Raw genomic sequence first — 273958 nt, forward strand, 5'->3', positions numbered from 1 at the left:
CACAACACCGTTAATCAGCTATACTCCAATATAAAATTAAAAGTTAAAAAAACAGAGTAAAGCGCCATTTTAAGAAGACAAATTATTGTGTATACTATCATATTCATTATTTTCCTGTAAATAAAGAACTACTGAACACACAGCAATAAGCAGTATGGTATAGTATGTGGGCATGCAGTCTCCAGAATCTGACAGATCTAAGATCCTGCCACTTTCCATCAGAAAAAAAGCTGAGCCATCTGCTTAAATTCTCACTCTGTTTCCATGCCCATAAAATGGGCATGAAAATAATATCTATTTCCTGAGGCTGTTTTAAGGATAAGTGATAAATCATGGGGAGTGCAGTATATTTGCTGATGAACATATACCTCCCATTAAGTCTGAGAAAAATAAACTTGTGCCTGATTACACACAGTGATTCAGGGAAAATAGGCATTCTAAACATTAAAACAGTACAAACTATTCATGTAATAAACCCATTCATATAAGGCAGACTTGACATTTTCATAATTAAGGAAAAGTCCTTTACAAACTTACCTATTTTTAGCAAGCTGGATCACCTTCTACTTAAATGGTAAAAGACAGCTACTTGGCATATATAAGCATTTCCGTAAGTCTGAGGTTTCAAATCTTGTTTTAAATGAAGCAAATAATTTCAGTTACTCTTGAGGTTTTTAATTTACACACTTAATGAGTAATCCTCTTAAAATCTTAGTGAAGGACTCTACATTCAATACAGCTGACTACAGTAGAATGTTGCCAGTGGAAAATTTGCCTTCGCTGGCTCTGTTCTGAATTCTAATACACCCACAGAGCATTAAAGCCACTGGGAATATCCTTTTTCCACATGTCATTTAAAACATCAAATCCTGAGATTTGTGCCGCGGGCAGCCTTGCAGGCCCCCTGTTTGTAATCTAGATGTAGTCCGCCGGCAGCCACGGAGGCGAGCTGCTGGGATGTCCGTCCGGGAAGCAGTGGCTGATCCTACAAGGGCTGCAGTGATCTGAGCACCTCTAGCCCCAGTACCCTTGGGATCTGGGGCAGCAATGGAGCCCAGGCTGTGCTCTTCCCCGGGCTGCCCCCAGCCAGTGATGGAGAATGATGGGGGGTGTTAGGGCCTGGCCAGTTCTGCCCGACGTGCACCTCCTCTGTGGGAAATCGTGGCGCCGGGCTTCCCTTCTGGGCTCGTCAAGATTTTCTACAAGCTATACTGATGTCTGAGGCTTTTCGTACCCACTCCTCCTTCCTCTCCCCATTCCCCTCATAGGTATCAATCATATCAGCATTATGACCTGAAGGCTCTGCCTACTCTGGCCCCTTCTCCCCTTTATCTTTCACGGGCAGTACTCTGAATAACTACCTTGCCCTTCACCTCCATCTTGTTTTCCCAGAGGATCCAAACTGACATACAAACTTAAACTGTGTTTCTAAACAAGAGAAACACTTGGGTGTTCACAGGGCTTCATTTTAACCCCCTGGAGACTCCTAGAAATAATTAGGTATGGAACTTTGCAAACTGTGGGGATCCTAAAATAACCAGTGGGGTTGAGATGACAACCACGGGTTACAGAAAGTCAAGGCAACTGGGAAGGGGGAATTTGTAACCCTGAAAAGTGGTCATGCACAAGAATCGTTCAGTGCCTAGGTCTTTCCCTTCTAGTCCCTCCCCCTTTAGATACAGATGCTAAAGGAGCTGAACTTCAAATTGCCAGAGTTCATCAGAACATTCAAGTTAATTGATCAATCAAGTTGGAGGGGTCCTACTTCTGTTTAATAGCTGATCAGTTTAACTGTTTAATAGCCATTTAAAAGTCAGCACTAGCCCCCCATACATTTTGCTTGTCAAACTGAATGAGGAGGGAGTTGTGAATGAGGAGATAAACATAGCATGCTGTAATTAGTGCATAAGTTAAAGATTTCTTTAATTGCATTTTATTCCAAGAAGATGTCTAAGTGATATTCTGAATTAAATTCAAAAGCTGTTTCCACTACTTACTAACTTAGCCTTTCTTCCTGGCAGAAACCCCTGAGTTCATGTGTATTCATTAAAATCCAGTCCTAATTGCTCCCTAGTCAGCTATGAATCTTAAGAAGCTTAGCTGCTAAGTGCTTAAATTGTGTTTGCTGACAGAAAATGGAATTTCTCTAATGATTTGCTATGAAAGTCTCCATATTGTTATTATAGTGATTTCATTCATAGCAAGTTTCAGAGCCTGTGCTAAGAGCATTCACATTAGGACTTACTTTTTTTTTTTTTTTGCGGTACTCGGGCATCTCACTGTTGTGGCCTCTCCCATCGCGGAGCACAGGCTCCGGACGCGCAAGCTCAGCGGCCACGGCTCACGGGCCCAGCCGCTCCGCGGCACGTGGGATCTTCCCGGACCGGGGCACGAACCCGTGTCCCCTGCATCGGCAGGCGGACTCTCAACCACTGCGCCACCAGGGAAGCCCTAGGACTTACTTATTTAAAAATAAAGCAGGTTGAGTCATCTTTGGATCCTTCCTCATAGACCAGTTAACAGTATCAGCCAATGAAGGAATTCTTAAACCCATGGATGTGATAGAGTCCCATCTAATGGACACGTGTTGATCCAATATTACTTCCCGGATCCAGAGCTTCTCTTCTAAAGATGGTGGTGGGGTTGGGTGGGGAGCAGTGGGGAGGGCAAATGAGAATCTTAGTTCCTTCACTAAGCTCCTGGATCAAGTTAGGTCCACAGAGCCCTCTGCTTCCTCTGTCCTAACCCTCACCACAGCCTCCTTGGCTACTCCCCCAACTAGTTCACAAGATCCATGAGGGCAGAGATACTGTCTGTCTTGCTCCTTCTACTGTATACCCAACAGCACAGAATTTGGCATGATTCTGACTACCAGACTCCTACATCCCCACCCTTGAGCCCCTTGCAACTTTAGCCATTTCTAACTGACCTGCCCTTCTACATAATAATGTTAATTAAAACATAATAATATATAATAATAGTAACAATGCTCTAAAACATAATAATAATACAATGATAGCAGCTAACTCTTATTGAGTCACTTTGTTCTATAGACCAAGCATTTTACATGCATTATCTCCTTCAATATTCTAAAACCTATGAAATAAACAATAAATTTTTGTCCTTTTTGGATGAGAAAACAGTGACTCTGAAGGAGAAATGAGGAGATGAGATCTGTAAGTGGCACTGGGAAACAAGAAGCAAGTCACCCTCCCCAGTGCCTGGTCATCACAACACCAAGAAGCCACCACTCTCCCAGGTCCTGCCTTTCGTGACTAGAGGGGAGAGGAATCTCACTGTGTTGTTTCCCCACCACCCACTCCCTCCTCAAGCCCATGTAATCTGGTTCTTCTCAGCACTCCATGGAAACTTCTCTGAGGTCCTCAGTGGTCTGCTTCTGGCAAAATCTAAATGTCTCTTCTGCATTTTCCTGTTGAATGTGGAGCTATTTGCCACTTTCTAAGTTCCCCACCCCCTTGCCTTTCATCACCTGCCACTTCTCCTGTCATCTTCCTACCCTTTTGGATCATTTGTTTTTACCTTCACGGGTTCCAAAACTTAGTATCTGTCTCACTCTATGGCTACCCCCTTTTCATTCCCCCCAAATAAAAAGAACTGGCATTTTTATAGATAAGGAAACTAAAATTCAGAGAGGCTAAGTACCTGGCCAAATGCCAGGGAGAGGAAGAATGAGTGTTCAAATTTTGGTCTTATTCTGAATTATTGTAACTTCACAGTAAATAACAACCTTCTTCTCACCTCAGTTCTGCTCCCTCACTCCCACCATTGATTTTCAACGAAGGAGAAGTAACACGTGGTAGATGAAGATAGCACCTAGATGCTCAATAGTTTGTCTGTCTATTTAATATGACCCCAGAATTAGTAATTGTCAGAGGGGGAAAAAGGCTGTATTTCTTCATATCTTTCTGTTTCCACTCCTCCAATTCTGGGAACCTCGCGGTTTTGGGAGACTGGAGCCCCATTTTCAATCTCCCATAAACCCGAAGGCCAGATTTATATAAAACACCTCGAATCTGAGGGAATGAACCTGCACTGTAATCTCTGTTAAAATATCAAGGTGGAGGTGCCAAGAGCTGACTGCCAGAATGTGCACTGTCTCCTTGGAGACCCCCAAGTGAATGACAGCCCTAAGGAAGTAGCGTGGGCAATTGAGATGCACAACGAACGTACTGAGCATTACAGATGCTCTGACAATCTGTAACTGATGTGAAAGAGTAGGGCACTCCTGGCTCCTATCATTTTCATGCTCGCCCCCTGCCAGGGTCTTATTTCCACACCAGACTGGAAGGCCCCAAAAAGACATGAAAGGGCTCTAGAAAGGTCATATGGTGTGTGGGAAGAGCATGAAACAACAGGGCAGAAGGCCTGGCTTCTGGTCCTATTTCCACTTCTCACTACCTATGGAAGATGAGATCATGGGCAACATTTTAACCTCTTTTACCCTTAATTTCATCATCTTTCAGTGGGGAATCATACTTCCAGCCCTACACGGTCATTACTGTTATTAATACTTGCAACCTCCAACGGCACCAAGCTTAATGATGGGCATGTATATAATAAATCCATGTTGGATTTGCTACCAATTCAAATGAAAAATTCTTGTCCATCAGTAAAATTAACAATTGGGTTAAATTTTTGAAAAATATAAGTCATCAGAAATAGAGTGCTGAATTTAATCAGGTCAGTTAGGCAAGCAAGAAATTAACATTTATTGAGTACATATTTGTGCAAAACAGTATAAAGCCATGCTGAACAAAGACTGTGTCCTTGTCTTTAAAAGGATAATTGATAATCTGGAAAGATAAAACATACACATTTGAAACAATTTGAGAACAACGATCAGTAGTGACAATAGGTGGAACAAAAACCATATTCACAGAAAGACAGACAAGATGAAAAGGCAAAGGGCTATGTACCAGATGAAGGAACAAGATAAAACCCGAGAAAAACAACTAAATGAAGTGGAGATAGGCAACCTCCCAGAAAAAGAATTCAGAATAATGATAGTGAAGATGATCCAGGACCCTGGAAAAAGAATGGAGGCAAAGATCGAGAAGATGCAAGAAATGTTTAACAAAGACCTAGAAGAATTAAAGAACAAACAAACAGAGATGAACAATACAATAACTGAAATGAAAAATACACTAGAAGGAGTCAATAGCAGAATAACTGAGGCAGAAGAATGGATAAGTGACCTGGAAGACAGAATGGTGGAATTCACTGCTGCGGAACAGAATAAAGAAAAACGAATGAAAAATGAAGACAGCCTAAGAGACCTCTGGGACAACATTAAATGCAACAACATTCGCATTATAGGGGTCCCAGAAGGAGAAGAGAGAGAGAAAGGACCCGAGAAAATATCTGAAGAGATTATAGTTGAAAACTTCCCTAACATGGGAAAGGAAATAGCCACCCAAGTCCAGGAAGCTCAGAGAGTCCCATACAGGATAAACCCAAGGAGAAACACGCCGAGACACACAGTAATCAAATTGGCTACTGTATAGCACAGGGAACTCTACTCAATATTCTGTAATAACATATATTCTGAAAAAGAATGGATATATCTATATAACTGAATCACTTTGCTGTACTCCTGAAACTAACACATCATTGTACATCAAGTATACTCTAATATAAAATAAAAATTAAATTTAAAAAATAATTATTATTACCAACTGAGGCTCAGGGAACTTAAGTGATTTTTCCATGGCCACAGCTAGTAAATAGTGTAAGTGGAAATTTAACTCAGGTCTGTCTGTCTCTAAAATAGAGCACTAAAACCCCTTGACAAATGCCTAATATAATAGACCAATGGTCCTCAGTGTGGGAAAAGGAAATCAAAATCTGCAGAGGGTCATGTAGAATGTGAAAAAAGTATATTCACCTGGTTAAAGATGCTAGATTGACAGCACATATTTATCTCCTTTCCCTCCTAAGAAGTCCCAAAATGACAGCAAAGGAATGTTTTTTAAAGGCATAAACCTACAAAGACCAAAAAGATTAAGAGAGAAGCCATCAGTGGGTGAGATTTCAACAATTCTTGGAAGTAGAGCAGAAGAGGAAGCTACAACTTTAAGTGCCTACAGAGGAGGATACTGGATAAGCCAGCTGATCTGCCCTGTGAAATCCCTGAGAGACTCCAATAAGATAGGGGTGTAACTCAGAACTGAATACCGGAGATTGGTTGAATATCTGTGTGTGGACTGAATATCCTCTGATGTCCCCACCCTCACCCCAAACAGTCAGGCAAGAAACTAGAGGTTTTATCTCTGGAAACTTAAATGAATAAGGTCATGGCGGAAAAGACACCAGGTATTCTAGAGAGCAGTGGTGAGTCTTAAAATAAGATGTCTTAAAATTCTGCTCCTGAAACTGTGAGACCCTTCTCACCCCCACCCCCAGATTCATCCCTGCTAGGTTCCAAAAATGACAACAGCCAGGCTTCTATCAAATCCTGACCCCAAGATATGGAAGAATTATTTGGAGAAACTGGTCTATCTGAGCAAACAATATCTCCACATTCTTAACAGCTGAGATTTAAGGATCCCAGTAAAGTCTGACTCCTTGCCAAACCACTCTTCATTGTAGACTACCAGTCAACAATCTTCACCTACACACAGACTTCTATTAAGTGTTTCTGTGCCTCATTCTTAAATATATATAACGTACATCAATCATCTGACATATAATCACCATCCCACTAGAATATAAACTCCCTGAAAGCAGGGGGTTTGTTTTTATTTTGTGCTTTTAAAACAGTGTACTCAATACGGTTGAATGAATGAATAAATTATAGGAAGGTCTCCAACATTAAATGAACAAACAAATAAAGCATAAATAAGGGAATCCAGAACTATAACAGAGAAGATGAAAGAACCAGGAAAAAATTGTGTTTTAAAAATCACCATATTGACATCAGTAGAAATGATGGAGTAAGGACATCCAAAAATTCTCTCCTCCATAAAAGCAATGAGAACATGGGAAAAAATGTTAGAATCAACATTTTAAGAACTCTGGATATTAACCAAAAGATTGCAGCAATTGCATTTTTCAAGAAAAATGGCTGATTTTATGTGAAAGAGTGAGCTTTGAGGCATTTTAACTCAATTCCCCCATTGCTCTCCCCAGCTCAAGAGTAGCCTTGAAACCTAACATCCTGCAATTACAGTGAACACCAGCAGGCTGGCAGCCACTGGAGGAAGAATGGGGTTGGATATACTATAAAACCCAGAAAAGAGAACTGTTATTATTTGGCCTATCTGGTGATTTCCTGGAAGATCCCACTCACAAGGTTTGCCATTATTTAACCAGACTAGGAGCTTGTCAAATACCTAAAATCTTTTCCCCAGGGAAAATTATAGAAAAATAATAAGAGGTAGTTGACTAACTTCAAGACTGCCTTCAGGAGTAGTTAACAGTTCAAATAATAGGCTAACAAGCAAGTTTAAAAGGAAAATCTGGAGAATGAGATATCCAGGGGCTCTGAAAAGCTCTGACATAGTCCAGGGAATCTAGAAAGCCATGTGCATGTGTAATGAGAAATCAGCTCTTATCGAGAATCCCTTGTATGTCTCACGCTCTTTTCAAGATTCTCTTTTTGTCTTTCTCTTTCAACAGTTTGATTATGATGTGTCTAGGTGTGGCTCTCTTCGAGTTCTTCCAAGTTAGAATTTGTTGACATTCTTGAATATGTAGATTATTTAGATGACCTAGGCAAAATTTATAAATTCCTAGAAAGACATAAACTAGCAAAGATGACTCAAGAAGAAATAGGAAATCTAAATAAACCTCTAAGAAGTAAAGCGATTAAGTCAGTAATCACAAAATTTCCCACAAAGGAAAGCCCAGGTCCATATGGCTTCACCAGCAAATCTTAAAGAAGAATTAACACCAATAACTTGCAAATTCATCTAAAAATAGAAGAGGAGATACTACCCAACTCATTCTACGAGGCCAGTATTACCCTGATACAAAAACAAGACAAAGACTTGAAAAGAAAACTATATACCAATATCTCTTATGAATAGAGATGTAAAAATTCACCACAAAATACTAGCAGACTTATACAAATAACCATAAATAAATCCAGCAACATATACAAAGGATTGTACACCATGACTGAGTGAGATTTAACCCAATAATGCAAGGTTGGTTCAACATCAGAAAATCAATTGATGTAATATACCATATTAATAGAATAAAAGATAAAAACCACAAGATCACCTCAGTAGTGCATAACAGTCATTTGACACAACCAAAACCCTCTCGTGATAAAAATAAAATAAAATAAACAAACTAGGAATAGAAGTGAACTTCCTCAGTCGGGTAAAGTGCACCCTACGAAAAATCCACAGCTAACATCACACATAATGGTGAAATACTGAAAATTTTCCTCCCCTGAGATCAAGGACAAAACAAGAATGTTCACTCTTGCCACATCTATTCAATATTGTACTGGAAGTTCTAGTCAGGGCAATTAAGAAACAAAAAGAAATAAAAGGCTTCCACATTAGAAAAGAAGTAAATCTATCTTTAACTGCAAATGATATAATTTTATGTACATGAAATCCAAAGGAATACACACCAAGAAAACCTCTTAGTGCTAATAAATGTGTTCAGCAAGATTGCAGTATAAAATAACAATATACAATAACTGATTATACTTCTATACACTAGCAATAAACAATTCAAAATGAAATTAGGAAAATCATTCTAACTACAACAGCATCAAAAAGAATAAAGTACATAGGAATAAATTTAAAAGATGAAATACCCACACTGCCTTGAAGAGATTGTTGGTTAGTAGGAATATGATCATTAAAACCCATCACTATATATGAAATAGATTACTAATAAGAACCTGCTGTATAGCACAGGGAACTCTACTCAGTACTCTGTAATGGCCTACATGGGAAAAGAACCTAAAAAAAAAAAAAGAGTGGATATATGTATATGTATAAACTGATTCCCTTCGCTGTACACCTGAAACTAACACAACATTGTAAATCAACTACACTCCAATAAAACTTTTCTAAAAAAAGAAAAAAAAATTTTAAACTTGATTCTGAGGAGACCTCAGATGAAAACAAGGAATATGTTATTGGAAACTGGAGGAAAGGTGATCCACATTATAAAGTGGCAAAGAAGTTGTGTTCTAGTGTTTTATGGAAAGTAGAAGTTAAGAGTGATAAACGTGAATATTTAACCAAGGAGATTTCTAAGCAAAGTGTTGAAGGTGCAGCCTCACTTCTCCTTACTGTTTTTAGTAAAATAAGAGGGGAGAGATAAATTGAAGTAATTGTTAAGCAAAAAGGAACTAGAACTTGAAGATTTGGAAATTTCTCAGCCTATTCTTATTATGAAAAATGAGAAAGCATGTTCTGGAGAGAATACCAAGAATATGGCTGGAAAATCATTTGATAAAAAGATTATAGGTGCTATTCATAGATTTAGTCAGCCATCTCAGCAGAAGCTAGGAATAGCAATGAGATTATATTAACAGAAATATTGCCGCCTTGGTCTAAAGAGGACAGAGGTTGAAATGAAGGAAGACTCTCAGAAACACTGGGATTCTATAGGACAAAACAATAGAGCTGTCCAGCAGCAAACATGTGTTGCCCTTCAAGAAAAGGGAAGAATGACCCTGGAAGTATTTCAGAAATCAGGAGGGCTGCCATTGCCATCAGAGACGGAAGGGACAAGGCTGTCTCCTCCTCATTTTCAGCAGTGCCACAGGGACAGGGACACCATTCACAGCTACAGGCATGACACTGCTGTCCCAGTGGGCCCACAGGGCAGAGCACTGAGCCAAAGAGGATTATACTTGAGCTTTAAGTTCTAATGGAATTTGCCTGTATTTGTGACTGTATTTGGACATAGGGCCTTTAAAGAGGTAAAGTTAATTCAAGTCATAAGGGTGAGGCCCTAATCCAATATTACTGGTATCCTTATAAGAAGAGAGAGACCAGAGATTCACACTTGCAGAGGAAAGGCCATGTGAGGACACAGTGGGAAGGCAAGCCAAGGAAAGAGGCATCAGGAGAAATCAACCCTGCTGGCACCTTGACTTGAACTTCCAGCTTCCAGAACAGTGAGAAAATAAATTTCTGTTGTTTAAACCACCAGTCTATGGTATTTTGTTATGGCAGCCCCAAAAAACTAATAAGCCACTATAATCAGGTTTCTACAATTTGTCACCAAAAATATTCCTAAATGCTACAACATATAATAGGCAAGGGAATATATATTTATATCTATACGTGTGTGTGTAAAATCAAATAAAGAAGAACAACCCTATGGATAAAAAGGAAAGTAATATGAAGAAAATGGCCCTTAAACACATGAAAAAATACTCAGTCTCACTCATAATAAAAGAAACATACCTTTAAGCCACAATGAGATACAACTTTTTACCTATTAGATTAACAAAAACAAAAGAAATGCATGATGCATGGTGGAAAAGGACACTCTAATACATTACTGATGGAAGAATAAATCTCTAGGAACAATATTTAAGGGGGAAATTTAGCAAAATCTATAAAAATATAAAATTCACGTATTCTTTGACCCAGGAATTCTATTTCTAGGAATTGATCCTACAGACATAGCCATATGTGTGCAGACTGAAATAAGTTTAAGGCTATGCATTGAAGAATTGTTCGTAATAGCAAACTTTGGAAACAACCTACATATATAGAATATTATGAATATATAGAATATTATGCAGCCACTAAAATGAATGAGATAGTTCTAATTGGACTGAAATTGATATGGACTCATCTCCATGATATAAGGTTAAATGATAAAAAGCAAGGTGCAGAACTATCTGTAAATTATGTGACTATTTTAGTCCCTAGAAAAAGAAAAGCAAATACACTTACCTATAGAGTTGTATATACATAGAATATCTCTGGAAGGATACACAGAGATAATAGTGGTTACCTCAAAAAAAAAAAAAAAGAAAGAAAAAGAAAGGGACACATATAGACCAACAGAACAGAATGCAGAGTTCAGAAATATACTCACACAAATATGGAGGCTTTGGGGCAAAGAAAATTCAATGGGAGTAAGGGACAGTCTTTTCAACAAATGCTGCTAGAACAATTGGACAACCATTTGTAAAAATAGAAATTAACCTAAACCTAAACCTCACACCTTATACAAAAATTAACTCAAAATAGATCATAAGCCTAAACATGAAACATAAAGCTATAAAACTTTTTAGAAAAAAAAACATAGGAAAAATCTTTGTGACCTTGGGTTTAGCAATTAGTTTTTAGATACAACACCAACTCATGATTCATACAAGAAAAAAATTAATAAATAGGATTTTTGTCAAATTATAAACTTTTCCTCTGCAAAAGGTACTGTTAAGAGAATAAAAACACAAGCCACAGACTTTGACAAAATATTTGCAAGCCACATATGCAACAAAGTATTCGTTTCTAGACTACATAAAGAACTCTTAAAACTTAAGAATAAGAAAATTAATAAGAATTAAATCTTTTAAATGGGAAAAATATTTGAATAGACATTTCACACCAAAGATTATTTATAAATGGCTATAAGCACATGAAACCCCACTCAAAGCCATTAGTCATTAGGGAATTGAAAATTAAAACCACAATGAGATACCACCACGCACCTATTAGAATGGCTAATATCAATAAAATTGACAATACTAAGTACTGGTGAGGATGTGGAGCAACTGGAACTCTCATACATTGCTGTTGGGAATGCAAAATGGTACACACACTTTGCAAATCAGTTCTTCAATTTGTTGCAAAATTGAACACGTACCAACTGTATGGCCCAGCAATCCCACTCCTAAGTGGGGATTTATTCAGGTGAGATGAAAACTACGTTCACTCAAAAAAAAATTGTTGAATGAACGAATGAATCTACCATTATGTAAAATGACTAGATAATGTCTAAAATTGCTGACATAAGAAATAACAATATAAGCCTAGTTTAGGAATAAGGAATTAACTGCCACAAGGAATAGTTAAAAAGAGTTAAAAGGGACTGACTCTCAGGGGCAAGACTGATGGATGAGAATAGTTAGAAGTGGCTGCCGTTTTTCATTCAAAGCCTTCCAGTATTAAACACTGTTTATATTTTTTAATTTTCATAAAAATTTAGAAAGCAAAAGTATGCTCTCTTATTCCATTTCTATGTTAAGTTCTGGAACTGGCAAAACTAACCTATGGTTGCCTGTTACTTAATCACAAATGTTTCAGAAAAAATATCTATATACATATAAAGAAAGCAGATGAGGTAAAATGTTAATGATAGGTGTATTTGGGTAAACGGTATGTGAACATTCTTTGTAGTATTCTTTTTCTTGCAACTTTTCTGTAAGTTTGAAATTATTTCCAAATAAAAAGTTTTTTAAAGTAACTAATTTATGGTATAAAAATCAGGAAAATGGTTGCTCTAGAGAATGAAAGAAGGGATTGACTGGGAATGAGCATAAAGGAACTTTCTTGAATGCTGTTAATGTTTTATATCTTGATAGGAGTGTAGGTTATAGAGCGTGTGCATATATCAAACCTCATAGAAGAGTACTCTTAAGATTGCTACATTTTGCTTTCGGTTTTGACAGCAAGAATTTTGGCTACATCAAAACAAAAGGCAGGTTGAGGCAGAAGAGTGATGAAGTCATACAGATTGCTGGCAGACATGTCTCTGAAAAGACATGAATCAGTTCTCAGCCATCTAGGAACAACTGGGCAAATGGGTTCCACTTACCACCAGCCTTCTCAGCTTATAAATCCCAGGAAAACAAGTATTATGTATGATTTATTCTAGAATACTTAACCAGTGCTATTACTAGGCTTTATGCTTACAAAAGATAACTATCAGCAGGAAATACTTGAATTGCCATTCTAATATATAAGAATAAAAAACCATTTTGGTTAACAAGGATGTAGGCTGTATTAGAAAGAGCCCTCATGTAGGAGTTAATACATCATATTTAGATCTAATGTAGCACTCCACTGAATCACTGAGCAAGTCACTTAACCAATGTCCATACTTTTCTGCCTCTGCAAAATTAGGGACCTTGACTAGATTATTGCTATGGTCTCAGCAGTTCTTACATCCAATAATTCTAAAAAAATGTCTCTAATTCCTAAGTATTAAACCTACCTCTCTGTCTTTACTGGATTAAAAATGGACTGCCTTGTATTTTAATCTAATCACTCCCCAGTGTTAGTCACATGTCCCTGGCTAGAATATACACTTTTTGGTATGGGGACTATATCTCACATACCCTTTGTATTCACTATAGCACTTACAGAGTAAGAATAGTTATTTAATATTCATTAAAGTGAAATAAACTAATTCCAAGATTTTTAAGAGATTGCCACATATTTCTATATGTACATTAATTTCAATTAAAAACAAATATTGAACCTAATAATATTCACACTGAAGTGTTTAGAAGTGATGTGTGCTGAGGTCTGCAACTTACTTTCCAATAACCAAAACAAAACTCACAAAATGGATTGATGGATGGAAAGAGACATAGATAGATGGATAGACATGTAATAAAGCAAAACTAGCAAAATATTCATTATTAAATCCAATGATGGATGAATGTGTAGATATTTACTATAAATGTCTCTCAACTTTTCTGTATGTTTGAAATTTTTCATAAGAAAATGTTGGGAGAAAAGCAAAGCATGAGAAAGTACTATGAAAGGAGGCATAGGATTCTAAAGTTTATCAGAAAGGAACAAATCTTTTAAAAGACTGCAAAATACTGATATGGGTAAGAAAATCAAAGTTAAAGAGACTTACACACGATGGCCCAGCTTGAAAGTGGCAGAGAAAGGTCTGGAACCCACATATGTCCACTCCTGTAGCATGCAAAGTCTTCTCAACAGCAAGCCCCCAGAGGCACAGCACCACAGCCACGTGACTAGCTCTGTTTTCTCTCTAGCCTAGTACCATGCACAGTGGACACTTGGAAACCCTTAGATAAGGATGGGGGGATCATTTCTTCATCAATTTTTTTGGTTTGTTTTTTGTGGTACGCGGGCCTCTCACTGTTGTGGCCTCTCCCGTTGCGGAGCACAGGCTCCGGACGCGCAGGCCCAGCGGCCATGGCTCACGGGCCCAGCCGCTCCGTGGCATGTGGGATCCTACCCGACCGAGGCACGAACCCGCATCCCCTGCATCGGCAGGCGGATCCCCAACCACTGCGCCACCAGGGAAGCCCTCTTCATCAATATTGATCAAATTTTTATTCAGAGAGTTTTTCTTCATTTGTCAAATGAGAATTTTAAACTTCCCTTGGGATATTTGTGGGCATGAAACTCTCATCTCAGCCTTTCTTATACCTAAGATGCACTGCTTTCTCACCTTTGTTGAGTCAGATAGAAGTAGTTTGGTTAAGTAAACAGCCTGGAGAGAACTACCATTGCCTACATCAATCTTTTTGGACCAGACTGCACATTTTAAAACACAAATAACCCCAATGTTCATCAACAGGAGAATGAGAAAATTGTGATGCCGTTATATAGTGGAATAGTATGCAGCAATTAAAATTAAATTAATGCACTAGCACTGATGTAAAAAAATGGATAAATCTCAAAAACATCATGTAGAAAAGAAAGGGAACGTTAACAGAAGAATTCGTTTAGCATAATATCATGTTTTAAAATTTTAAAAACAGTGTAAAGCAACTATATGCCAATAAAAAATTAATTTAAAAAATAATTTTCCACAAAAAACACTTTAGGATCTAGTGGGATTTGAAATGAAAATAAAAACAAAAATAAACAAATGGGACCTAATGAAACTTAAAAGCTTTTGCACAGCAAAGGAAACCATAAACTAGACCAAAAGACAACCCTCAGAATGGGAGAAAATATTTGCAAACGAAGCAACTGGCAAAGGATTAACCTCCAAAATATACAAGCAGCTCATGCAGCTCAATATCAAAAAAACTAAAACCCCAATCCAAAAATGGGCAGAAGACCTAAATAGACACTTCTCCAAAGAAGATACATAGATTGCCAACAAACACATGAAAGAATGCTCAACATCATTAATCATTAGAGAAATGCAAATCAAAACTACAATGAGATATCACCTCACACCGGTCAGATTGGCCATCATCAAAAACTCTAGAAACAGTAAATGCTGGAGAGGGTGTGGAGAAAAGGGAACCTTCTTGCCCTGTTGGTGGGAATGTAAATTGATACAGCCACTAGGGAGAACAGTATGGAGGTTCCTTAAAAAACTAAAAATAGAACTACTATATGACCCAGCAATCCCACTCCTGGGCATATACCCTGAGAAAACCATAATTCAAAAAGACACACGCACCCCAATGTTCCTAGCAGCGCTATTTACGATAGCAGGAACATGGAAGCAACCTAAGTGTCCATCAACAGATGAATGGATAAAGAAGATGTGGTACGTATATACAATGGAATATTACTCAGCCATAAAAAAGAACAAAATAATGCCATCTGCAGCAATATGGATGGACCTAGAGATTATCATACTAAGTGAAGTAAGCCAGACAGAGAAAGTAAACCTTGAACCTCAGTATACACTCACTGTAACACATCAGCAAGCTAGATGACACACCCACAGGCACCATGACAGTTCCAAGGCTGACCATGAAAGGTCAAAAAGTGGGCAGTGGCCCAATTCCTGGAAATCCCCACCCCTTCCCCAAAATAGTTGGAATACTCCTCCCACTTATTAGCCTATGAAATTATCCAGCCCATAAAAACTGAACAGGTCCACACCCACACTAGCCACAGGGCCACTCTCACTTTCTGAGACTGACCGCACTCTGCCTATGGAATACATATCTCTCCAAATAAACCTGCTTTCACTTTACTATGGCTCACTCCTGCATTCTTTCCTGCATGAAGCCGAGGGTCCTCACTTGGCGGCCCATCCCAGAGACTGACCAGAGACCTAGGACATGACCATCCTCTGGTACTCCATTTTCCTGCAACAATCTCATCAACTCAGATCGGGAAGATAAGGAAAAAGCACTTTAGAGGAAGGGGAAGATCAGGAACTCCATTTAGGACATAAACTTGAGATGCCTGTTAAATAAATAGGTGGGCTCTAAAGCCATGAAACTAAATGAGCTCATCAAGAGAGTGAGTCTAGACCAAAAAGAGATCCAAAGACCAAGCCCTGGGGTACTCCAGAGTAAGGTCAGGAAGATGAGGCCGCAAAAGAGATTGAGAAAGAACCTCAGTTACTCAATTTCTCTGAGCCTTGGCTTCCTCATCCGTATGACAGGGATACAAATAGTACCTACGCATAGAGTCACTAAATTAAGTGATGGGTTTGTAAGTACTTAGAACAGTGCCTGGTGCATTGGATGCATTCGCCACGTGTTATCGACTATTCAACAGGGCATAGGCCACCTCTCGTTCATCCCTTTATCCTCGTCAACTCCACCTCTCTGCCTCCATCCCCACCGCCTCAGCAGCGCCAGTGCAGGGGTTTGCACACACTCGTCGCTAGATCGATATCTGCTGAAGTGAATTTAATCCCCCATCCTAGTGTTCTAAAGCTGGGATTACTTTTTCTTTTTCTTTTTCTTTTTTTTTTTGCGGTACGCGGGCCTCTCACTGTTGTGGCCCCTCCCGTTGCGGAGCACAGGCTCCGGACGCGCAGGCTCAGCGGCCATGGCTCACGGGCCCAGCCGCTCCGCGGCACGTGGGATCCTCCCGGACCGGGGCACGAACCCGCGTCCCCTGCATCGGCAGGCGGACTCTCAACCACTGCGCCACCAGGAAAGCCCGGGGGTTACTTTTTCAAGCGGAGCGAAAGGAGCAAACCCACGTGGCCGTTTGCAGCTCATGATTGGGGGAGTCAAGAAACGAATTCCTTCGTCTTGGCGAGCAGCTTCTGTTGTTAAGCCACGGCCATGTTGACGACTCTACACACGTGCTTTTTCTCCCTAGATTTCCATTCTGGAGCAGTCATAAGTGGAAACAACACAGGAACAGAGAGGAATCCAATTTTGTTGACAAGGCCACAGATATTTAGTTTTCAAATGAAGTATCCCCGTAGGGCTTACTAATTTTCTGTTTGGAATCATTTCTTCAGACCCTCAAGATATTTATAAACTCTTAACTCTGAAAAATACTGCCCATGGCAGGTCATAATTCTTTGACATGTGCCTTGTGGTTTCAGTGATCTGAACAGCGGCTACTGGGAATACTTGTGCTTTTCCCTCCTAACTTCTCCTCTGAGACTTATTTACTGAAATACTTTATTGCCTCTGCATTGAGAATAATTTAAAGCCGCAGTTAAGCCTGTAGTGGTTAAGTAAAAGCATGCATCATTTGGATTGAATTTGTTGAGAATGAATCAACTGTTCACTATCTGCCGTGAAATTTTGAAACTTCTAGGCAATTAGCTCCTTGAAAAGAAAAACTGTTCTAATTTACCCGGCTACACAGACATGCACTCAGAAGTGCCATTCAACAACGCTTTAACTTTTGCCTTCTGTGTTTTAAGGTAACCATTCAATCTCGGGAAAAATGTGTGAATTTAATTAATGGTATCAAAACAAAAGAAGCATTTCCAAAGTGCTCAAACCCATATGAGACCAATATGTTGACTTGTTGATGTGAATTTAATTAGTGTCTTCAAGCAGTAACTGCAAAAGCCCCTTTTATCTAACCATCACATTTATATAAACCATTAGCATGGTAGTACTTGGTTTGAAATGCATTGCTCCATAATCCAAACTGGTGTCCTACCCTGGGAGAGTCTCTAAGAAACTCAATATGTTTCCACAGAGAAACTTTTGTATCCACATCAAGTAAATTTAGGTTCAACGGCTGCACAGAAAGTAACTTAAAACTGGCCTTTAAGCATGTGAAACAGAAGTGATTTAGTGCTTGCTCTGCCTTTCCATCACTTTCTGACATGAACAAAAGGAAGGAAATCAGATTGTTCTGGCCTAACCAGTCTCAGGAAGTAGCCTAAGCGAATGACTAAACCGAGTCCCAGGGCCCCACGCTGCACAGAGCGACAATGACTGAAGAAGTCGGTTCTTTGGGCAATATTGACTTGACAGCTTTAGGTGAAGAAATATTGCTCTGGGTGCCCCAGGAACAATTTCTCAGTAATAAGTCCATCTGTCTCTCAGCGACCCCTTTTCCCTATCTCCCAGAAAAGAGTTCTCAAAAGCAAAACAGAATTTTACTATGGCTTTCAATGACTGTTGTATTACTTACTCTGTGTTCCTAAAATTCGAGGGGGTACATGGTAGCGGTGATTTAACTCTTTAGGATCAACACAATAAGAAGCTGGCCTTTGGGAGGTAATGGGACAGTACAGGGCAGGCTCTGAGGTCAGGTTCAAATTCCAGCTCTGCCCATACTCTGTGACCTTGCACGTGTCACTTACATTTCTGCACCTCAGCTTACTCAACTGTAGAGTGGGGATAATAATAGTGCTCCACTGTATTAGTTTGCTAGGGCTACTGTAACACTGCCACAAACTGAGTGGCTTAGACAACAGAAATGTATTGCCTCACAGTTCAGGAGGCCAGAAGTCTTAAGACCTAAGTGTTAGCAGGGTTGGTTCCTTACGAGGGCTGTGAGGGAAGGATCTGTTCCAGACCCCTCTTCCTGGCTTGTACATGGCCATCTTATTCCTGTGTCTCTTCACATCACCTCCCCTTTATGCATGTCTGTCTCTGTCTCCAAATGTCCTCTTTTCATAAGGACACCAGTCATATTGGATTACGGCCCACCCTCGTGACCTCATTTTAACTTGATTACCTCTATAAAGGCCCTATGATGTACTGCAGGTTAGGTCTGCAACATGTGAGTTTTGAGAGGAGACAATTCAAACAAGAACACCCCTCAAGTTGGTGCTGTGAGGATGTGATGAGATAATGTATGTAGCTAGCATAGTTTAGCATAGTTTCTGGCGCATATAAGCACTCAACAAAAAGTAGTTAATATCAGGCACTGTGCGTATCCATCCTTACTGATTTCATGGGCTCAAATAATTTTTGGTAAAGATGAAATCAATAAGTCTCTCGACACTATCCCTAGAGTCTACTTCCCTCAACTAGTACAGATGGTCAAGGTGAGAAACGATAAACCACTGCAAAAAGTAACAAGGGGGGCAAACTAGGGCATTGAGGTACCATGAAAGTAGAACTGCATTTAGGAGGTAGTAGGAAACGATAAAAATTCCTCATCTGACAGTGAGACTGCAAAATCAATTGTCAGCTAATCAAGCAACCTTGGGATGGGGTAAGATACTTTGAAGGCAACTTCAGTTTAGAAAAAAGAGAAGCGTTTTAATTTGACTAATCAAACCCCAGAATGACAAGGCTAGAGCCCTCAGTCCTATGGACTATCTTTGGAAAGACTGGAGTTCAAGTGCAATCTGAAACACTCCCTTACAGCCAGAGGAACGACAGGCTCTGCAGTGGCAAATTGATCGGGTTAGTCTTTCGATAATGTGTAGTCATAAACAAAGGACATATGGCCTGATCGTAAAGAAATTAGATGGAATTCCTCATACATTTCTTTATACACACATGCTTAGGCAGAGAAAATGGGTCCACGGAGACTGGAAGAAAACGGCCACGAACATAGTCAATACCGATTCTACAGTTGAGAAAGGAACTGTGTGGCAGAAGAAATACAAAGCTAGCAGTAAAGAGACGTGGCTTCTACACCTAGACCTACTACTAACTAGCTGTGTAACTCTGTGTAAATCACTTCTCTCTGGGCTTTAGTGAAATAAAGGGATTGCCCTGGATAACTGCTACATTTCCACGTTTTGGTTGATGATGAACTCTTTAATACCATAAAGTAATAAATAATACACTCTAACCTATTAGTAGTGGTTCTGGGAACTGCAGACCTCACAGTGTAATTACATTTTTCCAGAACGTCTGTACACTACCAAATAGATTTAAAGTTTCAGAAGGCATTCCCTCTTGAGAACCCTTGCCAACTGCCATTTTCTTTTACATGGCAGATGCCCCATTTTCCTCCTATGCATCTTATCTTAGTAAATGGCACCATCCTCCACTCCATTCTTCCTGCCAGAAATCCGGGAGGATATCCTTTATTCCTCCCTCTCGTTCAACTCCCACTATCGGTCAACTACCAATTCTCGTTCATCTTACTTCCTAAATATTTCTCAGATCTATTTACTTCTACCAGCTCTACTGCCACTATCCTAGTCCAAGCCACTAACCTAGTCCAAGCTACAATCATCTGGACTGTGACAGCAGTCTTCATCGATCTACCCACTTCTACCCATGCTCACCTTCCCAGTCCATCTTCCACGTAACAACCCAAAGGCTCTCTTTTTTTTGAAGTTCTCATAGCACTTATTTTACTCTTCAGAAATGGCACTTCAAATATCATCACACACTTTGTTGTATACATATCTCTCTCTTCCACTAGATTGCAAAATCTTGGAGATGAGGAGCGCGGTCTTACACGTTTTTCTACTCTTAGTACTTAGCATATTCGGTATTTAAAAATACTAAGTTAAAACAAATTGAATTGAACTAAATTTTAATAAATAATATTAACAAAATTGCATAATATTACCGTAATTTTTATAAATATTTGGCTGGCATGTCTGAATGTGTGCTCATATTACATACACATTCTAAAATGTTAAGGATAATTTATTCAGTGAGGTGAGGTTATGGATTATATCACGTTTATTCTGTAACTTTTGTAAATCTTCTTTTACAGCTTTATTGAGATATAACTGATATACCAAAAATGGCACATATTTAATGTAAACAATTTGATGAGTTGGACATATGCATACACCCCTGAGACCATCATCAAAAGGAAGGTAATAACCATATCCATCACCTCCAAAAGTTTCCTTGCGTCCCTTTGCTTTCGTGGGGAGTAGGGGTAAGAATACAACATGCAAATCAGATCATATTACATCCCTTCTTAAGCCCACCCCCAGAGGCCTCCCATGGCACTTAGAATAAAATCCAAAGTCAATAAACCAGACCTCTGTTTCCTCAACTGTCCAGGCCCCCATCATCTCTCACCTGGACCTCACCCGGACCTGCTTCTCCCACTTCCCCACCTCCTGCCTCACAATCCTTTTTTTCTCTATCCAAAGTCAATGATCTTTTTAAAATACATCATGAATTTGTCAATCTCATGATTAAAACCCTATAATGGCTCCCTATTACCGACCGGATTAAGTCCCAATTCCTTAGCTTGGCACTTAAGGGCTTTTCATGGTCTGCCCAACCTTCTCCCCCCTGATCCTACCTATTTCATCAGCCTCACATTTTTTTTTTTTTTTGCGGTACGCGGGCCTCTCACTGTTGTGGCCTCTCCCATTGCGGAGCACAGGCTCCGGACGCGCAGGCTCAGCGGCCACGGCTCACGGGCCCAGCCGCTCCGCGGCACGTGGGATCCTCCCGGACCGGGGCACGAACCCACGTCCTCTGCATCGGCAGGCGGACTCTCAACCACTGCGCCACCAGGGAAGCCCAGCCTCACCTTTAGACACTCACCTCCACCTTCACTTTGTCCCAGCTACACCAAATCTCTTATTTTTTTCTTTGCTTTAAAATTTTATTACGGAAAATTTCAGATGTACACAAAAGTAGAAAGAATAGTACAATTAATCTCCCTATACGTATCATCCTACTTCAAAATTATCCACTCTCTGCCATTCTTGTTTCATCTATTCCCTCCCCTCCCCACCCCACAGACTTTTATTTTTCTGGAGTGTTTCAGAGTAAACCCCATATAGCACATACATTCACCTCCAAATACTCAAGTGGGTCGTTCTCACAGAGAACTCACCAACCTGCTTGATGTTCTCCAAACATGTCCCACTCCTCCCTGTGCCTTTGCACAGCCTATTCCTCTGCCTAGAGTGGACCTGGTCCCCTCACTTCGCCACCTGACAAACTCCTAGGTACCCTTCAAGGCCCACCTCAAGTGTTACCCTCTCTGTGAAAACTTCCCTGCTTCTCCTCTGCTGTGCTCCCACAGTACTTTGTAATATCCCACACATTTACTGATAAAATAGAAAGAGAAAATAATACATAAGTAGAGTTCATATTAAATTATATTGATATATCATATAATGCTGTGTATTTCATATTTTAAAAATATTATAAGAATAGAATATGGTATCTAGTCTACTGAATCCTACTGTATTCAAATTATGTGTTTGTGTGCCTGTCTCTCCTACTAAAAGGGAAGCCCTTTGAGGCAGAGAATGTTTCTGGTTCTGTCTTTTCTCACAGCTTGAGCCCACCACCCAATGCAGGTTTGTACTCCTAGCACCCAGCACAGTGTTTGGTACATAGGACTGATCTGCAAATATTTGTTAAATTAATATATTAATCAGGTGTAGTATCACAAAAAGCATATAGAATTTGGAGTTGAATGACTTACAATAGCCAAGACATGGAAGCAACCTAAATGTCCATCGACAGACAAATGGATAAAGAAGATGTGGCACATAGATACAATGGAATATTACTCATCCATAAAAAAGAACAAAATAATGCCATCTACAGCAATATGGATGGACCTAGAGATTATCATACTAAGTGAAGTAAGCCAGACAGAGAAAGGCAATATCTAAAAAAAAAGATACAAATTGAACTTATTTACAAAACAGAAATAGACTCACAGTCTTAGAAAACAAATTTATGGTTACCAAAGGGGAAAGGGGGGAGAGACAAATTAGGAGTTTGGGATTAACAGATACACACTGCTATATACAACAGATAAACAACAAGGACCTACTGTATATAGCACAGGGAACTATACTCAATATTTTGTAATAACCTATAAGGAAAAAGCATCCGGAAAAGAATAGATGTATATAACTGAATCACTGTGCTATACGCCTGAAACTAACACAACATTGTAAATCAACTACACTTCAATTTTTTTTAATTCAGAAAAATTTTTTTAAAGAATTTGGAGTTGAACAGACTTGGATTTAAGTTCCAGTTCCAGCAGTTACTTACAAGCTATTTTACCTCTCTGAGCCTTGGTTTCTCATTTGACAATTGGCGTAGTAATGCCCACGTCTCTGCATTGTGAGGATCAGATATCATACTAAATACAAAAGCAATCACTAAATACAAACACCTTCCACATGTACGGCAGCAACATAACAAATGTGCAGTGTGGCCTAAGGCATGAGAAGTGCTTCGCACGACGCCTAGCACATAGCACGTGCTGAATGGCCGCAAGCTACCATTGTTACACTTGGAGATGAGGCTGCTGCCGGCCACCTACTTGTGCACACACCTGTGTGTGTGTGACAAGTGACTGATGGATGACCGAAGAGCCCTGCCCACAGAGCAAATGCTCTTCATCTGTTGGTTCCATGGCCGTGTGCTGCTTGCACTTTCTTAGGCCTGCAGTTTATCGGCCATCAGAAACACTCCACGTTGCTGGATGCCAGCGTTCAAGGGAGCTTCAAGTTTATCCAAGCTGACGGTCAAGGTTATGTTTGTGGTCCAGACACTGTTAGTGTCTTCTTCCACTTTCAAAAGGGTTGTAGTTGGGACAATGGATGATATCATGGTGAGCTTCCTCAAGGATATATTTACTACTCAAGTTACTTGTTTTCAATAGGGAGAAGAAAAACATCTTAAGCGAAAGTCTTATTAGCATCTTTTCAACGGCAATATATTTTTTTTATTTTTGGCGCAAGGTGGGTTTTTTTTTTGGGGGGGGGGTTGTTTGTTTGTTTTTGCCTCTACATGGCACATGGAAGCAGACCATTAGGGAAATTAAGAGTGGTACAAGCAGCCTTGTCTCATGGCCCCTGGGTTCCTTTACATTAGGAATTATTCTGTGTCTGCATCTGCTCCTGTAACAGAGTAAGCAGGATGTCTTCCTGGACCCAGAGGGCATTCTATCTGGAGCTCTACCACCTGCACACTTTTGGCCCACTGGCCACATGGCAGGGCAGTGCCTACAGCCACAACCTGGGTAGATGATCCCCGATCCCCAGGTCTCTCCTGGACTGCAGTTTCAAGGGGGCAATGTTATTTTACATCCTCTGCCCCCAGCTACCTGGGAACTTACAGACAAGTCTCCAACCACTCCTAGCTATGGCTGGGGTTATCAGAGGCAGGGGTGGGAACCAAGGGCCATGAACCATGCTGGCTGACTCAAATCCCTCTACTCAACCTCCTCTTAAGTTGACTGAGCCACGCTTTGGCAACAGTTTGATATGACTCGTTAAAAAGCATTCTCAGGGGCTTCCCTGGTGGCGCAGTGGTTGAGAGTCCGCCTGCCGATGCAGGGGACGCGGGTTCGTGCCCCGGTCCGGGAAGATCCCACGTGCCGCGGGGCGGCTGGGCCCGTGAGCCGTGGCCGCTGCGCCTGCGCGTCCGGAGCCTGTGCTCCGCAACGGGAGAGGCCACAACAGTGAGAGGCCCGCGTACCGCAAAAACAAACAAACAAAAAAAGCATTCTCAGTCAGACTAGGCCACAGATATTTACATCTGCTGGTTTAGTCCCTATTAAAGCTGTTTGGCCATTGTGTATTGCAGGCAAAACCTCAACATCAGCTGTTCCCAGTGAGAAGGAACATCGCTGTGCATGACGAGCCCAGCCATCATGAACTGTACTTGATGTCCATTCTGTGCCCAGTACAGTGAGGGAGACAAAGTCTAATTCCCACTGGGAAAAGCAGAGTGCAAACACATAGCGGGATAACTTACTCAGAGCAGGGAATGGCTGTGCTCCTTCACTGAATCTATGGATCCCATCTATTGGACACTAGGGGAAACAGTGGTAGCTGAGACAAGCACCACTCCTGCCCTCATGAGACTTATAAGCAAGTGAGGAAGCCAGACATTAAAACCGTAATTTTAAAATGCACTGAAGGCTAGAACAACAACAACAGAAGGATATAAAAGAAGGGCCTCACAGGGTCTGCGGTGGAAAAGGAGGCTCTCAGGGACTGATTTCTGGAGACCTGAAAGAAGTTAGCTACACAGGAATCAACAAATGGTACTTATTCAGTCACACATTCATATAGTTAGCGGGTGTTTGTTGAGTGCCAGGCTCTGTGCTGAATGCCAAGGAAACTGTGTTGAACAAGGCACACTGAGTCCATCATAAAGCTTACAGTCTAGCAGAATTTCCAGAAAGTTCATGATCAAGGCGAGTTGTCAGAGACCCTGAGCATTTTTGTTCCCTCCTATCTTTCCTGGCTAGAGAAATGCAGGCAAGTTACCCTAAAATTTAAGGTAACTGGCCTCCTAGCTTCTAAAACAATCCCATTCTGAGGCTGTGAAGCCTCATCTCCTTTTGAGCCTGGTGTTTAGGTAGAGAGGAAGCCTCAGTTTTAGATAGTTTGGACTCTGAGTCCAAACTATTAGGGAATCACTAACCCCCTTCTGTACATGCACACACATCTTAGTTTCTGTTCCTTACTTATTAACAAAATATCTCCGTGGCTCCCAGCATCCCCAGGCTGGTATAAGAACTCTTCTATGATAAGGACCTATGATATAGCACATGGAACTCTACTCAATACTCCGTAATGGCCTATATGGGAAAAGAATCTAAAAAAGAGTGGATATAGGTATATGTATAACTGATTCAATTTGCTGTACACCTGAAACTAACACAACACTGTAAATCAACTATACTCCAATAAAAATGTAAAACTAAAAAAGAGAAATCTGCTAAGACCTTGTTTCTTGGTCTATATACCCATTAGAGGTAGGCCTTACTCTTTCAAAATAACCCCCATATTCCAAAACAGACAAATTAGGTGGAAATCATTTCTAATATCCAATCATTTCCAGTGTATTCACTTTACAAAAGATATCATAGTGCAGAGAGATTTTCAGTCTAGAACATTTTCCCCAATATTTTTATTAGAAAAGTATCAAAAATACAGAAAGTTTTGAAAGAATTGTACAATGAATACACACATCACCTATATTATACAATGAACATCTTGTTATATTTACTTTACCACATACCTAGCCATTGATCAATCTATCTTATTTTTGGATGTACTTCAAAGTAAATTGCAAACATCAGTACACTTCACCCCTAAACACTACAGTATGCTTTTTAAACTAGAGTTTAACATTTGTTTATGGTTCTTTTCTTTAGGTTAAAATTTGTAAAAGGTACAACGCATGTATCTTAAGCGTACCATTCAATGAGTTTTTTTTTTTTTTTTTTTTTTTTGCGGTACATGGGCCTCTCACTGTTGTGGCCTCTCCCGTTGCGGAGCACAGGCTCTGGACGCGCAGGCTCAGCGGCCACGGCTCACGGGCTTAGTTGCTCCACGGCATGTGGGATCTTCCCGGACCAGGGCACGAACCCGTGTTTCCTGCATCGGCAGGCGGATTCTCAACCACTGCGCCACCAGGGAAGCCCAATGAGTTTTGACAAATGCATAAACCTGTGTAACCCAAACTTCTAACAAGGTGTAGAATATTTTTATCACCCTAGTAAATTTCCTTATGCCTCCTCTCCTAGCCAATCCCTATTCATCCACCAGCGGCAACAATTATTACCTTTTTTTCACCAGAGATGGGTTTTGCTTATTCTAGAACTTCTTATAAATGCAATCATAGAGTCTGTAATCTTTTGTGTCTTTCTCCTTTCACTCAACATACTTTGGAGATTCGACCATGCTATCGCATATATCAGTATTTCATTCATTTTTATTGCTGAGCAATTTACCATTGTATGAATATTCAACTGCCATTCCATAAATTGTGGAAACCTCATTGCCTTTCAAGATTTCTGTGAATTCCCAGGAAAGAAGAGCCAAGTGCCAACGGACAAAGTAGAGAACAAAATTTAGATGACAGAAGCCAAACAAAAGCACGTAACTCTGGGTTCATGTCAGGAAATGGGCTGGAGTAACCTGGAGACCAGTAAGATGCAGCAGGAAGACCAGTGAGGGTTCAGAGGAGTCAGAACATGGAGACAGAACAGGATATAGGAACAAGTCAGGACTTTGAGAGTACATTTGGGGGTTGCTCAATTCCAACTGTGTTCTCCCTTTGTTCCCAGTTTGAAAAACTCCTACCAGACCAACACAGGTAGAGCAGGTCCTAATCAATCTCAGCCTCAGGGGAAAATGAGATAAGGAGGGCCTAATTTAGATGGAGTGGTCAAGGAGGCCCTCTCTGAGGAAGCAGCATAAAAGAGTGTTCTAGAAATAGCTAGGGCAAAGGCTCTGAGACAGAAAATCAGCTGAGGAAATGATGGGAAGTCCAGAGTGGCTAACGTAGGGGGACTGTCATGAGATAAGGCTGAATGAAGAAAGTGGACACATCATGAGATCCTTGTAGCCTGGTGAAGTTTAGCCTTTATCCTAACAACAACAGGAATATTTAAGGGGGGGCTTTAAGGAGGAGAGGGGGGATGATTCCGTTTGTGTTTCTAAAAGGCCACCGTTGCCACGGGGGGGAAAATGATTTGGAGAACAGCAAGGGTGAAGGCAGAGATCCCAGTTAGGAAGCTATTGCAGTTGTCCAAGCGAGAGAAGGAGATCTTTGGATCATGGTAGTAACAGTAGAAGTAGCAATAAGATATAAAGACAAATTTAAGAAGTAAAACCGACAAAACTTGCTGATGGATGGATATTTGTGAGTTTGTGTTGTGTCTGGAAAATGTCTGACATATATACACTACCATGTGTAAAATAGATAGCTAGTGGGAACCTGCTCGGTGCTTTGTGTTTACCTAGAGGGGTGGGATGGGGGCGGGGGGAGGGGGGTCCAAGAGGGAGAGGATGTATGTTTACATATAACTGATTCACTTCATTGTACAGCAGAAACTAACACAACATTGTAAAGCAATTATACTCCAAGTAAAAAAAAAAAAAAGAAAATGTCTGGGAACATAACCACCGAGTGTTAGTAGGCACTATATTGGGACGGGAGGTATTATTAATAGATTTTATTTTCTTCTTTGTTATTGTGTTTTTTTAATTACCGCAATGAATATGGACTACTTTTATAACAGGGAAAAAAGCAATAAAATCACAACATTTTTAAATCCTAAAGAAAGGTGACGTCAGACCTTATCCATAGACATGAGTGTGCTTTGTGTTATGCTGACCCCCTTGGAGGCCCTCCCGTCTCCAGAGGAGATCTAAGGTGTGTGACTACCTCCTGGGAAACTGCCTTCGGGACCTGCACCCAACCTTCCCATGCCCTCAGTGGCCACACATCTTCATCCTTTGGGTGTGGGCTTAGAGGGCCAGGGGTGGAAAGCTAAATGATGTTATTTTAGTTAAAACAACCACCACCTGTGACTCCGATGACCTGGGTCTCCTGTTTGGTTCGTAAACTGCCTCTGAAGACAGATCCCAAAGAAAGCTTGCTTCTAGCCAGCTTTTGAGGAATGGAAGCACTCTTACATGCAGCCTACACAGCCTCCCAAGCTTAAAAACCAAAATCTATCTCATGACCGTACAGTCATTTCGTATATAGTACAAGCAAACTCTCACTGTTGAACACTAATAGGAAATTCCCCCATCCTATCCCCTTCCTCCAACCAAAGGTACAAGACAGGAGCTGGGGCTCTTTTCTCCAGTTTCCTCACTTCAAACCCTAATGCTGATACCAGCCAATCAGATGTGATTTTCAGTCACAGGTGACAGCTGTTTGGGCTCTAAGAGAATAATAAGAAGTCGTCTAACTTTTTCAGCAATTTATTTTAAATTCTCTAAAACTTACCTCTTGTCAATGATATATTAGATGACTCTTGGTATTTTATGGTGATGCATAAAAATAATGTAATTATGAATGTGCCATTTGCAGAACAAAGTCAGTATCTTGGGGAAAATTGCTATTATAATTGGCTGCAATAACTATCCTGGCTTTAAGGGCCTGAAATATGTAACCGTAATGCAGAAAAACTAACGAAAGTTAAAGTAAGGACTTCAGAGCCCCAATACATAACTTTCCCCAGGATCTTACTGTCTGGGCGCTCTCCACCAGATGCAGGCCTAAAAGGGAAGACACTTGTCTGCCCGACCCTCTCAATGGCTACTTGAAAATGATTAAGAGCCAGGAAAGCTGCTTAGCACTCACCTAAGACTATGGCTATACTGAAGCTCTGCAGGACAGTGAAAGGTAAGACCCCACCTGTTTTGCCAAGTATTTGAGCAGATTTTTCAATGCAACTCTTTATTACCTGTCCACATGGAAGAGGAATGTTACTGCCTTTACCTCTTCAGAGGAAAAGATCAGCTCTCATGGTCTGCCTTCTGATACATCTTCCAAAACTGCAAGTCTGATCACGTCACTGCCCTGCTCACATGCCTCTAGGTGCCCTCACCCTGAACCACACCGCCTACAAAATAAAAGACCTCGGCCTGACAGGCACCCCCTCCTACTCTCCGGTCCCAATTAGCATTCTCAACCTATTTACCAATACACAGCATCCCCTTCACATACTCTATGTCTCTGTAAGGACTTTTTGTTGTTGCTGTGGTGGTGGTGGTGGTGGTGGTGGTGGTGGTTTGTTTGTGTTTCTTGTGGCGTTTTGGGGAGTTGTTTGTTTGTGCTAGATGACATCATTTGCTAGGAGAAAATGCCAAAAAGAGGAAGAGTGCCCAGGACTCAGTCCTGGGTCACTCCAACATTTATAAGTTGGGAAGAGGAGGAAACTGAGTCTGATAAAGAAAAAAGGGGAGGCCAGAGAGGGAGGAGAAAATTCTGGGGAGTGAGGTGTCCCAGAAGCCAAGGGAGGAAAGAACTTCAAGAAAGAGGGAGCGGGCTTCCCTGGTGGCGCAGTGGTGGAGAGTCCGCCTGCCGATGCAGGGGACGCGGGTTCGTGCCCCGGTCCGGGAGGATCCCACGTGCCGCGGAGCGGCCGGGCCCGTGAGCCATGGCCGCTGAGCCTGCGCGTCCGGAGCCTGTGCTCCGCAGCGGGAGAGGCCACAACGGCGAGAGGCCCGCGTACAGGAAAAAAAAAAAAAAAAAAAAAAGAAAGAAAGAAAGAGGGAGCAGTCACTGGGTCAAATGCTGCTGAGACATTAAGACGTGGAGGACTGAAAACTGACCACTGGATTTAACAAAACAGAGCAGGGCTGGAGAGAAGAGCATGGATATAGAGAATAAGGCAGGAAAGCCAGGGCCTCAAGAGGAATAGGAACTACCTGTTACTTGAAAGGAGCTGTGCCGGTGGTATTTGGTGGCCCCAGGTTGTAGCAGTGGCTGAGGGAATTTGGGTGGCTTTGTGAACACCAAGGATGGGCTGGGGGAGAGGAGATTTACTGCTCATTGTTAGGAGCTTCGAGAAGACTCGGGCTCCACAAGATTCTTCCCCCTCCACAGCAGCTACCTCCCTGGCTCTCCCAGAGGTCCTGTCCCTCATCAGCTGCCCCACCTGCTACGCAACTCACTAAATGTCAAACCAGCTGTACCGATCAGCAGTGGCCCATCCACCCAGAGCCTGAAAAGAAATGAGGTGTAAATGCAGAAGTCAGGGTGAAGAAGCCCTTACAAAATGCTCCCCATCTCCCCAGACCTGCTGTTATATTTCTTCAAGGTAGGGAGGTTTTTTCATAAGATGCCGTGAGAGCAGGGACGGGGAAACACGTGTGCAACGGAAAGCAAGTATGGCCGGGAAAGACCTTGGTGAGCTGATCTTTCCCGATTCTGTTTGCAAAGCTGTATTGAACCTTGTCTGGAAACCCTATATAACATTTGACGGGGAGACTCAAAGCACCTCTGTGAAGGGTTTGCGTGGGGATTGTTAATAAGGAGTACGCTCCACTGTATGTATGGATGAATCATACTCATTAGAAGGAAAATGTTGATAACTGGGTCCAAATGCACTTAGGTTCTGTGACAAAGACAAGAGTCACTTGAGATTTGCCTGAGATGGCCACGTGCACCCCTATCTGTACCGCAAACTATAGGTACCAGCATCAAATGGCCACTTTCTAGCAGACAACATTCTACACTTTGTTTTTCAATGGAATCACATGGATAATGCCATATCAACACAGCAAAATGATTGTAATTAACACTACCGCTCCTCTAAGTTAGCTCAGAGAAACAGCCCTCACTTCTCTTAACAAAGTGCAAAAGCACCCTCTCCCAGCTCCCAGGCCTGCTGCCACCAGCGCTTGTCACTAGTCATGATGCTAAAGAAAGAAGAAATGTCCCAAGTGCAAAGTCAGGCAGCGTTCTCAAGCAGACAGAGTTCTGGTCTGGAAAACCCAGAGACAAGTCCCAAGATCCGCCACTAACTCACCTGGTAACCGCACTGGCACTCTCTCAGCCTCAGTTTTCTCATCAGGAAAGTGGGGGGCAGTAAACGAGGTCAGTCCAGAACGACCTGCTAAGGTTTCTCTAGAAGCTGTTCTCTTTCTCTAACTATCACTGCGCAGCCACTGAAGCACCTATACCTGATACACCTGCGCTCGGACTTCCGCTTTCCACTTAAAGGGCCAAGTCTCCCAAGCTCGAGGAAGGAGGCGAGCCATAAGCTGTGGAGTGGGTTCAGCCTTTTCAAACCAACCCCCCAAGGTCTCCAGAATTTCTGTTCTAAGCATGCTTGCAAGGAAGAACTTACATGTATTCCAATACGCAGCTTTTAGTACTTAACATGAAAATTAGGAATTGGGGTCAGAAAGAAATCCCAAAGTGGCAAGTCCAACAGAGCAGACAGACCTGGGCTTGAGTCCAGACTCCTCCTCTATCCTAACTGTGTGACCCTGAGCAAGTTACCTAACTTCTTGGAGTCCCAATTTTCTTAGGCGTAAAATGGAAATGCTAACAATAGTACCTACCCCACTGGGTTCTTCTGAGGATTAAAAGAGACGAGACACTTGCCCTTCCCGGGGCGTGGTGAACATTCAAAACAGGGTAGTTCTGAAAGTCAGGATTTTCAGTCCATCGTAGTCCTCTGACACAGGTGGTGGCGATGTTGCTAGATAGATACAGAGGAAACATGAGTGGGACAGGCCCACATGGAGAAAAAACAGAGAAAAAAAGAAAGCAATGGCACATTTCATAGGATTCCAGAGGATACATTGACTCCCTACAGTTTTGAATCCCTTGTTTTCAGCTTGGGGCTGAGACTATGGCCGTGGTTGTTTCCAAGAGGAAATTGCTTTCCTTCCTCCACCCTCGCCCCTCCAAACAATCTGAGAAATGCCCTACAGGTGGGGCCGAAGAAAATGGCGTCACTCCTCTTCAGCACCTGTTAGTGTTCACACTACTTAATCCAAGGAAAATGGAAGGTGGAAACTTTCTGAGGAAGGCCCCCCTGGCTCCCTCCTAGACCTGAGGGCCCTAATCTGAACTTAGAAGAACACATTACTTTGAAATATGCTATTTTGAGTTCTCATGCATCAAATTCAAAATCAAGATCATCTAAGCCTTGCTGAGATCCCTGAAATGAGAGACATCCCCTCTCTCCTTTCACTCGCCCGACAAGGCTCTTTCCAATCTCTTGTTGGGACTTCTGAAAAATGACAATACAGACTATTGCTGCTGAGAAGCATTTGGTCTACGGTTGTTTTCATTTTCCCCTTCAAAAGCAACAGCAATTGAAGAAAAATAAAGTTGGGTTATCTTAAATACAGGGAGAAATGAATGAGCAAACAAAAATATCACAGAATGCTCCTCTTTTTGCTGAGAAAAACAAATCTATTACTTCTTCTCTCTTGAGATCCCAAAGGCCTCATTCAGCATATGGTGTCAGGGCACTTAATAAATATTGTTTAAGGGGATGATGATGAAGATGATGATTTTAATGAGAATAAATACCTCTCCACCAGGCACATGTCTTAGCCTTCTCTTCAGTAACAGAACCAATGTCCCTTCTTTCCCATCTGTCGCTATAGGTCATGTTTTCTAAAGAATATTGCTACTTACCAAATATGGCTCTTCAGACAAGTTATTTAACCTCTCTGTACTTCACCATGAGGACCACGATGACAGTTTGACCACAAGTACACACCCCATCGACCCTGACTTGTTCCAGGAAATGGCCAGCCACAGACAATCTTCCACTCTTAACACTGAATAAACCTCCTTCTATTGAAATGTCCCTAAAATGCTTGTTTACCTTCATGCAGCCAACGAAGGACTGCCAACCATACCTGAAGATCAATTAGAAAGTTTTCCCTGCTTCCAGAATCCCCACATTAATTGAATGCTTGCCAATCAAAGATGGTCTTCGTACTTTCTCTAACACTTTTGTACCCCCGCTGAAATAAAAGTTACTGCAGCAAGTTTATGAGTCAGCAGGCTTTGTTAATTCTGCCTCTGACTTAGTTGTCTCTTTGACACACTCAACAAATAGCAGCTAAGTCAATTCATAGTTCTATACCCCACTCCACTTGCTGAATCGGGCCTTGCACACAGAACGCACGCAACCCATATTAATTAAATAGTTAATAGTAAGTTAACTATAAACTTATCGTTACCAAAGGGAAAGGGGGGAAAGGATAAATCAGGAGTTTGGGATTAAAATATACACACTACTGGGCTTCCCTGGTGGCACAGTGGTTGAGAATCCGCCTGCCGATGCAGGAGACACGGGTTCGTGCCCTGGTCCGGGAAGATCCCACATGCCGCGGAGCAACTAAGCCCGTGAGCCATGGCCGCTAGGCCTGCGCATCCGGAGCCTGTGCTCCGCAACGGGAGAGGCCACAACAGTGAGAGGCCCGCATACCGCAAAAAAAAAAAAAAAAAAAAAAAAAAAAAAAAATATACACACTACTATAGATAAAATAGATAAGCAACAAGGACCTACTATATAGCACAGGGAACTATACTCAGTATCTTGTAATAACCTAAAATGGAAAAGAATCTTAGAAAGTATATATATATACACACACATCTTAATAAGTTTTATATATATATGTATATATAACTGAATCACTTTGCTGTATACCTGAAACTAACACAACATTGTAAATCAACTATTTCAATAAAAATTTTAAAAATAGTAAGTTAACTATTACTTTAATCAACATTTATTGAGCCTCCTACGTCACTAGTCCCTGTACTAGGTGTTTTCACTGACGTTCTCTCTTTTTACCACATTATTCATCAACTCAACCTTACACAGGTTGAAAATCTTTTCATTATTTTATAGAAGCTGTGTTAATGATAAACAAGTGCTCTGTCGTCTATGAAAATTGAGATTTGGAAATCCTGTTCCCAAGAAACTTTTGACTTACACTTTCTTTACTTATACTTCGAAATAGTATAGCTAGTGGGATTCCCTCAGCATGCAGGAACCATGATGAATTAAAAAATTAATGTTCTTCTCTCTTCCCTCATTTCGCCAACTCTTGTAATGCACTTTCCCTAATTGCCAATATCTTCTTATCTTTCGACATTTTACACTGTGCGAGACTGTAAGGTAGGGGCAGTGGACAAAAGTCCCCTTAAAATTAGAAGATGCACTTAAAGGTTCATCCACGATGAATGAATAAACAAAATGTGGCATATGCATACAATGCAATATCATTCAGCCTTGAAAAGGACAGAAGTCCTGACACACGCTACTACGTGGATGAACCTCGAGGACATTATGCTTAGCGAAATAAACCAGTCACAAAAAGACAAATACTCTATGATTCCATTTATATGAGGTATCTAAAGTAGTCAAACTCATAAAAACAGAAAGTAGAATGGTGGTTGCCAGCGGCTGGGGGGAGGGAAAAATGGGAAGTTGTTTAACGGGAACAGAGTTTCCGTTTCACAAGATGAAAAGACTACTAGAGATCTGTTGCACAACAAGGTGAATATACTTAACACTACTGAGCCGTACACTTAAAATAGTTACGATGGTAAACTCTATTTTATATGGTTTTTAGCACAATAAAAAAAATAGAAGATGCAGATTCCACAGTGATCCAAGGGCCTTGGTGAGGCAGCATTAATCCAAAAGCCCCAGGCATCTCCCACAATGCCTTTCATTTCGAATGAGGGCCTATCACTCAACACACGTGTGTCTCTTCCACTAGCAGGAATTCTGCAGCTTCTTATTTATGATGCTACAAGTGAGCTTTACTTCAGGGCAGGAGACTAAGGAAGCAGAAGTGCATGTGACAAGCATTTTCCCACCAACTGCTCTCCAACTGATACTGAGAAATTTTCAGCTTCCTCTCAGGAACAGTGCATGCGAATTAGCAGCGGCTCATCTCAACCGTATCCCCTTATTACCAGGAGCTCTGTCAAAGTCACTCCACCTGAGCTTTTGACTAAGCTTGTGCATCAGCTGAGTCACTGTACACATGTGAAACATGTTCATAATACATATTTAAAGCCCCAGAGCCTACCTTTAAATATGCTCATTAATGTGAAACTCGTCAGCAAAACGAGGGACTCCAAGGCAAAAGTGACCAAACAGCATGCGATTGACTGATGAGCACAGAGTGGCTAGGAGAGAAAACTCAGCTCCGGCTGAAATTGGACTTCGTCGATCCCATTTGTGTGGGGGTGGGAGGGGTGATTTCTGGCCAATCTGGGATGTTTTAATTTATCATAGCGTTCATGTAAACAAGGCAGTTAATTGTCTAAATGTCTTAAATATTTCCAGCTTAATTGAGGAGAACATCAATGTGGTTTTTGGACCTCTAACATTTGCATAATAAACTCTAAACAAATCTCCCATTACCAACTTCCCTGAAAAACCAACATATTCTGCTAAAAATGGAAGGCTCAGAAACAGATGGGGATCACCTTCATTCTGTCCTCAAAATGTCCCTAGATTCACCGTCTACCCATGACCTACAGCAGTGCCATCCTATCCGTGAATACTTACAAAACAGTCTCCTCGTCATTTCTCTACAATGATGATGACAATGACAATAGCAACCATTTACTGAGCCCCTAATACATGCCAGGCACAGTACAGTTATGTACGTGGTTTCCTTTAATACTCATAAAAGGCGTTGTGAAATAGCTACTTAACAGATGTAGAAAGGGAAGTCAAAAACCTAACACACAATCAAAACCTAGCATGGCGAGTAAGTAGAACTAGGTCTGTCTGACTCCAAAGTCCATTATGTTGGCGTCCCCCATGCCACCACTAAGAACTGTATTTTCAGAACTGGGCAAAAATTATAAAGAACTCCAGGTGTTATAATCCACATTCATACAATGCACGACAACAAAGTAAAATGTGGTTTCTCGTTTTCAACCGACCACCAGAACTTTCGTATCCAAGTGAATGATGCCCTTCGGAGTGGCACCCAGGGAGGACATACACTGATTCCAAGGACATGAGCACTGATCCAATGTTCCAACACTCTGCAGTCCTCTTTATCGGAACTGCCTCCAAAGCTCACTTTGAAGCCACAAAGGAGAATCTGTCTCCTTACCAGAGAGACACAGCTCATTTCAAAATCCGAAACATTCACTGCTGAGAGTGATCGCCCACCTTATTCACCAGTGTGGGCTCTAATGACTTTTAGCTGTTTGTTCAAATGCAGCCTGTTCTCAGAGGACAAAGCTTTGTCACCACTAAGATTCAAAGGACTTTGTGACAGGCTCTGAATGCAATTTGACAATGGAGTTGCATCTTCCTCCCCAACATCTAGCATCTGGTTTGCCTTTTCAAAATGTCATGGCAAACAGGCAACAAGGAATCAAGAAGGTCTCTTCTGAATTAGAAAACAAAACTTGGGCTTCAGTTTTGGTGGCGCAGTGGTTAAGAATCCGCCTGACAGTGCAGGGGACAAAGGTTCGAGCCCTGCTCCGGGAAGATCCCACAAGCTGCGGAGCAACTAAGCCTGTGTGCCACAACTACTGAGCCTGCGCTCTAGAGCTCACGAGCCACAACTACTGAGCCCACGAGCTACAACTACAGAGCCTACGTGCCACAACTACTGAGCCCACGCACGTAGAGCCTGTGCTCTGCAACAAGAGAAGCCACCACAATGAGAAGCCCACGCACCGCAACGAAGAGTAGCCCCTGCTCACTGCAACTAGAGGAAGCCCGCACGTGGCAACGAAGACCCAACACAGCCAAAACTAAATAAATACATAAAATTAAATAAGAAATAAATAAAATTTAATAATAAATAAACAAAAGAAAACAAAACTTTTTCCTCTAAATGTAATGACCAGTCCCAGAAAGTTTGCGTTCTCCAGCAGAGATTCATAGATCCTGGAAGGGCTATTGGTGAAAACCAATTGCTAGTTGGCCTTTGCTTTGGAGTGGCCAGTAACCAACTGGCTTCCTAGGGGTTATTCACAGTGAAACAGGAAATGAGCTACTTCTCACCACAACTCTCCTTCAGTTGGAACTGTTTACTCCAGGAATAAATTCACTGTGGGTATAAAACTCTATTCCTACTTTATCCGATGCATGTCTGTGAGAGGAGAGAGCAAGGCCCTTTGCCAGGTGGCCACTTGGAGACAAATGGGCAATGGCAAACCAGCTGTCAGTTGGTCATCCTTGCCAACACCTTTAAATATATATTTCAAGCTGTATCTACTGCTCCTAAACTATTCTAGCATATTTATTGTGCAGGAGGTAATCATCTCAAGATAAGCTTGATGTACCAAACCCCACTGCTAAGTAAGATATATGCTTCATGGATCAATTACCTTCATGCAAATAGCACATCACTTTAATTTAACACTCTTATGAAGTGTCAACCTTTTTGAATTTGAGTACCAAAAATGATACAAAGAGGAATTAACAACAAGCAATGGGGGGAAAGGGAAGTTTCATGATCTTCTTTTCAAGTAAAGCAGACAGTGGACTGAGCCATTTATCTGAGGCACTTAGTGAAATCTAGCATTTTCCCTCAGATTCCATTGCAAATTTCATGTTAAACCATCCAGGGAGCAATCGTTTGGGGGCAATTTATTGGAAACTCACTGGGCTCTTGAAGCTTTCTACCACCTTCCTCTTCTCACCTTTCGTTCCCAGGCTCCCACATCCTTCTTCATCCTCTGATGGCCATCTGAGGTCACTCTCACAGACCTCCAGAAGCTGGTCTAAGACGCTGCTCCAGGTTAACACAGAGGCGTTGGGACTGCCGTAGACCTGTGTTTAACTTTGTAAGGTAACAAATTCAAGCGAAACCCAGCTGAGATACCCAACTGAGGATCTGGTGTGAAAAGCACATTCTAAACGAAATGTACCTATAATATTCTCGTTTGTAAGTAAAATTCACGTTCCCACATGAACTGGAAATGCTCCATTTCTTCCTCAGGGTTTTGCCTCTTACTAGGCTGCCTTTATCAGAGTTAAGGCTCAGTCAGATAGTCTTTATTTGTGCTTGTGAGTGTGCAAGCCTCTAAGAGCTCTTTAGGCATTCTCCTCCTCAGTCTGGTTTTTAATATTCCTCAAGGGAGAAAAATTTGTTTTACATGTAACCTGAGCACACGACAATGTCCAAATCATTTTATAAGCCAGTGAAAGTTGTAACGAGCACTGCTAGAAAGTTAGTAATGTCCGTAAACGTTACCCACGCTCGCTGCACATTTGCCACATCGACAGAATCCGTCTGCATCAAGATATGTCTCAGCAATACTAATGTACTCTTATGACACTAAACGCATTCAGGTTTGGTTTTTGGTTTTTTTTTTGCCTATAAACAGAAACAGGAAGCCCTAGGTTAGAAGGGTGAAGGGCTGGCTGCGGAAGCAGATCCTTTTTCCTCTGCCATATTATTTCTTTCCATAGAGACTCTTGATTTTTGGTGAATTTACCTGTTGGTGGGTCCCATGAGAACTCAATTGATCGTGAGGATTCCGCATTTTCCCCAGCTCTCCAGGGGCTGCCAGACAGACAGAACATTCCCAATTTGCCATCTTTTTCAGCAGGGCGTGTTGCCTGATACTAATGAATCGCAGAGCAAGAACACGATCCCTCTCAAAGGCTGCATTTGCTGCCACTGAAGTTTGTGGACACATCGAGTTTGACAAAAAGTAATTTCACATGAGCTTGTCTGGTACTACCTGAAGCCAGATCCTTTGATTTTCTCCCTGCACCTCTCTTCAAAATGCCACATATTTATTCAGAAGTCCAAGTGGTGAAACAGTCTCTAATGCCATCCCCCAATCAGTGACTCCAAAGTTAGGTCACGAGAGCTAGGGCACTTGCAGACTTGGTTAAAGAATTCCTCTCCTAGGTAGCACAGCGGACCCCAAAGCCCCCTTTAGGTCAAATGGGTCATCAGTATCCTACACCGATATTGCTGCAAATTCCCTGTGTGCCCATACTACTGGGGAGTAAAAATATTCTAAATATCAATTGGTAATCCCTTGAAGCATACATTGATGAAAGACTTCGTAACAGCTATGGGTACAGCCCTGGGAGGGCTGCCAAATACATGTTATGATTTAACGAACTTTTTATGACTGTGAGACAAACCAGAAGTCCATTCCTAAGCCTGCAACATGTTTAGAACCATTGAGCAAGTGTGTGTACATCTTCAGTAAAGTCAATATGAACCTAATACAGTCCTGCTCTTTTGTCATTGCTAAGAGGTTTCTCAGTTAGCCTGATGACATCGCCAGTACCGTCTTTCGCTGTTGATTCAGAAACGTACTCTGTAAGCATTTCTCCCTTTATTTGCACAGAAAGCGTTCAACTACTTATTGACGATGAAACTCTCTGGTGAAAGGAAGCACTCAATTGTTTTTTAGTTAATTATTTATTTATTTGGCTGCGTTGGGTCTTTGTTGCTGCACGCGGGCTTTCTCTAGTTGCAGTGAGCGGGGGCTACCACTGTTCATTGCGGTGCGCGGGCTTCTCATGGCGATGGCTTCTCTTGTTGCGAAGCACGGGCTCTAGGCGTGCGGGCTTCAGTAGTTGTGGCACGCGGGCTCAGTAGTTGTGGCGCACAGGCTTCGTTGCTCCACGGCACGTGGGATCTTCCCGGACCAGGGCTCAAACCCGTGTCCCCTGCATTGGCAGGCAGATTCTTAACCACTGCGCCACGAGGGAAGTCCCAGAAAGCACTCCATTTGACTTCTTTACTTCTCCCATTTCTGGGACAGTCCCAAATGCCTCAATGGAGCTGCATAAGCAGCCGGTCAGTTTGTCTCTAATGACACCTGCATTCTCTCTTAGGGAAGACGGAGCTGAGCAGGGAGGCAGACAGGGAGAAGGGGGGAAGGCTAGACATACAAGGCCATTCCACTTCCGCTAGGTTAATTTGAACATTAACCTAGCGGCTTTAACTAAACAAAGGTTTAGTCTTTAACTAAAGCTTTGTTAAATCCCTTGGAATAATGGTAATAGTGCTTATTTAACCCCTAATATTGGTCAAGAGTCAAAACCAAGAGGAATCATTTTCCCTATTCTTTAGGAAAATACGTGTTCTTTTAAAGCACCAACATATCTTTTCCATGGCTGGTAACATAGCTGAAATTGGCTTGCACAGCACACGAAGCCCGGATTCTTGTCACTGCCATGTCACCTGGGTTCAAGTCCAGCCTTTTCTCTTTTCTAGCCGTCTGAGCCTGAGGCAAGTCACTTCACCTCTCTGAACTGTTTCCCATCAGTAGCAGGTGGAAAATCACAGTACCTCCTGCACAACGTTGCTGTGACACTCAAAATCAAGATGGGAGGATGGGACACTATAAAGTACTCTGCAATGCACGCAGGCTCTCAAGCAGTTTATAAACACAAGGTAATGTTACCTACAGTTTAGTGATCAGCCAAGTTCATGTGGTTGCTGAGAGAAGCTGCAAGATTCCAAAGTGCTTCTTGATCAACACGACTACTTTGGATTGTATGGAGTATAATTTAGCAGTAAGTAAGTTTGGTCTGTCCTCATTCCTTTCAGCCTGCATCTTCCATGCATGTGGCACATGTCTATTAGGCAGAGCAGTCGGTTAAGCAGCCACTCCGCTCTCACTCAGACTGAGTGCACCGTCTCACCTCAGTGCCTGTCTCACTGCCCCCAGGCAACAGACCACTCCAGTGCACAACGCAGACATCTGCATACAGCTCCTGCTTCCCCGGACGCAATCACGTTTTTACCAACACGCACGAGAGAGAGAGACAGAGACAGAGACAGAGAGACAGAGAAACAGAGAGAGAGACAGATAAATATGGAAGTAGCGTGACTCCTTACTACATGCAACAAACCGGCAGCTACTTGGCTGCTGGCCATTCAAATCCTGGAGCCCATCTGGCAATAGGATTGCATTTACCCCTCCCGGGGCTCACAGATGTATACTGGATGGCAATTAGCTCGAGCCACGGCTAAACAATTTCATTCCAGCTATTTTCCACAAAAATATTCACGGCCAAATCCAGCGTGAATAACCAACTCATAACCCATTGTCATTGGTGGTTCACATACACACTGTGTATGAGACAAGCATGTCACAGGGATGACACCAGCTTGTATGAGTATTACATTCTCATGAAGTACTTTGCCACATGTTACCCTCTCCACCTTCTAAACGATGAGGCTAAGATATAGAATGTTATGCTTCAAGTAATACAGCTGTAGCACAGGGAACTATATTCAGTATCCTATGATAACCCATGGAAAAGAATAGGAAAAAGAATATATATATGTGTGTGTGTGTGTGTGTGTGTGTGTATAAGTGAGGAAAAGTGTGTTGTACAGAGAAAATTAACACAACATTGTAAATTAACTATACTTCAATAAAAATTTTTTAACAAGTAATACAGCTTGTCAGTGAGAGGCCCAAGCCTAGAACTCGGGCTTCCCGACTCCCAGGGCTCTCTCTAGATGCTGAGGTGTCAACAGAAGGGGAGCTGTGGTCAATGTAGGCGAAGAGAGACAGAGGAGTTATCAGAATGGCCACATCAGCACCCCCATCTCATTGGCAATCCACAGCAGCACTTCTAAGGCAAGATCTTTATCTTTTCAATGCAAGGTTGACTGTCCTGCTGCATGGAAAGAGAAGCACTCCACGTTAACAGGCACATTCCCTTGCAGCCACCAACAAACACTGGGGTTAACCCAGCATCTCCTTCTCCACGGAAACTCGGCTTCGGAATTTCACCAGCCTGACGTCCGGAATCACAATGTGTAATCCCTACAACATGACTGTGAACTCACCCAATTCCTCGGCCTCTTGGCTTCCCTCCAGGAAGAAGCAGGAGAAAAACTGCCGCGCTGCAAAGAGAACATCGTGGATCATTCATTAACACTCATGGCAAAAAAAAAAAAAAAAAATCTCCAAGATAAATAGGGCTGCCCTTAAAAGGGTTGCATTTTCCCCAATTTTCCCCTGGGCTGCATCTCTCAGGAGCCCACCTATTTCTCGGAAAGCTATTTTTGTTGTTTTTATATAATGAGTATGCCTACAGGACTATGAACTCGTGCACTGGAGAAGAGCTGCAAATAAAGCAGAGTCATGCTATTCAGTCACAAACACAGCCAGTCATTTCATACTCCCCGGCCCTACTAATTACTGAAAATAATTATGCAACAGTGAGAGCTTTCTCCCTCGTTGTGTTTGGACTGATCATAATAGAAAGTCCTCCAGCAAACTAGAAGTCTAACAACTGCTTTGTTCAGAGTGGGAGGGAACAGAAAGCTGGGAGCAGGAGTACATAGGAGCAGAGCCAAGGGGAACTGGAGTGATTTCGGTTCACACAGAAAATTTCTCACCTCAGAAACAGAGTCAATTTCCTAGTGTCTCTTCCCATATTTTAAGTGCAAAACAAGAATAATAGCTCGGGTGCATGCCAGTTGAACCTGAACTAGGCTCTCCCTGAACTGGAATAGGCAGCTCTTTGGTCAGGTCAGTGAAGTGATTTTCTTGGCAGAGAGAGAGCACTGGCTTCAGTGGCAATTCCCAGTAAGGGCTCCCAGAGGTCGTCAGTGGCAACCAGTGAAGCCAAGCTGCTGCTGTAACGGAAGGGGCTCATCCAGCCTCTACAGCACCCAACTCGCTGCAAACGCTCATGGTCAGTCTCATCCCTGGCACCTATATTCCATCCCTTGTTTGCTTGTTTATGATTTTTATAAGTAAAATTTACACAGACAAATGCACAAATCTTAAGTGTACCATTCGATGAGTTTTGACAAATGCACACACCAGGATAACCCACATCCCTATCAAGATATAGAATATTTCACTCACCCCAGAAAGTTCCCTCATGCCTTTTTGTAGTCAGCACGCGCGCACGCGCACACACACACACACACACACACACACACACACACCACCCTCAGAGCCCCACTGGTCTGATTGTTCTCACCACGGCCTATTCTAGTACTTCATGTAACAGAAACTTTCAAATAGCCTTGCACTCTTTTGGCCAAGACTTCTTTCACTTTCATAGAGATTCATCTATGCCTTTGTTCATTCCTTTTTATTGCTAAGTAGAACTCCAACACAGGACTATACTACAGTTTATCCCTTCACCAGCTGATGGACATTTGGGTTGTTTCCAGTTGGAGGTAATAAAGCTGGTATAAGCCTTCTTTTACAAGTGTTTTTGTGGAAACATGCTTCCATTTCATTTCTCTTGGGAAAATGCCTAGGCGTGGGATGGCTGGTTCATAGCGTATGTGCATGCTTAGTTAAATATGAAACCACCAGATTTTTTTCCAAAGTGGTTGTGCCATTTTCCGTTCTCACCAAGAGTGTATGAATATTCCAATTGCTCCACATCTTTCCCCACAGGTGGCAGTCAATCTTTTTCAATTTTAGATATCCCAGTGAATGTATAATGGTATCCCATGATTTGGGTATGTATTTCCCTAATGACCAATGATGTTTAGAACTTTTTCATGTGCTTATCAGCCATTTGTATTATCTCTCTTTGGGAAGTACCTGTTCAAATCACTTGCCCATTTTAGTTGGGTTTTCTCATTATTGAGTTATAAGAGTTCTTTATATATTGTGGCTATAAGTCCTTTGTCTTAGTGTTGTGAATATTTTCTCCCAGTCTATGACTCACCTATTCATTTTCTGAATGATGTCACTTGGTGAGAAATTGTTACAGATTTTGATGATATTTTTACCATATTTTTCTTTTATGATTTTTGTTTTTTTGTGCCCTAAAAATGTAATTGATTTTAAGTCCTGTTGATGCTCCATCTTAAACTGGTCTTGAATCTGGCTCCTTTTCCCCTTTCTTTCCCTTTGCAAACAACCAACTCCAAGCCACCATCATCCTTTGTCAAGACCGTTGCAAGAGCTCTTTGGAAGCCCAAATAGAACTCACAATTCCCAACTCTCCACCCTCACCCCTACCTGTCCCTCCCTTGGTCTCCCCCACCTCTTTAAAGATACTACCATACAATTAGTCACTCAAGGTAAAACACAGAAGTCACCCAGGATTTGTCTCTTTCCCTTACCTCCAACCCATCACTAGGCACTTTTGATTTTCCCTCTTACCTATCGCTCAAATGCATACACATTTTTCCACCTCCTCTTCCACCACCTTAGCTCAGGCCACCCTGACTATAGCAGCAGCTCTTAAGTGATCTCTCCAATTCCACCCTGCTCCCTCTATTCCATTCTCCACAGAAGTTAGAGTGACTTTTACAGCTACCTCTCGCTGCATAACAAAGCACCCCAAAACAAAACACTTCGTGATGGAAAACAATGACTATTTTGTTGTGCCCCTAGATTCCAGGGGTCAGGATTTGGGAAAAAGCAGAGCAGGGAAGGCTCTTCTATGCTCCTTAATATCTAGGGCCTCAGCTGAGAGGAGACTTGAACATATGTGGGCTGGAATCATCTGAAGGCTACTTCACTTGTATATCTGGGCCCTGGCCTGGGATGACTTAAAGGCTGGGTTTAGCTGGGACTGTCAACCAGAGTGCCTTTATGTGGCCTCTTCATGTGGCTTGGGCTTCCTCACAACTTGGTAGCCACCAGAAGTCATATTTCTTACATGTCGATTCAGTTCCCAAGAATGAATGTTCAAATTAACCTAGCGGAAGCAGAATGGCCTTGTATGTCTAGCCTTGAAGTCACATAGCATCAGTTCCCTTGTAATTTACATGTCAAAGCAGTCAGTACACCCAGATTCAGCAGGAGAGGATTACAGACCCCGCCTCTCAATATGAGCTGTGTCAAAGAATTTGCAGCTATATTTTAAAACAACCACGGTGCCCATTCTGAACCACAAAGCAGATCATAACATTGCCTAATGAAGTCTTCCAATTGCCTTAGCAGTGATTCTCCAGTGGGGACACCTCCCTCTAGAGGGTGGCTCAGGATCACCTGACGAGCAGTCCGGTCCTCCGGGAGTTTGTGTTCTCCAGAAGTCATGCGCTCATCCAGCCAGTTTACGCCTTTTCATGAGCACCCTTCTACCAGGTGCATACAGGGTCAATACTAGCTCATATGGCATCTTGGTGCAAGTTTGGACGGTACCCTTGTCCACTCTGCATGGACACAGCCCTGTTCCAGTCTGCACGGGCATGGTGAGTGAAGCACGGGCTGTATTTAGCCCTTACCTCCTTGCTCTCTAAGCCAGCTGCCTTTGTGTGTGACAAAAGTTACACAATCATACATAACAACCCTGACAACATAGCTCTTTCTGAGTATTCCACAAGACACAACCCAACACCCACGAAAGGGTTCTCCCCATCCTTGCCGCACCCTTAGCTCTTACTCTTTTCTTGCCCTTACACCCTATGTTAAGTCTATCAAGGAATCACCCCAGCTTTCTCCTCAGACATGTATCACAGTCTACTTGGTGTACAGTTATGGGTGCTTTTCTAGTCTTCTCTAGAAGAGTGCAAGCTCCTTAAGGCAGAGACAATACCTAATTCACATTCACGCAAAGAGAAGGCCATTGTTTACATGCTGCAATATGATGCACCAGAGTGCCTCTCTCCCATCACGGTGCTCAAATGCCTCAAATATCAACGTTAGAACTCCTTCGACTGGGTTCCTGAGTCTATTTCGAATGCCAGCATTCCTGGCACATCCAACTCATTCCCACTAAAGTGTTAGCGGCACATGACATCTGCTTCCTTCATGTGAATGCATTAGCTCATGGGGGAGGAGGAGAACACCACCCAAAGAGAAGGACGATGGAAAGAAAGGCCCACAGCACAATTTCAACCTGCTTTTGCCCTGCACATTACCAACACCCCATGGCAGCAGAGCAGTGCCTGACTGGCTACACTAGAAAATGTTTCATACTCAGAATGCCCTCATACTATTCCTTTTCTCCACAGATGCTACTCACACCAGAGAACATAAAATAAAGTTCTTTAAGACCTTAAAAGAAGAATTTCTTGGGCTTCCCTGGTGGCTCAGGGGTTAAGAATCCGCCTGCCAATGAAGGGGACACGGGTTCAAGCCCTGGTCTGGGAAGATCCCACATGCTGTGGAGCAACCAAGCCCGTGCGCCACAACTACTGAGCCTGCGCTCTAGAGGCCACGAGCCACAACTACTGAGCCCTCATGCCACAACTACTGAAGCCCATGTGCCTAGAGCCCGTGCTCCGAAACAAAAGAAGCCACCGCAATGAGAAGCCTGCGCACCGCAACAGAGTAGCCCCCGCTCGCCGCAACTAGAGAAAAGCCCGCGCGCAGCAACGAAGACCCAACACAGCCAAAAATAAATAAATAAATAAATAAATAAATAAAAGAAGAATTTCTTTATAAAGATTAAACAACAGGAAGAGGGAACAACCTAACCAAGGTGATGGAAACCAGTAAAACCTTTCTGAAAAGCACTTTGGCTCTCTGCATCATAAGCCTTTGACAGCAATGCCCTATCTAGAAATCGATCCTACGGGGGTAAACAAAATCCAGAAAAATAATTATGTGTAATGATACCCATTTATAATGGTGAACAAAATGGACAGCCAACATATCCAACAATAGGCAGTTGGGTAACTAATATAAGGGAATACTATGCAGTCAACGAAAGTGGTTTTTGGGGGTTTTTTTGTTTTTTTTTTTTTTTTTTGCAGTACGCGGGCCTCTCACTGTTGTGGCCTCTCCCGTTGCGGAGCACAGGCTCCGGACGCACAGGCTCAGCAGCCATGGCTCACGGGCCCAGCCTCTCCGCGGCATGTGGGATCCTCCCGGACCGGGGCATGAACCCGTGTCCCCTGCATCGGCAGGCGGACTCTCAACCACTGTGCCACCAGGGAAGCCCGAAAGTGGTATTTTCAAGGAATATTTAATGACCTGATGAAATACTCATGATATAATTAAAGTGGGTAAAGCCAAACAGAAAACTACAAATGCAGTATGCATATATTTTTCTTGGTGTTTATTATTGTATACACAGTGCCTAGAATAGTGGCTGCCATGTAATAGTACCTGGCTCAATAAATAATCACTACATGAATGAACATCATATGTATAATATATTACGTAGCATATATAATACAGTCATTGAATGACTGATATGTCTGAATGCTCACAATGTATCAAGCTCTATGTGAAAGCTTTACATGGTGTACATACCCTATTTAATTCTTACCACAATCCTTGTGAGACAGTTACTGGCACTGTGCCGATTTTTACAGATGAGGAAGTTGAAAGTCTGGAAGGGTAAGTAATTGTATTCAAGGACCCACCGTTACTAAATGGCAGAGCTAGAATTCAAACCCAGGCAATCTGATTCCGTAGCCTAAGCTCTTTAGCAATGTAGTAATACTCCATGCATACTTTAGCACACACAGGGGGAAAAAAAAGACTAGGAGAAAAAACACCAGTATGTTACCAGTACCTCATCTCTGGCTGATAGGACAAAAAGGGATTGGTACTTTCTTCTTTTGCTTTGCTTTATGTTCCAAATTCCCTACAATAGTTATGCATTGCTTTTGTACTCAGGTGTTTTTAAATCAAGATTTCCGTTTTTAACCAACCAAGGACTCTGGAGTTCTTAGCGATCAAGTTCCGCCCTTGGTCCTGACCTCACACTTGCCACCTGGGGCAGATTCACCCCCCTGCAGTCCTAACCTAGCAGTGTCCTCTGACACACCACCCCCCCGCCCCCCGGCCAAACCCATCTGATTCCCAGTGTACACGGTGCTGCCTGTCTGAGGCTGGAGTTGGCTGTATCCCTCTTCAGCTATCCTGCCTAGTCTCAGGCTTTCTGGCTCACCTTGGTCTAACCTCTTGCTCTGCCTTTGCCCCTACACCCTCTGCCTCCCAGCAAACCATCCCCCCGCCACGCCTCACCCCTATCGTTCACTCACAGAGCCTATAGGCTCAGCACGGCATCACTGCAACACCCACTGCGACAGCTGGGGGGCGGGTGGGGGGAGTCTGTGTGCAGAGTCCTTGCAGCATGCAGGATTCAGGGACAAACCACAACAGCACTCTTTCCTCTGTGACATCTTCACTTCCCTCTTCAATTACAGACCCCAAGCTGATCACACCACTTTAATAAGGCCCTGATCAATGCTAAGGAGTTATTTTATGATTCCTGCAGGTTGTATGCCTGTTATTATTACACATCACAGCATCACATTAGCTTTCAAAAAACAAACCAGCATTGATTTGCTGACTCACTCTATGGTCTCCAATGACGCCCAGATCTTTCCATTATGTTTGCATCTCCAGGCAAGGAGAGAATTGATTTCCTCTCCAGCCCTCCATAAGAGGTTCCTGTTCACTCTCTGCTCCCAATCTTCCCCCCACCCTCCTATCCTCTGTAATGAAATTGGAGAAATGTGGAAAGCAACAAAACCCCGAGGTCTATTTGTTACATCCTTGAAAAACAACAACCAAAATAACAAAAGCATTCACAAGAAGTAAACTAAAGGCTTTTGCCTGCTTTCCACCAGACCTTTCCAATTTTTGAATTAAAAACTTTACAGCCAAAATTACAGTTTATTTTATAAGCTGTAAATCAACACAGTGGGGTAGTTAAGAGCTTAAGTTATGGAGTCAGAGAGATCTGGACTTCAAAGTCAGTTCCCAAATCTCCTACCTGTGTTATCTTGAACAACTCACTTTGCCTCTTGAGACCTCAGTTTTACCACCTGCAAAATGGGAGTAATTATGGTACAGTCAGTTCTGCAGCAATGTGGTGTATCACCGTTTTACACGTTAGATGGTTAAGAAATACAAAAATACTACAATAAAGGTGGCACTTTAAAAAGTCCTGATATTTACCTGTGGAAGCAGCTGTTGGGAGAGCTGCAGCTTGTGAGTTCTTGTGCCGTGGTGGAGGGTGATCTGGAAGCGAACAGAAATTTATAAAGCAGGTGTGGGCGGGCGTGGCTCATATCACACACAGTGAACTAAGAGAGCTGGTGGACGTTTGAATTGTGTGTGTGTGTGTGTGTGTGTGTGTGTGCGCGCGCGCACACGCTTTGCATACCACCATGTGGCTCACTTCAGCTGCGGGCAGTTTCCCGTGTTCACCAAGAATTTCTTGTGGAAGAGATCATGCATAAGCAAGCACGAAGTGCATGTTATGCTCAAATTGCTCCCTAATACATCAATCGCATTAGAACAAATTCACATTTTTCAAAACTAGAGTTTACAGCAGAACTGACTGTACAAAACTCTCGGCTTGGGAAGATTACATGAAATAATGCCTTCAGCAAAAAGCCTGGCACCTGGTAAGCTCCCAGTAAATGATAGCTGCAGTTATCGAAAGCAGCACTAGTAGCTCAAACCAACGGGGCCCTACAGCGCCTGCAGGTAGAACCTGGAACCACCTGGATGTGGGTTTTCCTTCCCACATCTGATGAGAGGCGACAAAAGTCTAGCAAAGCTCATCTCTGTTCAGATTCACTTTTCCCCACACCCTACCTGCTAACCAAGTGCCTGTAACATTTGCAATTAATTCTAGAACGTCTTTTATGGCCCTAGAGTGCCAAGCAGTGGCTAAGCAGCGCAGGGTTTACAGGAGGAGCCATGGGCCCAGCCCTTTGGTCTGAAAGAGTTTCCTCTGATGATCAGCGGGAAGGGTGAGGCATGTGGGCAGCCAGGGTGGTCTGGCTGGAGGGTCTCCAATAAGCAACAGAGGGACGTTGTTGGTTCTGGAGCAGGGCGGTGACAGGATCAGAGCCTTTGTTTATACCAGATGTCAGCAAACTTTGTCTATAAGAGGCCAGATTGTAAGTTTTTAGGCTTCGCAGGCCATTATCATCTCTGTCACAACTAATCAAATCTGCTATTGTAGCATGAAAGAAGCCATAGACAATACATACATGAATAAACATGGCTGGGCTCCAGTAAAACTTTATTTACAAATCAGACAGTGAGCAAGACTTGGCGTTTAGGCCATAGTTTGCCAATCTCTGCTATAGAGAAGTCCTATCAAATAGAATTTGGGTCACAAATGCCAGCCACAGAGATAATTTAAAAATTTTCTAGCAGCCACATTTTAAAAAGCCAAAAGAAAGAGGTGTGATTAATTTTAATAGTATATTTTATTTAACCCAATATATCAAAATTGCTGTCATTTCAACATGTCATTAACAAAACAATTATTAATGAGATATTTTACATTCTTTTTATCATACCAAGTCTTTGAAATCGGTTATGGGTCAAACTGAATTTCTCAAAAAGATGTTAAAGTCCTAACCCTCAGTACCTGTGACTATGACCTCATCTGAAAGAGGGTCTTTGCAGATGATCACGTTAAGATGACGTCATTAGGGTGGGCTCTAATCCAATAGGACTGTTGTCCTCATTAAAGGGGGAAACTTGGACACAGAGACAGACACACACAAAGAGAAAAGGCCAAGTAAAGACAAAGGCAGAGGCTGGGGTGACGTAGCAGAAGCCAAGGAACGCCCAACATTGACAGCAAACCACCGGAAGCTAGGGGAGAGGCAGGGAACAGATTCTCCCTTAGAGCCCTCAGAAATAACCAACCCTGCTGACACCCTGATCTCAGACTCTTCTAGCCTCCAGACTAGGAGGAAATAGATTTCTGTTGTTTAAGCCACCCAATTTGTGGTACTTTGTTACGGCAGCCCTAGGAAATGAACACAAAATCTAAGTCTTTGTATTTTACATTTACAGCACAACTCAATTCATACTAACCACATTCCAAGTGCTTGACAGCCATCCATGGCTACTGGCTACCATACTGGAGAGTGCAGCTTGAGAGAGAGCAATTTGGCTACCCCCAAAATCGGTTGACTAGCTTAGGGAAAGAAAGGAGTCAGGGAAACAGGGAGCTTGAGGATTAAGTATAAACAAAGAACATTTTGAAAACCTTGACCTTCCTTGAAAACGTATTAAATGGGATAATGCTAGGTGTTTCCTTTCTCTTAATAGTTTGGGGGCCCTCAGGAACTGCCCACGGCACAGCCAAGGAGTGCTCCGTTTTCTTTAGCTTTGGCCAAAGTCATTTCATTCCAGAGTTCTGTTTTTGCTTCTATGGTGTGTGATCACTTTTATCTCCCAACTGATTTCCTTTGAACTCAATATGCGGTATTTTCCCTTGAAGTAATTTGGCAGTTTCATCATTTTATTGATCTTACTTTCCCATTAACTGCACTCGTGCATGCAATATATCATCTGAAGTGACTGACAGGAAGATGGTAACAAAAAGTCAAGTTCCATTTTTTTTTTTTTTTTGCGGTACGCGGGCCTCTCACTGTTGTGGCCTCTCCCGTTGCGGAGCACAGGCTCCGGACACGCAGGCCTAGCGGCCGTGGCTCATGGGCTTAGTTGCTCCGCGGCATGTGGGATCTTCCCGGACCAGGGCACGAACCCGTGTCTCCTGCATCGGCAGGCGGATTCTCAACCACTGCGCCACCAGGGAAGCCCAAGTTCCATTTTTGATATTTGACTTCTGACAGCTTTCAAGCTCCTTTCCCCTTTTTGCCTTTTGCCCACCCCCCGCCCCGCCCATCTAAGCAAGCCAATAAGAAAGGCTGGGCACTCTCTCCCCCGGTTCAAACCCCCCAAAAAAAGTTCAAACCCAAAACACCCCAACCCACGTGCAGGAATCTTCACCACGGCCCCATCTTCTACCCACACTAAAAACCAGAGCCACTCACCCCCTCTTTCGCTCAAGCCAAGTGGATGGGCTTGAATGCCTGCCCTACTCTCCCCAGAAAGCCTCGTGCTGTGAATAATAAACCTTTTCACACCCTCTTGGTGCATGTGTGACATCATCACCTCAATAGCCGAACCACTTTGGGGTGGGGGGTAGAGGGGATATGATACCGCCCTTCCATGGAGGAACTCCAAGACAGTTGGTGCTGAGAGCAGTATCGTCTAAAAGATGCCCGACACCTCCTGGGGCTCCTTCTTCTGTTGCTTTCAGTGGACTACCTGGCTCCACAGCCTGCTGGCAAACGTACTCTGAGCTGCTATCTACTGCCCGCTGCCTAGCGTGCTGTTTGAACTGGGCTGCTGCCTGCTGGTGAGCTTGCATGGGAGCTGCTGCCGCCTTTAATAAGCCCTAGCAAGCCTCGGTCACTGATTTAACCTACCCAAGCCAGAAGTTTTGCATTTAGGGCCAAGGCTATGCGATTGGGACCCTCCTTAAAGTGGCCCTGAGTTGGGTATCTCAGCGTGGACCTACATGTCTCAGATTGAGTCACGTGTCTCAATTCCTGCACAAGCTATGACTGATGCTAGACTCAGGGGAACGACTCTCACCCTGTGATTGGTGGGTGTATATTTCAACCAGGCACTGGTCCTATTCTATACAGTGTCCAGGGAAAAGACTGATAATGTGCCATATGATGGTCACGGGTGGTCACTGGTGTAAAGAAGAACAGTTGTCACGTGGAGTGCTGAGGTCACATTCCTAAAAACAGATGGCATATTAGGACCCTAGATGCCTCTGGTGCGACAAGTATCTTGATCACCAATAGGGGAAAACACCCCTGGTCCCCCTGTGGCATAGACCTTTATGAAAAGCATCCTTGATGCTTTGTTCCCAACCCTCTTAAAGAACCAGAGGACACCATCACCTCATGAGACGATTGTAAAATGTATCCGTGAAGACTCTGGGTCCTACTGAGCGCCACATCTAATCAACACACCAAGAGGTTAATTCAGACTCAACTTAAGCCCAGAGTGTCTAGACCCAGTAAAACAATAATTGCCATAAGAAAGGTCCCTAACCCTGATAATACTGGTTTGGGACTCTGGAGGGAGAAACTTATAAACATGACCAGGGAAGAGAGGAGTCCTCCAACACGAGGTATATCCAGTAACGACCCAAACAAACAAACAAACAGAAACAAAAAACAAATTGATGCGGGGCGGGGGGAGGAGAGAAACTGAAACAGAGGCCTGCAGTTTGACCCAATCGTATATCCAGATCGTACGAAAACAATTTATGCAACAGAAAGGTAAAAGTTTGCTGATTGGCTTTGCACTTCTAAAACAGGTTCTAAATTAACTTTAACATCCGCTGAAATGCACCAATTGGCAAACTTTCATGGCCTTAATTGATACTGGGGCCCAAATTACAGTTGTACCTGTAAGTCTCACTAAATTTAAACAAGGTATCCTCTACACTCTTAGGGAATTACCGAACATCAAGTACAGGGAGAAAAGGGGTGCCTCACCTTAACCGTCAGAACCGCTGCCTTGACTAAATTCCCCATGGCCACAGGGCCCATTGCCCTAACATATCCCACAGTGGGCATGGATGCTCCAATCCAATGAGTAATAAATTGAAATAAAATTAAATATTTGGTATTTACAACTGCTGGGACAAAAACAGAACCACATGGACCTCCTCCCTGATTCAAATCTGCCAAGGGAAGAGATACATGGGGCCAAGTCCAGGAAAGTTCCAAATGTGGAGCTTCCAGTTGTCCTCTCTCCACAGAGTCACGGACAGCATTCCTTTCCTGGCACCAGTATGTGACAATACACAGGGAGTACAGCCCATCAGGGAAGCTCACCTGAGCCTTGAGTCCAGAGTCTTCATTGGGGCTTGATTGCATAAACCTGGCTGGCCATCCATGTGGCTGACCTCAATCTCCAGCCCCTCCAGAAGTCAACTGATAACCCCGTGACCCAAAGCTCCCACACTAAATCAGACTGTTAGTGTAGCCCAAGGCCCTGAGACAAATGAAGATATTCCTATCAGGCATGGCATTTCAAGGGCTTAGATATTAACTCCAAGAAGCTGAGGGCAAAGGTTGGACCTGTCTTTGGGCAAGATTAAATTCTTTACTACACAGCTCTCATAACTAATATTATTGACATTACTGGATCCAATCCACCAATCAACAACTGGAAAATGTTTTGCTATTAAATATTTGGTGAATGTGTTCTATTCAGCGGCTATTTCCGTAGTCTCTCAGCTGAAGTTTGCCCTCATCTTCAAAGAGACATAATGCAGGGCTTCCCTGGTGGCGCAGTGGTTGGGAGTCCGCCTGCCGGTGCAGGGGACGCGGGTTCGTGCCCTGGTCCGGGAGGATCCCACGTGCCGCGGAGCGGCTGGGCCCGTGAGCCATGGCCGCTGGGCCTGTGCGTCCGGAGCCTGTGCTCCGCGACGGGAGGGGCCGCGACAGTGGGAGGCCCGCATACCGCAAAAAAAAAAAAAAAAAAAAAAAAAAAGAGACATAATGCACCCGACCCAGCTACACATGGAATATGTCAACTACCCTGCCGTTGCGCACAATCTTTGCAGGGGAGATCTCAACAGCGTCCAGCTTTCCTTAGGAGCACAGGTATAATATCCCACTGATGACATCTTCCTCTGAAGAGATTCATCTGACACACTCATTCAGGACACAAAAATATTCACAAAGGAGCTCACAAAAGGGGACGAGCCACTGCCCCACACCGAGTACTAAGCGGGCCCCACCATTTGGTTAAACTCCTGGGAATCATTTGGCCAGCCAAGGGCCACTCCACCCCGATACTGTCAAGAAACAACTACTGACCCTTTCAGCTCCCACTTCATTCAAACAAGCTGAACAACTTTTAGACACTTTTGGGTTCCCAAGGTGACGTATTCTTTGTTTACAAATTTTACTTAAGCCCACTTATGCTGTTACTTACATATCAGCCCACCTTGAATGAAACTCCCACCAACAAAAGGCTCTAGAATGTGTCCAAACTGCAAGACAACAGGCAATCCCTTTAGAGTCCTCCAGAGACTCCTTCACTGTAGAGGCTTCAGCAACCTCCTCTCATGCCTTCTGCAGTCTCTTGACCACCTAGGATGGCTACAAGTTATCTATGCAAAAAACCTTTTTTTTTTTTCTGGTGCAAAAACTGTTCTCCTCAGCCCCACGCTACGTGCATTTGAGCAACAACTGCTGGCTATTCGAGCATACAGGGCCCTTCTGAAGATGGAGATTCTCCCAGGAGACTCACTGCATCCGGTTGCCCGGGATGCTTTTGACCATGGCAGCGGCACCCCTCCTTATTGAAATGGCCCCATCATGTAAGGGTGGTCTGCCTCTGTCCTCAGGCCCCTGACAGATCCAACGGTGCTGAAGGAGACTACCCCTGTCCCAGACTCAACAGTCAACTTCAGATCCGAAGAGGGAGTTTCTACACTTTACAGATAGCAGCGCTGCTGTTCACCATCTAAACTGGATGTCCCTAATCAGGGACAGGACCCAAGTGTCATCAAAACTGACCCAACTGCAGGCCATCATCTTAGCACTAGAGGATACCCTGGCCAACAATCGGTCCCATCTGCATTTTTTTTTTTTTTTTACAGACTCTTGGGCCACTGCCAGTGGTCTGGCCGCCTGGTCTGACCAATGGCTACAACAATTCTTTATCCAAGGTTGCCTACTTGGGCTAAAGAACTCTGGGAATTTATTGCCTCACAGATGCCAGAAATATAAATCAAGGTCACACGTGTCTTTGCATGCATTTAACGCTACAATACAAGGTCTCAGCGCGGCACTCCTTATCCTCTTCAGAGTTCCAGCCATCACTGATAGTCGACGAGGCATTCATCTCACTTCTCAGAACACACAATGCTGGGCTCTCGAACAAGGAACAAGGAACGTTCATGACCCTCGCTGGTCTCAGGCTGCAGGCCTCATAGAGCACCACAATGGCTTACTTACACAAGTGCAGATTCAATGAAATGAAATATGGCACATTTCAGTCATCGGTGAAACAGCAGAGATCAATTGTAATAAAGATTATGACTCCACGTTTTATGTTTGATCGCTGATGGCTTTCCAGCCCCACTCCCCCTTTCTCCTTTGCCCCACGTTTGCACAAGCCCAGAAGAAAGTCCAGGTCCTCCTTTCGTGCCAGCAGGGAAGGTCAAACCATCAAAATCTCATGGAACCCTCACCCCTACCCCACGCCCTAATCACAATAAAACCAAATAAAACCACTAGCCTCTTCCTTCATTCAAGTTAAATGGACCTGCTTGGGAGCCTGCCCTGCTTGCCCCAGAAAGCCTCATGATGGAATGGTTTGTTTCATTCCATCTTGGCACATGTATGACATCATCAGCCTTGACTTCAAAACCAATCTGAGGCAAAGAGTTGATTCCATCGTCCTCAGGGCAACCACAAAACAGAGATTCTATCAATTAATAACTAATATAAAATGTACCATCCCATGGGCTTCCCTGGTGGCGCAGTGGTTGAGAATCCGCCTGCCGATGCAGGAGACACCGGTTCGTGCCCTGGTCCGGGAAGATCCCACATGCCGCGGAGCGGCTAAGCCCGTGAGCCATGGCCGCTGGGCCTGCGCGTCCGGAGCCTGTGCTCCACAACGGGAGAGGCCACAACAGTGAGAGGCCCGCATACCGCAAAAAAAAAAAAAAAAAAAAATGTACCCTCCCATTTCTGATGAAAGCCAACCACACCTCCAGAAGTAGTTGACTTCTAGTCACAAAGGGGGATTTTTGCCACTGTATCCATGAGGGAAGAAGACATTTTAGAAGCTTATATAACATGTCACATACCTCCCCCACTCCCACTTAGCTACAGATTAATTTCCCCTTAAATATATTTGCAAAAGCTTACTTTTCTAGCCAGGCAGGAGAGAATGCAACATTCAAAGTCATCATCTGTACAGAAATCCTGATAAAGAGTTTTAAAGAACTGCAAAGTCACAGCTAGCCTGGTATTGTTAATTCTTGAAAAGGAGAGTCAGCGTTGCCCAAGAAAGCTTTGTTAATACTATAACCATCACACACTTGGCCAAGAAAAACAACAAGTAGCCATAGTAGGATTGAAATCCTGAGTAGGTTTTATAGAAATGAAGGGTCTGTAAGAGGTTATACAGTGAAAATGATATTGACAAATGCCATGGCAACCAAAACTGCTTGTCGCCTTGTGAAAATGAAAATCTTCCTGATGGTCAGGCATTTGATGTGTGTCTGTAAATGAGTGTATGAATAAAAAGCTTCCCTTGAAATAAAAGGGGGAACTTTGATTCTGGAAATGGCCGTTTTTCCGTCTAATCCTCCACAGAGGATATCAATTTCAGCTTCCAATGAAAACAGAAAGGAGAGATCTGTATTCATGTGAGCATGTGGTGTAGAAAGGCGCCTCCAGAGCCAGCCACTGCACCGCCCGCCCGTCAGCCATGCCGCGCGCCCAGGCAGGGCTCTTCAGAGATATGCACTTCCACACAACGAGGTTTCGCTTTCTCCCTTTGCCAAACACCGACCACGGCCCTGACACACAGAGTGCTTTCTGGGTCTAACTTCCATTCTTCTTGCCCTGGTTTCCGTGCTTCTCATTTTTCTGAAGAGTATTTTCCTTCTACCTTATTGGTAGATTTGATGATGGTTCAGCATCCTGCCAGCTTTGAGATAAGCCCTCAGCTCTTTAATCCAGCCTTGTCCATGGCTTTATAAACTCAGAAATAGTTCCATTCCTTCACTATGTTCACCCTGATACTAGAAGTGCTCCTCTCTCTCTCTCCTAGAGTCACTGCGCTCTGCTATTCCCATGTGGAAGGAATTCTAATGGAAGGCTTCGTTCCCCCTCTGTTTCTCCCCTCCCCCCCCACACACACGTGAGACTTCTCAGGATCCACATTCTCAACACAGCAGAAAGCACTACAGTAACTTGAACGCTTCCTATGAGCTGTCCACTGGATGAACCCCATTCAGCCCTACACGTTGTCATTCCCTGTCTCCATATGAGGAAACTGAGGCTGAGAATCAGAGGGGACCCCTTGCAGTACTAGTGCTCTTCGCACCTGGGATCCCCAGCTTAACCCTTAGCTGCCCCCAGCACTCCTGCAGCCTCGGGCTGCCACAGCTCCCCATCCTCAGGCCTGGAGATCAAGGGCGGGGTCACAGGGGGCCAGGCCACTCCCTCCATCCCTCCCACCTTGAAAAGTGCTAATAACGCCATGAACATATCCAATGGCCCTTTCGGGGAGTCCAGCCTGAGGTCCACCAACCAACCCCATCTTCCAAGAAGACCAAGTACACGAAACAAACAAACCGGTGCCCCTTTGGCTCTCCGTCTCCTTCTCTCAGGGGTCCAGCTCACGTCCCGCTAAACCAGAGGTATGTAGGCCTGTGCTAAGTCCTGAGCAGTGGGAACCTTCAGTTTCGGTTGCCATGGCGTTTGTCAATATCATATTCCCTCCCAGATTTTCCCCTTGCAAGGAGGTCGCACAGCTACACAGAGAAGCAAGCGTTTGAACACCGGCAGAAGAAATCAAGTTTGAGCTTTGAACTTTGCACATGCGCAACAATAAAATTAAAGATAGAGAGGACAGGTGATGAAAAAAGAAAAAGGGAAAACGCACATTTAAGAAGACCCACACAATGGGAGTGCTCCTGTAAGCCTTGGGTTTTCTTAAAAGTGACATGTAATTGTTTCTTGCAATTTTATTTCTCTTATCATTTTCTCTCTCCAACCTCTTACAGATCTGCCTTTCACAGGAAACACATTTGGTGATGGGTACTGAATTGGAACACTCTACTTGTGATAAACCTGTCCTGCCGAGTTTATATAAAAGGAGAGGAGAGGGGAGAAAAAACTCAACTAACAGAATACCATAATTGAGACAATAATAATTCTTCTTCTTACTTTTGCCGTTAAAAACATTTTAAGGGATGAATACATAGCCTCCCAGCCTCTGCTATTCAATAATACAATTCATTACGAGGGAGCAGAGAGAAATCTCCGTGGCATTAAGAACACCCAGCAAGGGGGAAATGAAGGCCGGTGTTACAAGCCCTATGGCCAAATTCAGAAATGAATGATAATTAGATTGCAGTTCAAAATGCGCAGGTGATCCAGACACACATTTTGAATCCCATCCACATCTGCAGAAGGAAGAGGTAGACGACGCCTGGAATGCTGTCTTTCAAAAGTATCAATGATGCACTACAAATTTCGTCCCCATGTTAATAATTCAGTCCTGATTAAACGCCGGTGCTGATAGCAACCCACATTTCGACACAGCGGGCCCTCGCAAATTTATTTTCCCTTTGTTAGATCCCGTTTACTTAATAGTTTGTTGAGACATCGACTGAAGCTGCGCGGGGATTAAAATCCATTTCTACGTCTGATCAGATACAGGGTTTTCTAAACGGCAGCGTCGCGTTCCACTGACACGCGGGCATCTTCCCGGCTTCCCGGGGCTGCAGATTACGTTTAGGTCCCAGTAGACGACCAGAGGGAGGACCCCGCTTTCTCCTCCGAGTGCTTCCCCAAACGCAAATGGTGGCGAGGGCAGCAGATGGCAGCGGCCTGGGCGCTGCAGGATGGGGGCTGGCAGTGGCACCGTCTGAACAGGACGGGCACCGCGGTCCCGAGGGGGCGCGGTGGGAACCCGGGCTGTGTTCTCTTGCAGGCGCCGCCATCGGGAGGAGACGGCGCCCTCGGGGCAAAGGCCTAGCGCCCAGAGAGCGCCCCGTTTTAGGCACAGTTTTGCTAAAGAAACAAAAGACACGGAGCGCCCCCGGGTCTGCGCCCTGTGGTCCAGGGGGAACCCAGGACACGCGGGAAGGGAGGTGGAGGCGCGCGGCGGTGCCAGGGATCTTCGCTATCACCCTCTGTGGGTCGGGGCGGGCTGGGGGCGCGGGCACCCGCGCAGTGACAGCTCCGGGGCACCAGAGGGCGCCATGCGCACAGCTTGCTCGCACCGCGAGCCGGGCACCGGCGGGGAGTTGGGGGCCTCCGGGAGGGCAGGGACAGGAGCGAGTCTTCACCTGCCTGCCCGCCCGCCTGAACAACCGCCCCTCCCCCGCCCCCCAGTAGCGCGCGGCCCCGGGCCTCCCTCTGCAGCCCACAGGGAGGGGCCTCCCTTCGCGGAAACATCCGATCAGATAACATCTGATGGCAACCCAGCAAAACGCAAATGAAGGAGGGGGAAGCATCCATAACACCTACGGGAGCTCAAGCAAATGTCATTTTTAAACTGCTGAGGATGAGCAATTGCCGTCAGACCCTATCCTGCCGCACCTCACAAATCCCTTAGAGCTAGCTGGCTGTGTCCTGAGGTAGACCCCAACTCCGAGATGTAAGGTGCCACACACCAAGGGGGCGTCCTGTAGGGATGCGCAGAGCTGCATCACTATTATCCAAATAGCGCCTACTATTTGCCACTGTTGCTCTGAGTGCTTTCACATCAATCATTTTATTTAATCCTCAAAACAACCCCACGAGGCATCCTTAGCCTCACTTTACAGATGCAGAAACTGCAGCTCAGAAGGGGTACAGAATCTGTCCAAGTTCATACAAAAACCACGTTCCCTTCACCGTCCACACCGCCCCCCTGATAGGGAACACAGCTGGCCAAATGACTGCTTACACACCCCTTCAAGCCAGCAAGAAATACTGGACCTAAAAGTATGCATATGAGTTCATAAAGATAACCCTGGCTCTAATCCTTCTTCACTTTGGAAATAACCCCCAAACCTTCCTCCAGTGTCCTTTGAATGCTGTACCTCAGCCTCGCTGAAGAAAGCCTTCCCGACTTGAGTTAGGAAGTCATTGCACACACCAGGAGCCACAGTGGCCCCAGACACCCAGAGTCTTTTGGACTCTCAGGCGTGGGTTCTTGCCAGCATTTGCAAGATCTGCTTTCTGTACACAGAGGAACGGAAAAGCATCCAGTAAGTGGTCCAGAGGTATCACCAAGCACACTGGTATGAGCTGCTGAGGCCAGGGTCCTACCTCCTTCCAGAAGCCTGTGTCAGCTCCTTCAGCCCACATTAGCTTCTTCTGCCTGTGAGCTCCCCCCAGCACTTAATGTAGGAGCCATCCTGTAGCGACTTGCTTGTTTCCATCTCCTGTTCTCTGATTCTCCCGTGTGTCCATCTCCCCAGAGAGCTGGCGAGAACCATGGGAGCAGAGGCCATGTCAGCACTGAGCATGTAGCAGCTCTCAGGGACTTGTGAAATTGAATTATGGCTGCATCTCTGCTTACAACATCTATCACTTTCCACCAATTAAACAAAGTGCCCCTGTTTGCTTTTTCTTCTAGTTTTGGGGTTTGTTTATTTGAAACCGTGAAGCCTGCTGACAGGTAGAGTTTATAACAAGACAACAGTAATTGTGAAAATGTGAATTATTTCCTTTGCACAGTGCAATGTTCATTGTGTCCTCTCTTCTTGTTTGGATCCCTGTTTCACCTTTCTTTTACACCTGTATTCCGATAACAGGTACTCATCTATGCTATAGAAAGTCAAATACAAATGAATATTAATAGGAAACCCCACTGTCTGGCAAATTCCCACCTTCTCCACCATTTGCCAGAACGTGCGTAGAGTGATGTGTAGCGATCAGATGCGCTGGGCTGGCTATCTCTCCCTCCCACTCATAATGCAGTACCCAAACTGGCTGTTACTGAAAAGGAATGGAGAGATGGGCAGTGAAGGGGAGGAAGCAAGGATTGGTAAGGAAACATGAAGAAAAAGGTGGAATGGGGGGAGATGTTGGAAACTGGGAAAGCAACCAGGCAGTATGTATATTACAGAACCCAATAACTGCAGAGATGAAGTGTTATGCACTGAATATTTGTGTCCTCCCCCTAAATTCATATGTCAAAATCCTAACCCATAATGTGATGGTATTTGGAGGTGGGGCCTTTAGGAGGTGCCCAGGTCACAAAGGTGGAGCCCTCATGAATTGGGTTAGTGCCCTTATGAAAGAAACCTCAGACAGCTCTCTCATCCCTTCTACCATGTGAGGACACAGTGAGAAGACAGCAGTCTATGAACCAGGAAGCAGGCTCTCACCAGACAACTGAATCTACTGCTGCCTTGATCTTGGACTTCCCAGCCTCCAGAACCGTGAGAAATAAGTTTCTACTGTTTAATTTCTGTTTTGTTATAGCAGCCCAAAATAAGACACGGAGGAAGGCCTAAAGAGTTGGGACTTCTTGCTTGACCAGGTATGCCACCCAAGCAGTTCCTTCCAAAACGCACACATTTGCAGAAGCTTCAGTTTCCAGATCCACCCCACCATGCTGCCTCAGCTTGAACATGAGTTCCTCAGGCTAGCTAGGTGCTTTGGGTAGAAAAGGACAAAGACAGTCTCATTCGGGCTTCCTTCTAGTTAATGATCCCCAGTGGCTGCTAACATCACGAAGAGCGAGATGACTGGACATCGTGCATCTCCTAACAGAAGCACATGGCACCATCTCTGAAGAAGTCTTGCCAAAAGGCAAACGAGAGCCTGATCAAACATTGATCCAACTACCAATTTACAGGAAATACAAAGGACAGAGGAACACGTTAAAAGACATCACAGGGATGCAATCAGCGAGATCCAGACTCTGGGAAACTCCACAGAACAAATGATCTCATTTCTTCAACAAATAAATTGGAGAGAGAGAAGGAGAGAGGATATAGGGAAACCTGTAGATAAAAAAGCTTAAGTACATAGCAAGCAATTGCAATGTGTAGATCTTATTCAGATCCTGACTCTAACAAAACATATAACTAAAAAAATCCTACAGCATCTAAGAGATAATTGGAAATTTTAATCTCATGGGATAGCTTATGGTATTAAAGAATTATTATTAATTATTTTACATATGGCAATGGTGTTGTGTCTATGATTGGGTTTTTCTTAAGGCTCCCGTGCTTGATCTAGAGATACATACCCAAGTATTTACAGATGAAATGATAACATCAGAGGTCTGCTTCAAAATGTTCTAGGGCTGAATATTTACAACAGCATTATTCATAATAGACAAAAAGTGGAAACAACCCAAATGCCCATCAGGTAGTGAATGGATAAACAAAATGTGATATATCCATACAATGGAATACTACTCAGCAATAAAAAATGTACGAACTGCTGATATATGCTACAGCTTCAAAAACATTATGCCAAGTGTACGAAGTTAGAAGCAAAAGCTGCGTGTCGTATGATTCCATTTATATAAAATGTCCCGTAAAGGCAAAGCTCTGTAGAGAGAAAGCAAATTGGTCATTGCAGGGGGCTCAAGGTGAGAAAGGGAGCTCAGGAAAATAAGCACAAGGAATACCTATGGGGTGATAAAAATGTTCTCAAACTGGATGCTGTGACTGATATTTGTACAACTCTGCATATTTAGTACAAGCCATTGAGTTTTAAACTGAAAGTGGGTAAATTTTAGAGTTTGTAAATTATGCCTCAATAAAGCTGTTTTGCTTTTAGTGCTCCAGGGGATGGGAGGAAGAAGGAGGAGGTGGGAATTAAGTGCAACAAGACTGGCCATGGTAATTGCTTAAGCTGGGTGGTTGGCATATGGGGTTTATTAAGCTATCGTCTTTAATTTTGCATATGTTTAGGAACTTCCACAGTAAAAAATAATTAAAAAGTGAGAGGAGGAGTTTGGAAGTTGAAAGTCATCAGGAACTAAGGCTTCTCTGGGGACCTGCTACTCTCGCCATTTCTCTTTCTCACGTGTCACATTATCTCTCATGGGGTCTCTGCTCTCTTGCCTGTGCCCCTCAAATGACCAACTGACCAAGCCTCTCCACATTCCCTAGTCCAAATCCCAGAGGGCACTGTCTGCATGGTCAGGCTGATTGCCAAGGTCACTCTTAGGCCAAGTCCTTGGTGCCAGCCTCGGTAGGGACCACTCTTGGGTCAGGCATCCATTTTTGGTCCAAATAGCCAAGAAAGGAAAAGAAGGGAAGGAAGGAAGGGAGGAAGGAAGGAAGGAAGGAAGGACAGATGGGAGAGAGGGAGAGAGAAAGAAGAAAGAAAGAAGGCAGGAGGAAGGAAGGGGGAAAGAAAGAAAGAGAGAGAGAGAGAAAGGAAGAAAGGAGGGAGGGAGGAAAGGGAAGGGAAGGGAGGAAGCAAGGAAGAAAAGTGCACACACACACACACTTATATGTATATATCTGAGGAGAGTGCTGTGGAATAGGCTCTGCGCTAGAAGTGAAAGTTGAGTCAGACTCTAGCATGTCCAGCGTGGCCCCCACTCCTGTTGCCCACAGAACATAACAGAATGTGTTACCTTTCTGGAACTGCCCGTCCTGGATGCGGCTCTAGCAGTTGAGTCTGAGACCCAGAGCATGGCCTGTCAAACAAGAATGAACAAAAGTGATGGGATGGACCCCAGCCAAGCATTGGATGGCAAAGGTTAAAGAACAAGTCAAACTCTTCTGCAGGGCCCACGAACATAAGAGTGAACCTAAATAAAGCCAAGGAATCCCCAGCAACCTATAGTGGTCATTAATTCAGCTTGCCCAGCACCCCTCCTCAGCACCTTCTCCCTGGTAACCTACTCTCAAAGTTTTCTCCCAAAAGTCCTTGACCATAAAGATGATACGAGAGGTCTAAGAAGAAAGAAAGAAAGAGGGGGGGGGATGGAGGACGAGAGAAAGAGGAAGGAAGGAAGAAAGAAAGAAAGAAAGGAAGGAAGGAAGGAAGGAAGGAAGGAAGGGAGGAAGGAAGGAAGGGAGGAAGAGAGAAAGAAAGAAAGGGAGAAAGAGAAAGAGAGAGAAAGAAAGAAAGAAAAAAGAGAGAGAGGGAGGGAGGGAGGGAGGGAAAGAGAGAAAGAAAGAAAGAAAGAAAAAAGAGAGAGGGAGGGAGGGAAAGAGAGAAAGAAAGAAGGAGGGAGGGAGGAAAACTAAACTTCTCTGCCTTCTTGTGGTGGGGCAAGTAAGTGATGGTGAGGGGTCTGTTAGCAGCAGGTCACTCCTGCCACCTCTGAAGTGGTTGATTATAAACATTTCCTTGGCTATTACCCCATGAGCGTACCTACAACCACCCACAGAAACGGCAGGTTGCCTTAGGCAGGGAAAGTGCTACATTTGAGCAAAGAAAGCTATTCAGCCTCCAAGCCCCATTGGCTTGTCCCACTTGAATACACCGCAGGCAACGTAGGACTCTCCTCCTGCCACAGTTACACTTCAGCTGCCACTCCAGCTCTTTGGCTGGGTCAATGCCAGGGGTGAACTCATGATGCCAAACAGATGCCCAAGACTGACACGATGAATTCCAACTAACTGACCCCTCTTTCCTCTGCCTGTGAGCCCCAAAGCAGCAGAGCCAAAGCTGTTTCACCAGCTCCACCTCTTAGACAGTTACTGCTCACCATGGCGGGTGTGTAGAGCCAGCACTCAACCCAGCTCAGCCTTCAGAAAGTACATTCTGCTTCAAAACGGACCAAACCCAGGTACATTAAGGATGAATCTGCACGCACTGAAGTGCTCTTTGCCCAACTCCTAATCTCCACTCTCTGGATCCCAGCTTCCCCCCTCACATGTCCCCACAGCTCCACTGGCACAGATGAGCAAGCTCTCCCAAAGGAAATCATGTCTCCATCAAGAGATAAAATATCAGGGTGAGAGAGGTTTTCCCTAAGAACGTTCCCCCTCCTCTACCATTTACTTTTCCTTAGGCTGCTGCTTTTTTAGGTCACTGGCTCTCTAAGTCTACTCATTTCATCCATTAGTTCTTCACCCTCATTCAAACCACTGCCTTGCACTGGAACATAACTTCACTCTCAATTGAGCTTTTACCTTACTCTCCACTGGTCTGCTTTTTCATAGATTCTGGCTGGTATAATAGAAAGCAATGGGTTCTCTTCCCCATTTGCCAGCCACAGAAGCACTTCCCAGTGATTCTACATCCACCAGCAAGCCTCCTATCACAGAAAGCCCCTTGACCTGAGATGCCGTGAGGATCTGCCCACTTGGCCTTCATTCCTTCCCCTTTTTACTGCCGGCAGGGCTCGGCACAGCTTCCCAGCTGTAGAATTACTGTCCAAGGGAAAATGACCCCTTCCAGACACAGTCAAGGCTGTGGATCAATGCTGGTGGTTTGTTGATCACCCACACTGGTCCTAGTCCATGAAGTCAGAGCATAACCAAGCTGCAAGGGAGGGTGCTGAGCTCGGTGCTGGCCAGGAGCCACCTTCTAGGGAAGGAGCTATTAACCAAGGATCCCTAGACTCCAGCTGCATGGACTGCCTTCCTAGGTCATGAACCCCCTACAACTGGGTTCGAATTGGTGTGTGTGTGTCTGTGTGTGTCTGTGTGTCTGTGTACATGCATTTTTTGGTGGACAGGGTCCCTAGCTTTCACTAGTTTCTTTCATTAGTTTCAGGGGTCCCTTATTCAGAAACAAAAAAGTTCAGCATCACTGTACTCAAAGAAACACTAAGCTTGGTCAGCAGTGCTCCCCACCCCACTGTGGAAAAGATTAAAGAGCCAGAGTACAGGGCTAGGTGTGATGAAACAGAGAATGGAAGTTTCGGACCCTTTTCTCCAGAGCCACGCAGCCCAGTCCCAGCCACCAATTCTGATCTAACTCCTGATTCCAGCGTTCAGATACCAGAAGGATCCAACAATCTTGCCCAAGGCTCACTCAATCTGAATCTAACTCTTTACTCATGGACAGGGGTGCGTGTTGAAAACATAGTAATGGAAACAGAATCATTGGGAGCCCATTTATACACCCCTGTCCTTCCTATGGGCCAGTCCTCTCATTAAAAGGATGAAACTGAGCCCAGAGAAGGGAAATGGCCTTCCTACTATCATACAGGAAAACTGTGACTGACACAGGCTAGAAGCCAGGTTCTCTGACACCCCATATGTGAAAGACAGTCAGGCAAAGGGGAGAGGCTTTGCTTCCCACAGCGCAGCCACAGTGCCAGCCTCCGAGCGCCTGTAGCTCCACGTTCATTCGCGGGGGCTGGTAGGCTCAGAACCCCGTGCTAGACAGAAAACGCGAGCTCTAAGGCCGAGAAGGGTTTGTGTGGCTGCACGGGAGTGCTGGCGCGGGCGACTCTTGCTGCGGCAGCGTGGGTTTGAGGAGGCGGCTCGCTGGGGTGAGGCGTTTAGGTGCGTGGCCTCCCCACTCTCGCTGGGTGGGGTAACACAGACCTTGGAGCCAGATTTGCTGGGTTTGTACCCCAGCCCCAATATTTATGTGCTCTGTGGCTTTGGGCAATTCAGATAGCATGAATCTCCTCAGCACAGAGAGAAAGCTTCACTGAAAACTCATTGCATAGAGGTGGGGGAAGCCAGATTCCACAACGACAGAAGCAGGGTTTGTGGCAAGAATCATGGCTTGCAGGCTGCCCCAGGCAGTCTCATCTTCCTGCAGCTTGTAGACCCTCAGGCTTAGGAGCTGTTTCAAGCACACAGCCTTGAGACAGTAAGGGGTTCTTGAGACCATCTGTACTGAATCCGGGACTGAACCCAGTGAAGACCTCTATATAAACGTTTAAGATTCTTGCAGCACATGTGGAGACCTACTCTTTTAGCCACCGGCTGCTGGAGACAGTCTCGTAGACAAAATGCTCCCAAGTCAGCCTGTTCTAGCTGAACAGCTACTGTAGACCCTCATAATCTGACTTCAGAAGGCAGACTGCCACATTCACTGCCACACAGCTGACAGGGTCTTGGTGCTCCGACCGGGTGTCAGGCCTGTGCCTCTGAGGTGGGAAAGGGAGAGCCAACTTCAGGACACTGGACCACCAGACACCTCCCGGCTCCACGTAATATCAATCGGCAAGAGCTCTCCCAGAGATCTCCATCTCAATGCTAAGACCCAGCTCCACTCAACAACCAGCAAGCTCCAGTGCAGGACACCCTATGCCAAACAACTAGCAAGACAGGAACACAACCCCACCCGTTAGCACAGAGGCTGCCTAAAATCATACTAAGTTCACAGACACCCCAAAACACACCACTGGACACAGTCCTGCACACCAGAAACACAAGATCCAGCCTCACCCACCAGAACACAGGCACCAGTCCCCTCCAACAGGAAGCCTACACAAGCCACTGAACCAACCTTAGCCACTGGGGACAGACACCAAAAACAACGGGAACTACGAACCTGCAGGCTGTGAAAAGCAGACCCCAAACACAGTAAGATAAGCAAAATGAGAAGACAGAGAAACACGCAGCAGATGAAGGAGCAAGGTAAAAACCCACCAGACCAAACAAGTAGAGCAGAAACAGGCAGTCTACCTGAAAAATAATTCAGAGTAATGATAGTAAAGATAATCCAAAATCTTGGAAATAGAATAGAGAAAATAAAAGAAACGTTTAATAAGGACCTAGAGGAACTAAAGAGCAAACAAACAATGATGAACAACACAATAAATGAAATTAAAAATTCTCTAAAAGGTATCAGTAGCAGAATAACTGAGGCAGAAGAACAGATAAGCGACCTGGAAGATAAAAGAGTGGAAATAACTACTGCAGAGCAGAATAAAAAACAAAGAATAAAAAATATTGAGGACAGCCTGAGAGAACTCCGGGACAATACTAAACGCACCAACATTCAAATTATAGGGGTCCCAGAAGAAGAAGAGAAAAAGCAAGGGTCTGACAGTATATTTGAGGAGATTATAGTTGAAAACCTCGCTAATATGGGAAAGGAAATAGTTAATCAAGTGCAGGAAGTGCAGACAGTCCCATACAGGATAATTCCAAGGAGAAACATGTCAAGACACATATTAATCAAACTATCAAAAATTAAATAAAACATATTAAAAGCAGCAAGGGAAAAACAACAAATAACACACAAGGGAAACCCCATAAGGTTAACATCTGATCTTTCAGCAGAAACTCTGCAAGCCAGAAGGGAGTGGCAGGACATATTTCAAGTGATGAAACAGAAAAACCTACAACCAACATTACTCTACCCAGCAAGGATGTCACTCAGATTGGATGGAGAATCTAAAACCATTACAGACAAACAAAAGCCAAGAGAATTCAGCACCACCAATCCAGCTCTACAACAAATGCTAAAGGAACTACTCTAGTTAAGAAACACAAGAGAAGGGAAAGACCTACAATAACACACCCAAAACCATTAAGAAAATGGTAATACGAACGTACATATCGATAACTACCTTAAATGTAAATGGGTTAAATGCAAAAGACACAGACTGGCTGAATGGATACACAAACAAAACCCATATATATGCTGTCTACAAGAGACCCATTTCAGATCTAGGGACACATACAGACTGAAAGCGAGGGGATGGAAAAAGATATTCCATGCAAATGGAAATCTAAAGAAAGCTGGAGTAGCAATTCTCATATCAGACAAAATAGGCTTTAAAATAAAGACTATTACAAGAGACAAAGAAGGACACTACACAATGATCAACGGATCGATCCAAGAAGCAGATATACCAATTGTAAATATTTATGCATCCAACATAGGAACACCACAGTACATAAGGCAAATGCTAACAGTCATAAAAAGGGAAATCGACAGTAACACAATCATAGTTGGGGACTTTAACACCCCACTTTCACCAATGGACAGATCATCTAAAATGAAAATAAATAAGGAAACACAAGCTTTAAATGATACATTAAACAAAGTGGATTTAATTGATATTTATAGGACATTCGATCCAAAACAACAGACTACACTTTCTTCTCAAGTGCACATGGAACATTCTCCAGGATAGATCATACCTTGGGTCACAAATCAAGCCTCAGCAAATTTAAGAAAAATGAAATCGTACCAAGTATCTTTTCCGACCCCAACGCTATGAGACTAGATATCAATTACAGGAAAAAAAAAATTGTAAAAAATACAAACACATGGAGGCTAAACAATATGCTACTAAATAACCAAGACATCACTGAAGAAATCAAACAGGAAATCAAAAAATACCTAGAAACAAATGACAATGAAAACACGATGACCCAAATCCTATGGGATGCAGCAAAAGCAGTTCTGAGAGGGAAGTTTATACCAATACAATCCTGCCTCAAGAAACAAGAAACATCTCAAATAAACAACCTAACCTTACACCTAAAGCAATTAGAGAAAGAAGAACCAAAAAAACCCCAAAGTTAGCAGAAGGAAAAAATAATAAAGATCAGATCAAAAGAAGTCCAGGAAGCACAGAGGGAGGAACACTACAAACTCATTCAACAAGACCACCATCACCTTGATATCAATACCAAAGATGTCACAAAAAAAGAAAACTACAGACCAATATCCCTGATGAACATGGATGCAAAAATCCTCAACAAAATACTAGCAAACAGGGCTTCCCTGGTGGCACAGTGGTTGAGGGTCCGCCTACCGATGCAGGGGACACGGGTTCATGCCCCTGTGTGGGAGGATCCCACAGGCCGCGGAGCAGCTGGGCCCATGAGCCATGGCCACTGCGCCTGTGCATCCGGAGCCTGTGCTCCGCAATGGGAGAGGCCAGAGCAGTGACAGGCCTGCGCACCACAAAAAATAAAAAAAAATACTAGCGAACAGAATCCAGCAGCACATTAAAAGGATCATACACCATGATCAAGTGGGGTTTGTCCCAGGAATGCAAGGATTCTTCAATATACGCAAATCAATCAATGTGATAGACCATATTAACAAACTGAAGGAGAAAAACCATATGATCATCTCAATAGATGCAGAGAAAGCTTTTGACAAAATTCAACACCCATTTATGACAAAAACCCTCCAGAAAGTACGCATACAGGGAACTTACCTCAACATAATAAAGGCCATATAAGACAAACCCACAGCCAACATCATCCTCAATGGTGAAAAACTGAAACCATTTCCACTAAGATAAGGAACAAGACAAAGCTGCCCACTCTCATGACTATTATTCAACATAGTTTTGGAAGTTTTAGCCACAGCAATCAGAGAAGAAAAAGAAATAAAAGGAATCCAATTCAGAAAAGAAGAAGTAAAGTTGTCACTGGTTGAACATGACATCATACTATACATACAGAATCCTAAATAAGCTACCAGAAAACTACTAGAGCTAATCAATGAATTTGGTAAAGTAGCAGGATACAAAATTAATGCACAGAAATCTATTCCGTTCCTATACACTAATAATGAATAATATGAACGTGAAATTAAGGAAACGCTCCCATTTACCACTGCAACAAAAAGAATATAATACCTAGGAATAAACCTACCTAGGAAGACAAAAGACCTGTATGCAGAAGATTATAAGACACTGATGAATGAAATTAAAGATGATACAAATAGATGGAGAGATATACCATGTTCTTGGATTCAAAGAATCAACATTGCAAAAATGACTCTACTACCCAAAGCAATCTACAGATTCAATGCAATCCCTATGAAACTACCACTGGCATTTTTCACAGAAATAAAACAAAAAAATTCACAATTTGTACGGTAACACAAAAGACCCCAAAGAGCCAAAGCAATCTTGAGAAGGAAAAACGAAGCTGGAGTAATCAGGCTCCTGGACTTCAGACTATACTACAAAGCTACAGTCATCAAGACAGTACGGTACTGGCACAAAAACAGAAAAAGAGATAAATGGAACAGGATAGAAAGCCCAGAGATAAACCCAGACACATACGGTCACCTTATCTTTGATAAAGGAAGCAAGAATATACAATGGAAAAAAGACAGCCTCTTCAATAAGTGGTGCTAGGATAACTGGACAGCTACATGTAAAAGAATGAAATTGGAACACTCCCTAATACCATACACAAAAATAAAATCAAAATGGGTTAAAGACCTCAATGTAAGGCAAGACACTGTAAAACCCTTAGATGAAAACATAGGCAGAACACTCTATGACATGAATCACAGCAAGATCCTTTTTGACCCACCTGCTAGAAAAATGGAAATAAAAACAAACAAATGGGACCTAATGAAACTTAAAAGCTTTAGCACAACAAAGGAAACCATAAACAAGGCAAAAAGATAACCCTCAGAATGGGAGAAACTATTTTCAAATGAAGCCACTGACAAAGGATTAATCTCGAAAATTTACAAGCAGCTCATGCTGCTCATTATCAAAAAAACAAACAACCCAATCCAAAAGTTGGCAGAAGGCCTAAATACACATTTCTCCAAAGAAGATATACAGATTGCCAACAAACATATGAAAGAATGCTCAACATCATTAATCATTAGAGAAATGCACATCAAAACTACAATGCGATATCATCTCACACTGGTCACAATGGCCATCATTAAAAAATCTAGAAACAATAAATGCTGGAGAGGGTGTGGAGAAAAGGGAACCCTCATACACTGTTGGTGGGAATGTAAATTGTTACAGCCACTATGGAGAACAGTATGGAGGTTCCTTAAAAAACTAAAAATAGAGCTACCATACGACCCAGCAATCACACTCCTGGGCATATACCCTGAGAAGACCATAATTCAAAAAGAGTCATGTACCCCAATTTTCATTGCAGCTCTATTTACAATAGCCAGGACATGGAAGCAACCTAACTGTCCATTGACAGATGAATGGATCAAGAAGATGTAGCACATATATACAATGGAATATTACTCAGCCATAAAAAGAAACGAAACTGAATTATTTATAGTGAAGTGGATGGACCTAGAGTCTGTCATACAGAGTGAAGTAAGTCAGAAAGAGAAAAATAAATACTGTATGCTAACACATATATATGGAATCTAAAAAAAAAAAAAAAAAGGTCATGAGGAACCTAGGGGCAAGATGGGAATAAAGACACAGACCTACTAGAGAATGAACTTGAGGACACGGGGAGGAGGAAGGGTAAGCTGGGACAAAGTGAGAGAGTGGTAGTGTACATATGGGCATATAAACACTACTAAATGTAAAATAGATAGCTAGTGGGAAGCAGTTGCATAGCACAGGGATATGAGCTCGGTGCTTTGTGACCAGCTAGAAGGGTGGGATAGGCAGGCTGGGAGGGAGGGAGATGCAAGAGGGAAGACATATGGGGATATATGTACATGTAAAACTGATTCACTTTGTTATAAAGCAGAAACTAACACACCATTGTAAAGCAATTTTACTCCAATAAAAACGTTAAAAAAACAAAAAGGATCATATTCCATGATCATGTGGGGTTTATCCCAGGAATGCAAGGATTCCTCAATATACTCAAATCAATCAATGTGATAAACCTTATTAACAAATTGAAGGATAAAATCTATATGATCATCTCAATAGATGCTGAAAAAGCTTTTGACAAAATTCAACACCCATTTATGATAAAAACTCTCCAGAAAGTAGGCATAGAGGGAACTTACCTCATCATAATAAAGGTCATATATGACAAACCCACAGCCAACATCATTCTCAATGCTGAAAAATTGAAACCATATCCTCTAAGATCAGAAACAAGACAAGGTTGCCCACTCTCACAACTATTATACAACATAGTTTTGGAAGTTTTAGCCACAGCAATCAGAGAAGAAAAAGAAATAAAAGGAATCCAAATCAGAAAAGAAGTGAAACTGTCACTGTTTGCAGATGACATGATATTATACATAGAGCATCCTAAAGATGCTATGAGAAAACTACTGAAGCTCATCAATGAATCTGGTAAAGTAGCAGGATACAAAATTAATGCACAGAAATCTTCCATTCCTGTATAGTAATGATGAAAAATCTGAAAGAGAAATTATGGAAACACTCCCATTTACCATTGCAACAAAAAGAATAAAATACCTAGGAATAAACCTACCTAAGGAGGAAAAAAAAACCTGTACTCAGAAAACTATAAGACACTGATGAAAGAAATCAAAGATTACACAAACAGATGGAGAGATACACCATATTCTAGGATTGGAAGAATCAACACTGTGAAAATGACTCTACTACCCAAAGCAATCTACATGTTCAATACAATCCCTATCAAACTACCAATGGCATTTTTCAAAGAACTAGAACAAAAAATTTCACAATTTGTTTGGAAACACAAAAGACCCTGAATAGCCAACGCAATCTTGAGAAAGAAAAACAGAGCTTGAGGAATCAGGCTCCCTGACTTCAGACTATACTACAAAGCCACAGTAATCAAAACAGTATGGTACTGGCAGAAAATCAGAAATAGAGCTCAATGGAACAGGATAGAAATCCTAGAGATAAACCCACGCATGTATGGTCACCTTATCTTTGATAAAGGAGGCAAGAATATACAATGGAGAAAAGACAGCCTCTTCCATAAGTGGTGCTGGGAAAACTGGACAGCTACATGTAAAAGAATGAAATTAGAACACTCCCTAACACCATACACAAAAATAAACTCAAAATGGATTAAAGACCTAAATGTAAGGCCAGACACTAACAAACTCTTAGATTAAAACATAGGCAGAACACTCCATGACATAAATCACAGCAAGATCCTTTTTGACCTGCCTCCTAGAGAAATGGAAATAAAAACAAAAATAAACAAATGGGACCTAATGAAACAAAAGCTTTTGCACAGCAAAGGAAACCATAAACAAGACGAAAAGACAACCCTCAGAATGCGAGAAAATATTTTCAAATGAAGCGACTGGCAAAGGATTAATCTCCAAAAAACACTAGGAGCTCATGCAGATCAATATTGAAAAAATAAACAACCCAATCCAAAAATGGGCAGAAGACCTAAATAGACATTTCTCCAAAGAAGATATACAGATTGCCAATAAACACATGAAAGGATGCTCAACATCGTAAATCATTAGATAAATGCAAATCAAAGCTACAATGAGCTATCACCTCACACCAGTCAGCATGGCCATCATCAAAAAATCTACAAACAATAAATGCTGGAGAGGGTGTGGAGAAAAGGGAACTCTCTTTTCCTGTTGGTGTGAATGTACACTGAAAGAGCAACTATGGAGAACAGTATGGAGGTTCCTTAAAAAACTAAATACAGAACTACCAGCAATCCCACTACTGGGCATATACCCTAAGAAAACCATAATTCAAAAAGAGTCATGTACCCCAATTTTCGTTGCAGCTCTATTTACAATAGCCAGGACATGGAAGCAACCTAAGTGTCCATCGACAGATGAATGGATAAAGAAGATGTGGCACATATATACAATGAAATATGACTCAGGCATAAAAAGAAATGAAATGGAGATATTTGTAGTGAGGTGGATGGACCTAGAGTCTGTCATACAGAGTGAAGTAAGTCAGAAAGAGAAAAACAAATACAGTATGCTAACACATATATATGGAACCTAATTTTTTAAATGGCTATGAAGAACCTAGAGGCAGGACAGGAATGAAGATCCAGACGTGGAGAATGGACTTGAGGACGCGGGGAGGGGGAAGGGTAAGCTCGGAATAAGTGAGAGAGTAGCGTTGACATATATACACTACAAAATGTAAAATAGATAGCTAGTGGGAAGCAGCTGCATAGCACAGGGAAATCAGCTCAGTGCTTTGTGTCCCCCTTGAGGGGTGGGATAGGGATGGTGGGAGGGAGATGCAAGAGGGAGGGGATATGAGGATATATGTGTACATATAGCTGATTCACTTTGTTATACAGCAGAAACTAACACACCATTGTAAAGCAATTATACTCCAATAAAGATGTTAAAAAAACCAAAAAAGAGTCATGTACCACAATGTTCACTGCAGCACTATTTACTATTTATAATAGCCAGGACATGGAAGCAACCTAAGTGTCCATCGACAGATGAATGGGTAAAGAAGATGTGGCACATATATACGATGGAATATTACTCAGCCATAAAAAGAAACGAAATTGAGTTATGGACCTAGAGAGCGTGACCTAGAGACTGTCATACAGAGTGAAGTAAGTCAGAAAGAGAAAAAAACAATTACCGTATGCTAACACATATATACGGAATCCAAAAAAATAAAAATAAAAAAGGTTCTGAAGAACCTAGGGGCAGGACAGGAATAAAGACATAGACTAGAGAATGGACTTGAGGACATGGGGAGGGGGAAGGGTAATCTGGGACGAAGTGAGAGAGTGACATGGACATATATACACTACCAAGTGTAAAACAGATAGCTAGTGGGAAGCAGCCTCATAGCACAGGGAGATCAGCTCCGTGCTTTGTGACCACCTAGAGGGGTGGGATAGGGAAGGTGCGAGGGAGACGCAAAAAGGAGGGCGTATGGGGATACATGTACACATATAGCTGATTCACTTTGTTATACAGCAGCAAATAACACAACAATGTAAAGCAATTATACTCCAATAAAGATGTTAAAAAAAAATAGAAAGTCAGGCTAGTAAAAACTTCACGTTTCCAGGCAACACCCAACCCTTCTGGGTAGTAATATGTTAAGCTCTTTAGATGAAACTGCAGAAGATGCTGAGAGGCTGAGTGAGTGGGCTGAGAAGAAGCAGGTGAGCGTTGGTGTAGGCAAGTGCAACATAATGCTCCAAGAAAAAGAATCCCATTAACCACTCAAAATAACACACCGAGCAATCAAGCCTCCTTTGTACAAATCCTCGGGACATCTGCATCCAAAATGAAAGGGCTAACTCTTCTATTAGACAAATGGAGTGACATAGAGGTCATCCAGCTACCGATGAGGATATGGAGGCCAAGGTACAGAGCTGGGACTAGAAACCAGGCCAGAGGACTTCACCAGGTGCACAGCCACTGGACAAGAGTATTAGCACTAACGTATCAGTGGAGAGATCAAGGGTCTTGGAAACAGTGTGGTGTAATGGAGGGAGTACAGGTTTTCGAGCCAGACACATTCACACATCCCTCCATTTCTAGCTGTGTACAAATTAAGCAAGTTGCTTAATCTTTTTGAGTCTCGGTTACCTCAACTGTAAGATGGGAATCATGACACATACTTTCCAAGGTTGTTATGAGGAGTAGAGATATTTTAAAAGTGCTCTACAAAGGGATATGAATAGACATTTCTCCAAGGAAGATATACAAATGGCAATACACACATGAGAAGATGCTTGACATCACTAGTCTTTATGGAAATGCAAATCAAGACCACAATGAGATTCCACTTCACATCCACCAGGATGGCTATAATCAAAAAAAAGTGGGGGGTGGGGGGGAATAACAAGTGTTGGTGAAGATGTGCAGAAACTGGAATCCCAATACACTACAGGTGGGCATGTAAAATGGTGCAGCTGTTGTGGAAAACAATTTGGCAGATCCTCAATAAATTAAACAGAATCACCATATGACTTAGCAATTACACTCCTAGGCATATGCCCAAAAGAATTGGAAACAGATATTCACACTTGGAAACTTGGACATGAATGTTCATAGCAGCGCTATTCATAATAGCCAAAAGGTAGAAACAGCTCAAATGTCCATCAGCTGATGAACAGATAAGCAAAAGGTGGTATATCCATACAATGAAATATTATTCAGTCATAAAAAGGGATGAAGTACTGACACACATCACAACATGGATCAACCTTGAAAACACTATGCTAAGTGAAAGAAGCCAGTCACAAAAGCCAACATATTATATGATTCCATTTATATGAAATGTCCAGAACAGGTAAATCTAATAAATTAGAGACAAAAAATAGATTAGTGATTGCTTAAGGCTAAGGAGTGGGGAATGTGGGATAAGGGGCTGTTAGTTAAAAGGCTTTTTTTTTTTTTTTTGTGGTACGCGGGCCTCTCACTGTTGTGGCCTCTCCCGTTGCGGAGCACAGGCTCCGGACGCGCAGGCTCAGCAGCCATGGCTCACGGGCCCAGCCGCTCCGCGGCATGTGGGATCCTCCCGGACCGGGGCACGAACCCACGTACCCTGCATCGGCAGGTGGACTCTCCACCACTGCGCCACCAGGGAAGCCCTAAAGGGCTTCTTTTTGAGGTGATGAAAATATTCTAAAATTGAGTGTGGTGATTCCTGCATATACGTGTGAATATACTCCAGTCAGTTGAGCTGTACACTAGATGTGTGTGTGGCATGCGGATTATATCTCAATAAAGCTATATAGATTAAAATAATGTGTTCTACAGACAGTGATGTGTCAGTAAAGATTCAACATCTGGCTCTCAGAGAAAAATGTCCTAATTTGCAGTGTTTGATGATTTCCGTGGTAAAAATACTCCCCTGGCCAATTTCAGGTGACCAATGTGATGTCAGTCAACGTGGAGTTGTGCGGAGATGTGTGGCATTACAGCATAATAAAGTATTTGCGATATACACATACAATAGACTTAAATAATCTCAAGATGACAGATAATAGTCAAAGGTGATGAAACAATTAGGAAGTGATGTGTTTTGAGTATTTATTACCCTATTTTGAATGTAATTCATTTAACTGTACGTTTATGTAATTTAATTTTTAACCATCACTTGCAAAATTCCTGAAAACGGAACAAACCAGTACACCAGCTCTCACAAACCAGTACAGACTCTGTCTCTAGACTGTCTCTACTACACTGTACCACAGAACACTCTTTTTAAAGAATTTCACATGAGCAACTTCTAGAAAAACTCCACCCTTTGCATTCCTCTGGGCAACAGCTCTAAAATTTATATGGTCATTACTGTTTGGCTTGAAGAGGTTGATTTCTCCCCGTCTAATGCTGATATCTGAGCATGGCAGAAATATTTTCCTTAACGTAGAAACATAATCCTATTTTCTGTCAACTCCATTTTAAGGCATTTTGGCCCCATGTCTACAGTCAAAAAGCAACACTAACCGTGCGAGGAAGGCACCTGAGCGCACTTGAGGAACTGTCTTTCTCTGGTCAACCCACAGGCTCCGCAGCTCCCTTCTGATTCTTAACTGCCATCAAGCTCATTGTTTTGAATCAAACTTCCAAGTCTTAATTCAGTGAAAAACAACATACAAATTCGCCGTTGAAAACTCCACAGCCCCTAATATTTAATGCAGAGCCATGGGAGGTTTGAAGTGTTTGGTACTTTGAATATTCAATACTAATCAGAGATACGTTGGTTCTAGCCACCCAAGCCCTCCACTCAAGGAATACGTGTTGTAGAATGCTGTAGGCTGTTCCAATGCTCCTGGCACCTGACACTGCACCAAAGTTATGCTGTGAAACTCTAGAGCCTTTGGGCAAGTTGACTCAAGAAGAGTTAAGTGTGGTTCCAAAGATGAGAGGATTTAAGTCTTTCCTGCCCTGAGGGTGACAGTTAAGCAAAGCAGCTACAGAGAGTGGGCTCTGAAGTTATCCATATGCTATTGGGGTGACTTGGAGCAAATTATTTAGCTTCTCTAAGCCTCAGTGTTCTCATCTATAAAATAAGGAATATTAACAATACCCACCTCACAGGATTGTTGGAGAATTAGATGAGATAAGGCATATAAAGTTCCTCACATATCAGTGATACATTTTAAAGAATTGCTTAGGATAGGGAAGCAAAATAGTGTAGCAGCTAAGCACCCAGGCTGTAAATTCAGAGTCAGTCCTAAATTCAAATTCTAGCCCTGCCTGTTCCGGAGTGACTCTGAGTAGGCCACATCTCCTTTCTAAACCTTTGGTTCCCCGTCTATAAAACGAGGCAAATGATCGCACAGTGTTCATTAAATGAGCTGAGAGAGGTCAAGTGCAAGGTACACTGTTAAATCCTCAGTAAATGAGAGCTGCTAGCCTGCCATGAAGGGATGGACACAATTCTGTAAGCATTTGGGAAGAGTTCACATTGTGTTCCCATCACAGAGGGAAGGTGGGGCAAGAACACTGATTACTAAAACACAACGGTACACTGATGAGAGCCAAGACAGGGTGCTGGGAGGCCTGATGGTTCCCTTAGAGAAAGGTGAGTGTTCTAATGCTGGAGGTGGGATCCTGGACACAAACCATTCGCTTTGGGTTTTTTTTTCCCCAGGGACTTATTTTTACATACAGTTTTATTTAGGTATAATGCATGTAGATTAAACTGCACATATCTGAAGAGTACAATTTGATGAGTTTTGACATAGGTATACACCACGAACCATCACCACCATCAAGATAATGAACATTTGTGTCATCTCCAAAAGATTCTTCATACCCCTTCCCTCTCTTCCCCGACTCCAAGGCGACCACTGATCCGCTTTATGTCACTTTAGTTTGCATTTCTGGAATTTTCTGTAACAGAAATCTTATAGGATGTACTCTTTTTTGTGTGGTTTCTTTCACTCAGCATAATTATTGTGAGATTCATCATGTTGTCATCTACATCAACAATTTGTTCTCTTTGGGGCTAAGTATTGGGTTGGCCAAAAGGTTCGCTCGGGTTTTTCTGTAAGATGTGGAAAAACCCGAATGAACTTTTTGGCCAACCCAATAGTATTCCAAGGTGTGAATATACCATTCACCTGTTGATAGACACTGGAGTTATTTCCAGTTTTTATCTATTACAAATAAAGATGCTATAAACATTCATGTACATCTTTGCATGGACAAATGCTTTCATTTCTTTTAGGAGTGGAAAAGCTAGGTTATATGGTCAGTGTATATTTAATATTTTTTTAACCAGCCAAACTCTTTTTCAATGTGGCTGTCCTATTTTACATTCCAAAAGCAGTGTATGAAAGTTATAGTTTTTCCAAATATCCTCATCAACTATATGGCAAGGATTTATGGAGAAACAGGGAGTATTATGATGTGCCTTGGTATGGTTTTCATGTTTCTTGTGCTTGAGTTTTGCTGAGGTTCTTGGATCTGTGGGTTTATAGTTTTTATTGCATTTGGAAAAGTTTCAGCCATTATCTCTTCAAATAATATTTCTGTCTCCCTAACTTCTTCTGGGACTCCACTTACACATATATTAGGCCACTTGAAATTGTCCCACAGCTCACTGTTTCTCTGCTTACTTTGTTTTCTATCTTTTTTTTCTCTGTGTTTCATTTTGGACCGTTTCTATTTCTATGTCTTCAAGTTCACTAAACTTTTCTGCTGTGGTGTCTAACATGCTAATAATGTTATCCATTGTATTTCTATCTCAGAAATTATATTCTTTATCTCTAGAGGTAAGATTTAAATCTATTTTCTATCTTCTGTGTCTCCCCTTGACATGCCTATGCTTTCCTCTACCTTTTTAAATATATGAAATATATTTTTTAAGCCATTTTACTGTCTGTCGTCCAATTCCACCATCCATGTCTATTTCTTTTTATTTCCATTTGAGTGGAATACGTTCTTCCATCCCCATCCATGTCTATTTCTATTAAAGGACTTTTCTTCTCAGTATGGGTCATATTTTCCTATTTTGCACACATTGTAACATTTTATTGGAATTCAGACTTTGCAAATTTTACCTTGCTGTGTGCTAGAGATTTCTGTACTCGGTTAAATATTTCTGAGCCTTGGTTTGAGTTGCAGTAAAGATACTTGGAAACAGTTCAACCCTTTCAAAGCTTGCTTTTAAGCTTTGCTATGTGGGACCAGAACAAACTTTACACTAAGGTTAATTTGGCTCCACTGCTGAGGCAATCCTCTCTGAGTACTCAGTCTGATGCCCTGTATATTATGAAGTTTCTTCTCTCTGGCTATTGAGAAACTGAACTATTCCCAGCCCTGTATGAGCTCTAGAAATCACTCCACCTACCCCTTTTGAGTCATTTTTTTCCCCAGCCTTGGGTAATTTCCTCACATGTAGTCAAAGATTTGAGGGGTACCTTTTACAGTTCTCAGGAGCGCTCTCTCTCTGGGAGGCTCCTCTCTGATACATTACCTTGCAAATTCTTGCCACCCTGACTTACCTCCCTGAATTCTGACCTCTGTCTCCTCGGTTTAGGCAGATGCCTAGGTTCAGCCTGGGTTCCCAGCTGGTAAACTTTCTCTAGGTAGTAAACTGGGGCAATTGTAGGGCTCACCTCATTTGTTTCCCTTTTCTTGAAGACCACTGTCCTGCATTCCTGTTTTCCAATGTGTGACAACCATCAATCCATATATTCTGCCCACTTTTTTAGTTGTTTAAGGTGGAAGGATAAATCCAGTCCCTGTTACTCTTTCACAGCCAGAAGCAGAGGTCCAGCTTTCAGTTTTTAAATAGTTGAGTTGGATTAGTTTGGGGATTTTTAATAACACCCAGATATAAAATAGGTGGAATCAGTCAAAAACTGACAGGATCCTTTGAAATTACCTAACACCACCCCCACCAAATTTGGTGGATTAACAGAACTGAGATCAGACAGAGGAGCAGATCTTCCCAAAGTCACACACCTAATTCTAGCCACAGAATTAGGACTAGAAATCAGGTCTCCTGCTCTTTATTTTTATTCCATTCAGTTATTTTCTGCTGATTTTCTCTTCCAAACCATTTTATTTGGATAGTTATAGCTTTGAAATCTAGCCCTTCTGTCCTGCCCAAGCCCACAAAGTGGGCAATATTAACTCACACCCAAATGGTACTTAATTCCATGTGAATTTTGCAAACACAGCCCCTAGGGTTAGACTAAAGTGAATACCAGAGCAGCTCATAACACTGAAAAACTTAAAATACCCCCGTGGGTAGGCACTCCAGAACAAAACCATATATTTTTCCCCACTGACTTATTATGAACTCACTATGCAGGAAGGAGTGTGACTTAGAATTTAGATTGGCTAATTTAGTAATTTCACCACCTATGGGAACCATGTATCCTACAAAAAGAAGCCATTATCACTGCAACTGCATTTGTCTTCCCACAATTTTAGCAATTCATCTGGATTCAAAAATTTTATCTGGGCTGGGTCTCTGGGAGCCTTTCTTTCTGTCTTGCCTCTTGACCCTTCCAAGAAGCAGCCTAGGAAATGCCCCTGCGCTGGAGTCACAACAAGTTTTACCTCTCAGCTCCAAGACTTACTTGCTGTGTGACCTTGGGTAAAGTTACTTAACCCCTCTGCAAGGACAGGGAGGGTACTGGCATACATTGATTCTAAAGCACATTCCTTTTCACATTTTAGCATCTTTAAAATCAAGATGCATATTGCCAGCAGTGGTGTGAAGGTTAAATTTGCAGCTTTTTATTCTTAATGGTATATGATGTCTTGGATTCTGAAAATACTGTATTAATCTCTAACTTGCAGAGTTTCCTCAAGGATTAAATAGGATAAAGCAAGCGTAGGGCTTGGCATGTGGCAGGTGCTCAAGGACTCTGGCACTCCCATTGTTACTGGAACCAATACCGGGCTGGGTCCTGGGCCTCTGACTTCCCTCACCTGGCAGTTGGTACATGCATCGGGGCAGTCTGATGAGGTGAACAAGTCTGGGAAAACCAGGCTGGCACGCTGCTGGCTGGTGTTGCAGCTTCTGATTGTCATCCGGCCCTAGAGCCTTTCTAGTAGCTTCCTGCCCTCCAGCCCTGCCCCATTAATACCATTTGCCTGATCTTACCTCTGCTGCTACAGAACTATGAAGGTAGGGAAATGGACTAGGTGGCTTCTTGTGCCATCATCCCAAACTCTCCCTGTCTCATCCCAAAGAACCTCCCCAGAATCTAACAAAGCTTGTCAGTTGAAGGGCTCTCCCAAGGCCATCAGAATCAGAGCCTGCGGGGCCTGAAGCCAAATCCACAATCCCCAAGGCCCCCCACATACCTCCAGTTGGGATGCTGATACTTGCATGCCTTTGAAATTCAAGGACACCAACTCTACTCCTGCCTAGAGGGAAAAAAAGAGGAAACAGACACCTGAGGACTAACAACCCTCAAACAACTCCCTGTACAGAAAAGTGGCTTATATTTCTTCCCCAGGGTTCCCTAGCCTTTCGTACTGTCTCCTGCAGGCCGACTGGCTTTGGCTGCAGAGGCCTCATCGCATTCAGACTCCTCCACTCCCCATCATGTCCCGTGGCACTCAGCGGTGCAGCTGCAGATTACATGAGGCCACCTCTCTGAGGCACCCACCTTTAACATGTACCTAGAGGTTTTCTTCCTGTGCCCTGCTGGATGCCAGCAGTCCAGGGAACTCTTGGGACCACGGTGAAAAAGGAGGAAAGAGCAGGCTGGACTAGACTGGCCTTTGTCTCTGGCCATTTCTCCCAGCTTGACAGCCTCCCAAGTGATTCTAAAATACGGAGTCTGAGTGAACTGTCACTGGACAGTGTGTGCCACCCAGGATTCTGTGCCATGGCCAGTGTGAGGCTAGGAATTAATAACTGTGAGCGAATATCATGGAAACTGTTTCCAAGAAAAACGACTAGGTTTATACCATTCAAACTTCGGAAGATAAAATCAGGACGAGCCAAAAAGAAAAAAAAAGAAAAAAAGACAAGTGATCTACAGCAAATGGTAGGACTTGAAATCCAAAGAGCATCCTGGGGCCTGATTCTACACCTGCCTTGTTCCCTGTCCAAAGGCATGGGGTGCAGTGGGGGGAGGGGGCGGATCTCCATCAGGCCCATCAACCAACTCAGAATCTTGTGTCATCCTAGACCCTCCCCAACACCTCCTTGCCCTTATCCCTCCCCATTATCAATTTGGTCTCTCTATGGGTCTCTGCTCAGCCCCCTCCTTGTGACCTGTCCAGACTGTCTTTCTCTCCTGCCACAGCCTCCTTTCTGCTCTTTCTCCATTCAACAGCTCGCCCCCCCAACCCAGTCCTGCTTCTAGACCCTGGAAAAACAGAAATCTTACCACATCGCCCTGCACAAAAACCACCAATGAAAAATGAAAATCGTTTTTAAAATCATATATAATCTTATCATACACTAGGTGATAATTTGTAACATATTGGTTTAACCACCTTCATATTCTGAATTCATGTATAAAAAAATATATAGGCCTTTTTAAACAAAAGTATTTAGGGGAGTTCCCTGGCGGTCAGGTGGTTAAGACCCCACGCTTCCACTGCAGGGAACACGGGTTCGATCCCTGGTCAGGGAACTAAGATCCCGCAAGCCATGCAGCACGGCCAAAAAAATTAAAAGTATCTAATTTTATACCCTGATTTTTTTCACTTATTAAACCTTCTTCAAAAATTTTTTTTAAAATAGATGAACAATAATTGCAAAATATTTATCGTTGTTAAGGTTGGATGGGGGGTGTATTTTATTATTCTCATCATATTTGTGCATGTTGGAAACTGTGCATAATAAAACAAATCCTCAAAGGCCCTCCAGGGATCTCAGGATGAAGTCCAAAGTCCCCAGAACAGCATTCGAAGCCCACGAGGAGCTGCCCCTACCCCACTTTTCCAGCTCACCTGCTGGCACTCACCGTGCTGCGGCCTCTCTTGGCACCCAGCTCTCCCCTGCAGCCCTCTTTGCCCGTGCATCTCCTTCTAGAAGAACAGTTGTCCCCTTCTGTCATGCCTAGAAAAGGTTTCATTATCCCTTGGAAACCAGATGCAAATGAGCCCTCGTCTGGGCCACCTTCCTGGACACGACCCTCCCTTCTGGGGGGCAGGTGAGCTGACATTCTGGTGTTCGCCCGAATGGTAAAGAGCAAACACTCGATGTGTACGTGTTTGGGAGAGTCCAGAAAGTCTTGGTTAATAGAGCAGGTACAACATTTACTTGAACTTAGGCAAGTAGGGTAATGTCTCTTGGCATCCGCTTCTGTCTCTATAAAATCAGGATAATAGCAGTACTTATCTCACAAGGCTGGAGGAAGGATTCGGCGGTATTCTCTGTGGAAACAGTTTACCACAGTACCTGACAGAGAGAGAGAGAGACTGACTTACAGACAGACAGACTTCAATCAAATAATAAAGTGGATAATTAAGCAGCTTGTCTTAGAGGAAATGCTCCCAAGGCCTAGAGGAAAGGAACTGCCGTTTAGCTCTTGCTGAGAGCTAGAGAAAATTGTGGCAAATCGGTGATATCAAAGTCACTTCCTCTCTCGGGCCCAGGGGCGGTTCATACTTGTGGGGGGTGGGTATGGGGGAGGTCTTCCAAGGTCAAGGCCCCAGGGCCCGGCCCAGCTTTCTGCCTCTCTTCGGAAGAACTGTGCAGGTCTGGGGCCCGGCCCTGGCCCGAAATCCGGGGGCTACAAAGGCATGGCATTTGCAGGAAAATCAGCCCCGTTGACGTTCCCCAGTCTCTGAGGTCTCCAGTGAGCTCGGACCGCCTGGGGCGTTGATGCGGGGTGAGAATAGCTAAGCGGGCCCTGCGCAGTGCCGCCCGCCCCTCCGGGCGCCCGCGGCCTCGTGCGTCAGCTGCGCGGGCGGGGGCCGGGGGGAGGGGGGGCGCCGCAAGGTGAGGGCCCCGCGCTGCCTTAAGACGCCGCGCGCCCCCGCCGCCGCTCAGAGCTCGCAGCGCGCCGCGCCGGCCGGACGGGCGGGCACGGGCGCCCCGCTCTCGCTGCTCCAGCCGCCCGGTGCCAGTTCGCGGCCGCCGGCGCCTCGAGAGGCCGCCCGGTCGAGCGCGCCGAGTCCCGAGGGAGCGGCACGCAGCTCCCGCGGCGCGACGCCTTCGGCAGCAACAGGTAAGCTGCCCGGCTCCGCTCCCCGCGCTGCGGCCCCTGCGCCCCGCCCGGCCCCGCGCTCCGGCGCCCGGGACGCCCTGTCCGCCGCGACCCGACGGCGCCTGCGCTGCCCCGCACGACGCCCCCCGGCGCAGCCCCTTCTCGCCTCCCCTCGGCCGGGCCCTCGCCCTCGCGTTTTCCCTCGCACTTTCCCTCGCGCCCACCACCCCCCATCTTCTCGATGTTTCCTCGTTCTTTCTCACATTTTCTGCTTCCCATCCTCTCTTTTCTTATCCTCTCTTTGATGATTTTTCTGTCTCCGTCTCTCGCTGTCTCTCATTCTTTTTCTGTCTCTGCCTCTCATTGGCTCATTCATTGACTCTAGGTCTCTGTTCTCTGTCATTTCCTCTGTTTCTCTGTGTGGCTGTCATTCTGTCTCTCATCTCTTTCTGTCTCTCTCTGTCTCTCGTTTTCTTCTCTCATTCTCTTTCTCTCTCTGCCTCTCAATCTCTTGCGCTCTCTCTCCCCACAACCCCTGCCTCCTCCCCCGCTCTCCCCGAGCTCACCCGTCCCTACACCCGCCGCCGCCGCCGCCGATGCCGGGTGGGCTTCAGAATGCAGGGAGGATACCGAATGGCGGGGGGGGGGCGGTCGCAGTAGGCATCCTCCCTGCCTCCAGCCGCGGCTGCGCTGCTGAGAAACTGGGAGGTTTATCCGCCACAGCCCGCGGTGGCCAAGGTGGCAGCTGGTTTCCATGGTAAAATAAAGTCGACAGAGAGATAGAGATCAGAGACAGTGATCCAGCCAGAGAAAAACCGAGGTGAGGGGTCGTCGGAGAAAGATGGAGAGAGAGAGACAGAGATGCACACACACTCAAACACACAAGGAAAGTGTTTAGCGAGAGCCCCCGGGAGAGAGTGAGAGACAGAGAAGTCGACTCCCTTTAAGTGCACGCGCTGGAGAGAGTCTGAGCAACGCAGAGACAGAGATAATCAGGAGAGACAAGGAGTAGATTTTCAGAGACCCACTTAGAGACACAGACAGCGATAAAGAGAGAACTTAACGCACGGGGAGACAGAAGCCGCAGGGGGGAGACAGGGAGAGACACAGAGGGGAGAGGATCCGAGAAAGACAGAGCAAGAGCTGCGAGAGACGGGAGACGCGGAGAGAGAGCATCCGAGGGAGACATGGTAACAGGAGAGTTGGAGAGACATGGAGACACATTCAGCGAGTGATCCTGAACAGGTGCAGCGGGGACCCACAGAGATTGTCAGGGAAATAGACTGTGAGAGAGAAATGGAGAGACGAGACAGCAGCAGGGGAGGACGCAGAAGCGCACGCACTAGCGAGCGACAGAGACAGTGAGAGGCAGGGATACAGAGACGAGAGCGCATCAGAAAGAGGCGGAGGGAGAGACAGGGACAAGACTGGGAGAAAGACGACGAGAGACAGAGACACGCACACACAGCTAAAGAGAAAGTGCGCTGGCGAAAGAGACTCAGAGAGAAACTGAGACGGAGAAGCCGACCGAGAGTGGGAGGGCGAGACGGGAGCAACAGAAAGGAAGGTGAGAGGAGAACGACAGACTGGCAGAGACGGACAGACAGCGCGCACGTGCTAGCGAGGGACTGAGAAATAGGGACAGGCCACAGAGGGAGAGACAGGGGTGAGAGAGTCAGAGAAAACCGGTCTCACACACACACACACACACACACACACACACGAGATACAGGAAAAGTGCGCTAGTGAGAGACACTGGAGAGAAAGAGACAAATCGACACATGTAAACAGGCAGGGACGGAGCGCGCGCGCATGTGCTAGCAGGAGAGCTAGCGGAGATATTTAAGGAGAGACCTCCAGAGAGACCCAAACTTCGAGACCCCCAGATAGTGTGGGAGACGCGCAGAGAACGCGCTCACGCGCGCCAGCGGGACACAGGGGTGGGGGTCGGGGGGGCTCGGAGACCCCCAGAGGGAGAGGCAGAGGGACCCAGAGTAAGATAAGGATTCATAGAAACTGCCCGAACGCGGGCTGGAGCCGCGCGAGAGCCCTGGGGCCGGGGTCCTGCAGAGCCGCTGCCCGGCGCGGAAGCGCCCCTCTTCCTCCCCGGCAGGGGGACTAACCCAGCCCCGCGTGTCTCTTTCGTCCCCAGCCTAGGCGGTGAGTGTGGTCCGTGCGCACCTTCGCCGCCCGCCGGTGCCCGCTCCGCGCCTGCACCTGCCTCCCGCCCGCCCCCGCCGCCGCCATGGCGTCCACCTGCACCAACAGCACGCGCGAAAACAACAGCAGCCACACGTGCGTGCCCCTCTCCAAAATGCCCATCAGCCTGGCACACGGCATCATCCGCTCGAGCGTCCTGCTCATCTTCCTCACCGCCTCCTTCGTGGGCAACATAGTGCTGGCGCTCGTGCTGCAGCGCAAGCCGCAGCTGCTGCAGGTGACCAACCGCTTCATCTTTAACCTCCTCGTCACTGACCTGCTGCAGATTTCACTCGTGGCCCCCTGGGTGGTGGCCACCTCCGTGCCCATTTTCTGGCCCCTCAACAGCCACTTCTGTACCGCCCTGGTCAGCCTCACGCACCTGTTCGCCTTTGCCGGCGTCAACACCATCGTCGTGGTGTCGGTGGATCGCTACCTGTCCATCATCCACCCTCTCTCCTACCCGGCCAAGATGACCCCGCGCCGGGGTTACATGCTCCTCTACGGCACCTGGATCGTGGCCATCCTGCAGAGCACACCCCCACTCTATGGCTGGGGCCAGGCCGCCTTCGACGAGCGCAATGCCCTCTGCTCCATGATCTGGGGGGCCAGCCCCAGCTACACCATTCTCAGCGTCGTGTCCTTCGTCATCGTCCCGCTAATTGTCATGATTGCCTGCTACTCCGTGGTGTTCGGTGCAGCCCGCCGGCAGCACGCTCTGCTCTACAACGTCAAGAGCCACAGCTTGGAGGTGCGAGCCAAGGACCACGTGGAGAATGAGGACGAAGAGGGAGAGGAAAAGGATGAGTTCCATGGTGAGAGCGAGCTCCACGGCCAGGATGAAGGTGAGGTCAAGGCCAAGGAGGGCAGTGTGGAAGCCAAGGACGGCAGCAGGAAGGCCAAAGAAGGGAGCGTGGAGACCGGTGAGGGGAGCGTGGAGGCCAAGGGCAGTGAGGAGGTCAGAGAAAGCAGCTTGGTGGCCGGCGAAGGCAGCACCAAAATTCAGAGCAGCAAGAAGGCAGACAAGGGCCGCCTAGAGGTCACCCAGTGCAACATTGACTTGGGTGAAGATGACACGGAGTTTGGTGAGGATGACATCCATTTCAGCGAGGATGACGTCGAGGCGGTGAACATCACAGAGAGTCTCCCAGTCAGTCATCGAAACAGCACCAGCGACCCCCCTCTGCCCAGGTGCTACCAGTGCAAAGCTGCTAAAGTGATCTTCCTCATCATCTTCTCCTACGTGCTGTCCCTGGGGCCCTACTGCTTTCTAGCGGTTCTGGCCGTGTGGGTGGATGTCCAAACCAAGGTACCCCAGTGGGTGATCACCATAATTATCTGGCTTTTCTTCCTGCAGTGCTGCATCCACCCCTACATCTATGGCTACATGCACAAGACCATCAAGAAGGAGATCCAGGATATGCTGAAGAAGTTCTTCTGCAAGGAGAAGCCCCCCAAAGAAGACAGCCACCCAGACCTGCCCGGAACCGAAGCCGGCACCGAGGGTGGAACTGAAGGCAAGATCATCCCTTCTCATGATTCTGCCACTTCGCCTTGAAGTTGGTTCTAAGGTAAACCTTGAACTGTCCACAGAACACAGGAGCAGCTTTCTCTTCAATGGACCGTCCACAATCGCATTAATGCCAACCCATACCATTCCAGGCAAAGGTTCTGCACACACCCTCTCACAACAAGGTAGATAAATATATGGAAGAGGTAGGAACTGGGGTCTTCCCTTAAAAGTGTGCTCCTGAAAGAATGGACTTGAGGATTCTGACTGAAATTTCTCCCCCCAAAAAAAGTTATTCGGCTCTAAATTTCTTAAAGCAACAAGGGCTATCCATTTTGGACCCGTGCCTGGTATTCTGTCTGTCTCCCCAGAGCTACCATGTGTCAACTTTTGCTCTGGGGGAGAAGGAAGATGATACTGGTGAACTTAAGGACTTCTGAGCTCATGGGCAAGGGCTACAGCCCATGTTCAAGGGAAAGAAAAGCAATGGATCAAGTCCTTCATGGAGCCCAGGAAGCATGACCTGACTGACTGATCAACATATGAGACAAATTCTAGACTGAAGGGCCCCCAGAATCCGGTGCAAAGGCTATTACGGAATCTAAGGGCACTGTGTAGTTAAAAACCAAGAAGGTTTCTAGATCCTCTAAAGGGATTCAGAAAAGTGGAAGAGGATAATAGGGCATGTTTGAAATGGAAAGCTAGTCCAAGGGAGAAGATAGAGAAATCACACACATCCGTGGGGCTAAACAGTTGACTTTTTTCTGTAAAATCCTGGGTTTGTGCATGGGCTGAGACCAAAATTGTCTCATGCAAATGGAAAATTGTCAGGTGACACTAAACTATTTTCTGTCTCCTATTTGAATAATAGTGGGACAGAAACCATGCCACCATTTTTCAATTTTCCCTTTTGTGATCCAATTGAGATGCTCATAAGAATCCTCCAAATCTCCTCTGCCAGTCACTTGTGTGTTTTCTTTTCCAAATAGGCCTTTTTGGTCTATTTGGAAACAGTATTTCCAGGAAAAAAAAAAAAAAGAAATTCAAGTAGGAGTGGCCAAAGTCCTACAAAACTCACACTGCTAATCAAGAGTGACGTGCCCACTAGAAATCCCTTTTTTGTGCCCGTGAGATCATAGACAAGACACATGATCTCCACATGGGGTGAAAGTAAGGCAGGATACACGTTTTTCCTTCCTCCAGGCACACCCATGCATCTTTTCCACCTGTGGCTCTCTCTAAAGCCTTTAAGCTCTCCGCAGATGTGGGAGAGAAGTATTGTCAGAAATGACAGAATGGTTTCTCAATACCTGGCAAGCATCTGACCTATTCCAGACCATCGTAAATCAAAGCGTTCAGGTCAGACTTATCCTAATTACTGCTGTTGAAATATATCACTTTGGGAAAACCTTTACAATATCTAAATTATCCCTAGGGTCAGTACAGAGGAAGAGTTTTCAAATCTCAAACCCTGAAATCACTTCGGGTGGGAATATACGCGTTTATTTCTGAGGGCACAGACCATATCGACATGACCAAATGACATGGAACCAAAAAATGGTCAAAAGGGTGTTTTCGATCCTCCTGAAGATCAAATTAAAGCGACTCTGTGATCAGTCATGTGTTCAAGCAGAAATCCAATGTTGATATGGGTGGAGGGAGAGGAAGGAGTATTTGATTGAAAAAAATGGTTAATCAGGTGGTTGTATACAAAGATGGCCATATTCAGAGTTTAGTCTCATTCTTCTGTGATGACCACGTCTGTATTAGAACTCAAAGTTCATTCATTTAAAAGCCAAGCTCACTTATATTTTATCTCTTCCTCCTGACAGATTCCAACATGAGCATCTCAAGGGGGAGAGGTAAACAGCAGTGCATCGGGGCTGTGAATAAGTCTGCATGGGAATTTGGCATTGCCGTGTTCAGAATTTAGGAAAGGAGCATGTTAGACCCAAATAACATTGAGCTGACCCAACAGTTCGCTATATCCACGAAAATCGTATTGATTTCAACCCCGTTAATTTGGAACTTGTGGTTCAGACAAGACATGGGGGCTGAAGTTTACCTTTGCAAATCATTTATTTTTCTACCAGAACATATAAAGTGAATTAATAGTCATAAATTTGTGATACCAGTTTATTGCCAAACTCTCGTATAGACCTGTCCTCAAAGGATATCTGGGTGAAGAAATGGCCCGTGTGACCGACCAATCCTTCTATGCGAGGAGGGGTATTGCCTTGAAGATCTGTCATGGTCCAAGGAGTTGGAGGTTGCTATAGCCCGTCCTTTGAGTAGAAATGCTTACCTGGGTAGGAAACAGGATTTCAAACGTAAGTGTCTCCAAATATTTTGTTGAAACTGAACTTCTTGTTTTATTTTTAAAGCTCAACCCCTTCAAAGTGTATCAGAGAAAATTGTTTGCCAAAATCCCAAATCAAAATGGAAGCAGAACCTGTCCGAGTGTGGTAAGTTCGTGTAATGGCACACACAACATCCTCCAGGGCACCAAGACTCACCGATTTCCTTTTTCAAGTTCCTCTTTTCCGTATTTTAGTCATTGTTCATTCTCATAGCAAATTGGATTTTTCAAAGGTGAAAACCTTTTGAAAATAGGGAGCTGGAAAAGAGGACCTTTGAATTCAGAGCATTCCGCTTTGCTGACATGTTCTTCTTAATGAACGATAGGGCCTCTACTTGGCTTGGAGATAGCAACTGCTTCAAGTTTTATGCTGTTTTGAATAAAACACTATCAACTTAATGAGGTTTTACTGCACATACTGTTGTGTCATTTGAAAATCTGAAAAGCACACGCAAAAGTCGCCATTAGCCTCACAGATCCTCGTGCTCAATCGCTTTCCCTAAATGTTTTTAAAGGACGTATTCTTTTGCCAAGGCCACTTCATATGCGCAGTAAAAATCCCATTAAAGTCCAGGAGCCAGACGAACCAGACTTTGAAATGATGTGGTTTCCAATTTAATGATTTCCTTAGTTAAGAATAATAGGGCCTCCAGTTTGCCAAGGAGTCGCAGGTGCTTTGACTTACACACCAATTTCAACAAGCTTGGGAAGGCAGTAATAAGGAGCAAGTCCCTGGCTTCTCTGACTTCTGTGACTGTGAGGGCCCATCTTCTTACGGCACCACAAATACCAGCTGCCCGGAAGTCCTCTACACTTCGCCGCCCGCCCCACCCACCCACCACCATGCCCACTGCCTTCACCTGCCTCACCGCCCCTGCCCGCGCCGTGCCGGCCCTTCATGAACATCCCGTGCTTGAAGCTCCGCGCGCTCACTCACCCCTGGTCAGCCCTGCCCGCCCACAGCTGACAGGTTCACAGGGACCCAGGGGCCCGTGGCAGCAGGGAAGGACCGAAGTGAGCAATAGGGTTAAAGGTATTTTTCTGTCTTCTCCCCAACTCCAATCCAATTGAGAGATGAGGGGATACCTGCTTCAAGTTCAACAGGTAAGGAAAAGTGCCATTTTGTAATAGGAGGAGGTAGGCACCTCATACCAAACAACACATCTTTGGGAGCACATTCAACCCTGTAGATACTGTCCAATTGTTTCAGCAAAAAAAAAGAAAAACACTAAAAAAAATGTACCTATAAAATTGTAAGGTGCCTGCTATTGCCTTATTTTCTATGTAATTAACCAATTAAGCTAGGTAAAGTTACTTCAAAAGATTTTTTTCATACTACCTGAAGAGTAATATACAAGATTAAACTGGCTTTCTTTTCTCAGACTTTGCCAAAATGCTCTTAAAAATGTCTGAAATACACCATTTGGAAGAGAAAAATTATGCCATCATCCGGTAATTTGAATGCTCCAAGATAGAACCCACAGAGGTTGTTGGGGTAAAACAGAGAGTGCCACTTTCAACTAGTGGACTGTATTTTTTTTCTCATAACTGCCTTCCCCCATATTTTGAGGAAAAAAATCAAAAGAAGTGTTTTCCCCTCATAATGTCTTTTTTATTATATTCCTCTTTAAGACAAACCCTTGGGCTGTCAGGAGAGGCTTCTCTAAGCAAAAGGTCTTTTCCCCCTAGAGCAGACAAAAGATTAAAGGAACAGTTGGCCGTGAGCCAGTTACCAAGATAAGAAAAACTCTGGTCAGTCGTGGCCTTTAACCCTCTCAGTCCTTACCAGTGTCACTCTCATTTTCTGTGGGCCAGGCAGGTGCTGCTGGCCCCCTCAGAGCCCCTCCAAGCTCAGGCCTGAGGAGACGGAGCAGTGAACCACAAAGAACAGATCACAGCCCAAAAGTCAAAAAGAAGAGAGGCTCTTGTCATAAATTCTTTCCAGTTACTTACAATCTCCTCCTCTACGACAAAGGCCCAGCTTGCTTACAGCAGGCTTCTGCTAAAAGCAGCAAGAGTGGCTGAAGGAAGAACTAGGAGAGCTAAAACCCACAGGGAGGGCTTCCCTGGTGGCGCAGTGGTTGAGAATCCGCCTGCCGATGCAGGGGACGCGGGTTCGTGCCCTGGTCCGGGAAGATCCCACGTGCCGCGGAGCGGCTGGGCTCGTGAGCCATGGCCGCTGAGCCTGCGCTTCCGGAGCCTGTGCCCCGCAATGGGAGAGGCCACAACAGTGAGAGGCCCACGTACCATAAAAAAAAAAAAAAAAAAAAAAAAACCCACAGGGAAAGTTCACTGCTCTTTGGTGAGTAGAATAAGAATCCTCAAGGTAAATGAAGGTCACCAATGGGTGTCAAATGTTTCCATCACTGCCTCTCAAAGCTTGCATATCTCAAAGTATTACACACCAAGGGGAAAACACAGTAACTTGTACACTCGCAAGAGGTTTGCTATGGCCAAGGATTCGTTACTGGATGTCTCTTGTTCTAAAATACCGGCGAAAACAAGATTGGTTTTAGTTTGGTGCTTCAAAGTTGAGTGGATTACCCCTCCCTTCATCTGTGCTACAACTTTAATGTTAAAAATTTGGTATTTTTGTCTGTTTCAGTGGTGTACTCCTTTCTGTAGTAATTCTTCTAAATGTAAGCTATTACTGTATATAAAATATGTGTTCTTGGAGATAAGGTGCTAGATATTAGATTTATGTGTCCATAGATAGTGTCACCCTCAAAATTGGGTAGTACGTACATGTAAAGTTAGTTAATAAAATGCATGCAGAATTCTATTTGTGACCCACACCTTGGTCAGGTTCTAAAGTAGAACATAGTATATTTGTGTTTAAAGTTTTCTTGTTATTTTAAAGTGTATACTATACTGCAGGATGTATAAGAGGCTCCAAGGTGGGGGGGCGCGAAGTGGTGCCTTTCATTCCTTAAATCCCTGGTATAATATACGACAGGTGAGAACTTATTCTGGTACAGTTGGTCATTACTGTGACTTAATCGTCCTGGCCAGAGTCCTTGCTGGCAGTTCTCCACAACACGCTTGGCACTGGTACGCCTGTTTTCCATTCATTGTATAGAATGCAAAATCAAAAAAGACAATCCTTTCATCCTTAAAGAGCAAAGGCCCCAGGACAGGCTATTGGAGTCCTGTTAGCAGGATGGAAAGAATGATGTAGTCTCAAGATCCAACCAGTACCTGACTGTGAACTGACAGGGTTTGCATTGAGCAGATCTATATTGCGACCATCCCTGCCCTCCCAGAGCAGTACCAAAAACCAGAAAAGGGCTGCTCTGTTTAGTTTTTTTTTTTTCTTTCTTTGATCGGTTGCCTGAGAGATAAGAGAGCATAGATGGGTAAATAGATAAAGAAGTAGTGGGACTCCTCCGGGGGTCACAGCTAAGATGTTTGAGAATTACAATCGTATAGCAATGGCATTTGCATCAGACAAGAAAAGAGAACTATGAGATGAGATGAGTTTATTATATTTTAAGAATAAAAATATTAAAGCTGAAAGCTATATATATTGAATAATTTCTAAAACTGCCTTTAATACCAAACTTTATGGGCTGTTTTTGAGACTGGAAGCAGGAGGAAAATGCATTCAGTCAATTAACAGTTTTCTTTAGTATTTTAAATTTTGAATTTGAATTTTTCCTTTTCCTTATCAAAAAGCATTTGTAATTTAAAAGTGCCTTTTCAAAGGATTGCCAAACTACAATCCCGGGGCCAAGTTCCCACTGGCACAATTTACCTTCAGGTGCACAAAAGGGGTGGACTGAATCCTCCTCCCCCCAGCAAGAAGAGAAACCCCTTCACACCCCAGTCAAATTCATACATCAATACCGTTACACAGGTCAGTAGTCTTGGAGACTCTGCCCAAGGACAAGGTTTCATATACTGGTTGGCTTTAATTGGATCCTTTCTAAAATGGTTACAGTGCATGTTCTTGCTGGACAGGAATAACAGACTCCTGCTTGGGGAATACAGAGAGATTGATGTTTGTGGTTTAACTAAATATTATTAAGTAATGTTTGTGTTTCTTAAATAGGTGCTGTTAATCTGTCCTTGGTATATTCTTCTTAAATATGCTGAATAAAGTCTAATTTTAATGCGTGTATCTGGTTATTATGCCAAGCTCCATGGAAAACACATAAGGGAGGGAGACACATAACTCGTTCTCTATCCCTTCTCTTCTGCTTGAACAGAGGAAACGGGGGGAAACTAATTGTACTCCGCAGCAGAATGAAATAGATGGGCGCCAATGTTTCACATCGCACTATTCCAATATAAGGAATATGCAGTGGGAGGGGGGAGTCATCTTGAGGGGCTTGCTGCAAGAGGGGAGTCTGCTGAGTCCTCTGTGAATCAAAAGGATTCCAAAGTGAGGGTGGTCAGGCTTGGAAAACAAACTTATGGTTACCAAAGGGGAAAGGTGGAGGAGGGATAGATTAGGAGTTTGGGATTAATACACACTACTATGTATAAAACAGGTAACAAATGGGGACCCACTGTATAGCACAGGGAACTCTACTCAATACTCTATAATAACCTATATGGGAAAAGAAACTGAGGAAGTATGAACATATGTATATGTATACCTGAATCACTGTGCTGTACTCCTGAAACTAACACAACACTGTAAATCAACTATGCTCTCATACAAAATAACATTTAAAAAAAACCCAACAAAGTGAGGATGGGTGGGCAGAGTGGAAAAATGGGGCCAGGTGGTTTGCGGGGCCCAAATGCCAGCCTTAGTCTCGAGGCCATGAGGTTCGCGGGGCGGGGCTGAATAGGCTTTGTTTTAGGAAGCAGTACTGCCCAGCACCTGGGTCACCCCCACTGGGCTCCTGGCCCTTCCGTCTTGCTACTCATGAGCAGGACACCTCCCTCGGCACAATTCAGCCACACCGACACCGTTGTCACACACACACACACACACACACACACACACACACACACACCCAGAGGCCCGACACACCAGGGTTTACACAAGAGGCAGGAGCGTGTTCTCTCAAGCCGCAGTTGAAGAAACCGGCTCGGCCTCTAACACCAACCATGACACATGAAAACGCAGGGCACAGATGAGATATAAGCAAATATGTCTAAAGCTTAAGAGCCCACTAGTTCCGCTCAAGTCGATGTGCTTGACCTACTAGTAGCCCTTCTTCCCATAATCTCATCAGCAGTGGTACAAGGAGCTGCGCCCCGGTGCTTCCACGCTCGCTCGGAGGCTCGGGGAGCTATTCATCCCCGTTTCAATCAAAGGAATGTGCTCTTCTCCATTTTTCACTCCAAAATCTAAACAGACTTAACGCGCTGTTATTTCGAGATGCTCAAAGATGGCTGCCGTGAGACCCGCGCGTGGTCGCCTTTAACCTTGGTTTGCGAACAACGTCCGGGCGATGACCTTCTCGTGCTGCGGAAATACATTTACCATCTAGAAAACTACTACCACCAGTGCAAGCGAGTGAGCTCCTGAGCTCCGATAAAACTATCAGGCAGCAAACCCGGTGGGAGCAGAGACCCCCGAAGCTAGGACACTGCTTAGTGCACAGTATTTAGAGAAGGGACCGGGTTCCAAGGTATCTGTCGCCTCAGAGCAGTTCCTCCTCTCAGGCAGGCTTTAGGGCTCGGCCTTCGATTCCGAGACTGAATGCAAGAGGGTTAGAGAGGATCTGAAAATGCCACTGTCAAGAGACACCTTTCACCTTCTGTAGCCACTCCCTCCACCCCCCCCACCCCACCCCCCCCCACCCCACCCCACCACCCCACCCCACCCGTCCGGTCCGGTCCGCTCCAGGCCCCAGTCACAACCCTGCTCCTTCCAATGCAGAGGAAGGCCTGCTACTGGTTACTGACCTAGTTTCTTCCTCCCTGAGGCAACTAGTCAGCTCTTACTCTGTCCCCCACTCTCTCAGAATGCACCCCCCTGACCCTGTCCCCCCTCATTCCGGACTCTCCTTCAACGGCAACACCACCTCATTGCTCTCTGCACCCACCAACACGCATTCCTCAGCTTGAGGGCGGCTTTGAGAACATTCATGAATTGAAGGGTATGTGTAGATAGTTTTCAAACGTTTACCTCAATAAGACCAATATTTATCAATAAAATTTATCACAGAACAATGTATGATTTTCATGACTGCTCCCCCAAAACTGCAAGCTCAAAGAATGCTTGCAATACAAATTCCCGATATCTGGGAAATTGTGACGCCAGACTATTGTGGGGTTTTTGGGGGGTTTGGGGGGTGTTTTTTTGCGGTACGCGGGCCTCTCACTGCTGTGGCCTCTCCCGCCGCGGAGCACAGGCTCCGGACGCGCAGGCTCAGCGGCCGTGGCTCACGGGCCCAGCCGCTCCGCGGCACGTGGGATCCTCCCGGACGGGGCACGAACCCGCGTCCCCTGCATCGGCAGGTGGACTCTCAACCACTGCGCCACCAGGGAAGCTCCAGACTATTGTTGAGTAGAAGCAAAAAAATCCAAGAAAATTGACTCCAAAGATTTTGTATCTACACACAACTAAGTCATAGTTGCACATTCTCAGCCTCCAAAGGCAGCAAACAAAAAAAGACAACCAACAACGAGAAATTGCAGATTTAATTGAGGAATAAGACAGCAGTATCTGGTATTCCATAAATTCTATATGCTAAATCAGTGCATATTTTTTAAGTGATCACCCACATACAAAGGTGTAATATAGTTTGGACAATCAACTTAAATTGGAAAATTTCACATTTTACCTAAGGGTTATTTGACAGTAGTTCTGACGCTCTAAGCAGATGAAGAAGAAAAAAAGAAAAAAACTCTTCATCCCCAAAACCAGTCTACTCAACTTTAATTTTTTAAGGAAATGTGCTTCCTTTGTTCTAATTACTTTAAATCAAACCCTTTTATGGTATTGTTTCAGGAAAATATTACTTAGAATGAACCTACCTCCCAACCTGCTTTTTTTCTTTTTTGTCCATACAATCGTATTTTGTGTCATACAAACGGAGGCCAGACAATGAGGTTTTTAAATTGATAGATATTTAAAACATGCAATTGGAAGCATACATATATATCTCTATAGATGTTCATATAGATACAGATATACATTCAAAAGCAAGGGTGATGTGCCTGGAAGCCTCTGGGGACATTCTTTAATCCACTTTCACCACACTGTAGATTTCAGTAATAAAACAGTAGCAGGAAAAAAATCCAACTGTCGCTGAAACAAAATGAAAAATATCTTTGTTAACCAGACATTATAGAACATCAAAGGAGCTTTCTCAGAAACGCAAAGCATGTCCGTTTTGAGGTGGAGCGCTCATTCTCTAAATCTCAAGACTTGGACTTTATCAAATAAAAATCACCAGGCCCTCTTGCTGAGCAAAGAGGGTGAACAGCAGGGCTGGAGGCGGTCACCTGGAAAAGGGTGAGAATCCATTTGCTTGAACACTGCAGGTCTCTAACCAAAGCAAAGTAATAAAAACGAGTAACTTAAGTTCTCTATTTCAAAAAGGATCAAAAAAGTGCAAGGCTACTTTCTTTTTCTTTTCTTTTTTTAAAAAATAAATGTATTTATTAATTTTGGCTGCGTTGGGTCTTCGTTGCTGCACACGGGCTTTCTCTAGTTGTGGCGCGAGCGGGGACTACTCCTCATTGCGGTGCGCGGGCTTCTCATTGCGGTGGCTTCTCTTGTTGCGGAGCACGGGCTCTAGGCGTGCAGGATTCAGTAGCTGTGGCTCACTGGCTTCAGTAGTTGTGGCGCACGGGCTTAATCGGTCCGCAGCATGTGTGATCTTCCCGGACCACGGATCGAACCCGTGTCTCCTGCATTGGCAGGCGGATTCTTAACCACTGTGCCACCAGGGAAGCCCCCAAGGCTACTTTCTAACACAAACTTTGGATAACTTGCTTCAATTTTAGAAAATGTAAATAACCATTATCTACGTAGCAAAAGCAGGAATAATCAATTTACTTACATACTCAGAGAATACATTAGTTTTCTAAATCAAAGTTTTGCATAATTAAGCTTGAGAAACAGCCCATCTCTGGGGACTTATCCTAAAGAAATGATCCTATAGAAGAAAAAAAATTACATGCAAAAGGTGTTCATAAAACTGATTTATGGGCTTCCCTGGTGGCGCAGTGGTTGAGAATCCGCCTGCCGATGCAGGGGATACGGGTTCGTGCCCCGGTCCGGGAAGATCCCACATGCCGCGGAGCGGCTGGGCCCGTGAGCCATGGCCGCTGAGCCTGCGCGTCCGGAGCCTGTGCTCCGCAACGGGAGAGGCCACAACAGTGAGAGGCCCGCGTACCACAAAAAAAAAAAAAAAAAAAAAAAAAAAAACTGATTTATAACATTAAAAAGTCACAAACAAACCAAATGCCCCCAAATAGATGACTACCTAAACGATGGACTAAGATGAAATAAGATAGGCATCAAAAATGACAAATACAAAGACATATAAAGCAGCATGGGGCAATATTTATAATATGGTGTTAGGTGAAAAAAGCCCGACCTTAAAGAACTCCCAGGCATCTCACCTATGAGAACACTGCATAAGCCTAAACCTGTCGACTACAGCAGAGCATGAACAAAAGAAGGTACCTTTATATTTTAGGGTGACATGATTATGGACAAATTTTTCTTTAACATAGAATTCCATGGATGTTCATACTATAAACATAAATCTTCAGATGACATTAAGGTCTAATGACTTAATTGAAGAAAACTCTAGTAAGATTTCCAAATCCCATAGTCTAAATGGGGCGCCCTAAGACAATTCAATCATCTAAGAAAACATCTTAAGAACAAGATCACAGAAAGCTTTGGGCAGGACTTGTTACCTTTTTCTATGCTGATTGCTAAATTTATCAATAGAATAACTTTCCATCCTACATACCATCATGCCACTTCCCTCCCATCCTACAAAGCTCGTCGGGAGTCAGTATGGTACAGTGATAAGACCATGGGCTCTGGAGGGACACAAATCTCCTCTGTTGGTTACTTGTTGATCTTGGGCAAGTGACGGTCTTGCCAAGCCTCAGTTTTCTCAGCTGAAAAATGGAGACGATAATACCTATTCCTACTCTTGGCTTCCTTTTTTGAATCCAACAACTTCAAAGGTTCAGGTGCACGGCTAACATATGTCTCTGAACCTAAAACACTCCTGATTTCAATTTGCTGCATATTATTCCCATAAATCATTAAAATGTCTACGAATTCCCAACTTTTTGATGCTCTATTTAAAGTACCAAATTGTCTCCTACCCGAAAAACAAAAATCCATCAACCCTCACATTGTTCTGATAGTTGGCTGAGCGAAAGTATCTGGACTCTGGAGTTAGGCAGACACTTAGCTGTATGATGTAGAGCAAGATACCTATCTCCTCTGTGCCTCATAAGTGAAAAGGAATCATATCCCCGCCCAGCTAACAGGCTTCTTGACCTGACGAAAAAAAGGATAAAATACATTAGAGGCACCCAAGAAATGATAGCTGTCACTGATGTTCTGATCTGGGGCTTGAAAAATATGTTCACATGGGATTTATTTGACTAGTGTGGAAGTCCTCCACATCACCTGTAGCTTGGAATCACCGGGGGAGATTTAACAAATACTATTGCCTGGGTCAACCACCCCCCCCCACCGCCAGCTATGCTGATTTAATTGATCTGGGATGCAGCCTGAGTGTCAAGAGTCTTTAAATCTCCCCAGGTCCTAACATGCAACCATGGTTCAGAACCTCTGGGCTAGCCTGTCTTCCTTCCTTAAGTATGAAGAGAGGTGTGGAAATTTCTCTCCTAAGGGCCACTGTACCACACAAGTTAAAAGCAACGTAAAGGATCTGGAGAGATTAAAATATTTTTTTTTTCTACAGCTCAATTGCTTGTACTACAACTTGAGGGTAGAAAAAGGGAGATGGGACAAAAAGGGAGAAAATTATCACTTTGGTGTCTTTGTCTACTTTTGCCTCAGGACAGAGAAAGTACTAAACCAATACTAGAAGTGTCCTAGTTTCTTTCTAAACCTCATAACCTTTTTTTCATTAGGTGGGGTGATACATAACAAAAAGACAATCCAACCACAGGATCTTGAATGAGGCAGTCCAAGACAAGCAGAGAAACCCGTTTTCCCCCTGTCCTTTCTCTAATTGCAATTCAATAATGAAAACAATTCACAGTCTGATCTAGAACTGGCATCCACGTGAAAAAGACGAAACTAGCGAAATAAAACATTTTGAAAGTCTATCACATTCTATGCAATCTACACAAACCTTTAAAGAGGCTTTCCACAGTCACTCTGGGGACTAAATTCCAATCTACATTAATTTGAGAATTGGCAGCTGTGAATAAGACACACGTAGAAAAGAGTTTCCTGAAGCTGGAATTAAAGCCATTGCACAGAGGAATACAGAGAAAGTGTGTTTGGAAGAAAGGGTTTTGGGGACCTTGATTCTCCTCAGCCACATTTGATTCAGTCGTCAGTAAGCACTTTCTCTGGGCCCGGCACTTGCCAGGTAATGTAAAGGATAGAAAAGGGGGCTCTGGTGGGGAACGATGTCAGGGGCTGCACAACATATCGCTATTTATACAGAGGTCTCAGTCCAAGACTTGGAAAGGACCCCTAACCCCTTGTCTGTCTCGCTTCCACACCGTATCAGTCACCAAGACCTACCAATTCCAACGTGGAATTTTTTTTGAAGTGCAAATACTTTATTTACATGCTTATTTAAATACTTCTTTTCCTCAACTAAATACTTGCTGTGATAACAGAATACAACTGCTTCCCCCCTCTCAGTTGTTAACCTGTGAAATTTTTTGTTTTGGTGTTTACATACATAGGAAAACATCTTTATAACAAGTTTTAGAATTAAAGAGGAGACTGAGATTCAGTAACACTGCCATACCCATTAAAAGTGCCAGCAAATGGATGAAAATATTACCAGAATTCATATTACATATTAAACCACATTTTTTCACGTGCACGTTATTGTTAGGATTGGAAGAAAGTGGTGTTATTTATTGCAGAAACTCTTCTTAATAGATACAATTTAATATAATGTATAAATAGATTTTATACTCATTCTTGCATAATTGTATAATTTGTTATGAAAATAAAAATCAGAGATGGTAAATGTAGTTTTCACTGATTCCTTGATTGTTTATGTTTACTTTCCGAGCTCGATGCTCTATCATTTATAAATTAATGTTTTCTGTGACCTTTTCTCTAAAAACTTTATTATCACTTCCAGAGCATAATTGGCATTGATGTTTTTATGGGAATCTTCTGAATCCATCCCCTCCATCCATCTGTCCATCTCTGTAGCCAGTGGGTCTTAAGTCACACTCTCTTCATCTCTCATCTAGAAAACTGTCTCCCGGCTTGTCTTCACTTCCGGTATCCCTCTCGAATCTATTCTCTGTCACAGTGATTGTGACATTTCCAAAACACAAGTTTGATTGCCAGGTCCCTACTTACAAACCTTCTTCGATAGCTTCCCATAGCAAAAGTACTTAAACCCCGGAAGGTATCAGACATCTTTCAAGCTGCTAAAAATACAGATCAGCAAGGATTCTGATTCAGGGGCTTTGGGATAGGCCCTGGGCATCAGACTTATTGGTTTTAGTTAGTTTTAAATAATTTCCACAGGTGAATGTAAGGCACACCCAAGTTTGAAAATGACGACTATACATGATAAAAATTCCAACTCCTTAAGCGTCAGCACACAAGGTCCTCCAGGATCAGACCCTGGCCCGCCTCTTTACGCCTTGTTCCTGCCACTTGGTGCCTTAAATTTTAAACTCCCCAACCCCAAATTACCTGAAGATCTCTGTGCTTTCACAAAACTCCAGGTTAACTCTATTAGGCTCCTTAACACGATGCATGGAAACGATCTGTTTAGAGGTCTTCTCTCTCCAGATGATAGCCTTGAGGCTAGGGGTGAAGTCTTCCTCAGTTTTGTACCCCCAGTGCATAGCACAGTGTTGGGCACATTGTAGGTGGACAACAAATGTCTCTTAAACTGAACTGTTTAAATTAACTGCTTAGCAATGTAAGCTCCATGAGGATAGGGATTTTGATCACTGCTAAAGCCCCAGCCTCTAGGGCAGTGCATGACATACAGTAGGTGTTCACTATATTCTTCTTGAATGAATGATGAATAAATGTCAGGAACTTGGAGAGGGCATCATAGGGAATGTGCTATAAAGCTGGATTCAGAGGCATCTGAGGATGGGAGACAGCTATTCCAGATAGAGGGGAAAGTACCCATAAAGGCCTGAAACAACTAAAACCCTGGCAGTTTTAAGGAACAGTGAGAACCATGGCAGAGGGGTTGGAACACATTAAGGGTGAGTGATCAGAAAATTAAGGGAATATTAAAAAGAGCATATAGGGACTTCCCTGGTGGCGCAGTGGTTGGGAGTCTGCCTGCCGATGCAGGAGACACGGGTTCGTGCCCCGGTCCGGGAGGATCCCACGTGCCGCGGAGCGGCTGGGCCCGTGAGCCATGGCCGCTGGGCCTGTGCGTCCGGAGCCTGTGCTCCGCGACGGGAGAGGCCATGGCGGTGAGAGGCCCACGTACCACACACACACACAAAAAAAAGCACATAGGAGAAAAGACCGCAAAATAGGTGGGGTCCAGATAATGAATGATAAGTTAAGCACTTTGGATTTGATACCATAGGCAACTGGAAGCCAGCAAAGATTCATAAGCCAGAGAGTGAGATGAACAAATTTATTCATGACCAAGACAGTGACAATGACGATGATAATAATGATAATAGCTGATATTTACTAAATATTTATTATATGCCTGGCTCCAAGTTAAGTGTTTCACCTGTGCGATCACTCTGAGATAGGTGCTATTATTTTCTATAAAGAAATGGAGGCTCAGAGAAGTAAAGCGACTTGCCTTACAATACACAGCCAATAAGCAGTACAGCTGGGACTCAAAGTCAATTCTGCCCTGACTGTTCTAGGGTGGAGATAATCAATACAGGCTGAGATGACCAAGAACTGCTTTGTACAGAAAAATACCTCAAAGAATAAGCAGCAGTTGGACAGGAAATGCTTGAGGATGGGAGTAAGAAATCAACTCAGGTATGAGATGCCAGAGAACATAAAATGCACAAAACAAGAATGCCAGAGAATGCAGCTTTTGCTTACCTCTGGGGAAAAGGAATACTTCCCTTCCTTTGAAAATTTTTAGTATGATGCTCAAAACTAGAAGAATACTGGCTACCACAGGGCCCAGGGTTAGAATAGGTCTGTAACTACTTGCACTGGGAAAAATGATAAGACCCTGAGGTTTTCAATATCCTTGAGAATAGAGAACACTCTGTCCTGTTAAATCCTACAGCACCTGTCACTTTGGTCCATAAATATAAGCTGAAATCAAAATCAGCTGGAATTAAGGAAGTAATGTAATTATCCCAGAGATTACACTGGCATTGACTCCCTCTATCCTAGAATAATGTGGAAAAATTGGAAGGATGTGCCTCTATTTTTTTTAAAGAAGGGCTGGAAGGGTTGAAGGGGCATGGAAAAGACTTGGGATAGTCTCTTTTTATCATCTATTCCTGAGGGCGATACTTCATTGCTTTACATGCACCTGTCTTCATTCTCCCAATTACAGGAAGTCCACCTGATCAAACAGAGGCCCACAGAGCAGATTCCGCAGGCATCCTTTGGTGGTTGGTTTAGCCCCACCTCAAAGAAAGTACCTCTTTCTTAAGGACACAGAGAGTTGTGTTTAAGATAATGAACTTTAGAGTCAGACCAACCTGGGTTTGAATGAATCATAGCTCCCACACTTACTAGCTGAGTGACCTTGAACAAGTCACTTAATCTCTCTGAGCCTCAGTTTCCTCACACATGCAATGGGAATGACATGACCTACACCTCATAATAATCATACAATTAGGTAAAAATTAAGTGAGATAAATGTATGTTTCCATAGTCCCTATTAGCACATTGCCAAGCCCATAAAAGAAGTAGTTTAGTAAATATTTGTTGGTTGGCTAACAATTAGCATTAATACATCTTTATCCCTTTTTGATCTTTTGGCCTTTAGAATTGAAATTTTTAATAAGACAGAGACAACTTGGTATAATAAAGCACAAAAGGCCCACTACAGCTAACATTTGTGTGTTAAGATAATTGGACTTTTCCTTCAATACAGTGTATTTCATCTTGCACTGTGTGAGAACATTCTTCACTTTAGTGATACAATATTATATGGTAGACACTCTCAAAATATATTGAACTTCATTCGCTTCTTTTAGTGAATAAAAATATATTCAAAGCATAGACAGTGAGAAAGCCAACAGGAAAGCACTCTGCACCCGGCTGGTACTTCTTCTGGGTCGTAGAAACTTGTTGCATCACACTGGCTTCAATCACTGCACAGTGATTGGTGGTTCAGAATCTCAGACTCTAAACATGTTTTCTTGAGATGAACAAAACTATATTTGGAAAACAGCATTAACTCCCAAGTAAAAGTGAGGTCCCAAAACAGTTCACTCTAGACCAGATTTCTTAACAGCAGTACTATTAACATTTGGGGCCAGATAATTCTTTGTTGTTCAGGGCTGTCTGTGCATCGTAAGATGTTTAGCAGCATCCCTAGCCTCTACCCACTAGATGTCATTAGCATCCTCCCAGTCATGACAATCAAAAATGTCTCCAGATATTGCTAAATGTCCTATATGGGGCAAATTTGTCCCCGGTTGAGAACCACTGCTCAGGAATAAAAGACTGTGGCTGAATGCAAACATTTATATAAAATATTTAATTTACTACCCAATGGCAATGCAGCCAGGATTTATATTAAACCATAAACTCCATTATTATAATAGAACATAGCATTTAAACACAAAGAGAAGGAATCTTAAGTGTTAGATTATTGTGATCTTATGCCTATTATATCAAACTAGAGATACATTTTTTCGATTAATTTTCTTAAGACTTTAATGCATTTGTTGATCTCGAAAACAAAACTTGATGCAAATAAAAAATCACTAACGATCCTCCAATCAAGATCAAGTATCCATACATGTGCCAACCATGAACATCCATTAGAGATCTGAGTAAAGTGATCAAATTAGAAGAGATCACAGCCTACTTGGTGATGCACAGACTTAGTTTCTTTAATAGCCAGTTTCTTAACAGCTGGTTAAACTAGTTATACTAAAACCAGTTAGGATTTTGGGCAAGTCCCCGAACTTTAACTGAAATTTATCTTTGTCTCTACAATACAAAGTTTCCCTCCTGGTACCCTTTGGTGACATTATTGGTATATTGTGGCTTATCCTTCTTCCTGTTCTTTGAATCCAATTTCGAAATGTTATTTACACATCTGTTAGTGTGCTATGAACTGAAAATTGGGTAGAGGAACACCAGCCACAATGTACATCACTTCCTTTGCCTCAAAAAATCAGAGGAAGAAAACAATGGGGTGTCATTTTAGACATACTGAGTTAACAAAAAAGAAAACCACTTTCTCAGGGTTTTGTGGTTATTGTTTCTTTAAAAATAATATTCAATGCCAGCCAAGGCTGTAGAGAAACCAATACAATACTGCTGATGGCAGAAGAACATAAAGAGCCATAAAAATATTTACACTTTTTGACCCTGTCATCCCATTACACAGACTATCCTAAGGAAATAATCCAAAATGGCGGGGATTCAACAGTGAGGAAACAGTTAAGTAATCTGTTCAATAGATTAAACAGCCATAAAAATGGCAAATATAAAGGATATGTAGAAACATACTCAATATTGAAAAGTGACAGCTATGAAGTCTTCTACTTCCATTGTGATGCCATGGATGAATTCAAATACCAAAGAGAAATGTGCTGACCACAAGGAAGGGCCTTGGATGAATGCGTAATTATTCTAAATTAGTGTGAAACTCTTCAGCATTTTTTACATGAGTGGATATTGCTAATTTTAACGTTCTCATTTTAAAAAAATCACTATCAGAAAGATTTGTCTACAGCAAGAAAGAGTAATCAGCAATTAAGAACTATACTTTTGTGGACATCTATATTCTTAAGACTAATTATTTAGTTAAGGATGTCTTCCTCAAAAGTGAAACACCATGAACAGAGGCAATAAGCCTTGCTCCCTGCTGTGAACCTCAAAATGTAACGATGAAATGTAAAGAGATGCCATTTAAGAGTCTTACGCAGAGAGGGCTTCTTAAAGAACAGTTCTAGAAAACTGATGTCAAAAGCACACTTCATGATTTTACTAATTTTTTTCCTGATATGAACAATAACCAGGATTTACTTTGCAGGTTTCTCCTACCCATGATTTAATTTAAAAATAGATATGGAGATACCTTTTTCTCTCTCTCTACCCCCATATGAAAAATAATTTGCTCTGATTCATGATGATGACATAGGAAGATCCTGAACTCACTTCCTCTCATAGACAGACCAAATCTACAGCAATATATGGAACAAATTCCTCCGAAAAAACCTGTCACACAGACCTCTTCACATGGGGCAAATGAGAGGGAAACCACATCGAAGGGGATAGGAAAGGCTGAGACACAGTCTCACCATAAACCCCAAACCTGGCATGGTGACGCACATTCAGAAGGGAACTCAAGACCTGGAGCTTCTTTCTGAGGAGCAAAGCGTTCATGCCTTATATGGATCTCTCCACCCTTTAAGACTGGCACCTGAGAAATAAACCCCCCAAACATCTGGTTTTGAAAAACAACAGAGCTCGCACCCATGAGACCCAAGGGGCTGATACAAACTGAGGTTTGGCTCTTAAGGGCCCACACACAATCTCCAAAATATACAAACAGCTCATGCAGCTGAATATCAAAAAAAACCAACCCAGTCAAAAAAATGGGCAGAAGATATAAATAGTCATTTCTCCAAAGAAGACATACAGATGGTTAAAAAACACATGAAAAGATGTTCAACATCACTAATCATTAGAGAAATGCAAATCAAAACTACAATGAGATATCACCTCACACCAGTCAGGATGGCCATCATCAAAAAGTTTACCAACAAGAAATGCTGGAGAGGGTATGGAGAAAAGGGAACCCACTTATGCTGTTGGTGGAAATGTAAACTGGTGCAGCCACTATGGAGAACAGTAGGGAGGTTCCTTAAAAAACTACAAATAGAACTACCATATGACACAGCAATCCCACTCCTGGGTATATACCCAGAGAAAACCATAATTTGAAAAGATACATATACCCCAATGTTCATTGCAGCACTATTTACAATAGCCAGGACATGGAAACAACCCAAGTGCCCATCAACAGATGAATGGATAAAGAAGATGTGGTACATACATACAATGGAATATTACTCAGCGATAAAAAGGAATGAAATAATACCATTTGCAGCAACATGGAGGGACCTAGAGATTGTCATACTGAGGGAAGTAAGTCAGACACAGAAAGACAAATATCATATGATATCGCTTATATGTGAAATCTTTAAAAAAGTGTACAAATAAACTTATCTACAAAACAGAAACAGAGTCACAGATGTAGAAAATAAACTTATGGTTACCAGGGGGTAAGGGTGGGAGGGATAAATTGGAAGATTGGGATTGACATATATATACTACTATATAAAATAAGTAACTAATAAGGACCTATTTTTTAGCACAGGGAACTCTACTCAATACTCTGTAATGGCCTACATGGGAACAGAATCTAAAAAAAGAAAGAGGATATATGTATATGTATAACTGATTCACTTTACTGTACAGTAGAAACTAACACAACATTGTAAATCAACTATACTCCACTAAAAATTTTTTTTTTAAAAAAAAGGGCCCACACGCAGACTCACCGGCTCCAGGGCACAGAACAGAAGCAGCCTTTTGAAAGGCACCCAGACTTGATGTGAAAGACTCCTTTGCTAATTTTAAAGCGTTGGTCTGAAGGGATGGGGCCTGCTGGGATATTCTCGGGGACAGAGGCTGGTGGGTGCCATCTTCTGCTCTCCTTATGCCTACCTAAGCTAGCTGGTACCATATTTTTTCTTTTATTTTTTCCTTTCTTTGCAGCGGGTGTCATCTTTATGCTTCAGCCAGTGGGCACCATCTTCCTCCAAATCCCCCTGCCTTGCTAAAGCCAGCAGGTGCCATCTCCCTTACCTCTTATGTTATTTCCCATTTTCCTTTCTCTTCTTGTTTTCTTTTACTTTCATTTTTTCCTCTTTTTTCCTTTTTTTTCTGTGGGTGCCATCTTTGCACTTCCCCTTTGCCTTGCTCCAGTCAGTGGGTGCCCTCTTTGTGCTCTCCCCCAGCCATACTCCAGAGTGCTGTATCTCCCAGAGGGGAGCTTCTACACACATCTGGCACCCCAGTTTTTACATATGGTGCCCTGATTTTTGCAGCTGCTGCCAGGGGACACCTCTGCATTGCCCGGCTCTGATGTGCAGCGGGGCTTATGCTCACACGTCCCACAGGACTGTAACCAATGGAGGAAGAGTTCTTAAACAGCTACCACTCCCTGGGCCCAGCAAGAGGCAACAGACCCAGGGGCTCCTATTACCTTATCATCATAGCTTCAGCCTGAGGGGCAGGCTTCTAATTAAGTCCACATCTTAGGGCTGACTGTAAACCTTCCCTGAGACTTTGGAGGCTGGGAACTCTTATATGAGTCTGGTGCCCCAGTTTTTACATTTAGTGCACTGGTTTTTGCAGCTGCCTCCCAGGGTTACCCCTTGATCGCCTGGCTCTTGTGGCCAGGAGGGCTGGTGTTCCTGGGTCCCATGGGACAGTAACAACTGGAAAGACAGTCCTTGGCAACTGCCACCCCCAGGGCACTACACAGACAGCAGACTGAAAGACCTCCACAGGCTTTTTGTGAAGGAGGCCTACTTGCTAGTCCTAAACCTTCAGCCTTAGGGGCAGGCGTTAGGTTTGGCACACATCTGGAAGCTATGGAGCTGCTCTCAGGGAATGTACGCTGAGGAACATCACCTTTGCACTCTCCCTCTACCTTGCTACAGCTCACCAGTGCCCCCCAGAAAGAAGTTTATATACTCATCTGGAGCCCTGATTTTTGAGATTGCTGCCCGACAGACACCCCCAGATCACCTGGTTCTGACAGCCAGTGGGGTTTACACTTGCAGTTCCACAGAAGATATATGTGTATTCTTTAAAAGCTGTTGCCTGAGGGTCTGGCTTTCAATCAGTCTGAATCTCGATGCTGACCGAGATCCTCCCCTTTGAGACACCGAAAGGTTTTGGCACACCCTCAACTACTAGGAACTACTAAAAATGAAATAGGCTAATGGACCTAGAGACTGTCATACAGAGTGAAGTAAGTCAGAAAGAGAAAAACAAATATCGTATATTAACGCATATATGTGCAATCTGAAAAAACTGGTATAGACCAGCAGTCCCCAACCTTTTTGGCACCAGGGACTGGTTTCATGAAAGACAATTTTTCCACAGACCATGGTGAGGGGGACTGGGATAGTGGTCCAGGAGGTAACACGAGCGATGGAGAGCAGCAGAAGCTTCACTCACTCACCCACCGCTCACCTCCTGCTGTGCGGCCCGGTTCCTAACAGGCCACGGACCCCTGGTATAGACGATCTTATTTACAAAACAGAAATAAGAGACACAGACTTAGAGAACAAATGTATGCATATGGTGCGGGGGATGAACTGGGAGATTGGGATTGACGTATAGACACTATTCATACTATGTATAAAGTAGATAACTAATGAGAACCTACTGTATAGCACAGGGAACTCTAGTCAATCTCTGTGGTGACCTAAATGGGAAGGAAATCCAAAAAAAGAGGGGATATATGTATACGTATAGCTGATTCACTTTGCTGTGCAGTAGAAACTAACACAACATTGTAAAGCAACTATACTCCAATAAAAATAAATAAAATAGGCCACTTGGATAATCACAAAGGTTTGAAAGACAATCAAGAGCTAGGGCAGATTTCAACAATGAGGTTCATCTCCTACACAAGGCCAACCCTTCAAAGCTGGGAGAGGTGGCTATTTCATCTAACGCACAGGAACCAACATAGTCAAGCAAAATAAAGAAACAGAGGAATATGTTCCAAACAAAAGAATAAGAGAAAACCTCAGGGGAAAAAAAAACACAAAACCTTAAGGAAACAAAGTTAAGTAATTTACCTGACAAAGAATTCAAAGTAATGGTCATAAAGCTGCTTACAGAACTCAGGAGAAAAATGGATGAATACAGTGAGAACTCCAACAAAGATGTATCAATAGAAAATATAAGAAAGTTTCAAACATAAACCACAGAGCTGAAAAATACAATAACTCAACTGAAAAATACACTATAGGGGTTCAATAGCAGACTAGATGAAATAGAAGAAAGGATCAGTAAACTCAAAGACAGGGCAGAGGAACTCACCTAATCAGAGCAAAAAAGGAAAAAAATGAAAAAAGTGAAGATAGCTTAAGGGACTTATGGGACATCATCAAGTGGACTAACATTTGCATTATAGGAGTTCCAAAAGGAGAAGAGAGAGAGAAAGGGGCAGAAAAATTATTTGAAGAAATAATGGCTGGAAACTTCCCTAACCTGGGGAAAGAAACAGATGTCTAGATCCAGGAAGCCCAGAGAGTTGCAACTAAAATGAACCCAAAGAGACCCACTGAGACACATTACAATTAAAATGTCAAAAGTTAAAGACAAAGGGAGAATACTAAAAGCAGCAAGAGAAAAACAACTTGTTATGAACCCCCATAAGACTATCTGTAGATTTTTCAGCAGAAACTTTGCAGGCCAGAAGGGAGTGACAATATATTCAAAATGATGAAAGAAAAAAAAATCCAAGAATACTCTACTTGGCAAAGTTATCATTCAGAATTGAATGAGAGATAAAAAGTTTTCTGGGCTGGGGAGGGATAAACTGGGAGAATAGGATTGACATATACACAGTACTATACAAAACAGATAACTAATGGGGACCTACTGTATAGCACAGGGAACTCTACTCAATACTCTGTAATGGCCTATATGGGAAAAGAATCTAAAAAAGAGTGGATATATGTATATGTATAACCAATTCACTTTGCTATACAGCAGAAACTAACACAACATTGTAAATCAATTATCATCCAATAAAAATTAATTTAAAAACAAAAGCTTTCCAGACAATCAAAAGCTAAAGTAGTTCATTACCACTAAACTGGCCTTACAAGAAATGTTAAAGGGACTCCTTTATGCTGAAAAGAAAGGGCACGAATTAGTAACAAGACAACTTATGAAAGTATAAATCTCACTGGTAAAGGTAAATATATATTAGTAAAGGTAGTGGATTAATCACCTATAAAGCTAGTAGGAAGGTGAAGGGGCAGGAAAACCTAATATAAAGGTTAAAGGACAAAAGTAGTAAAAATAAGTTAGGTGATACACATAATAAAAAGATGTAAAATGTGACATCCAAGACATAAAACATAGAATGAGAGTAAAACTGTAGAGCTTTAGAATGCTTTCAAACTTAGGGTCTTATCAACTTAAAATAGACTGTTATAAGTTGTTATTGGGTTGGCCAAAAAGTTCCTTTGGTTTTTTAAGTAAAAATAAAAAACACATTTTTCATTTTCACCAAGAACTTTACTGAACAATGTATTCACTGTTTTGTTCCACTACATTCTGTCATTTTTCAGGCAACTTCATAATTCCAACTTCCCAAAACTTTTTATCTTTTTGAGCAAAGAACTGTTTCAGGTGCCTTTTACAGTTTTCCAGGGAATTGAAATTTTTTCATTAAGAGAATTTTGTAAAGACTGAAATAAATGGAAATCCAAAGGTGCAATGTCTGGTGAATTCAGTGGATGAATCAGAACTTCCCAGCCAAGATGTAACAGCTTTTTCCTGGTCATCAAAGAAACATGCAGTCTTGAGTTATCCTGATGGAAGATTATGCATTTTCTGTTGACTAATTCCGGACGCTTTTCGTCGGGTGCTGCTTTCAGTTCATCTAATTGGGAGCAGTACTTGTTGGAATTAATCATTTCGTTTTCCAGAAGGAGCTCATAATAGAGAACTCCCTTCCAATCCGACCATATACACACCATAACCCTCTTTGGATGAAGACTGGCCTTTGGTGTGGTTGGTGGTGGTTCATCTCACTTGCCCCACAATCTCTTCTGTTCCACATTATTGCACAGTACCAACTTTTCCTCACCACCCGTCACAATTTGTTTTAAAAATGGAACATTTTCATTAATTTTAAATAGAGAATCACATGCAGAAATACGGTCAGGAAGGTTTTTTTCACTTAACATATGTGGAACCCTAACATCAAAGCAATTCACATAACCAAGCTGGTGCAAATGATTTTCAATGCTTGATTTGGATATTTTGAGTATGTCAGCTATCTCCCGTATGATGTAACGCTTATTGTTCTTAATTAATGTCTCGATTTGATCACTATCAACTTCAACTGGTCTACCTGACCGTGGTCCAGTGAGAAATATACAGCACGAAACTTCGCAAACCACTTTATTTTTTTGCAAACCACTTTTGACATGTCCAATCATTCACAGCACCTTTGCCATACACTGCACAAAGCTTTTTTTGTGTTTCAGTTGCGTTTTTAGCTTTCTGGAAATAATAAAGCATAATATGCTGAAAATGCTGCTTTTTTTCTTCCATCTTCCATATTAAAATGGCTACAAAAAAATTCAGGTTTTTTTACTATTTTTTTAATTTTGGCAGTGTCAGGTCTTAGCTACAGCATGCAGGATCTTCGTTGCGGCTCATGGGCTTCTCTCTACTTGTGTTGCATGGGCTCCAGAGCACGTGGGCTCTGTAGTTGCAGTATGCAGGCCCTCTAGTTGTGGCTCACGTGCTCAGTAGTTGCAGTGTGCGGGCTTAGTTGACCTGCAGCATGTGGGATCTTAGTTCCCCAACAGGGATTGAACCTGCGTCCCTGGCATTGGAAGGCGGATTCTAAATCACTGGACCACTAGAGAAGTCCCCCAAAATGCAATTTTGATAAGTTTTCTTTTCAAATGCATGCTGATATGACAGCTGTCACAACACAATCTAACAAAACTGTTTCGAATGAAGTTAAAGACAACTAAGCGCTACTAGAGCCATCTTATGGAAAAAAACCGAACGAACTTTTTGGCCAACCCAATATACATAGGCCTCATGGTAGCCACAAAGCAAAAACCTATAGAGATACACAAAAGATAATGAGAAAGTAATCTATGCATACCACTAAAGAAAGTCATCAAACCACAGAGGAAGAGACAAGAGAAGAAAAAAGGGACAGAGGAACTAAAAAACAGCCAGGAAACAAATAACAAAATGGCAATAAGGACATAACTATCAATAATTAAATGTAAATAGACTAATTCTCCAATCAAAACACATACAGTGGCTGGAATGGATAAAAAACAAGACCCATCTATATGCTGCCTATAGGAAACTCACTTCAGACATAAGGACACACAGACTGAAAGTGAAGGGATTAAAAAAAAAAGATATTCCATGCAAATGGAAACCAAAAGAAAGCTGGGGTAGCTATATTTACACAAAATAGATTTTAAAAAGAAGACTGTAATAAGCTAATAAGGGCATTACATAATGATAATGGGTACAGAGGATACATATCTCAACATAATAAAGTCCATATATGACAAACCCATAGCTAACATCATACTCAAAGGTGAAAAGCAAAAAGCTTTTCCTCTAAGATCAGGAACAAGACAAGGATGCCCACACTCACCACTTTTATTTAATAGAGTATTGAAAGTCCTAGGCAGAACAATTAGACAAGAAAAAAAAATAAAAGGTATCCAATTTGGAAAGGGAGAAGTAAAACTGTCACTATCTACAGATGACATGAGATTATGTATAGAAAGCCCTAAAGACTCCACCAAAGAACTATTAGAACTAATAAATGAATTCAGTAAAGTTTCAGGATACAAAATCAACGTATAGAAATTTGTTGCATTTCTATACACTAATAATGAACTATCAGAAAGAGAAATTAAGAAAACAATCCCATTTACAATTGATCAAAAAAAGAACGAAATACCTAAGAATAAATTTAACCGAGAAACTGAAAGACCTCTACACTGAAAACTGTAAGATGTTAAAGAAAGATTGAAGAAAACACAAATAAATGGAAAGATATTCCATGCTCATGGATTGTAAGAATTAATACTGTAAAAATGTCTACACTACCCAAAGGAATCTACAGATTCAATGCAATCCCTATCAAAAGTCCAGTGGTGGATTTCCCTGATGGTCCAGTGGTTAACACTCTGTGCTTCCAATGCAGGTGGCGCAGGTTTGAACCCTGGTCAGGGAACTAAGATCCCACATGCCGCACAGCATGGTCAAAAAAATAATAATAATAATAATAAAATAAAAGTCCAGTGGTAATTTCACAGAAATAGAACAAACAATCCTAAAATTTGTATGGAACCACAAAAGATCCCAAATAGCCAAAGCAATCTTGAGAAACAAGAACAAAGCTGGAGGTATCAATCCCTTGATTTCAAACTATATCACAAAGCTACAGTAATCAAAACCGTATGGTATTGTCATAAAAACAAATACATAACTCAATGGAACAAAACAGAGAGCCCAGAAATAAACCCACACATATATGGTCAACTAATTTATGACAAAGGAGCCAATAATATACAATGGAGAAAGGATAGTCTCTTCATAAGTGGTGTTGGGAAAACGGGACAGTTACACGCAAATGAATGAAACTGGACACAAAAATTAACGTAAAGTGGATTAAAGACCTGAATGTAAGACCTGAAACCATAAAGCTCCTAAAAGTAAATATAGGAAGTAAGCTCCCTGACATCAGTCTTGGTGATGATTTTTTTGGACTTCACACAAAAAGCAAAGGCAACAAAAGCAAAAATCAACAAGTGGGACTACATCAAACTAAAAAGTTTCTGTACAGAAAAGGAAACCATCAACAAAAATGAAAAGGCAACCTACTGAACGGGAGAAAATACTTGCATATCATATATCTGATAAGGGGTTAATAGCCAAAATATATTTTTTTAAAAACTCATCCAACTCAATAGCAATAACCCCCCCCCCCCCTCAAAAAAAATCCAATTAAAAATGTGTAGAGCAGGACTTCCCTGCCGGTCCAGTGGTTAAGACTTTGCCTACCAATGCAGGGGGTGAGGGTTCAATCACTGGTCAGGGAGCTAGGATCCCACATGCCTTGCAGCCAACAAACCAACACATAAAACAAAAGCAATACTGTAACAAATTCAACAAAGACTTTTAAAAAAATGGTCTAGGGCTTCCCTGGTGGCGCAGTGGTTGAGAATCCGCCTGCCGATGCAGGGGACACGGGTTCGTGCCCTGATCCGGGAAGATCCCACATGCCGCGGAGCGGCTGGGCCCGTGAGCCATGGCCGCTGAGCCTGCGCGTCCGGAGCCTGCTCTGCAATGGGAGAGGCCACAACAGTGAGAGGCCCGCGTACCGAAAAAAAAAAAAAAAAACAAAAAAAAATGGTCTACATCAAAAAAAATTATACAAATTTTTTTAAATGGGCATAGGATCTGAACAGACATTTTTCCAGAGAAGACAAAACATACAGAAGGCCAACAGGCACATGAAAAGATGTTCAATGTCACTAATCATCAGGGAAATGCAAATCAAAACCACAATGAGATATCACCTCACACCTGTCAGAATGGCTATCATCAAAAAGATAACAAATAACAAGTGTTGGTGAGGGTGTGGAGAAAAGGGAACCTTTGTTCACTGTTGGTGGGAATTTAAATTGGTGCAGCCACTGTAGAAAACAGCATGGAGATTCCTGAAAAAAATGAAAATAGATCCACCACATGATCCAGCAATCCACTCCTGGGTATTTATCCGAAGAAAACAAAAACACTAATTCAAGATATATGAACCCCTATGTTCACTGAAGCATCATTTACAGTAGCCAATATATGGAAGCAACCTAAGTGCTCATCAATAGATGAATGGATAAATAAGATGTGGTATATGTTTGTGTGTATATATATATATATATATATATATATATATATATATATATATATAAAATTCAGCCATTAAAAAAAGAATTAAATCTTGTCATTTGGCCATTTGGGACAACATGAATGGACCTAGAGGGTATTATGCTAAGTGAAATAAGTCAGAGAAAAACAAATACTGTATGATTTCACTTGTATGTGGAATCTAAAAAATGGAACAATTGAACAAATGTAACAAAATAGAAACAGTCATAGATACAGAGAACAAACAGGTGGTTGCCGGGGGTGGGGGTGGAGGTTGGTGGAGGAGTGAAATAGGTGAGGGAGATTAAGAGATACAAAATTCCAGTTACAAAATAAATAAGTCATGGGATGAAATGTACAGTGTGGGGAATATATTCAATGATTATGCAAATCTTTGTACGGTAACAGATGGTAACTAGACTTATCATGGTGATCATTTTGAAATGGATAGAAATATCAAATCACTATGCTGTGTACCAGGAACTAACACAGTGCTGTAGGTCAATTATACTTCAACAAACAAGCAAACAAACTCATAGAAAAAGAGATCAGATTTGTAGTTACCAGATGTGAGGGGTGGGTGAAGAGGAATTGGATGAAGGCAGTCAAAAGGTACAAACTTTCAGTTATCAGATAAATAAGTACTAGGGTTGTAATATACAATGATAAATATAATTAACACTGTTGTACATTATATATGAAAGTTGTTGAAAGTAAATTTCAGCACAAGAAAAAAATTTTTTTTTATTTCTTCAATTTTGTAACTATATGAGATGATGGATATTCACTAAACTTACTGTGATCATCATTTCATGACTATGTAAGTCAAATCACTATGCTGTATACCTTAAACTTATACAGTGCTGTATGTCAACTATATCTCAACAAAAATCTCAAAAAAACTGGAAAGGAAAAAAATATACACCCTCCAGAATGATTTTAGGGCTATTATGATAGATGTAAGCATTTTATTACAAAAAAAATGGGCAGAGGATCTGAATAGACGTTTCTCCAAAGAAGACATACAGAAGACCAAGAGGTACATGAAAAGATACTCAACAGCATTAATCATCAGGGAAATGCAAATCAAACCCACAGTGAGATATCACCTCACACCTGTTAGAATGGCAATTATCAAAAACACAAGAAATAAAAAGTGTTGGTGACGATGTGGAGAAAAGGGGACCCTGTGCACTGTTGGTGGGAATGTAAATTGGTACAGCCACCACAGAAAATGGTATGGAGGTTCCTCAAAAAATTAAAAATAGAACTACTGTAAGATCCAGCAACTCCAGTTTGGGGTATTTATCCAAAGAAAATGAAAACACTAACTCAAAAAGATAAATGTACCCCATGTTCACTGCAGCATTATTTACAATAGCCAAGATATGAAAACAACCTAAGTGTCCACTGATGGATAAAGGGATAAAGAAAATGTGGTATATGTATACAACGGAATATTATTTAGCCATAAAAAAATGTAATCCTGCTTTTTGTGACAACATGGATGGGCTTTGAGGGCATTATGCTAAGTGAAATAAGTCAGACAGAGAAAAACAAATACCGCATGCTCTCACTTACATGTGGGATCTTAGGGGAAAAAAAAAAAAACAACCAAGCTCATAGATACAAAGAACAAATTGATGGTTTCCAGAGGCTGGAGGGCGGGGAGAGGATGTGGGCAAAATGGGTGAAGGGGGTCAAAAGGTACAAACTTCCAGTTATAAATAAGTCATGGGGATGTAATGTACAGCATAGTGACTATAATTAACAATACTGTACTGCATGTTTGAAAGTTGCTAAGAGAATAAATCTTAAAAGTTCTCATCTACTCCAAAAATTTTATAACTGTGTATAATGACAGATGTTAACTAGACTTATTGTGGTGATCATTTTGCAATATATACAAATATCAAATCATTATATTGTACACCAGAAACTAATACAATGTTGTATGTCAATTATACTTCAATCTAAACATTCTTTTAATTGAAAATAAAATAAAATAGATATGGAAACATTATACCATAATGGTATCTCCTCTCTTTCATGCTCTATGTAATTCATGTGCTTAGCACTATAAAGGATATAAAATAGGCATACGATGTGGTCCCTGTTCTCAAGGAGATTCCAAGTTAGTTGGGGAGACATGCTAAAAAAGTCAGGAGGAGGGCTTCCCTGGTGGCACAGTGGTTAAGAATCTGCCTGCCAATGCAGGGGACATGGGTTCAAGCCCTGGTCCAGGAAAATCCCACATGCCGCGGAGCTACTAAGCCCGTGCGCCACAACTACCGAGCCTGCACTCTAGAGCCTGCGAGCCACAACTACTGAAGCCCGTGCACCTAGAGCCTGTGCTCCACAGCAAGAGAAGTCACCGCAATCAGAAGCCCACGTGCCACAATGAAGAGTAGCCCCCGCTCACTGCAACTAGGGAAAGCCCATGCGCAGCAATGAAGACCCAATGCAGCCAAAAATAAATAAATAAATTTTTAAAAATATATATATATTTTTAAAGTCAGGAGGAGACACGCCTAAACTCAGTAAATGGTTCAGTTTAAGAGGTTTAGGAAATATGCTGAGTAGGCAGAACAGGAGCCCAAACACGAAGTTAAGTTTAGACCTTGATAGAGAAGTATGGCACTATTAAAGCTTTCAAATAAGAAGAGTGATATTATCACATTAGTTCCCTATTTAAACCCCCTCAACTTCCCATCACTCCTACAATAAAATCTAAATTCCCTAGTACAGTAGAGTTTTTAAGACCCTGGTAAGATCTGCTAGTTCCTTATGTCTCTAATCACTATTGGCCATCTAGTGCCACCTTCCTTCTCTTACCATCTTGAACTTCTCTGTGTTCTTTCAAGATGTCATACTCCTTCTCACTTTAGCACTTTTGAACATGCTGTCACCTCTGTTTGAAACACTTGATTATCCACCTCTTCTTCAATATCATTTCTTTCACAAAGCTCATCAAACCCATAATTCCTTCTTTGTCTCCCATCCATTAAAATATAAGATCCACAAAAGCAGGGGGCCTCACCTGTCTTCTTCAGCACTATGTCCCCAGCACCTAGCGCAGGGTCTAGCGCAGGGTAAGACAGAATAAGAAGCTTCTGGTGAAGAATAAATAGGGGAGGTGTAATTAATTAACTATAAAGCATGGAAGGGCTATGTTCAGAATTCCTGCAAAATAAGCCAAGGAGATGAGAGATTAGAGATGATGGTCAAAGGAAGAGAGAAATTAAGATGAGTCAGTTGGGGGGAAAGGAAGTGCTACATTCACTTTCTGGGGCATGTCGAGTTGGCTATACCAATGCAACATGCAAATGTTCAGAATATAATTGGAGAGAGGTTATGACTAGAGATACAGATTTGGGAGCTGGCAGCACTGAGGAGATACGTGAAGTCCTGGGACTAAATAAGCTCTAAAAGGGAGAGTGTAAAGGGCTGAAATGCTGAAAGCTGAACTCTTGATAAAGGCTAGAGTTAGGTAACAGGAAGAGGGAAGAAAACAAAAGAATTCACAGCATGGTACAAGGAGAAGAATGCCAATCATGCTGGCAGAATTTCACAGAATAGGTGTTGAGTAGTGTTTAACTAAGAAGCCAAGGAGGATGAAGACCAAGGAAAGGCCTTAGATTTGGCAAGAGACCACTGAGAGCCTTGGAGAGTCACATATTAGTGACAGAAGCAATTCAAGTGGTGGAGCCAACCAAAGGGCACAGATTTTTGTCAGCAATGTGACCATTTGGGATGACATCTAACTTCTGAAAGAAGCTGTTGTAATGTAAGACTCCCAGAAAAAGGCAGCCTGAGTCAAAGTGTTAGGTAATGAAGAAAAGAAAACATAATCCATCTAACTGCACATTACACAAATAGAAAAGCCAGTAACTCACAGGGGGAGAAACCCAAAACAGAACACATGAGGGGCAGAGACGACATGTACACACAGCGATAGGGATGAAATTCACAAACAATCTTGAGAAAAAGAAACAAGACCCCAGTGAAGCCAGACGTAAAATAGTAGATCTTGTATGATTCCAGTCACCTACAAATCGAAAACAGGCCAAATTAACCGATGCTGTTCAAAGTCAGAATGGTGGTTGCCTTTTGGGGAAGGTGAATGGAAAGAGGCCCGACCGTGGCTTTGGGTGTGCAGATCACGTACTGTTTATTAACGTGGGTGTCAGTTACAGATTGTGCTCACTGCTCTACACTTATGATGTGTGCACTTTTCTGCAGGTATATTTCAGTAAAAACCTCAAAAACAAACATGAGGAGGCTGGTACACTAGAATGGTGAGACACGCTCAGGCCTTCGGTTTTAAATAGAACTTTCTGAGTTCCCCAACCAGGGATCCAACCCGGGCCCCCTGCAGTGGAAGTGGAAGAGCGGAATCCCAACGACTGGACCGCCAGGGAGGTCCCTAAATAGAATTTCTGGTGGCTGAGAGATGAGAGAAGTCCTGCCCAGTCTTCTCTTTACTGAGGAGTTGAGAGCAGCAGTATATGAAAAGCACAGAAAGGAGCCGCCACCAAGATGCCCAGTTTCTCACGTAATGTTTACATGTGTCTTAAGGCTTTGATTTCTGACAAATTTCCATTGTTAATTTTTGCATATTTGTTGAGGCTGAGAGTTAAAATTGGAGAAAAATATTTGAAATGTTCCAAACTGATCTACACAAGTGATATGACTTGAGCTAAAACCAGAACTTAAAAGTGAGACAGGTAGAGGTGGACCGCTGCTTCCCTTGGGTTAGAAAGGGCGTAAAGCTCTCCATCTTCATTATGTCTCCAACTGGATCATCTTAGAAACCATGCCATTTTTTCACCTGCCTCAAGCATTAATTTAAACAAAAGTTTCCATCACAGCAGAACCCAAATAACAATCCCAAATGAGTAATCCTGAGAAGTATACATCTTGTTCCTCACCTATAATTGCTTATATTGACTTAATCTAATTTTACTCATTTAAAAGTTATTCAAGTCGGCTAATTTTTTATGCTTGGGAGCTATTCAAAGGTGATTCCACATAACCCTTACTGTGCTTTGGAACACATCCCTACTGTTTAAAAAACATTCACAAGAGACAGTCTTACAGCTAAGTACATAAGGTCCCTCCAGCTCCCCGGGCTTTGCAATCTTTTATCTCCAAAGCATAAAAATGAACATGATGACTCTGTTCCCTCTTCCTTCCATTAATTGTTAATTGATGCTTATTATATTATGGCTATCGCCAAGTCTTTTTAGAGAATCTGAAATACACAGAGTAATTCTGTGCTTACCTGTGAAAAGGAAGAAAATCAAGACCGTGATCATCGTGTACCCAAAGTACAAAATGGTGTTTGCAATGCCCGTGATTTGAAGTTTGGTAAAGAAGTAATAAACTGCATACAAAGAAAGGTAAACAGCTGTAAAACTGCTGGTAAAAAAGGCTCTCCACCACCAATGATAATCCTGCAAAAAGAGGTAGAAAAAACAAATTTTTAGATGAAATTCTAACTATCCATGGGTTAGCAATTATTGTAATAACAAGAAACATAAAATAGGCTCTGTAGGATTATGGATTAAAAGAAATAAAGGGGGAAGTTTTATAAGAAATTTAATATAATATGTACTGTCTGACGAATGTACATCCTGCTTGGGGCGCCCTAACAATGATAAACTCTTGGTTTCCAGGGGGATGATGTGTGCCCTCAGGGACTGTACTTCTAATGTGTGCATCCTTTCTCTGCAGATGCTGCCTCAGTCCTGGAAGGCTTTCAGGTCAGCTTCAATTTACTGGCCAGAGTTGTGCTGGGCCTGAATTGATGCCTCAGGCCAGGTAAAAAAAAAAAAAAAGGTTAATATAGACATTTAAGATAGACCTTTTTTTACCCTTTCAGTTTTATTGGGATTTTTATTGAGATATAACTGACATAGAGCACTATCTAAGTTTAAGTTACACAGCATAATGATGTGACTTACATACATCATGAAATGATTTTCACAGTAAATTTAGTGAGCATCCATCATCTCATACAGATACACAATTAAAGAAACAGAAAAAAATGTTTTCCTTGTGATGAGAATTTAGGATTTACTGTCGTAACAACTTTCATATATGACGTACAGCAGTGTTAATTGTATTGATCATGTTGTACATTACATCCCTAGTACTTATTTACCTTATAACTGAAAGTTTGTACCTTTTGACCACCTTCATCCAATTATCCCTCCCCCCAACCCCTGCCTCTGGTCAACACAAACCTGATCTCTTTTTCTATAAGTCTGTTTGTTTCTCTAAGACTGACCTTTACGGTTAATAGGATTTGTTTTAACTGGCTAAATTCAGGACCCATGGAGGCATGACTGAGGTCAATAATCAGGTTAGTCTCATCCTGCCCCATGGGCCCTTCCTGAGAGTAATTTTACCATAAAGGCATTGTGGTCAAGGGCCAAGGAGATAAAGTGTGCAGAAAAGAGTTAACATAGCAGGTGTGAGGTTGCTATCTTTCAAAGGGTCTGCTTACAAGGTTGACTCTTGGCTTATATCTGGGAATTTGGCATTTAATCATTCCCTGACTGATGAGACTGGTTTGCTCTACCTAGGTACTGGTTTGTACCTCTACTGTACAAACAATGTGATTTATGGTGAATACTTGCTTTCCTTTGGGGAGTCTGGAATTTTGGGAGTTTCTAGGCAGAAGGTGCCTATGTGACTAGCTCCCAATAAAAACCTTGGATGCTGAGTCTCTAATGGGCTTCCCTGGGAAGACATGTTGCACATATATTCCTGCATTTGTTTACTGCTGGAGAAAGGAGCATGCTTGGTGTGTCCCCTCATGAGAGAGGGAAATCATAGGAAGACTGCACATGGATTTCTTCCCAGGTTCCACCTGTGTCTTTTTCCCTTGCTGATCCTGTTGTGTATCCTTTGGCTGTAACAAACCCTAGCCAAGAAGACATCTATACCCTGAGTCCCATGAGTCTTTCTAGTGAGTCACCAAACATGTGGGTGGTCTTGGGGGCCCCCAAAACATTTTCTAAGGAATAAAAATATACACATTATATGCCTATTAATGTATGTTTCATTAATGACTGTTACAGATTTTCTATGACAAAATGTACCATAGAATGAATGAGTAGCTAAGTATAATATATACATAATTATATACTTTTTATGTTTGTTCTTATAGCTCAAGAAAAAAATGCTCTAAGACATCATGTATATAATAATCATTCCCTAAACTCTCTTGTCACCTTTAGAGAGTCACATTAAACTACCAAAATAAGAGGGATTTAGGGGATTCAAGAAAACATGTTCAGGGACTTCCCTGGTGGCACAGGGGTTAAGAAACCACCTGCCAGTGCAGGGGACATGGGTTTGAGTCCTAGTCCAGGAAGATCCCACATGCCATGGAGCAACTAAGCCTGTGTGCCACAACTACTGAGCCTGTGCTCTACAGCCAGTGAGCCACAACTACTGAGCCTGTGCTCTAGAGCCCGTGAACCACAACTACTGAGCTCACGTGCCACAACTACTGAAGCCCGCATACCTAGGGCCCATGCTCTGCAACAAGAGAAGCCACCGCAATGAGAAGCCCGGGCACCACAACAAAGGGTAGCCACCGCTCACCGCAACTAGAGAAAGCCCGCGCGCAGCAACGAAGACCCAACGCAGCCAAAAATAAATAAATTAATTAATTAACTTTTAAAAAAAGAAAAGAAAATATGTTCACCACCAGCTTAGTTATCCAAAATGACATCAGGAAAAAATTGGGGATGGCATGAGGTAAAAAGAATTATTTATGCCCATGGTAACCAAAAGGCAATGAAATGAAAGAGAAAGGGCCTTCAGCAGCAATCTCAAACCCATAAAATGCAATCCTGGCCTAAGCTGCACGAAAATTTTAATTGTTAAAAAGAAAACATCATCGAACCAGATCTTTTATATGTCTAAACTATCAGATCAGTTCCCTATATTTTTCTATGTTAACTGAATATTATGCAGCAATTATAGTAACTAGCCAGAGAGAAATTGTTTTCTGTTGAAAATTTTCCATCAAAGTAGCATTAACTTGATAGCTGCATTAAAATTAAAATGTGTCATTAGAAAAACACAATATACAAGTGATCCCAAGTTATAGAAACCATGCAGTTAACATTTATTTCAATTCCTTTCTCAACACAGACCTCTAATTCCAATAATGCAAGTTTAGAAAGCTTCAGATACATTAGTTTCCTATGTCTTTACCTCAGTACACAAATGAAAATAACACAGCAAAACGGTAGCTTCTGAACAAGTAATCAGGAGAATTATAAAGACTAAGAAAAGGAAGCCAAACATGAAGTACATCTGATGAGACCTGAAAAGAAAAACAACAGCTTTAAAATAACCTTTAACTTAACGATACACACAAAAAGATCCGTCCAACTCTATACAGTAAACTGTCACACACTTTTCTCACCTTGAGCTTTTCATTCCAAACCTTCATCTATCCATGCAGTATCATCAAATCCATGTAGTATCCATGTAGTATCGAATATATATATATATATATATTCCCTTACCTACACAGCTTGAGTTTGGCCATATCCTCTCTCATCAGAATCAGTGTTGCTACTTACCCATATTTCTCTGATCCTATAATTTAGTTTTCACTTGAGACCCATCAATTTTCTCTATACACATTTAAAAGAACATGCTTTCTCTTTAGAAATGGAAGGTTGTAAATGCCATAAATACAGGCGACTACATTATACAACAGAAAACCATAGAGTCACACGCCGTTTTGCCTTTGGAGGTCTGTTGACAGGTAGCTTCCCCAAACAGGTCTTTATAGCATGACACACATAATTCTATTAAATATACTTTCAAACATGCATCTTTAAAAATATCTATGTGTGGATTACATTTAGGTCAAACTTCGAAGGAATGAAGTAATTTCTTTCATTATTATAGAGCGAGCTGACTAAATTGGGATAAGAAATATACATTTTTAAAAGCCTTCTGAAGAGAAGAAGAAACTGGTGAACCGATCAATATCCCATTTTAAAACCTCATGTAAGATATACACCTGGGGGTGAGGATGAAGGATGGAGGTTGGGGAGAATCATCTCTAGAGTTAATAAATATATACAAAGTTGTACACAACAAGCGTGCTGTTTCTCATTGAAACAAAAATTAATTCATCATTAGAGAATGAACTTATTATGGTTACCAGGGGGGAAGGGTGGGGGGAAAGGGATAGTTAGGGACTATGGTATTGACATGTACACACCGCTGTATTTAAGATGGATAACCAACAAGGACCTACTGTAAAGCACAGGGAACTCTGCTCAATATTCTGTAACAATCTAAATGGGAAAAGAACTTGAAAAAGAATAGATACATGTATACATATAACTGAATCACTTTGCTGTACACCTGAAACTATCACAACATTGTTAATCAACTATACTCCAATATAAAGTAAAAAGTTAAAAAAACTTTTTTAAATTAATTCATCTAAAGAATCTTTCAGGGATTCCCTGGTGGCGCAGTGGTTGAGAGTCCGCCTGCCGATGCAGGGGACGCGGGTTCGTGCCCCGGTCCAGGAGGATCCCACGTGCCGCGGAGCGGCTGGGCCCGTGAGCCACGGCCGCTGCGCCTGCGCGTCCGGAGCCTGTGCTCCGCAACGGGAGAGGCCACAGCAGTGAGAAGCCCGCGTACCGCAAAAAAAAAAAAAGAATCTTTCAGTTTCGCTTTAAAGTTACTTTTCCATCAAAAACATCTGGAAATATGGGAACATATGTATATGTATAACTGATTCACTTTGTTGTAAAGGAGAAACTAACACACTATTGTAAAACAGTTATACTCAAATAAAGATGTTAAAAAAAAATCTGGAAAATTTGGTTACTGTAATCTATTTCGCAGCATGTTAAATATTTAGTTGCTGACAAGGTAACAGATTTTATTGCTTATCTTTTAAACAACTTTGACACAATGCTGTTTAAAAGGTGAACAATTAATGTACGTGATTAAGCCTCATTTCCAAGGACTTCAAAGTTTTGTCCAGAAGATTCCTTCGGGACAAAAGTGTTATAAACACACACAGTTGGCAACTGCATTTTATTTATTTTATTTTACCTTATCTTATTTCATTTTATGGTGCCTTTGGCCCCTCTCCAAAACTCCTTCCACAGTAACACCCCACTTGGCCAGCTCCCGAAACCAAAATGCTGTCAAGAATCAGGAAGTAAGAAAAAAAGGGACTTGGAGCAACTGAAAAAGCTGTCACAAAGCAGGGGCACTAAAGCTGTGGCACTTTAATCAGAGTACCTGTTCTGACTTCACATGCATTTCTAACTATCTTGGCTATTAGACTTCTTAAATTACAACAGATTAAAAGTAGCAGATACAAAGAAGAAAGTTATAAGGAAAAGGCATCTGACATCAGAACTAACAGTTGACAGAAAGGAAGACAGAAAACCATTACTTATATATAGCTCAGTACAGATGAAGACCCAAAATCAGTGGTCTTCAAATTATTTTTAGCAGAGAAACCCTAAATGAAATCTTGCATGGAAGGCCAGTATGGAAAACAGATACATATCAGAGCTGCCCCTTCCCATCTTTACGCACCTGCCTCCAAGGGACACCCCCACCCCACCCTTTGCAAAGTCTCAGAGAAGTACAGTTTGATACCAACTTTTCTAAGTCACCTGGAAAGGCTTAAAAGGAGGTTATTAATTTCCAAAAAGGAAATCTTTATAGATATTTCCATCCAAAAGTAGCTTTAAAATTTTGTGAATTAAGTCTTAGTTTCCTAGGAAATTCCCTCAGGTCAGATTGCTATTTCCTGGATAAAACACGGTAGCAAATAAAGTTTTACCATACCAGAATTTAACCTCTTTGACATATAAAAAATTAATTTATTAACATTTCATATTTTTGAGATTATGAAGATACAATACTCACCAAATACTGTTTAGAATGCAAAAGAGTTGAATAAAAATACAGCAAAAAGGTAAAATGCCACTGATGATGAGGCCAAAAAGTGGTTTTCTAATGAAAGTCTGTTGAGGAATCTGACAGGGAATCTGGTTTGTGCGAACTGGATACCTAAACTGCTCGAAAATAAATGAAATGAAAACTGAAGTAAATTTATACAGATACCATCAAAATACACAATTTTGAATCTGAATATTTCCAAGAGCAGTTATGTGGGCAGAGGCTAGACCAATGCTGTGCAACAGAAATGCTATGATGCAAGCCACAAATGCAGCATCAAATTTTCTAGTAGCTGCATTTTAAAAAGTCAAAAAAACCAAGTAAAATTAATTTATTAATATATTTTATCTGATCTAACATGTCCAAATACTATCATTTAAATTTGTGATCAATATAAAAATTATTAATCAGATATTTTGCATTCCTCTTGTTGTCGTTCTAACTGGTTGAAAACCAGTGTGTATTTTACACTTACAGCACATAATTCAGACTAGCCACATTCCAAGTACTCAAAAGCCACAGGTGTCTAGTGGCCAGCATACTAGATAGGACACAGCTAAACAATAAGGATGTTTATCTTTTCTTACAAATTTCAAGGGAGAGATTGGACAAAACTTACCAGTGACTATTGCAATATGAAATAATATATGATGTCCAAAAGTTCTCTCTTAAAATTTGTCTAATAATTTGCCTCTGAAAATTTGTCAATAGCTTTCAGAAAATTTTCTTTTTCTGCTCTCTGTGGAACTCCACCTCCTGTTGTGTCTTGTCTGATTTCTCCCCTGCAAACTCATGCTATATCTTTATAATACAACCCTTTTGCAGTGTGGCCACATTTAGTCTTTTTGGTATACTGCTCCTTTTCCCTATACGTGGAATAGGTTAACTTCAGATCTGTAAACCGGATTTCTACATAGAATGGTTAAACAGCAAGGTCCTACTGTACAGCACATGGAACTATATTCAATACCCTGGGATAAACCATCATGGAAAAGAAAAAAATCTGTAAACTGAACAGCCTCATTTCTTGGATTGTATCTTGGCTTTCTTCCCCCAACTACATAATCTTATTATTTTTCTGACTTTCTTAAAGTCAGCCTTCCAACAATATATCCTTTTAATTTTGCCCATCAGAGAGAGAGGGAGATATAAACAACCCACAAAACGAAAAATACATTAAAAATGCCTTTTAAAGTGTTACCGTCTTTCATTTACAATTTGTAGAAGTCTTTTATCCCTAAATGATTATTCTTTGTCATTTTCTCCAATGGTACATCTTTCATTCCATGTATAGTCTATACACAATGAGGTATTATTTCAGACATCACTCAATGGTCAAAAGAAGTATTTTTAAAGTTTACCTTTTTCTTGCTTCCAATGTATGCACCCAAAAATGTTAGCGGGGGCTTCCCTGGTGGCACAGTGGTTGAGAATCTGCCTACCAATGCAGAGGACACGGGTTCGAGCCCTGGTCTGGGAAGGTCCCACATGCCGCAGAGCAACTGGGCCCGTGAGCCACAACTACTGAGCCTGCGCGTCTGGAGCCTGCGAGCCACAACAGGAGAGGCCGCGACAGTGAGAGGCCTGCGCACCACGATGAAGAGTGCCCCCCGCTCGCCGCAACTAGAGAAAGCCCTCGCACAGAAACGAAGACCCAACACAGCCTAAAATAAATAAATAAATAAACAAAACTTTTAAAACAAAATAAACGTGTTAAAAAAATGTTAGTGGTACTGAAATTCCAAACCACATTGTGAGGATACCTATCGGGGTACCAAAGGAGACAGCAGCTGATGCCCCTTCCACCCAAAGAATTAGATTCATGATGAAGAGGTCTGCAAAGAGGACACGAGAGGAGAAAAGTCATCAGAAAACGTTACGATTTCAGGAAAATGTTATAAACATACTTGATGTGAATGTCAGAACACTCTTTTGGTGGCAAGGATATCACAAATTACTAGGTTAAACCCTAGAAGAATATTAAATCACACTGTATAAACCCAGTCATTGAGCTGGAGCTTAAACTCAATACCATAAAATAAGATAGCAGTTTATTACAGGACATAATTTCTACATTCCACTCATCTTTGCAGCTCAAGAGTCTAGCAGAAAATAAATACGGTGTGGAATAATATACCACCAAAAAACTCAATATGCAATATAGTGAACACAATTTTTAAAATACATATATTAAAAACATATTTTAAGGGACTTCCCTGGTGGCGCAGTGGTTAAGAATCCTCCTGCCAATGCAGGGGACACAGATTGAAGCCCCAGTCCGGGAGGATCCCACATGCCGCGGAGCAACTAAGCCCGTGCGCCACAACTACTGAGCTTGTGCTCTAGAGCCTGCATGCCACAACTACTGAAGCCCGCATGCCTAGAGCCTGTGCCCTGCAACAAGAAAAGCCACAGCAGTGAGAGAAGCCTGCGCACCACAACGAAGAGTAGTCCCCACTCGTCGTAACTAGAGAAAGCCTGTGCGCAGCAATGAAGACTCAACACAGCCAAAAAATAAATTTAATTAATTAATTAAATTTTTAAAAAGATTTTAGAATCCTAGACTGAAATGGACTATTAGAAGCCTCAAGTCAGACAAGTATTCATTTAAAACAGTTTTACAAATATTTCCTGTAAGAAAGTTCATTAAAATTATCTTACACACATCTTTATTTTTTTCATAGCCTTCCTAACAAAGATTCTGCCATATAATTTCTATTTATAGCTCTAAGTAATGGGGAAAATTTTTTTACTGTCATGCAGATATTTTCAGTTTCTTTTTCTTGGCCTTCAGTACAGGAGGTAAAGAAATCTTATAGGCTGCCTCACATGTAGTGCAGATAGGGCTTGAAGTTATTAAAAGTCCTTTTAAATTCCAGCATAGTGCAGGAGGCATTTTCAGGAATGGTGGCCAGTTTGATTTGCTTTTAAAAAATATACTTGCCAAGGGGGAGGGGTGTGGGAGAGAGTAGGAGTGGGATTTGGGGGATTAGTAGATGCAAACTGGTATCTATAGGATGGATAAACAACAAGGTCCTACTGTATAGCACAGGGAACTATATTCAGTATCCTGGGATAAACCATCATGGAAAAGAATATCAAAAAGAGTGTATGTATGTATAGCTGAGTCATTTTGCTGTACTGCAGTAATTAACACAACATTGTAATTCAACTATACTTAATAAAAGATAAATAAAAAGTATACTGACAAAAACCCATTTGTGTCCACAAGCTTGTATGTAAATAAGATTTTAATTTTCTCTTGATACCATCTCAGAAACCGACTCTCATTTAAGTAATCTGGTATTTGGTTAGATTGTTTCAAGTAGATTTTGTATTCTGGATTTACAATTTTGTTAACAAATACACAATGATTTTGGTGATCACTTGGCAAGTATGTGTTAATGCTTGAGTTTAAGAATCTGTTTGTCTTTTTTAAATACTATGTATTATTTCACAGCCTAACTAAGTGTAATGAGATCACTATTTTAAGTCTAGGAAATAAAGCATCATATATCTAAAGATGAATAATTTCAAATGAGCTGATAAGGTTTTTGTTATTACTTTTTCATTTGAAATGTTTTATGGACTGGCTTAACTGTTTAAATTTTACTTTTCACTGTTGTGTTTATGGTTTATTTTGTATAACTTTTTATAATAAAATAATTTAAATTTTCCAAAAAAAAATAAAACAGAGTTTTAAATTAGTCATTCAAAATCAGCAGGTCGGGCTTCCCTGGTGGCGCAGTGGTTGGGAGTCCGCCTGCGGATGCAGGGGACACGGGTTCATGCCCCGGTCCGGGAGGATCCCACAGGCCGTGGAGCGGCTGGGCCTGTGAGCCATGGCCTCTGGGCCTGTGTGTCCTGAGCCTGTGCTCCGCAACGGGAGAGGCCACAACAGTGAGAGGCCCGCGTACAGGAAAAAAAAAAAATCAGCAGGTCAACCCCTAAGTCTACAGGATAAACCCCCAGGCAAGCCCAGCTACTGTGCTTGTATGTGTGCCAGACAAGTTTGATCACAGCTACAAGCTGAGTATGGCTGTGGGTGGGTATGGATGTGAGTGTTTCTGAAAGACTAAAAGATGAGGTTGAAAAGGTGGACAGAGGCTAGATTGTGGAAGGCTTTGAAAGTTAGGTTAAGGAATGTAGGCTTTATCCTGTCAGCATCAGGAAGCAACTGAAGGGTTTTTACACTCAAAGCTGTGAGGTACACAGAGCAGTTTTCCAGGAAGGGGAACCTACAGCATTTCGAAGGACAAACCTAAGGGAGGAGATACTAGAGGCAAGGAGACTAAAGTGTTAAGAATCTGTACAACGTGGTGATGGTTAAAATGTAAAGGATGGATATAAAAGACCTGAAGGATACTAAAGACGTGAAGAATTAAAAGACTTTGGGTTAAAGATGGCAGATTGAACTCACACATTTAGCTCCGCTCCCTCCTCAAAACCCTGATAAAATTATAGCAAAGGAATTTTTAAAAGGCACAAATACAAAAGGATGGGGGATACAGGGGAGAAGACACTAACAGCAAATTTTGGAAACCAGATAGACAGACAAATAGTAACCAAGTTAGTAGAAAGTGGGAACCTGTATCCGAAGTCATCAGTAGGGAAAGCTGAGAGGCAACTCAATTTATACCACAAGGGACTTCCCTCATGGCCCAGTGGTTAAGAATCTACCACCCAATGCTGAGGACGTGGGTTCGATCCCTGGTCAGGGAACTAAGATCCCACACGCTGCAGGGCAACTAAGCCCGTGTGCCTCAATGAAAAATCCCGTGTGCCACAACGATGACCCGACACAGCCAAAAATAAATAAATATTTTTTTAAAAAATTTTATACCACAGAGCTCCAAAAAGGTTCAGGAATTTGTAGTGCCAGGTACCTCTACAAGTAGGGGTGAACGACTGGTTAACACCAGGAGGACTGGTTGAAAGTCAGCCTGAGACGCTGATAGACCTGCAGAGCCAAACAACTCCCCCTTGAAGACCTCCACATTAGACGGGAGGGCTAGTCCCTTAGAGAAGATCCCTGAAGCTCAGAAGAAAACTTTACCAAGAAAATATATGATCTTCAGAGAAATTAAAGAAGACTTTGCCGCCCTGAGACAAGAAGAGGAAATTTTAAAGGACTTTTGAGAAAATAGAAGAGGTCTTAGGAATTAAAAGTATGACAATAGGTGCTTATATATGGAATCTAAAAAAAATACAAATGAACTTATTTACGAAACAGAAAGAGATTCACAGACATAGAAAACAAACTTATGGTTACCAAAGGGGAAAGGCGGGGAGGGATAAATTAGGAGTTTGGGATTAACATATACACACTACTATCTATAAGACAGATAACCAACAAGGACCTACTGTATAACACAGGAAACTCTACTCAATATTTTGTAATAATCTATATGGAAAAGAATCTGAAAAAGAATATATATATATATATGTATATGTATAACTGAATCACTGTGCTGTACACCTGAAATTAACACAACATTGTAAATCAACTATACTTCAATTTTTAAAAAATGACAAGAAGAATTTAAACCTTAATAAAAGGGTTGGAAGATAAAGCTGACGAAATGTCTTAGAAAGCAGTGTTTAAAAAAAACAAAGAGTGCTTCCCTCGTGGCGCAGTGGTTGAGAGTCCGCCTGCCGATGCAGGGGACACGGGTTCGTGCCTTGGTCCGGGAAGATCCCACGTGCCGCGGAGCGGCTGGGCCCGTGAGCCGTGGCCGCTGGGCCTGCACAGCCGGAGCCTGTGCTCCGCAACGGGAGAGGCCACAACAGTGAGAGGCCCGCGTACCGCAAAGAAAGAAAAAAAAAAAGAAAGAAAGAAATGAAGAACAGGAAAAAAAAAAAGGAAAATTAATGATCAACCCAGGTATATGAAAAACAGAAGTTATGTGGATAGAGTTCTTTCTGAATGTCTTTTAGGGATATTAAATAATCTGTTGAAGATTGAACAGCTGATAAGAGGCAGAGCTGGGATTGTTAATCAGATGTGTGTGACTTTTTTAAGAGCAAGCTTTCTCCATTGCACTGTGCTATAATAAAGTCTCTATGGTAGGAACCAACTTGACCAATCACGTCTATCTTCTCCTCCCGCAAACATTTTGTCAAAGATCAGAGCCAGGGAATGTGGTGGCAGCCATTTCATGCTGAACCAGGTTAGGCTTTGAGGTCTACTGTTTAGAGAATCTCTGGTTTTGTTCTTCAGTTGTAAATTCTCTCAAGGTCCATTCTAGTTTTAGGATTTTAAGGCTGCCTTCATATTTACGATCTATTTTCAATTTCTTACTTAGGATCACTGCTTTGGATGCTTCCCCCTCTCTCATTATAAGTGATTTGGTCCTTTCTAAACCAACTTCAGTCATTTGTTTTTTCATTTTACTACTTCTACTCCACATTTCCCCCTTGTGTTCATGGTCTCTTCTATCAACACTTTTTTCAGTAGACATAACTATTCATATTTTGCTCCTGTTGGAGATGTAGTTTCCAGTCCTTTCAAACAACAACATATACAACAACAAAAGCTCCACCTTATGTCTCATCAGTTTCTGGCATCTCAATAAGGGAGTCTAGTTTCCCATGACTTAACCATACTTCTTAAAATGTTTTTTAATACCTTTCTGCTCTAATGAATTTGTTTAGCCACGATATTCCTCTGCCACATTTCCTAGCTTTGGAGAGATTCATTTCAGCTGTTATCTTTCTATAGCCAGAAAAATTACTTCTCACTTGACAAATCATAACCTCCCTTCTTATACATAAACTCAATTAACCCGTCTCAACAATTTCCCTTTTGAAAGTACACTCTAGAATGTTGATATGTGTTTAACGATTCTGTAACTGCCCTTCAATTTCAGTTTTTATATTCTAAGTATGAATTCCTTTGTCAATCTCATTATTTCTAGACCTTTTCATGGAATCTTAAACAGTAAAACTAAAAGGAAACCTAAAAGGTAACCTGGGTCCACCTCCTACTCGAAACATTTATTCACACATTCATTAAACATTTATTGAGTACCTATGTGTTAGGCCCTGGTGTTCCAAGATAAATAAAACAAAAATCCTTGCTCTGAAAAAGCTCAGTCTAGTGGGAGACAGAGATAAACAAATAAATTACAACATAGGAAATGCTATAGCAGATGACAGACATAGAACAGTAGAACACAAAAGAAAAGAGTGACCAAAAATGCTCTGTAGCTCACAAAACAATTTCACAATCCATTAGTCCATTTACTTCTCTAAATGACTCTGTGACACAAGCATTAAGTAAGCAAATGGATAATCAGAAAGGTTATAGGACTTATCCAAAGTCACTCACCTAATACTGAGTGCTGGAATTCAAACTTTCTTCTTCTAATTTTAAAATTTGAGTACATGCCAATCAACCTCTGCTGACTCTTTCCCTTTTCTACCTACCGCTTTAGGGGTTACATGCAGTAAAAGGACATCATTTAATAATTTTAGGGACTTCCCTAGTGGTGCGGTGGTTAAGAATCCGCCGGCCAGTGCAGAGGACATGAGTTCGAACCCTGCTCCAGGAAGATCCCACATGTCGCGGAGCATCTAAGCCCATGCGCCACAACTACTAAGCCTGTGCTCTAGAGCACACAAGCTACAACTACTGAGTCTGCATGCCAAAACTACTGAAGCATGCACACCTAGAGCCCGTGCTCTGCAACAAGAGAAGCCACCACAATGAGAAGCCCGTGCACCACAACGAACAATAGTCCCCACTCACTACAACTAGAGAGAAAACCCACGTGCAGTAACAAAGACCAAAGGCAGCCAAAAATAAATAAATAAATTTATTTTAAAAAATAAATAGGGCTTCCCTGGTGGCGCAGTGGTTGAGAGTCTGCCTGCCAATGCAGGGGACGTGGGTTTGTGCCTCGGTCTGGGAAGATCCCACATGTCACAGAGCGGCTGGGCCCGGGAGCCATGGCCACTGAGCCTGCGCATCTGGAGCCTGTGCTCCGCAGCGATAGAGGCCACAACAGTCAGAGGCCTGTGTACCGAAATAAATAAATAAATAAATAATTTTATTTTCTTCAATTTCTCTTAGGAAGTGTATGTTCATTAGTTTAACTGCTTCTCCATTTAAATTCAAATCCATTTTTTAACACCTTTATTGGAGTATAATTGCTTTACAATGGTGTGTTAGTTTCTGCTTTATAACAAAGTGAATTAGTTATACATATACATATGTCCCCATATCTCTTCCTTCTTGCGTCTCCCTCCCTCCCACCCTCCCTATCCCACCCCTCTAGGTGGTCACAAAGCACTGAGCTGATCTCCCTGTGCTATGCGGCTGCTTCCCACTAGCTAGCTATTTGACATTTGGTAGTGTATATATGTCCATGCCACTCTCTCACTTTGTCCTAGCTTACTCTTCCCCCTCCCCATGTCCTCAAGTCCATTCTCTAGTAGGTCTGCATCTTTATTCCTGGCTTGCCCCTAGGTTCTTCTGACTTTTTTTTCTTTTTTTTAGATTCCACATATATGTGTTAGCATACGGTATTTCTTTTTCTCATTCTGACTTACTTCACTCTGTATGACAGTCTCTAGGTCCATCCACCTCACTACAAATAACTCAGTTTCGTTCCTTTTTATGGCTGAGTAATATTCCATTGTATATATGTGCCATATCTTTTTTATCCATTCATCTATGGATGGACACTTAGGTTGCTTCCATGTCCTGGCTATTGTAAGTAGAGCTGCAATGAACATTTTGGTACATGACTCTTTTTGAATTATGGTTTTTTCAGGGTATATGCCCAGTAGTGGGATTGCTGGGTCATATGGTAGTTCTATTTTTAGTTTTTTAAGGAACCTCCATACTGTTCTCCATAGTGGCTGTATCAGTTTACATTCCCACCAGCAGTGCAAGAGGGTACCCTTTTCTCCACACCCTCTCCAGCATATACTGTTTGTAGAATTTTTGATGATGGCCATTCTGACTGGTGTGAGGTGATACCTCACTGTAGTTTTGATTTGCATTTCTCTGATGATTAATGATGTTGAGCATTCTTCCATGTGTTTGTTGGCAATCTGTATATCTTCTTTGGAGAAATGTGTATATAGGTCTTCTGCCCATTTTTGGATTGGGCTCAGGAACAAGACAAGGTTGCCCACTCTCACCACTATTATTCAACATAGTTTTGGAAGTTTTAGCCACAGCAATCAGAAGAAAAAGAAATAAAAGGAATCCAAACTGGAAAAGAATAAGTAAAGCTGTCACTGTTTGCAGATGACATGATACTATACATAGAAAATCCTAAAGATGCTACCAGAAAACTACTAGAGCTAATCAGTGAATTTGGTAAAGTAGCAGGATACAAAATTAATGAATAGAAATCTCTGGCGTTCCTATACACTAATGATGAAAAATCTGAAAGTGAAATTAAGAAAACACTCCCATTTACCACTGCAACAAAAAGAATAAAATATCTAGGAATAAACCTACCTAAGGAGACAAAAGACCTGTATGCAGAAAAGTATAAGACACTGATGAAAGAAATTAAAGATGATACAAACAGATGGAGAGATATACCATGTCCTTGAATTGGAAGAATCAACATTGTGAAAATGACTCTACTACCCAAAGCAATCTACAGATTCAGTGCAATCCCTATCAAACTACCACTGGCATTTTTCACAGAACTAGAACAAAATATTTCACAATTTGTATGGAAACACAAAAGACCCCGAATAGCCAAAGCAATCTTGAGAAAGAAAAACAGAGCTGGAGAAATCAGGCTCCCTGACTTCAGATTATACTACAAAGCTACAGTCATCAAGACAGTATGGTACTGGCACAAAAACAGAACTATAGATCAATGGAACAGGATAGAAAGCCCAGAGATAAACCCACGCACATACAGTCACCTTATCTATGATAAAAGAGGCAAGAATGTACAGTGGAGAAAAGACAGACTCTTCAATAAGTGGTGCTGAGAAAACTGGACAGCTATATGTAAAAGAATGAAATGAGAACACTTCCTAACACCATACACAAAAATAAACTCCAAGTGGATTAAAGACCTAAATGTAAGGCCAGACACCATCAAACTCTTAGAGGAAAATTAGGCAGAACACTATACGACATAAATCACAGCAAGATCCTTTTTGACCCATCTCCTAGAGAAATGGAAATAAAAACACAAATAAACAAATGGGACCTAATGAAACTTAAAAGCTTTTGCACAGCAAAGGATACCATAAACAAGACCAAAAGACAACCCTCAGAATGGGAGAAAATACTTGCAAATGAAGCAACTGACAAAGCATTAATATGCAAAATTTATAAGCAACTCATGCAGCTCAATATCAAATCCATTTTTACATTGTCCATGTATATACCACGAGGCACTGAAATTCTCTGGTAACCTACCACATTCTAAGAAATAAGAATCCCAGTACCTTATGATTCTCTCTCTCATGTGCCTAAGAGAGCCCCTAAACCTCTTGAGGGAAACATGTTCTTTGTATCATGCCTGGTTTATTTCTTTTAAACTGCATTCAGTTCTAATAACAGAACTAGGAAACTGAATCTGTCTTTCATCTTAAATTATTCATGATTCAGTCATTTACTGAGCACTTACTCTCTATAAGGCACTCATACTTCATATAAGGCACTGGGCGACACATTGTGAAAGATACAGAAATGAATAAGACATAGTACTCACCCTCATGAGTCTTGGAATGTAAAATGAGAGATAAGACATATCACAAATAACTCCAATCTAAGGAATACTGTGGTAAGTGTTGTAATAATGGTAATAGACATTGTACAATTTCAAAACATGAAAGTGGTAGTATTTGAGCTAGAAATTAAAGAATGAATGGAAATTTGTCATTGGAAAATTGGAATGAAGGGATTACAAATAGATGGAATAGCTTGAGCAAAGGCATGATAATAGAAGAAAACAGTAGCTAATAACCACAGCTACCATTTATTAAGCACTTATTATGCGCTAGGCACTGTTCCAAATGCTTTAATACATTATCCCATTTAATCTTCATAACAACCATATGAAGTAGATAATACTATTATTTCCATACTGCAGATGAAGAAGCCTAAGATTAGAAAGGTAATAATATTAGTAAATAATATTAGTAAATATTTTTGAAAACTCCTTTTTTGGCTATCAAATTTAAAAGACAGGGCTTCCCTGGTGGCGCAGTGGTTGAGAGTCCGCCTGACGATGCAGGGGACACGGGTTCGTGCCTCAGTCCGGGGGGATCCCACATGCCACGGAGCGGCTGGGCCCGTGAGCCATGGCCGCTGGGCCTGCGTGTCCGGAGCCTGTGCTCCCCAAGGGGAGAGGCCACAACAGTGAGAGGCCCGCGTACCGCCAAAAAAAAAAAAATTTAAAAGACAGCCACATAATGCAGTAATTATAAATCTGTGTTAATGAGCATACAAAGCATTAAGATATAATTTGTATGACAATAACAGCACAAAGGAGGGAGGAGGGAAAGGAGCTATATACGAGCATATAATATTTTTAATAATATTGAAATTAAGTTGGTACTAATCTGAACTAAATTGCTATAAATTGAGACATTAATTGTAATCCACAACATAAGCACTAAGAACAAACTCAAAATAATAGTAAAAGAAAGGACAAGGGAATAAAAATAGTACACTAAAAATATCTATTTAACACAATAGAGGGCAGTAATGAAGGGACAAAAAAGACCTAAAATTTATAGAAAGAAAATAGCAATATATCAGATGTAAATCCTACCTTATCAATAATTTCATTAAATTACATGGATGAAATATTCCAATTAAAAGGCACAGGTTGGCAAAAGGGACCCCCCCAAAAAATGATCCAAATAAATATATGATGTCTACAAGAGACACAATTTTGATTCAGAGACACAAACAGATTGAAAGTAAAAGGATTTTACATACAGTTTACACTTGAACAAAATGGGTTTGAACTGCACGGGTCCACTCATACATGGATTTTTTTCCAATGAATACATACCACAGTGCTACACAGTCTGCTATTGGTTGAATCCGTGGATGCAGAATCGTGGATAGAGGGCTGACTCTAAAGCTATACACAGATTTTTGACTGTGCAGGCAGTCAGGGCCCCTATCCCCCATGTTGTTCTAGGGTCAACTGTATACAGATATATAATGCAAACAGTAACCAAAAGAGAGCTAGAGTGGCTATACTTCTAACAGACAAAATAGACTTTAAGACAAAAAGCATTATGAGAGATAAAGGACTTTTATAACAATAAAAGTATCAATCTATCAAGAATATATAACAATTATAAACATATATGTAACTAACAGCAGAGACCCAAAAATATATGAAGCAAAGACTGACAGAACTGAAGGAAGAAACAGACAATTCAAAAATGATAGTTGGAGACTTGAATAAACACTTTCAATAATGGAAAGAACAACTACACAGAAGATCAACAAGAAAATGAAAGACTTTAACAACACTGTAAACCTGCTAGACGTGACAGACATCTATAGAACACTCCACCCATTGACAGCAGAATACACATTCTTCTCAAGTGTACATGGAACGTTCTCCAGGACAGACCATATGTTAGGCCATAACACAAGTCTCAATAAATTTAACAGATCTGAAATCATCCAAAGTATAATGTAATTGAAAGGAATTAAATAAGACCAAATAAATGGAAAGACATCCTGTATTCATGAATTGGAAGACTTAATATTGTTAAGATGGCAATATCCCCCAAATTGATCTACAGATTCCATGTAATCTTATCAAAATCCCAGTCAGCTTTTTGAAGAAATTGAAAAGCCCTTCCTAAAACTCATATGGAAATGCAAAGTTCCAGAACAGCCAAAATAATCTTGAAAAAGAACAAAGCTGGAGGACTCCCACTTCCTAATTTCAAAATTTATTAAAAGCTACAGACTAAAATCAAGACTACGGGTGGGATTCCCTGGTGATCCAGTGGTTAAGAATTCACCTTCCAATGCAGGGGATGCAGGTTCGATCGCTGATTGGGGGACTAATATCCCACATGCCGTGGGATCTATGCCCATGTGCCGCAACTACTGAGCCCGTGTGCCACAACTAGAGAGCCCACATGCCACAACTACAGAGCCCACATGCTCTGGAGCCCACATGCCACAACTAGAGAGAAGCCCATGCACCACAATGAAGAGCCTGCACGCCACAACAAAAGACCCCGTTTGCCGCAACTAAGACCTAACACAGCCAAAAATAAATAAATAAATAGATAGATTAGAGACAATCTCAGAGATTACAAGTGCACAAAAAGGAGCAACAAACTTATAAAAAAAGAAAAAGAAAAAAAAGACTATGGGTACTTGTCTAAGGATAGACATATAGACTAATGGAATAGGAGTGAAAGTTCAGAAATAAACCCACAGATTTGTGGACACTTCATTTTCAATAAGGGAGTCAAGACAAATTAATTGGAGCAGAAGAGTCTTTTCAACAAATAATGTCAGGACAACTGGATATCTATGTACGAAAGAATGAAGTTAGATCCTTACCTCATACATATACAAAAATTAACTCAAAATGGATCAAACACCTATATTTAAGATGTAAAACTAGAAGACTTTTATAAGAAAACATAAGCATAAATTTTAATGACCTTGGATTAGGCTTCTTAAATATGACACCTAAAGCACAAGCAACCAAAGAAAAAGTAAATAAAGTGAATGTCATCAAAATTTTAAAGTTTTGCACTTCAAAGAACACTATCAAGAAACTGAGATGACAATTCACAGAATGGAAGAAAACATTTACAAATCATATACCTGATAAGCAACTAGTAACCAAAATATATACAGAACTCTTACAATTCAACAATAAAAAGAAAAATAATCCAATTTAAAAACGGGCAAAGGATTTGAATAGACATATTTCTAAAGAAGATATGCAAGTGACCAATAAGCACATGAAAATATGCTCAATATCATTAGTCATCAAATAATGTAAACTAAAACTACAATGAAAGATCACTTCATAATAATTAGGATGGCTATAAGCAAAAACAGTAACAAGTGTTGACGAGGGTGTAGAGAAATTGGAAACCTCGTACATTGCTGGCGGGAATGTAAAATGGTACAACAACTTTTGAAAATAGGCTGGCGGCCTCTCAAAATAGTAAGCATAGTGACGATATGACCCAGTAATTCTACTCCCAGGTATATACCCAGTATCTACCCAGTAGAATTGGAAGCATATTTTCACTCAAAACATCACATATAAATGTTCATAGCAACACTATTCATATTATCCAAAAAGTGAAAACAGCCCAAATGACCATCAACTTATGAATGGGTAAACAAAAAGTGGTATATTGATACAATGGAATACTGTTCAATCATAAAAGGAATGAAGTAGTGATACATGCTATAATATGGATGAACTCTGAAAACATTATGCTAAGTGAAAGAAGACAGACACAAGAGGCCACACTTTTTATGATTCCATTTATATGAAATGTCCAGAAGAGGCAAGTCCATAGAGACAGAAATTAGATTAGTAGATTAGCAGCTGAAAAATTCCAATGGCATTTTTCAGAGATAGAAAGAACAACCGTAAAATTTGTATGGAACTACAAAAGACCCCGAATAGCCAAAGCAGTCTTGAGAGAGAAGATTAAAACTGGAGGCATCACATTTCCTGATTTCAAACTATACTACAAAGTTGTGGTAATCAAAATAGTATGGTACTGATATAAAAATAGACACAGACTAAACAGAACAGGATCAAGAGCCCAGAAATAAATCCCTGCATATACTATCAACTAGTATTTGACAAGGGAGCCAAGAAATCGATAAGTGATGTTGAGAAACTGAATAACCACATTCAGAAGAATAAAATTGGATCCCTATCTTATACCACTCACAAAAATTAACTCAAAATGGATTAAAGACTTAAACATAAGACCTGAAACCATAAACTCCTAGAAGAAAACATAGGGTCAAAACTCCTTGACATTGGTCTTCACAACAATTTTTTGGATATGACACCAAAAGCACAAGCAACAAAAGCAAAACTTAAGAAGCAGAACTACATCTAACTAAAAACCTTCTGCACAGCAAAAGAAACAATCAATAAAATGGAAAGACAACTTACAGAATGTGAGAAAATATTTGCAAATCATATATGTGATAAGGAGTTAACATCCAAAGTATATAAAGAACTCACACAACTCAACAGCAAAAAAACAATCTGGTTGACAAATGGGCAGAGGACCTGAATATTCACTTTTCCAAAGAAGACAAACAGATGGCCAATAGACACATGAAAAGACACTCAACATCACTAATCATCAGGGAAATGCAAATCAAAACCATAGTGAGATATCACCTCACACCTGTCAGAATGGCTATCATCAAAAAGACAAGAGATAAGAAGTGTTGGCGAGGATGTGGAGAAAAAGGAACCCCCATGCACTCTTGGTGGGAATCTAAATTGGTACAGGCACTAAGGAAAACAGTATGGAGGGTCCCCAAAATTTTTTAAATAGAATTACCATATGATCCAGCCATCCCACTTCTGGGTATATATATAAAGGAAATGAAAACAGGATCTCAAAGGGACAGCTGCACTCCCATGTTCATTGCAGCATTATTCACAACCTACTCAAGGCCTCATTAATTAGAAAGGGGCAGAATTGGGAAATGGACCCCTATGTGTATAGAGCATAGGGTGCACGTGTGTGTGTGTGTCTGACTCTAAAGCCTATGCTAGTAGTCTCTAATGCTACCTCTCCACTGCAAAATATGGTTATGAGTTGTTGTTATTGTTGTTTATAATGAAATTATTTAAAAATAGGTAATGCATGCATATTATACACAATGTAAAAAGTAAAAAGAAACAGAGAAACAGTGAAAAATAAGTATAAAATATTCTCCTTCTCACTCTTGTCCCCCAGCCACCCAGGAGACAACCACTGTTAACAGTTGCTTTTCAAATTAAAAAAAAGAATTTATTTTCATAAAAGTGGTTTGCCACTGCATCATTTCATAGCCCATGTAACCCTGAGTCATGTTATCATGGATTCCTACTCTAATTTTTAATTTTTTTTGTGTAAAACATTCTTCAAAATTGATCCCATAGAAAACATGATAAAAACAGCTCATAGTGCATTGCAAATGCTAATGCTTTTCAGACATTAATTGTTCAGTTTAACTAATCAAGCTTAGTGACACAGCATATTCTAATTCTTTTACATTTTCTATTTCAATGACGTAACTTCTTTTTACAATAAGATGGAACATCTGTCTGATGAAAAATGGGCCATCATTATTCATCTGAAGCCACGAAGGCAGTTCCAGGGGAGATTTACATTTATTTCCTCTACAGTGCCTAGCATAATGCATTAAATATAGTAAAAAACAAAAACAAGACAAAATTTTTAAAAACACAATAAATATGTTGAATGAGTAACTAAATAATGAAGAGAATAGTACATGGTTTATTGACTAGTTCTTGCTTGCAATATCCCTTGCATGACAATCCAGTATAATGACTTTAGCACAATGGCACTTTGTTGCCAAAGTTATTCAATTTCAGATTCACCTGAGTCTTGAACTTGAAGCAACAAATATCTGAAATTTTGTCAAGGACATTGCTTTCTTACATAAATATATTAAAGCATTCACCTCAGGAAAGACCACCCATTCTAGTTCCCTTGAAAAGAGTTAAAGAAAAAGCAGATGGCTGTATTCAAGGTGGTAAGGGGGAGGGGAGTGCATTGTCCTTATTTTAAATAAGTCAAAAACTGCAGTACATGTATTTGATGTGTAAACTTATAATGTTCAAACTTTTCAATGATATTACCTTTTTCCCTGGAGTTTAGGAGAAAACAAGCCACATGTAGATAAAAGATTATGAGTCTACTGAATATACCATCTATCACTGCATTGAATTGTTTTATGGCATTATACTCAGTCACAGAGCATTTGTTCTCATTTTGTCACTAATTAGTATATAATATAACTGAATTTGCTATGTATAAGTTTCATTATAGGACTTCCACTATTGTGACACACTCTAGCATCAAGGACATGGGAATTTTACAACAAAAGAAAATTAAAGTACCACAAAACAGTTAAGATATAATCTACTACTTTTTCCTTAAAAAAAAACTTGTCCTTCAGAACATACCAAGGAACGAATTTTTTTAAATGGAACTTGCTATGGACTGAATTGTGTCCCCCAAAATTCATATGTTGAAACCCTAATCCCTAATTTGATGGTATTTGGAAATGGGGCCTTTAGGGAGTGATAAGGTTTAGATGAGGTTATGAGGATGCAGTCTTCATGATGGCATCAGTGCCCTTATAAGGAGAGACAGTGCCCTTATAAGGAGAGAGCGCTCTCTCTCTCTTTTCCCTTGCCATGTGAGGACACAGCAAGAAGGCAGCTAGCAGCAACCAGGAAGAGAGCGCTCACCAGGACCAGACCCTGTTGATGCCCTGATCTTGGGCTTCCCAGTCTCCAGAACTGTGAGAAAATAAATGTCTGTTGTTTAAGCCACTCAGTCTATGGTATTTTGTTATGGCAGCCCAAGCTGACTAAGACAAAACATATTAAAGAATTTGGAGACAAAACCTTAATAAGCAAGTCAGCACCTTATCAGTGAGGTATTATGGGAAGAGCACTGGATGGGATGTAAGGGGTGCATTCGGTTATATACAGCCTGGGCTTCATGACTGACTTCTTGTGTGACCTTGAACACGCTGATTCCACATCTCTATAATTAGGGGACTGGATGAGCTCCCATTACGGCCACTGTGCAGCACCACCCCGACTCCCACTCTGACCATGACTGCGCCTGGGGACTGTAGTCACTAATGACACTGCAGTAACTAGGTGAGACATGAAGAAATAATCACTGAAGGCAAGGACGACGAGAATAACAGAATGTAGTGCATAAATTGCCACTCCAACGTGATATATAAGGCAAGATGCATAACTGAGATAGAGCATTTATGAAACCTGCTTCAAAAACAAAGATCAAAATGGAACACCGCAGCACCATCACCATCTCTTTGTACTAGGGGTTAAGATGTACAAAAGATGAAAAGAACGCAGATACATCAGAAAAAGAATGCTGCAGCCACAGAAAACACAGTGGTCATTCAACTCCTTTCTACTCTTCCTTATCGTGTAAAATGATTTTTCCAAGATAAAGTATAAGAAAGGGGCTTCCCTGGTGGCACAGTGGTTAAGAATCTGCCTGCCAGTGCAGGGGACATGGATTCGAGCCCTGGTCCCGGAAGATCCCACATGCCGTGGAGCAACTAAGCCCGTGCGCCACAAGTACTGAGCCTGCGCTCTAGAGCCCGCGAGCCACAACTACTGAAGCCCACGTCCCGCAACTACTGAAGCCCACATGCATAGAGCCCACACTCCGCAACAAGAGAAGCCACTGCAATGAGAAGCCCACGCACCGCAAACAAAGAGTAGCTCCCACTCACCTCAACGAGAGAAAGCCGGCGCGCAGCCACGAAGACCCAACTCAGCCAAAAATAAATAAATAAAGTTATTTTTTTTTTAAAGTATAAGAAAGAGTATAATTGCATAGAGAAAAGAGAACGTGAGATACTAACCCAGGACACGGTAGTGCCATCAGCAAAAAATTTGTCTTCCACTTAATACCTCTAAATGTTGAGGAAGTAAAGGACAGAAGAGTTACTGGAGCAACTGGACTTAGTCCACCTTACAAATACTTTATAATAACTAACACACAACTACATTTTGCTAGGTCAGCTAAAATTCCCCATGCAATTTTTGAATTTTGAATTTTACAGCTTTTTAATTTCTACATTTAACACATCAACTTACTGGAATAATAACAGCTGCAATGCTTACTCATATACATCTTAGCAGATACGTATCCAGCAGAGGTTCCCAGAAGGACCCATAACAGAATAGCACTGGTCATTAAAGCACCTCGATTGGCAGGGGAAAGGAAACCAAGACAGGCCAGAACTAAAGGCACAAAAGAGAAATATCAAACCAGTGACAATAATGGCCTCAAAAGCACATAGGACTTTATAATAAGGACAACCTTATGAAGATATTTTTATGAAACAGCATACAAGGAAATTCTTTGATGTTATTCTCTTAGTTAATTTTTTTGACAATTTTTTTCTTAATGAAAAGGTCTGATTTTCCATACAAGGCAAATGATATGTTTTCAATTTAGCCTTTAATCTCACTGTTTAAATCAAAATTAAACAAAAGATCTTCCCCTTCCCTACTCCAATAGTCACTGCATAAACAGCAAATCATTTTTCCCACAAAAAGTTCCTTTGGGGCTTCCCTGGTGGCGCAGTGGTTGGGAGTCCGCCTGCTGATGCAGGGGACGTGGGTTCGTGCCCCGGTCCAGGAGGATCCCACGTGCCGCGGAGCGGCTGGGCCCGTGAGCCGTGGCCGCTGCGCCTGCGCGTCCGGAGCCTGTGCTCCGCAACGGGAGAGGCCACAACAGGGAGAGCCCCGCGTACCACAAAAAAAAAAAAAAAAAAAAAGTTCCTTCTGTTTCCTTTTATTCAAGGTAAGGGGGATAAAATCACAGTGAGACTTGGTCTCAGAGAAAATATAACCTTAAGAGCTAAATTTTGAAATTATCACTGACATCTGAAACAGCTAATAAGCTATTTATTTACAGCAGTTTTGTTTGGGAAAATCAGCACTCTGGTTATCAAAAACTGACAAACTCCATTTTTAGTTGATAAATGAAGGCAGCCAGAGTTCATCAGCCACTGTAAGCCTACTAACGATGCCATTGCGCTTATACATTTAAAGACCAGCACTCAGGCTTGCCATAGCATTTCAAAATGCTAGTCATTGGGGCTTCCCTGGTGGCGCAGTGGTTGAGAGTCCGCCTGCCAATGCAGGGGACGCGGACGGGTTCGTGCCCCGGTCCGGGAAGATCCCACGTGCCGCGGAGCGGCTGGGCCCGTGAGCCATGGCCGCTGAGCCTGCGCGTCCAGAGCCTGTGCTCCGCAAAGGGAGAGGCCACAACGGTGAGAGGCCCGTGTACCGCAAAACAAACAAACAAACAAACAAAAAATGCTAGTCTTTGAATTATAACTCCCTGAGTTCATTTAAAATATGATTCTACCCACATGCTGATTTTCAAGAACGCATCTACCTTGCAAAGCAAGGAACAAGTGTATTGGACATTACAATAAATTATTCAAAACTGAAGAAGCTATGAAAGTTCCTTGATACAGGAACATATTCAGCCTCATATCCTTAATTTGAGAAGAAAGAAATATAAGTACTATAAAACACACATTTCCTTAAACTTTAGGGTAGAATTTTCAAAGTTCTTTTGTACACATGAATCAAAGTTTAACATGTTAGCAGCTCACTAAGAATGCTGAAGAAGACACATATCGATCTGAGATTACTCACATATAAAGTAATAAATGTCATAATCAAAACTTGTGTTCTTGACCCAGGAAAACTGACAGCAACATTCCACTCCTTGGAGGTCTGAATACATCCCCATGAACCAGCTTCCAACCAAATTCCTTCTGGGCATCTTCCTGCATATGAGAAAGTCTTTAATAAACACAGGAGTTACTAGGACAGAAAGTTACAAGAGCTCTGAAAGTTAGAGAAAAATGAATTTTCCTCTACAGACAGACTAGCTGGAAACCAATGGCTCATTTTGGATAGAGTAGGTCTCTGGCAGGTATGTGACCCTGCCATACAAATGAGCTATTCCCTTACTTTAAGTTTTGCATTGGAGCGAGTGTGTTAATTATATAAAGGACACAACTGGCTTGATTTTCATGAAGAAAGCAACACAATTTAACATACATAAAAGATTCAACCAAGGGACTTCCTGGTGGCACAGTGGTTAAGAATCCACCTGTCAATGCAGGGGACATGGGTTCAATCCCTTGTCTGGGAAGATCCCACATGCTGCGGAGCAACTAAGCCCGTGCACCACAACTACTGAGCCTGCGCTCTAGAGCCAGCGTGCCACAACTACTGAAGCCTGTGCGCCTAGAGCTTGTGCTTCACAGCGAGAGAAGCCACCGCAATGAGAGGCCGGTGCACCACAACAAAGAGTAGCCCCCACTCACCACAACTAGAGGAAGCCTTCATGCAGCAACAAAGACCAACGCAGCCAAAAATAAATAAATAAATTTTTTTAAAAAAAGATTCAACCAATTCTATAGAAATTAAAAGTTCATCATTACACAAATGATCACGAGTCAAAACAGTATAAATTGATAAAACTAAATTTACCCTAAATTGTAGTATTTTTCAGTGTTTCGTATATTTATCTCATGCTGCAAATTAATGAAAATCTTAAATAATGATATTTTGAAACGTCAGAAACATGAAAAGGAATATAACCAAAGAGTTGATAGCAAATAATTCTCTAATAAACTTACTTGTAAAGAATCAACACAACACTCTGTACTTTGATTCAGCATAATATGCAAAATTACTAGACATCAGAATGCATTGTATTCAAGGTGTTATACTCTAAGTAGAAATATAACATGGAGAACTGAGCAAAGCAGGCACTCAAATATTTGCTGAATCAAATATGTGCATTTTTACTTACGGAAAAACTCATCTGATTATATCTGATAATATCTTTATGGAGAGTACTTAATATGATCATAGCCACCATTCCAGATAAGAAGACAGCAATAACAATGGAATTCGTAATACTAGAAAACATAAAGAAGGAAAAAGAGAAGTTAAATCTCAAGTTTCTTATTTGAATACTAAAAAGAAAATGTGTGCACACGTAAAAGAAAGACATTCAAATTATTATTATGTCGATCAGTTTTCTAAGGTTAAATGTGGATCAAAGGCTGAATACATCAACATATTAAATGAACTTAAAGTTCTATCACAAAGGGCTTCCCTCGTGGCGCAGTGGTTAAGAATACGCCTGCCAACGCAGGAGACACGGGTTCGAGCCCTGGTCCGGGAAGATTCCCACATGCCGTGGAGCAACTAAGCCCATGCACCACAACTACTGAGCCTGCACTCTAGAGCCCGTGAGCCACGACTACTGAAGTCCGTGTGCCTAGAGCCCGTGCTCCACAACAAGTGAAGCCACCGCAATGAGAAGCCTGCACACCGCAACCAAGAGTAACCCCCACTCGCCGCAACTAGAGAAAGCCTGCGGACAGCAACGAAGACCCAACGCAGCCAAAAACAAATAAATAATTTTTTTTTAAAAAAAAAGCTCTATCACAAAAGTGCATTACAAATAAACCAATAGAAGCAACACTATTCTTAAGGTTATTTTAGAACTTTGTAAGAGTACATTCCCAAAAAGAAACAAGGGGAAATGAATAAGATCAGGAACACAGACGTAGTTCCAGAACATGAAACTGAGAATGGAAGTTCAGGAATCAATGTTGAATTGATGACTGACTGACTGGCTTCTTAGCTGATGGACCAAGGCTTTTAACTCTATCAAGTCTTTATCAAGCTCCGGGGTAAAGACCCCATGGACCACTTACCTACCAGCTCTTACATACTGTTTCCAAAATTGAATCTTAAAATCTACGCCCAAATCAAAATCAAGACCTTCAGCCATCCCACCACCCAGACAAATCCAGACACATCAAAAAAGTCTCACCAGAATCTATGAAAAGGCCAACACTGTTTTAGAAAAATGCCATTAAGATAATGTCTAAAATGTCTGTTAAATGTCATAAGTAAATTAGCTCGAGACAGAAGCTAAAGTACATTTATTGTTACATTATAAATATTAATACTACTAGAGATTAGCTCCACAATCTATCTGGACACCCTTCCCTTTCACAACCCCTTTAAAGAAAGCATTTAAATAAATTTTATCCAGGGACTTCCCTGGTGGTCCAGCGGTAAAGAATCCGCCTCACAATGCAGGGGATGCGGGTTCCATCCCTGGTCAGGGAACTAAGATCCCACATGTCGTGGAGCAGCTAAGCCCATGCACTACAACTACTGAGCTCGTGCACCTCAACTAGAGAGCCTGTGTGCCACAAACTACAGAGCCTATGCACTCTGGAGCCCATGCACCACAACTAAAGAAGAGAAGACCCGCACGCCACAACTAGACAGAAGACCACAACAAAAGATCCCGCATGCCTCAATGAAAATCCCACGTGCCATAACCAAGACACTCTGCAGCCGATAATAAAATAAATGATAAGTAAATCTTTAAAAAAATAATAAGTAGGGGCTTCCCTGGTGGCGCAGTGGTTGAGAGTCCGCCTGCCGATGCAGGGGACACGGGTTCGCGCCCCGGTCCGGGAGGATCCCACGTGCCACGGAGCTGCTGGGCCCGTGAGCCGTGGCTGCTGAGCCTGCGCGTCCGGAGCCTGTGCTCCGCAACGGGAGAGGCCGCAGCAGTGAGAGGCCCGCGTACCGCAAAAAAAAAAAATAATAATAATAATAATAAGTAAATAAATTTTTATCTGAAGAGAGTTCTGGGTGGTGTGACAAAATGGGACCTGGACTATTGCCCAAACAGAAGATTTTCTAGAAAAGCTACAATATGATAGTAATAATGAGGAGGAGAAGGAGGTAGAGGAGAAGGAAGAATAAGGATAGAAATAGGAGGAGAAGGGGGTGCTATTCTCACTTTAAAGGCAATAGCACTGTAAATCAACTATACTTCAACAAAATAATTTTTTTAAAAAATAAAGGCAGGGCTTCCCTGGTGGCGCAGTGGTTGAGAATCCGCCTGCCGATGCAGGGGACACGGGTTCGTGCCCCGGTCTGGGAAGATCCCACATGCCGCGGAGCGGCTGGGCCCGTGAGCCGTGGCCGCTGGGCCTGCGCGTCCGGAGCCTGTGCTCCGCGGCGGGAGAGGCCGCAACAGTGAGAGGCCCGCGTACCGCAAAAAAAGAAAAATAAAAAAATAAAATAAAAAATAAAGGCAATGGCATATAAGGAAAATCATCACCTCAGAAGACCATACTCATAGAATCACACCTTTCCTTACTTTCATCTTTACCTTTATAGTCTTCTTCCATCCCCAACTGGTTTATTATAGGATATGAGGATAACGGGGAAAAAAATACTACATACACAGGTTCATCTACTTCTCGTCGGCTTCTCTGATCAGTCTCAGTTGGTCCATCCTTCGATTTCATGTTGAAACTACTCCTTCCACAGTCATGAAGGACTTCTAACTCTGTGGTCTGTCCTGTTGAAGATTCCTGAGGAATCAAGTCCCTTCACTCTGAATCCACTAGAATATAAGCTTCCTGTGAGCTTAAGCCTGTTGGCCCTATGCACCGCCATGTCTGAGAGCCTCTCCTAGTGCTTGGCACCCTAATAGGGATGAAAAAGAATACATGGAGAATGAATCCACCTTCACTCACAGACATGATCTCAACACAGTCCTCTCATCTATATGACCTGCCTTGACCACTTGCAATGTTTTGGTTTCTCATACTTAATCTTTTCATCTTTCTCTGCTGTCTTCCCAGTCTTTCGTGACACCCTGACGTTCCTCCACCCCAGCTGGTTACTGCTTTCTCTTACACTCTAGTTTGCTCAGACTCTGACCCCACAAATGAAAGCGTCTCTCCTGTTTTCATTCCATCTTTTGCACGGTGTCCACTGCCACAGCCCTATCCTGCCTACTTCCCAGCATGGACTACTCTTTGCACGCAGACATCTGGTCTCTAGGACACCTCAGCCTTCTCCTTCCCTTCAGCATAAACATTAGTATATTTAATACAGATTTGCCTTTTTCCTTTCTCTTTGCATATGTGGAGAGGTGCGGGAGAGGAAGGAGAAGGGAAATTAGCCACAGAGAAGAAAAAATGTCACTCAAAATCATCTCGGATGGGGGTGGGTGGAGGGGGAACTGGATGCAGGTGGTCAAAAGGTACACACTTGCAGTTCTAAGATGAAGTACTAGGGGCATAATGTACAACATGGTTACTATGACTAACACTGCTGTATGTTATGTATGAAAGTTGTTAAACAGTAAATCCTAAGAGTTTTCATCACGAGGAAAAAATCTTTTTATATTTCTTTAATTTTGTATCTATAGGAGATGATAGATGTTCACTAAACTTATTGTGGTCATCAATGTAAGTCAAATCATTATGCTGCATACTTTAAACTTATACAGTACCGTATGTCAATTATATCTCGATAAAACTAAAAGGAAAAACAGATCATCTCTGGTGACAAAATAATTTTTAAAATACATATATGTATGTATGTGTGTATGTGTTTATATACATTTTCTACCATGAAGCTACTTATTCTTTATTTCATAAAGTGCTTAACTAAACCACTGAATGCTGGTATGAGACATGGACTCCAAAATATAATCCCATCTAGAACCCCACTTGATATGTTTGTTTTCCTAAAAACAAAAACACAAAATCTCATGACCAAACTTTAACTGACTTTTTACTGGTTATAATCCTAAAACAGAAAGTTATTCTGCCTGTACTTTCTCTATTTCTTTACTGCTAACTTCATGGAATCGTGCAATCTAGCCTGATATTTTTATCATTTTTTAAATTTACTGATATTCTACCTCATTTCAGAAAGGGACTAGGAAAAAAATAATTTTCGCTTACTGCTGTTCACCAGAAATAGCACCTTTTTGCTACTATTTTTCTGTAACCCTAAATCCACCCCATACTTCATTTCCTTTTGTCCAGACCACATTTTCATCTTAATTGCAACTTCATACCATGCTTACAAAGGTATACACTGTAGTTTTGTTTGTAAATTTAAAAACGTAGAAACAACCAAAATTTCCCATCAGAATGGGAATAAACTGTGGTAATCCATGCTAAGAAATACTACATAACCATTAAAAAGAATGATGTGCATCTATAGGTGACAACGTCTATGAAATAGCATTAAGCGAAAAAAGAAAGGTGAAAAGTATATAGTAAGACAAGTTATGTACAGCAAGATTCCACTCCCCCCACAAAATTATATACATATTTTATAGATGCAGACATTTTTCTGGAAGAAAAAATAATGGTTATACTTTTGGAGCAAGAGACTAGAAATTGGGGGGAGGGTAGTAAAGGAAGGGAGAATTTTACTTATACATTTTCTATATGGTTTGCAGTCTTCACCACATACAAGTATTATCAATATTATTATTTAAATTGAACTCAACATTTGAACAAAAAGACAACTTGCAACACACAAAATCCACCTCCCGCAAATAGGTCTATTATTATTTTGTTTAATTAGAAAACAGTATTCAATTTCAGTCATTATTTCTTATAAAATATTTTAATATTTTGCATTTTTGTATGTTAAGTATTTTGAAATATTTTAGCAATGAATTTATAAAAGTTTTTTTTTTAATACTGTAGTGCTCAGTACAGAATAAAACACAAGAAAGTATAATCACCAGCTGTTTCTGCTGGTGTGCAATCAAACTCAACCTTTCAAGAGCTTTCTTATAAAATATCCCCAATAAATGATCTTAAATGATAATCCCCAGTAAACATTTAAACCATTAATGCAGTATTATTACCCCTTAAATTAATGGCATGCTCTTAGCAAAAGGAAAACACTGGTACAGGTTGACCAAGTTATGTTTGAAATGACTTATTATTTAAAATTAGGTATATAATTTAATTATATACCTATAATTTAAAATTAGGTATCTTTAAGTGTTTTTTCTGAAGTTTGGGGGTGGGTATGAAGCAAGCCAATATACACTGCTTTAAAAAAAACTGAAATGATGGGTTTTAATTGAAATGAGTTTTAATTCAACAATGGATTTTAGTTGACACCTGATGACCTGGTGATCATGGTTAACATTATCTATGAAAGGTCAGGTTGACATTATGTATCTACTGATGTGAGCTATCACTTTTGTGGTCTTCCTGTCGAGAATCCATGGCCTGAACCTGGTCACGAAGAACCATCAGACAGACCCAGGTTGATGGTCATCCTACAGATTGTAAGGTGTACTCTTCAAAAATTTCAAGAGGGACCTCCCTGGTGGCGCAGTGGTTAAGAATCTGCCTGCCAATGCAGGGGACACGAGTCTGAGCCCTGATCCGGGAAAATCCCACATGCCATGGAGCAACTTAGCCCGTGCACCACAACTACTGAGCTTGCGCTCTAGAGCTCGCGAGCCACAACTACTGAGCCCGCGTGCCACAACTACTGAGGCCTGTGCGCCTAGAGCCCGTGCTCCGCAACAAGAGAAGCCACCACAATGAGAAGCCCGCGCACCGCAATGAATAGTAGTCCCCTCTCGCCACAACTAGAGAAAGCCCGCATGCAGCAACAAAGACCCAATGCAGCCAAAAAATAAAATAAATAAAAAGGAGTGAAATAAGTGAAGGAAATTAAGAGGCACAAACTTCGAGCTGCAAAATAAATGAATCACGAGTATGAAATGTACAGGGTGAGTAACATAGTCAATGATTATGTAATACCTTTGTATGGTGACAGATGGTAACTAGACTTATCATGGTGATCATTTTAAAATGGATAGAAATATTGGATCACTATGTTGTGTAACAGGAACTAACAGTGTTGTAGATCAATTATACTTCAAAAACAAACAAATAACCCCATAGAAAGAGAGATCAGATTTGTGGTTACCAGAGGCAGAGAATGGGGAGAGGGAGAATTATGTGAAGGCAGTCAAAAGGTACAAACTTGCAGTTATAAGATAAATAAGTACTAGGGATGTAATGTACAACATGATAAATAGAATTAACACTGCTGTATATTATATATGAAAGCCGTTAAAGAGAGTAAATCCCAAGAGTTCTCATTACAAGGAAAAAACATTGTTTTTCTATTTCTTTAATTTTGTATCTATATGAAATGATGAATGTTCACTAAATTTATTGTGGTCATCATTTCGTGACATAAGTCAAATCAGTATGCTGTACACCTTAAACTCATACAGTGCTGTGTATCTATTATATCTCAATAAAACTGGAAGAAAAAATAAAATGTAAAAAAAAGGAGGGAAACTTTCAAATATGCACTATGAAGTTTGGCTTTTAAATACAAAGAGAGCCTAGAAAATCTGCAGTTGTTAAATCAAGTAGTTTTTGCACCAAACATTGCCATCTGCTGGAAATAACAGTCCACAACACATACTACTCCTCCATAAGAAAATAAATCGTTTTAAAATCCTAAGGTACATTTGAGACAAAATGACAAATGCAAAAAGATAACTAAATGGTGGAACCCATTTTTAAATCCATTTAAAATTAATGAATTATTCTGCATCTTTACACCCCAGAGTTTCAAAATCTTTTATGAGACATAGCAATTGTCATAAGTGCATACAAGGTAAGCAGGTCTTTAATGCTATTTATAATGAAGTCACAAGAAGCAAATGTAGAAATATAGACGAGATTCTTGATTCAGGACACAGCACATGATGGGTTTCACTCAGTAAAAATACTGGCAGGGAATCAAAGAATCAAGCTGGCAGGTAACTACACCTTTTTTAGTCTAGCTGTTTTCAACAGGGGAAACAGCACCCTCTAGGGGGCATAATGAAAAGGTGTGGGGATACTACTGGTATTTAGCAGCATAGTATTGAATAGAAGGCCAGACGTCCTGCTTGGCACCAGGAGACCCACACAAAGAATTGAGAAGAACTTCCAAAAGCCCCATCCAACATTCATGTGAGTGAAAGACTGCTTATGATTATCTGTGCCTAGATTCTAACTTCATTTTACAGATAAAGTGCCGCCAGCCGCGGCGGGTCCTCAAAGTGCAGCAACAATCGACGAGAGGGGGTAGGGAACTGAATGCACCAAGGTATGGGATCAGAAGGGCACAGACAACTGATGGTTGCAAGGCAAGTTTAATAACAAAGCGTAGCCGTATATATACCCCTAAAGCAGGGAATTTGCTTAGTCACCATCTTATCGGCATCAGCTGGTTAATTGGCTTCTCGGCTTAGTCACGCCTTATCGGCATCAGCTGGTTGATTGGCTTCTAGGCTTCTCCCTCAAAGGCACCAATTTCCCCTCCAGGGTTGCTTTTCCTAGCTTTAGGGAACAACCAGGGACTCCCAGTAACTGAGCAGGTCCCTGGAGCGATTTGGCCAAAGGCCATCTCCTTTTTTACGTTCACACCATAAAGTCCAGGATACAGACCAAGGAGAGTACAATCGGGCCCTGAGGCTTACGAGGGTCTTAATGGTGCCTTCCTCAGAGGGCAATGCTCGCCACATTCCCCCCTCTTTTATTTTTTAAAGCTTGATAATGCAATTTCAACCCATACACCTCCTGACGAAGAGCAGCGAGACGGCCAACAATAAAGCGTAATAAACAAGGTAATGCAATTAACATCAACAATACACATGACCCCACGGTAATCAATCCTGTGAGTCCATTTTGAAACCAATGCATTGGGTTCAACCATTGAAGCTGATCCAAGAGTCCTGCAATTAATTGTTGGGGCCCGTCTTCTTGTAGATGAGCTTCTTGAATTGCTTGTATTTCCGCATTAAGTTTTTGTACGTCCAAACTAATGTGTCCATCAGTCCATACACTTAAAAAGTGCATTTTTACTTTGTTCCAATCCCAGTCAGTTTCATTATAAGCGTGTTGAGTCACACAAATCCAAGTATATTTAGCACGGCAAATCAAACGCATTTTCAATTTTAAAGCCATAATTTGGTCTCCTAAACCTATGAGAGCATTTTTTAAACTCATCAACCTCAGTTTTTAGTTGAGTATCAATATGACTTTGTCATGCTAATGCAATACTGGTATTTTTAGACAATTGATTAACATAACGTGCTTGTTGTACAGTTTTACTTAATGCTAAACCGGTGGTAGCGGCTGTGGCTGTTAAAGCGGCTAAGGCTAATATGCTACATATTAATATTCCAATGAATCATTTAGGTCTTTTTAAAACTTCAGATAATTCTAGCCAAGCTTGCATGCTAGTACTATGATACCATGGTTCAGAAATATTTACAGGCAGCATTACATAGGAAGGTTGTTTTAACATCATAACAGAAAAAGTTCCTTTCATAGGCAGAAGGCAAGTACTAAAAATACAATTCTGACAAGTTATATTATATCCTAAGGAACCAGACGTAAACTCAATCGGTAAATCTCCTATTAGCGAGGCATATGAGGGTGTAACACAAGTAATAACCGGTTGATAAGAATAAGACAATGCAAACTTCCCCAAATCCCAATGCTTATAAAAACCAAACTATTATCAGTAACAGAAACTGAAGAAATTAGAATGGTACCATTATTATAATTTAAGGTGCACCAGATTTGAGAATTCAAAATCAGATTGGGGAAAATCAGAAGGAAAAAAAGAGGGAAACTTCAAACTTGTAACAGCTTTAACTACCTTTAAACTATGGCCGGCCAGTAAAGCCCCTTGTCCTCCTACATATATTTCAACACAAAAATAGTATCTTTACCAGTCTCATTCTTTCCATTTTTGTTATTGTTGCTGCCCTGTGAAATCATTATTTCTAGAACAGCAAGAAGATGTAAAGCTCTCTCAGCTTGGTAGGTTAATATATACAGGTCTACGAACAAAAAACACACTGCTTGGGCAAATTTTTCTTCAAAAGGTTCTATGAACTGATAAAGTTTTTCACCAACGGATATGGCTTCTGTATACTGTCGGACATGATACAGGATGACTGCTTGATTGTAATACAACACACTGTTTTCAACATCATCTAATCCATCCATTTCTTCCTGATTCTTCAACTGGTTAAGTGTCTGTCTTAAACTATCTGTTGTCTGGTTACTTTTGAAAAACTCAGCTACTGCCGTATTCAAAATTATTTTATAATCGTCTTTGTTTATATCTTGTAGGCAGGCAAGATGTTGCAGACAGACATCATAATTTCTAGCTGTGAAAGCCTGGAAAGCACTGGTGGACAACTCCTTCTCTTGGTCAGTGATCTCTGGTCGCTCCTTGGATACTTCTTGTCCCATATTTTTTACTTCTGACTATTGCCCCGAGTTACTATCAACTTTACTATGTGGCCACCCTTTCACTCTTCACTCCGGGGATTCACCTACCGAGATTCAGATGTCCCTCTCGTCCGGTCCCTGCTCGGGCGCCACTTGCCGCCAGCCGCGGCGGGTCCTCAAAGTGCAGCAACAATCGACGAGAGCGGGTAGGGAACTGAACGCACCAAGGTATGGGATCAGAAAGGCACAGACAACTGACGGTTGCAAGGCAAGCTTAACAACAAAGCGTAGCCGTATATACACCCCTAAAGCAGGGAATTTGCTTAGTCACGCCTTATCGGCATCAGCTGGTTAATTGGCTTCTCGGCTTAGTCACGCCTTATCGGCATCAGCTGGTTGATTGGCTTCTCGGCTTCTCCCTCAAAGGCACCAATTTCCCCTCCAGGGTTGCTTTTCCTAGCTTTAGGGAACAACCAGGGACTCCCAGTAACTGAGCAGGTCCCTGGAGCGATTTGGCCAAAGGCCATCTCTTTTTTTTACGTTCATACCATAAAGTCCAGGATGCATACCAAGGAGAGTACAGTCGGGCCCTGAGGCTTATGAGGGTCTTAATGGTGCCTTCCTCAGAGGGCAATGCTCGCCACAATAAAGCATTTTTACACAGTTTTAATATACATTGATCTTTCCCCCAGCAATGCAACTACCATGTAAATTGAGGGAAAATGGTACTATGTTTGGCTTGAAACTTTACCAAAATTGATCAACATTTGAGAAAATCATGGCATCCTTTAGAAAGATGTGGTATTTGGGCCATCAATGTACAATATTCTCATAGCAATATGCATTCGTAGATGTCATGTTTACAGTGATTATACACATAGGTGCATGCATCTGACAATGACTGAAATATATACTGAAACATACATTATTTTATTTAAAAACTAATTTATCTTTATTTCTCCTTTATATTATAGTTAGGGTGCTATATTGATGCCTATTGAAACTATGTGTAAGACAGGTTTAATTATCTAGTATCTATTAATATAATTTTACAATAGTAAAGGGAGAATGATAAAACATTTGTTATTAAAAGAGGATATCGATCTGATAGGGTAGAGAACTACTGGTCCAGCTCCATTCCCTCACTTTACTATGCAGAAACTAAAGTCCAGAAAGGAAAATGAACTTGCTCAAGGTCACAGTATGAGTTTGAAGCAAACCAGCACCAAAATTCTCTGATTCTCAATTCAGTTATTGGTCCATGGTGCCTGAAAATCAGGAATGCATCTTGCAAAAAAAAACAACAACAACAACAACTATACATGTGGCTAGGGTCCCAAGCTAGCCCACAACTAAAGCTTATATAACTCACACACATAGATACATAGCTCAAATTAATGTGATTAGAGTGAAACCAAAAAACCTTTGGTTGGTGGTATAAAAACAGTAAGTTTCTAAAGTAAAATATGGTGAATAGAAATACATTAGCCATTCAAAATCTGGCCCAAACCTATCTTTCTAACCTTTCTACCAATACTATATAAACAATTAAAGTCTGGAGTACTAGACTGAATCTTTTTGGCCTTTATATATCCCAGGGCTTAACACCTGGCACGTGGAGTGCATTTACTGCCTATTGCTGAATGAATAAACATATGAAAAAAGTTTTGTTTCAATCAGACAAGTCTATTCACTGTTCCCCACATACACCATGTACATTCTTACCTGAAAAGCCCTTCCTCTAGCTCTTCTCCAGATTCCTAAATGCCAGGTCTTTTAACTCAGTTTATAGGCCTTCCCAGAATGCCTTGCACACTTCTACCCCTTCTATCCAAATTATCCTCAGCATCCTTCAAGGCCTAGCTAAAGGCCTCTCTCTTATAAAGTCTTCTTGGTCAATTCACCCACCATAACTCCTTCCCATTCTAAACTCACACGATGTATTAAAGAGACTCTGTTAGAAGCCTGGATTCTGCAGTCAAGCTAATCTAGACTTATAATCCTTTACATTTGTGACCTTGGGCAAGTAACTTTATCTCTATGAGTCTCAGTTCTATAGTCTATAAAATGGAGATTTAAAATAGTACCTGCCTTCAGAGGACTATTGTGAAAAATAAAGTTAAACTAGGTACTTTATAAAAATTCCCATGCTAGGCACATAATAGACCCTCAATAAATATTTGTTATATAAATGGATGAATAAAAGGTCTTCACTCAAATGTTAATCTTTATGGTCCCATCCTTCAATAACTTCTGAACAAAATTGTTATATAAACACCAAACTTTGTACCCACTTGGGAACATGTATTATTTTCTGAAAACATAAAGTGCATAACATGTTCAATTAAAAAGCAAAAAGACAGGGCTTCCCTGGTGGCGCAGTGGTTGAGAGTCCGCCTGCCGATGCAGGGGACACGGCTTCGTGCCCCGGTCCGGGAAGATCCCACATGCCGCGGAGCGGCTGGGCCCGTGAGCCGTGGCCGTCGAGCCTGCGCGTCCGGAGCCTGTGCTCTGCAACTGGAGAGGCCACAGCAGTGCGAGGCCCGCGTACCGCAAAAAAAAAAAAAAAAAAAAAAAAAAAAAAAGCAAAAAGACAAAACTTTTATAACTAAAAATTGCTATATTTGCCTCTGAACCTTTCTGTAGCCAGTAGCTGCCTGACCAGGGGCTCAGGCCAATAACTCAGCCGATGACCACAAGCTCTGCGTCCTAACAGCAGTTTGCAGGTGGCTGCACTAAGGCGGGAGAGGCCGCACAGGAGGATGGAGATCGCAACCCAGGTGGCTCAGGCACCATAGCTTCCCCAGCCAGGCCCCCCCACCCCGCCCTATCCCTGTGTCAGGATCACACCTACCGCTCCCCTAGCCCGAGACTGTCTTTGCAGAAGGCTTCTGCAGTCTGCAGGAGGGTGAGAGACTGTAGTTCACCCAGCCAAGTGCCTGGGATCAATCCATGTCACAGGACCTGGTGGGATTTTCTGTATTGAGAGTGAGAAGCAACAAACGGTGGAAAACAAGTCGAAGCCAGACCAAACAGGACAGTCCCTGAAAATGTGGAGGTCTAGATCTTTGCCAAGATGGCAGCAGCTAGTCACACATGGCTATTCAGCACATGAAACATGGTCGGTCCTAAGTGAGGTGAGCTCTAAGTATAAAACACACAGCAGATTTCAAAGACTTAGTTCAAGAAAGAAGAATGTAAGATATTTCTTTATCAAAAACATGCTATACAAACACTATATACGGGCTTCCCTGGTGGCGCAGTGGTTAAGAATCCGCTTGCCAGTGCAGGGGACACGGGTCCGAGCTCCGCTCGGGGAAGATCCCACGTGCCGTGGAGCAACTAAGCCCATGCGCCACAACTACTGAGCCTGCGCTCTAGAGCCCGCAAGCCACAACGACTGAGCCCACGGGCCACAACTACTGAAGCCCGCGCACCTAGAGCCCATGCTCCGCAACAAGAGAAGCCACCGCAGTGAGAAGCCTGCACACTGCAAAGAAGAGTAGCCCCCGCTCGCCGCAACTAGAGGAAAAAAACCCGCACCCAGCTGTCTGATTTTGAATTATCACTCTTAATTACATACACAAAAATTTTCATGGTAGTTCTCAGCACATGGTGGTATTCTAAATGACTTTTATTCACATTTTGTGAGTTTTCTATATTTTCTACAATGAACATGAATAACTACTATAATTTTTTTTTTTTTACTTAAAACAACAGAAGTTTATTCTCTCACAGTTCTAGAAGCTAGGAGTCCAAAATCCAGGAGTTGGCAAGGGATGGTTCCTTCTGGAGGTTCTTTTTTTTTTTTTTCTTTTTAATAGATAACTGACAAGGACCTACTATATAGCACAGGGAACTATACTCACAGTCATGTAGTAACCTATAAGGGAAAAGAATCTAAAAATGAATATATATATATATGTATAACTGAATCACTGTGCTGTATACCCAAAACTTACACGATATTGTAAATCAACTATACTTCAATAAAAATTTTTCTAATTTAAAAAAAATAAAAATTTCTAATTCAATAGGATTTTGTAAGCTACTATAAGACACAACCACCATGTACACCTAGGGTACACAAAGTGGAATCTGCAGTGGGATATAAATGTTATTCCAGAATGGTACTCCATAGTCAAAGACGATTGTAATCTGAGTTAGACTCAGTCGATGGTTTCTTTATTAGGATACTTTTAAACATTAGTGTGCTTTGTGAAGCTAAGAAAGGAGACAGTAGAAAGTTGCATTTTCCAAACTTATTTGACTAGTATTCTTGGGAATGCACTTTGAGAAATGTTGATGTGTACGATTATCACTGGGTAAAAAAAAAAAAAAAAAAAAAAAAAATTCAACCCAAACCCAAGACAGAAAATAAAGAAACAGCACCATCAGAGATACCCATCACCACTCTTCCTGGCACCCTCCCCACAACTATAACAGCAACTTTCTGGTGTTCAGGTAAAGAATATTGTGGTTAAAAGAAATTAAAGAGAAAAAAAAGAATATTGTGGCTTGGTGCATTCTCACTGTGTAAGTGCACTCTGCATGAGCTACTCTTGTATAAAGCATTAGTAAATCAGGTGCTCCTGTATCTGAGAGAAGGGATAGGAAACATTGTGTGTCTACTACGGGCTAGGGACCGTGCTAAATATTTTATATGTTAGCTCACTTATCTCTGACAGCAGTCACATGAGGTAAGTATTTTAGCCCCACTTTACAGATCAGGAAATATAGGCTCAGTGTAACCTACCAAAGTTCACACAGCTAGTATATGTCAAACCCAGGATTCAAACCTTGGGTGTGTCTGTCTGGTTCTTTCCACCGTACCATGTCTGGAAGCCAGGAGACTTCTAAGCACCCTAAGTGAGTTTCGATGGGAAAGGAAAAGTTCCTCTTCTGGAATACCTCCCAGGATTAAGGAAACTTAAAGAACAAGGAGTTGAGACTTAACCTCAAACAAGGCAATTCCCCAAAACCCCCATTTGGTATAGCTGCATCTGAACTTGCACTTCAGCTCTTTTGACTGCCACAGTTACTTCCTGACAGGCAGGCAGACCACTAACACCATACCATGCAGGCTCCTGGTATGAATCTAAACTTCAGTTTAGATGTACCTTCCCTTGGCTTTTTCTGTAAACATAAGCGTTCCTACACTTAATTTTTTTTTATTTTGTTATTTTTTTCTTCCAGTTTAATTGAGATATAATCGACATACGTCACTGTATAAGTTTAAGGTATACAGCATAAGGATTTGACTTCCATACATCATGAAATGATGACCACAATAGGTTTAGTGAACATCCATCATCTCATATAGACACAAAATTAAAGAAAAAAATATATGTTTTCCTTGTGATCAGAACTCTCAGGATCTACTCCCAACAACTTTCATACATAACGTACAGTGCTAATTCTATTTATAATGATGTACATTACATCCCTAGTACTTTTTGACCACCGTCATGTGATTTCCCCCTCCCCCCATCCCCTGCCTCTGGTCACCACAAATCTGGTCTCTTTTTCTATGAGTTTGATTGTTCGTTTGTTTTTGAAGTATAATTGACCTACAACTCTATGTCAGTTCCTGTTACACAACATAGTGATTCAATATTTCTATACATTTCAAAATGCTCACCACCATAAGTCTAGTTACCATCCTATACTTAAAATTTTAATAGCCAACTGATAAGTGATAAAAATGTATAAGGGTTTCAGCTCTTCAATCAACTTCTGATAATAGCTTAGACTTGGAATACTATTCTCAATCACTGGGGAAAGGTTATTTTAATTTCTTCAGGGTGTATTTCATTCCTTTCCCCAGATTACACTTCTGTGTTTCATCCAGAGATTAGAAGACTGGACTATACTTACTGGACTAGTAAATTGCCTGTTTTCACCAACTGTACTTTGGGTAAACTGCAGGATGTAGGATCAAGTAATCCTGACCTCTAGCTGGATGATTCAAAGTACACACACACACACACACACACATTTCTAACATAAACGTTTCTCATTTTCTTTACAGTGACTCTGTAGGCAGAAAATATAATAGACCTTTAATATAGAAAGCCAGAATGGAATAGTGGAAAAACTATGAGTTTGGGGCCAAACAGACCTGAGTTTGAATATCACTTCCACCTCCTGCTAGCTGTGATCCAGAGAAAATTACTTCAGCTCACTGGGCTTCAGGATCCTCATTTATAAAATGGAGATAACATTTTATAGGTGATACATAGGGACAAAAGCAAGGCATCCCCAAACTGGAATTGCTTTCAGAATGAGATTAGGAAGAATCGTGTTATAATGGCTGTCAGGCCATCTATAGAAATGACACAAACCAAGCACAATTTGTAAGTGTTCAAAGAGATTTGAGACCTAATCCCAAATAAGGTGATTAGGGTTTTGTCTCAGGAAAGCAAATCTAAAGCCATAAGAAATAAGCCTTACATAAAATCAAGTATAATGAAAGCTGAATCAAAAATATGATGCATAATCTTTAAAAACTATAAAGAGAAATACATATATCTACATAGTCATAAAAAGTTTTCCCTATGAAAGGAAAGCCCCAAAGTTCATCTTTTGGAGAAGCACCTCTAATACTGTCCAAGGCTAAGAGTACCTGACCCATGAATATGAACCAGATATCTGGTCCATGGGCAAGAATAGCACTAGTGCACATGAATATCATCTTTTAATACTCTCTTACTTTTGCTCTGGGGTCCTATGCTCACCAAGAAGCTTTCTATTTATTCTATTCTATTTATATTTGCTTTCTCATATATCTTTATTATAAGCAGATGAGCTAACCAGTTGACATGAATGGTGTGGTCCACTAGACATTTATATTCCTTCACATAAATTACAAAATTGGTGTTCTGGTTTATGTATTGGATCCTTAGGAGTTTGCCTAGTATGAGTCTACCTCCCTTTGTTATACTCACAGAATTAAAATTCTGAAGCAAGATTTTAAAAACTGACAAAAACCTAGTATTGCTGAGTGTGTGAGGAAACAGAAGATCTTCAGGCCTAGCAACTTTTCTGCAAAAGAATTTGGTAAGGTATTATCAAAATGTGCACACCCTGTTACCTAAATAATCCTACTTCTAGGAATTTAAGTCTAGGAGATAATCAGACAAATAAAAAAGTAAGGATGCTCATTCAAGCATTGTTTATAATAATTAAAAATCAGACATTTGGGTTGTTTTTATCAATGTGGCACTAAATAAGTCAATTACAGCCTGTATGTTAAATATACTATGTAGTCAATAAAAAGAAGGCTGTGACTCTGTATTTATTGACCTGGAAAGATGTCCATAACATACACATTAAGTGAAAATAGTACATGTAATATCCCATTTGTACAAAGATGTACACTTTTTAGCACCACATGCAGTGTTCTCCTTATGTATTCTACAGAAAATTATATCCCCATGAGTTCTTGCCATGGTCTATGAAATGCTGCATATTATAATCATCTTTTGAAAATTCACAATGTTTTTTAACATACTGAATACTCATAAAGCCATTGTTTTAACATTGTTTAACCTAGCATTATCCAAAGTAACCTCATCATAGATCCTTTTTTCACATAACACCTTTTAAAATACCAAGCTAGGGCTTCCCTGGTGGCGCAGTGGTTGAGAGTCTGCCTGCCAATGCAGGAGACGCGGGTTTGTGCCCCAGTCCGGGAGGAGCCCACATGCCGCGGAGCGGCTGGGCCCGTGAGCCATGGCCGCTGAGCCTGTGCGTCTGGAGCCTGTGCTCCGCAATGGGAGAGGCCACAGCAATGAGAGGCCCGCGTACCGCAAAAAAAAAAAAAAAAAAAAAAAAAAAAGCTAAAATAAATAAAATATGAAGGAACTAGTTTATAGAGAACTCTTTGGAACACGCTTCGAAGAGCTGATACATTATTCACCAGAATGTTAACAGTCAATCTGTCTATCTACCTAGCTATCTACTTACCAAAAATACATACCATCTTTATAAAAATAGCTATTTACAAAAGGAAAACTTCCAGATGTACAAATAATAATGAATGTTATATGTTGAGGACCTACTCTGTGTCATGCTAAGGGCTTTATATATTCTGAAAATGAGGATGAAATGACATGAGAAGAAATCGAGCCTCAGAGATCACATGACTTGCCTATGCTCATGCAGCTAGTAAGTGGCCAAGCCCCAATTTGAACTGTAGGTCAGTCCAAATGTCCAATATGTCAGCCCTTTTCACTACAATAGATTGTGTCTCTTCCACAAGATATTCTTCCTTGAAGGTCTCACTGCACCCCTCTGGTTGCCCATGTACCTCATTCAAACCTCAGTATGAAGTATGAGAAAGTAAAGTACTGGGCAAGGTACCTGAAATGTAGTAGATTGAATACAGCAATTCCTGTAATTATTGTCTTTTGAATGGTTTTAACATAAAGAACTTACCTACTTTCTTGGGCTCCTAAGCTGTGTTACACAACTTTAAATTGATGGAAATTAAGGCTTTAATATTAATGAAATATATGATATTTATATACTTGATTTGGGAAAAAAATAAGATGATGGCATGGAATACTTACTTCAAACTTCACAGAGTAAGTGTAGGTTACATTCAACTTATCTGTATATTCTCCAGGAATTTCCATAGGGGTCCATTACAAGTTAGGTGGTTTTCATCTGAATGTTTATAGCTAATGAGAGGGAAAAAAGGAAGGGAAAGGAATTTTTATACCAAACTGACATCGTAAATTTCTGATTCATGGCTCTTCAGGCACGTTAACAATAGAAGGCTGAAAAAAAATAGGCCTTTCATTATATTCTGCATTTAAAACTCTTTACGATTTAAAATATTTTTGTTTCTAAATGTCCCTAACATGCAAATAAGACTCCGTATACTGCCCAAAACACAATACTTAAGAACCTTCTCTTTGCCTGTGGATAGATTTTTTTTTAAATCCTTCTATTAGCAAATGGCTTTATTTTTCATCTTTTATTGCATCCCCCCTTCTATATACTAACACAGAAAACTATCTTGTAACCTTAGCTATAGAGTTAGAAAATCAAATAGATGATGCAGAAATCATATGTATAAGCACCCAGAGATTTGAGGGCCTACTGTGTGTAAAATGCCATGCTTAACGATGAAAGGTACTGAGTATATAATCTATGTGAACCTTTTGTGTTTGAAAAAGAGAATGATTACTAAAACCAGAAGATGGAAAACAAAAACTAGAGAAGTTTGAAACTAGACAGGACTGGTGAAGCTAGCAAATGCCTGGTGAGAAATAGAGACTCTTCTGTCACTCGAAAAGTAAAAGAGGAATCAAGGGTGATAGAAAATCAAAAGAAGAAACCATGATGCTTCCATTTTGAATTATTTACTCAGCATACAGTTTACCCCTTGGCTTCTGTCTAAAGAGTCATATGTAATCCTTATGGGATTGTTATCTGTACATGTATATGCACGATAAAACCACTCGCTCACGATTGCGAAGGTTATTGGTGTGTGCCTCTGGTTATTCATTCCTGTAACGCTACTGTCTGGTACATAATGTGCCCTTATATTATACGTGTTTGTAGGATGAATGCATTCTACTTAAAGCCAAAATACAATTTAAAACAGCTATGAATTAGAGAAATAAAAATTGTTAATGCTACAAATCTTTTGATCTTCTGTTAAGATCAAAACTTAACATTAAAGAGAAAAATTGAAATACTGCATGATAATGCGTATCAAGGTTCACTGTTTAAGTATGGGTCCTGAACCCAGTATAGGATAGATCTGCATTTCATATGAGAGATTATGCAGCAAAAATTGTGTTAAGATCTCTAATCAAGGTAGAAGCCCTATTTTAAACCACTGGCCTTATATATCGGTTGTATAAGGCTTTACAGGCCATTTTCAGAACTTTGACTTTTACTCTAAGATGGGAAGTCACTGGAAGGCTCTGAGCAGAGGATTCACACGAGCTGAAATTTAAAAAGGAATGCTCTGAATGCTGTATTGAGAACAGACTGTGAGAAGACAAGGCTGGCAGCAAGGAGACCAACTAGGTTTTTGCAACAATCCATGTGAGATATAACCACGTCTTGGACCAGCTGATAGTGGTGGAGGTGACGAGAAGTGGTAGATTCTGAATATATTTTAAAAATAGAGCCACATGGGGAATTCACTGGCTGTCCAGTGGTTAAGACACAGGGCTTTCACTGCTGTGGACCCAGGTTCAATCCCTGGTCAGGGAACTAAGATCCTGCAAGCCGTGCGACACAGCCAAAAAAAAAATTAGAGCCCATGACCTGCCAAAGGGTTGGACTAGATATAGGGTATAAGTGAAGAATGATAAAGAGGAATCAAGGGTGATGCCATGGTTCGGGGGCCTGAGCAACTAGAAGGATGTAGTTGCCATTTACTGAGATGCAGCAGACAACAGGAGAAGCAGATTTGGAGGGAAGATTAGAAGTTCTTTTGGGAACATGTTAAGTTGGAAATGCCTACTAGACTTCCAAGTGGACGAGTCAAGTAAACAGCCAGATATACAAGTCTAGAGACCTAAGCGTCACTGAGGTATCTGATACGATGAGACAGGGTAAGATCGCCAAGGTGTGAGTATAAATAAAGAGGCAAAGCTCAAAGACTGGGTCCCGGGGCCCTCCGACATTAAGTGGTTGGAGAAATGAGGGAATTCCCTGGCTGTCCAGCGGTTAGAACTCCATGCCCTCACTGCCAAGGGCCCAGGTTCAGTCCCTGGTCGGGGAATTAAAATCCCACAAACTGTGTGGTGAGGCCAAATATGAAAAAAAAGAAAAAAAAATAGGTTGGAGAAATGAAAAGACTGATGAGTAACCAGTGAGACAGGAAAAAACCATGAAAGTGATAACCCAAAAGCCAAATGTGGCAGATGTTTTAAGGAAAAAGAGATGATCAGTTATAGCAACCATCAGGGAAATTAACAAGGTACAGAACCTGAAAGAAAACACAAGACTCTAGACCCAGAAAACCATTAGGCCTAACTCACGTCTATGACCTAACTCACGTCTATGACCATGTCTATTGCCTAATTCTGAAAAAGATGAATCTTAACACAGTCATTCTCAGGGGGCCCAAATAAATGAGCTCTACTGTGATTAGATAAAAGTTTTATTGCATGCATACATAAGCTATTACTATGGGCAGGGTAGAGTAAATGCAGCTCTGGAAAGTGATTTTCTTGGCTTTTTTACTCTGTCCGAGCCTGAGAATATTAGATGTGATTATAAGAATTAAATGTGATTTTCATATAGCTGATGAGATTAGCTTCCTGTATCATACTTTGTATGTTTACTACCTTTCTACCCAAATGACTCTCAACATGAGTAGCCTTCCTGAGTCAGACCTCACAGCCCATCAACCTAAAATTCTGTTCCCAGATATCGGAAGTGACAGACACAAAGAGGCATGGGCGGTTGCTCTTGACAATGGCTGGTATTCCCTGTCCTCTCTTAGTAGCTTTATTTACCCCGTTATTCATAAATATGTCCTGATCCTTTTAATCCTTCTTTTATTTCCTGTCTGCAACACCTTATGAAATAAATCTTCAAAAATTTTTAACGTAGCCACTAATTTAAAAAGAATATCTTTTTACTAAGATAAATCAGAGTTGGAAAGTACCAGTGTTCATCTTTTGGGGTCTAATGAAATGTAAGGATGCTTTTGCCCAAAAACATACACATCAATAAAAATTGGGAACAGATACAGATACAGATACATAAACATGTAAAATGATGCTAAATATCACTCATAATAAACAAACAAAAATTTAAAATATTTTTAAAATAAAATAAAATAAAAATTGGGTTTGATGCATCAGTATCTATATTAAAAACTCCTAATTCAGCCCTCTCTTATTGCAGATGAGGAAATTTAAACCTATGAGAGATCAAGTTAACCTACCCATGGTCAAAAGCTTGGCACAGTCCATTCTCTTAACTATTCTCTCCCTTTGGCCATCAGCTGTGACAGACGGAACAACCTTGGCTAAAGTAAAATAGGCCAGTAGGCTTAAAAATAATGAAGTCTGATTCATCTCGGTGAACTTAGGGTTGACTTCCAAAATGGAACCAGCAGAGATGAGACAAAAAACCAAATTTCCGAATTCCTTGTTCTGTGTTCAGAAAACCATACCACACTTACCTCCTTTAATATACTTCACATAAGTTTCAAAGGATCACTTTTCCCATCCTAATATTTCAGATTTTATAATATTTTGCCCATATGGATCATGATTTGATACACTGCATGATATATTCCCCCTCTATCTCTTTTAATTGAAGAGTACTATTCTTATCCTACAGTTTCAAAGACTCTTAAAGTTGGAACATTAGAGGTCACCTGTCCAGTCTCTTACCCAATACAGAATTGCCCTTTACAATTCATTAAGCACTCACTTACTAGAGACCAGACACTCACTTACTAGGGACCAGACATTAAGCACTCACTCAGTAGGGACCACTCGACACTATGCTGGGTGCCTAATTATGAAATCTTAAAGAGCTGGGTCATCTAGGCTCTTCCTACAAACGTGTAGGGGTTAAGTACTCACTAATTCTTGAGGTTGCTTATTCAAATGTTAGAGAGCTCTAATTGCTAGCAGATTCTTCCTTATACCTAGCTGATACCTGCCTAATAGACTCCACTGGTGCTAGAATTGTCCTCTGAAGAAACACAAATCTTAATCTAATCTCTTTGTCATATGGCAGCAACTAAAGAAGAGAGTTAGGATACCCTCAATAAGTCAATTCTCTTCCAGATCTGTCAGTTCTTCCTCACATTACATGTTATTCAGGTGCTTACTATAGGTTAAATGGAATAAAATTGCCTATTTGATTTTTCTTTTTTTCTTTTTTAAATTCTTGGCTGTGTTGGGTCTTCATTGCTGCGTGCAGGCTTTCTTTAGTTGTGGCGAGTGGGGGCTACTCTTGTTGTAGAGCATGGGCTTCTCACTGCGGTGGTTTCTCTCATTGTGGAGCACGGGCTCTAGGTGCACGGGCTTCAGTAGTTGCAGCATGTGGGCTCAGTAGTTGCAGCACGCGGGCCCTAGAGCATGCAGGCTTCAGTAGTTGTGGCACGTGGGCTCAGTCGTTGTGGCTCGTGGGCTCTAGAGCACAGGCTCGGTAGTTGTGGCGAATGGTCTTAGTTGCTCCGCAGCACATGGGATCTTCCCAGACCGGGGATGGAACCTGTGTCCCCTGCATTGGCAGGTGGATTCTTAACCACTGCACCACTAGGGAAGTCCCTGCCTATTTGATTTTTCAAACTTTATATCTAAGGTTATATCACACATGTATCCTAAAAATAAAAATTCTGGTGAGATCTTCTACATTTTGAATTAATTTTTAAATTAATAGAACTAATTAAAAAGAGATTCTATAATTACCTTTGGGGATCAAGTCTAGCAGTAACCAATCCTACAATACCCCAATTTGTTTCACTTTCCCTGTGATATGTAATGGTAATATCGATATGGTTGAAGAGGTAGAAAGTATTACTTTTGTTGAATCCAGACTGCAGAAAGATGAAGAAATTTGAAAGAAGTTTGAACTTTTCCTACAAACTAAAAAATATAAAATCTAATCACGGAATGAAAATGGGATATATTACTTCTAAAAAATAGAGCTATAAATTAAGCATACTGAAGTGTAAATGTGTTTTTATAAGATAAAAACTGCAGCCCTGAGCATCTGGCCTAAAATTAAAATGTTAGTTAATTCTACAGTTTTAACTAGTTGTTACAAAGGAATAATATTGAAAATGTAAAATTCACAAATGCATGCATTGCTGGATTTTTAACCACACAAAACTATGAAGTAGGAACGGCTTAAAGATGGCGGAAGAGTAAGACGCGGGGATCACCTTCATCCTCACAGAGACATCAGAAATACATCTACACGTGGAACTTCTCCTATAGAACACCCACCGAACGCTGGCAGAAGACCTCAGACCTCCCAAAAGGCAAGAAACTCCCCACGTACCTGGGTAGGGCAAAAGAAAAAAGAATAAACAGAGACAAAGAATAGGGACGGGACCCACACCAGTGGGAGGGAGCCGTGAAGGAGGAAAGGTTCCCACACACTAGAAGCCCCTTCGCGGGCGGAGACTGCGGCTGGCGGAGGGGGAAGCTTCGGAGCCGCGGAGGAGAGCGCAGCCACGGGTGTGCGGAGGGCAAAGAGGAGAGATTCCCGCACAGAGGATCGGGGCCGACCGGCACTCACCAGCCCGAGAGGCTTGTCTGCTCCCCCGCCAGGGCGGGCGGGGCCGGGAGCTGAGGCTCGGGCTTCAGTCGGATCACAGGGAAAGGTCTGGAGTTGGCAGAGTGAAAACAGCCTGAAGGTGTTAGTGCGCCTCGGCTGGCCGGGAGGGAGTCCGGTTGAAGTCCGGAGCTGCCGAAGAGGCAAGAGACCTTTTCTTCCCTCTTTGCTGCCTGGGCGCGAGGAGAGGGGATTAAGCGCGCCGCTTAAAGGAGCCCCAGAAACGGGCGCGGAGCTGCCGAAGAGACAAGAGACTTTTTCTTGCCTCTTTGCTTCCTCGGGCGCGAGGACAGGGGATTAAGAGCACCGCGTAAAGGAGCTCCAGAAACGGGCACGAGCCGCGGCTGTCGACACAGACAGTAGAGACGGGTGTGGGACGCTAAGATTGCTGCTGCCGCCACCAAGAGGCCTGTGTGTGAGCACAGGTCACTCTCCACACCGGCCCTCCCGGGAGCGCGTGCAGCCCGCCACTGCCGGGGTCCCGGGATCCAGGGACAGCTTCCCCAGGAGAACGCACGGCGCGCCTCGGGCCTGTGCAGCATCACGCCGCCCTCTGCCACTGCAGACTTGCCCCGCCCTCGTGCCACTCCCTCCCCCCAGCCTGAGTGAGCCGGAGCCCCCCAATCAGCCGCTCCTTTAACCCCGTCCTGTCTGAGCAAAGGGCAGAGGCCCTCGGACGACCTACACACAGAGGCAGGACCAAGTCCAAAGCTGAACCCCAGGAGCTGTGCGAACAGAGAGGAGAGGGGGAGGTCTCTCCCAGCAGCGTCAGAAGCGGCGGATTAAAGCCCCACAATTAACTTGAAGTGCCCTGCATCTGTGGAAAACCTGAATAGACAACTAATCATCCCAAGTTGAGGAGGTGGACTTTGGGAGCAAGATATACTATTATTTTCCCCTTTTTTTCTTTTTGTGAGTGTGTATGTGTGTGCTGCTGTGTGAGATTTTGTCTGTATAGCTTTGCTTTCACCATTTGTCCTAGGGTTAGACCGACCTGTTTTTCTGTTTTTTTTTTTAATATAAGTTTTTCTTCTTAATAATTATTTTTTATTTTAATAACTATACTTTATTCTACTTTGTCTTCTCCCTTTCTTTCTTCCATTCTTCCTTCCTTTCTTCCCTCCTTCCCTCCCTTCTTCCTTCCTTCCCCCCTTGTTTCCTCCCTTCCTTCCTCCCCTCCTCTCTTCCTTCCTCCCTTTCCTCCTCTCCACCTTCCTTCCTTCCTTTCTTACTTTCTTCCTTCCTTCATTTCTTCCTTCCTTTCTTCCTTCCTTCCCTCCCTCTCTCCTTCCTTTCTTCCTTCCTTTTCTTTCCTTTCTATTTTTTCTCCCTTTTATTTTGAGCCATGTGGATTAAAGGCTCTTGGCGCCCCAGCCAGGCACCAGGCCTGTGTCTCTGAGGTGGGAGAACCAACCTCAAGACACTAGTCCACAAGAGACCTCCCAGCTCCACGTAATATCGGACGGCGAAAATCTCCCAGAGATGTCCATCTCAACACCAAGACCCAGCTTCACTCAAGGACCAGCAACGAACAGTGCTGGACACCCTATTCCCAACAAAGAGCAAGACAGGTCTACAGCCCCATCCATTAGCAGAGAGGCTGCCTAAAATCATAATAAGGCTACCAACATCCCCAAACACACCACCAGAAATGGACCTGCCCACCAGAAAGACAAGATCCAGCCTCATCCACCAGAACAGAGGCACTAGACCCCCAACCAGGGAACCTACTCAACCCACTGAACCAACCTTAGCCACTGGGGACAGCCACCAAAAACAACGGGAACTACAAACCTGCAGCGTGCAAAAAGGAGACCCCAAACACAGTAAGATAAGCGAAATGAGAAGACAGAAAAACACACAACAGATGAAGGAGCAAGATGAAAAGACACCAGACCTAACAAATGAAGAGGAAATAGGCAGTGTACCTGAAAAAGAATTCAGAATAATGATAGTAAAGATGATTCAAAATCTTGGAAATATAATAGACAAATTGCAAGAAACAGTTAACAAGGACCTAGAAGAAATAAAGAGGAAGCAAGCAACGATGAGCAACACAATAAATGAAATGAAAAATACTCTAGATGGGATCAATAGCAGAATAACTGAGGCAGGAGGACGGATAAGTGACCTGGAAGATAAAATAGTGGAAATAACTAATGCAGAGCAGAAAAAGAAAAAAGAATGAAAAGAACTGAGGACAGTCTCAGAGACCTCTGGGACAACATTAAACGCACCAACATTCGAATTATAGGGGTCCCAGAAGAAGAAGAGAAAAAGAAAGGGACTGAGAAAATATATGAAGAGATTATAGTTGAAAACTTCCCTAATATAGGAAAGGAAATAGTCAATCAAGTCCAGGAAGCACAGAGAGTCCCATACAGGATAAACCCAAAGAGAAACACGCCAAGACACATAATAATCAAACTGTCAAAAATTAAATACAAAGAAAACATATTAAAAGCAGCAAGGGAAAAACAACAAATAACACACAAGGGAATCCCCATAAGGTTAACAGCTGATCTTTCAGCAGAAACTCTACAAGCCAGAAGGGAGTGGCAGGACATATTTAAAGTGATGAAGGAAAAAAACCTACAACCAAGATTACTCTACCCAGCAAGAATCTCATTCAGATTTGATGGAGAAATTAAAACCTTTACAGACAAGCAAAAGCTGAGAGAGTTCAGCACCACCAAACCAGCTCTACAACAAATCCTAAAGGAACTTCTCTAGGCAAGAAACAAAAGAGAAGGAAAAGACCTACAAGAACAACCCGAAACAATTAAGTAAATGGTAATAGGAACATACATATCGATAATTACCTTAAATGTAAATGGATTAAATGCTCCCACCAAAAGACACAGACTGGCTGAATGGATACAAAAACAAGACCCATATATATGCTGTCTACAAGAGACCCACTTCAAACCTAGGGACACATACAGACTGAAAGTAAGGGGATGGAAAAAGATATTCCATGCAAATGGAAATCAGAAGAAAGCTGGAGTAGCAATTCTCATATCAGACAAAATAGACTTTAAAATAAAGACTATTACAAGAGACGAAGAAGGACACTACATAATGATCAAGGGATCAATCCAAGAAGAAGATGTAACAACTGTAAATATTTATGCACCCAACATAGGAGCACCTCAATACATAAGGCAAATACTAACAGCCTTAAAAGGGAAAATCGACAGTAACACAATTATAGTAGGGGACTTTAACACCCCACTTTCACCAATGGACAGATCATCCAAAATGAAAATAAATAAGGAAACACAAGCTTTAAATGATACATTACACAAGATGGACTTAATTGATATTTATAGGACATTCCATCCAAAAACAACAGAATACACATTTTTCTCAAGTGCTCATGGAACATTCTCCAGGATCGATCATATATTGGGTCACAAATCTAGCCTTGGCAAATTTAAGAAAATTGAAATCGTATCAAGTATCTTTTCCGACCACAATGCTATGAGACTAGATATCAATTACAGGAAAAGATCTGTAAAAAATACAAACACATGGAGGCTAAACAATACACTACTTAATAACGAAGTGATCACTGAAGAAATCAAAGAGGAAATCAAAAAATACTTAGAAACAAATGACAATGGAGACACGACGACCCAAAACCTATGGGATACAGCAAAAGCAGTTCTAAGAGGCAAGTTTATAGCAATACAATCATACCTGAAGAAACAGGAAACATCTCGAATAAACAACCTAACTTTGCACTTAAAGCAATTAGAGAAAGAAGAACAAAAAAACCCCAAATTTAGCAGAAGGAAAGAAATCATTAAGATCAGATCAGAAATAAATGAAAAAGAAGTGAAGGAAACAATAGCAAAGATCAATAAAACTAAAAGCTGGTTCTTTGAGAAGATAAATAAAATTGATAAACCATTAGCCAGACTCATCAAGAATAAAAGGGAGAAGACTCAAATCAATAGAATTAGAAATGAAAAAGGAGAAGTAACAACTGACACTGCAGAAATACAAAAGATTATTAGAGATTACTACAAGCAACTCTATGCCAGTAAAATGGACAACCTGGAAGAAATGGACAAATTCTTAGAAATGCACAACCTGCCGAGACTGAACCAGGAAGAAAGAGAAAATATGAACAGACCAATCACAAGCACTGAAATTGAAACTGTGATTAAAAATCTTCCAACAAACAAAGGCCCAGGACCAGATGGCTTCACAGGCGAATTCTATCAAACATTTAGAGAAGAGCTAACACCTATCCTTCTCAAACTCTTCCAACAGATAGCAGAGGGAGGAACACTCCCAAACTCATTCTATGAGGCCAACATCACCCTGATACCAAAACCAGACAAAGACGTCACAAAGAAAGAAAACTACAGGCCAATATCACTGATGAACATAGATGCAAAAATCCTCAACAAAATATTAGCAAACAGAATCCAACAGCACATTAAAAGGATCATAGAGCATGATCAAGTGGGGTTTATTCCAGGAATGCAAGGATTCTTCAATATACGCAAATCAATCAACGTGATACACCATATCAACAAACTGAAAGAGAAAAACCATATGATCATCTCAATAGATGCAGAGAAAGCTTTTGACAAAATTCAACACCCATTTATGATAAAAACCCTACAGAAAGTAGGCATACAGGGAACTTTCCTCAACATAATAAAGGCCATATATGACAAACCCACAGCTAGCATCGTTCTCAATGGTGAAAAACTGAAACCATTTCCACTAAGATCAGGAACAAGACAAGGTTGCCCACTCTCACCACTCTTATTCAACATAGTTTTGGAAGTTCTAGCCACAGCAATCAGAGAAGAAAAAGAAATAAAAGGAATCCAAATAGGAAAAGAAGAAGTAAAGCTGTCACTGTTTGCAGATGACATGATACTATACATAGAGAATCCTAAGGATGCTACCAGAAAACTACTAGAGCTAATCAATGAATTTGGTAAAGTTGCAGGATACAAAATTAATGCACAGAAATCTCTGGCATTCTTATACACTAATGATGAAAAATCTGAGAGTGAAATTAAGAAAACACTCCCATTTACCACTGCAACAAAAAGAATAAAATATCTAGGAATAAACCTACCTAAGGAGACAAAAGACTTGTATGCAGAAAACTATAAGACACTGATGAAAGAAATTAAAGATGATACAAATAGGTGGAGAAATATACCATGTTCTTGGATTGGAAGAATCAACGTTGTGAAAATGACTCTACTACCCAAAGCAATCTACAGATTCAATGCTATCCCTATCAAACTACGACTGGCATTTTTCACAGAACTAGAACAAAAAATTTCACAATTTGTATGGAAACACAAAAGACCCCGAATAGCCAAAGCAATCTTGAGAATGAAAAATGGAGCTGGAGGAATTAGGCTCCCTGACTTCAGACTCTACTACAAGGCTACAGTAATCAAGACAGTATGGTACTGGCACAAAAACAGAAATATAGATCAATGGAACAGGATAGGAAGCCCAGAGATAAACCCACACACATATGGTCACCTTATCTTTGATAAAGGAGGGAAGGATATACAGTGGAGAAAAGACAGCCTCTTCAATAAGTGGTGCTGGGAAAACTGGACAGCTACATGTAAAAGAATGAAATTAGAACACTCCCTAACACCACACACAAAAATAAACTCAAAATGGGTTAAAGACCTAAATGTAAGGCCAGACACTATCAAACTCTTAGAGGAAAACATAGGCAGAACACTCTACGACATAAATCACAGCAAGATCCTTTTTGACCCATCTCCTAGAGAAATGGAAATCAAAACAAAAATAAACAAATGGGACCTAATAAAACTTAAAAGCTTTTGCACAGCAAAAGATACTATAAACAAGACCAAAAGACAACCCTCAGAATGGGAGAAAATATTTGCAAATGAAGCAACTGACAAAGGATTAATATCCAAAATTTATAAGCAACTCATGCAGCTCAATAACAAAAAAACAAACAACCCAATCCAAAAATGGGCAGAAGAACTAAATAGACATTTCTCCAAAGAAGATATACAGATTGCTAACAAACACATGAAAGAATGCTCAACATCATTAATCATTAGAGAAATGCAAATCAAAACTACAATGAGATATCATCTCACACCGGTCAGATTGGCCATCATCAAAAACTCTAGAAACAATAAATGCTGGAGAGGGTGTGGAGAAAAGGGAACCCTCTTGTACTGCTGGTGGGAATGTAAGTTGATACAGCCACTATGGAGAACAGTATGGAGGTTCCTTAAAAAACTACAAATAGAACTACCATACGACCCAGCAGTCCCACTACTGGGCATATACCCTGAGAAAACCATAATTCAAAAAGACTCATGTACCAAAATGTTCATTGCAGCTCTATTTACAATAGCCAGGACATGGAAGCAACCTAAGTGTCCATCAACAGATGAATGGATAAAGAAGATGTGGCACATATATACAATGGAATATTACTCAGCCATAAAAAGAAATGAAACTGAGTTATTTATAATGAGGTGGATGGACCTGGAGTCTGTCATACAGAGTGAAGTAAGTCAGAAGGAGAAAAACAAATACCGTATGCTAACACATATATATGGACTCTAAGGGAAAAAAATGTCATGAAGAGATTAGTGGTAGGACAGGAATAAAACACAGACTTACTAGAGCATGGACTTGAGGATATGGGGAGGGGGAAGGGTGGGCTGTGATGAAGTGGGAGAGTGGCAGGGACATATATACACTACCAAACGTAAAATAGATAGCTAGTGGGAAGCTGCCGCATAGCACAGGGAGATCAGCTCGGTGCTTTGTGACCACCTAGAGGGGTGGGATAGGGAGGGTGGGAGAGAGGGTGATGCAAGAGGGAAGAGATATGGGAACATATGTATATGTATAACTGATTCACTTTGTTGTAAAGGAGAAACTAACACACTATTGTAAAACAGTTATACTCCAATAAAGATGTTAAAAAAAAAACTATGAAGTAATACAAATAAACTAATAAAATGTTATCAGTACTTAAAGTTTAAGCCTATCGAGAGTTTGGGCTTTATTTATGGTAAAAGTAATGAAGCCAGGAAAACTAGAAGGAAGATGGGTTTCAGAATGTTAGCTGTGGAGCCTCTGGGTAGTGAGATTGTAGGCAATAAGTTTCCCTCTACTTGTTTAGATTTTTCTGTACTTACCAAATTTTGTATAATGAGGGTATATCTACATTTCTAATCAGAAGCATCAAACAGATAAAAACGGAGTGAAACTCTTTCTACCAGCCAGGTATTCATTAGTTCACTCACTAGTAGACACAACTATATCTGAAGATAATTATCTTCGATCAATTCTTCTGAAACTTGAAAGTTTATACAAATTGCCCAGGGATCTTGTTAAAATGCAGGTTCTGACTCCCTCGGCCTAGGGTGAAGCTCCCAGGTGGTGGGGATGCTCCCAGTCCTGGAACACACTTTGAGAACCAGTGGTTAAGGGAGAGTTGAGGGACTATTTATCCATAAGGATTTGGGGGGCAGTTTTTGTATAAGAGTTGTGATGGGTTGGACTGTGTCCCCCGCCAAAAGACAGGCTTAAGTCCTAACCCACTGTACCTGTGAATGTGACCTTATTTTGAAATAGGGTCTCTGTAAGACAAAATCAAGTTAAGATGAATGAGGCCATTTGGGTGGGCTCTAATCCAATATAACCAGAGTCTTCATAAAAGGAGGAAAAGGCCATGTAGAGAGAGAAACACACAGGCAGAAGGCCATGTGAAGACAGAGGAGGAGACTAGAGGGATGCAGCCACAAGCCAAGGACTGCTGGCCATCACTAGAATCTAGGAGAGAGGCACGGAACAGATTCACCCTCAGAGCCCTCAGAAGGAACAAGCACTGCTGCTGACACCTTCGTCTCGGACTTCTAGCCTCCAAAACTCTGAGACAATAAATTTTTGTTGTTTTAAGACACTCATTTTGTGGTACTTTGTTACAGCAGCCCTAGCAAACTAAGACAAGGGTTTACAATATGAACTTTGCAATCAGACATCCATTTACTAGCTATATGACCACAGACAAGTCATTTAACCTCTTTGAGTCTCAGTTTCCCCTTTTTAAAATTGGGGACAATAATAGCATTGCCCAGAAGATTGTTGAGAGGATTAAACAGAATAACGTATGTAAAGTACTTAGTGCAGTGCTTGGCATAGAAAGCCTAAATATTGGGCTTCCCTGGTGGCACAGTGGTTGAGAGTCCGCCTGCCGATGCAGGAGACACAGGTTCATGCCCCGGTCCGGGAAGATCCCTCACGCCGCGGAGCGGCTGGGCCCGTGAGCCATGCCCGCTGAGCCTGCGCGTCCGGAGCCTGTCCTCCGCAACGGGAGAGGCCACAGCAGTGAGAGGCCCGCGTACCGAAAAAAAAAAAAAGAAAGCCTAAATATTAGCTATTATGTCACCCAGGCCTTCAATCTTTGGAGAATGAGTACAAATGAGCCTTGTCAATTACCATGTTGAGTAATCTACAACATGCAAGACTCCTAGATTAAGAATTATGACTCTGCAAATCTCAGAATTGAGAGTGATAGCCCTGAAGGAAATTTAGAGATCATTTAGTACAGTGATGATAAAGAAGACGGTACGAGTGATCCTGAAGCGGTGTATCAGAATCAGCTTGGGATGGAAAGTAAGTACTGCTCACTACAATACTGTCCATAATTGCAAAAACCTAGAAACAACCAAAAATGTCTATCAGTACAGTTAAATGAAAGATGGTATAAACATACAGAGAAATAAAATGCAGCTAGTAGAGCATGTACTAGTACAGATGTATGTGTGTGATATGTACTAATAGAAGCAGCACAGCATAGGGGTTAAAGACTCCACAGTCAAACTGGCTAGGTTGAAAGCTCAGGAATGGCATGTGCTAGCCTGTGTGACCTTGGCCGAGTTGCTTAACCTCTCAGTGTCTTGGTTTCCGTGCCTATACTGTAGAAATCATAACAGAGTGTTGTGAGGGTTAAATCTGCCCATGAAAAGCATTTCAACCACCGTCACGCATACTCAATCTAACAGATAAAGTGGTAACAAGGCCCTTCAGGATCTGAATCCCGCTTGTCTCTCCAGACTCATCTGCTGCCACAGCCTCTACTTATAATCTGAAAAATTACTAAAGAGAATTCTTTATTCTGTGCTCTCATAGCACTCAGCTCATATCTCTGCCACTTACCACATTAAATTGTACTCAGTGTATTTACATGTTTACTTACCCTAGTAAATTGTGTTCCCCAGTAGATCACAAGGCTATGAACTTTGTCTGGATCATTCATTCATTCAACAAATATTTTTGAACATCCACTATGTGCCAGGCACTTCTCAAATATATTCTCAGAGCTAATATCCAGTAGACGCTCAAAAAATATGAGGCAGTTTGGTATGGTACAAAGAGATCAAAATTTGGATCAAGAAACATTGGGATAGAATTCAGATTTTGCCACATACCATCTTTTGTACATGAGTCTTTCTGGGCCTTAGTTTTCTTAGCTGTAAAATGGGGCTATCATCACTTAATTCCTAAAATTGTTGAGGATTAAGTGAGAAATTATATGGAAAGACCTAGCACAGCACCTGGCACAGAGTAAGGAAGTCATTAAATGTTAGTTTCCTTTCTACTAGATATTAAAATTATGCTTTAAAACTTTAACTAGATTTCCAATTCCAATCTTATTTGGGCCAAATCTCCTGCTAAAAACTACAAATGATAAATATAACAAACATCTCCTTAAAAGAAATATGAGCATGGAATGTACAACACCAAGAGTTAACCCTAATGTAAAGTATGGACTTTGGGTGATTATGATGTGATGGACCAATGTAGTTTCATCAGTTGTAACAAATGTCCAATTTTGGTGGAGGATGCTGAGAATGGGGGCGACTATGCATGGGTGGGGCAGGGGTAGATGGGAAATCTCTGTACCTTCCTCTCAATTTTGCTGTGAACCTAAACCTGCTCTTAAAAAGGTAAAGTCTTTAAAATTTAAAAAAGAAAAAAAGGAACATGAGGTGACAAGAAAGTAAGGAACTACCATGCCAAATTCTAAGGGAAAGTAGGAAGCCAGAGAGGTCAGCTGGGTAAGAGAGCACTGATGCTGCTATTGCCCTGAGGTCACCTGCTGAGCTGGGCAAACTTGAACTTGGGTTTGGGTAGCTGCATGGGATGAGGAGGCGGGAACTCAGGGAAGGCCCTCCCAGGTGAAAAGGTTAATATGAGACCCTCTGCACATTAAGCTGAGACCACACACCCCCTCCAAAAGTAACATCCTCAGAGTAAAGGTGAGCCAGAAGTGAACCTGCTCCTATAGTCCCAATGGACTATTGGGAAGATGGCCTTGCAGCTAAACAGAACAAGGCAGAGGCGGGGGGAGAGAAATAAAACCGTCCTTAAAAAGTTGTGGCCACAGACCAGCCCTGACATAGATTTGCAGGCTGGATTCATATCATCAAAGTGGTCCCAGAAAGTTCAAGTTATGAATTTGCTTTAAGGTGGTCCCAGACTGGTATTTCCCAAAGACTCCTTGTGGAAGTAAAGGAAAATCCTCTCTGGAGGAACGTACTTTGACCCTAGGACTCAAAGAAACTCCACAAACAATCTTCAAGAACAATAAGTATGTAGTCCAAAAAATGAAGCATACAAGGAAAAAAGGAATTATGAGCAAGAATCAGCAGAAACAAACTTGTAAAGAGTTCAGATCCAGAAATGATCACAAGCAGATCTAAAATTAACCAAATTTAATATATTTTAAAGACATCAAATACAAGTGTGAAAGCATGTGCATGAAATAGAAAACTACAAAATAATGACCTAGCAGATCTGAAGGAAAAAACTTGTAGAAATGAGAAGATGATTACTGAAGTTCTCTTCTCTTAAGAAAAGGAACAAGTGAAAAGAGAATTTATAGACTAGAAGATAGACCAGAAGAACACGGCACAGGAAAAAAGTGGAAAATACAGAAGAGAAGTTAACAGACATGGAGGAGGGGCTTTCCTGGTGGTACAGTGGTTAGGAATCTGCCTGCCAATGCAGGGGACACGGGTTCGAGCCTCGGTCCAGGAAGACCCCACATGCCGCAGAGCAACTAAGCCCGTGTGCCACAACTACTGAAGCCCGCAGGCCTAGAGCCTGTGCTCTGCAGCAAGAGAAGCCACCACAGTGAGGAGCCCACAGACCACAAGGAAGAGCAGCTCCCGCTCGCCGCAACTAGAGAAAGCCCATGCACAGCAACGCAGACCCAACACAGACAAAAATAAATAAATAAAATAAATTTATTTTAAAATTTTATTTATTAAATAAAAAAACTATTAAAATAAATTTATTTAATAAATAAATTAAATTTATTTTTTAAAAAAGCAAAAGAGAGACATGGAGGAGAAAATAACATTTAACATAGCTTTAATTGGAGTCTGAAAAGGAAAGAAGAAAATATCTCACCATGGCTGAGAATTACAGAACTGATAAAAGGCACCATCCAGGAAACTTAAGGAATTACAAACAGGATTAAAAACAAAGGAAAACAGGGACTTCCCTGGTGGCTCAGTGGTTAAGAATCCCCCTGCCAATGCAGGGGATGCAGGTTTGAGCCCTGGTCCAGGAAGATTCCCACATGCCACGGAGCAACTAAGCCCATGTGCCACAACTACTGAGACTGCGCTCTAGAGCCCACAAGCCACAACGACTGAGCCCATGTGCCATAACTACTGAAGCCCACGCACCTAGAGCCCGTGCTCCACAACAAGAGAAGCCACCACAATGAGAAGCCTGCGCACCGCAACGAAGAATAGTCTCCGCTCACCACAACTAGAGAAAAGCCCGCATGCAGCAATGAAAACCAAATGCAGCCCAAAATTAATTAATTATTTTTTTTAAAAAAAGCAAAACAAAAATCCATAACCAGACACAGAATCATGAAACTGCATAACATCCTCTAAACAAAGAAGTGACTGGGAGTTCCCTGGTGCCCTACTGGTTAGGGCTCGGCGCTTTCACTGCCTCGGCCAGAGTTCAACCCCTGGTCAGGGAACTGAGATCCCACAAGCTGTGTGGCACAGCCAAAAAAGAAAAAACAGTGCCTAATAAGTAGGTATAAATTAAAGAACTGTAACAGAAATACAAACCTTAAATACTAGAAGAATTACAACAATGAAAATGTAGACCACATAAAGACTTTTCAAATAAATATTATATTTCATGGAATCTAAAATGCCACCACTTATAAAACATCATTATGGGCTTCCTTGGTGGCACAGTGGTTAGGAATCTGCCTGCCAGTGCAGGGGACATGGGTTCCAGCCCTGGTCTGGGAAAATCCCACATGCTGCGGAGCAACTAAGCCCGTGCGCCACAACTACTGAGCCTGCGCTCTAGAGCCCGCGAGCCACAACTACTGAGCCCACGTGCCACAACTACTGAAGCCCGCATGCCTAGAGCCCGTGCTCCACAACAAGAGAAGCCACCGCAATGAGAAGCCCACGCACTGCTACGAACAGTAGCCCCTGCTCACCACAACTAGAGAAAGCCCACGCATAACAAGGAAGACCCAATGTAGCCAAAAATAAATAAATTAAATAAATTTTTTAAAAAATCATTATTTTATGTGCTGCTAAAAAGAAACACTGTCAATTAACCTTTAACATGCCATCAACTGGAAGACACATCTTAATTTCATAAATGTTAAAATATGGGGAAACATTAGTCTTAGAATCAATAAAATGTGAAATATCAAAATAGTAAAGAAAATGTAATAAAACAGAACTGAAAGCAAATGTCATATCAATACATGTAAATGGGCTTAACTCACCTATCAAGAGGAAAAGATTTTTCAGAAGATACCACAAAGCAAAACTCAACAACATGTTTTATAAGAGACACATCTAAAAGAGATTCTGAAAAGTTAAACATGAAAGGATAGGCAAAGTTACACGAAGCAAACGTATGCAAAAACAAAGCAAGAGAGCTGGACTTCCTCCTCCAGACATGATTGAGTAACACGAGACTAGATTTACTCTTTCACCTTAAACAACTTTTTCAAATGGGTAAAATATACGAAACAACAGATTTCAGACCTTGGACAACAAAGAACATTAAGAGTGATCACCCAGAGAAAGGGAAGCCTCACGCTTCCTTCCCAGAGAGGATTTCCAGGTTGTGGTGCAGGGAAGGGGTACCCAAGCAGAGCCCTGCAATCTCTCCCAGTTGAGAAGACACAGTTCAAAGTCCAGAGAGGCCAAGGGGGCTAGATTTTTTGAGGCAGATTACCAGAGAGAGGAGAGCCGCACAGAGATTTCTGGAGATATGCAAGGGGTCTCTTTCATCAGAGTATTGATCAGTACATGCATGTAAGGTGTGCCAGTTATTGATTTATTGCCTCTCATCCCCAAATTCATGCTCTTTGACCTCTGTGAAAATTATCTGGGCCCTTTCAATACTTTAAATAGTTCTCCTTCGCAACCTGACACTGAATGAAGCTTTGTCAGTAGAGGGCGCTGGATAGACACTGCAAGAGAAAAGGGTTTTGTTTCCTGGTTGATGAATGCTCACTCGGCACGCTCCTGTTTCTTAAGCCCCAGCAACCTCTAAGGAATTAATGGATCCACTTATCATAGTATAAGAGAGAAGCAAAAGACATCAGGTGGAGGGGGATGAATAGGCAGAGTACAGAAGATTTTTAGGGCAGTGAAACTACTCTGTATGATATTATAACAATGAATACAGGTCATTATACATTTGTCCAAACCCATAAAATGTACAATACCAAGAGTGAACCTTAATGTAAACTATGGACTTTGGGTGATAATGGTGTATCAATGAAGATTCATCAATTGTAACAAATGTGCCACATTCTGGTGATATCATGTGCCTCCTGATGAAAGAACACATCACTACTTTATCTTGCCAAAGAGATCAAACCTGAATCTAATCAAGCCGCTGGATCCATCTACCAATTTGAAGGAATCAGGGACAGAGGAAAATGCACCATTGTTTGGATGAATAATACAGGAATGGACAAATGGATAGAAAGGTGATAAATCAAACACAGAAAATGCTAATTATAGAATCTAGGTGCTGGGTTTATGAGTGTCCACTATATAATTCATTCAACTGTTTGTGCATTTGAAAATGCTCACAAAAAACATTGAAAAAAGATACATAAAATGATCAAGTCTAAACTATAGCGTCTAGGGATGTAGACTTGGGTGACAAAACTGGAAAAGAAACTCAAGGAAGTGATTAGGGTAAAAGTTAGGATAGTGGTTATTTTAGGGGAAGGAAGTGTTGTAACTGGGTAGGGACACACGGATACCTTCTGGGGTGGCTGGCCACATTCTATTTCTTGATCTGGCTCGGGTTTACAAAGGTGTTCCCCTTATAACAATGCATTACACTTTATATTTGTTCTGTATGGTTTTCTGTATCTGTATTTTACAACGAAAAGTATTTTTTTAAAGTCCATATCCTTTGACCCAGCAATTACACTTATATGAATTTATCCTAAGGTCATAATTAGAAAAGAGTACACAGAGGTTTGCATAATAATAACTATCATTTATTGAGTGCCTACTATGTGTCAGACACTTCTCCAAGAACTTTACAAGTCTTATCCTATTTATCCTCACAACAATCCTATGTGGTATATACTATCCTTATTCCCATTTTACAGATGAGACTCAGAGAGGTAAAAGAATGTTCACTGCAGCATCATTAATAACAAAAATTGAAAACAGCTAATCATGATGAAATGGTTAAAAAATTATGATCCATCCATACAGTGGAATATTATGAAACTATTAAAAAGTATAATCATTTTCTCATTCTTGTATTCCCTCTCTCCGTATATATGTGTGTGTATATATACATAATATACAAAATGAACATGGAAAGAAGTCCATTATAAACTTCTAAGTAAAGACAAAGAAGCAGATTACAAAAATATATATATTACAATCTCACTTAGATTAAGAAATTACGTATACATAAAAAGAATCTATTAAAATTGAGGAGGATTATATGAAGACTGTCACTTCATACTCTTTATACCTCTGTGTTGTATGAGGGTTTTACAAACATGTATTACTTTTTTTTCCCTTTTTTTTTTGGCCTCAATGCACGGCATGCAGGGATCCTAGTTCCCCGACCAGGGATGGAACCCAGGCCCCCTGCAGTGGAAGCTCAGAGTCCCAACCAGTGGACCACCAGGGAAGTCCCCAAACAGGTATTACTTTTGTAATCATCGTGGTGGTGTTCGTACAATGCTAATGTACTTAATGAATTTAAAACTTTTAATTGATAAGACAACCATATTTGCCACTTTGATTCTAAATATCTAATTCAGCAGTTCTCAAACTTTTTTAGTCTCAGGACTCCTACTCTTAAAAATTATGAAAAACCTTAAAGAGTTTTTGTTTATGAGGGTTATATCTACCCATAGTGACCAAATTAGAACTTAAAATGAGAAAATTTTAAAATGCAAGTGTACAGAAGCACACATTCCATTAGCCTTTAGAGTGATGACATCATCACACTTCACATAGCTTCTGGAAAATTCCACTGTACACTCATGAAAGAGTGAGAGTAAAGAAGGCAAAAAATATCTTAATATTATTATGGAAATAGCTTTGACCTGGCAGACTCCCTGAAAAGTTCTCAGAGAGTCCCAGACCTCAGTTTGAGAATAGCTGATATAATTATTCCTGCAAAAAAGATCAATTACACTATAACACTATAAACAACTTTTCTGAAACTTCCCCACAGCTTTAAGTTTGCAATGGAAGGAAGTCTGCCTGTAAAGGGGGGAAGGAGGAGGACATCAACATCTATCCAAAATATATATCCTTAGGGACTTCCCTGGCGGTCCAGTGGTTAGGACTCCATGCTTCCACCGCAGTGGGCATGGGTTCAATCCCTGGTTGGGGAACTGAAATCCCACATGCAGTGCAGTGCGGCCAAAAAAAAAAATTCCTTAAAATAAAAATGAATGAGAAAATTCTCAAGAAAGCGTTCCTCTATATATAAAAGGGATGACAAAAGACAACTGCTGGTTTCACTTAACCTTGGTAATCTTAGGGTGGCAACCCACAAATGTTGATAAAAGTTACTGCTACTCTGGCCAACTGGGGCTCTTTCATCCTATTGGTCCATTTATTCTTCCCAGACCTTCAAAGATGTGGTCTTTAAATGGTTCCAAAGAACCATTCCAGGGAATCCCTTGGCAGTCCAGTGGTTAGGACTCTGTGCTTTCACTGCCAAGGGCCCGGGTTCAATGCCTGATCAGGGAACTAAGATCCCGCAAGCCGGGAAGTGCAGCCCAAAAAAAAAAAAAACACATTTCCATATAGACTTCCACATAGAGTATCAAACACAGACTATATTAATGCAAATTTCTCCTACTCATTAACTCCTGTCTTCTGCCACTTTTCCCTTACTTTAAAAGAATTATCAATTAAGCAATTGTTTGCTGCTTTTCGTCCTCCCACATTCCCTATGTGAATGTTTCCCATTGTGAGAAATACATATCACTGGGGATATATGAGATAATTTTAGGTAGTAGGTGAAATAACAATCTGTACTCTATACTTTTTAATCTAGTTATTTGAAAATAGATGAATAAAATATATAAGTAGTACACTAAGCCTGTAATTTCTGTAATTTCCTGTTAAATAAATTTAAGTTAAATTATGAATAAATAGGGAGTTCCCTGGTGACCTAGTGCTTAGGATTCTGGGCTTTCCCTGCCAGGGCCCAGTTTCAATCCCTGCTCAGGGAACTGAGATCCTGCAAGCCGTGCAGCACAGCCAAAAAAAATAAATGACAGATAAATAATAATACAGGTGCCTCAGATGTGGCAAAAATCACCAAGGTAGTGCATGAATGACTGAAATTCAAGAAGCACTGCCCTTTTCTCTGGAAAGAAACAATGAAGGGTACCACCAATAAGACACCAAAACAGAAACCTGGCAGGCATCCTCTGCTCCTCTCTCTCCCTTCCCCTTCATCCCCACTGCTGATCCACATCGAGTCTCCCCCATCATCCCCATTGCTGATCCACGTCAAGTCTCCACATGTAACACAGATTATAAGCAATGCTGCCCTGGTTGAGCCCTTCCATGGCCATTCAGCCTCCATGGCAGCCCCAAGACACTTCTATTACCCTAGGGCCCAGTAGAAAACAGTTTGAAAACCACAAGACACATTTCAAAAACAGTGTGATTGGGACTTCCAAGATAAAAAGATCTGAGTTACCATTGCAACAAAAAAGAATAAAATATCTAGGAACAAACCTACCTAAGGAGACAAAAGACCTGTATGCAGAAAACTACAAGATACTAATGAAAGAAATCAAAGACAACACAAACAGATGGGGAGATATACCATTCTTGGACTGGAAAAATCAATATTGTGAAAATGACTATACTACCCAAAGCAATCTACACATTCAGTGCAATCCCTATCAAACTACCAATGGCAATTTTCACAGAATTAGAACAAAAAATTTTATAATTTGTATGGAAACACAAAAGACCCCAAACAGCCAAAGTAATCTTGAGAAAGAAAAACAGAGCTGGAGGAAGCAGGCTCCCAGACTTCAGACTATACTACAAAGCTACAATAATCAAGACAGTATGGTACTGGCACAAAAACAGAAATACAGATCAATGGAACAGGATAGAAAGCCCAGAGATAAACTCACACACCTATGGTCACCTAATCTATGACAAAGGAGGCAAGAATGTACAATGGAGAAAAGACAGTCTCTTCAATAAGTAGCACTGGGAAAACTGGACAGCTACATGTAAACGCATAACATTAGAACACTCCCTAACACCATACACAAAAACAAACTGAAAAGACCTAAATGTAGGGACTCCCCTGGTGGTCCAGTGGTAAAGAATCTGCCTTACAATGCAGGGGACATGGGTTCGATCCCTGGTTGGGGAATTAAGATCCCACGTGCTGCAGGGAAACTAAGCCCTCGGGCCACAACTACTGAGCTCATGCACCTCAACTAGAGAGCCCGCATGCCACAAACTACAGAGGCCATGTGCCCTGGAGCCCGTGCACCACAGCTAGAGAAGAGAAAACCCACACGCCACAACTAGAGAGAAGCCTGCACGCCACAACGAAAGATCCCACATGCCCACAATGAAGATCTCGCATGCCACAACTAACACATGGCACAACCAAAAAATAAAATTAATTAATTAATTAAATGTTTAAAAAAAAAGACCTAAATGTAAGACCGCACACTATAAAACTCTTAGAGGAAAACATAGGAAGAACACTCTGACATAAATCGCAGCAAGATCTTTTCTGACCCACCTCCTATAGTAATGAGAATAAAAACAAAAATAAACAAATGGGACCTAATGAAACTTAAAAGCTTTTGCACAGCAAAGGAAACCATACACAACACGAAAAGACAACCCTCAGAATGGGAGAAAATATTTGCAAATGAAGCAACTGACAAAGGATTAATCTCCAAAATATACAAGGAGCTCATGCAGCTCAATATCGAAAAAAACAAACAACCCAATCCAAAAATGGGCAGAAGACCTAAATAGACATTTCTCCAAAGAAGATATACAGATTGCCAACAAACACATGAAAGAATGCTCAACATCATTAATCATTAGAGAAATGCAAATCAAAACTATAATGAGGTATCACCTCACACCGGTCAGAATGGCCATCCTCAAAAAAATCTACAAACAGTAAATGCTGGAGAGGGTGTGGAGAAAAGGGAACCCTCTTGCACAGTTGGTAGGAATGTAAATTGATACAGCCACTATACTATGGAAAACAGTATAGAGGTTCCTTAAAGAACTAAAAATAGAACTACCATATGACCCAGCAATCCCACTACTAGGTATATTCAAAAAGACACATGCACCCCAATGTTCACTGCAGCACTATTTACAATAGACAGGACACGGAAGCAACCTAAATGTCCACTGATAGTTGAATGGATAAAGAAAATGTGGTACATATATACAATGGAATATTACTCAGCCATAAAAAAGAAACGAAATTGAGTTATTTCTAGCGAGGTGGATGGACCTAGAGAGTGTCATACAGAGTGAAGTAAGTCAGAAAGAGAAAAACAAATATCGTATATTAACTCATATATGTGAAATCGAGAAAAATGGTACAGATGAACCTATTTGTAAAGCAGAAATAAAGACACAGACATAGAGAACAAACAAACGTATGGATACCAAGGGGGAAAGGGGGCAGTGAAATGAATTGGGAGATGGGGATTGACATATATACACTACTGATACTGTGTATAAAATAGATATCTAATGAGAACCTACTGTATAGCACAGGGAACTCTACTCAATGCTCTGTGGTAACCTAAATGGGAAGGAAATCCCAAAAAAGGGATATACGTATACATACAGCTGATTCACTTCGCTGTACAGCAGAAACTAACACAACATTGTAAAGCAACTATACCCCAATAAAAATAAATAAATAAAATGAAAAAGATCTGAGTTGAAGTCCTATGTCTGCCACTTACTAGCTGTATGCCCCTAGTCATGTCCCTTACCGTCTCTGAGATTGAATTTCATCATCTGTAAAACAGCAGTAGTAGATTCTAGCAACAGGGCTATTCTAAGGGTTAAATTAGTCACTGTATATAGAGTGATATAACGTTGCTCCTGGCTCATAACAGGCATTCAATGCTATTTTCCTTACCATTGCACACAGGACCTCCTGCCATGATCTGCCTTCTGCCTACCTGCCCCCGCTTTTTTTTCTGGCCCTGCAGCTCAGCATGCAGGATCTTAGTTCCCCAACCAGGAATTGAACCCGGGCCCCCTGCAATGGAACCATGGAGTACTAATCACTGGACTGCCAGGGAATTCCTCCACCCCCTTTCTGAGCTTCATCTCTACCTGCACCCCCCAAACCCCAAATCTTATGCCACAAACACACTCGACTATTCAGTCCCCCAATCACAGTATGCTGTTTCAGACTTCCAAGCTTTGGACCACACTGATTTCCCTATTAGAAATGCTCACCCACCCATTCATCTTACAAACATTTTTTCATTCCCTCCATTATATCTTCACTGCCCCTTAGTCTCCTAGCATATAACATTTTATCACAGCGATTTGCTTATAAGTCTATCTCCCTACTTAGGACTGTGAACCTCTAGAGGGCAGGGACCACTTGTCTTTGTATCCCCAACACTTAGCACAAAACCGAGAAGATGGTAGGTATCCCTTCATGTTTGTTAAGTGACTGTAATAGAAAGCAAATTGTAAGTGAAGCAACATTCTTATATTTCTATAGTAAGTTCTCAATACTTACATGGATAATGCAAGCATCTTTCGATATGCCACGTTGGGTAATAAAACATCCTATTGGAAATCTTGGTGTGCAGTACTTTTTTCCATCTTCCATATCACGACACCATATCACTGGCATATTATCAATAATCCTAAATATAAATATTTTTAAGGAAAAGATTTAACAAGCATTTCAAATCAAGCAATACTAACATCAACTTACATAGGTTTAAGTTCAGATTTTTAATCAAACTCAAGTCACAAAAAATAGTATACAATTTCAGTAGATATTAAATAGTTATTAAAACTACTTCTGAAAGGAAGTGAAAAATTAAGTCTTGTGATTTCAGATGCTAAACACAACAGTGATGTTGATAATTCAGTTATATTCCTCTCTTCAAGAAATCCAGCTTTTGGGCTTCCCTGGTGGTGCAGTGGTTAACAATCCACCTGCCAATGCAGGCAACACAGGTTCAAGCCCTGGTCCAGAAAGATCCCACGTGCTGTGGAGCAACTAAGCCCTTGCACAACACCTAATAAGCCTGCACTCTACAGCCCTCGAGCCACAACTACTTTAGCCTGCACGCCTAGAGGCTGTGCTCCACAACAAGAGAAGCCACCGCAATGAAAAGCCTGCACACTGTAACAAAGAGTAGCCGCTCGCCGCAACTAGAGAAAGCCCGCGCGCGGCAACAAAGACCGAACGCAGCCAAAAATAAATAAATAAATTTATTTTTTTAAAAAAGAAATCCACCTTTTTCTTTAGTTTTTTTTTTCCTTTTTTTAACACCTTTATTGGAGTATAATTGCTTTACACTGGTGAGTTAGTTTCTGCTTTATAACAGAGTAAATCAGCTATAAATATACATATATCCCCATATCTCTTCCCTCTTGCGTCTCCCTCCCTCCCACCCTCCCTATCCCACCACTCTTGGTGGTCACAAAGCAATGGCCTCATCTCCCTGTGCTATGCGGCTGCTTCCCACTAGCTATCGGTTTTACATTTGGTAGTGTATATATGTCCATGCCACTCTCTCACTTTGTCCCAGCTTACCCTTCCCCCTCCCCATGACCTCAAGTCCATTCTCTAGTAGGTCTTCATCTTTATTCCTGTCCTGCCACTAGGTTCTTCAAGACCATTTTTTTAAAGATTCCATATATATGTGTTAGCATACGGTATTTGTTTTTCTCTTTCTAACTTACTTCACTCTGTATGACAGACTCTAGGTCCATCCACCTCACTGTAAATGACTCAGTTTCATTTCTTTTTATGGCTGAGTAATATTCCATTGTATATATGGGCCACATCTTCTTTATCCATTCATCTGTCAATGAACACTTAGGTTGCTTCCATGTCCTGGCTATTGTAAATAGAGCTGCAATGAACATTGTGGTCCATGACTCTTTTTGAATTATGGTTTTCTCAGGGTGTATGACCAGGAGTGGGACTGCTGGGTCATATGGTAGTTCTATTTTTACTTTTTTAAGGAGTCTCCATACTGTTCTCCATAGTGGCTGTATCAATTTACATTCCCACCAACAGTGCAGGAGGGTTCCCTTTTCTCCACACCCTCTCCAGCGTTTATTGTTTATAGATTTTTTGATGATGGACATTCTGACTGGTGTGAGGTGATACCTCATTATACTTTTGATTTGAATGTTTCTAATGATTAGTGATGTTGAGCATCCTTTCACATGTTTGTTGGCAATCTGTATATCTTCTTTGGAGAAATGTCTATTTAGGTCTTCTGCCCATTTTTGGATTGGGTTGTCTGTTTTTTTGATATTGAGCTGCTTGTAAATTTGGGGGATTAATCCTTTGTCAGTTGCTTCATTTGCAAATATTTTCTCCCATTGTGAGGGTTGTGTTTTCATCTTGTTTACGGTTTCCTTTGCTGTGCAAAAGTTTTTAAGTGTCATTAGGTCCCATTTGTTTATTTTTGATTTCATTTCCGTTTCTCTAACAAGTGGGTAAAAAAGGATCTTACTGTGATTTATGTTATAGAGTGTTCTGCCTATGTTTTCCTCTAAGAGTTTGATAGTGTCTGGCCTTACATTTAGGTCTTTAATCCATTTTGAGTTTATTTTTGTGCATGGTGTTACAGAGTGTTCTAATTTCATTCTTTTACATGTAGCTGTCCAGTTTTCCCAGCACCACTTATTGAAGAGGCTTTCTTTCCTCCATTGTACATTCTTGCCTCCTTTATCAAAGATAAGGTGACCATATGTGCATGGGTTTATCTCTGGGCTTTCTATCCTGTTCCATTGATCTATATTTCTGTTTCTGTGCCAGTACCATACTGTCTTGATTACTGTAGCTTTGTAGTATAGTCTGAAGCCAGGGAGCCTGAATCCTCCAGCTCCGTTTTTTCTTTCTCAAGATTGCTTTGGCTATTCAGGGTCTTTTGTGTTTCCATACTAATTGTGCAATTTTTTATTCTAGTTCTGTGAAAAATGCCAGTCGTAGTTTGATAGGGATTGCATTGAATCTGTAGATTGCTTTGGGTAATAGAGTCATTTTCACAATGTTGATTCTTCCAATCCAAGAACATGGTATATCTCTCCATCTATTTGTATCATCTTTAATTTCTTTCAATAGTATCTTATAGTTTTCTTCATACAGGTCTTTTGTCTCCTTCAGTAGGTTTATTCCTAGGTATTTTATTCTTTTTGTTGCAATGGTAAATGGCAGTCTTTCCTTAATTTCACGTTCAGATTTTTCACCATTAGTGTATAGGAATACAAGAGATTTCTGTGCATTAATTTTGTATCCTGCTACTTTACCAAATTCATTGATTAGCTCTAGTAGTTTTCTGGTAGCATCTTTAGGATTCTCTGTGTATCGTATCATGTCATCTGCAAACAGTGACAGATTTACTTCTTTTCCAATCTGGATTCCTTTTATTTCTTTTTCTTCTCTGATTGCTGTGGCTAAAACTTCCAAATCAACATTGAATAATAGTGGTGAGAGTGGGCAACCTTGTCTTGTTCCTGTTCTTAGTGGAAATGGTTTCACTTTTTCACCATTGAGAATGATGTTGGCTGTGGGTTTGTCCTATATGGCCTTTATTATGTTGAGGTAAGTTGCCTCTATGCCTACTTTCTGGAGGGTTTTTATCATAAATGGGTTTTGAATTTTGTAAAAAGCTTTTTCTGCTTCTATTGAGATGATCATATGGTTTTTATCCTTCAGTTTGTTAATATGGTGTATCACATTGATTGATTTGCTTATATTCAAAAATCCTTGCATTCCTGGGATAAACCCCACTTGATCATGCTGTATGATCCTTTTTATGTGATGTTGGATTCTGTTTGCTGGTTTTTCTTGAGGATTTTTGCATCTATATTCATCAGTGATATTGGCCTACAGTTTTCTTTTTTGTGACATCTTTGCTTGGTTTTGGTATCCGTGTGGTGGTGGCCTCTTAGAATGAGTTTGGGAGTGTTCCTCCTTCTGCTATATTTTGGAAGAGTTTGAGAAGGTTAGATGTTAGCTCTTCTCTAAATGTTTGACAGAATTCACTTTTGAAGACATCTGGTCCTGGGCTTTTGTTTGTTGGAAGATTTTTAATCACAGCGCTTGTCATTGGTCTGCTTATATTTGCTATTTCTTCCTGGTTCATTCTCGGAAGGTTGTGCATTTCTAAGAATTTGTCCATTTCTTCCAGGTTGTCCATTTTACTGGCATAGTTGCTTGTACTAATCTCTCATGATCCTTTGTATTTCTGCAGTGTCAGTTGTACTTCTCCTTTTTCATATCTAATTATATTGATTTGAGTCTTCTCCCTTTTTTTCTTGATGAGTCTGGGTAATAGTTTATCAATTTTATTTATCTTCTCAAAGAACCAGCTTTTAGTTTTAATGATATTTGCTATTGTTTCCTTCATTTCTGTTTTCATTTATTCTGATCTGTGCTTTATGATTTCTTTCCTTCTGCTAACTTTGGGGGTTTTTTTGTTCTTCTTTCTCTAATTGCTTTAGGTGTAAGGTTACATTGTTTATTTGAGATGTTTCTTATTTCTTAAGGTAGGATTTTATTGCTATAAACTTCCATCTTAGAACTGCTTTTGCTGCATCCCATAGGTTTGGGGTCATTGTGTTTTCATTGTGATTTGTTTCTAGGTATTTTTTTATTTCCTCTGATTTCTTCAGTGACCTCTTGGTTATTTAGTAGTGTATTGTTTAGCCTCCATGTGTTTGTATTTTTTACAGTTTTCTTCCTGTAATTGATATCTAGTCTCATAGTGTTGTGATAAGAAAAGATACTTGATATGATTTCATTTTCTTAAATTTACCAGGGCTTGATTTGTGTCCCAAGATATGATCTATTCTGGAGAATGTTCCATGAACACTTGAGAAGAAAGTATTCTGTTGTTTTTGGATAGAATGTCCTTTAAATATCAATGAAGTCCATGTTGTTTAATGTGTCATTTAAAGCTTGTGTTTCCTGGAGACCTTCAAGATGGTGGAGGAGTGAGACATGGAGATCGCCTTCCTCCGCACAAATACATCAGAAATACATCTACATATGGAACAACTCCTACAGAACACCTACTGAACGCTGGCAGAAGACCTCAGACTTCCCAAAAGGCAAGAAACTCCCCACATACTGGCCATGTCGCTGACAGGGTCTTGGTGCTCCGGTAGGGTGTCAGGCCTATGCCTCTGAGGTGGGAGAGCCGAGTTCAGGACATTGGTCCACCAAAGACCTCCCAGTTCCACGTAATATTAAATGGCAAAGGCTCTCCCAGAGATCTCCATTACAACACTAAGACCCAGCTCCACTCAACAACCAGCAAACTACAGTGCTGGACACCCTATGCCAAACTAGCAAGACACGAACACAACCCCACCCATTAGCAGAGAGGCTGCCTAAAATCATAATTAGGTCACAGACACCCCAAAACACACTACCGGATGCGGTCCTGCCCACCAGAAAGACAAGATCCAGCCTCATCCTCCAGAACACAGGCACCAGTCCCCTCCACCAGGAAGCCTACACTACCCACTGAACCAACCTCAGCCACTGGGGGCAGACACCCAAAACAACAGGAACTACGAATCTGCAGCCTGCGAAAAGGAGACCCCAAACACAGTAAGTTAAGCAAAATGAGAAGACAGAGAAACACGCAGCAGATGAACGAGTAAGACCAAACCACCAGACCAAACAAATGAAGAGGAAATAGGCAGCCTACCTGAAAAAGAATTCAGAGTAATGATAGTAACGATGATCCAAAATCTTGGATATAGAATGGAGAAAATGCAGGAATCTTTTAACAAGGACCTAGAAGAACTAAAGAGCAAACAAACAATGAACAACACAATAAATGAAATTTAAAATTCTCTAGAAGGAATCAATAGCAGAATAACTGAGGCAGAAGAACGGATAAGTGACATGGAAGATAAAATAGTGGAAATAACTACTGCAGAGCAGAATAAAGAAAAAAGAATGAAAAGAATTGAGGACAGCCTCAGAGACCTTTGGGACAACATTAAATGCACCAACATTCGAATTATAGGGGTCCCTGAAGAAGAAGAGATAAAGAAAGGGACTGAGAAAATATTTGAGGAGATTATAGTTGAAAACTTCCCTAATATGGGAAAAGAAATAGTTAATCAAGTCCAGGAAGCACAGAGAGTCCCATACAGGATAAATCCAAGGAGAAACATGCCAAGACACATTAATCAAACTATCCAAAATTAAATACAAAGAAAAAATATTAAAAGCAGCAAGGGAAAAACAACAAATAACATACAACGGAATCCCCATAAGGTTAACAGCTGATCTTTCAGCAGAAACTCTGCGAGCCAGAAGGGAGTGGCAGGATATATTTAAAGTGATGAAAGGGAAGAAACTACAACCAAGATTACTCTACCTAGCAAAGATCTCATTCAGATTCAATGGAGAAATTAAAACCTTTATAGACAAGCGAAAGCTAAGAGAATTCAGCACCACCAAACCAGCTTTACAACAAATGCTAAAGGAACTTCTCTAGGCAGGAAACACAAGAGAAGGAAAAGATCTACAATAACAAACCCAAAACAATTAAGAAGATGGTAATAGGAACATACATATCGATAATTACTTTAAATGTAAATGGATTAAATGCTCCAACCAAAAGACATAGACTGGATGAATGGATACAAAAACAAGACCCGTATATATGCTGTCTACAAGAGACCCACTTCAGACCTAGGGACACATACAGGCTGAAAGTGAGGGGATGTAAAAAGATATTCCATGCAAATGGAAATCAAAAGAAAGCTGGAGTAGCGATTCTCATATCAGACAAAATAGACCTTAAAATTAAGACTATTACAAGAGACAAAGAAGGATAGCTTTTTCTTTTGATTTTCATTTGCTGTATCATAACATTTTACACAAACTTTTACACATTTCTGTCTTGTTAAAAGAAAACTATTACAAAAGAAAATTTTAAATATTAAGAGATTTGACTAAATTGTATAAATCAAATGTCACAAAACAAGCACTTTATCTTACAAATAAAACTTTTCTTCAGAGACTTCAGTATGCCATCATTCTCAGCACTATCTCCTCTACATTTCAGTTCATACCTAAAGTGATTACAGTAGACACACAGACACATACACTGCTTTCACCACTAAACAGAAGAATTCGCCTTCTTCAGTATTATAAAAGGTGGGGTATAAAATCCATTGTAGTGGAAATTCCCTGGCAGTCCAGTGGTTAGTACTTCATGCTTCCACTGCAGGGGACGCAGGTTCTATCCCTGGTTGAGGAACTAAGATCCCGCAAGCCTCACGGTGCAGCCAATAAATAAATAAATAAAATCCACTGTAGCTTTCTAAAAACTACCCTGATCTACAACCCTTCACTTAAAACTGATAATAAAATTGGTTATAGTGATGGTTACACAACTCCATGAGTATACTATAAAGCATTGAATTGGACACTTTTGAGTGGGTGAATTATTTGGTATGTGAATGATCTCTCAATAAAGCTGTTACCAAAAAAAGTGATAATAAAATATTTGATGCTTTTAATATGAAACCTCTTGTTTACAAAGTCTAGCTACAGGAGATTATCAAGATGAAGTGCCAATGTGGTTCATCAGAAAACAATAAGCAAGAGGGCTTCCCTGGTGGCGCAGTGGTTGAGAGTCCGTCTGCCGATGCAGGGGACACGGGTTCATGCCCCGGTCTGGGAAGGTCCCACGTGCCACGGAGCGGCTGGGCCCGTGAGCCATGACCGCTGAGCCTGCGCATCCGGAGCCTGTGCTCCGCAACGGGAGAGGCCACAACAGTGAGAGGCCCACATACAGGAAAAAAAAAAAAAAAGAAAAGAAAACAATAAGCAAGAATAAACAATGAAAATTTAACACTTCATATCCTGAAATCATACAAATATTAACCCTAAAATTCCTTATTGGCAACTGAACTAAACTGTCATGTTTCTTCCGTCCAAAGGATAGCATTTCTTGAAAAGGCACACTTTTCTCTTAGGACAATGGTACTCCACAGGGGAATTGTGTGATTGTGTGCAACTTTAATCATCGAAAAGCGAATGCCTGACACACAGACCAATGGAACACATCAATAGGGAACCCAGAAATAGACCTACACAACTAGGCCCAAGTGATTTTTTCACAAAGGTGCAAAAGCAAGTAAGTGGAGGAAGAAGTGAAATTGCTGAAAAGGTCTTTCCAGCAAATGGTACTGAAGCAATTGCACACCTACAGGCACACACAAAAAAAGAATTTCAACCCAGACCTCACACCTTATACAAAAAATAACTCGAAATGGATCAGACTTAAATATATTAAGTCAAATTATAAAACTTTTAGAAGAAAGTCTTTAGGACCTAAGGCTATGCAAAGTCTTCTTAGACTTGACACCAGAAGCATGATGCATAAAAAGAAAACTTGATTACTGGACCACATAAAATTTAAAACATTTGCCTTGTGAAAGACCCTATAAAGAAGACGAAAACACAAGTCACAGACTGGGAGAAACTATTTGCAAACTACTGTTGCAATAAAGGAATCATAACTATTGATAGAATATACAAATAATTCTGAAAACTAAATAGAAAAAGAATAGAAAATGGGCAGCATGAGGGAGCCTTGTGCTGATGGAATTATGCTGTGTATTGACTGTGCTGGTGTGTACACGAATCTGCATCACACACACACACACACACACACACACACACATACACACAAGAGTGCGTGTAAAACTAGTGAAATCTGAAAAAGGTCTGTGCATTGTCCAACATCAATTCCCTGGTTTTGCTATTGTACTATAGTCATGCAAGATGTTACAATTGGGCAAACCTGGGTAAAGGGTACACAAGACCTCCCTGTTCATTTTTTTGTAGCTTCCTGTGAATCTGTAATTATTTCAAAATAAAAAGTTGTAAAACAAGCTAACATCTGATGGTTTCACATATATTAAAATTGATCAAATTATCCACTTTCAATATGTGTAGTTTATTGTACTTCAGTTATACTTCAATGAAGTTGAGAAAAAAGAAGAAAAAAGTTAGTGCCTTCATAACCGTGACTGCTCTTGAATACATCCTTACTCTATCCCCATATCTATTAAGATATCAAGGGCATTCTCAGGGTAGTTCTATTTGTAGTTTTTTAAGAAACCTCCATACTATTCTCCATAGTGGCTGTATCAATTTACATTCCCACCAACAGTGCAAGAGTGTTCCCTTTTCTCCACACCCTCTCCAGCATTTGTTGTTTGTAGATTTTCTGATGATGCCCATTCTGACTGGTGTGAAGTGATACCTCATTGCAGTTTTGATTTGCATTTCTCTAATGATTAATGATGTTGCACATTCTTTCATGTGTTTGTTGGCTATCTGTATATCTTCTTTGGAGAAATGTGCTAACACATATATATGGAATCTAAAAAAAAAAATGTCATGAAGAGATTAGTGGTAGGATGGGAATAAAGACACAGACCTACTAGGGAATGGACTTGAGGATATGGGGAGGGGGAAGGGTAAGCTGTGACGATGTGAGAGAGTGGCAGGGACATATACACACTACCAAATGTAAAATAGATAGCTAGTGGGAAGCTGCCGCATAGCACAGGGAGATCAGCTAGGTGCTCTGTGACCACCTAGAGGGGTGGGATAGGGAGGGTGGGAGGGAGGGTGATGCAAGAGGGAGGGGATATGGGAACACGTGTATATGTATAACTGATTCACTTTGTTGTAAAGGAGAAACTAACACACTATTGTAAAACAGTTATACTCAAATAAAGATGTTAAAAAAAAAAGATATCAAGGGCAATATCAATAGACACTGAGAGTCCAATTACATCTACTTATATCACCCTACCCAAAATATGCAAGAACAAAAAATTAAACTTTTTTCTTTATGAAGTAAAAATAAAACTTGAAAGGCAAAACCTTTGTGTGGAACCACCAACTACTGCAGATAGCTTAAAGAGCATATAGTCATCCCTCAGTATCAGTGAAGGATTGCTTCTAGAACTCCCAAGGATATCAAAATCCACAGATACAAAAATCCACCATTGCTCAAGTCCCTCATATAAAATGGTGGAGTATATGCATATAACCTACACACATCCTCCCCTATACAGTTGACCCTTGAACAATGCAGAGGTTAGGGGGCCAACCCTCCCTGATGTTGAAAATCTACCTGTAACTTATAGTTGGCCCTCTAAACAGATGGTTCCTCTGAATCAGGTTCCACATCCAGGGATTCAGCCAACCACAGATCATATATTGAAAAAAATCGGGGTATAAGTAGACCCACGCAATTCAAACCTGTGTTGTTCAAGGGTCAGCTGTACTTCAAACCATCTCTACATTATTTATAATACTTAATACACAATGTAAATGCTATGTAAATTCTAGTTTTGCTTTTGGGAACTTTCTGGAATTTTATTCCCCGAATATTTTCGATTCCAGGTTGGTTGAATCTTCAGATGCGGAACCCTTGGATTTGGAGGGCCAACTGTATTAATGTATTCTTCTGGCAACGCCAGATTCTACCTCCTTTCCTTTTTCTTTACCTCCTTTTAAAGCAAAGACTCAGGTGCAACCATGGTTGACCCTTGAATGACACAAGTTTGAAGTACCCGTGTTCACTTACGTGCAGATTTTTTTCAATAAATATACAGTGGGCACTCTGATTCCGTGGGTTCCACATCCGCAGATTTAACCAACCGTGGATGGCAAACGTAAAATTTAATACACGATCCGTGGTTGGTTGAATCTGCAGATGTGGAACATGCCTATGGGGAAGGCTGACTGTGGGCTTGAGCATATGTGGATTTTGGTATCTGCAGTGAGTCCTGGAACCAATCCCCCATGGATACCGAGGGATGGCTGTATATGTAGTCAGTTTTGAGAAGATTCATTTTGAAATAAGATTTAAAATAAGATCAACTGAATAACCTCATAAGGAGATGATGTTATTCGTTCTCCAAATAGTACTTGTCCAAGATTTTCAGAAAGGCTTTTCTTTCCAGAGTCTTGACAGAAGTCCAAAAAAAAAAAAAATAAGAGAGGTTCAAGTAAGGTAAAAAAAAAAAAAAAAAAATCAAAGAAATCAGTCCTTATAATTTATCTAGCCTCTCCACTTTTACTGGTAGATTCTTCTAAAAATATGACCCAGAATCTTTCTATTTATGATTTATAGACCTCATTATATGTTCCTCTTGAAACTGTTTAACCTCTGATAATTATGAATTCATTATTTAAAATTCTCATGGTACTGCTCTTGACTTTTGTAACGCAGGTAATCACAATCAAAAAGAAAACAACACTATTTTTAGGATTAAACTTCAAATTACACATAAGCACAAATAAGGAAACAATGGCTTAAGGTCTGTACTGATTCGAACCTGGGACATTGAGAAACTGTAATTATCAGTTCTGATCAAAGGGGAATTAAAAAACAAACACCCCCAAACATATTCCCACATATTCACAAATCAAATAGTTACTAGGTGAAAAGAATTACAATTACCTTTAAGTAAATTTGAATGTAAAATGGCTTAAGTAGAAGATAAAATAAATGGTAGGCCTCTGTAATCTTTTAAATTCTCATACTAACACCCTACATTTTCACCTGGTATTTTAATGAAAATCAGACCTGATTTTATTTCTGCTTAATTAGTAGAAATAAAGTAATACCAAAGGGAACTACAATCATTTTTTCTAAGAAGTACATCATTTGTTGTTATTCTCAAATGAATGATCATACTGAATCTTATAATAACTACTCACTACTAAACTAAGCACCTTCATCCGTTAAAAATCTTAGTATAAACCTACCTTAGTATTTGATATTTTGGAAATAAGATACAACTCTGCAAAGATATTTTTTCAAGTTCAAAGTGTAGTAAATTTATAATTTTCCTTTCTTAGAAAGAAAAATCAAGTATGGCAACTTGCTAATTTTTTAAGCACTTGTCTCACATTGAAAGCTCTCTATTCTAATCATTTTTTCTGTTACGTTTGTTATAAAATTACCACTACATTTCTTAATATATTCAGGGCTTTCGTTCACTAACTTGAAAAGCTTAAGGCACATTTGAACACAATTATATCATAATTATGATATAAATTAATCACAATTATATCAATTATATTGGATATAATTATAATACTTAACAACTTACATATTATACTCATAAGGTAGCACAGATTCCACTGAGTCCAGTCTATTTACAAATAGTGCTACTGATGACTACAAGAAGGGAAAGAAAAAATCATTACTAATACAAAGTAATATAAGGTAGCACTTGCAAAATACATAATGAAGTAAGTGAAAGGTAATTGGGTCTATTGCTCCCATCAATTTATAACTGTATAGTTATAAATTTATAACTTAGCACAGTATTATAAATTTATAACAGTACAGTTATACATTTTTAAAACAGTATAGCTATAAATTCATAACATTTCATTTATCTGGCATCATCAGGGTCTTTGAATACATAAATTTTTCAGATACCTCAGCCATTCTTAACGTTTTTTAATTATAGAACCCTTTGAGAATAGGATGAAAGCTATGGCTCCTCGCCCCAGAAAAGCACACATATTCACCAAATTCCCTGTTCAGCTTTAAGAGGCTTCATAGGGCCCCTAGGGTCCATGGAACTCAAGTTAAGAACTTGAAATAATTAAAGCTACCTGCATAAGTGCTTTTCTTGCATTATTGTAACCATTTTTTTTTCTTTTGTGGTATGCGAGCCTCTCACTGCTGTGGCCTCTCCCACTGCGGGGCACAGGCTCCGGACGCACGGGCCCAGCGGCCGTGGCTCACGGGCCCAGCCGCTCCGCGGCATGTGGGATCTTCCCAGACCGGGGCACGAACCCGTGTCCCCTGCATCGGCAGGCGGGCTCTCAACCACTGCGCCACCAGGGAAGCCCTTGTAACCATTTTTATAAGAATTATTCTAACATACAGTTCACTCTTTCCTATCTTAAACAAAACATTATGATCACAATTTAACCTTCCTTGATGACTCAGGGTCATTTTGAGCATCAATCATTGCACCTGCTTTGACTCTGTGACATCTCCAGTATCAAATGAGATGAGAACAGCTATTTGCCCCAAAACTGAATGGCAAGAGATAACTACTTACACCCCTGCTACCCACACCCCTCCACCCCTACCAAAGAACATAAACTTGTTTGTAAAGAGTTTCCTTTCTTTTGGTAAAGAGTTTCTCTTTCATTTTGGCTGTCAGCTGTCATTATGCCTTTTCTCCCTTTTTTCCCCCTAATCTGCTATAGGGTAAGCCCTCAATTTGTGTAATAAATGCTCAGATTTGTTAAAACTATGTGGAAAAGGCCATAAAAAAGAATGAAATTTTGCCATTTGCAACACCATGGATAGACCTAAAGGGTATTACGCTTCGTAAAATAAGTTAGACAGAAAAACACAAATACTGTATGATATCACTTACATGTGGAATCTAAAAAATAAGATGAATGAATATAACAAAACAGACTCACAGATATAGAGAACAAACTGGTGGTTACCACTGGGGAGAGGAAAGTGGGGAAGGGCAAGATAGGGGTAGGGAATTCACAGATACAAACTACTGTGTATAAAGGAAATAAGCTGCAAGGATATACCATACAGCACAGGGAATATAACCAATATTTTATAACTTTTAAAAATTAATTTATTTATTTATGTTTTATTTTTGGCTGCATTGGGTCTTCGTTGCTGCACGTGGGCTTTCTCTAGTTGCAGCGAGCGGGGGCTACTCTTCATTGCGGTGTGCAGGCTTCTCATTGCAGTGGCTTCTCTTGTTGCGAAGCACGGGCTCTACGTGTGCGGGCTTCAGTAGTTGTGGCACGTTGGCTCACAAGTTGTGGCTCGTGGGCTCTAGAGCACAGGCTCAGTAGCTGTGGCACACGGGCTTAGTTGCTCCATGGCCTGTGGGATCTTCCTGGACCAGGGCTCAAACCCATATCCCCTGCATTGGCAGGCAGATTCTTAACCACTGCGACACCAGGGAAGTCCTATAATAACTTTAAATGGAGGGAATTCCCTGGTGGTCCAGTGGTTAGGACTCAGTGCTCTCACTGCTGGAGCCCTCGGTTCCATCCCTTGACAGAGAACTAAGGTCCCGCATGCTGCACAGCAAGGCCAAAAAAAAAGCCTATATCAAAAAGACTATCTGAGAGCATGAAGTTAGTTCATGAACATTATAACATCTCTTCTGGCTGTTCATAGGACATTTTTGCTTACTTCCCTGGATCTCAGCTGTGCTCTTGATAATTTACCAGACAGGATTTTTTAAACCACTAAAACAGCAGAACTTGGGTAATCCATTATTCTTTTTCAAAATTTCATATGCTGCTTTCTAAAAGACTGAACATCTGCTATCATCTATACCATGTGGTTAGATTTTTCTTTCTTAAAGACAAGGACATGGAAAGTTATCACACTTGGGAACACATGTAAATAACCTTACTATAACTCTGTAAACAAGAGAATTGTATCTATACTTAGTGAAATCTAATCAGAAATTTAGCAATAGCAACATATATGAGTTATAGTTTTATAAAGGTGAATAGGCAAAGGTTTCTAAAGGACAGCAGATAACTAAAGATAATAGTTCTCATCTAGAGTCCCCAAACTGACAAAGTACATAAGATTTCAACTATATTTTAAAATACAGGACTTTCCTGGTGGCGCAGTTGTTAAGAATCTGCCTGTCACTGCAGGAGACACAGGTCTGAGCCCTGGTCCGGGAAGATCCCACGTGCCACGGAGCAACTAAGCCCGTGCACCACAACTACTGAGCCTACGCTCTAGAGCCCGCGAGCCACAACTACTGAAGCCCACGTGCCTAGAGCCCATGCTCTGCAACAAGAGAAGCCACCGCAATGAGAAGTCTGTGCATCACAACGAAGAGTAGCCCCTGCTCGCCACAACTAGAGAAAGCCCACGCACAGCAACGAAGACCCAATGCAGCCAAAAAGAAATATAAATAAATAAATAATTTTTTTAAAAAATAAATAAAATGCATATTTGGAGCTTACTATATTTATAAGAACCTTGATAGTTTCTCAAATCAAGTAGAAAAAAGATAGATTAATCAATAAATGGTGTTAAGACAACTGGTCACCAATCTGAAAAAAAAATTAAGAGGGCTCCTCTCATATATTACACCAGAAAATGTTAATCTTATTTAAATGTTAAAATTAAAACCATAGAATATAAGGAACCATAGGAGAATTATTTTATAATCTTGGCTGGTATGGTAACGATCTCTCAAATAGGGCACAAAACTCAGAAGTCATAAAAAATTTGACAAATAGAATAAAAGCCAATTTTTCTAAATGACAAAAGAAAAAAAACAATAAGCAAAACCAAAGACAACTGACAAACTTGGAAAAAGGATGCCATAGACAAGGAAGTAGTTTCCTTATTTAAGGGTTTCCACAAATCAACTTTTTAAACGTTCAACTTGGGACTTCCCTGGTGCCACAGTGGTTAAGAATCTGCTTGCCAATGCAGGGGACACGGGTTCGAGCCCTGGCCCGGGAAGATCCCACATGCTGTGGAGGAACTAAGCCCATGTGCCACAACTACTGAGCCTGTGCTCCAGAGCCCACGAGCCACAATTACTGAGCCCATGTGCCACAACTACTGAGCCCACGCACCTAGAGCCCATGCTCTGCAACAAAGAGAAGCCACTACAATGAGAAGCCCGCGCACCACAAGGAAGAGTAGACCCCGCTTGCTGCAACTAGAGAAAGCCTGCATGCAGCAACAAAGACCCAATGAAGGAAGAAAGAAAGAAAAGAAAGAAATTCGTTAAAGATTATATTTCTTTGCTAGGAAGCCTGCTGAAATAAAGAGCCAGTACTAGGTATTACCAGTCAGAGAAAAGGCAGGTGTAAAGTAATTTTTAAATGCTATTTCTTAGTTACACGTGTTTCACAAGATGATGGCTCAAAACACCACCATCTACACTTCTCACAGGAAAAGGCAAGATCCAGGATTAAGAGCAAGTTTGCTGCACCTGGAACTGGCCTCTAAAAACCCCAACTTTCACTTGGCTAAGTCTATAGTCAAACCACACCTCACACTGTTCTCAACTCTGTAATGCCTGTGTGGTTCCTTCTAAGAGAATATTACCCCACACACTCGACTGGGCAACCTGAGGTCAGAAAATAAGTCTTACTATTCATTAATAGTTTTTGAATTGATTACTTGCAAAAAAAAATATTTTTTTTCGGTACGCGGGCCTCTCTCTGTTGTGGCCTCTCCCATTGTGGAGCACAGGCTCCGGACGCAAAGGCTCAGAGGCCATGGCTCACGGGCCCAGCCGCTCCGCAGCATGTGGGATCTTCCCAGACTGGGGCACGAACCCGTGTCCCCTGCCTCGGCAGGCAGACTCTCAACCACTGCGCCACCAGGGAAGCCCCCCCAAAACTCACTCATAGAGTGAGTTTACAGTTACAAAAACAAGACTGACAAGGAAGGGAGTCAAAAAATTATTGGGGTTTGGTGGACATGCGGAAGAGGAATTGTGCCAGAAACCTCTGGCTAGAGAAAACTCATAATGATAATAGTTACCATTTATTTAAGGCTTACCAGGTGCCTGGTGTTTTTGTCAGTGCTTTTCATACGTTGTCTCATTTTATTCTCACAAGTCTGAGAGGTAAACGATATTATCTTGCTGTTTGCGGAGAGGGGCCAGGAGAAACCAACGTGAATTAACAAGAATTAAGGAGGTATAAGTGTGTGACCACAGGAGTGAGGGGTGACAGAAACATGGTGGGACTATATCTAAGGAAGACCTAGTGAGTGTGTGAATCTTGAAAGGCAGATTATATTCAGTATAAGGGGGACAGTAGGGAGGGGAAGTAGGAGAGAGAGAGGACACAGAGTAGGAGAGGAAGGAACCTTCGAGCGGCAGGGGAGAGGGGAGGAGTTATGATGGAGGAGGAGTTAAGAGAGGTGGAGGAGCAGCCAATTGGAAGGGGGGAGAGGTAGGAACCGCGGGGAGAGGGAGTGGCTGAGAGGGAGTAGGCGGGACAGAGCAGGAGCAGAAACTAGAGGGACCAAGATAAGGGAAGAGGGCGGGGCCGAGAGGGAGGGCGGAGCCTAGAAGGAACTGGGGAAGGGAGGGGGCGGAGTCGAGAGGGAGTGGAAAGGAAGGAGCTCGAGACCGCGGGCAAGGAGTAGAGAGAAAAGCATAAATGCACGAGCTGTGAGGTAGGCGGAGGAGGAGCTGAGAGGGAGTTAGAGGAAGAGACGAAGGGGGAGGAGCCAAGAGGGAGGGAAAGAGGATCAGCCGCCTGGCACTGGGAGATCAGCTAGGTGGTTTGTGACCACCTAGAGGGGTGGGATAGGGAGGGTGGGAGGGAGGGAGTCGCAAGAGGGAAGAGATATGGGATTCACTTTGTTGTAAAGCAGAAACTAACACACCATTGTAAAGCAATTATACTCCAATAAAGATGTTAAAAAAAAAAGAGAGAGAGAGAGAGGTCCGGATCCGCCTAAGTGCGAGGCTCAGCGACTGAGACCCTGAAACACACCCACAGAGGGGGCTCTGGCATTCCGGGTCAGAGTCTGAGAGCTCCCAGCACTGGTGGGCCCCGGTGGGCCCCATACCTCAACCCGAAGCCTCCCCTCACATCTCACTTCCTCCCTCTAGTCCTCACCTTAAAGGTAGAAGTCTCTCGGTCTGCCTCGCAGAAGTTGACCGGAGCCAACGCGGGAAGGTAAAAGCCGCGCAGCGGGCGGCCTTAAGCCCCGGGAGCAGCCCCAGCCCCAGCAGCCACCTGAGCCCGGGGAGGGTGGGCCACAGGCGACAGAGGTTGGTTCCCAGGCGGAAACCACGAGTACACATTTTAGGAGCCGGTTCAGCGCTTGAGGACACACACTATGGGCGAGATCGGAACCAGTGGAGAGGAGAAACGGAAATGGTAAGGAAGAACCGTGGACGGACAGGGAAGAGCCGAGACCGGCTGGTGGGACTAGAACTCCAGGGAAGGCCACTTGTTCGGGCGAGACATTGGCTTGGAGCTCGGCTGCTAGACGGCCTGACTGGCTTTGTGAGCGCGCGGAGCACGCATGCGTGCGGGTCCCCGCCGCGCCTTCCACCGCCCCTCACCCCTCCTCCCTTCCCCACACCTCCCTCTCTGTCCTCCCAGCATCCCCAGCCCAGCACTTTCCCGCGGTTCTGGCGGTTCCTCGCGCGCAGCCTTCAGAGCTGCCTCGCGGTGTCCGGGGGGCGGGGGGGGGGGGGGGAGGGGGGGAGGCGGGAAGCAGCCTGAGAGGTTTCAACTTCCCAGCATCACAGAGTCTCGCGTCCTCCTGATTTTGCCTCTCTTAGTACAAATAGCAGGGTTACCGCCCCCGCCATCTTCAGTTCTTGCTGCCAGGGTGGCCAGAGGGGAATTACTGGGCCTTGCTGCCCGGTGTGGTGGTTGTTCGCCGCTTGAAATGCAGCAAGTACGAAACTGATGTCTCTAAGTGTACATTGTACACCAGGTTTCAAAGAATTTGCACGGTAAAAAGAATGCAAAACCTCTGCAACTTCATATTGATTACATGTTGAAATGATAATATTTGGAGTCTCTTGCATTAAATAAAACATTAAAATTAATTCCACCTGTTTCTTTTTTGTGGCTTAATTTTTTTTATTGAAGTATAGTTGATTTACAATGTTGTGTTATTTTCAGGTGTACAAGACAGTGATTCAGTTATGTGTATATAGCTATTCTTTTTCAGATTCTTTTCCATTATAGGTTATTATAAGATATTGAATATAGTTCCCTGTGCTATACAGTAGGTCCTTGTTGTTTATCTATTTTATAGTAAGTGTGCATCTTTTAATCCCAAATTCCTAATTTATCCCTCCCTCTATTTTTTGTGTGTGGCTACTAGAACATTTAAAATTACATATGTGGCTCTAGTTATATTTCTGTTGGATGGCGCAGGTCTGGCGAAGGGGGAAGAAAGGGAAAAAAACTGAAGAAGAGAGAGGGGAAGATAGGGGGTTGCTCTTAAGATTCTTAAAGTTTTCTTTCTCTTAGCGGCAGGGATCTTATTTTGCGACCTCTGTAAGAATCCTTGTCGCCCTTACCTTCTGCTCCTTGTGCTGTCTTATAATGCAAAGTGCCTCTATTTGGACCTAGAAAGTATTGTAGGTGTATTATTTTTCCTCCTTGTGTCTCAAGAGCTTTGGAGAACAAGAGGTCATTTGTTTATGCTGAGACGTGTGCGCCTCCCCAAGGGCCTTTCTGTGCAAGTTCCCTGGCTCCAAAAGGTCTGCATCTTCTGCTGATTGGCAGGGGGGCAATCCAAGACAGAACAAAGGCAGCTAACTGGCCAATAGCAGAGGCAGGTCGAAATTTAGCGAGTTAACTCCTGGATTAGAGGGGTAGAAAAAGTTGTAGGACAAAGGAATGGAGAAAAATGTACCAATGATCAGAATTAGGGGAGTTGTTAGTAAAAACATTGAACATGGAGGCTTCCCTGGTGGCGCAGTGGTTAAGAATCTGCCTGCCAATGCAGGGGACACGGGTTCAAGCCCTGGTCCTGGAAGATCCCACATGCCACGGAGCAACGAAGCCCGTGTGCCACAACTACTGAGCCTGTGCTCTAGAGCCCGTGAGCCACAACTACTGAGCCTGCGTGCCACAACTACTGAAGCCCGCAGACCTAGGGCCCGTGTTCACAACAAGAGAAGCCACTGGAATAAGAAGCCTGCACACCGCAAGGAAGAGTAGCCCCCACTTGTGGCAACTAGAGAAAGCCCGCGTGCAGCAACGAAGACCCAACACAGACAAAAATAAATAAATTAATTTATTTTTTAAAAAGATTGAACTTGACCAAAAGAGCTGCAGACATCCCTGTAAAGATTTGGAAAACAGGATAACACGATCAGAAGGGGCACCACTTTTGAGAAGAGGACCAGAAAAAAGGAGCTAGTAAGCGAGAGAATGGTCACTGTTGGAAGTAACCAGAGCTTGAATAAAAGTTTTGTTTCACCACTGTGTGACCACCTCTCTCCAGCCTGCCTTTGGATAAAAAAGAGTATAAATGAAAATAAACGGGATGCTCCTCCAGTCTCTCAGGCCTGGGCTCGAACATCTAGAAGACATGCTAGGACCCAGCAGGCGTAAACTGCTGTGGGACTGGGCAGACTGCCAGGCACCTGCGGATCCCGCTAAGTGAGGGGACAGGTTCTGGGCACTCCCCGGAGGAGGTGTGCCACCCACATCACCAGCAGGACGCCTGCCCCCACCCCTCCCCACACTCTCCAGAGAGATTTTGAGAAGCAGGAAAGAGCAGTGGTCAGCGAGCGTATCACCACCCTCATCCTCTACAACTCCAGTAGTGCCATTGAGGTCTTCCATTAAAGCTCCCTGCGGGGCTGTTTTCTGTTAACCTCAAGAAGTAAAGCATCACCGAAGGCTACGTCCCAATTGTCAGCAGCAAGACACAGCCCTCCTGGTGTCATCAGTGTGTGATTATCACCCGCTCCGGCCCACAGCTGGTCCCAGAGATACAGCATATTCTCTGTGCTACAGGGGCTCTATGAGTTTGTTTCTGCTTCCCCACCACCCTAGAAGATGCAGAAGCCCCAGAGCAGCCTTGTGGGAGTAATCCTCTAGGCAGGCCTGGTTTTCCCCAACACCAAAGCCTCCCCTCCCACCATTGAACCAATTTGACCACGTCTTACAGAAGAGTAAGGCCTGCCTGCCATCTCCAGCCAGCCCTGTACACCTTCTCATCTTGTATGCAAACAGGGACCTTTCTATTTCTATTGGCCAGGATTTCCAGTACAATGTTGAATAGAAGTGATGAGAATGGACATCCTTGCCTTGCTCTCCATCTTAGGGTGAAAGCATTCAGTCTTTCACCATTAAGCATGATATTAGCTATAGGCTTTTTGTAGCTGCCCTTTATCAGGTTAACGAAGTTCCCTTCTCTCCCGGTGCACTGAAAATTTTTATCATGACTGGTTATTGAATTTTATCCAAGTTTTTGGCAACAATTGATGCAAGTTTGTGTTTCTTCTTAAGATTATGGACATGATGCATTACATTGATTTTAAAATACAGAGTCAGGGGCTTCCCTGGTGGCGCAGTGGTTGAGAGTCCGCCTGCCGATGCAGGCGACACGGGTTCGTGCCCCGATCCGGGAAGATCCCACGTGCCGCGGAGCGGCTGGGCCCGTGAGCTGTGGCCGCCGAGCCTGCGCGTCCGGAGCCTGTTCTCCGCAACGGGAGAGGCCGCAGCAATGAGAGGCCCGCGTACCGCAAAAATAAAATAAATAAATAAAATACGGAGTCAGGCTTGTATTTACTGAATAAACCCCATTTGGCTGGTTGCTGTGTAAAAAAAGCAATAACTAAATAAACAGGACTACACCGTGGTGTAGAATGCAAATTTGTAAGGCTTTTAAAATAGAAAATTCAAAGAAATTAATTTCTTTTATAATTTTTTTATTGAAGTATAGTTGATTTATAATGTTGTATTAGTTTCTGGTGTTCAGCAAAGTGATTCAGATATATATATCTATAGATAGATAGATAGATAGATAGATAGATGGTAGATATTCTTTTTCATATTCTTTTCAAGTATGGTTTACTACAGGATATTGAATATAGTTCCCTGTGCTATACAGTAGGACCTTGTTGTTTATAAAGTCATTCTATATGTAATAGTTTGCATCTGTTAATCCCAAACTTCCAATACATCCCTCTCCCACCCCCCTCCCCCTTCACAACCACAACTCTGTTCTGTATGTCTGTGAGTCTGTTTCTGTTTCATAAATAATTTCACTTGTGTCATATTTTAGATTCCACATATAAGTGATATCATACGGTATTTGCCTTTCTCTTTCTGACTCACTTCACTTAGTATGATAATCTCTAGGCCCATCCATGTTGCTGCAAATGGAATTATTTTGTTCTTTTTTATTGCTGAGTAGTATTCCATTGTGTGTGTGTATATATATACATATATATGTGTGTGTATATATATATATGCCACATCTTCTTTATCCATTCATCTGTTGATGGACATTTAGGTTGCTTCCATGTCTTGGCTATTATAAATAGTGCATTGGGATGCATGTATCTTTTCAAATTAGAGTTGCTATATGATCCAGCAACCCCACTCCTGGGCATATATCTGGACAAAACTCTAATTCTAATTTTAGTTTTTTGAGGAACCTCCATACTGTCCTCCATAGTGGCTGCACCAACTTACATTCCCACCAACAGTGTAGGAGGGTTCCCTTTTCTCCACACCCTCTCCAGCACTTGTTATTTGTCAACTTTTAAATGATGGCCATTCTGACCAGTGTGAGGTGTGCTCTCATTGTAGTTTTGATTTGCATTTCTCTAATAATCAGTGATGTGGAGCATCTTTTCATATGCCTGTTGGCCATCTGTATGTCTTCTTTGGAGAAATGTCTAATTAGGTCTTCTGCCCATTTTTCGTTTGGATTGTTTGGTGTTTTTGTTATTGAGTTCTATAAGCTGTTTATATATTTTGGAAATTAAGCCCTTTTTGGTTGCATCATTTGCAAATATCTTCTCCCAGTCCGTAGGTTGCCTTTTGGTTTCATTTATGGTTTTCTTTGCTGTGCAAAAGCTTAAAGTTTGATTAGGTCCTATTTGTTTATTTTTGCTTTTATTTCTATTGCCTTTGGAAACTGACCTAAGAAAGCATTGGTACAACTTATGTCAAAGAATGTTTTACCTATGTTCTCTTCTAGGAGTTTTATGGTGTCATGTCTTATATTTAAGTCTTTAAGCCATTTTGAGTTTATTTTTGTGTGTGGTATGAGGGTGTGTTCTAACTCCATTGATTTACATGTGGCTGTCCAGCTTTTCCAACATTGCTGAAGAGACTGTCTTTTTTCCATTGTATATTCTTGCTCCTTTGTCAAAGATTAATTGACCATAGGTGTGTGGATTTATTTCTGTACTCTCTATTCTGTTCTATTGATCCATATGTCTGTTTTTGTGCTAATACCACACTGTTTTGATTACTCTAGCTTTGTAGTATTGTCTGAAGTCTGCAAGGGTTATGCCTCCTGCTTTGTTCTTTTTCCTCAGGATTGCTTTGGCAATTCTGGGCCTTTTATGGTTCCATATGATTTTTAGGATTATTTGTTCTAGTCCTGTGAAAAATACCATGGGTAATTTGATAGGGATTGCATTAAATCTGTAGGTTGCTTTGGGTAGTATAGCCATTTTAACAGTATTAATTCTTCCAATACAAGAGCATGGAATATCTTTCCATTTCAAAGAAATTAATTTCTTAATGTAGGCTATGCCCCAAACTCCAGGGAGACATGGGTTCTCTCTCCTGTGCCATTACGAGTATTTGGTGGAAAAGTAAAGAACGAACACTTTATTAATTTTATTTGCTTACTTGTATCTCTCCCTCTACTGAAAGTAAGCTTTTGAGCACAGGATCCATTTCCTGCTTATCTTCAAATCCATAGTGCAGATCAGGGCACTTAAAACATAATATATAAATTCAGAATAAATGAAAAAATGAATTAATGAATGAATTCACTTACACTGTCATAGACATTTTATATATTTTACCTCATTTGGAAATCAAAAGGGGATGCAATCAAGAGATGTGAGTAAATGTGGATAACGAGGATAATACCCCCTTTATTTATATAGCAGTAGAGTTTGCAAAGTTGGTGTCCATCCATTATTTTATGTGACTATATGAGGTAGGCAGGGTAGTTATTTAATGTGAAGTAACTGAGAACAGGAGAAGTTCATTTGCTCGTCCAAGGTCACACAACTAATAGATGACCAAGTCAAGGCTAGAAAGCAGGTCTTCTGATATCTAATATAGTTCTTAAAAATAATGGTATTAAAAGAAAGTGAAGGACTTCCCTGGTGGTGCAATGGTTAAGAATCCGCCTGCCAATGCAGGGGACACAGGTTCAAGCCCTGGTCTGGGAAGATCCCACATTCCACGGAGCAACTAAGCCTGTGCACCACAACTACTGAGCCTGCACTCTAGAGCCCACGAGCCACAACTACTGAGCTCACATGCCACAACTACTGAAGCCCACGTGCCTAGAGCCCATGCTCTGCAACAAGAGAAGCGACAGCAGTGAGAAGCCTGTGCACTGCAACAAAGAGTAGCCACAACTAGAGGAAGCCCATGAACAGCAATGAAGACCCAACACAGCCAAAAATAAATAAATAAATATTTTAAAAAAGAAAGAAAGAGAGGGACTATCCTGGCAGTCCAGTGGTTAGGACTCTGTGCTTCCACTGCAGGGGGCCCAGGTTCGATCCCTGGTTAGGGAACTAAGATCCCACAAGCCACATGGTGTGGGCCAAAAAAATAAATTTTAAAAAAAGGAAGTGAAAAATGTCTGGTAATAAAAAAGAAATAAACTCATTTTATAATGTAGCTGTTATGCTTCCAGCTACATCAACTAAGAATGTTCCAGAAACAAGCAAGTAAAGGATTGAGCAAAGCATATAAATCTCAAATTAGGAGCTATCTTTGACAATGGCACATAGAGAGATTTAACCATGCAATTCGTGACATGCAGTGTCACTCAGACAATTTTGTAAAGGGAAACACAAGGAAGGGCACTTCATAAAAGCAGATGCTTCAGGCCACATTAAAGTAAATGCAACTACTAAGTGTTTAATAGTTATTTTTCTGCATGTTTCTAACCATTTGGAGTTTAAAATGTCCAAGCTGCAGTTCCCATCCTCTTTCCAGTTCACTTCAATGTGTCCATACCAAAATTGAGTAGTAGAACAAAGGAATACTGTGATCCAGTGGAATCATGCTCTAGTTAAACCATGTTTCTAAATCAGCATATCAGAACATCAAAAATGGAACTAATGTGCCATGGTAGGCCAGCGTGTCAGCTCCAGAGGCTACATCATAACTTTCATAGTGTGCCAACAGGACCAGACTAGCTTATTCCCTGGGCTTCCTAACTTAACTCACTTTTTCCTTCCCCATTGCCCCAAATCTAAATATGTTTCTCTCAAACTGACATTGCAAATGTGATCACATCATAGTCCTCTTTAAAATCCTTTGCTGGACAGCTCAATGCAATGTGGGTCCTGGATTCGACAAAAAAAGGACCATAGTGGAAAAACTGGTGGAATCCCAATGAAGTCTGTAGTGTAGTTAATAGTATAGTACCAACCTTGATTTCTTAGTTTGATCATTCTACCATGGTTATGTAAGATGTTCATGTTAAGGGAAGTTCAGTGAATGAGACCTTTCTGTACTATTTTTGCAACACTTCAGTAAATCTAAAATTATCTTGAAATAAAAAGTGGAAAACATCTTCTCCTGGTTCTTCATTGCCCTAAGAGTTAAGTACAAACTCTGCCTTTGCTTGGGAAGACCTGCATGACCTAACCCTTTGCCCTCACATACATACACCACTCCAGCATCAAAATTTTAGTGCAGGGGAGGAGGGTGGAGGTTGGAGACGCCACTCCCATAGTCAATCTACTCTCTGATACTGCTCCAAAGAACTACTTTCAGTTACACGAAGAGGCCGTTCTCTCTAGCCTCTGAACAAATTGATCCTTGCTGTTCCTTGGTATAGTAGCCTCTGCAGACCCTGCCACCCCCTCTCCCACCTTTTGCTTGGCTGAAATCTTGCTTGTAGATTTCAGTTAATTTGGAAAGTTACCTTTCCTAGCATATCTTCCCTGACAGCCCCCACTCTGCATATATACCACACCACACACACATACCACACAGAGTTGGATTAAGTGCCCCTTGTATGTGCTCCCACTACACGCTGTGTATACTTGTGATGTGTCACTTTCACACTGTATTAAAGTTCTGTCTGCCTCGCCCATTTAGTCAATTGTTAACTCTGGATCTTCTCCTTTTATCCACACCTACCACTTTCATACAGCAAGGCAGCCATTGAAATAGCTTGATTTCACAGGTTTAACACTTTGAAGATTACATTTTCCATCTGAGTAATTATTCTCATAATTTATATGCTCTGTGATATGGTGAGAATGGAGAGTTTTCATTTTTTCCCTGATACTATAGAGTTTCTGGCTGAATTGTATTTCTGCACCAATATCAACTTGTTATCAAAAGGGTACCTATATTCCTTTATTACAGGGATCATTGAGAAATGATCACCACAGACTTCCCTGGTGGTCCAGTGGGTAAGACTGCACTGCCAATGCAGCGGGCTCGGTGTTCGATCCCTGGTCTGGGAACTAAGATCTCACGTGCCACCTGGTGCGGCCAAAAAAAAAAGAGAGAGAAAAGGGAAGTATCATGGCAGGTTCATCGGTTTCTGGCTTGCACAACTGGATGGATGGTGGAACCATTCACTAAAGCATGGCATATTGAAAGAGGACTATATTTAAGGGGATAGGGAGAGATTAAGAGGGGTTTTGGGGAGACCTATTGTACTTGAGGAGACTCTGAGAGTTACAAATTGAGATATCAAACATGCAGCTGAACATATAGCCATGGAATGGGAGATACAAATTTGGAAGTTGATGGCTTATGGATGATAAAAGAAATCACTTATTGGGCTTCCCTGGTGGCGCAGTGGTTGAGAGTCCGCCTGCCGATGCAGGGGACGTGGGTTCGTGCCCCGGTCCAGGAGGATCCCACATGCCGCGGAGCGGCTGGGCCCATGAGCCATGGCTGCTGAGCCTGCGCGTCCAGAGCCTGTGCTCTGCAATGGGAGAGGCCACAACAGTGAGAGGCCCGCGTACCACAAAAAAAAAAAAAAAAAAAGGAGAAACACGCCAAGACACATAGTAATCAAATTGGCAAAAATTGAAGACAAAGAAAAATTATTGAGAGCAGCAAGGGAAAAATGACAAATAACATACAAGGGAACTCCCATAAGGTTAACAGCTGATTTCTCAGCAGAAACACTACAAGTCAAAAGGGAGTGACATGACATTTAAAGTGATGAAAGGGAAGAACCTAAAACCAAGATTACTCTACCCAGCAAGGATCTCATTCAGATTCAATGGAGAAATCAAAAGCTTTACAGACAAGCAAAAACTAAGAGAATTCAGCACCACCAAATCAGCTCTACAACAAATGCTAAAGGAACTTCTCAAAGTGGGAAACACAAGAGAAGAAAAGGACCTACAAAAACAAACCCATAACAATTAAGAAGATGGTAATAGGAACATACATATCGATAATTACCTTAAACATGAATGGATTAAATGCTCCAACCAAAAGACACAGGCTTGCTGAATGGATACCAAAACAAGACCCATATATATGCTGTCCACAAGAGACCCACTTCAGACCTAGGGACACATACAGACTGAAAGTGAGGGGATGGAAAAAGATATTCCATGCAAATGGAAATCAAAAGAAAGCTGGAGTAGCAATACTCATATCAGATAAAATAGACTTTAAAATAAAGAATGTTACAAGAGACAAGGAAGGACACTACGTAATGATCAAGGGATCAATCCAAGAAGAAGATATAACAATTATAAATATATATGCCCCCAACATAGGAGCACCTCAATACATAAGGAAACTGCTAACAGCTATAAAAGAGGAAATTGACAGTAACACAATAATAGTGGGGGACTTTAACACCTCCTTACACCACTGGACAGATCATCCAAACAGAAAATTAATATGGAAACATAAGCTTTAAATGACACAATAGACCATATAGATTTAATTGATATTTATAGGACATTCCATCCAAAAACAGCAGATTACACTTTCTTCTCAAGTGCGCACAGAACATTCCCTAGGATAGATCACATATTGGGTCACAGATCTAGCCTCAGTAAATTTAAGAAAATTGAAATCATATCAAGCATTGTGTCTGACCACAGCGCTATGAGATTAGAAATCAATTACAGGGAAAAAAATGTAAAAAACACAAACACATGGAGGCTAAACAATACATTACTAAATAACCAAGAGATCACTGAAGAAATCAAAGAGGAAATCAAAAAATACCTAGAGACAAAAGACAATGAAAACACAATGATCCAAAATCTATGGGACACAGCAAAAGCAGTTCTAAGAGGGAAGTTTATAGTTATACAGGCTCAAGAAACGAGAAAAATCTCAAATCAACAATCTAACGTTACACCTAAAGGAACTAGAGAAAGAAGAACAAACAAAACCCAAAGTTAGCAGAAGGAAAGAAATCATAAAGGTCACAGCAGAAATAAATGAAATAGAAACAAAGAAAACAATAGCAAAGTTCAATAAAACTAAAAGCTGGTTCTTTGAGAAGATAAACAAAATTGATAAACCATTAGCCAAACTCATCAAGAAAAAGAGGGAGAGGACTAAAATCAATAAAATTAGAAATGAAAAAGGAGGATACAACAGATACTGCAGAAATACAAAGCCTCCTAAGAGACTACTACAAGCAACTCTATGCCAATAAAATGGACAACCTGGAAGAAATGGACAAATTCTTAGAAAGGTATAACCTTCCAAGGCTGAACCAGGAAGAAATAGAAAATATGAGCAGACCAATCACAAGTAATGAAATTGAAGCTGTGATTTAAAATCTTCCAACAAACAAAAGCCCAGGACCAGATGGCTTGACAGGTGAATTCTATCAAACATTTAGAGAAGAGCTAACACCCATCCGTCTCAAACTCTTCCAAAAAATTGCAGAGGAGGGAACACTCCCATATCATTCTATGAGGCCACAATCACCCTGATACCAAGACCAGACAAAGATACTACAAAAAAAGTAAATTACAGACCAATATCACTCATGAATATAGATGAAAAAATCCTCAACAAAATACTAGCAAACAGAATCCAACAGCACATTAAAAGGATCATACAGCATGATCAAGTGGGATTTATCCCTGGGATGCAAGGATTCTTCAATATACGCAAATCAATCAATATGATACACCATATTAACAAATTGAAGAACAAAACCCATATGATCATCTCAATAGATGCAGAAAAATCTTTTGACAAAATTCAACACCCATTTATGATACAAACTCTCCAGAAAGTGGGCATAGAGGGAACCTACCACAACATAATAAAGGCCATATATGACATACCCACAGCAAACATCATTCTCAATGGTGAAAAACTGAAACATTTCCTCTAACATTAGGAACAAGACAAGGATGTCCACTCTCACCACTATTATTCAACATAGTTTTGGAAGTCCTAGCCATGGCAATCAGAGAAGAAAAAGAAATAAAAGCAATACAATTGGAAAAGAAGAAGTAAAACTGTCACTGTTTGCAGATGACATGATACTATATATAGAAAATCCTAAACATGCCACCAGAAAACTACAAGAGCTAATCAATGAATTTGATAAAGTTGCAGGATACAAAATTAATGCACAGAAATCTCTTGCATTCCTATACACTAATGATGAAAAATCTGAAAGAGAAATTAAGGAAACACTCCCATTTACCATTGGAACAAAAAGAATAAAATAACTGGGAATAAACCTACCTACAGAGACAAAAGACCTGTATGCAGAAAAGTATAAGATGCTGATGAAAGAAATTAAAGATGATACCAACAGATGGAGAGATATACCATGTTCTTGGATTGGAAGAATCAACATTGTGAAAATGACTATACTACCCAAAGCAATCTACAGATTCAATGCAATCCCCATCCAACTACCACGGGCATTTTTCACAGAACTAGAACAAAAAAATTCACAATTTGTATGGAAACACAAAAGACCCCGAATAGCCAAAGCAGCCTTGAGAAAGCAAAACGGAGCTAGAGGAATCAGATTCCCTGACTTCAGACTATACTACAAAACTACAGTTATCAAGACAATATGGACTGGCACAAAAACAGAAATATAGATCAATGGAACAGGATAGAAAGCCCAGAGGTAAACCCACGCACCTATGGTCAACTAATCTATGACAAAGGAGGCAAGGATATACAATGGGGAAAAGACAGCCTCTTCAATAAGTGGTACTGGGAAAACTGGACAGCTACATGTAAAAGAATGAAATTAGAACACTCCCTAACACCATACACAAAAATAAACTCAAAATGCATTAAAGACCTAAATGTAAGACCAGACACTGTAAAACTCTTAGAGGAAAACATAAGAAAAACACTCTTTGACATAAATCACAGCAAGATCGTTTTGGGTCCACCTTCTAGAGTAATGGAAATAAAAACAAAAATAAACAAATGGGACCTAATGAAACTTAAAAGCTTTTGCACAGCAAAGGAAATCATAAACAAGACGAAAAGACAACCTTCAGAATGGGAGAAAATATTTGCAAACGAATCAACAGACAAAGGATTAATCTCCAAAATATACAAACAGCTCATGCAGCTCAATATTAAAAAAACAAACAACCCAATCCAAAAATGGGTAGAAGACCTAAATAGACATTTCTCCAAAGAAGACATACAAATGGCCACGGAGCACAACATCACTAATTTTTAGAGAAATGCAAATCAAAACTACAATGAGGTATCACCTCACACCAGTTAGAATGGGCATCATTAGAAAATCTGCAAACAATAAATGCTGGAAAGGGTGTGGAGAAAAGGGAACCCTCTTGCCCTGTTGGTGGGAATGTAAATTGATACAGCCACTATGGAGAACAGCATGGAGGTTCCTTAAAGAACTAAAAATAGAATTACCATATGACCCAGCAATCCTACTACTGGGCATATACCCAGAGAAAACCATAATTGAAAAAGACACATACACCCCAATGTTCATTGCAGCATGATTTACAATAGGCAGGTCATGGAAGCAACCTAAATGCCCATCGACACACGAATGGATAAAGAAGATGTGGTACATATATACAATGGAATATTACTCAGCCATAAAAAGGAACAAAATTGGGTCATTTGTAGAGACGTGGATGAATCTAGAGAGTGTCATACAGAGTGAAGTAAGTCAAAAAGAGAAAAACAAATATCGTATATTAATGCATATATGTGGAACCTAGAAAAATGGTACAGATGAACTGGTTTGCAGGGCAGAAATTGAGACACAGATAGAGAACAAACATATGGACATATGGACACCAAGGGGGGAAAGCAGTGGGGGGTTGTGGTGGTGGTGGTGTGATGAACTGGGAGATTGGGATTGACATGTATACACTGATGTGTATAAAATGGATAACTAATAAGAACCTGCTGTATGAAAAAAAATAAAATTCAAATATTCAAAAAAGAAAGAATTAATGCTACATAGGAAATTATTAGGTCAACTAAAAATTGGCATATGGTTGTTTGCTTGGATAAAAATATTGTATCAATATTAAATTTCCTGAAGTTGAAAACTCTACTGTGTAAATGTAAGAGAATATTATTATTTAGAGGAAATGCTCACCGAAATATTTGGGGGTGAAGGGCTTTATGCAACTAACTTATTCTTGAATCATTCATAAAAATGTTATGTATCTGTATTATTTGTGTGTGTATGTATGAATACATGTCAATTTTTAAAAAATGATGGACTAGAAAGTTCTTGAATAAAACCTTTTTCAAAACTGAAGTTTTTGGAGAGCCTCCTCCCTGAGACAGTCTCGGCTTGACCCCCGGCCCAGGAGAGACCGAGCCAGGGAGCTGTCTTAGTAATTCCGGGAGCCTCCACCCCTTGGTGGCAGAGACACGGAGGGCAGGTCACGCTCGAGGGTCAGGGAGGAGAGTGACCCGGCCCGGATTCAGGGCCCTCCCCAGTCACCTGGCAGCCAGAACTCCAGCCCCGGGTAGTGGGCAGGGCCTGTTTCTGTGCCTCACGCCCTGCTTTTTGCCTCCTTTAGTGCTGTCTGCTAGCTGATTTTCCTCTCTTTCTCTCCTGAGAGGCGAATCCTTGAGCCCGAGATGGCAGCCACCCTGCTCACGGCTGGGTCCCAGGCACCTGTGACATTGAAGATATAGCCATGTATCTCACCCGGGAAGAATGGGGACCTCTGGACCCTACACAAAGGGACCTTTACAGGGATGTTATGCAGGAGAATTATGGAAATGTTGTCTCATTAGATTTTTGAAATCAGGAGTGAAAATGAGGTGAATCCAAAACAAGAGATTAGTGAATATGTGGAATTTGGGACTGCATCTGAAAGACCTGTTGGTAATACTGAGGACAGCCCTGAAAGTGAAGAGGCCTTTTAAAACAGGGATAGATCAGAAAGTCAATGGGGAGATCTAACAGCAGAAGAGTGGGTAAGCTATCCTCTCCAACAAGTCACCGATCTGCTTGTCCACAAAGAAGTCCATACAAACATCCGATATCATATATGTTCTCCTTGTGGAAAGGCCTTTAGTCAGATCTCAGACCTTAATTGACATCAGAAAACACACACCGGTGACAGACCCTATAAGTGTTATGAATGTGGAAAGGGCTTCAGTCGGAGTTCCCACCTTATTCAGCATCAAAGAACACACACTGGAGAGAGGCCCTATGACTGTAATGAGTGCGGAAAAAGTTTTGGAAGAAGCTCTCACCTCATTCAGCATCAGACAATCCACACTGGAGAAAAGGCCCACAAATATAACGAGTGTGGGAAAAGTTTCTGCCGGCTCTCTCACCTAATCCAGCACCAAAGGACCCACAGTGGGGAAAAAACCCTATGAGTGTGAGGAGTGTGGGAAAAGCTTCAGCCGGAGCTCTCACCTAGCTCGGCACCAGAGGACCCACACAGGTGAGAAGCCTTACGACTGTAATGAATGTGGGAGAGGCTTCAGTGAGAGATCTGATCTGATCAAACACTATCGTGTCCACATGGGGGAAAGGCCCTACAAGTGTGATGAATGTGGGAAGAATTTCAGTCAGAACTCCGACCTTGTGTGCCATTGCAGAGCCCACACAGAAGAAAAGCCATACCACTGTAATGAATGTGGGGAGAATTTCAGCCGCATCTCACACTTGGTTCAGCACCAGAGAACCCATACTGGGGAAAAGCCATATGAATGTAACGCCTGTGGGAAAAGCTTCAGCCGGAGCTCTCATCTTATCACACACCAGAAAATTCACACTGGGGAGAAGCCCTACGAGTGCAACGAGTGTTGGCGAAGCTTTGGTGAAAGGTCAGACCTAATTAAACACCAGAGAACCCACACAGGAGAGAAACCCTATGAGTGTGTGCAGTGTGGAAAAGGTTTCACCCAGAGCTCCAACCTCATCACACATCAAAGAGTTCATACGGGAGAGAAGCCTTATGAATGTACCGAATGTGAGAAGAGTTTCAGCCAGAGCTCAGCTCTCATTAAACATGAGAGTTCACACTGACTAAGTCCTGTAATTACGACTGAGAAATGAATGATTCATTTGAAGGTACAATTTTATTTGATATCAAAGAGCTCTCTCAAGACTGAGCTGCTTTTACTGTACTGAATTTCCTTGTTGTGGGCCACAGTTTAAAACATCAAAGAAGACAAGCTACTTGAAATTCTGATCCATGGCTTTGGGAATGGTATTCCTTCCTTCAAAATAGTGATTTTTATTCACCCAATATTAATGAATTATTTCATCAAAATCAGCCCCACAAGTAACTGGAAATCTGAAGACCAGGTGCTAAATGCTGGTAAATGCTCAGGCCTGGAAATGGAGTAAATCTTTAAAAGTAATTTCTCCCATCCTTGGCCCAAAGAACTATGCTAGGGGAAATATTGATCTGTGATAGGGTGGTCACAGCTGCTTTGGTAAAAGACAACCAGAGACTTTGCCCGAATTGCCACACCTATTCACTCACCATAGTAGCTGGGCACACACATCTTCCTTTCAAAGGGCTTTATCCTTGAGTTGCTCATGCATTTGTATCTTTCTGTCTTCCTAAGAGCAGGATTCTGCGTGATGAAGGCAATGAGCATAACTTTTTGCCTCATTGTTTCTAATTAACTTTTTTAAAGCTTTCATGTTTGTGGAAGCTAACTGAAGATACAGATTGAAAGGAAAAATGAGACACAGGTTTGGGGACCAAGGACTCATCAACAGTGGTGACTTTAGCAAGAGATGCCCACTGTTATTGCCATTAATCAGAATTTATTAATTTTCTTTGGGGATCACTGTAGGGAATATTGTAGGGGAAATATCTCCAAGGAAAGATAGGCCCATAAGTGATGGTGGAGTGTAAGGAGCAAGTGGAATTGACCACTTCAGGGAAGGAAACACAGAGTCCCTTCCCAAGGAATGCAGGTCATTTCTCTGTTCTTTCCCCTCTATCCTTTAAGATCAATTCTCCCTATACTGCTAACTCTAGGATTTGATAAGGGCCACATCCCAGTGTTTATCTTCGCTTGCATAAGGGCATGTGTATGTACATGTAAAATGTGTATTCCTGTTGTTTTTCCAGTAGCAGAAACTGAATTCACACTGAATTAGCATGTTCTTGGGTGATATTGATCATGTGACAGAACTACAGACATAACTCCAATGGGAGAAATGTCCTTTTTTTCATTCTTTATGAAAAAAAACTTGAAACACTAGTGCTGTAATGTGTACTCTCCTGTAAGATCTGTCTTTGTACAGAACCAAGCACTTGTTTATATGTATCAGTCAGTTGGAGATTATTATCAGACAAATAGGTTGATTGTCCTGTTCTCAGACTGAATTATCTTCTCTTTGGCCTAGTCACAGGGAATTACTAAAACTAGATAGGAAAGTATTTCCATTCTCCCAGCCTACAGATTTAAGTGGTTAATGTAAGAGTTGACCCACTTTAAGCCCAGTAGTGTCAGTTCTCCTTATCTCAGCCCAAATAGGAATTAAGAAATATCCCAAATGTTGATGCTTATCCAAGCATTTGGGGGTAGGAGTGGGAGGGAACTGATGCCCAGGAGATCGGACTAGAGTGAGGAATATATATTTTTTGAGCCTGCCCCACGTTTTTTCTACTGTATTGTGAGTGTTGTAACGTTTGAAAAACTTTTGCCATAGCTCTTTGGGACTTGGCATTAAAGGGGCCAGTGGTCTCCCTTGGGTAGTGTACTATAGTGATTTATTATGACCCACAACCATGTGGGTCTGCATCCCTTGCAAATGACACAGCCTCAAAAGTAACAATGAAAAAACACTCCACCAAGTAGATGTCCTTATGTTGTCACTCTTATTTAAATACAAACTCGGGCAGGGAGCATGTTTTTCGTTCTATACAAAATCTAGCTGACTTTGGATCTTCATATTTTAATTGTTGAATGACTTAACATGTTCTTGATGACTAAACTCAAATGTCTTTTTCCCGTATCAGTGTTGCTGGTGGTTTTAATGAATATCAAAGTTCTCCCGTTGTTTCTGTGAGCCACTAGGGGCATCAGCTTTGGAGTGGCTGTAGAAGAAGACAGCATCTCCATGACCTAACTATTTTACCCCCTTTTCCTTCCCTACTCCCCTGCCCCACCCCCAAGCTGTTCCTTCTGCTGCTTTTGGCTTCTGAGTGCCCCAGCCCTCTCTCCAGACATGTACACTTCAGTTGGGAAGTTCAAAGGGCAAGGGCCGGACCAGCTCTGTCTCCTCTCTTCCTGCCAGTTGTTGCCCATTTGCTGTGTTGAACTCTGTGTAAAGTTATGCCTCGGTCTCTCTTTGCTAAAGCTTTTTGTGTGGTTTTTTGTTTTTTTTCTTGGTTTTTTTTTTGCGGTACGCGGGCCTCTCACTGTTGTGGCCCCTCCCGTTGCGCGGAGCACAGGCTCCGGACGCGCAGGCGCAGCGGCCATGGCTCACGGGCCCAGCCGCTCCGCGGCACGTGGGATCTTCCCGGACCGGGGCACGAACCCGCGTCCCCTGCATCGGCAGGAGGACTCTCAACCACGGCACCACCAGGGAAGCCCTGCTAAAGCTTTTTGCACGCCTTCTGCTCCCAAGTCTCTGGCTGCTTCTGCACATACCCTGAACACATTGTGCCTGTTTCCTATGGTTGTGGAGAGTGAGTGAACAAGTAAGTATGTACAGCAGTTTTCCTTATGGTATTGGTCACAGTTATCTTGTGTCTATCTATATCTGTATAATTCTAACAATATCCTGTAACTAAAAGTATAATTTTTAAAATCAAAAAGCTGAGAATTATTTTAGTAATCCAGCACCAATTCATAAAACGGCTTTTCATCAGATTTATTAAAATTGGGCACAATTGTTTTTTAAAAAAAAACTAAAGTTTTTGGTTATAATTATGTGTTACATGTAATTTCTAATTTATAATATATAATTACAAATAATGCCTATTATCACAGCTAATAAAGCTGATAGAGGTACTAGTTTTCTGTTATTTTATATATATATATTTAGTTTTTTAATTTTAATAAAGTTACAGAAATAACATAAAGTTACAGAAATAACAATGGCTTTTGAGAACCACTGTTGAACATATTTAGTCTGCAGTTTATTTTATTTATTTATTTATTTATTTATTTATTTAATTTTGGCCACACCGCGTGGCTTGTGGGATCTTAGTTCCCTGACCAGGGATCGAACCTGCACCCTCAGCAGTGGAAACGTGGAGTCCTAACCACTGGTCTGCCAGGGAATTCCCTAGTTTGCAGTTTGAAAAAAAAAAAAAGATGAATGAGCCACCAAAGCAGTTGGAGAATGAATGAATGCTTTTATAGGTAAATGAATCCGTCTTTTCATTCATGCCATCTGGGTTTTGTGTCTGGAAGTCCTTTTGGTTCTACCTTTAAAATATATGCAGGATCAGACAACTTCTCACCACCACAGGTACTGCTGTCCCCACCATCCAGGCATTATTACAACAGCTTTTTAAAAATTATTTATTTATTTATTTGGCTGCATCGGGTCTTAGTTACCTGTGCAGGATCTTTAGCCAACTCCAAAAGTGCACCCTGAATGGGAAAGAACAGGATACTGGCCCTGGATAGTTAAGGTACATATGAAAGGGATTTCAATGAGCCCAGACTCTTGCATCTTCCCATACATAGAAAAAACGCTAAATTCATTAAATTGGGATGTCTGGTTTTCTTTAATTAAAAGTAATCTTTTGATGTTCCAACTACCTGGGTTTTGTTGAAAAAACTCCTATATATCCTGGCTCCTTCTTTACCTCTTTGGAGCTGTCTCTCAGAGAGATATGAGAAGCTGTCCTCCGGGCTTAAGTCCTCGAAATTCTGCCAAATAAAACATGATTCTCAACTTTTAGGTTGTGCAACTTTTTTTCAGTTGACACTCCCTCCGGTGTATCCTGCACAGAGCAACAATGGCATCCTGTTCTGGGGTAAGACAGATGTGTCCCTCCTCTGCTCAAGGCCCTACAATGGCTCCTGATTTCAATCACAGTAAAAGGTGAAGGGGAGCAGAACTGACCACGTCAAAGTCAAAATACGCCTCTTTGGCATGAGGATTATTTTGAGCTATTTTTAAGAAACAGCAGACACAGGAGAAGCTTTGAAAATCTAGAAGTTACCCTTTTGTAAGAGATATTTACATTTATGAGGGAAATCTCCATGTGTGTCTTCCTCTCTATACCAGGAAGAGGAGGATGGTCTTATCTCTAGAAACTCTTATCAATGGAGAACGTAATAATTTCGATCTTCATCACAACCCTATTCTTGTTTATTGTGCTTTGCTTGATAGCCTCCCATAACCGGCTCCTACAACGTCTCTTTTAGCTGAAGATGATGTTTAAAATGATGGCTTGAGGGAGAAGGGGCAAGATAGGGGTAGGGGATAAGAGGTACAAACTATTATGTATAAAATAAGCTACAAGGATATATTGTACAACATAGGGAATATAGCCAATATTTTATAATAACTAAATGGATTATAACCTTTAAAACTTGTGAATCACTATATTGTACACCTGTAACATATAATATTGTCCATCATCTATACTTCAATATAAAAATAAAATAAAATGATGGCTTGAGTCATTTCCTGAATTACTGTTTTCACGGCTATCTCCCATGTATACAGGAGGTATGCATGTTGTTAAACTTCTGTTTGTTTTTCTTCTATTAATGTCTTTTGGGGGGGTGGTCTTAGCCAAGAACCTAGAAGAGTAGAGGGAAAATTATTTTTCCTCCTCAACAAAGGCAAATCTTTACCAATGGCCTACAAAACCCTCCATGATCTGGCCCCTCTGCTACTTATTAGCCTTAGGTTCTACTACTCTTGTGTTTTGCTCATTCAGTTTCAGCCGCGCTGGCCTCTTTGCTGTTCTTAGAAAGGGACAGGTATACTTCAGTTTTCCTGGCATGCTCTTTCCCAAGATGGCTCTTCCCCCAGCTAGCTTTCTCCCTCCTTTATCTTTACTTAAATGTCACATTCTTGGTTGAGGCCAACTCTGATCCACCCTTTTAATTTTGCACCCTTCCATTCCTGTACTCCTGACACCCTCCCCCTCTTACTCTGCTCTATTGCTTTCCTAGCGTCTTTCATCTTCAAACACACTTTATAATTTATTTGGTTTATTGTTTATTGTCTAGCCCTCCTCACTAAAATGTTAGCTTCAGGTAGGCAGGGACTTTTTTGTCTTTTTGTTCACTTATGTATTCCCAACACCCAAAACAGTGCTGACACATAATAGGCACTGAATAAATATTTGTTAAATGAATAAATGAATGAAAGGATGGATGTTCCTCATGACAAGATTATAAAAGCATCTACCCATTTTTCCTCTAGTACTTCAGTGGTATTACATTTTACATTTAAACCTTTAAGCTGGAATTTATTTTGAAGTAAAAAGCATGGTATGAATCTGGATTTTTTTCCCTTTTCAAACAGCTTTCTAATTGTCGTGACACAATTTATTGAAAAATCAATCATCCCGCTCCCACCCCCAGCCCAACCCCCACCCCCGTCCCGCTCCCACCCCCACCCCCAGGGAAGCCCCCAACTCCCAGCCATTTTGAAATGTTTCTTAAGTCATACTTCAGTTCCTTTAAAGGGACTATGAAGTTTGGTTAAAAGTCATCATCTCCGGGGCTTCCCGGGCTTCCCTGGTGGCGCAGTGGTTGAGAGTCCGCCTGCGGATGCAGGGGATACGGGTTCAGGCCCCGGTCCGGGAAGATCCCACGTGCCGCGGAGCGGCTGGGCCCGTGAGCCGTGGCCGCGGAGCCTGCGCGTCCGGAGCCTGTGCTCCGCAACGGGAGAGGCCACAGCGGTGAGAGGCCCGCGTACCGCAAAAAAAAAAAAAAGTCATCATCTCCTTTATCGTAGAGAAAGATACAGTAGAATTATGTCTTCACTCATTCTGCCAGTTCCTACATAGATATCAGAGCCGTACATTGGTTAAAAACGTTTTTTTCCTTGCTTGTTGTAGTTAAGTAGGCTATCTTCTGGACAGTGGCTTGGAAAGCCTCCCAATCTTTAATCACATACAATTCTTCCCTCCCTTCCTCCTTGCTTCATACCAGATAACAGACGTTTTTAGAACATGTGGCAGGATATCTTTCTGTAGTTTGGAAAACAGGCATAACTGGCTGCAGAGTGACCTTACATCTGCCCTTTCTGTAAAAAATGCAAGGCTGACAGGAGAGCTTCAATTTACTCATCTCAGAGTGATCCCTAGCTTGATGACTGAAGGTTATTTCTTAATTATTTAACAGGTTGAAGCTTTTAAAACTATGGAGTGTTTTTGTTTTATTGTTGTTTGTTTGTTAGGTAAAAAAAAAAAAAGTGAGCCCTTTTCAGGTAAATTGGGATTTAAGACAAGGCCACCAGTATTCATTAAATACTTACTATGCACTCATCTCATACTAAGTAACATGGAGGATAAAAAGAGCTTGTAATTCATTCAGCCGACATTTATTTAGCACTGATTATATTCTAAGGATACTTAGTGGAGAAGTAACATCACTGGACTCAGACCATTGGTCAACCATTGAGATGGCATCTGGAGAGAAACAATGAGGCAAAGGAAAAATTAGAGTAAAAAGAAAATTATAACTATACTTAATGATAATCCAAAAGAGTAAATACAAAGAAAGAAGTAAAGGGAAAAATCTAGAAGATCCATGAAGGGGAAGGATGGGATTCAGAGATTAGTTTTGGGCAGTGAGAGACCTGCTTACCCGACTGCCTGCTGGCCAGAGCTGCTCACACTTAGCTTGCCCACATCCCCTCTCTCTTGGGACTACATCAACAACACCCTGCTTCCTGCCCCTCCCTTCCCCAGTACAGTCTCTAGACTGCAGCCACAGTGATCTCTTTAAGATGAAATCTGATTATCTTGCTCCACCTCTTAAAAAGGCCCCCCCCTCCAGGGCCCTCTGATCAAGTCAGTAGGCCCTCTGCCTCCCTCTCCAGGTACTTGCTTTTGTCCTCTGTGTCTCACCTCTAGATTCTAAGCTACAGCCAAAATGATGCTCTCCTACAGATTCCTCAACTAGCCTTTCCCCACCCCCTCTCTTTCTCTTCTGGTCTTTGGAAGTGCTGGCCCCCTAGTCTAGAGCACTCCACTCCCCACCTCCCACATTCCTGAGCATGAACTGCAAAGACCAGAGTAAAGACCAGAGTAATCTGTTCCACTGGGAGGCACATTTCCTTCTCCAGACCCAGGGGGACAGGGACATCTATGGTAGAAATCAGCCGCCTTCTCCCCTAGTCCGGCAGAGGCCCTCTAGTCCTTTTGCCTGGATCTGAGACAGAGAAAGAGCACCTGCTGGCCCAGGGGGAGGGATTTCTCCTAGTACTGCCTGCGGGTGCAGACTCTGCTGAGGCGAGCATTTAAGTGCTTTTTGCCAACCTGGCCAATCCCCAACTATCGCGAGAGTCAATAATTTACATAACTCATTCTGAAGGCAAGTGGACGTGACTTTTGCTTTACTTGTTATTATTTGGCTGGGAAAAGAAAAAAGGACAAATATTCTTATTGTACTGAGTACTATTCTCTCCATTAATGTTCATAATTCAGAGCTGGTTCCAAAGCTCCTTGGAGCTTTTACCCATGACCTGAGCATCATTTACAACCACCTGCCTGGCATACACCATAATTCACCATGGCAGAGTAACTGTAACTGTGAAGAAGAAAAGTGACAATTGTCCGTAAATTCTACCCCTCCCCCAAGATAAACTGGTAACATTTTAGCATATTTCCTTCTAATGTTTTCCTCTCCACATGTATTTTTTAGTAGTTAATACAGACTTCTTTTCTTTTCCCCATTGTATTCTCTTCTTTGGTGGTCTCATTAACTCTGATGAGTTTTATTACTATTTCTAAAGCGACAAATTTAGCCCTGATCTCTGGTCTGAACATCAGATTTCTTCACCCTCGCCCACATTCCCAAACTTGCTCCTTTGCAGCCATTTTGTTAAATGGCCACCACCTATTAATACCAGATAGTTAGTCATCCATAATGACTTACCCTGTTTTTTGAATTCCACCCCAGTGCTCTCCCATCTGATTCATTAGCAAATCCTGTCCATGCTACCTGCCATATACACCTAGCAATTGCTCCTTCCTCCCCAGATCCACTGCTGAACCCTAATTCAAGGCACTGCCTTCTCTCTCCTGGTCTGTCCGCACAGCCCCAGTGGTGTCCCTGCTTCCACACTTACCCCTGCAATCTTTTAATGGGTTCGAATATTCTGCCTACCTTGGCTCCCTCATTTTATGCCCCTTAAATTTCGGTCGCCCTGGATCCCCTTCTGTCCCTTGATACATGCAACCTCTTTCCCTCCACTTTGTGATTCTTTTTCTGAAAAGCTTCGGATCTCTCACCCCCACCCCAGCTTTCCCAAGGCGGATTTCTTTTCTTCCTTCAGATCTGATCTCCAAAGTCACCTCTTCAGATAGACCTTCCCTGAGGGCTAAATCGAATTTGGTCTCCCAAATGTCCATCAAAGCCCCGAGTTAACTTCTTCCCTGGCACTAATCACAAAATGCAATTGTTTTATTTGTTAATTGCATTTAAATGTCCTCTTTAGTTTGTAAAGAAATTAGAAAATCAAAAATTTTTGTAATCCCCTCCACAAGTAGGATTGGCAGATAAAAAACATAGTTACATTTGAATTTCAGATAAACAGTGAATAAGTTTACTTTATATGATATTGAGATCTACTTATATTGAAAAAAAGTATTTGTTATCTGGAATTGAAACTTGACTGGGCATCCTGTATTTCATTTGCTAAATCTGGCAGCCTTACCAATGAGGCGCGTTGCCCTTGTCTCGCTTTGCTGGGTTGTACCCTCACGGCCAAGCCCAGCCTGCCCGCCATTTAGTAGATGCTCAGTAATTGTTCTATGTAAACGGATAATCTGTCTGTTTAGTACAGTTTTTTCCCCCACCTCACACTTATTTATCAGAATTTTCCCCATTCACTAAAAATTCTTGTTAAAGATATTTGGGGGAAATGTATTTTCAATACAATAATTCTAAACTTCTTTTTCATTTCTGCAAAACTGGCATAATTCTATCCTCATCAACGCTGTTTTGAGACTTAAATGAGTTAATGGGTGTAAAGTTTAGCACCATGCCTGGCCCACCAAAACACGCAAAAATTTTCAGTTCTTTATTACAAGCAGCCAGTGAACCATTTTAGCGGAAAGCAAAAACGCGGGTTTGCGGAGCACCGGTGGGGGTTGGGAAAACGGTTAGAAATCGGGGCCGGCTGGAGAGCTGAGGGCCCAGGAAAAGGGGAGGAGCGAAGAGTGAATAACAGCGGAGGCAGCCAATGGGGAAGCTGGGAACCGCTCCCCCTCCCTTCACGTTTTAAATTCTAAGCTCCGCCTCCATCCGGGTCCTTGAGCCTCGTTCCCGGGCAGTATAAAGTTTGCTGTCTCCTTTGTTCGCCCTCGTTGCGCAGTAGTGCGAGTGGCTTTTCGCTTCATTTCTCGGGGTCGATCACCTTCCCGCGTGCTGAGCTGCTCGGAAGCCACTGTCGGCGAGCTCGTAGGAGCTTGAAACCGTCGTCACCCCTCCGGTACGTGAGTCCTCTCCTTTACAGTCGTGTTTTTCGCTCACTTTTGCCTCGTTAGAACTTGGGATTAGCTCCTTGGAGATGGGGGTGGCGGGCGCCATTTTGAGAACCCAGAGGTGCCGACCTATTTAGGGAGAGCTGGGAGTGTCGAAGGAGAACAGACGCTGGGGTGCCACTTCGTAGTGTACCTCTCCAGAAAGTTTGGCTGTCGCCTCTGGGGGCGGGGGGTGGGGGAGGTCGGGGCCTGAGCGGGACGAGGAGGGGCCGCGCCTTCGTGTTCGCTACCTGCATTGGGATGGCGCTGGCGCTCCGAGCGGGCACGTGCACGTTTGCGCCGGGTCCGTGTTCACTGGCAGCCTTGGAGCTGAAGGCCTTTGAGTTTTCTCAGCCTCCGCTGGTGGGAAAAGTTACTCCCCTGACCGGCGGCGGTGGTTCTGGGCTGAATCCAAGTGTCGCCATTTTGTGTTTTCCACGCGGTTTTTAATGACGGGTTTTAATTGGGTTCCGCTGCAGTCATGGAGTGCTTAGTGTTACAGTGCGCGCTTCCACGTTCCGTTACTTCGTCCGAGGTGATATTGAGGCATTTTAAAAGTCAACCTAGCGAGCGGGGCAGGGGCTGGTGAAGAAGGGGAGTCATAACTTGATTAAAACTTTAAATTGGTCCTTAGATTTACTAGGGAATCCCAATGAAAGGCAAAGTTATTGGGAGAGGGCTTGGTCTTACGGACCTACGTTTGGACTGTGACCTGAGTCAGTTTTAAAAAATCATTAGGGTAATTGGGATGTGGTCAATGAATTTTAAAAGGCAACAAATCTAGTGTTAAAGCTAAAATTCACTTTTTGAAATGTTGTAGTTGGACTGCCGAAGTGGATTAAAGATAAAGGCATTAGTTAAGTCGGCTTTTGTTTTTTGGCCGTGCCGCGCGACTTGTGGGATTTTAGTTCCCTGACGAGGGACCGAACCTGGGCCCTCGGCAGTGAGAGCGTAGAGTCCTAACCACTGGACCGTCAGGAAATTCCCTTAAGTTGGCTTTTTTTTTTTGGCGGTACGCGGGCCTCTCACCGCTGTGGCCTCCCGCCGCGGAGCACAGGCTCCGGACGCGCAGGCCCAGCGGCCATGGCTCACGGGCCCAGCCGCTCCGTGCCATGCGGGACCCTCCCGGACCGGGGCACGAACCCGCGTCCCCTGCATCGGCAGGCGGACTCTCAACCACTGCGCCACCAGGGAAGCCCAAGTTGGCTTTTTTAACCAATTTAATGTAAACAGTTACACCACTGAACTAGTTAAGTTGGTTTCCTGGTAAGGCTTAGAAAAAATTGCTTTATGTGTATTATGCTATTAAGGAATGATTTTAGTAAACAAGAAAAATGAGCCCCAGTACATATGTTGGGTAAACTTTTCCAGGGAGGGTTAACGCTTTGTTTTTCCAACAGACTTTCACCAGAGGGAAAAAATGGTTGAAGCAGATCGCCCAGGAAAGCTCTTCATCGGTGGCCTCAATACAGAAACAAATGAGAAAGCTCTTGAAGCAGTATTTGGCAAATATGGACGAATAGTGGAAGGTGAGTTATCTGAAAGTATATGCAGGGTTATAGTAATTTTAAGAAAAGGTAAGCTGTGATGAATTTGATTGCATTGATCATATGAAATGATAATGTGCTTTGTCCTCTAAGAAGTTCTGAGCTTTCTTTTTACAGATTTACTTTTGTTTTTCCGTTTGAACTAGAGTAACACTCCTTTTCTCCCTGAAAACTACTTTTTAGTTCTCTTGATGAAAGATCGTGAAACCAACAAATCTAGAGGATTTGCTTTTGTCACCTTTGAAAGCCCAGCAGATGCTAAGGATGCAGCTAGAGACATGAATGGAAAGGTGAGACGGTCTGCACAATACCATGTTTCCTAGTACATAGCACGATGTTATCCAAGTCTGGTCTAGGGCAACTCTTGAATTTTTTACTGAGTATATACTTTTCCAAGACCCTCTTATCCTAGCCCTTTATAATTTTAGAACGAAATTTTGTAAAGTGTATCCTTGACAAGAATCTTTCCTTTTAGAATATTCTGTATTATACTTCGTCTGGGATCCTTCCTTGGCCTTTGTTTTTGGTGATTTGTCTTAATAAGTTGGTCATAATCTGGAATTGTTTTAAAGTTTACTGACCTACCAGTACAGTGGATCCACCTTAGGTTTTAGTTCAAATAAGCAGTATCTTAAAAGACAAGACATTTAAGTGCTAAACAGAAAGATACAACATTTTGAAGGACATACTAATGTCACTGCATAGTGGATCTGCAAGTTCTTTTTTTTTTAATTTCCATAATTAACCACTGATATTGTTTAGTCCTTAGATGGAAAAGCCATCAAGGTAGAACAAGCCACTAAACCATCATTTGAAAGTGGTAGACGTGGACCACCTCCACCTCCAAGAAGCAGAGGCCCTCCAAGAGGCCTTAGAGGCGGAAGAGGAGGAAGTGGAGGAACCAGGGGACCTCCCTCACGTGGAGGACACATGGGTAATGACTTAGGTTTACTTTAGGCTTGGTGTATAAGTTAGGAACTGTAAACACACCAGTGTGTGCTTTGGTTAATAAGTATTAAAGGCCCTAGCTTTTGAAATTGAGAACACTTGTTCATCTACTAAAGTGATTGACTTAAGGAAAACATAGAAGCCATCCTAAGTTAAATTACAATGTCTTGAAATAATTAACAATTAAGCTATTCCTTATCCAGGTGAATTCATTCTGTAGGAAAAAACACTTGCAGAAAAATTTTGATAGGTATTTGGTGTTGGTCATATGAAAATGAAACAATGTATGTATATTTTTGAAGTAACTTGAAAAGAACTCAGGAGAACCCTTCAGGTCTACTTGGCTAATATATGCAGCCTTATATAGGTGATTACTGTATAGCGCTACATACATTTTGTTTAGTTCCTTGTATGTAGTTTTCTGTGTATACTCTATACACTGTAGTTTTCATGCTCAGTCATGGATGAGTGAGAACTCAATATTCCCCAAATAAACAGAAAGGGTCATATTCTGATTAAGCAAAGAAAACTAGATTTTCCTTAGTATTTATATTAACATGATTTTCTCCTTTTTTGTTCTAACGTAGACGATGGTGGCTATTCCATGAATTTTAACATGAGTTCTTCCAGGGGACCACTTCCAGTAAAAAGAGGACCACCGCCACGAAGTGGGGGTCCTCCTCCTAAAAGATCTGCCCCTTCAGGACCAGTTCGCAGCAGCAGTGGAATGGGAGGAAGAGGTAAATGGTCCCTTTATGACAGTCTGTCCTATCATCATAACACAAGGAAGGATTGAGAGGCGAATCCTAAAAATGATGCTTAAAACTGTACCTAGATCATTGAAAAGATTGGTGTACCTAAGAAATTTTAAAGAGGATTTTCTCATTTACATCCATATTGTCATATTTGGTTGAATCACTGCTTTTCATTGCCTGAATGTAAATTCACGTTTTCACTGGGTATATTTTTAAAATGGACATTTTTCCTTAAGCTCCTGTATCACGTGGAAGAGATAGTTATGGAGGTCCACCTCGAAGGGAACCCCTGCCCTCTCGGAGAGATGTTTATTTGTCCCCAAGAGATGATGGATATTCTACTAAAGACAGGTAACAGAAAAGCGTAGTAGTTTTTGTCTTTAATGTTAATACTTAAGGTTAAAGGGGAGAGCTCATCAAATATATGAACCAAGTTACTTTTGTTTCTTTAGCTATTCAAGCAGAGATTACCCAAGTTCTCGTGATACAAGAGATTATGCACCACCACCAAGAGATTATACTTACCGTGATTATGGTCATTCCAGTTCACGTGATGACTATCCATCAAGAGGCTATAGGTAAGTGACTTTGTTGCTGCCATGGCTTGAGGTAAAAAAATAAATAAATAAAAATGGGTTTTTTGCTGTAAAAATTGATTTCTGGGGCTTGTAATACATTTTCTTCTTTAATTTAGTGATAGAGATGGCTATGGTCGTGATCGTGACTATTCAGATCATCCAAGTGGAGGTTCCTACAGAGATTCATATGAGAGTTATGGTAAGATTTTGGTTGAGGGTCTTTGAATATCACCAGCTTGAGTTTTTAGGTTCATGAGCCAGTTTATTAGGCTGTTGTGGTGCTTGCTTTTAAAGGGATGTTTGCTTGCTTTTAAGGGGGTAACTTAATCAGCTGGGCTTTTCCTAGTCTTGTGAGGGGCTTTTGTTTTTTCTAAGTTTTTTTTGAGGCTGTTGGCTTGCTTTGGAGGGGATTTTGCTTGCTTAAATTGGCAGCCTTATGTGTTTTCCCCCAACAGTGAAAATACAATTAAAAATTTTATTAACAAGATCAAATGTTTACCATTGCAATATGAAGGAAAGTCTACAGTTCAAAATTGCAACTTATCACTGGAAAGTGGCTGAGTGTCTACTATAAAATAACAAGCTGTCTGGAATATCCTCTTGAATACACACCGTCTTCAGTCTTTTCAAACAAACATTAAAACCCGTCCATTTCCGTATCTCAGCAGATGAGCAAATCCCTGTTAATGGCCAGCAATGGCAGAGTTTAAAACCTCCCAGTTGAGAAAGTAAACGTTTAATACAAGAATTCTGTAAATTCAGATTTAAATGTTGTATATATACAATTTATAGTGTTGCCATATTACCTGACCATTGACCCTGCAGGTAACTCACGTAGTGCTCCACCTACACGAGGGCCCCCGCCATCTTATGGTGGAAGCAGTCGCTATGATGATTACAGCAGCTCACGTGACGGATATGGTGGAAGTCGAGACAGTTACTCAAGCAGCCGAAGTGATCTCTACTCAAGTGGTCGTGATCGGGTTGGCAGACAAGAACGAGGGCTTCCCCCTTCTATGGAAAGGGGGTACCCTCCTCCACGAGATTCCTACAGCAGTTCAAGCCGCGGAGCACCAAGAGGTGGTGGCCGTGGAGGAAGCCGATCTGATAGAGGGGGAGGCAGAAGCAGATATTAAAAACAAACAAAACTTTGGACCAAAATCCCCGTTCAAAGAAACAAACAAAAGTGGAAACTATTCTATCATAACTACCCAAGGACTACTAAAAGGAAAGATTGTGTTAACCTTTTTTAAATTTCCTGTTAAGTTCCCCTTCCATAAGTTTCATGTTCTTGTGAGGAAAAAGAGTAAAACATGTTTAATCTTTGATTTTATGACATTGCTTTCAACAAGCAAATGTTAAGTGTGTTAAGACTTGTGTACTAGTATTGTAATTTTCCAAGTAAAAGTGTCCCTAAAGGCCACTTTCTATAAGATTTTCCCCAGTAAATGATGAGGCAAGCAATTCTAAGATCTTTCACAAAATATCTATTCATCTAAAATGGAGAGATGAATCCTCCTGCCTATACAAACAAGCTAGTTATTAGAGGGTGGTCGGGGTATGCTACTCTAAGGATTTCAGAGTATCTTCAAACTGAAATCTCAATGTTCTCAGTATGAAAAACCTGAGATCAGATGCTTATATTGTAAAGAAAATGCTATTCGCCCAGTAAACCCAAAAAAGCAAATGGATAGTGCTGGCCATATTTTGCTTTTCTGACATTTCCTTGGGAATCTACAAGAACCTCCCCTTTCCCCCTCCCCAATAAGACCATTTAAGTGTGTGTTAAGCAACTACAGAATACTAAATAAAAAGTTTGGCCAAAACCAACCATGAAGCTGCAAACGATGCTTGCTCTTACTGTTTCAAATTTTTGCAACTCTGTAGTGTCTCACTTTTAAGGAACAGCTTGATTGCAAAGGAGAAAATAGATAAGCAATGAAGTTATCTCCAACTTCTCAAAGGCTTATGACTTCTAAAAAGTGAATCTATCAGCATTCCACATCAGATTTAAAGCATCAAATGCCTGTGAAACAGCAAAGATGGTAAGCAAAGCAAACTAGTTTTTCCGTCTAAGTCGAAATTGAACACTTACCTTCCTCATAGTACAGTGAAACATACTGTACCTCATGGCAATGGAAATGCTTTCTAGATTAAAAAAAAAAAAAACTTTTGGAAAACAAAGTGTTCGATAGCATATTAGAAGTCCTCCAAATTCAACACTTGGATTTTTTTAAAAGCATGTATGACACTTAAAGGCCTTAATACAGCTGTTGTTTAACCAATAGCAATCTGGGGCTTGGGAGGGGGTATTTTTTTTAATCTATTTTTGATGAAGACCTTTAAACATGCTTCATGTTTTAACATTTTTCAAATTAGTCTTTTAGTCAATGTAGGAAATGGCTTAAGTTTGGGGTCCCCCTCTCTTTACCCCTATAAGCCATTGCAAACCTGACATTTAGTTGGATGCCTGACTTGTTTTTAGTTCTGTGAAACTACACTGTATGGAGAAAATCTATTGCAAGTGGTCTTTAAAAAGCAAAACCTGAGGCAGCATGACCCAGGTCCAGCCATGAAGTTGAAAAAGATGCTCTTGAATATAGTAAACTTGAAGACCTCCAACTAAAAATCCTTACACTGCACTTATTCCTTCAAATAAGTTTTGTCCGTTCAACTTATGGATTTAACATGGCAGTGCACCATTGGAACAGAATGGGGATCCATAAGCCATGCAACTTAACCATTTTAAGCCATTCCAGTCCATCCCAAGCCAGTGAAGCTTCCACCACTTAAGAGAAATAGTAGAACATGAAATACGTTAAGCTGCAAGTCTGAACTTGCCTTTTCTTTCTGGAAAAGGGGGCAGTTATAGGCAAGTTTTGAAGAATTTCCTTAAGAGGGATAACTAGTTACCTATTTAATTTTTACAGGTTGAGAATTTTGGTCATGGTCATGATGGTCATGGAGTGCTGATTGATTCACAATAGATAAAGCTGGCAGCAAGAGAAATGCAATGCTAAGGTAAGTTCTGAAAGCAGTGACCTTTGTAGGTTTAAATACTACAGTTTTGCCATGTTGCATATGTTGATATTGGCAAGTTACCTGTAATGGGGTAAACTAATGCTTGGATTACAAGGATTAAAAGTACTCTAATGTGTAACACCTGGCACATTATTCGTTCGAATGTGGGGTGACGTTATCTTAAACAGGCATATTTCCATGAGTGGCTCAGTCATGCAATGCTTTTAGTAGCTCTGTTGAATGTATACAGCTTGCTAATGTGTTTTCAGAAGAGTTGTTGGCTGGAGCTTTATAGTTAGTGTTTTGTCGTGTAAGCAGACTTGACTTGTATGAGGTTCAAATTTTATCCTGTGAGTTTTATAAAAGGACACCTTTTTCATCAGAACCTGATTGTTTGCTTGGCCACAGTACAGACTGGCTGAAGGGTGAACAGATGCAGCTGCCACTGAGTTGTCCCTAGTTTGAGTAACGATTTTAGTAAAGTGATATAGTTATTGTCTTCCTTACCAAAGTGATGCTTATAGGAATTCTGGTAGGTTTTTATGGTTGCTTTTTTGAGCTTGTAATTTAAAGCAAATGTTGTACATGTTGCCAGTTAAAGCAACAAAGTAACATTTAAAGACTAGGTAAGGGGGGGCAGTAATTTCCAGTGTAAAACAGTAAATACCTTGTGATGTGATAACATGCTTTTCATTTTACAGAGTTGTTGAAGCAGAAGAATGCTGATTGTCCTTAAGGCACAACAGTTGCATAAGCAGTACTCATCAGAATTGGTTTGGTGCAGACAAGATTTTTGCCTTCCAGGGTTCCTGTGGATCTAAGGAAGGCATCAACGTTGGTTAGCACTTTTAACTAGGGAGTGGCAGTTACTTAAAATAATTGACCAGATGGAGAAAGGGGAGCAATTAAAGAAATTGGTAAGTGGAGGTAGTCAGGAAGTTTTCATGGTTCTTTATGTAGATTTTACAGCTTTGACTTTCATTTCCTTTAGCCAAAGTCACAGGGACAACTGCAATTTAGAACTTCCTAATTACCACTGATTGTCAGAAAGTCGGATTAGAAAACTGAAAGGCATAAGAGGTGACTTTATCCAGTAAAGTGTCTGATTTTCAGCAGGTAAAATATTTCTTTGTGTTAGTTTATCAAGGAGTGAGATTTAGTCTTAAAACTAAAGGGAAGACTAATACCTGCAAACTGAAGTAACTGGAAACATATAAAATGCTCAAAAGCACACTTATTAAAAACTGGAAACAAAATTGGGCCATTTGGCTTTTGCTATTCTTTTTAAGTTTTGTAAGCCTACTTTACCCCTCATCCCACTTCATGTGTTAGAAACAAATCAAGATACAGTACAGCTTTGTCATTTGTTGCATTGGAGACTAGAGCCAAATAGTGTAAAAGCTAATGTTCTCCAAGGAAACAGATTTGAGTTGTTGGGTTAGAAGAAACCAACTCACCTTCTGAATTTTTACCTAGTAAATATAGTGCTATCATGTTTAACATTTGCAATCATGGAAAATAAATTTAACCCTCATTTTGATGGGCTCTTCTAATCACAGACCATCAGGGTATTGACCAGATTTAAAACATTGCACTTACTACATAGCTGTCTTCCTCAGTCATTCTGTAATCTAGATACTTGGGTTTATGCTTCCGTGGACCTTTTGGCTCTTGAGATTTTATTTAGGTTATCTTGAAGATAGTGTAGAACATAGAGATTAATCATAGTAAACGAGTACTAAACTGAAGAATGCCTAATGACCAGACAGCTGTTTGGCAAATAGTTTGTTGACCCAGCAGACTTAATTCTGCTCCTGTTGGAAAAAGAATCTGTCTTGATTCTTCCGGCTTTATACTGGTTGTAAAAGAAACAGAATAACATGTTTTTCTTGTTTAACTGGTAGTTGAATATAGAACTTAGGTATAATGGTTTTTCTCTTTTTGGAATGTTTTGTATTTGAACCTTAATAAAACTTAACATGCATTTTTCTTGTGGCCCTGGGTTCTTTTTTTATAATAAGGAATTCATTTTGGCTTTTAAATAATGATCTCCACATGTTCCCCTCCCCCAAACTCTAGTTCTCAGGCACTGTTAGCCCTTGCAGTTAGTTGCCAGGGAACATAGCCACTGAGGTAGCCTATGGCTAGGCTTCCTTCATTAGGAGAGGGAGTTTCAGGTAGGCATCAAGGTAATTCCGATGATTTCATTTAATCCTTACCCTGAAATTGGAGCAGTAACACCAAAGAACTAGAAGCTAAAGTACCAAAGATGTACTGTAGTACTTTTGATATTTCCTGCTGGCTCCTGGGAGAAGGCAGGTTGGTTAATTCGATTTGGCAATGAGTCCCACTTCAGACCAAGTCCCTCCGGGATGCCATTAAACCAGCACAGGATTAGTGTGCTAGTTTATTGGTAAGTTTCTTTACTGTTCTATGTACATCTGACTCATGTTCATTTGCACTTGATAAAACTAATTTAGTGACAGTTGTCCTTTATTTAAGGGAGAACAATCGGGTTGGGAGTGCAGTGACTCAAGCAGTGAAGCCCTGTTCCCAGGGCATTCGGGGCAAGAGTTTTACAGAGTAGGTGTTATTGGCTGTGGGGTCCTGTTTTCTAGGGGAAGGTGAGCTAGCTAAAGTGGAGGATTGTGATGGGATTGTATGTTAAAAGTCACCTTTTTGTTGTTGTACGCGGGCCTCTCACTGCCGTGGCCTCTCCCGTCATGGAGCACAGGCTCTGGATGCGCAGGCTCAGCGGCCATGGCTCACGGGCCCAGCCACCCCGTGGCATGTGGGATCTTCCCGGCCCGGGGCACGAATCCCGCGTCCCCTACATCCACAGGTGGACTCTCAACCACTGCGCCACCAGGGAAGCCCTAAAGGTCACTTTGGTGTGGGGTGTTTTCCTGTAAGTGTGTGCTGACTTAGGTTTACCTTTGTGAGGTGGGCCAGGCCACTGCTGGCAGCTTTCATTTTGTGGGTCCTAATATATGTATTAGCATGTAAAACAGGGTATTGTGATTGGGCTATATAGCCAGTTGAAGGAACTCATCACATGGAAAAGCAGTGTTAGCTGAGCATTAGGGTTGCAGAAAAAGCCTCAGTACTGTCATTCTGTAAATAACCTCAGCTCTGTACCAGTTCCAGAAAAACTTAAAATCCATCACATCAATTTTCAGTTGCACATGTCAATAACTTGAAAACAAGCATTCACAACAATAACAAGCTCAATGTTCATAAATCCTGGAATTTCAACTAGAAGCATAGCATGAGATTTGGTAAAGGCATACATACTCTCAAAGTAGAGAATGTTGCTGTCACCCCAGCAAGTTACCTTGTGGCCCTTCTTTGACGATTCTTGCCTCTGTCCCCTAGAGATAAAGACGAACTGCCTGTTCGTGAACATAAATGCAATAAAAATATGGGGCCTTATGTATAAGGCTTTCATTAAGCAAAATGCTCTTGAGATTCAGCCATGTTGTGTACGCATATGAGTATGAGCCAAAGTACGGTTTACCTATTGCTGGAAACCCAGGCTTTTTCAGCTCTTGGCTATTACAAATAAAGTCCCTGTGAGTGAATATTCTTAGGCAAGTCTGTATATGATTAGAGATGAAAACAGATATGAAATTGCCAGACGACTTTTCCAAAGTTCTATTAGCACTAACAATGAGTTCTGGTTACCGTGGACCCCATGGATGTTTGGTGTTTTAAAATTTAGGCATTCTATTGGGTACATTGTATCATTGTGGTTTAAATTTGTAGATCTCCAATGAATAATGAGTAGCACTTAAATTTTTTGAATTGAAATATTTACAGTGAAATGCATAGATGTCAAGTGTTGAGTTTGATTAGTCTTGAAAAATACTTAGTTTTATACGGTAGCCTGCACATCAGGACAGAACAGTAACCTGCACGTAAGGACAGAATGTTGCCCTCCAGGAAGTTCCCACCCCCTAGAGAAACAACATTGACCTGGTTTCTATTGGTGTAGGATATTTTTGCATATTTTAATTTTGTATAAATTAAATCCTACAGCAATGTATCTTCTGTGTTTAGCTTTCAGCATGTTTGAGATTCATGCATACAGTTGTACTGGTAGTTTGTTCCTTTTTGTTGCAGGGTAGAATTCCAGCGTAGTTTATCCATTTTATTGATGGCCACCTGAGCTGTTTCCAGTTTTGGGCTATGAGGAATAATGTTGCTTTGGATATTCTTATGCAGGTCTTAGACATATTTTCATTTCTCCTGGAGAAATACCTTACAGTGGAATTGATGGGGTAATAGGGTAGATGATATATGCTTAATTTTAAGAAACTGGCAAATATTTTACTCAAAGTGACTGCCATCTTACGCCCTCATAGCAATTTATGGAAGTCCTGGTTGCTTTCCAACATTTGCTGCTGTTGATCTGGTCCATTTCAAACGTTTTAGTGGATGGGTGGGGTGGTATCATGTGATTTTCATTTGCGGTTTCCTGATGACTAATGATGCTGAGCACTTCTTTAAAAACTTTATTTTGGGATGATTTTTAAATTTACAGAAAAAGTTGCATAGATAAACACAGAGTTCATGTATATCCTTCACCCAGTTTGCCCTAACTTTAGTATCTTACGTAAGCACGGTGTATTTGTCAAAACTAAGAGACTAGCATTGATACCAGTGAACTAAACTAGACTTTATTGAAGTTTCACAAATCTTCTACTAGTGTTTTCTTTCTGTTCCAGGATCTAATCTAATATCTCACGTTCTATTTCATATTCGGTAGTTTCTCATGTTCTTATAGCCAATTTTATACGTTCTTTGAAAAACTGTACAAGTCTTTTGTCCATTTCAACAGTTCTTTTAAATATAAAATTCTCAGTAAATTCTGGATGCAAGGTCTTTGTCATGAGTTATGAATATTTTCTCCTAGTCTGTCTTGCCTTTTTTTTTGTAGTTTTCTTGATGAGCAGATTAAATCTAATCAAACGTTTTATGGTTATTGCTTCCTGTGGTAGGTCAGTTGAATTCGAGGTCATGAAGATTTTTCTCCTTTTTTCTATAAAGTCTGGTAGTTTTAAATTGTTAGATCTATGTTTCATTTTGAATTTATTTTTTTAAAGGTGAGGTAGGGGTTTAAGTTTACTTAACATATGGACTTAAATTTATTCTAGCATCTTTTGTTGCTAAGACTACTCTTCCATTGAATTACCTCAGTATCTCTGTAGGAACCATATATACCTAGGTCCGTTACTGTACTTAAAATTAATGTGTATCCTTTTTTATATAAATTTTTGGGCTGTGTTGGGTCTTCATTGCTGTGCGCGGGCTTTCTCTGGTTGCGGCGAGCAGGGGCTACTCTTCATTGCAGTGTGCAGGCTTCTCACTGAGGTGGCTTCTCTTGTGGAGCATGGGCTCTAGGCGCGCAGGCTTCAGGAGTTGCAGCACGCGGGCTCAGTAGTTGTGGCTCTCAGGCTCTAGAGCGCAGGCTCAGTAGTTGTGGTGCATGGGCTTAGTTGCTCTGCGGCATGTGGGATCTTCCTGGACCAGGGCTCAAACCTGTGTCCCCTGTGCTGGCAGGTGGATTCTTAACCACTGCGCCACCAGGGAAGTCCCCTCTGACCTCTCTTGTCCATGGTGTTTGCCCCTCTTTTATTTTAGGCCGCTAGCCCCTGATCTCCAGCACCATCCCAGACCTGCTCTCTCCAGTCTCTGGGTATTCCTCAAGTTTTATCTGGACTATCTGTGTTAGAATTCCAACTCCAGCATTACCAGCTGTGTGACCTTAGGCAAGTTACTTAATCTCTTTGTACTTGGTTTCTTATCTGTAAGATGGGGTTAATAATATAGCATTGGCTGGGAAGATGAAATGAGTGCATGGTACATGGTAAATGCTGCATAAGTAGGAGATTTCATCATTATCTGTCATTTTTCCTTCTGTGTGTCATCTTCAGGGCTGGAATTGGAGGGAGCCAGCACCTTATGTTAGATCAGCATCTTGTCAAGGACTGAAAGTCCCTACTACAAGCCAATGTTCCTTCTTTCTCTCCTGAATGATACTCCTCAATGTTTGTTAATTGTGATTAGTCCACACAAGACCCTTCTCATTTTATTTTCACTTTTTTATTCCCACTCCCTGCCCACCAATGGCAACCATTATAATGCATTTAATGTATATCCTTTTTGTTCGTTTGTGTTCTTATTGAATGTATATCAGTGTTTTATATGCATATATTTAAAATTAAATGGTATGGTATTGTATATCTGTTTCTTACAACTTCTCATCACCATGTTTTGAAGATTTGAAGATGTTGCAAATACATACCTAGTCCATTGCTTCTAACTAGCGTAGTATTTGAAGGTGTGCATCCCCAGTTTTGCCTATCCACTTTCCCAGTTTGGTGTGTAAGCTATTCTTCCTGGGTTGTAGTGTGTATCTGGCCGCCTGGAGCATCCTGAGGTTTGACCCTAGTTATGGGTTTAATGGCAGTTCAAAGTGGTTGTGGTGGATCTTAAGGAGAATACCATTCCCTTACAAGGAATCTGCCCCAGGTGAAGTTATCACAGGATTTTTAAGCAGAGAGAGACTTATTTCTACAGATACTGCAGGACCAGCACTCAGATGAACTCAGAAAAATCCACCCAACACCAGAGTTCGATGGTCATCATTACTGGTATAACAGTTGGGTGCAGCAGCTACTTGAGCTTCCAAAGCACTGCTTCAGTTGGCACTTGATTCATCGTGATTGTCCCCACAGGCCACGGATTACTAGCATCCTTTTTTTTTTCTGATTTGCAAGGAGCACTGCCCTCAAGCCCAAAGGCACGAACAAACCAATCCCCAAATCCTGTTTTTGTGGGTTTGCAGTTGTCACTCTCCAGGGTCGATCTCTAGGCCAATTCAGTATTTATTTCGGTCCAATCGGGAGAGGGAAACTTCACAGTATTTTGAACAGGGAAGGTTTGCTATAAATTACTTAATATGGATAGGATAATGATTACTTAAAGAGAACTCTTAAGAATATAGGAATACCACATACAGTAGGAGAATAACATAATAATCACCCCGGGGCTGAAACCTAGACCTTGTTGGAGAGGCATAGCTTTGGCTTGTTGAATGGTAGGGAAGTTGCTGTGGTGGCACACCTACAGAACTTGCTAGAAGTCTGTCCCTCGGGGCTTTTAACAGGGAGGTGTCTCACCAGTGGTCTGGCTATAGAACTGACCAGGGAGGGGAGTTTCTGGGGAAGCTGCCGCCCATGGCTCACCGTAGGAGCTGTGAGCACAGTAAGGGCCTGAAGCAGGAGGTGCCCACTCCCACCAGGAGAAGCTGCCCAGGCTGGAGAAGCACATGCTACCGGAGCCTGCTGACCTCAACCGGGAGGCAAAAAAGCCCTTTTTCCTCTTGCAATCGCTCCAGTGTCCTTTACTGATACTGACCAAACCTAATGTGATGTTGTGATATGGTAAATACATATTTGGGTCTTCAGTCCCAGCTCCTGAAATAGCTCCAGAGTGATAAAGGTGAAAAGGGCATCTTTTGTTGGCAATACTCGGTTTTTGTTCCCAGTTCCTAAAATAGTTCTAGAGTAGTAAAAGGAAAAAGATTGTCTCTCGGTATTCATAACAAGCCCCTTTCAACCACACCCAAGTTTATGTTAATAAAACGACTTGGAAAGTCCCTAAGGGTTTGGGGCTGGTTGCCAGGGAACCAACTGGGTGTTGAGAGGACTGGAACTTTCAGCCCCACTCCCTGACCTCAGGGAGGCGAGAGGAGTGACCAATGATTTAATCATGCCTGTGGTAACAAAGCCTTCATAAAAACCCTAACCACAGGCGGAATGGGAGAGCTTCCCAGTTGGTGAACACGAGGAGTTGCTGAGAGGCTGGTGTGCCCCAACAGGGCATGGAAGCTCCATGCCTCTTCCCTGTACCTTGCCCTATGCATCTCCCATCTGGATGTTCCTGAGTTATATCCTTTTATAATAAATGGGTAGTAGTGAGTAAAGCACTTTCCTGAGTTCTGTGAGCTGTTCTAGCAAATTATTGAACTGGAGGAAGGGGTGGTGAGAGCCCCTGGTTTACAGCTGATCAGTCAGAAGTACTGGAGGTCCAGACTTGTGATGGAATTGAATTGCAGGCCACCCAGCTGTTGTCAGAGAATAGGTCAATGTGGGAAAATACCCACGCATTTGGTGGCCAAGAGGTATTGAGAGTAGTAGTATAGAGGAAGAAAGTTTTCCTTTTACATAATGTTAATGCAAGTTGGCAAAGGAAAAATACCTAAAGGCTCAGATTCATTTTCATAGAAGGAGCAACAAGAGTGAATTTGGAGCTGAGAGGCAATAAATTGATAACTGGTGTGAAGGGTAAATCTAGTCTCATAAAATAAATTGGGAAGTGTTTTCTACTCTGGTTTTTTTTGGCCACGCTGAGAGGCTTGTGGGATTGAACCCGGGCCCTCAGCAGTGAAAGCGAGGAGTCCTAACCACTGGACCACCAGGGAATTCCCCCCTCTGTTTTCTGAAAGAGTGTGTTCAGGATAGGTACTGTCTTTTCCTTAAATGATAGAATTCACTAATGAAATCATCTGGGCCTGGAATTTTCTTTGTGGGAAGATTTTTTTATTGAAAATTTAATTTCTTGTGTAGATGTAGGTCTATCCAGGTTTTCTATTTCTTTTTCTGTCTGTGGTAAGCAGGATTCCAAAATGGCCCCCCAAATTTCCCTGCCTAGTCCCCAGGACTGTGAATATGATATGTCAGTCACGATTGTTAGGTTGCATGGTAAAAGAGACTTTGCAGGTATAATTAAGGTTATTAATCAGCTGACTTTGGGGCTTGCTTCGTGGTCCAATGGGTAAGAATCTGCACTCCCAACGCAGGGGGCCAGGGTTCAATCCCCGGTCGGGGAACTAGATCCCACAGGCGTGCCGCAGCTAAGACCAACACACGCTAAATAAATAAATAATTTTTAAAAACCAGTTGACTTTGAGTTAACCGAAGGGGAGGTTATCTGTGTAGGCCCAATATAATCTCATGAGCTCTTTAAAAACAGAGATTTTTCTCTAGCTGGTAGCAAAAGAGGCAGTCAGATTCAAACATGAGAAGGATTTCATGTACCATTACTTGCTTGAAGATGGAGGGGACTCTTGTCAAGCAATAAGGGTAGCCTCTAGAAGGTGAGAACAGCCCCAGGCTGACAGCCTGCAAGGACATGGAACTAAATAATACCATCAACCCAAATGAGCTTGGAAGCTGATTCTTCCCCAGAACCTTAAGAGAATAGCCCCACCCAGCCAATGCCTTGATAGCAGAGAACCTAATAGGGCTGACTTGGACTTTTGATCCACTCCACTCAACGCCGCCCCACCCTGAAACATCCATTTGATTAACTCATCTTCCTCAAGCCTTTGCTCATCTCACCCCTCAATGAGGCCTATCCTGACTGTCCTATTTAATACTGCCATCTGCCCATCCCATCTCTCCAGATGCCCAGCAGGCCTGAACTCCGTGAGATCAGGGAACTTTACCCGTTTGTTTATTGATGTGTCTCAAAAGCCTGGCAGAGAAGGAGTTCAACGAATATGTTGACTGATTGAAAACACTTTTCTCCCCTTATGTACTCTTCTAAAAATGTCTGTCTGCCTAATACACTTTGACCATTTTACACATGTCTCCAAATATACTGCTCCATGGCCAACCCCAAAGAAAGACAACCCAAAGTTTTCTGAATAATTGCATTCAACTCCAAACGCAGAATTTCTGGGCTCTTCTATATTCTCCTAGATATGAACTAAAAATGTTAAATTTATCCCCAAACATTCTATATAAAGTATTGGGAGGAAACAAGAGTTCATACAGCAAGGGGCAAAATTCAAGTAGAATCTACCACCCTTGCTTAGGTAACTAGTCACAGGGCCATAATTGGTATTTGTAATAGTCTCCCTAAGAGATGCATTTTATATACCCTTTTACCTCAGTTAATGGTATTTTACTTGGTGGTACAAGCTAAACCTTCATTTCTGAGGAGTCCAACTACCTGTGTGTTGTAGTAATTTTCCTTTAACTTTTAAAAAACATTTTAAAAAATTAAAGTGTAACAGAAAAGTAAACAAAGCAACTTCCACCTCTGACCATAATGAGGTAATTGGTACTAAACCTACTTTCTCACCGTAAACAACTGTAAAACTGGACAAAGTATAAGGAGATGGCTATTTTCAGGCATTGCTCAGTAAGTGTCACAGGAGTACAATCCCAGAGAAAAGGGAAACGCACGAGGGGAGCTGCATATTCACTCCAGTTTTCTGGCCTGGGACACTTTCCTGACTGCAACACAGGGAGGTGGAGGTGTTCGGATGGGTCCATTCCTCTCTGTAGGCTTGAGAAGGTCCATTTTCTTGCGCATTTGTTTTGTTGGTAGATTTCATTTCCTTGTGGTTACAGGACTGAGGTAAATGTTTACTTGTAGGCTGTAAACTGAGGGACGTTCCCAGCTTCTAGAGGCTACCTAATTCCTTGGCTTGTATCCCCCTTCCTCCGCCATCAGAGTCAACAATGGCAGGTGGGTCCTTGTCATGTTGCATCTCTCTGACTTTTTCTGCTTCCTTCTTCCAGTTTTTAGGATTCTTGTGATTAGTTTGGGCCCACATAGATAATCCAGAATAATCTCCCTATTTTATGTAAACTGATTAGTAACTTTAATTCCATCTGCAACTCTAACTCCCTTTCTCCATGAAATATAACATATTTATAGGTTCTGGGGATCAAACATGGACATCTTTGGGGGGCCATTATTCTGCCTACCACACAGGGTATGTTCTCGAACTGTAATGGAACCAAACTAGAAATCAATAACAGAAATACAACAGGAGGGACTTTCCTGGCACCCCATTGGGTAAGACTCCACGCTTCCACTGCAGGGGGCATGGACTTGATCCCTGGTCTGGTTGGGGAACTAAGATCTCACATGCCTCAGGGCACGGCCAAAGAAGAAGCAACAGGAAAATCAGTGAACACTTATTTAGAAATAAAACTTAAGCACTGCTAAATAACCTACGGATCACAAAGAAATTCTCAAAGGAAATTTTTTTTAAATACATAGAATTGAATGAAAATGAAAATCCAGTGTATCAAAATATGTGGGACTCACCTAAAGCAGTGCTGAAAGGGAAATTTTTTTTATATAGCAGCTTCATTGAGATAGAATTTACCCCTTTAAAGTGTACAATTCAGTGGCTTTTAGTATATTCACAGAGTTGTGCAACCATTACCACTATCTAAGAATACTTTCATTGCCCCCGAAAAGAAACCCCATACCTATTTGCAGTTACTTCCCATTCCTCCCTGCTCCCAGGCTCTAGAAATAACTAATCTACTTTCTATTTCTATGGATTTGCCTGTTTTTTTACTTGCATGTAAATGGAATCATATGATATGTGACTGGCTTCTTTGAGTTAACATATTTTCAAGGTTCATCCATGTTGTAGCATATATCAGAACTTTCTTTTTTGTCAAATAATATTTCATTGTATGGATGTAACACATTTTGTTTATCCATTCAACGACTGATGGACATTTGAGTAGTTTACACTTTTTGGTTGCCATAAATAATGCTGTGTGGGTTTTTGTGTGTGTGAACATGTTTTCAGTTCTCCTGGGTATATGCCTCAGAGTGAAACTGCTGGGTAATAACCGCTGGGTCATATGGTAACTCATTGCTTACCATGTTGAGTTAACACAGAAGTGTTTTCCAAAGTGGCTACACCATTTTACAATCCCACCAAAGAGAAATTCATAACACTACATGCTTTTTACATTAGAAAAGAGGAGAGGTCTCAAATCAATAATCTAAGTTGCCTTCTTCAAGCAACTAGAAAACAAAAAGCAAAATGAAACCAAAAAAAACAGATGGAAGGAAATAATAAGAAATCACTGAAATTAAAAACAGGAAAACAATAGAGAAATCAATGAAACAAAAAGTGATTCTCCAAAAAATCAACAAAATTGATAAACCTCTAGCAAGATTGACAAAGATAAAAAGAGAAAAGACATAAATACCAATATCAGGAGTCAAACAAGGGCTAGAACTACAGATCCTACAGACACTGAAAAGATGAAAAAGGGAATATTAGGAACAACTTGACACTCATAAATTTGAAAACAGAAGAAATGTACCAGCTCTTTCAAAACCCCAAGGTACCTGTGATGGTTAATTTTATGTGTCAATTTGAGTGGGCTAAGGGCTGCCCAGATAACTGGTAAAACATTATTTCTGGGTGTGTCTGTGAGGGTTTTTTTGGAATAGATCAGCATTTGAATTGGTAGACTAAGTAAAGAAGACTGCCCTCACCAATGTGGGTGGGCATCATAGATTCAGAGCCTGAAAAGAACAAAAAAATCAGAGGAAGGATGAATTTGCTCTCTACTTCAGCTGGGAAATCCATCTTTTGCCCTTGGACATCTGTGCTCCTGGTTCTCAGGCCTTTGGACTTGAATTGGGACTTACACCATTGGCTCCCATAATTCTTGGGCCTTCAGGTTTGGACTGGAACTATACCACCAGCTTTCCTGGGCTTGCAGATGGAGATGGGACTTCCCAGCCCCCATAATTACATGAGACATTTCCTCATAATAAATCTTTCTGTATATCTATGTATATCCAGTTGGTTCTGTTTCTTTGGAGAACCCTAGTAATAGTACAGTCTTACCATAGAGATATTGCAGGTTCGGTTCCAGACACCACAATAAAGCAAATATCGTAATAGGGTCATATGAATTTTTTGGTTTCCCAGTGCATAGAAGAGTTATGTTTACACTATACTGTGTTTATTAAATGTGTGTTGGGCTGCACCTCGCCAGCCTACAAGCCCTGTGCCCAGCTTCAAGACCAAAGAAAGGGGCCAGAGTCAGTGACAGAGACATCACTTGTTTGATGGATGGGGGAGCTTACATATCTGAAGCCAGGTCCTGGAGCAACACCCCACCATGTGCAGCAGATGGAGGGGAGATTGCCAATTATAGGGAGGATTGATGTCAGATTGGATCATGGGTTACAAGGGGAACTAGCAGAGGGGCATGCCCCTCACTGCCCCTTTGATAAGAACAGTCACTAGCTGGGACCTGGGGCAAGTATGTAAGAAGGTTAGTCATGTGCTTAGGGTGTAGATGAAGCAGGCACTGGTCGGACAGGGGATGTACAGACCCAAGAGAAGAGCCATCTTGAGTGACCTGACCATACAGTGTGCAATAGCATTATGTCTAAGACAACAATGTACATACCTTAATTAAAAATACTTTATCACTAGCGGAATTCCCTGGTGGTCCAGTGGTTAGGACTCCGCTCTCTCACTGCCGGAGCCCCATGTTTGATCCCTGGTCGGGAAACTAAGATCATGCAAGCCGTGTGGTGCAGCCAAAAAAAAAAAAAAAAAGAATATATATATATATATATATATATATATATATATATATATATATATATATATATATACACTTACATATATATATATTGTTAAAACATGCTAACCATTATCTCAGCTTTCAGTGAGTCATAATCTTTTTGTAATGGTAACATAAAATATCACTGATCACAGATCACCATAGCAAATATAATAATGAAACAGTTTGAACTATTCTGATAATTACTAATATGTGACACAGTCAAGAAGTGAGCAAATGCTGTTGGAAAAATTGTGCCGATAGACTTGCTTGATGCTCATAAACCTTCCGTTTGTGAAAAACACAATATCTGCAAAGTGCAGTAAAGTGAAGAACAGTAAAATTAGGTGTGCCTGTACTAAAACTCAACCAAGATAAAATAGATCATCTGAATAGTCCTTTCACCAGGAAAGAAGTTTCAATTCACAAACTAAAAAAACTCCTTAAAAAGAAATCTCCAGGACTTCACTGGTGGCGCAGTGTTTAAGAATTCGCCTGCCAGTACAGGGGACACGGGTTCGCGCCCTGGTCCGGGAAGATCCCACATGCCACAGAGCAAGCAAGCCCGTGTGCCGCAACTACTGAACCTGCGCTCTAGAGCCTGTGAGCCACAACTACTGAAGCCCGTGTGCCACAACTACTAGAGTCTGCACGCCTAGAGCGCATGCTACGCAACAAGAGAAGCCACCGCAATGAGAAGCCTGTGCACTGCAACAGAGTAGCCCATGCTCGCTGCAACTAGAGAAAGCCTGAACACAGCAACGAAGACCCAATGCAGCCAAAAATAAATAAAATAAATTAATTTTTTTAAAAAAGGAAAATAAATCTTCATGCTTGTATTGTTTTACTGGAGAATTCTCCCAAAGATTTAAAGAATTAACATCAATATTATACAATCTCCCCAAGAAAATAGAAGACAAGGGAGCACTTCCTAGTTCATTTTATGAGACCAGTGGTACTGTGATACCAAAACCAGGCAAAGATAGCATAAAAGAGAAAACTATAAAGTAATATCTCTCACGAAGTTAGACATAAAAATACTCAAATATTAGCAAATCAAGTCCAGCAATGTACAAAATGAATCATACACCACAACCAAGTGGGATTATTCCAGTAATACAAGATTGGTTCAATATTCAAGAATCAATTAACATAATCTACTGTATCAACAGACTAAGGAATAACATCATATGATCATATAAATTGACACAGACACATATATAAGCTTATTCTAAAGTTTGTATGGAAAGGCATAGGTCCTAAAATACCTAAAACAAATTTGAAAAATTAGTGAGAGTAATCTCTCTATTTGATGTTAAGGTTTAATACATAGCTACTGTAATCAAGACAATGTAGTATTGATGGAGGGATAGCCAAATAGATCAATGGAAGAGAACAGAGAACCCAGAAATAGACCCACACAAATATGCCCAAAGGATTTTTGACAATGGCATAAAAGTAATTCAGTGGAGAAAGAATAATAGCCTTTTTTTAAAAAAAAAATATTTATTTATTTATATTTGGCTGTGTTGGGTCTTTGTTGCTGCGTGCGGGCTTTCTCTAGTTGCAGAGAACGGGGGCTACTCTTCTTTGTGGTGTACGGGCTTCTCACTGCTGTGGCTTCTCTTGTTGAGCACAGGCTCTAGGCATGTTGACTTCAGTAGTTGTGGCACATGGGCTCAGTAGTTGTGGCTCGCGGGCTCTAGAGTGCAGGCTCAGTTGCTGCACGGCATGTGGGATCTTCCCAGACCAGGGATCGAACCTGTGTCCCCTGCATTGGTAGGTGGACTCTTTAACCACTGCACCACCAGGGAAGTCCCAATAATGGCCTTTTGAACAAACGATGTTGAAGCAATTAGACATCTCTATGGCAAAAAAATTAATCTTGATCTACCTAAACCTCACACCTTTTCAAAAGTTAATTCCAAATGAATCTCAGACATAAATATAAAATGTAAAATTATAAAACGTTTAGGAAAAAAAATATGACAAAATCTTTGGGCCCTAAGGCTAAGTGGAGAGTTTTTTTTGACTTGACACAGAAGCATAATCCTTAAAGGAAACAATGGACAAATTGAACCTCATCAAAATAAATTGGTTTTGCTCTGCAAAAGACTGTTAAGTGGAGGAAAAGACCAGCTAAAGACTGGAAGAAAATATTTTCAAACCACATATCTGACAAAGGCATTGTATCTAGAATATATAAAGAACTTTCAAAATTCAAAAGTAGGAAAACAATCTAATTAGAAATTAGGCAAAAGATATGCACAGACATTTCACTGAAAATAATAGATGGTACATAAGCGCTGATAAGATGGCCAACATCATTAACCATTAGAGAAACACAAATTAAGACTGCAATGAGATATCTCTATACACCTGTCAGCTTGGCTGAAATGAAAAATTGTGATAACACCAAATACTGGTGAAGATGTACCAAAACTGGATCACTCATACATTGTTGGTGATGTAAAATGGTGTAGCCACTCTGGAAAACATTTAAAATTTTTCTTTTAAAATTATGCTTACACTTACCATATGATGCAGCAAGCATACTCTTGACTACTTATCCCAGAGGAATGAAAACTTATGTTCACAGAGAAACCTGTATCAGAATGTGTAAAGCAGCTTTATTCATCATAGCCCCAAACTGGCAGTAACCCAAATGCACCTCAATGGGCGAATGATTAAACAAAATGTGCTACCTCCATACCATGGAATAATATGCAGCAATAAAGAAGAATGAACTTGAGATTCATGCCACAAACTACATAATCTCCAGAGCATTATGCTAAGTGAAAAAAGTCAATCCCAAATGTTACATAATATATGATTTCATTTACATAATATTCTTAAAATCACAAAATTATAGAGATGAGAAAAAGATGAGTAGTTGTTAAGGATTGGAGAATGGGGCATGGAAGGTTTTGAGGAACCCTGTGATGATGGAACAGTTCTACACTTTGTGGTGATGGTTTTGTGAATCTGCACATATGATAAACATGTGCCTTTATATCTGACTTCTCATCAGAAACAATGACCACTAGAAGGCAGTGGGATAAGACTCAAAGTACTGAAAGAAAAATCTGTCAAACAAAAGTCCTATATCCGGAAAAAATTATTCTTCAAAACTGAAGACAGTTGCTAACAGAATAGATCTTAGAAGCTCTCATCACAAGAAGAAAAAATTGTTAATTATGTGTGGTGATAGATGTTAACTAGATTTATTGTGGTGATCATTTTGCAATTAAACAAACAAAAACTGAAGGCAAAACGAATGCCCAGATAAACAACCAGTGGGAGGATGTATTGCTAGCGTAATTACCTTACGAGAAATACCAAAAATAAATTAATTTAATTTAATTTAATTTAAAAAGAAATATCAGGGCTTCCCTGGTGGTGCAGTGGTTGAGAGTCCGCCTGCCAATGCGGGGGACGCGGGTTCGTGCCCCGGTCCGGGAGGATCCCACATGCCGCAGAGCGGCTGGGCCTGTGAGCCACAACTACTGAGCCTGTGCGTCCGGAGCCTGTGCTCCTCAACAAGAGAGGCCGCAACAGTGAGAGGCCCATGCACCGCGATGAAGAGTGGCCCCTGCTCGCCGCAACTGGAGAAAGCCCTCGCACAGAAACGAAGACCCAACACAGCCAAAAATAAATAAATAAATAAATTTATTTAAAAATACATATCAAAAGAAATGTTTAGGGTGAAAGGAATTGATACCAGAGATTAAATCAAATCTGCACAAAGGAGCAAAGAGCATAGTAAAGGTAATTATGTAGGCAATTATAAAAAGGCAGAAATTATATGTATTATATTCTCTCCTCTCATCTGAATAGATTTTTAAAACAACTTATAAAATTGGATTCTTGGGCTTTTAACATATAAAGATGTGATGTATATAATAGTATCATGACGGAGGGGAGAAGGAATGAAACTATATTAGAGCAAATAAATGACACCAAACAGTAATTTGAAACCACAGAAAAAAAAATAAAGAGAACCACAAAAAGTAATATGTAGGTTACTACAAAAGACTTGAGCAAACACTAAGAAAAATAACTCAAAAAATAGAGAAATTATTTAACAAAGGAATGAAAAAGAGACAGTAGAAAATATGTGTTTAATAAAAAATAAGGGGACTTCCCTGGTGGAGCAGTGGTTAAGAATCTGCCTGCCAACGCAGGGGACATGGGTTCGAGCCCTGGTCCGGGAAGATCCCACATGCCGTGGAGCAACTAAGCTCATGCGCCACAACTACAGAGCCTGCACTCTAGAGCCCGTGAGCCACAACTACTGAGCCCACGTGCCACAACTACTGAAGCCCACACACCTAGAGCCTCTGCACTGCAACAAGAGAAGCCACCGCAACGAGAAGCCTTTGCACCACAACAAAGAATAGTCCCTGCTCGCTGCAACTAGAGAAGCCTGCGCGCAGCATAGAAGACCCAAATGCAGCCAAAAAAAAAAAAAACCACAATGCAAGGGAATTCCCTGGTGGTCGAGTGGTTAGGACTTGGTGCTTCCACTGACCAGGGCGCAGGTTCAATCTCTGGTCAGGGGAACTAACATCCATCAAGCCACGCAGCACGGCCAAAAAAACCACCAAAAACCAAAAAAACACAATGTGATAACATCACATATCCACTAGAATGGCTAAAATAAAAAAGGTGGACAATAACAATTATTGGCAAAGATACAGAGAAATGAGAAACCTGATAAATTGCTGATGGGAATGTACACGGGGCAGAACGTACACTGGAAAACAGTTTGGCATTTTCTTAAAATGTTTAATTATAAGTTTACCAGATGACCCAGAAATTATTTCCCAGGGTGAATGAATACCCAAGAGAAGACGAGTACAAGAATGTTCCAAGCAGGATGATGCATTATAGCCAAAAAGTAGAAGCAAACCAAATGTCCGCTAACTGATGAATTGATAAGCAAACTGTGATATACCCATACAGTAGAGTATCATTCACGCATAAAAATTGATGAAGTACTGATACATGCTACTATGCCAATGAACCTCGAAAACATTATGCTAAGTGAACGAAACCAGACACAAAAGTTTGCCGATTGTATCTACATGTATTGATACACACATTGTATCACACATGTTGTAAGATTCCATTTATTTGCACTGTCCAGAGCAAGCAAATCCATAGAGACAGAAAGTGGTTGCATGGGCCTCATGATGGGAACAAGCAGTAACAGTAAACAAGGTTTTATTGGGGTGATGAAAATGTTCTCAAATGGGTTTATGGTGATAGTCACACAACTTGGTAAATTTACCAGAAATCATTGAACTGTGCACTTGAAATAGGTAAATTGTACGATATATAAAATATGCATCAATAAAGAAAAAAATATATATCTTTTGGCCACGCCGCTCGTCTTGTGAGATCTTAGTTTCCTGACCAGGGATTGAACCGGCAGTGAGAGCGCAGAGTCCTAACCATGGATCGCCAGGGAATTCCCAATGAACACTTTTTTTTTTTTTTTAATGCGGTACGCGGGCCTCTCACTGTCGTGGCCTCTCCCGTTGGGGAGCACAGGCTCCGGACGCGCAGGCTCAGCGGCCATGGCTCACGGGCCCAGCCGCTCTGCCGCATGTGGGATCTTCCCGGACCGGGGCACGAACCCGCGTCCCCTGCATCGGCAGGCGGACTCTCAGCCACTGCGCCACCAGGGAAGCCCTGAACGTATATTTTTTAAAAGCTGAGGAATGTTAGGGATGTGTAGTACTTACTGTTGTTCTGCCTAGAACCCCTCCAGAGATATTGTGATTTACAATAAGAAATATATACTTGGTCTTCCTCACCATTACTGGCACAGAGCTCCTAAAACCCTTGGAATTTCCTAAGTGATAAGAGAGATTAAGGTGTCTTTTCTTATTCACAGCAAGCCCCTTGGAACCACATCTGAGTTTATGTTAATGAGGTGACTTTTGGAAAGCCCCTAAGGATGGGGCTGGTTGCCAGGGGAACCAACCTTGTGATTAGAGGGTAGAACTTGAATCTATCACCAATGACCAATGATTTAATCATTCATGCCTAAGGAATGAAACTTCCACAGTGACCCAAAAGGATGGGTTTAGAGAGCTTTAGGTGAAGTTTAGGTGAGTTTAGGTGAACACGTGGAGATGCTGGGAAAATGGTATGCCTGGAGAGGGCATGAGCTCTCCATTCCTTCCCACAGACCTTGCCTGATGCATCTTGTCCATCTGGATATTCCTGAGTTGTAAGTTGTAAAACTGATAATAGTAAGTACAGTTGACCCTTGAACCATTTGAGGGCTAGGGACACCGACCCTCTAAGCAATTGAAAATCCACTCGTGCAGGCGGTTCCTCCGTATCCAAGGTATCAAGGTTGTATCTCGGATACAACCAATGGTGGATGGTGTAGTATGGTCGTATTTATTATTGAAAAAATCTGCATAATTGTACACTTGCAGTTCAACCCTGTGTTGTTCACGGGTCAACTGTAAACTCTTTTCCTGAGTTCTGTAAGCCACTCTAGCAAATTAATAAACCTGAGTAGGGGGTCGTGGGAACCTCCGATTTATAGCCTGTCGGTCAGAAGCACAAGTAACAACCTGGATTTTTGATTAGCCCCTGACATGGGGACAATATTGTGGGACTGAGCCCTTAACCTGTTGGATCTGACACTATCTACCTGAAGATACTGATAGAATTGAGTTAAATAATTGTAGGACACCGAGCTGGGGTGGCAGAATTGCTTGGTGTGGGAAAACCCCACACATATTTGGTGACTAGTACCGAGAGTAGTGAGCGTGTAAAGGAAAACAGAAGTGTTTTTCCATATACCTCCAATCCCTTTAACAATTTGTGAGTACCATTCTGCTGGCTGTTGTGTCTCTTTGCTTCTACAGGCCTGCATCTGTGTCTCTAATGCTCTTGGAAGCCTGTTTTGGGATTAATGGAGCTGCTTTGCTTGCACAGACAGAGAGCTGGCATTGCCTGTGAGTTTACAGTCATCCTTACACAATCCCTTTCCTCCCCACCTGCAAGCCGCTGACGGTCTTTGCTCAGTGACTGACTGCTGTGAGAATAGGAAAATGTAGTTTCTTTGCCTCAAGTTGGGACAACCTCTGAGGCAGAATTTACATTCAGTGTTCCCCTGTTGCATCATGCTGAAGCAACCCTCCACAAGAAGTTGCCAGAACGTACACATTTGTTTAGCTTCTTCCCCTTTCTGGTCCCACTTTCTCCATTCTCTTATCAGGTTGTCCTGGGAACACTTCCTGAAGTTAATTGCATGTACATTTCAGCAACTGCTCCAGGGGAACCCAACCCAAGACGAAGGGGTTACTTATTCCTTATTCCCCCAGTTTGCAGGTGGAGGGACATATCTATTGAAGTAACACTCCAGGCTTCTCTGTGCCTCTCACTTACTTCTCCCCATGGGACTAGGAATTGGGCATATGTTGGTAGATCAGATGCTCTGTGAACCCTCAGATAGTGGTGCTGACTGAGGCCTGTGGGCTGATAAAGGCAAATCCATACTTGGCATGTGTGTCAAAATGAACAGTTGACCTTTTCAAAGGGAAGGGGTCAAATGTAATCATTTTGACAGCAAGAGACTGATTGATATCCTCAGGGGATGGTGCCATATTGGGGACTTGGTGTTGGTCTCTGTGGCTGGAAGGTTAGACATTTGGCCATGGCAATGTGTACATCGGCAAAGCCCTTGCTGATGGGCCCGTGCATAGCCGCCATCACTGCCGCTGTGCCTACCCCATTGTTCAAGGACTGGGTGGCAGAGGACAGACTGGCTGATATCAACTGGCCAAGTCATCCTGTCTCCTTGGTCGCTTAGTGCTTCTTCTGCAGCTGCAGTGGATGCTCTCTGGTGGGTGTTAACGTGAAAAGACAAAGACCTTCACTTTGTGCCCATTCCCATAAGTCCACCCACATGCCTCGTCCTCAGACCTCCTTGACCCCAGTCTTTCCATCTTTCCCATCCAAGCCCCTGACCAACAAACCAAGCCATTCACTATTGCCCGTGAACCAATATGTATTATCATTTCAGGCCACTTCTTCCATACAAAGTGGATGCCCAAGTGTACCACCAAAAGCTCTCCCCACTGTCTTTCAGGGACATCCTTGAGTGGGGCGGTAGGGAAGCAGCTGCATATTTTCAGGTTGTACCCAAACGCTGAGCCTACCCATCCAGGAACCAAGTTTGAGCTCTTTCCTTGTATGTCAGCTGGTCGTAAGTGATGCTCCCTTTCATGTGCCTGTAGGTGGGATTTGAGGGAGAGGCCCCAGTGCAACAGTGGTGGGTGATGTAAGTGTCCAGACCACCTGTTCCTACAGCTTCCTTGTGTCCCCTGACTGAGCCTAGTCCTGCTGGATGTACCATTTTGTCTTAGAGTGGATTGCTGCTGGGTCTGCCCAACCCTGTGACTGGGTAGATCTGACAGAATCCAGCTCACAGTGGGCATTTCTGGGAACATGGTCACTTGATGTCCCAAATTCAGGTGTTCAATCTCTTCTAGGGCCCAGTAGCATGCCAGGAGCTCCTTTTCAAATCATGGAACTTTCTGGATCACATGACCCAAGTGCTAGGATTGTGTTTACTACAGCTTGGACTTGCTACAGAGCTCTTTCTTGCTCTGGGGTCCACTGAAAACTTCTAAGTCATTCAATAAATGGACCCGTGCAGTATTCCCAAGTGCAGAATGTTGCTTCCGAACCCAAAGGGGCCCAACTTTGTAGCCTTTCTTAGAGGTAGGAGGTTCAAAGTGCAACAATTTGTCCATCACTTTGGAGCATTTGCCAGATGTTACATCTCTAAAAACTTCACTCATATGGCTGGCCCCTGAATCTTTGTAGGGTTTATCTCTGATTCTCTAGTGTGTGTCTTATCAGGGCATCCACCGTACTTTTTCTTCTTGCTCATCAGATCCAATTTACATGATACCATCAGTATAGTGGACCAATATGATGTTCTATGAAGTATCCAGATGGTTAAGTTTCCTTTGTGCTATATTATGAAAGAGGGCAGGAGAAATAACAAGCCCTGGGATAAGACTGTGAATATATATTGGTATCTGTCCTACATGAATGGAACCTGTTTTTGATTTTCCTTCCTGACGTGTGTGAAAGATCATATTTGCCCAAATCTGTGACCACCTACTACCTACCAGAGGCTGTGTTAATCTGCTCTAGTAAAGATACCACATCCAGCTCAGTAAATGTAATTGGGACTATTACTGGGCAGGTGCCAGACTGATTAAATGGGCGTATGATGGGGATCATGACTGTTGCATCATTTAATGTTTTGAGAGTGACACTAATCTTTGCACCCTGCCTAGAATGTGATTTTTTAAAAATTACCATTTTGGCCACTGGAGGGTTTTTTGTGGGGAGGAGTTTCAGGGTCTTCCATAGGGCCTTTCCTATTACAATACCTCTTACTTTATAGATCAAGGAACTGATGTAAGATTTCTACTAACTGCTAATATATTCATCGCAATTATTCATCTGGGAGCCATGGAGATGACTACTGGATTTACAGAGACAGATCTGAGCCAGTACTCTTTATCTCCTTATTATTACCTGACCCTCATAAACCCCCATCTAACAGGGCAGCCACAGTAGCACTTTGAGCTCCTGGGTATTAGTGTCTACTTATTTCCTGGTTCCAACTGACCTCAAAAGTATATTCTACTTTCTCCAGCTGAGTAAATGGTTGTAGATCCTTTTGGAGACAGACTGGAGAAATCACTACCAGGTATACTTGCCATGTTGTTGTTGTAGGGTCCTTTCTCATGGGAACCTGGCCTCACCTTCGTTTTATGGGTTTTGGGGTCTGAGAACTGTCTTAGTTCTGGAAACTGGGAATGGAATTGTGACTTTCCACTGGGGCAGTTGACCTCTGTCCTAGTCCGTTTGATCTGGTGTAAAAACACCAGAGACTAGGTGAATTATAAAGAATAAACATTTATTTCTCACAGTTCTGGAGGCTGGGAAGTCCAAGATCAAGGAGATGGCAGATTTGTTGCCTGGTGAAAACCCACTTCCTGGTTCACAGTTGTCTTTTTGTTGTAACTTCAAATGGCAGAAGGGGTGGGTGAGGGATCTCTATGGGGCCTCTTTTGTAAGGACACTAATCCCATTCATGAGGGCTCCACCCTCAGGACCTAATCATCTCCCTAAGGCCCCACCTCCTAATACCCTCACATTGGGGATTAGGGTTCAACATATGAATTTTTAAAAATTAATTAATTTATTTTTGGCTGCGTTGGGCCTTTGTTGCTGTGCGCAGGCTTTCTCTAGTTGCGGCGAGTGGGGGCTACTCTTCGTTGTGGTGCACGGGCTTCTCATTGCGGTGGCTTTTCTTGTTGCGGAACACGGGCTCTAGGCGCACAGTCTTCAGTAGTTGTGGCACGTGAGCTCAGTAGTTGCGGCTTGCGGGCTCTAGAGCTCAGGCTCAGTAGTTGTGGCGCCACGGGCTTAGTTGCTCCGCCGCATGTGGGATCTTCCTGGACCAGAGCTTGAACCCATGTCCCCTCTATTGGCAGGCGGATTCTTGACCACTGTGCCACCAGGGAAGTCCCTCAACATATCAATTTTGACAGGGACACAAACATTCAGTCTATAGCAACCTCAGACTTCTGCTTACTTTTAATCTTTTTAATATATGTATCTATGTGTATATATATATATATATCTTTAAAATATGTATATATATATATCTTAAAAAATGTATATATATATATATATATATATATATATATATATATATATACAGAAATTATACCCACCTTGCTTCTGATGCTTAAGTGCTACCACCTGACCTCACATATTCCAGAATCTTAACACCTCTATTGCTACTAGGGAGTCCAGTTCTGTAATAACATCTTCTACCATAAGTCCTGGCCCACATCCCTCCCCTCCCCCTCCCCTGTTTCCCTCTTTCTTCCCTTCCTTCCTTCTTTCCTCCTTCCCTCCCTTCCTTCCTTCCTTCCTTTCTCTTTCTGTTCTTCTAGTGGATGAATCTAAGTTTTTATTTGCTTTTGCTTATGAAGGAGTCCAGTATTTATGGCAAAGAGTTCCTCAAGGGTTTTGAGACTCCCCTTTTGTTTTTTTCTAGTCATTTACAGGAAAACAGAGAAATTTGTTCCACTAGAGGGATTTATAATTTTCAAAATGTAGATGGTTTGCTGCTAGTCTCAGAAACCAAGGAGCAATGTAAAACTAATTGATACTTTGGCTTTGGTACAATTCTTTGCTTCACAAGGACATAAGGCTTCACTAGACAAATTGCAGTATTGCTGATCTGAGGTAACACAGGACATCTGTTGTCAGCTATAGGCCACAGAGTGTGACAGTCTAGGAGGCAGCCCATTTTGCAGATCTAATAGTCACTAAAAAAAACTTAGATAATTTTGAGACTAGTACAAGAAAGTTGTAGACAGTGGATTCCAGTTTTTGCAGAGGGGATGAAACCTCTGATGAAGCAATTCCCTGATACTCCTGCTCTGTTCTTTTCCCTCAGGATTGCTTTGGCAATTCTGGGTCTTTTATGGTTCCATATAAATTTTAGGATTATTTGTTCTAGTTCTGTGAAAAATGCCATGGGTAAATTGATAGGGATTGCATTACATCGTAGATTGCTTTGGGTAGTATGCCCATTTTAACAGTATTAATTCTTCCAACCCAAGATCGTGGAAGATCTTTCCATTTCTTTACATCATCTTCAATTTCTAAAAGGAAAAGTCTTAATTAAAATTTTTTTAAAATTAATTTATTTGGTTGTGCCAGGTCCTAGTTGTGGCACACGGGCTCCTTAGTTGTGGCATGCATGTGGGATCTAGTTCCCTGACCAGGGATTGAACCTGGGCCCTCTGCATTGGGAGCATGTAGTCTTAACCACTGGACCACCAGGGAAGTCCCTTAATTAAAAATTTAAATGATCAGCTTCCTGAGTTAAGCTACTCCCTAGGCTTAGAATGGGAAAGAACTCATAAAGAACTACAAAGTAATAGTCAATAGTTAATCATTTGAAAGCATAAGCAATAAAGGCATCATAACAATTTGTAAAATTAATGTATGAGTAAAAACTGTGTTTTTTTGTGTGAATCATGAATCTGATTTAGGGGCTTCCCTGGTGGCACAGTGGTTAAGAATCCGCCTGCCAATGCAGGGGACACAGGTTCGAGCTGTGGTCCGGGAAGATCCCACATGCCGTGGAGCAACTAAGTCCATGAGCTGCAGCTACTGAGCCCACATGCCACAACTACTGAAGCCCATGTGCCTAGAGCCCATGCTTTACAGCAAGAGTAGCCACCGCAGTGAAAGCCCGCGCACTGCAACAAAGAGTAGTCCCCTGCTCGCCGCAACTAGAGAAAGTCTGCGTGCAGCAACAAAGACCCAATGCAGCCAAAAAAAAAAAATTTTGATTTAACTCTTCACTATAGGTATGATATATTCAAAGATTATTTCCTGGGAATTCCCTGGCTGTCCAGTAGTTAGGACTCCTTGCTTTCACTGCTGAGGGCCTGGGTTCAATCCCTGGTTGGGGAACTAAGATCCTGTAAGCCTCGTGGCGCAGCCAAAAAAAACCAAAACATGTATGTAACAGGTTGTATCTGCCTGGCCATACAAAATGGTGAGATTGCTTTCAGTCTTTGCGATCTCTTAATAGATTACCTGTGATCCACACCACATTCTGGTTTAATGCTTATTCAGTAACGAAAATGGTTTTCTTTCTCTACTTCCACTGTGGAAGGGATTTCTGAGTTTGGAGAGATTTTGGTTTTAATCCTATTTCTCCAACTTAGGCAAAATTATGCCCTCCTCACCAAGATGCCCATGTGCTAATCCCTGAAATTTGTGAATGTTACCTTACATGGCAAAAGGTACTTTGCAGATGTGATTAAAGGTATGAACATTGAGATGGGGAGATTAGCCTGGATTATCCAGGTGAGCCCAATCTAATCACATGGTTCTTAAACAATGGAAGAGGGAGGCATACAGTGGGTCAGAGAGGTGATGTAAAGACAACCAGCTGTTGCTGGCTTTCAAGACAGAGAAGGGGGGCAAAAGCCAGGGAATGGTGTTCAGGCTCTTATAACAAAATGCCATGGATCGGGTAGTTTAAGAACAACAGCAATTTATTTCTCACAGTTCTGGAGGCTGGAAAGTCCAAGATCAAGTTGCCAGCATGGTTGGGTGAAGACCCTCTTCCTGGTTCATAGCTGCCACCTTCACACTGTCTTCACATGGTGGAGGGGACTAGGAGCCTCCTTTGTAAGACACTAATCTTGGGATTTCCCTGGAGGTTCAGTGGTTACGACTTGGTGCTTTCACTCCCATGGCCTGGGTTCAATCCCTGGCTGGGGAACTGAGATCCCACAAGCCTTGCAGTGCAACCCCCCCCCCCAAAAAAATGACACACTAATCCCATTTATGAGGGGTGAAGTCTCATGACCTAAGTACCTCCCAAAAGCCTGATCTCCTAATACCATCATCCTTGGAGGGTTAGGATTTCAACAGATGAGTTTTGGGGGTTGGACACAGACATTCAGACAATAGCAGTTGGTGACCTCTAAAAGCTGGAAAAGGCAAGGAAATGGATTCTCCCCTAGCATGTAGAAAGGAGCACAGCCCTACTGACACCTTGATTTTAGTCCAGTGAGACTCATGTTGGACTACTGACCTACAGAACTGTAAGACAGCAAATTTGTGTTGTTTGAAGCCATTAAATTGTAACAATAAAAAACTAAGCCTTCTAGTCTGAGGCAGCTGCTGTTGCGAAGCCGACTACAGCAACTCAGGAAGCCACTCTAGGAAGCCAGTCAGAGGAGAGCAATGCTTTGGACAGGCCATCAGCTTATGATGTAAAGGATTACATGTGCAGAGACCCAGCCAGGAGGCCAACGGTGAGGCTTTTAGTTCTGAGGAACCCCTTCCTATTCCTTCCTCTTATGTGGATCCAGCTGTGAGGCCGACAGGGTCTTGGTGCTCGACCGGGAGTCAGGCCGGTGCCTCTGAGGTGGGAGAGCCGAGTTCAGGACACTGGTCCACCAGAGACCTCCCGGCTCCATGTAATATCAGTCGGCGAAAGCTCTCCCAGAGATCTCCGTCTCAATGCTAAGACCCAGCTCCACTCACCGACCAGCAAGCTCCAGTGCAGGACACCCTATGCCAAACAACTAGCAAGACAGGAACACAACCCCACCCATTAGCAGAGAGGCTGCCTAAAATCATAACAAGGTCACAGACACCCAAAACACACCACCGGCTGTGGCCCTGCCCACCAGAAAAACAAGATCCAGCCTCATCCACCAGAACACAGGCACTAGTCCCCTCCACCAGGAAACCTACACAACCCACTGAACCAACCTTAGCCACTGGGGGCAGACACCAAAAACAACAGGAACTACAAACCTGCAGGCTGCAAAAAGGAGACCCCAAACACAGTAAGCAAAATGAAAAGACAGAAAAATACACAGCAGATGAAGGAGCAAGGCAAAAACCCACTAGACCAAATAAATGGAGAGGAAATAAGCAGTCTTACCTGAAAAAGAATTCAGAGTAATGATAGTAAAGATGATGCAAAATCTTGGAAATAGAATGGAGAAAATACAAGAAACATTTAACAGGGAACTAGAAGAACTAAAGAGCAAACAAACAATCATGAACAACACAATAAATGACATTAAAAATTCTCTAGAAGGGATCAATAGCAGAATAACTGAGGCAGAAGAACGGATAAGTGACCTGGAAGATAAAATGGTGGAAATAACGACTGCAGAGCAGAATAAAAAACAAAGAATGAAAAATATTGAGGACAGCCTGAGAGACCTCCGGGACAATATTAAACGCACCAACAGGGCTTCCCTGGTGGCGCAGTGGTTGAGAATCCGCCTGCCGATGCAGGGGTCACAGGTTCGTGCCCTGGTCCGGGAAGATCCCACATGCCGCGGAGCAACTAAGCCCGTGAGCCATGGCCGCTAGGCCTGCGCGTCCAGAGCCTGTGCTCCGCAACGGGAGAGACCACAGCAGTGAGAGGCCCGCATACCACAAAAAAAACCCCCAAAAAACCGCACCAACATGCAAATTCTAGCGGTCCCAGCAGAAGAAGGGAAAAAGAAAGGGTCTGAGAAAATATTTGAGAAGATTATAGTTGAAAACTTCCCTAATATGGGAAAGGAAATAGTCAATCAAGTCCAGGAAGTGCAGAGAGTTCCCTACAGGATAAATCCAAGGAGAAACACGCCAAGACACATATTAATCAAACTATCAAAAATTAAATACAAAGAAAACATGTTAAAAGCAGCAAGGGAAAAACAACAAATAACACACGAGGGAATCCCCATAAGGTTAACAGCTGATCTTTCAGCAGAAACTCTACAAGCCAGAAGACAGTGGCAGGACATATTTAAACTGATGAAAGGGAAAACCCTACAACCAAGATTACTCTACCCAGCAAGGATCTCACTGAGATTTGACAGAGAAATTAAAACCTTTACAGCCGAGAAAAAGTTAAGAGAATTCAGCACCACCAAATCAGCTTTACAACAAACGCTAAAGGAACTTCTCTAGGCAATTGTGTGTGTGTGTGTGATTGTATCATGGGATGTATACATGTGTCAAAATTCATTAAATCATACATCTTAAATATGTGCAATTCATTATGTCAATTATATCTCAGTAAAAGTATAAAAATCATTAGCAAGGAAAACATGTTTGTTTTAGGCCATTAAAACATCTACTGTGTACCAGGCACTCTGCTGGGGACAGTGTTCATTAAGGCAGACAAGACCCCTCCTCTAGGGGAGGGCACATTCTGGTGGAGGAGACAGATTGACAAGTGATAATAGGGAAGTCTGGTAAGCGTTACTACAGGGTAAGAAGGGGAAGCCTTGAAAATGGGCAGCAGGATTATCCAAGCTGGTTATTTGGTAGTAGATGCCTAAAACTGTGTTGCAAAGATTCTGAAGCTTAGCAGGATCCCGTGCACTAGGGGAGGTGGTACCATGCGTTTGCCCAGATGAGGTTATCCATTTCCCAATAATATGACTATTTTAACTGGTTATGAAGATGTTTAAGAATAGTTCAGATCTCTTGTTACAGACCAGTTTTTTTCCCAGAGCAGTATTTTTAAGGCAGTGTTTCTTGTTGGGGAAGCATCAACTTTCCAGACTGTAGTGTAGACAAGAGGACAAGTGTTCTTTTGTTCTCAAAAGCTCTGTTTTCAAGTGCTTTTCCCCCGTTGATGTGACTGTGTCTGAGCCTTTGCTAAGGGTACTGCAGCTGGATTGTGTAGTGGAACCAGGTCCAGAAAAAGAATCACTCAAGAATGCAAGTAAACAGGATGTCAGATGTTATCCTTAGTCTATTTCCCTCAACATAGCTTTTTGGCTGCAAAGTAAAATGCCATTCTTCTAGCTTGTGCTTATATACAGCGGGCACAATCTTCCTCTGCTTGGCATGTTGTCACCGTGCAACTCAACGTGTTTGGCAAGGCATGATTGTGACACATCATCTCGGTGAGAC

The 273958-nt window shown here is 41.6% G+C and overlaps 2 protein-coding genes, 2 non-coding genes and 2 pseudogenes across 4 annotated transcripts; 4 read left to right on the forward strand and 2 right to left on the reverse strand.

The window, feature by feature from the left end:
• The first annotated feature begins 88473 nt into the window (after positions 1–88473).
• GPR101 (G protein-coupled receptor 101) lies at positions 88474–90295 on the forward strand. Its single transcript, XM_059049588.2, has one exon. It carries the CDS (start codon positions 88474–88476, stop codon positions 89983–89985), a length of 1512 nt encoding a protein of 503 aa, XP_058905571.1. The 3' UTR covers positions 89986–90295.
• Positions 90296–92173: 1878 nt separating this feature from the next.
• Positions 92174–219300, reverse strand: LOC131747650 (transmembrane 9 superfamily member 2-like; annotated as a pseudogene).
• Positions 219301–226137: 6837 nt separating this feature from the next.
• LOC131747649 (zinc finger protein 436 pseudogene) lies at positions 226138–227545 on the forward strand (annotated as a pseudogene).
• A 9390-nt stretch (positions 227546–236935) lies between these two features.
• Positions 236936–242828, forward strand: RBMX (RNA binding motif protein X-linked). Its single transcript, XM_059049591.2, has 9 exons — positions 236936–237124; positions 238556–238684; positions 238886–238992; positions 239465–239636; positions 240238–240390; positions 240642–240756; positions 240858–240983; positions 241100–241182; positions 241809–242828. Exons 2-9 carry the CDS (start codon positions 238576–238578, stop codon positions 242117–242119), a joined length of 1176 nt encoding a protein of 391 aa, XP_058905574.1. The 5' UTR covers positions 236936–237124; positions 238556–238575; the 3' UTR covers positions 242120–242828.
• Positions 238737–238808, forward strand: LOC131749066 (small nucleolar RNA SNORD61). The gene has a single exon (XR_009333179.1). It is a non-coding gene; the product is annotated as a small nucleolar RNA SNORD61 (small nucleolar RNA).
• Positions 242829–269271: 26443 nt separating the features above from the next.
• TRNAW-CCA (transfer RNA tryptophan (anticodon CCA)) lies at positions 269272–269344 on the reverse strand. Its single transcript has one exon. It is a non-coding gene; the product is annotated as a tRNA-Trp (tRNA).
• Between the last annotated feature and the right edge of the window lie 4614 nt (positions 269345–273958).

This window comes from Kogia breviceps, chromosome X (assembly GCF_026419965.1).
Source record: "Kogia breviceps isolate mKogBre1 chromosome X, mKogBre1 haplotype 1, whole genome shotgun sequence".
Lineage (NCBI taxonomy): Eukaryota > Metazoa > Chordata > Mammalia > Artiodactyla > Physeteridae > Kogia > Kogia breviceps.

What these genes read in the sequence shown, in the direction of transcription:
- RBMX (XM_059049591.2), top strand. Translation starts at nt 238,576, where the DNA reads ATGGTTGAAGCAGATCGCCCAGGAAAGCTCTTCATCGGTGGCCTCAAT. An exon ending in CAGTGGAATGGGAGGAAGAG is followed by an intron (nt 240,391 to 240,641) that starts GTAAATGGTCCC and finishes TTTTTCCTTAAG; the next exon opens with CTCCTGTATCACGTGGAAGA. An exon ending in TATCCATCAAGAGGCTATAG is followed by an intron (nt 240,984 to 241,099) that starts GTAAGTGACTTT and finishes TCTTTAATTTAG; the next exon opens with TGATAGAGATGGCTATGGTC.
- GPR101 (XM_059049588.2), top strand. Translation starts at nt 88,474, where the DNA reads ATGGCGTCCACCTGCACCAACAGCACGCGCGAAAACAACAGCAGCCAC.